Below are 246,841 nucleotides of genomic sequence, written 5' to 3'. Positions count from 1 at the left end.
CCGCCCCGCCGCCGTCTTTTAAAGCTCAGACTATGAACAGACCAGTTTCTGCTCCGCCATGTTGACCGGTATAAACCTTTCGCTGTTCTTACACCTTCCGATTGGGAATGTAATCGGATTCAGGCGGTTACACGGCTATTATTCTTCTTTTTAACGGGTTATTTAGAGGTTTACCCACCTCAATCGGATTAGTGTATTCTGATTGATGCGTTTACATGGACCTATTCTATTCCGATTGAGCTATTAGTCGGATTATTAACGGATTATCAGGCTGCATGTAAACGTGGCTGATGTTGGGTTAATTTCACCGTGGTGTTGAGGCCAGGCTTAAAGAAGAGTGTCTGCATTATCCCATGCGGAGTAAAAGTCAGCATGTGGCCAACTTCACACTGACTGCACAAACATAGCCTAAAACGTGTGCCGTAGGTAGAAACTGACTCAAATATTCTATATCTATTAGTATGGATATATAGTATAGTAGGCCGTCACTATTATAAAATGCATAGCATTTCTTAGGGCTGTATTGGTTGAAATATTTGGCATACAGAATAAATGAATAGAAATTGTTAGTTCAGAGATTTAGTACAGAAATAAACAATAGTTCTTAGTTATATAAAATATTCTGTGATAAATAATAAAATAAAGTAAGGCTGCAAGCAGATGAACAACGAAGACAATAAGTATGTGGTGGCCTCTGGTTGTGGTAGGCAGCAGATGGTTGAATTTTGGTTGAAGAAAGACTTCATTTTTCTCATGATTTAGATCACTGTATGATCTGTGTACTACAATCCATATAACTCCGTTTAACATCCATAACGGGGGACTCAAACCCATGACCTTGGAATTCAAAGGCAGACGTTCTCATGGAGAGCCCCAAGACACCTGTGGCACAGCTGCAGCTTTTGAAACAATTTATTGGAAGGAAGCAACAAGGAACCGTGCACCACTTTAGGACAATGTAGCAGCATAAACAAATTACAAGTCTCTGGTCATGGAAAGCAAATCGTTGGATTTTCAAGAAAAACCCTTTAAGATGAGTAAGCACGTGTCAGTTATGTATAGTATGTACGTGCACAAGAACCTCCTACATCTATGATGGGTAATCTATGATAGGTAATCAAACCCATGATCTGTACATACAAAGGCAAATGTTTTCATGGTGAGCTACAAGAGCCCCACGGTAGAGCTGTTTTAGTTATTGGTACAGAGCAATAGGGAATCAAATACCCTTGTAGGAGCTTGCCACCTTGCAATAATTGTGACTAATTAGTTCTATAATTGAAAATTACATCATAATACACCCTCAATTTGTCATTTTGTATATTTCTGTCAAATTTGGTTATAATCTTTCAACATTGACATTTGCAGTTACTAATTTGGCTCCATCTGGTGGCCGGAGAAAAATACAACCCCTCTTGCTCTGAACAAAACGTGCTGGAATGAAATTACAGGATCTCCTGTACAATTAACCTACACATATTTGCAAAGTGATAATTCTCTTTAAGATTCATAATTTGAATCAATTGTCATGTCTTCTTAGACAGGATTAATTACATTTTAGATTTTTAGCAGTACATTGAGCATTATGACCACCAACTTCAGGCAGATTCATTAATGTCTCATGGGCATTCTTTGCAACAAAGTCAAGATTTTAAAAATAATTATTTACCTACAGACTATACAAAGTGTTGTAAGACCAACATTGAAACAATTTGCTTAATATCCACAAAATGCTCATTTTTCAAACATGGACGGCTGGATGACTTACAATGTCTATTCCACAATCAGTTTTAGGGAAGATAAATAATAATAATAAGAAGAAGAAAAAATCTTAGCAAAAGCAATAAATGCCTAAATCTAAACCATGTGCCTAAAGGTACTTGGACTCCTCATAATAATGGAATTCATGTGATAAGCCAACAGGAAAATCATTTCAGCATCAAAGATCAGCATGAAGTATTTTTGTAAATATTAAATTAGCCTCACTGATATATCCAGAAAGGAACTTACTCTCCATCTTATTCTAATGGCAAATTATTTATGATATCCAAATCTCATGCAATAATTATAATAATAACAATTTATTTCTTCTTGATCAAACATTGTCATATCAATAATCTATTCTGTTTTTACTGGAATTTTCAATAATTAAATTAATAATAGCTTCTGTCATGACAATCAAGGAAAATGTCTTAAGCAGTCCGTTGAAAGCAAAGTTCATTAAGTTTTTCTGTGAGTCATGTATGAACAGTTCTTGTCTAAAGCCTGTTAGATGGTTGTGCATATCCATATCTAGAAAGCAGATGGGCTAAATTATATGTAAGAGGTCAGAGGTTTAGTATATAAATGCATTACTTAAAAATGTTGACTTCTGTAAAAGGTTAAACATATTGTTGAATATTTGTGAGCAAACTGAAGACATTGCATTTATTAAAATCACCCAACAAAAAGAGCGGCTGTCCAGGAGACCCACACTTAGCAATGGTCTCTGCATCTGACAGTGCTTTACTTCCAGATTGAGATGTGGGAAATCTTTTGGCCATGGAAACACCTTGACGTCTTCATCATGCTCCTCAAACTGTTCCCAAACAACATGAGCATCACACTTCCTCCATCATCTTCTCCACATGGTGCATCCCAGCGCCATTAGCTCACCAGACAGATAGGCTACACACACCTACCTGGCTGTCCACTTGATGTAAAAGAAAATGTAAAATACTCATCAGAGGGGGTGACCTCTTTCATTACCCCAAGGTCCAGTTCTGATGCTCACATGTCCATAGTAGGAGCTTTCAGCAGTGGACAGGGGTCAGCAGGGGCACTGTGACTGGTCTACAGCTATGCAGCATCATACTCAGCAGGGAGAGATGCAGTCAGTTTGGGCCAAAAGGGACAGACTTTGATACCATTCAGCATCGATGAGCCTTGGGCTTACAACACACAATCGCCAGGTTGTGGTTTGTTCCTCCTCAGGCGAATGTCAATAGCAGCACACAGGCTTTGCCATTTCGGAGATGCTCAGACCCAGCCATTTGGCCATAACAATTTGGCCTTTGTCAAAGTCACTTGAGTCTGCTGTCTGTCGATTTCTCACACATCCAACATCATGACTATGAGAACTGACTGTTCAATTACCTACTAATATATATCAGACATTGACATGCATCATTGTTATGAGATAATCAACACTTTTCGCTTGATTTGTCAATGATCATAATGTTGAATAGTTTAATACATTCATAAATTAAATGTCACATATATAATAACTACAAAAAACATTGTGCTGTTTTATGTTAATGTTTTTCTTATTGGCATAATCATATTTTTTTCTCATATTTCATTATTTATCATTTATTATCACTGTTTTATATTCTAAATCTCTGAATTAAGGATTTATATTGATCTATATTTTGTGTATGTCATTTCAGTACAGCCCTATAGTATTTTTATGGGTCAGTGCAGGTTGGCTCTGAGAAGGAAGTAAGGGCTGTTAATGTGTGAAGATGAAATATATAATCCAAAAATGTTAAATATAAATTTATGATCAGAAAACAAGACCTAGTACAAAATAATACAATTTTTTTGGTGTCTGGCATACATTTTCCCCCATTACCAATGTAGCACTTTTTAGACATGAATCATGTGAAGAGAACAGAGGCAAGAAAACTCAATATGGCAGCAAGAACACAAGAATGAAAAAGCTATAAAGGAGGAGGGCATGTCTGAGCAGGTGGGCAGTGAGAAATACTAAAGTTAACTTACTTAACCTACATTAATTCATAGCATATTGACTGTCATGATTGTCACATTTAAAATAAAACTTTTGACAGTTTTCATTCTGCCGCTAGCCACTTCGGTTCTCTCAGAGTAGCATAAAAAGGATAAATAAGAGAAAAATACAAAAAACAAAACAAAAAAAAAATTTTAGAAAAAGTTATTTTGGATGAAGGCAATGCTGTTTATGTGCTTTTGTGTGTGAGTAGCAGCAGAAATACAGTTAAAGTTTAGGGGTGAGGTGATTTGCATCATGTAACTCTGATTTGAAAAGAAGTACCAATCTGGCCCTGTTGAGATACTTAAATGAATACAAAGTTGCGATCAAAATTATTCAACCTCTATTGCAAATTGTGTTTATCAGGAAAATGTACCAACTTTCAGCTGTTTGCAATAAACCAATCTAAAAGAACAATTTAAATAGGTCAAACAACTAATATTATAAGAGGTTTCTCCAAATTCATCACTTTTAATGACTACTGCAGTCTCAGCATTATTCAACCCCAGAATAGAATCTCACATAAGAGCACACATTTGCAAATCAGGTGTTGTCTCAAGCACATTTAATTCAGCTAATCAAGGGCTTCATTAGTTGCCTCAGGTGTGCTTGAGATAAAACACGTCAACTACATAGACAGGCTAGGGGTTTGTTGACTGTGAAATTTGATTGCATGTTAGAAATATGGCTAAGTCAAGAAAGTTGTCCATCAAGTTAAGAGAAGAGATCATTGCCTTGCACAAACAAGGATACAAAAAGATAGCAAAGGCCCTGAATGTTCCAAGATGCAGCTGGAAGCATAGTTCACACATTTTTAAGTTAAAGGAACACTGGCTACATTACCTGGACTGTGGCAGAAACAGGAAGCTATCACCAACAGCCACCAGATTCCTGAGGAGACAGGTGCTCAGAAACCCTTGAGAAAAGACCTGCAGCAAGATTAGGTGACAGCAGGCAAACTCCTAGACGTACACCTTTACTGATCCAAAAGCACAAGAAAAGTCAGCTCCAATAACCTGAAGACCATATAAAAAAGTCATAGATGTTTGGGATTCTTTTCTGTGAAGTGATGAAATAAAACTTTTGGGTCTGTGGTTTATCAGTATATCTGGAGGAGGAAGAATGAAGCATACGCTGAAAAAAACACCCTGCAATGAAGCATAGTGGTGACTCATAGTGGTGACTGCAGTGAAGCATAATGGTGACTCAGCGATGCTCTGGGGCTGCAATGCTTCCTTTGGCACTGGAAATGTGTAGCGTATGGAGGGCAAGATGGATTCAATAAAATCCTAGGAGAAAACGTCATGCCTTCTGTGAGGAAGCTGAAGCCTGGTCTTTACTGGATCTTCCAACAGCAAATTCTCAGAGATACAGTCATGGCTTCTGTGAGGAAGCTGAAGCTTGGATATCATTGGATCTTCCAACAGGACAATGATCCAAAGCATACCTCAAAGCCCACCAAAGTTTTGGTTTCAGAAGAACTCAGAAGATTCTGGAATGGCCATCACAGTCACATGACTTATGTGCATGTATGTATATATATATATATACAATCCCAATTCCAATGAAGTTGGGACATTGTGTAAAACATAAATAGAAACAGAATACTATGATTTGCAAATCCTTTTCAACCTAAATTCAATTGAATACACTATAAAGACAAGATATTTAAGGTTCAAACGTTTAATTTTATTGTTTTTTGCAAATATTCACTAATTTTGAATTTGATGCCTGTAACATCTTCCAAAGAAGTTGGGACAGGGGCAACAAAAGACTGGGAACGTTGAGGAATGCTCAAAAAACACCTGTTTGGAACATTCCACAGGTGAACAGGTTAATTGGAAACAGCTGAGTGTCATGATTGGGTATAAAGGGAGCATCCCTGAAAGGCTCAGTCATTCACAAGCAAGCATGGGGTGAGGTTCACCACTTTGTGAACAACTGCGAGAGCAAATAGTCCAACAGTTTAAGAACAACGTTTCTCAACGTGCAATTGCAAGGAATTTAGGGATTTCATCATCTACAGTCCATAACATCATCAAAAAATTCAGAGAGTCTGGAGAAATCTCTGCAAGTAAGCGGCAAGGCAGAAAACCAACATTTAATGCCCGTGACCTTCGATCCCTCAGGCGGCACTTCATTAAAATCCGACATCATTCTGTAACGGATATTACCACATGGGCTCAGGAACACTTTTCAGGAACATGTTTCACACAACATCCCAACTTCATTGTAATTGGGGTTGTAAATAAAAGTGCAAAAAGTAAAAAATATTTTAATCTTGGAAATGGAAATTGAGTAAACCTGTCAATATTCAGTTTCAATACTGGAGCGAAATGCAGATCTTCTGAAACAAAAATTAAGGATACAAGGATACATGAAAGGATACATGAAAGACCATCCTTCATTTATTTAATTTTAAGTTATTTGAAAGAAAATAACTAAATATAATCTCAATAACACTGCACAAAAAAAGTTCAGTTCTTACAAACCAAGCAATCCCAAATACCTTCAATGATGCTGAGGCCTGGAGTCTGGAATGGTCAGTTCATGAGGAGACCAGCAGGTTTATTGATTGATTATTTGTTATTTTCTGTATATTTATTTTATGTCCAATCTGTCTGGAAAAATGAATCACCTGTACATAGGGCCATTTTGAAGTGAAATAATGAAGGATACTCTGATTTTTAAACAATTACTTTAGTTTTCACCTTGTCCAAAATGTATGTAAGCTAGCAGTGATTATTTTCTTTTTCAAAAATATTTTACAGTTTAGTTGATGATGTAATTAAAACCTAAATATTCTATTATTTTGCATTACTGTACTTTTAATCTACCATATTGTGTCAGTAAAGCTTTTATGTTATTTATTAATTACAGTCCTGTACATTGACCAACATTCTGTTATTTACAAACCTCAAATTTAATCAAGCCTTTAGGAATACCTGAATGAGTGAACAAGATGGATGTGATTAAGACTGCAATAGAAGTCTGCAGGAGAATTACCATGAGCAAAACTAAGAACTATTGCTATTGCTCAACCCCTTTAGCCTAATATTAATAACTCCATTATCACCTGAAAGAATAATAATAATGTGTTCTAAATAAATAGCTTTAATAAACAAGAAAGAAAATAATAATATAAGTTCAACTTTATTATGTAAGTTAGCATTGCATTCAAACCTGTGCCTGTAGTATACTCTATTCTTCATTAAAAAAAGAAGTGGTATTGGTTGGTATTTGCATGATAACATTTCCAGGTGAACCAAACAGTGAGTTTGGGGGAACAAATATCTACAGCTTAAAAGAGAGAGCCATGACCCAGACGAAGTGAACCATGTCCACTCACACAGTCTTTCGGAGCAGGGTTTTGCATTCTGTTTTTGCAATTCTGAATAGTAATGCACACCATTAATATTAAGTTGATGGTACCCATTAGAAGACTTCGAAACAGAAAAAGGGTGGACATACCCTTATCATGTACAGTCCTTATTTCTGTGACATTCAAGTGTGTAGGCTAATGTCAACAGTATTGACAAGCAACTGTGCCAACTCCAGTTCAATACCCGTTCAGCATGTCACAAATCAATGCCTGTCAGACTAGATCACAGCATTTGGAAACTGTGTTCATGCTGCTTATTTGCCTCCTGGGTGTTCAATAACTCCCTGATGTAAAAACATTCTTTATTGGATTATATTGCAAAATTATGCAACAGGAAAGTGTTTGTCAATTATTAAAAACATCAATCTGCAGATGTATGGCCATAGAGCTTGTTTCAGACAATTATAATCTTTGTATCAGTGCAAAGAAAGGCAAATACACACACACACACCAACTTGAGGACATAATAGACCTGTTTGATAACATCATGGGCTCTATTTTCATGGTCATTGCACAAGCAAACGTATATGTGTGAATGTATGTGTCTGTCTGCCTTGCGATGGACTGGCAACCTATCCAGGGTGTATCCTGCCTTCTGCTCAGTGACAGCTGGGCTGGGTTCTAGCTCCCCCAACAATCCAGAAGGATTAGCGGCTTAGACTGGGCAAGGGCAGAATTAGAGTGAGTACATTATCAAATGGCTAGTTAGAAGTGATGTAGCACTGATGTGTACTGGCACTGCAGCACAGTGATATTTTCCTAATGACTAAAGATCATTGCCCTCCTGCAAATACAACAATGCCATAATTATATTTCATGGGTAGAGAAAAAATCTGAAATTTCAGCAGAGTCATTTAAGTAGGCTATAATTATCAAGAAATTTATCAAGAAAGTGATGTTTCCAAATATTCAGTGAACAGCCCTGCAAGTTTCCATATCAGCTTTAATACAAGCAGCAAAAAAGAATCATAATCTTTACCTTGAGTTGATGCCATGGCTTGTACAGATTAACGATTAACAGAGAGGATTCACTGCATGTTTGGTATGTTAGATGCTGGGTATGTCGTGAATAAATAAGTTCACAGACAGGTTACCTAATACTCTCCTGAATGTGTGACTGAAAAAAAGGCACAGCAAAGACCCTATCAGGACAGATCTACAGTAGATCTCCTGCTCATATGTCCCTTATTATTTCCTGCAGTGTGGATGAACAGAAAGAAAAAAGCCAGTATTTTACAAGGGCTTCAAACTTGGCTTAGCCAATCAGGTTTTGACATGTCATTGATACTATGACTTATGTAATGTTTGGTGTGTAATGACACTTTTTGTAATGACACACAACTGTCTGATTCACATTAGTTTTTCCTCATTTGTTACGAAAAACTAACAAAATCAGTTGTATTTAGTTAGTAATAGGGAGTGATGTAAATAGTATTTCTCCAAAAAATCATGCTGTTGAGTCACTGGACACTTCTCTATGCATGTGCTTAAAGTGGCAATAATACCAGGTTTTACACTTGCATTTGCTATAAGACTAAGTCTGTGGATATAACACCACAAGCACATTTTTGAACCAAAATGGGCTACGAAATACAGTCGCACTGCTAGATTTTGAATATCACACATCTGTTGTGCCACTTCACCCATCTCATCACAGTCATTCTGAATTCTGACTGCCAAAACTGCAAATCAGCATGAATGGGCTTGCATCCATCCAAAATTGTAATATGCCAGCGTGATATTGTTAGATTAGCACTTGCATGGCACAAAAGCCCTATGTGTTAATGAGGGGAACAGAGACATAGCTAGGGGGTGACCAGAGAGCTAAAGCATGGAAAGCACTTTATTGTAAAAATCTGCCACTGGAGTAGCTACCAATCAGTTATAAGAGCGTGATTTGTTCAGCAAACAGGCGAATAATTGTGCAAGGGTCCCTTCAACAGTATTGCTCTGTGAGCTATATCACGAAGTAGGCTATGTGGTGGTAAGATGAGTTAACAATAAATATCAAATATTAGTCAGCTGTACTGCTTATCATGCTAACTGATTACTTTTTATAGTTAAATACATGCATTTGTTGTAGATTAGCTTATACAATAGTCTGTCTAGCTTTCTAATCATTACAGTCATGTATAAGCTGTAGTGAGAGCAGCCTAAACTGATTTTCTCTTGAATTAAATATATAATTTTCTCATGGCTGAATATCATACAACTACATCAACAAAAATGTATATTTTAGTTCAGTTTTTGGCAATAACTTTTTATTCATATGGAAATAATACAAAATAAAAATGTACAAAATAAAAACAACGCATCGTAATTTTAATATAGTAATGCTACTTTATTTCATTTTTTTCCCTAACAGTGTGTCATCCCCCAAAAAATCTCGGTGTCTTACCTGGCCACCCCACTCTGAAAGCTCTGGCTATGCCGCATTATAAAAGATGCCATGTGAGTTGAAACATGATACTGTTGGTTAATACTTTTTCCCCCTCCGATGCATAATGATATATCCAGAAAAAGTAGCGCACTACCTTTTAGCTACTTTCAAAGTGCGATTGTCAGAATGTTTGTGAATCTCCAACTGACACACCAAACAAGCCCAACTGTGAACAAGACACTGCATTTAATGATGTGCCAGAAAGAAACACACAATTGAAAAGCTGCAAATATACAAAAAGATCACCAAAAAGTAAGTTGAAGTGTAACCAACAATCAAACTTACAAAACCAAAGGTGTGATATCCAGCAAAAATGTAGATTAAGTAATGGCAAAAGTCAGAATTTGATTTTTAGGTAAAATAACATAATAAACTTAACAAAGAAAATAAAGCTCTGCTGATCATTCCAACACAGTTATAACAATAAATGGTCTTAAATGCAGGAGTTAACATATAACTGCTAACAGGGCTGTAACTAGGATCAGAATTTTTGTGAGGTCCATTTTGCAGAAATGTTATTTACATCTGATTAAAATAACTACCAAATATGAGAATTACAGCAACAAGTTTCTCCTTTTGTTTTTTGTATTCAATCACTGCTCCTTTTTTTTACCTTATCTATAACTTTCTTTCATTTGTTCCTTCTTCATCCCTCTGTTCTTCCATAAACTGCTAGTAAATTTTTTGCCATTAACTGCTATTAACGTATTTGACCTCAATTGCCCTGTTTACGTTTAATCATTTAACTATTTATTTATATGTTTATTTTCAGCTAAAAAATACATTAATCTTACATTCAATCAGGCGATAGTTTAAAATTGATTTTGTTTCATTCATTTGTTTCATTCATCTTTGCTTGTCTCATTTGCATCTCTGTACTCACTGATTATTAAAAATACACTATATTGCCAAAAGTATTTGCTCGTCTGCCTTCACACGCATATGAAATTGAGTGACATCCCATTCTTAATCCATAGGGTTTAATATGATGTCGGTCCACCCTTTGCAGCTATAACAGTTTCAACTTATGGTAAGGCTTGGATGCAGCTGCTTGGCATTGAATACCCATTCTATGAAGCTCTCTGCGCTGTTTTTGAGCTGATCTGATGGCCACATGAAGTTTGGAGGTCTGTAGCGATTGACTCTGCAGAAGTTTGGTGACCTCTGCGCACTATGCGCCTCAGCATCCGCTGACTCTGCTCTGTCATTTTATGTGGCCTATCACTTCGCAGCTGAGATGCTGTCATTCCCAATCGCTTCCACTTTGTTATAATACCACTGACAGTTGACTGTGGAATATTTAGTATCCAGGAAATTTCACGATTGCCCAGGTGGCGTCTGATCATGGTACCACGCTGAAATTCACTGAGCTCCTCAGAGTGACCCATTCTTTCACTAATGTCTGTAGAAGCAGTCTGCAGGCCTAGGTGATTGGTTTTATACACCTGTGGCACTGGAAGTGACTGGCACACCTGAATTCAATGATTTGGATGGGTGAGTGAACACTCTTGGCAATATAGTGTATGCTGTAAAACAGCTGTCTGTACCAAAGCACCTACTCATATAGTTGAGATAAAATATAGTCTAATGTACCTGCTGATTTCTTAATGTTTGTTACAGGATTCTATACCCTCAATATACTGGTTAACAGTGAACTTTCTCGTGTTGATTGCAGGTAACACAATATAACTTTAATTTCACATGTACTCTTTAATATAGCCCATTATGGAGCCTGTAGCCTAAACTGAGCATCTGCTGGAGCTAGAATAAAGCATGCTGATTTGCCTAGCCACATTATGAGCAGTTCAAGCAAAAGATGAAATATAGGGTTTTCATTTTACAATCTTAATATGTTAATTGTGCTCATAAACTCTTATCTACATGTGTTAGCTTGTAGCATGTGTGCTGAACATCTCAAGAAGTCAAAGTTACTCTGGTTCTCTGGGCTGTAGCGGCTTGTACAGAAGTAAACAGAGCAGTTCAGTCTATAGCTGTACTGAGGTCAGCTGAGAACCTCTTACTGCTCGCTGTGACGTTTCATTGCAATGAGATACTTCTGAGGAGCTCGGAATCCTAACACTAGTTACGACCATCGCAGGCACTGATTACTGAAGTAATTGCGGACAGCAACCATTAATAAGCAGCAATTGAAGGGTTGAGAAAATAAGGCGGAGCTTGGCAGATTTTGATTGGCCATAATTCAGTGACAGCACTCACAGATGACAAATCAAATTTCATATAAAAAATGAGGCAGATTTAAAACAAACATCAATTATTTGGAGACAAATGGACTTATTCGCATTTATAATCACTCCAGCTGGTTTCGGGATACGTTTCATCTGCAATGAGAAACTGTCAAACACTAAGTTGTGAAGTCAGCTTCTCATTTTCTTGAATTCTCCCGTTCCACCTTAAATGGTGGAGCAGTAAAGTACATTCTGGCACCTCATACACCATTTATTAGAACAAGAACCTGGTAAAGGAGAATCTGACTTGCCTCGGAAAAAGTCGAACGTTCAGAGACATTTAACATTTTAAAGTTTCCTGACTGAGGAGCAAGAGAAGCAGCTCAGCAAAGTAAGTGCGGTTTCGTTTATGTTTTTTAACATAAAAAAAAATATAAAAAAAGGGCTAGCCTCTGTACATCATTTATGTAATTGTTTCAACTATTGAGTCCATCTGAAATATCACTTTATTTGGGCATATTTTACATTACAAATTATGATTTTCTCTAAAAAGTATTATTTGTAGAGTATTATTTTTATTTTCTCTAAAAAAAAGTCATTTTTTCTTCGGCCATTTCAGACAGCAAGAAAGACAAAAGAGAGGTCCTCTCTACAGTTGGTGAGCACAGTGGGTCTCTTCAGAGTGTACAGCTTTCAGCTTTCACTGCTCATTTTCATTTAGACTGTTCTGATCATAGACCTTGATAATCTTGAACGCTAAATGTATGAAGTTTGGAGCATTTAATCACATATTAATCAAAAGTAACATAAATGAGCATCAAGAAATGCCTGTGCAAATCAGGCAGCATGCCTCAGTTCCCTAGCAACAGGCAAACGACAGTGCGAGCCTGCATGTGTAACAAAACCCTGGCCAAGGCTGACCCTTTCCCACTGCAACAATATGCCACATTGTAGAAGCATACAATTGATTCAGGGGTGAAAATGTAGCAGATCTGTAGAAACATTTAACTATATCTGTGGCTATGTAGTATTATACAGCACATTAAATATGGCTATATGCATTACTGCAATATAAACAATGGCAACACAGCTTGCTCTCCTTGTATACCAAGCATACAAGCATATTAAGACAACAAATCTGAAAATAAATGGCTTTCTAGGATTGGGCGATACTAATGACTACAGCTTGTTTTGGAAGCTTGTGTGACACTCTGTAATTGAAATATCCTACAAACAGAATATTTGCATAATTAGCCCTATCTATTAGGATAAACACTGTGAATCATCATCTAATGTGAATCAGACTAAATTCCACTGAAACTGGAATACATTTTTTTTTTTGCATTATAATGCATTTTTATTTTGTTTTTAAGAATGTTTTGTTTTGCCTTTCCTGACAGCATACAAGTAGTTCATTCTGAGAGTTTTCTTGGTCTTGGTCCGGATGTTGCCTTGACTTCCACATGTTCTGCTTAACTGTCATTTTCATAACATTTTGGACACTGCAATCTTTTTACTGCATTCACATGATTTGTTGACATAAGCTTCATTTTAAATTGTCAGTCAGATGCTTAGAGGACACCATAGTCGTTCAGTGTTAGCATAAGGTTTGAAGAGTCAGACAGTTTGTTATGCTCTGGAATTTGCTGATGACAAGTCCTAACGAATCAATAAGGTCCAAACAAGTTAATTAGGTTCTGAGACTTTACAACTGGAAAGACGTACAAACTTTCACACATGCCATATATAGGATTGAAACTGTCATCAGATTTTATTTAAAACAGCCATGATGCACTAGCCAGAGTGTACAATGGCCTTTTAGTAGATGCAAAAGAAGCCCCATGGAATTCCCTTAGGAAGTGGAGATCCTGCATAAATTAGAGATAATCTCAGTTAAATTATGTAAATGTATTCAAAGGGATAACATGGAGCAACATGTTTGCGTGCACTGAGGCACTTTCAGTCTAAATTGTTAACTTTTCCATGTTGTCAAGTCGCACAATTCAGTAAAAAGATCAAAATGAAAAAACAGACTGGCATTAAGGGAAAGTTAGAAGGCATTAATATAAAACATAAAATATAGCATACAGTCATGTGCAAGTTTCAGAAAATAAAACATTAAAATGTACCATAATCTTTGTACATGCTGCATCACATGTATTAGCTGGTATTAGATGTTAATATCAGTGCATTTTAAGGAGATTGAGTATGAGTAAATAAACATGGTGTTGGGCCAATACCCAATACCAGTATCTGTATCGATGCATTCCCAGTTCATGGTGTTGCCCTGGCCTCCAGATTGCCCAAATCTTGATCAGATCCAGTCCACAGTGGCTCTACAATGTACAGAATCTGCCTCTAACACAGGGATGCACACCTCCAGTCCTGGAAGGCCGGAGTCCGGCACAATTTGGCGATTCAACTCATCTGTTAAATGCTAGATTTAATGGGTGTGTTTGAGTAGAGAAACTACCAAACTGTACTGGACCCTCCAGGACAGGAGTTGTGCACCCCTCCTCTAACGTACTGGTGCCAGGTAGGGCAGCTTCAGAGGTTTTGTAGAGCCTAGGCAGGTGAGAGCTGTTTTGCTGGCATGCGGAGGACCAACTGCATATTAGGCATCAGTGCATATTTCTTACTCCTTTTGGTGACAGCTTCCTTCACTGTTTTTCTCTTGCTCATATCTCTTGATTTCAAGCTTTAGCATTTTATTTTAGACCAAAAGAACCCCAAAACAGAACACATGAAGGCTGCAGAATGTCAGTGTTTTCCAGCCCTGGTCCTGGAGTTCACCTCGTCTGCACACTTTTAGTCTTGTCCCTGCTACAAGTCACCTGATTGAACTAATCGGCTCATTAACAAGCCCTGGCTATTTCCAAAGCCCCATACTGTGTACTGTATTATAAATAATACTAATGTTAAAGGTTTGCTGTTTTTGATGCTACTCGTTTACTTCGCTAAAGTAAAGAGACGTCACTCAGTTTAGGATTCCTCTAAGTGGCCTACAGCCCTAATGCAAATCTACTGATACTAGCCAATACCAGCGTGAGAGGCGCGATGCTACTAGCCAGTCGCAACATGGTAGGCGGGGTCCTGTCGGAATACGGGTGGAGAAAAGCCCTCTGGCTCTGAACCGTGATCGCCGAGAGCCGTGGAAAATTGAGAGATACAGCATGAACAGAGTGTAGCATCCTTATATGCAAAACGGCGTTTTTGCGTTAGGAGTTTCTGCCTCACATTTTACTCAAAGATGTCTATGATCACCAGCCTGTTTGGTGTTTTTATCGCTCCTCTGTGGATCATCAGCTGTCCACTAGGTAAGAAGCTGTGTATTGATTTAGAAGACAGGAGAGTGTTCGATACCTTTGCTTTCTGCATGCACATCTACGGAGCTTCTAGGAGAGCTTGTTCTTGCAGCATTCAAGACTACACGCTTCAGCACTTGGTAGTGTTAATTGCAGATGTGTGACGTTTTATTGCAACAGTAGGGCTGCATGTTTTCTCATTAAGCACTTGGAGTACAGTGTAGTGTAACTGGGTAATTTAGCATTTTTTGTTTCACTCTAGAACTGCACGTTGGATTTGGATTTGACTCTGGAGATTAAAGTGCAGCATTTCAGCTTTATTTTGATGGAATTTATCTTTACTTTTGGGTGTACAATGTAGCATTCACATCCTTTTTAGATATAGCAACCATTCCAGAGGACCATTAATATTGGGATTGATTATTATCCTTTGAAGTCAATGACCGCATGAATTCAGTAACCCCCCATCCCTGGTGATGCTCCACCAGCTCTGCAATGTAGTAATTCATAGTTTCTCCTTCTTTCGAGGGCTTTTGTCTTGAGTGTTCAGGTCGAGACAGTTCCTTTTCGGGTTGGAGAATGTTTTGGATTGCTGTTCTGCTACAAGGTTTTGGTCTGCTGAATCGTGGGGAGGAACCACTGAGTGAATTTGCCAGCTGGTACACTCACCATGCTTGTCCAGGTTTTAAGGAGAATTCCACCGACTTTTCAGAGGGGTTTGATGTATTACAGTTCATTGTAAAGAAACTTACTGACTCAGATTTCTCTACAGTGGTGGTGATGGGAACCAGAGGTTGTGAGGTCTACAACACAAATATAGCCATTTTATTTTCCATCTAGAACAGCCACTGAAGCTACACTTGTCCTCTGAATTTTATATGTTAATGCTAATATTGGTAAAATGGTTAAAAAATCTTTTCTTCAGGTACTCTTTTGCATTACAGCATTCTGCATGTACCTTTTCTGCTATGAATACCTTTTGAAAATTGGTTTTATACCAAGGATTATCTCAAAACTCTTACAAAACAATGCCTCATACCAACACATGCATAACCACTTAATATTAATCATTTCTGTGAAGCAGCTTTTAGAGGCATTATACTCTTTGAACAACTAGTTCCTATCACCACCACTGTAAACAATTCTGACTCAGTAGGTTTCTCTAAAATGGAGTATCTCACATTAAACTGTCTGAATGACTTTATTTACATCTTATTGGGTAAGATATGCAGGAATTCTGAAAAATTGGTGGAATTGACCAAAAAAGGGTTGTTAATGTGGCAGCTATAGTATGTTATTATGTAGAAGAAGGACATGGACTTAATATCTTTTAGAAATAAGTAAAACATTACACCCCATCCCTTCATTTGATGGACAACTCTCAGTCTCAAACATAGATATAATAAGATACTTTGTTTTGAAAGCCATGGCTCTCTATAGGGACAGCTGTGCTGTCAGTTTATTTTTGAGAGTTGGCACATGTTACTTTGTCTAACCTACTGTGTATGGCTGTGAATGTTCCTCAGTCAGCCAGCCATAGACTAATGGCTACACGCTACCCGAATGTAGACCTCTGGGGAGCCGCAGCTCCATTCATTACCTCCTGGCTTGACCATTTTACATGAGAAGGACCCTGTCATGTGTCCAGACAAGCTCCTCATATAACACTGGTATCATGGGAAACATGATTTATGGTAGTTTCCCTTTATCACATGCCTGGTATGTGAAAATTGATTTCCCATGATAATCCTGCAAAGGCATGTCCTCTCAATCAATATGAACATTCATTCACAACAAACATGTAACACCATCCATGGGTATGACCTTAAACTCAGTGTCTAACATTGGGAAGATCATTTGTGTCTATCTCTTTAATATGGTAAAAAAAAATCTGTTAAACTTTATTTAAGCATTATAGCATCACTTCCAAAGTTCTAGTTTGATGAATCATCACCATTAATATTAAGATTGTTTCGTTTAAGATTGCGGATAAGACTACGCATTGAATGCATTGTATAATACATTGTATTCAGGGTGCAGAGAAGACACATTAAAATAGAGATATTAGACTCTCCTTGCTACTGGGCTGGTCTTCATTTTCACAAATAAAGGTTCCTAAATGGTTCTTGGCTTGGCCATATGGTTTTAGGAAAAAACAACTTTATAGACCACTTTTGTACAGACCACAGGACATACTTCTGTAGTGAAATTCATTCAGAAAATACTGCAAAAATGTCTGTCGGTCTTTATCATGCACTGCAGATAAAGAAGGTTTCACTAAGACTGCTCCGAACAGTGCCATCACTGGGTTGGTTTTAATTATTCTATTACATATATAGAAAAAAAGTTGTCACAAATATTCAACACTGAACAAGTTCCGGATATGTCCAGAACATGTGACTCAAGGTTGCAAGAGCTTGATGGTATCTAATATCTAATAACCTGTTTAGACCAATTTAGCTAGAATGCTGATTCTAAGGAATCTGAAACCAGCTCTCCTAATAAAGACCATCACTGCTTAGGCCAAATGCTAAAAGGCTGAAGCATCAAATTTTATTATTCCAACATCTTACAGCAAGGCATATAAATATACGTTGTAATGATGTTTTGGTGGGAATCTGAAATGGATCTCCATGAGTGAGTATGAAAGGAAAGAAAGGTGGAGCATCTTATTAGAGATTAATTCATCTGATTTGTAATTTGTGGCATGTCAACAGGCCTATGTCAGCGGGTAATGAAAGATCTGCTAAAAAATAGAAAGCTATTAGGAGCTATGGTTAATTTATAGATCATTAGGCACACTCTGGAGGTATATGATGCAGTAACATATGGTGATCACTAAAAATTCAAGCCATGAATGGGCACTAAAAATGTGTAATCCTGCGAGGTTAGCTGAAAGAATTTCATACACATGGAATCAGATGTTATCATGGTATGCTACCTTCAAATCATCATTGCACTGAAAAAAACGATTACTCAAATGACAGAAATTACTCAGCAGATGAGGAAGACCACAAGGTAGCTTGTACAAGGTAACCTAGATCTGGATACCTTAGTTTATCTTTAGTTTGAAGACCGAGATAATTGCACTTAATTGTATTTATTAGCCTGTAGATCAGCGGCTTCGATAGCAGTCAAGATTGCTTGACATCACAGGGATTTCCAATGGTTATATTTGTGTAATGCATGCTGGGTATAGTAGTGAGATAATACTGATGAATGAAAAAGTGAAAACAACATAAAATTGTGAATTCTGTCAAACAGATGAGGATGAAGGATATAGTGCTGCACTTTGAATGCTAAATAACATAAATTCTAGTTTTAGGCCAGAATGCCCTCTTAATTATATGGATACAATTATTTTCTTTTGTATTTTTCTTATCACAGATTAACTGTTATGACGTGTTTCTAGATCACAGCAGCAATGCATATCTGTTTTCACCGCAGTGTGTTTTAACAATGTTTTAATGGTCTCTAGGTTTACAGCCACAGAACATGATACATATACAATGAGTTTGCAGGGTTTACTGATGTAATTCACAGTGAGTGGTTGTGCTGTCACCGACTTCAAAATCAATGATGGAGACAGAAATTGTACATAATGCAGTGTGTCTGTTGCCATGGTAGTGCCAATAAACCAGTGCTATAAAATGTACCCATGCATTTTGGATCAAACCATAGTCCACATTGTGCAGCGTCTATGTATACAAATGCAAATTTAGGATTATCTCATCTTTCCTTAAATTAAGGATCAAGATAACAATGATCCTGGATCTGAACTTCTGGGAAGACTCATGCACATTACCTCAGGTTGCTGATTTAGAGACCAGAGGGTTCCCCTGAGATGTGGCCTTTTCTGTCTGGGAAATACAATCTGCTCTAAAGAGGAGCCCTCAAACAGAACAAATCTGGTGAAGCTTGTGGTTCCATTTCTGTTGCCTTTCCCCCAAACCATTTCAACACTGCTGTTCAAGCGGGAGTTTAGAATAAAGCTAAATTATACTACTGTGTATAAAAGATATACTTAAGCCTTTCCAAGCTTTTCCTGAAGGTCTAAAGGTTATTATTGTTTTCTGTTGCCATTAAGATTATTAGAAGGTTTGTCCCAGATAAATACTTATCAGGGATTTAACAAATTGACCAAAAATTTGTGAGTTAACATAATTAAGTTGGCTTGACATTGTGCAATGGCCTAGTGACACCTTCATAACCACCTGGGATTTTCCTAGAAGTGGCCTAGCAACATATTAGCAGCTTCCTGGGATAACATAGCAATGGTCTAGTGACATTGTAGCAACCACTTGGGATTTCTTTAGCAATGGATTCATCAAGCCAACTTAAAGTTTGTTCATAAACTTTCCAACTCTAGTTACTTTTTAATGTTATTATTATTAATAAATAACCTGGAAACAGTGCCCATGTTCATGAAGCTTCTAGGTGTATGAGTGCCTAACGCAGATCTGTTCCTGGCAATAAATGTCAAATAAGAGAATAATCTGCACTAAAGTAAGCAGCACTCCTATTGCTGAGCAGCTGAGTAGCTTCATAAGTACAGGTCTGGTCTACCTCAATGAAAAAAAAAATCTGGGCCCTGACTTCAGTAAACTCAAATCCACCATTCTGACCTTTGCGCTCTATTAAATTTGGCCTTGCAGCACACTTGCCATTTTCTTGTATTATCTTCAGCCACAATGTAAATGTTTAAAAGGAAGAAGGAGACAGGGAAGCAAGAGAAAGAGAGAGGCAGGGGCATGAAGGGAAAAACGTTTTTCTCCTTCTTGACTACAGGAAGTTGCTGCGTAGTTATGTGTTATTGCAGGCAGGCTTGTCCTTGAGTCACAAAAGGCAGTGTTGTAATGCTGGCTTAGGACGGAAAACCTGGCAGATGTAAAGTTAGGAAGGATCTAGGCTTGGACAAGTAGGTTCTTCCTCTAGAATCTAAGTCTGAGTACTGGAATCCCCTCAAAAGGGACATTACAAAGAGGGTCGAATTGGTATCCATAGCGACGGATGAGGCACTGGAGGAGGTTATAGTGGCCAGACGCCTTTGAAGGCTCTATGCGTTGTCTAGGAGTTTCTTTTGGCACATCCTGCATGCTGAATCGAACCCTTGTAGGATATGCCGCGAGCAGCAAAGATAAAAAGTGCTGTGCGGCACATAAGTGCTGTTTCTACATAATGTTTCTTTTTTAGCTGTATCCATTCAAGCATCTATGTTCTCCCTGCCTTACTGTTTCTTAAGGGGATGCCCTCTTTCCCTTGGCCTGACTCATTTGTAAACTATGTACATGTTGTCTGTTTTTAGTTATCGAAGCTGCAAAACTGGGTTTATTATTTTAGGATCTCTCAGCAGGAAAATCCCTCAAGGCTGGCAAAGCTGAAACATGGCACGTTCGCCAGTTGTTTACAGACATGCCTTCAAGGATAAAGAGTAAGATGAGTAAAGACGTTTCCAATTCCAGTCCTGGGAAACTGTAGCACTATGTACTTTTGAGTTCCTAACACTTCTCATTCAAAACAGGTTTAGGCAATAGAGTGGGTACAAGTAGCAATGCTATTTATTTAATTTTTTCAGAAACGTGATGGTAGCATCACCATTTTCCAAATCCAGTAACTTTTCCGTAGTGCTGCTATTTTCTCAATCAAATATTAGGGTAATGCTGGAGTGCTGAGTATTTTTTTCTAGACTAAATATGCAGCGACCCCTCAAATGCATTTTGAATAAAAATCTGCTGAAGTCTCCAAAGAATTGCTCAAATGATAATCTGAAATGCACCAACAGCCTTTTGAAAGAGTGTTTTACAAAAAGTACTTCCATCAAGCTATCAATGTCCCTACCATACACTGCTGCTTTGTAATTTTAATGATATTTTTCCACATCACAGAGGTGCCAGTTACTTTTCTTCCACTTTATATCAATCCAAGCAAAGAATCGCACTAACGGGAGAGATCATAGCCAGTGAAGAGGGGTTCATTCTTAAGCTTCATGGTCTGAGTGAATGTCATGGTGTGGGTGCAGTGGTTGCAGGGTGTTATGTGTGAACTGGGCTGAAGAAAGCATAAACTTCACAGCTGTTCCCTGGCATTACCGCACACAGCAATACTCACAGCATTCTAACGCTTAACGCATGTCACTTGTCTTTTGACCCCTACCTAACAGCTGGGATTTAACACATATATAAAGTGCCTTGGAAAAGTTTTCATTTCCATTGAAAGTCATTAACATTTTCTGGATTGCAAATGTCACTTACACATATTTTTTCAATCAGTATTTTATTTGTAAGTCATATGCTCTAACAAGGCATTTTTAAATTAGGTGCAGTTTTTTTTTTTTTTGCTGGGAAAATTTTTAAATTTATCACTTGTTATACCATTATCAACATTACATATAAAAACTCAGAAGACATATGTAAATGTAAAGAAATCTGAGTTGGTAGGTTTCTCTACAATTAACCATTTCAGACCACTCTTAATGACTTTGTTTACAGCCATTGCATTAAGCAAATATTTTGAAAAAAAGTCTTTTGACTATAAGTCAGCTTTGTGGACTTTTCATAATTGCATTCTGGAACTGAATCACACACTATTCGAGATTCAAGAGTTTTACTGTCATATGCACAGCAGAACAGGCAGTTACACTGTACAATGAAATTCTTACTTTGCTCTTCCTCCAATCACCAAATATAATCTTAAGAGAATAAAAAAAGGAAATATAAGAATAACTCTAAAAGCAATAGTAAAAAGTAAAAGTAAAAATCTACAGTATGTGCAAAGTTGAAATAAAATTAAAGTTACACATGCATATGTGCAAATATGTAGAGCAGCTGTTCATAAAGTGCATCAAGTAACAGATGTAAACAGTAAACAGTAAACAATAGTGTTCTGTGCAGGTAATATATGTACACAGTATTGTTCTAACAGCAGCAGTACAGTGTAGGTAAGGTGCAGTTGTTGAGTGCAAGGTTAAACCAGTTCAGAGTGGGAGGGAGGAAGAGGTAGTGAGTGAGGTGTTCGCCAGCCTGATTGCCTGTGAATAGAAACTGTTGGTCAGTCTTGTAGTCCTGGACTTGACACTCCTGTAGTGTCTGCCTGAAGGTAGGAGTGTGAAGAGTCTGTCCTGGGTGTGTGTACTGTCCCTGATGATGTTGTGGGCCCTCCTGATGACCCTGGTGTGATAAATGTCCTAGCTAACCCTCTTTAATTACACTCTCCAATACACACACATGCTGTCTTAGAACAATATATTTGGTTCCAGTGAAGTAAAGTCTGATACTTGTCTCCAGTCCTTAATTATCTAACAGCTGTCTGCAAGTGTGGCTGTTAGGTCCTCCAACTGGCTATGCCCAACAGGTGCTCCCCATGATGAAGTTACAAAGACAGACCATCTCCAAAATGACAGCTTTACAGGAGAGGGCAAAACATAACTTAAAAATGACTTATAATGAAATGATGTAAAAGCTTAATGAAAAAAAATAAATAAATAAAAACATTTTATCCCAAGTGATTTGGCAGCATTTCTATTGGTCCATTCATTGTAAAATTTCACACAAAATAATTCTTGGCTGCTGTGTTTAGATGTAGAAAAATTTAAATTGAAAATGAATGAAGATACAAGTTTTTCCCTCTATTATCACTTACTTATTTGTGAAGTTGATGTCTATGTATGTATTTATTTCCAAAATTATTTAAAATTTTAATTCATAATGCAGCTTTTTAAGTGTCCCCAACAATAGTTTTCAGCAGCCAAATAGATCGCAGCATTTTGTAAGCTTCTTCAAGTCTCTTTGAAGCTGCTTGAAAGTATGCTGAGTGTACAAAACTACACCCAGCTTCTTTGAGGAATCTAATGTAAAAAAATCGCAAAGGTTTTGATCACTGCATAATTCCATATGTGTTTGAGAGATGGGGCTCTTTCCTAGATTAAGTTGCATTTTGGTCTCAAAAACTTCATATTGCATTGTTTTTAAGGAGGCTCTGGTCTCTTTCAGCTCTCCCTGGCTTCCCCATTTGAACACTATGTAGCAGGTTTTAGTAGAACTTTTAGGACATCATAATTTTTTTATGATATTATTAGGATTTCATCTGGATTACCCCAATAAATTCAGAGTGGTTTGATGTAAAATGTAAAATGGTGATATGAAATGTTTCACTGTAGAAAGCTTTTTTTGTACAGTGGTGGTGACAGGAGCCAGTTTTTGTCTACAATGAGAATATAGCATTTTTTTACAATCCAAAACAATTAGTGAAGCAATATGTGTTGGAGGTTTTTTATGTAATGTTGATGAAGATAAAGTTGTAAATAAAAAAGCCTACCATGTGCTATATTTGTTTCTTTTTGGTTTAGCACAACCGGTGCTTCACTGTTTCATTAGTTTTTCAGGTAGATGTTTGGTCTGATGTGTTGGTGTCCGATCTCTTGCTGTCTACTCTATGGGTATAAGTTGTCTTTTGAACTCTTTTCTATAACAGATCTTCCTTTTCTCTCTGTTTATGTGGCTTTTCACCAAACATCTCAGTAAAGTGTCCTTTCTCTGTATCATTGAGGGAGAAATTGACATGTATCATGGAGTCCCGGAGAACTTAATTGATAATCACTGATCCCATTCTCCTTATGTGCCTAAGAGCATTATTTACACAACAAACTGAAGTGACGGAACCATGAAGGCCCTGTGATGAACACGCCTGCTTAAGTGTGAGACAATGATTGTGCTGTGTTCCCTAATGAAGGCTGCTCCTATTATATGCTGTAATAGAAATGCCTTTCACTGATTTCCTTCCTTCCTGAGTTAATATATTTAGGTTTTTTATCTAATGGAAATATTGTTGCTGATCTTTTTTCTTGTGACTTGCTTCACAATTCTAACCAGATCTCTCTGTCTCTCTCTCTCTCTCTCTCTCTCTCTCTATCTCTCTCAGTAAACCTAAGCAGTGCATACCTGAGGGACCAGCGCAGACTTACAGAGGATATGGACTGGTCTTACACAGGTGGGTGCTCTGAGAACAAACCCTGCAATTGTCTGTGTACTTTCTTTTCTGCCTCTCAAGTGTGGTGTGCCCACTGACCAGAACCCGACATTTAAAACCCTCACTCCCTTCCAACTCTTGGAATTGGAGATGGTTGGGGGACATGGTGGTCTGAAATCTGAACGGATAAAGGAGGATCAGTGTTATGACATGGCCTCTTTTTACCAACTCAGTACTGCTGAGCTCTGTGAATAAGTACAATCACCATGAGCCTTGTTCGGTTTAAAGCAATAGTTTAAAGAAGAATGGTATGGGTATAGGTACTAACAAAATATATGCTTTTAGATGGTTTACTAGTATTTTAGCAATGGAATGGTCTTTACTTTATTATACTATACTTTAAAGGGTTTTTTTTTTATTTGTCACCCATCCACTTATTCTCACTCATGGTATAAGGAACATTTCCTCCCAAACAGCTTTTTGAATGAAGGCAGCTGTTCAGAACAGAGCTGATTTACAAATATCAGTCTTAAACACACTGTAACAAAATGATCAGTAAAAAGACAAAGAGAGGTTGTAAAAAAGCCATGTAAACATGAATTATAACTGTTTTTCGTATATAAACCCATACAAAGGATATAAGTGGCCCTCTCTTTAAAACTCTTTAAAACTTTAGGCTCTTTAAAACATTATTTATTCCATAGGTCAGTTAAAAAAAAAACACACACAAAGCCCAACCACAGTCCTTTTTCATTTCTTAGATAAATAAAATGACACACAGTGTCAGAAACAGTCCAACAATCATGCAGCCTAAAGGTTCTAAGCAGAAATAGGTGGGAGGTGGATATTTCAGAGTCCAGACTCCAATTTTATGGGGTTTACTTTACTTGTTTGTTAAAATCTAGTAACACAGGCTATTTTGTGTCTAATCCTTGGTAACTGAGGTAAACCTAGTTAAGATCAGTTCATTTGGAAAAGTCCAACAGAAACTTTCCAGCATTCTTAGCAGTTTTTATGTTTGCTTAACTCTTATTTATCTAGTTTACAAATATAATTCTAAAGCAAAATAACCTGGATGCCTTTTACATGTTACATTTTGTATATTCTTACAATGATTGTTTCATGTTCAGGTTTATCAGGTTATAGCCATGCATACTAATAGAATGGCAAATATGCTTCAAGCTAGTGTAGTCCTCAAAAATGGGTGATACTCTAAGTCAGTTTTTTCATGTGTACAAAACAGTCCATTTGATAATGCTGTCATTTTGATTGTTGTTTTCATTTAATTAATACATTACACAAGGGAGTATATTTGATTCTAGTTAACCTAAATAAGCAGAACTTGTAAAAGTAGAGCACTGGTGGCTCAATGGACACCATATAAAACAACTGGGCTATTTGAGTTCACAGAAGTGGAGCACTGAAAATTAGAAAGTATCTATACTCATACATAAAGTTATCTGAGCTCAAATCTTTTAAGCAAATAAATTTTTTTGAGGCAATAAGCTGGCATGTTTTTTTGGGGGGGGGTTGGGGAATCATAAGAAAATGATAACAGGTTGCATGGTTATTTTTTTCTAGTTGACTAATCATTAAAAAAAGTAGTCGACTAGTCAATATTATCACGCTAGAAAATCATGAGTGTATTTTGCTAGTAGTTTGCTTTGGGGCAGTCATGGGCTGGACGTTAGGGAACTGGCCCTGTGACCAGAAGGTTGCTGGTTCGATCCCCAGCACCGACAGTCCATGACTGAGGTGTCCTTGAGCAAGACACCTAACCCCCAATTGTTCCTCATTCTGGGCAAGTGTGCTCACTGCCCCCTAGTGTGTGTATTCACTAGTGTGTATGTTGTGTTTCACTTCATGGATGGGTTAAATGCAGAGGTGGAAATTCCCTGGTTGTGGGATTAGTATCACTTAACTTAACAGAAGTGAGGTCTGATGTGAGAGATTTGACTGTCCTTTGTACTCCGGCACATCATATGAACAGCTGTTCCCAAATCCTAGATCTCTGAATCAAGCCAATGTCTTTAATAGCACAAAGACACTCTGCACAAAGAAAGTGTGCAACTATGTCATGTGGAGGAAATTTGCTTTCCTCAGTGCTCTAGAAAGGAGCAGGGATGGCAGTTTGTGAGTGCACTGAGCTGGGAGTAAATTCATTAGCATGTGAAAAAGCAGTCCCAGCACAAGCTTAGTTCAAGGCAAGGACAGTGATATGTGTTCTTCCATTGCACAGAAAACGCCCATCTTGCTACAAGCAAAGAATTCTCAAGCTTGAATGCTAAATCACTTTTGGCTGGTGGTGGCATGATGCCAAACATCTTTCAGAAAACACTGTTGATGCATGTTGCAAAGTAAAACTTTGCTACAATTATTCAGTTTAATTCAGTATTTCAGTGTTTGGTATTCATAAGTATGATTCTGGATATCCCAGTGTGAGAACCAACTCATTTACATATATCTACCTATTCAGTCTTCATCATTTTAGATCCGCCCATTTACTTAAAACAAGTTACAGGGTAGCCAATCAGAACAGTGGTCATTTACATACATAATTCTTAAAGACACTGTAACAGAAACAGTCTGTTTAATTCTAAAGGATGAAGAGAGGTTAGACAATGGCCATGTAAAATTGAATGATTGGTTTTGGCACATCAAAACAAACATTTTAAGTGGACCTCAGGGGAAAGAATTCAGTGAACGAAAAATCCAGGACATAGTCACTTTAAAACATGTGCCAGAACAACATATGCAATGCACAGTTAGGTCCACAAATATTTGGACAGTGACACAATTTTTTTTAAACTGAAAGTCTACATTTCAGTCACACATGCTTTATTTCAAATAATAACATTTGTGGTGGTGAAGAGAGACAATATTACAAAAATTGTGTCACTGTCCAAAAACTCATGGACCTGACTGTACATTGTGTATTTGGTAGTCTCAGACATTCTACCCACTTTTAAAGGAAGGTCTGATTTCTACTGCACACATAGCTGGCCACAGCTATCAGGATTTTGTCAGTTGCCTCCTGTTCAAGTATCCGGGTGTCCGTGTGTAAAGTGATAAGAAAACATTTATAAGCAGTTACCTGCTCTGCATTCTATGATGAGTAATTCACTGCAATGTATAAAAAAGTTTGTGAATTTCATGGCATTACATGCTTAAAAGTTCTGTGAGAACTTTCTTTGAAGAACTTATAGGCTAGTACCAGAAAAAGCTTCACATGCATTCCAACATACATCACTTTGTTCCCCATGTATATCACCTGCCCTTATTTGTCACATGTAACCAGTGGCTTGTGGATGGTTATTTTTCATGTCAGTCAAATGGCACTTTCCTGTCAAAGTGGTTCTTGGGCATGTTAAGTGATATAAAAGCACCAGACCAGAAGTCTTGCCTGTGAGGCTAGTGTTTGGTAATTTAATAGTTTGTGAAAAGAAGTATTAAAATGTGCATTTGTTTTCCATAGGGGACATATTAGCTTATTTTAATTTAGAAAATCTACAAAATAAGTCATTTTACCTGAGGCACAAATCTTTTTATAGTTCTGTATGTTACTGTGCTGGTCCTTGTGACATCACAACAACACTGAATTCGAAACATGTCGTTTACTTTTCAAATGGTATGTCCTATTCCATCCCTTCCCTGATATCCTGTAATGGCCCTGTAATCATGTGAAGGTGCTTCTACAGTCCTCCCCAGTTGACCTGGGTTTGCCAGACCTCCGGGGTGTGCTGTAATCCTTGCCTCTGGCATGAGTTCTCTTCGCCTCCATCTGCTGCTGTGGGGGTAGGGGACAAAGTTTGTGTGTAATCTCCTTGCTCTGATTACCCCATGCTTGGGCCCAGCCAAATTGAACACTTCTACCATTTCTACATTCTCTGCTGCTCATTCAGTAACCAAGGCCCTTAAAAACTTGCACTCCACTATGACTACTCACAGTCTTACACCTTTGTGCCTCAGCTAGTAGAAACTGCATATTGTTAGCTACATATTATTGGTTCTAGCAGTCTGTACTGTTTACCATATTGTTTATTGTACCCAAGCTAAATACCATCCTCTTCGTCGTTTTTATTGGAAATAAAACTTACAGTCACATCCCTGGAAATACTGGAACTAAGCAGAAACAGATCTTGTGGATAGTGATTCAGTGAGTGATAAGTCAAAGTACCACTCTGCAGGTGTATCTAATAAAGTGAACAGTGAATGTAACAAGTGTTGAAAAAGCTTTATGCTTTTAGTTGTGTGATTGTTATTTCTGCTTGGCTTTTGGTGTGTCTCCTTTGCAGAGTACATTTAAAGACATCTGGTTTATTTCAATTTAAAGTAATATTTGAACCCTAGACACCTCATATTTGTATGTTTAAGTAATTCAATTTCTTTTTTATTTTTTCTATCAATCACTTTTATTTTGTAATTTGTATTCTGTCAGTATATTTTGTGCTATTTTTTTTATTGTTTTCTGTCTCAGGTACTTTGAGGTGTTTAGGAACTGTGGTTTTGTGGTTTAATAAGATGTAGAGGCAGGCCCAAAACAAGGATTTAAATAAGCAAAAGGTGTACTAATCTCTGCAGGAACCCTAAACCAACCGCTCTGGGTTAGGAAGTACCCAACCTGCAGTGGTGCTAAGCAGTCGCCCATCAACATTGACGAGGACTTCACCCAGGTGCAAGTGCAGTACCAGAATCTGCAACTAGAGAACTGGAACCAAACCATGTACGACTCTACCATAACAAACAATGGAAAAACAGGTTGGCTTACTCTTCCCTTGCTTAGACACACTGGAGCCCACAGTATTAAAGTAGAAGTTTGCTAGGTGTATTTCTTTTTACTTAAATATCAACATAACAATCGTCTATTATTTACTGAAGATTATACAATATTGAACTCAATTTAACTAGTATATTGTTGTGGTCCAGAGAAAAACAAGTATCTCCAAAATAGTAGCTTAGTTGGAGAGGGCAAAAACTTTCTTTCCTTTCTGTATAAGTTAATGTAAAGATATTTTATTCCAATTAAATTTTGCAGACTTTCTATTTCCATTCATAATAACATTTTCACACAATGTAAAGGACAGCTGCAGAACTCAAATTATGGATATTTTTGGACAGCTACAATATAGAGTCTTTCCAAAACCTTAAAAATATCTGCTGATTATTCATTTGTGTGCATGTAAATAGAAGCAGCATGTATTCTCCTGCAGATCTGTGTAAGTACAGTATGAGTAAATGTATATATATATATATATATATATATATATATATATATATATATATAGAGAGAGAGAGAGAGAGAGAGAGAGAGAGAGAGAGAGAAAGGGACTAAATGGACCTTTTTCACATTGTGCTTTCAGCATTAATAACCCTGGTTGTTTCCCATGACTGCAGTTAATGGTTGTCGGAGGCGAGGGGAGACGAAAGCTATGTAGAGCTAAGGCAGGATTATTAGTGGTATTACAGGTTGCTGTGTGTGTGCGTTTGTGTGAATAGAGGTTTAAATGTGTGTGTGTTTCTGCTATTACATTTCTTAGTGGTTGTCAGTGTGAATGGCAAATACTACATCAGTGGAGGAGGGCTTAGGGCCCGGTTCAGAGTAGCCAGGATCACTTTTCACTGGGGCCGCTGCAATGCCACATCCGACGGATCAGAGCACAGCCTCGGTGGCAGAAAATTCCCTCTTGAGGTAGAGCCACCCCAACACACCTCACTCACACTTGCACTCTGCAGTATGGCGCAATACTCCAGGACTGGTGCACAATATCTTTATAGCAATTTTAGGACTGTCAGCGCAGATGCTTGTTTGTGTGTGAGCTCTTGGTGCTATATTGGTTAATTCTTCATCTCCATAATGGTAATAAATTTGGTGATTTATTTCAAAGCAATAATCCGTTATAATGTTTTTTATAACAACTATAAGGATTAACAACAGCGCCACCACCAACAACAACAATATTATTATTATTATTATTATTATTATATAGCGACTGGAAACAAAAAAATGATGAAAAAAATAGCTATACTTTGGCATTACATTATTAGACTGCACTTGTACCTGCAAAAGTAGGGCCCTATGAGTTTAGTTCAGGAGAATACATTTTGTGTTGTACACAGAAAAAAAAAGTGATACGATTCATTTATTTGATTCAAACGTATACATAATTTCAATATGAATTAAACAGATCAACACAAATTTATCTTTCCATTTACTTACTTTTGACAATAGTTGTGTTGCTCTAATATATTTTATTCAAAGTAAGTAAAAATCACAAGCAAATTGAGTGCATCTCTGTTAAATTTAAGGTGTTGTTTTGACAAATGTATTTAAAAGTTTGCGAAAGTTTACATTATTTTATGTTATTAAGCAATAGGAACCTGCTGCTAAAAGCTGAAAATTCAAATAACTTGGGGTAAAGAAAAGCAATCTCTTCTCATCAATAATGCAAAATGCTTGTGAGTGTTTTTATTACCTTTGTAAGAGGAGACTCAAACATATGCTTTCATACACAGATGCAGATCTTCTGTTATGAAGACAAAGAGTTTAAGTCTATAGATGATGCCCTGAAGGGTGATGGAAGAATCACTGCATTAGCTGTGCTATTTGAGGTGAGTGAATCAAGCCCAGCAGCAGAACCAATTTATAAGTAGGGCATCCACAAACCATGGATTGTGATGAGCAGGGAGGCACAACTTATCCCCTCAGCCCCAAACCCCCATCCCCACCCCGAAAAAAAGAATGGCTAAAAAAAAAAAACACAGGATGATAAATGTACAGTACATTGCTATAAAGGTGTGGTCAAAAAGAACTACACATTCAGGAGGGAATCGCTCAATGTAGTCTTTTATACCAGGCATGTATGGCTAGCAACAGCACACATTAAGTTTATTTTACTTTGTTTTTTTGTTGCCTGCCACTATAAAAGCATGTATGATTAGTGGCGCATGAAAATTGGTTAGTGGAGCATTGCTCCACTAAATGACCGCCTGATGCCAAGTTTGGAGTGAATGCTCTTCCACAGCCCAATGGTACCTTTTCCCTTTCTCTTTACACTATTTTTTTTACAGGCCAGCTTTGAAGACAATGAGAACTATGCTACAATAATTGAGGGAGTCAGTTCCGTCAGTCGATTTGGTATGTCATTGTTTATTTAGCGTTTATTTCAATTAATTGTTTAACTAAAAGTGAAAATAAGTTAATCCACTACAGAGAATAAATTTTTTCTGCACATTTCACTGCATCATTTTTATTTATTTGCTTTTGTATTAGAAAAATATAAAACATTCATATATTATATTATATTATTTTTTTTCAATATGGTACAACCCCAATTCCAATGAAGTTGGGACATTGTGTAAAACATAAATAAAAACAGAATACAATGATTTGCAAATCCTTTTCAACCCATATTCAATTGAATACACTACAAATACAATATATTTAATGTTCAAACAGATAAACTTTATAGTTTTTTGCAAATATTCACTCATTTTGAATTTGATGCCTGCAACATGTTCCAAAGAAGTTGGGACAGGGGCAACAAAAGACTGGGAAAGTTGAGGAATGCTCAAAAAACACCTGTTTGGAACATTCCACAGGTGAACAGGTTAATTGGAAACAGGTGTCATGATTGGGTATAAAGGGAGCATCCCTGAAAGGCTCAGTCATTCACAAGCAAAGATGGGGCGAGGTTCACCACTTTGTGAACAACTTCGTGAGCAAATAGTCCAACAGTTTAACAACAACGTTTCTCATCATGCAATTGCAAGGAATTTAGGGATTTCATCATCTACAGTCCATAATATCATCAAAAAATTCAGAGAATCTGGAGAAATCTCCGCAAGTAAGCGGCAAGGCAGAAAACCCTCATTGAATGCCCGTGACCTTCGATCCCTCAGGCGGCACTTTATTAAAAACTAACATCATTCTGTAACTGATATTACCACATGGGCTCAGGAACACTTCAGGGAATCATTGTCAGTGAACACAGTTCGTCGCTCCATCTACAAGTGCAAGTTAAAACTCTGCCATGCAAAGCGAAAGCCATATATCATCAACACCCAGAAATGCCGTGAGCTTCTCTGGGCCCGAGCTCATCTGAGATGGACTGACGCAAAGTGAAAAAGTGTCCTGTGGTCTGACAAGTCCACATTTCAAATTGTTTTTGGAAATCATGGACGTCGTGTCCTCCGAGGAAAAGGACTGTCCAGATTGTTTTCAGCACAAAGTTCAAAAGCCAGCATCTCTGATGGTGTGGGGGTGTGTCACTGCCCATGGCATGGGTAACTTGCACATCTGTGAAGGCACCATTAATGCTGAAAGGTACATACAGGTTTTGGAGCAACATATGCTGCCATCCAAGCAACGTCTTTTTCAGGGATGTCCTGCTTATTTCAGCAAGACGATGCCAAGCCACATTTTGCACGTGTTACAACAGCGTGGCTTCATAGTAAAAGAGTGCGGGTACTAGACTGGCCTGCCTGCAGTCCAGACCTGTCTCCCATTGAAAATGTGTGGTGCATTATGAAGCACAAAATACGACAACAGAGACTGTTGAGCAACTGAAGTTGTACATCAAGCAAGAATGGGAAAGAATTCCACCTACAAAGCTTCAACAATTAGTGTCCTCAGTTCTCAAATGCTTATTGAGTGTTGTTAAAAGGAACGGTGATGTAACACAGTGGTAAACATGCCCCTGTCCCAACTTCTTTGGAACGTGTTGCAGGCATCAAATTCAAAATGAGTGAATAAATGTAAAAAAGAATAAAGTATATCCATCCATCCATTTTCTAAGCCGCTTCTCCGTCAGGGTCGCGGGGGTGTGCTGGAGCCTATCCCAGCAGCCTTCGGGCGGAAGGCAGGATACACCCTGGACAGGTCACCAGTCCATCGAAGGGCAGACAGACAGACACAGACAGTCACTCACACACTCACACCTAGGGGCAATTTAGCATGAAGTTTATCCATTTGACCATTAAATATCTTGTCTTTGTAGTGTATTCAATTGAATATAGGTTGAAAAGGATTTGCAAATCATTGTATTCTGTTTTGATTTATGTTTTACACAACATCCCAACTTCATTGGAATTGGGGTTGTAAATTTGGAAAGTAAACAGTAATATTAAAGTAGGAACTGTACAGAAGTGTGTTCTCTGTAAAGTAGGATTGTCCAGTGTTATTAGCACAGGTCCTATGCAGCTGCATGTTATCATTTCAAACAGTCTTCAAACAGTTGATCAGATGTGCTTCTATTTGTTGGAATGGAAACCTGCAGCTACACCAGCCCTGATGAGATAGCACACCCCTGCTATAGAGAATATGTAAAACTTAAAGTTAAACTTTAAAATAAAGTAAAATCATTTTCACTGCATATTTTTTCTTTAACAAACATTTTATTTATACAGCTATTAATACTGTTGTATTCACTGTGTTGTAGCTATAATGTATGTCACAGTCTATGATGAACATTATTTTTCCCTTCTATATGATATGAAGGTAAAAGTAGCACAATAGAGGCTTTCTCCCTGCTTGGTCTGCTACCAGAGTCTACAGCAAAATATTTCATCTACAATGGTTCTCTCACCACTCCCCCCTGCACAGAGACAGTGGAGTGGATTGTGTTCAAAAGTACAGTGCCCATCTCTGAAACACAGGTCAGAGCAACCCTCCTGTTTTATTACATTTCTACATGCATGCACACCCCCACTCCTTTATTACTATTTTTATGGTGTGTTTTTTCCTCATCATATTTTCTTACAAAATAGTATTTTCAAATAAATGGACCCAGTACGATACAGGATGCAAAAATATTTATGCCTGTATATTAGTTAATAATAATTTATTTAATTTACATCATCTTATACACTCACCAGCCACTTTATTAGGTGCTAGAAAAAGTTGGACCCCCTTTTGCCTTCAGAACTGCCTTAATTCTTCGTGTCATACTTTCAACAAGGTGTTGGAAACATTCCTCAGAGATTTTGGTGGTTATTTGAGTTCCTGTTGCCTTTCTATCATCTCGAACCAGTCTGCCCATTCTCCTCTGACCTCTCACATCAACAAGGCATTTTCGTCCACACAACTGCTGCTCGCTGGATATTTTCTCTCTTTTTTTAAATCCCCTTTCTTCCCCAGTCTGATGCTCGGTCTGCACTTCAGCAAGTTGTCTTGACCACCTCTACATGCCTAAATGCATTGAGCTGCGGCCATGTGATTGGCTGATTAGCTATTTGTGTTAAAAGCAACTGAACAGTTTACATTTGTAAAAGATACGCAGTGACGGCACCTCTCCAGCTGCTTTCGCGAACCCAGAAAAATCAATATTATGATGTCTAATGGGAAAATGAAGAAATCAGTCCTGTCTCCTTAAAAATATGCTCTGAAATCACTCCAATTATATCAAATGAAAATGGAATTTCTAATTTAAATCTGTAATAAAAATTTAAATAAAAGTTTTGCCTGCCGTAGATAACTAACATCATTCTTTTATGATGTCATAGTATGCTGTATGCTTAAATGCCATTATATATTACTTTGGCTGATTTTAAACTGTTCCCCACAACCCCTGTAGTTTATGTAACCACACATACAGATCCAGCAACAGTGAATGACAGAAGCCTGAAGCCTGTCAGATATATGTGGCCTTGAATGTCCATAAATAAGGACATACTAAATTCTGAGAGATATAAGTGACTGTTGCAGAGAATTAAATCATTTTGGCCATAACAAAGACCCTCCTAAGGCCTCTGTGCAAACGTGTGTGTGCATGGTGGAAAATGAAGTATTGAGAGTTCACATTATAATATTACAGATGCAGGCAGCCCTCATGAAACTGCACCTTTTCTCTCTCTCCCAAACCCACTTTAAAGCTTAGCTTCAAGATGTCAGAAGGATTGCTCTATGTGGCATAGTTCTTTCTTTGACTCACTCTCAATTCTTTTTGTCACCCTAATTCACTTTTAAGCACTGCATGTTTTCAGAACATGGAAATTTGACAGAGAGGAATCAAGTCTGGAGAGGCAAAGCTGATGAAACTTTAAACCAGATTTGATGCTGCCTTCATTTAAGCATAAAAGTTGTGATGCGTGGTAGCATATACAGCAACACACTTCTAGTGCATTTAAGGGGCTAAATTTGACCAGCATTCTGATTATATCTCAATAACTTCCTGCATTACCAGCATGGACAAAGACATTTCATAACGTTACCCAGTTTTCAAAATAACATACATATAATGGGTCATATTATTACTTATGAGTACTTCAGTGTGATTTACGCTACCAGTTAGGGAATGTGTATATGGCTTATATCTCTTACTGTCTGCATTTTGTAGCTGGAAATATTCTGTGAGGTGATGACCACGCAGCAGGCTGCCTTTGTGATGGTGACAGACTACCTGCAGAACAACTACAGAGACCAACAGCAGCAGTTCATAGGCCCAGTTTTCTCTTCTTACACGGGCACAGAGGAAGTCCTTGCTCCTAGTGCGTATACCACCTATACACACTTCCACAGATAACTAGCCTCAGCTCAACACATACCCTTAAAATTAGTAGGCAATGCAGTCTCCTGAGTGGAGCAACCATCTAAGTGTTGACCCTATCTTCAGGAAATTGTGAGTTCAATCCCTGGTGGTGCTATAGCCATCTGTAGCCAGGAGTTGAAGAGAGCAAAGTTGGGCTCGCTCTCTCTGGATGGGTAGGATGGTCCCCTGTCTCCCCCGCAGTGCTCCCTCCCAGTGCTGGTAGTATTGTATGACTGGGGGAGTCCTAGCTAATGATGAAAATTGGATACATCTAAATTGAGGAGAAAATTAGGGGAAAAAACTACAAAGTAACCCAAATCAAAATATTTTGCCCAAAATGGCTAATTTTATTCATTTTTAAGGCACACACTATACCATACTATGCCCTAAACCCAGAGGTGTAAAATTCAGGTCCAGAGAGTAACAGCCTGGCTTCTCTAGTTAGATCAAACCAGGAGTGGAGCTGTCCAGGTGGTTGGAACAAAATCCTGGGAAGGATTTTTACTCTCTTTACCTGAATTTTACACCTCTGCCTAAACCACATCAGTGATTTGGCGTGATCTTAGACCTGGATTTGGTTTGAGCAGGTTGAGAAAAGTTTTGGGCATGCATTTAAAGAAAAAGGTTTGGGTAACTATGAGCTTCTACTGTTTGTTAGCTTCAGTGTTAACCTAAATAAACAATATCTGGACACCAATCATTTTGGCTGATCAACTACATCTTGGGTAACATTTAATAAGGTTGTTGGCCAAACCATTCTTTTAACTCAAAACAACCATGTGGCTAAATTTCCTTACAATTTTAAGTTTATTTTTTACAGTGTAGAGACATCATCATAGTCTGCTTCAAACCTCCTTGCTAAACTGCTCTTTCTCTGTTGTTTATCTGTTTTTACTTTTTTGCCATGAGCTCTCATACCTTTCTCTTTTTAAAAACTCAGCAGTGAGTGCATGTTGCTAGGCAACTTTACTTTGGAGCTTTCCCTCTCATTGTGACCATTTCTTTTGTCCTTTTTCTCCAAAGGACTCTCTCTTTCCCATCTCTCTTTCTGCCTCTCTTAAAAATATTCTGCAACCTTAAAGTTTTCTGTTCTAAAAAGTTGCCTTGGGTGGAGAGGAGGAAATGACCATACTTGTGTTCAGTGTGTAGCTCAGAGCCAGAGAATGTCCAGGCGGATCCCCAGAACTACACCAGCATAATGGTGACGTGGGAACGGCCACGTGCTGTCCATGAAACTAGCATTGAGAGATACCTGGTCACCTACCAGAGACTACAGGGCCAAGATCCGCCTAAACAACAATTCTTGACAGACGGCGACCAAGATGTGGTAAACTGTTTTTCTGATTACTGAAAGTAAATCCTTGGCTCTCAGTACTTCTCATCCAATGTACTTTGTTGGTTTGATTTTGAGATTTCTGTGACAGGGGGCCATCATCCACAACTTACTGGCCAACAGCAGCTATGTTGTCCAGGTGATGGCACTGTGCACCAATGACCTGACTGGTCGAATGAGCGATCAGGTCATAGTAGACATGCCTCTGGAAGATCCAGGTACAAGATTCTGCTCACAAGTTCACACGACACTCCAATTACACAGTAAACCGATATTTATTTTCAAAGATAATTTTTTATGATACAATGTGAATTTGATTTATTAGAACAGGAATAAGAATCTTTTAACAGTTTGTTCTTTTATTTTACAGAAACAGATTTGGATCCTTCCTCTGAATCAGAAGAATATTTTGAGGTAACACTGCCAAACAAACAGTTTTATTTTAAGTGATTAAAAATTACATCAAGTGCATAAACTGTTTGTGACATATGAGACAGAAGAGGTATGTTTGTTACAGGAGGACTCCCAGCCCACTTTACTTAAGAGCAAGACAACAAAAAAGCCCCGAGTTTTGCCTGGACGCACCTTCATCCGTGACTCCTCTTCCTCTAAAAGCTCTACATATGTCACCACTGCAACTGATCAGCCAGGTTTCCTCTTTCCAGCTGTAAGGATGACCACATCTGCAGTGCGACAGAGGATCACGGAGGAGTCTTCCTTGTCCTGGTCTCCTGATCAGAACGAAGCAGGAAGCCACACCATGCGTCCACTCAGCTACCTTGTGCCAGAGGAAGCCGACATCCCTCCACCAGACAGCATGCTGGTGACTGATGTGTACTATGAGGACTTCCACAATCTGAGTGCTGGGGCAACAACACCCCACCCAGATAAAAAATTTCTTAGGTTCTCCACATTCATAAGTGCTCAGGACCAGGACAAGAGTACAACCACAGGGACAGACCACAGGGTTAAAACCATTCAGCCTGAAACTTCAGTCTCTTTGACTTCCAGCCCGTCTGGGACCATGCATCGTACCTCTGTTTGGAAGACAATATCTACTACGAAATCACCTGCTTCTACTGCCACCTCTAGTACTCCATACATCCACAGAACCTCAACTCTGACCACTTTGTCTGCCTCAGTGAAGAAGGTCATTCACCAAACCACTCAGCCACTGTTTATTGGTAAGTCTGTGACTCTCTCTCTCTCCAATCTTGACCAACCCCAACATACTCCATCAAACAGGAACACAATGGCAGCAGAACTTCTGGTTCTGAAATGGTAGAAGAAAAAAAAGAATGATCCACCCAAACAAAACAGAACAGTCTAAGTTCACTATAAGTTCATGACATTTGTTGAAGAATGTTGGGTCACTTTGGGCTATACACATTGTCTGCTTTCTTTGCTGGCTGCCAAATGGTGGTGGTGCTCTTGGTCTTCAGCTGAGAAGATGTCTGATTTGTTAGATTTGAATTTGTTGTCAGAATTAATAAAAGAAAGTGCACAAAACTGAAGGCAATCGCCTGCTTCTGCCTAGCTCCTGAGGCTTTGATAGACAGGTCTGGCCCACAATATTAATTCTGCTGTGCGACTGTGGATCCTACAGGATCTTTCCTTGAGGCTATATAATTGACTGACTCTTCCACTTTTCAAAACAATGGAAAATGCAGTTCCTCCTCTCTCTCTCTAACTTCCTGCTGCTCCTAAGTACTCATCAAATTCTCTCCACTAACCATGGGTGATGGGGCCCCCTGTGGGCTGTTTTATTTAAAACAACCTTTCATTCTGCTTCTAAGAAATGGTAGATTCACTACCTGCTTTGCTATCAGTGCTGCCCTTCTCCAGTCTGTACTGTGCTGGGGAGACATCTAACCCTGCAGGAGTATCTGTTTCAGCCACATCAGCCACCACTCAAAGGGCATCTGAAGCCCACTTTTCTACAGTGCCTCCGGATTCCTTCACCCTTCACAGAGTAGTCTTCACAGAAGAAGCTTCCACTGCTCTGCTCTTTGCAGATGGTCAGGAAGAGTTCAGTGGTTCAGGATCTTCTTCTTCTTCTATCTTTATGGAGCAGTTAGACTGGAAATATGACATCAAAGGAACATCAGATCTTGTTGACAGGCCCAGAGTCCAGTTCATAGAGACAAGCACCAGCGAAAGACCTGAGAACAATGGCAGCGGGGACAGTGAAGGTGTTCCATCTGGCTTTTACTCTGAGAGTGAGGAGAAGGCTCAGGGGAGCCCCACCAAGGCACTGAGCACGGAGTTTGTAGTGTGGCAGAGAGGGGAACCTGTGATTGGCAGTGGTTTTGGTGAACAAAGCTCAGAAATTCCTCATAACTTTGACAAAACCACACAAACTGATTCCTCAAACAGAGAGGCTGTGGAAGAGCTGAATACAGGTAAAATCTTCTCAGATTTCCAAAGGTAGCTGCACTGGCTGACCATCTCTGAGGTCAGATGAATGCGACATGTTTTTACTGATGACGAAAGAGATTGGATGCAGTCATGCAAAAGCAGTCAATAGAAACTTTTACTGAATAAATATGCAAAGAGTAAAATAATGCAAGTCATTCCTAGTCATAAAAACATTATTGACCCACTAAGGAATATTCCAAGGGCAATGCATTTCAGAGAATGGATCCAGTCAGCAGGCATGACTAAAAGTATGGCCAAATACATGCCTAAGGGCTTGAATATATAAGTATAAGTCAATCAAATAAACAGTGAATGTGTCCCTTTGTAACATCTCTGTTTCTATGGACAGAGGTGAGCAACAGCAGTCCTCAGTCGCGCGTAGGAATGGTGGGAGGGGTTGAGAGAGAAAGGAGAACGGTGGTGCCACTGGCGGTGGTGTCAACCCTTACTGTACTCTGTCTTCTGGTGCTAGTGGCTATTCTCATCTACTGGAGGTAGTATCAAATGCATGCCCACACACACATGTGCATATGTAAACAGTTTAGCGTGAAAGTGATGTTATATGACACTCACTATGAAACTGTGATTGAAACATGAGGCACTTTTCTGTGCTTGCAGGAAATGCTTTCATGCAGCACATTTGTATGTAGAGGATAATGCATCCCCCAGAATCATAACAGCTCCATCAACACCGCTGCTTCTTGCTTCAGGTAACCATGCCTAAACACACATAAATGTACAGATACACAAATCAGCCATAACATTAAAACCACCTCCTTTTTTCTACTCTCATTGTCAGTTTTATCTGCTCTCATTTTACAGCTTACAGACCGTAGTCCATCCATTGTTCTGCATACTTTATTAGCCCCATTTTAACTTGTTCTTCAATCATCACGACCCCCACAAGACCACAACAGAGCAGGCGTTATTTGGGTGGTGAATCATTGTCATCACTGCAGTGACATGCGTTAGTGTGTGTTGCACTGGTACGAGTGGATCAAATGCAGTGCTGCTGGAGTTTTCAGTAGTCCAATAACCAAACATATCCAGCCATCCTTTGACCACTGATAAAGTACTAGAGGATGACTAACACAAACTGTGCAGCAACAGATGAGCTGCTTTCTTTTTTCTTTACATCTACAAGGTTGACCAACAATGTAGGTGTGTCAAGTGAGTGGACACACTGTTTAAAAACTCCAGCAGCACTGCCGTGTCTGATCCACTCGTACCAGCACAACACACCCTAAGATGCTACCACCCCATCAGTGTCACTGCAGTGCTGAGAACAATCTACCATCCAAGTAATACCTGCTCTGTGCTGGTCCTGTGGGGATCTTGATGAACAGGGTAACATGGGGCTAACAAAGTATGTAGAGCAACAGATGGAGTACAGTCTGTAATTGTAGAACTACAAAGTGTTTGAAAGACAATGAGCGTAGAAACAAGGTTAATGTTATGGCTGATCAGTGTACACACGATACGTGGGCATCTGAGAAAAAGCAACATTAAGCTGTTTATTTGGGCAGTGCATGTGTATTTGTTTGAAAATGCACAAACATGATAATAAATACAAATAAACAAATAACCAGCATATTGTGATTTTATGTGTGTATGTTAGCATAACTATTTCCAAAGCTCTCCTTGAGGAAGGCCAGTATTTACAGTACCTGCTTCAGCTTATCAGTCCCTCATTAAATTAAATCACTTGGGCTGCTAATGGAATTTGAATGCATACATGCAGTGGCCGGAGTACATTGATACGGCAGGAACCAAACCTATTTTCTACTAACTGTGTTCCTCTAGCCAAGATATTAATAACGTTGTTAATAACGTTGGTGCTTTAGACTTTTGCACAGTACTGTACACACAAACAAACAGACTAGAAAGTCTGTTTCAGTGCGACAGATATTCGATTTGACCCAAATGCTACTATATGCCATTCATATACAGCCATAAATAATTGGTGAGCACCTATAAGTGAAATTAACATGGCTCAAATATATGCTAATTATGCAAATTAGAGGACAATGTAATTGTTGATGGAAAGAACTTCTACAGAACATGCATGCAGAACAAAACGCTAAGTTAATGGTAGAAATGTGTGAACAGTACCTTTAGTAATCTAACAGTCAGGTCTACCACAGGCATGTGACCTGTGGTTAATGCCAGCTATTTACTAACTTGCTAATGCTACATTGGAAAAGTGCAGTTGTACAGAATCAGCAATCAGTCAGTAAATACAAGTTGATAGCTAAATAAAATTACTCCTCTTTGATCTGAGGTCAGTCTATATGTTTTAAACATATAGGGATGTATTTACCTAATTTTGCCTTCTGACATCTTGTTACAGTTTAGTACTAAAGGAAATAGCCTAGGGGAGGGGAAAGGATGGGGTTGGGATGGCAGAAAGACGGTCTATTCATAGTTTTCATAACCATGCTTATTACTTGACCTTCACAATCTTGGAAGGTTCTTTGGCATTAAAATCATTTATGATTCAACAGAGACTATTTTTGTTTTAAATTGCACCACTTGGGGTGTTTTAATGGTGACCTTTGGGTTTTCAGAGAATCATGCAGCCCTTCCTGTGAAAGAGTTTGTGAAGCATGTAGCAGATCTTCACTCCAACAACACTTTCTCAAAGGAGTTTGAGGTAATTCTGATATAACTGTGTTTTTGTGTAATCTTTCATTTACTCGCTTTATTGTAATCAATGAGCCTTACATGCACTAGAAGGATTTGTCAAAAGTAACATAAACAATTTCACTGTTGTTTTTGTGGAAACCTGGCACGACACCTGAGCATGCCGTTTTCTGTTTTTTTTATATATATATATATATATATATATAGCACTGATTTTGGCAGTGCTGTCTACATGATTATTCATATAAAGCAGTCAAAAGCAGCACATTACCAAGCTGTCACATTCTTGCACACTCAGTATTAGCACTGACTGTTCACTGTTTGTCCTGTATGTTCATTGTGGTGTTTTTTCTGCATTTTCACCCCCTCCCCTTCATTAGATCTTGAAAGAGTCTTATGAGGTAAGACAAGCTTGTCTATGTTACTATTACTAGCTATAGTTATCTCATTTCTTGTCTTGCACAGGTGATACACAGCTACTGACAGTACTACTGAACGCTTTTTGCATGAATAGTATTTGTGATGTTATGTGGCAGCTGCACTGGTTGTTGGGATGAAGGAAACTTTTCTGGATTTAAGTGACAGGAATTGATGCTCTTTTACAGGAGATTCAGTCCTGCACTGTGGACATGGGCATTACAACAGACAGTTCAAACCACCCAGACAACAAAAGCAAGAACAGATACATCAACATCCTGGCTTGTAAAAAAAAAAAACTATTCCCTCTCTCCTACATGCATGTACGGTGCAGCTGATAAGTAACTGGACAGTGACACAATTAATGCCCATTCAGTGTGATAATGACTATTTATCAACTCTCATTATTTATCTAACACTATTTATCAATTTGTAAACAAATTGGCTAGCTAGCCTATTCCTAGCCTACCAAGCAGTGTATTTGGACACACCTGTCTAATGTAATTATTTCATATATATTGTCATAAACAATGTTGGTTAGATGTTTTCTGCATAATCTTTTACTGCATTGGCACACTGTTGATCAGTTAAGAACTTTTATGATGGGAGAACAATGCAGGAAAGGATTTCAACAATATGGGTTTTTATACCCTCAAAATAAAGCTGCACCTCATAGTTGTTTTATTTCAAATCAAATGTGCTAGAGTATAAAAAAGTCCAAATACATCTAATACTTACAGACACACAAAAACTACAGCTTTTTTTCCCCCCAGATGATCACAGCCGAGTCAAGCTGTCCCATAATGTAGAGAAAGATGGAAAGACTGGAGACTACATAAATGCCAATTATGTGGATGTAAGTCTTTCAAGTAAACACATACAAAGTATTTGACATATTCCATTTGTATCACTAGTTAGATTTAACACAAAAGCTAAGAGCATTGTGTCACCCAGACCTGGTACAGTGGTTCTGCCTTGAATTATACCATTTATATATGTTTTATTCTGTCATCATTTGTTAGACATATGATTTACACTGTGCACTGGTTGTTTTGAATCATAACAATAATGATGGATTGCGCTAGGGCTACAAACACCCTAAAGCCTACATAGCAGCCCAGGGCCCTCTGAAGGCCAGTCTGGAAGACTTCTGGAGGATGGTGTGGGAGCAGAATGTTGGAGTCATTGTCATGATCACCAACCTAGTGGAAAAAGGCCGGGTGAGGGGAAGTGGACATATTTGAATTTTAGGATTCTTGTCCAACATCACAGAACTGTATTTATTCATATTTAGAATGTATGGTACATTAAAAAAAGCTCAGTAAATATAATAAGATTACTGTATTTCCAACAGAGGAAATGTGATCAGTATTGGCCTATGGAAAACCAGGAAGAGTATGGGAGTTTCCTTGTCACATTGAAGAGCACTAAAAACCTGGCCTACTACACTAAGAGGACCTTTACCTTGAGAAACATCCATGAGAAAAAGGTATATTATTTTCATTTCTATAAGGGCTAATTCTTGCTATGAATGGTACAAGTTATTGGGGTGCTTCATGAGTGTGTAGTGTTTACTATCTAGTACATTCTAAATGTACTATCCTGTAAATAGGATGCTGAGTAGGGCCCCCACCTGTTCAGAAATGGCTCCGATAGCCATATACCACCTATAAGACCTATATACACAACATAAAACTGTCTGAACTCTGGGACTGGTAGCTTCAAAATAAGCACTCCTTATGAAGCGTCTTAGTTCATGTTTCTATGTCCAGGGCTCTCAGAAGACTCACAGTCAGGAGAGGACAGTTGTTCAGTACCATTACACTCAATGGCCAGACATGGGCGTCCCTGAGTACACACTACCAGTACTCTCCTTCATACAGAAATCATCTCAGACCCAGACAGCAGACTCGGGCCCTGTGCTGGTGCACTGCAGGTAAACGGTTAGAAGGAGATCAAACTGATGTGGTTCTGGTTTTTACCAAAATAGTACTTGATAATGATGAAACCAGTTAACTTCTTGTGTGTTTTTGTGTGTGTGTGTGTGTGTGTAGTGCTGGGGTGGGAAGAACAGGAACGTATATAGTCATTGACAGTATGCTGAAGCAGATAAAGGCTGAGGGTACAGTGAACATCATTGGCTTCCTCAAGCACATCCGGACACAGAGGAACTACCTAGTGCAGACAGAGGTACCAGCAATGCAACATGCACATTTCCCCACAGGCCACACCTTTCAAAACTCACAATACTATCCCATTACCAACAGAACACAAAACAACCAAGGATAGATTACTCTAAAAGGAAAATATGCTGTGCACAGGGGTGTAAAGAGTACTGAAAATCCCTACTAAAGTACAAGTACTATTACTGTAGTCATAATTTACTCAAGTACAAGTAAAAGTCTTAGTAAATAAGTAAGAGTGAATGAGTAATTTGTTAAAAAACTACTACTACAGTACTAAAGTACTGAGTTAAGCACAGCCGAGAGAGAGAGAGCGAGAGAGAGAGAACAGAGAGAGAGAGAGAGAACGAACAGAGAGAGAGAGAGAGAACAGAGAGATAGAGAGGGAAAGAGAGAGAACAGAGAGCGTGAGAGAGAACAGAGAGACTACACAGAGAGAGAGAGAGAGAGAGAGAGAGAGAGAGAGAGTCAGGTCAGTCGACATCGCTAAACTAGGCTGTATAAACAGGGTAAACTGTAGTTGACACCTGTTAACTTAATTAAGCAGCTGACAGATATTTGTAATAAAATATACGCAGCAGATTTTAAGTTTAATAAACAGTATCATCAAGAAAGAACAAAACTATAAACACATTAGCTGTTTAGCTCGGTTCAGCTAACTCGGCTAACGGCCTCAGGCTGGAGTCGAGTTGTGACCGCGGACCTCAGCAGGTTTTGAGTTTGGTCGCTGATGATGAACACAGATGACCGCTTGGATGGGGTCTGTTCCTCGTGTGTGCTGGTCAAGTTCTCCTCTCTCCTTCTCCACTGAACTGAATTGGTGAATGTTTAAAGTTAACAGCGCGTCGTTCACATTGGTTTCTGAGCTGATACGCTCATAATTCATTATTATAACGTTATTAAAAGTCAAAGTGTCGAAGTAAAAGTTTCATTAAAACGTAACGTTACAAAAATGTACTTCCTTACTTACACCTCTGACTGTGCATTAAAATATCTGGACAGTGGCACAAGGTTTGTTTTAGTAAACAGCTAAAAGTGCCAAACATACTTAACTGCTCAACATAAGGAAGAGTTTGTAGTCTGTAACAACCAAACACTGTTTTCCTTGATTAAATAGTACTATACACTGTATTGCCAAAAGTATTTGCTCGTCTGACTTCACATGCATATGAACTTGAGAGGACACCCCATTCTTAATCCATAGGGTTTAATATGATGTCGCCCCACCCTTTGCAGATATAACAGCTTCAACTCTTCTGGGAAGGCTTTCCACAAGGGTTAGTAGTGTGTTTATGGGAATTTTTGACCGCTCTTCTAGAAGCGCATTTGTGAGGTCAGACCCTGATGTTGGATGAGAAGACCTGGCTTACAGTCTCTGCTTTAATTCATCCCAAAGGTGTTCAGTTGGGTAGAGGTCAGAACTCTGTGAAGGCCAGGGAAGTTCTTCCACACCAAACTCGCTCATCCATGTCTTTATGGACCTGCTTTGTGCACTGGTGCACAGCCATGTTGGAACAGGAAGGGGCCGTCCCCAAACTGTTCCCACAAACTTGGGATGAAATTGTCCAAACTCTCTTGGTGCTTGAAGCATTAAGAGTTCCTTTCACTGGAACTAAGAGGCTGAGCCCAACACCTGAAAAACAACCCCACACCATAATCCCCCCTCCACCAAAGTGGCGGCGCTTTACACCACTGCATTAAATGCTTTGCATTGCACTTGGTGATTTCAGGCTTGGATGCAGCTGCTTGGCCATGGAAACCCATTCCATGAAGCTTTCCATGCTGTTCTTGAGCTGATCTGAAGGCCACATGTAGTTTGGAGGTCTATAGCGATTGACTCTGCGGAAAGTTGGCGACCTCTGCGCACTATGTGCCTCAGCATCCAGTGTAGTGGACTGCATAGCCAAAATAACAACAATGACAAACAATGAATTCCCCTCTTTTGTGTGCAGGAACAGTATGTTTTCATCCATGACGTCTTAGTAGAAGCCATTAAATGTAAAGAGACACAGGTATCACCCAGCCACATTCACACCTATGTCTCTGATCTTCTTACTCCTGGACCATCTGGAAAGACTTGCCTGGAGAAACAGTTCAAGGTATATCGTTATTGCTTGAATGCTTGTGTTTTATGATCCCAGTGAAAAAGGTAATGATGTCAATCCTTTGGCTTTTTTTTTATATTTTTGAAGTTGGTCAGCCAAAACAGTGCAAAGCAGTATGACTACTTGACAGCACTGAAAGAGTTCAACATGCCAAAAAATAGGACATCTGTCCTTATCCCTGGTGAGTAGCTTTGAGTAAAGTCATAGCCAGTTCAGATTATGAGTGATATCAAACTTAACTGATATGCATCTTAAAGAATCATTGTTCTCTACCACATGTAGCCATTGCAGTGATTTTACTGTTTGGCAAGTATTTGGAAGGCGTTCCAAAGCAGGCGTGCCCATTTAAAATCTGATCTTGACTTTGTGCAGTACACATTATAGAAGAGTCAATTCTTCATATGTAATGCTAACTTACAGTACTTTTACAGTTTTACAGTGTTAATAATACAGGCCTAAAATAGTGAACCTTTCTAGATCTTGTTATGTTAGCATGGCATTATGGTAGTCCAACCTTGAGTAAATAAAGGCATAAACTGGCATTTCATAACTTTGCAACATTTCAAAATTAAAAATACAGAGAATGGCTATTCTGATATTCTAATCTAATATTATCTGTGTGCATGCAAAGACAGATCAGCATTGCCCAGGGTTTTCACATGGCAATTGATGCAACTAAAAAGTGGTATAGCATAAAAAATAAATGTTCTAGGATAGAATCTTGTTGATCAGCACAAAACATCAAGATTTGTACATACGGATGCCTCAACCTCAAACAGGAGGTGGCCTTTCCTATAAAACCTACAAACATTTTTAGTCTATCTCTTGGGATTGCGTAGTTTATGGTCCAGCACTAAAATCAAGCAAAACAAGCAAACATACATAGCCCTGTTCAGAGAATAACAGATCATTTATTTTCACCTGTGCTGGCTCTGTTCTATGATGAGGCCTAAATCCTCACTTCAATTTTTCATCTACCTGATGAGCTGTAGTACCATAGCTTTCTCCAAAATCTTGGACATATAGGGAAGATTTGAGATGGGCCTGTAATTTGTTAGCTCATAGTGACTGAGATTAGTTTTTTTGATGAGAGGTTTGATTATTGCCAATTTCTTGCTTTTAGTAATAGCCAATGCTGAGGGAAAACTTAATTATTGTTAAGAGAGGCTCATGGGCATTGGACTGATCATACAAGTAGAAGCTTTGTAAGGAGGAAATTGGCATAATTTGTTTTTGGTGAAGTGGGGAAAAGGATTCCATCCTCTGTGCTGTGGCTGTGCTGTGCTGAATACTTACATTTGGTAGGTAAATAGGCCGATTTGTTGAGGCTCTAATGCTGATAACCTTATATCTGCTTCCAGTGGACAGGTCTAGAGTAAGCTTGTCCACAACAGTAGGAGATTCTTCAGACTACATCAATGCCTCCTACGTCATGGTGAGAACCTTATGAGATGGAAATTATTGTATGATCTAGAGCTTTAGCACTGAGTTATAATGATGGTGCATGCTCTTTTTGCAGGGCTACCATCAACCCCATGAATTCATCATCACTCAGAGCCCTTTGCCCAACACAATGCTGGACTTCTGGAGAATGATTTGGGACCATAATGCTCAGATTATCATCTCTCTACCAGACACAGAAGAGCAGGTCAGTGACTGTGTGGCACACACACATGCATGCACAACTACATTGTTTTAAAGCCTTGACATAAAGAGAACTGGCTTGTCTACTTACAGAACAAGGGAAAGGACTGTGTGCACTGGCCCAGTAAAGAGCAGCCAATCAGTTGTGAAACATTTATGGTCACATTCACAGGGGACGACAAAGTGTGTCTGTCATATGAAGAATCACTGGTGATACATGACTTCATTTTGGAGGCCGTAAAAGTGAGAAAAGCACAATATCTTTTTCTCGTACATTAGTATACTAACAACACATTATAAGTAATTCAATCAGCAGTATTCAAAGTTGAAAATAATGCATTTATTGCACGGTCTCTACCATAAATAAATGAACCTGAAAAAAGCTTTTATATGCTTTACAATGAATTTTATTCATGCTTAATGTCACATGTTGTCTCTGTATACTACTGGGTGACAGGATGACTATGTCTTGGAAGTGCGCTGGTACCAAGCTCCCCACTGGCCCAACCCAGATGGCCCCATTAGCAATGCTTTTGAGCTCGTCAACATCATCAGAGAAGAGAGCATCCATCGAGAGGGGGCCATTGTGGTCTATGATGGGTATGGTCTTCTTTTATGATTTATTTTAATTTCTGTCTCTTCATGAACATAACTTATAAGGCTAACTTACTTCAAAATTTAAACTACACCTCCAGAAACATGGATTTCACATAGAAATGTTTAGATCACTACAGGTGTGATGATATGAACATTTCACAATACAATGCAGATTCCCATTTTTGCATCATGAAACAATACATTTTTTATACAGAATTAGGAAAGAAATCAAAACAGAAGTTGTTGTTTTTTATATGTATATACATGTATTTTCTCAGTTTTTAAACAAACTGTGCTTTATAAGTTTTTATCAGATCTGGATCTCTGTGGGAGAGGATTTTCTAATGTTGCTCTATCACAAACTGTGGAACTGAAAATTAGAATAAGAAGCTTTCGAATAAGAAACTAACTTTAGCTTCATCCAAAGTATTTTTTTTTTATATTTATGGTTAATTTAAGGAACATCATCAATTGTGCTAAATAGAACTGTTGAAACCATTCCAGGTATCACACATTTTATAGTAAAAAATTTACACCAATCGGGCATTACATTAAGTATCTTGTTTCTATGCTTTTATCAGCGCCACTTACAATATAGCTGCACTTTGTAGTTCTACAGTTACAGACTGTAGTCCATCTGTTTCTCTGCAGACTTTATTAGCCTCCTTTTACCCTGTTATTCAGTGGTCAGGACCCCCATGGACCCTCACAGAGCATGAACTATTTGGGTAGTGGATCATTCTCAGAACTGCAGTAACACTGAAGTGATGGAGGTGTGTTAGTGTGTATTGTGCTGGTGAGAGTGCATCAGACGTGGAAGTGCTGTTGGAGTTTTTAAACACTGTCCACTCACTGTCCACTCTATTAGACACTCCTACCTTGTCAGTCTACCTTGTCATCCTCTAGTCCAGGGGTCTTTAATTAAAATTCAGTAAGGTCCAGTGAGAGAAAATTTCCTCAGGTAAAGGTCTGGAATATCACTTGATTAGGATTTAGTGCCATATACAGTTTACTGAAGTAGCCTAGTAGGAATATCAGCATCTTATACAGTCAACAACTGAATATCAAATCAAGTACAGTTCAGTACGGAGCCCCACTGGTGACATCCTGTATAAATAAAAAAATAATATGTGTGACCATGCCTTATTAATGCGTGGGAACGAGATTGCGGCTTACTAAGTCGTGGCCACAACTTAATCATCTTGTCCCCATGCCTTACTAAGTCGTGGCCACTCATTATTTTTATTTATACAGGATCTCACCACTTTCTTCTCCGCCTCGTCCCTCCCCTGTGTGGGCGCCACTCACTCGAGTGCTCATTGTGATGCACTGATCTGATTGGCTGAGTAGCGTCACGTGTAATATTTACTACAAGTGTGATTGTTCTGTATTTATGGTAGCTGCTAAAGCTACCATAAAGGCTAGAAAAGCTATGCCGATTAAAACAGGACCACTGCATCGAAATTAAATAATTCTCCATAGTTTATGGAGATATAATGGAGAAATAATTCTCCATAGTTTCCATAGGACAGCCTCTGGTTCCTGATTCACACTTGTAGCGACCTCTCCTCTAGACCATCATCAGTGGTCACAGGACGCTGGATATTTTGGGGTGGTGAACTCTCAGTCCAGCAGTGACACTGAGGTGTTTAAAACTTTGTGTCTGATCCACTCAGACCAGCGCAATCCACACTAACACACCACCACGTCAGTGTCACTGCAGTGCCGAGAATGATCCACCACCCAAATAGTACCTGCTCTGTGAGGGTCCATGGGTGTCTTGAGCACTGAAGAACAGGGTGAAAGGGGGTAACAAAGTATCAGAGAAACAGATGGACTACAGTCTGTAAATGTAGAACTGCAGTGCAACCTATACAGTAAGTGGAGCTGATAAAATGGACATTGAGTGTAGAAACAAGGAGGTGGTCATAATGTTATGCAGGTCAATTTTTCTTAGCCTGTTTGAATGTCTGCCTGCTTGGCTTTGATTGTGCCATATGGGCCAACACTATAAAAACCTGTTATATTTACATTCACAGCTGCAGCAAAACCAAATGTGTAACTTTCCATTATGAGCTAAACATGTCCTCTCTTGTTTGCTTGCTTGTAATTAATGCATTCCTTTGGAGGTATTTGAAAGATTTTTATTTTATTGTGTGGTTGTGTAGGTATGGAGGGCCCAGCGCTGGGATTTTGTGTTCCCTGATCACCCTGGTTAACCAATTAGAGGAAGAGAATAGTGTGGATGTCTATCAAACAGCAAGGATGACCAACCTCATGAGACCAGGAGTCTTCAGTGATGTTGTAAGAGCCCTGTCACGTTAGTGTCCATGTAACAGCACATTAAGATTATCATGTATCCAAAGCAGCTTGTAAGCAAGGGGAGCTTAAGGGGCTTAAACATCTCTGGCGTCGAAAAAAAACCTTGTATCTCCATTTTTCAGTTTTTGACATAGTTTGAAAATGCCTGTTTCCCTTTACATTGTGTGTAAATTTCATGATTGATGGACCAAAAGAAACAGCACTGTGGAATGCCGTGGAAAAAATTCTGGTTTCATTAACTTACATCAAAAGTAAAGTAGGTTTTTTCCTTTTCCGTTAAAGATATCCTGATAGAGATACATGGTTTTCCGCCAACAACCGCAATATACTTACTGTAACATATTAACAGTGAACTGCCACTAAACTATGCAAACTGGATTTGGATCAGATCAGAAAAGGATGGCAGCAAAAATGGAGAACAGTTTAAATAATTCTGTCCATCCTGTTGACAGCATGACATCCAAATTATTCCACAGAGAGTACAATAGTTGTTAAACCCCTCTCAGTGACCCCATCCAAAAGTTTGGCGAAAAAGACACTGAATACCTGGTACAGGTGTGTTGAGAGATAGATGATGCAGCAAAAACATGGACTGTCTGGTTTCAAGATTTTTTGGATGTCTTCACAGTGTGTCTGTGTTTATTTAACAAGGCCAGTATACACTAATCAACTTACCAGATGGACCAAAGATCCATCTATCCATCCATCCCTCCATCTATCATGTTCAGGGTGCAGTGGTAATTCCAAGTAAAAAAAGCCATCATTAGCAGCAAAGCTCCAGCTTCAAAATCATACTGTTACCACAGACCATTTGTTAGACTGAAATGTTAATTTCCGTTTTCTTCTAGGAACAGTATCAGTTCCTATACAAAGCTTTACTGAGCTTAGTGAGCACCAAGGAGGACGAGAAGACTCTTCTATCCACAGAGAACAACGGCAACATCCCGCTTGGCTCAGCCAAGATCACAGAAAGCCTGGAGTCTCTCATGTAAAATCATGTCTTTGGAGGTGAACCCTTGTGATGATGTAAATTGCCGTTGTTTATATCGGAGAATGAGGCCTTTTGGCTTGACACCTACCCAAAGTCTCTGTGTGGCCATTTGGGTGTTGGATGTTATTTCGTCTTTTATTGTGCCTTTTTTGTAAAATTTGTACTTTAAAATAATTTGATATAATTTTATTATTGTAACTAATGCCAAATTTCTACTCTTTTTCAAAGTGCTGTATTGCTCTTGAGGTTTTCTTTTTAGTTGAGCTGGGTATAATATTTATATGTAACTGCTAAAGTGTTGAAGAACTCTGTCTATTTTTTGAAAAAAGTTGTAGATTTGAGGAACATCCTCTTCATATGTAGCTGAAGCAGACATTGTCACACAAAGAAATAAGTTTCTTGTATGTGACTAACTATTGACCAACAGACCAAACCCCCTTTATATGAATAAATGTTATATTTTACTACTTTTGTTTTACAGTTCATAAGAGCTTAACAGCCTTTTACAATTTAGTTGATACATGTATAAAATAATAGCTCTTAGTGATGTTTCTTGTCTGTCTTAATGTGTTTGTTTGGTGCAAGAATTCATTTACTTTCTGTAGATATAAAGCAACATAGAGTCTCTGTATAAAATGCCTGTAAGTCCATGATTGTGTAACTATTGATTGTGTCTATACCTTGTGTTTCAGACATTTTATTTTAGTCAAAGAATCAGTACATAACACTATAATCCTTACTCTTTCTATTCTTACAAGAGGAATAAGCATTACCATATCAATGTATTTGTGATGTCTTGACATACACACAGAAATGTAGCCCCTCCACTGATCAGTTCAGCAGAATTCAGAATAGTGTCAAAATTGAAAATCGCATGGTTCTAATTCAAAAATGAAGCATCACTGAATATAAAACACCAAGAATGGCAGAGAAGAGGTACAGTCTTTTATTAAAGACGAAGGCCTCACAAATGGAAGTGTTAACCTGAGTTGCCCTGGGCTGTAACTGAGCAACCCACAAAATCCTTTATACTCCAACCCAAAACCCAAAAAATTCTTTATACTCCTCTCTGGGTAAGGATGGGTCATCATCTGGCATCTCATTGCCTTTCCCAAATATCTCAAACGTTTTGATTTATACACCATTATCTCCAAATATCATACTTACCTTTAACGCCCTTATTTCCAAACCTTGGATCGCTTCTCTAAATAGCTTTCACATCATTATTTCCGTCGTCATTTTTGTTATCAAAAAATAATTTTTAAATTGTTGAATATAATTACATGCCAAGGCCACATTCAGACCTAGGCCTTTAAGCCTTATTTACTTAATCTTCTATTTGAAATTTTTGTGGTTTTGGTTAAGTCTCTGTTACATATGTGCCTCTCCTTTTCAAAGACATTTTTAATACTTTTATGGTACAAACATTTGGTACTGCTTTGAAATGAAGAGATTGCCTGATACTGTGTGTTTACTGCTGGCAATGACATCATGACAATGTGGTAACTGACTATACTGTAACTGACTGTGATCACTTAGTTTTATGCTTAAATGACGTAAAAGCTTGCATTTATCAGTCCACATTTAAACCCCTGCAATGATGCACATAAAAAATTTGAGTACTAATAGCTTCTTCTCTTCAGTGCAGTACATGTATTTATGTGTCTGTGAGAGTGAATGAGGCACCTTTCATCTAGAAACAAAAACAGCCTTGCATCACCAATGTGTGTAAAATACTGTTTTTATCCCCAAATAATGGAACTGCTTGCCCCCATGCTTTTACTGGGATAACTCACTAAAGTCAAACTTTAATAACATCAGGAGATGTTAGAAGAACAGTTCTGTCATGGACGCTTGCTGTAGCTTTAAGGCAGGATGACATGGCACAACAAAAACTACACCTGATGTATCCTAATAGAGTGACACAGTTCACAGTTTTAATGGAAAAATCATTTGAATGAAACACTCGACCTGTATCATTCAATAGTTTTAAGGGTCACAAGCCTCTAGGTTGGCAAAATCAAATTATTTTCTGAACGTTGAACTATTTAGGGTTAAGGTCAGGGCTCTTTGCAGGCCACTGGAGACCATGAGCTCTCTTCCAATAAACTTTCTGTTCGCATTATCGAAATCTGCAAGATAGCATTTTCTTGGCATTTGCCAAATCAAGATTTATCCATCTGACTGTCAGATTGTGAAGAGGATTCTTCGCTCCAGAGAACACTTTTCCACTTTTCCAGCTGCTTGGCTTTTAAAACCCAATTCATGAAGCACCTGAGGCGCAGTTCTTGTGCTGATGTTATTTCCATAAGCAGTTTGGAAGTCAGTTTGTGATGCAACAAAAGATTAGAAGTTTTTATGTGCTACAGAACTTTGTGGCCCTACTCTGTGAGTTTGCATGGTCCAACGTTGTGTCTAGAAGACACTTCCATGGAACAACAGCTTCCATTTCACAATGATAACGCTTACAGCCGACTGGGGTAGATCTAGCAGGGCAGAAATTTCACAAACTGACTTAAGGTGGCATCTTATGACCATGCCACATTAAAAGTCAGTGAGCTCCTCAGAACATCTCATTCTACTGCCAATGTTTGTCTGTGTGATGGCTATGTGCTTGATATGTGTATGCTAACAATAGGTGTGGCTAAAACACCTTAAGTCAATAAGTAGGAAGGGTGTCCACAAACTTTTGTCATACTGTGTAGTTTCAAAGCATCTTCTCATAGGCAAGTTTGCATTCAAAGTAGAGGTTAACAATGAATCGGGGATTTTACAACAGGGTCGTATCACTCTCACATTCAGGGACATTTGACACTGTGACAATGATAAAAATGATTGTGACAATAAAATACAGAAATAAAGCTTTTAGGTGTGCCTCCCAAGTGGGGAAGTTTGTCGTGGATGATGTCACTATTGCATATTCCACAAAGCAGCTCCAACACCAAGCCATGAGATTTTATAGTTCAACTGTTTTTTAATTTCCACAACTACACAGATCAGAAAAATATTTTGCTGTTATAGTGTATTCGTAGCTAGAAAGGTGGCAAGTGAAGTGACAACTGGAAGCAGTTTTACTGATTGTCTGTGGAGACTACATGGCTGTATGCTTGATTATAAAGCAACTGTTGATGTAGTGGATGTGGCTAAGCTGTCCAAGTACTTTTGGCAAGAACCTAATAGCATGTTTTCAGCATACAAAATTAGAATGTTGATCTTTTGTAGCTAATCACAAAATTCCAGAGATCCTGTCCGTAAATAAAATCACTTTGACACCTAGACTTGTCTTCATTTGTGTTTGCTGTAGTTTAATGACAATAGGAGAATAATCTGCATCCAACATACAAGGAGAACACGCATGAACTTTGCATTATCATAAGCAAGTAACATGGATCGATGATTCAGTTTCTGATCAACAGTTTATTTATTTTTAACAAAGTTTACTTCTGGAAACTGTGAATTATCAAATGTAGTAATAAAAGCCTAGTTTACAACTGGTGACATGATTTTATTAATTATTTGAAGAAAAAAAAACCCTCAAAACAGTCTAAATACAAAAACAAAACACTGATTTTGCATTAAAAAAAACAGAATGGAAAAATCAATAAAAAGACAAGCGTGCATATACAAACGGAGAGTAAAACAGAGTACAAAAAGATGAAGGGGGAAAAAAACAGCTTAACAAATAAATTAAGTGGTTCAACAGAAATGCATATTGGCAAAGTTGCTTGTATGAGTAATTACACCTGTCCAGCGCAACAGCCCAACACCCATGCCCAAGTCAACTGCACATAAGAAACAATAGTGAGGGATTTTCAGATTTACAATATATTAATACTTTAAGTTCACAACACCTTCCAACAATTGCAAAAATAAGTTTAGCACTTTGAAAACAACTGCTCTGCTTCCGTGCCACTGTGAATTAATCACATTCATTTATATATGTATGTGTGTGTATATATTGTATATATATATATATATATATATATATATATATATATATATATATATATATATATATACACACACACACACACACACACACACACACACACACACACACACGCACGCACGCACGCACACACACACCGGCCACTTTATTAGGTGCCTGTTCAGTTGCTCGTTAACACAAATAGGTAATTAGCCAATCACATCACAGCTCAATGCATTTACGCATGTAGAGGTGGTCAAGACAACGTGCTGAAGTGCAGACCGAGCATCAGAACGGGGGAAGAAAGGGGATTTAAGTGGCTTTGAATGTGGTGTGGTTGTCGGTGCCAGACGGGCTGGTCTGAGTATTTCAGAAACTACTGATCTACTGGGATTTTCACACACGACCATCTCCAGGGTTTACAGAGAACGGTCCGAAAAAGAGGAAATATCCAGTGAGCTGCAGTTGTGTGGACGAAAATGCCTTGTTGATGTGAGAGGTCAGAGGAGAATGGGCAGACTGGTTCCAGATGATAGAAAGGCAACAGGAACTCAAATAACCACCAAAATCTCTGAGGAACGTTTCCAACACCTTGTTGAAATTATGACACGAAGAATTAAGGCAGTTCTGAAGGCAAAAGGGGGTCCAAGCTTTTACTAGCAGTGGCCGGTGAGTGTATGTGTATACATACACACACACACACACACAAAGGGTTGGCATTATTTACACAAAGGTCACTGTACAGTTCTTTTTTTATTTTTTATTTTAGCCTCTCACTCTGTCCACGCTGAATTGACAGGTCATGACTGTCAAGTCATGTTAGTCACTGTCAGTCTCATCTTGGTACTTGGAAGTGGTTTTAATAGCACGGCCATTTTGAAGAGGCATCACTTCATAGTCGCTCCTTTGTTTAAAAAAAAAAATCAGACATATTAAATCAAATTAAAATACAACTAAAATATTCTTTAATGGCAATAAAGTTTAATCATTGGAATGAAAAATCCTTTAAACATTTACATGAACTCAAACTTTTTGTAAATAAAACAAAATTTACCCATAAATCACTTCATCGTCCGAGTCGTTCAACATTGAGAAAGCAGGATTATCTTTCATCTGGGAATCTAGGTAAAAGATACATACAATAATGCAGTAATGCAGTACTAAAAACAACACAGTAATAACTAAAGCTATAATGTTAATTTCATATTATTTTTATTTTTTTAATTCTTGAAAATAGGAATGGGCAGCCCGGCAGCCCAGTGTGTAGCTCTGTTGCGTCACAGGAAGAAGGGCCTGGGTTTAATTGCCCAGCTGTGGCCAGGGTCCTTTCTGTGTGGGGTTTGCATGTTCTCCCCGTGGGTTTCCTCCCACAGTCCAAAAACATGCAGTCAGGCCAAATGGACATGCTACATGCCCTAGATATGAATGTATGCATCTGTTTGCCCTGTGATGGTCTGGCGACCTGTCCAGGGTACATCCTGCCTTGCACTCAATGACTGTTAGGATGGGGTCCTGCACTTGCATGCAACCCAGAAGGATAAGCGGTTTACAAAATATGTATGTGTGTGTGTGTATGTGAGAAAAGAGGAATGAAAGGCTGATGCGTAGCATGTGCCATGCCATCTCATCATATAACTATGAAATGACTCACAAGGGTTTTACAAAAACAAAATCGCCTCAGAACGGCTAATTCAGTAAAAGCTTGTGCAAGTTAAAATTAATTGTAAAATGAAATTGTCTGGTGTCACCCATGCAGCAGGTGACTGGTTAGTACTGGTTGCTCTAAAGTATGTGTTTGTTTATTTAAATTGTTTATTTAAAAGTGTTAAGTTGAATAAACAATTTATAGAATATTTATTAATAATTTTATATATACGCATACATACACACATCTATAAAATGTGTGTGTGTGTGTGTGTATATATATACACACACACACACACACACACACACACACACACACACACACACACACACACACATATATATATATATATATATATATATATATATATATATATGCACACACACACACACACACACACACACACACACACACACACACACAGTATTACAGTACTATATGTGGTTAAAAAGCAACACCTGGTTTGACCAATCAGTGCTTTATTAAACTGTGCTCATGATGTAATTGATGTTATTAACAAGTCTCTGTGGCGACTGACCGAGAAATCTGTTACTTTTTATTGTTTTTATGTTTATTTGAATTATGAATGACTTTATTCTAATGTATATTGTGATAAACTCACTGCTGAGGTAAATTGTTTAAACATTTGCTTAGATGCCTTAAACTTTTGCACAGTAATTATATACACATACATACATACACACACACACACACACACTCTACACATTCCATTGTCAATGCACTGATCAAAATAATTACACTATAAACTGATGGTTAAGCTATGCTAAGCACCAGTTCACAAGACTAAAAGACTTGCTAGAATGCTGCTTGATATATGTTCATTGTGTTTTGTTTTCAACAACTAAACCATAATCTTGCTCAAATAATAATAAAAAAAAAAACATTGAATGTTTTTGATAAATGAACAAGTATATTTGAATTTGTTTGAATCTGTTTTTTTTTTAACAAATGAGCAGCATTCCCACTTACAAACTGTCATCTACATCTTTCTATATCATCTTACAACTATCATGTCTGCTAACAATGAAATTTACACAGGGTAAACGCGACTCTTTTCACATTTTGGTAATGTTTAGCTCTGATTGGCCCCTAAAAATGATATACTACCTGTGGTTTGAAAGAGAAATGACTGAACTGTTGGTACTCTTTTCAAAATCTCTGACTCTCCTCTTCCCATGTTATTAATTTGTAACTAGATATGCAATCATGCTATTTAATAAAAAGGAATCAAAAAAAAAAAAGTCTATCAGACAACATTTTTAGTGATGTTATATGATATTCCTTATTATGCATGTTGACGACCCTTCTATTTATTTCTCTTATGAAACTAAGGAGTTACATTTATTTTCGTGTTAGTGCACCTACTTACCATACAAAGTATTTCTGGAGGGTGAGTAGATGAATGCTAATGTGTAGAGGTAAAAATTGAGAAGGCCATAGAAGGATAAAAATTCAGCTGGTGAAGGCATTAGTTAAGGAAGCTGAGCATCGCCAGAGATGGTGGGAATTTTATCGATCAGGAATACATATATAAAGTAGTTGCATTACTGTTGTTACAGACTTTTAAATTTACTCTAACAATTTTGTCAACAACATCTTTGACATTGGCAGTTACACAGTCCCTTTTAAACAGTCATTCAAAATAATTAGCAGCTCAGTTGCTTCTTACCAACTGTATGGTATTGTGTCAGTAGCTCATGCAGAGATTAAATATTTTATTAACACTGAAGGGTCGAAACCCCTTCCAGTAAAGCCACTGCAACAGCAGAGCACTTGGGCATAATATCACTTGATCTAAAAAAAAAGAATCAGAAGATTTTTAGAAGAAACAAAACAGATTTTAGCTTGGGGATATCAAAAACAACAAAAAGTGAGCAGGATGCATCATATAAGGTCTTCACACAAGACTGATCTCAATAACCAGTAACTTGATTACATCATTTCCACACACAAATCAAGTCAGCCAGTGGTGTTGATTAGGGTAACTTTGTGAAATTAATCTGTTCCCCCTGAAGCATCACTTTAAAACTAATAATGTCCACTCTTCACATAATTACTTCCCTCTGCAATGATCCACACACCCTGAGCATCCAAGTATTTTTTGCCACTGAGCCTCTTGTTACATTTCCTAACTGTTCACCTAATATATACATTTGCACAGGCAGGCAAAAAGAAGCACATGTAATATGCAACGGTTTGGGCACATGGATAAACTAAAGAAATGGTTAAATGTAACCGATAAATAATTTTTTTGATTTCTTAGTGAAAACAAGTTACCACTTCCTGTACAGTAAACACACGTTTACATATTGTAATACACTATTACAATTTATCTGCTTAACTCAAAGTGAAATGAAAAAACAATTATAATAAAACATTTGATTATAAAACAAATAAATAGAAACTGTGTTAATATTGTTTCCACATGTAAGCTTGTTCCCTGTAGGTGTTTGATAGCTTATTTTTTCATGTAGAATAGCAAAACATAATCTGGCAAGGTGTGTGCAAACTTTTGCATACAACTGTGTTTAACAATACTTAGAAATAAACAAATATAAAAAGACAATTTCTCAAACGTCACAACAACAAAAAAAAAAAAACACAGTAGGGAATCTTTCAGTTAAAGGATATAATTCTGATAGTGGGTAGACAATTCTGCAACAAAGTTGTCTTTTAGAGCCTTTGATCCAAATCGCAGGTAAAGGATGACCGTACTGAGAGAGAAAGAGAAAGAGAAAGAGAAAGAGAAAGAGAGAGAGAGAGAGAGAGAGAGAGAGAGAGAGAGAGAGAGAGAGAGAGAGAGAGAGAGAGAATTGTAACTTTGAACTCTTCAACAGCATGTTCTGACTTTTTTAATTGCAAATGTGTACTGATCTGTCTTCTTTCACCCTCCTAGTGGTGGAATTGTGTGACTGAGGGAGTCCTAACTAGTGGGTGGAATTGGATACAACTAAACTGGGGGAAAAACGAAGAAAGAAAAAAAAAACATTAAACTAACTGGATGAAAATTTTAGTTATTTTATAGTTTTAAAAATATAGTTATTTTTAAGTTGTCAATAATGGTATTTTTATAAAAACAGCTGCACACAGTGTGGAAAAACAAAAAGTAATGAGGTCTCAGCATCATGATATGGAGCAGCTTCCCTGCAAATGGTACTAGGGCATTACAGGTCAATTGAAACATGAATATAGCGACATACCGGGAGATTTTTAAATCTCATTGGGAGAAGATGGCCATTTTAACAAGACAATGATTCCAAAGAAACACACAGAATCTAATAATAATAATAATAATAATATTAATAAAAATAATAATTAATTAATTAATATAAATAATAATAAAAAAACATGGTTGTGCTTTTGCAATACAGCACTCTTAAGAACTTGAATATTTTCACATGGCAACCTAACCACCTTTCAGCACTTTTAGTCTTAGAGGATTGATTTGGAAAAGTTCACATTACCTAATTATCAATACCAGAAATGTCAAAGATGTCAGAAACTTCAGCCGCAAATCTGGAAGAAAAAAAAAAAAAAGACTGTTACTCCTATGATTAACTATTCAAATAAGACTGCACATTAGGAATTAATAGCTATGCCTGATATCCTTTGTAATTTTTATTTTTTTGGCTGTTAAACTGAAGATCCAAAACATCTTGATCAGTGTGCAAAAGGTAAACACTGGAAGAAGGCAACTAGAAACTGCCAAACGATTCTGAACCTGAGACATTTATAACATTCATGATTTTGATGACAATTGACATACTAACCTGTGGCAATTTAATGTAATGTAACTTAAATGTAAAATATGCATATACCCAATCAATTTAGAAGCACAAAATCTAGGCCCTTAGAATTTACAAGGAGATTTATAACTCCAGGACAATATACCCTTTATTATGCTATAAGTAATAATAAGTACACATTACAATTTGTTTTTTCCCCCTCAATAATTTTAATCAACAAGACAAAAAAAGATGGCATATCACAATGCAGTCATATCCATTTTCTTTTGCTTTCCCTTCTCCTCATCATTTCCCCACACAGCAGTGCCTCCCAACCCACTGTCATTGAAGTATTATCTGGCAGTATACCAAATATGGTTATTTCCGCACTAGCTTGTCCATCTGACTCAAAAGCCTTATTCAGGATTTTTAATATGGATGATCAAAAGTCCCTCAATCTATTACAGGACCAGAACATGTGGGTCAAATCTGCTTTAGCAACATGACGTCAGTCACATATCATCTAGGTTAAAGTTCATCCTGGATCATTTTGCTTTACTGTAATAAGTTAGATGAAGAACTTTAAACTGTATGAGACTAAGATAAGAACATGAAGTTCCATTCACTCTATTCTGAGCACTTCATCAGATATTTCTATGCCTAGTTCTTCTGCCCAGTCTGCTCTAATCTTATCTAATGACATTTTTTAAGAGAAAAAATTGTGTTTAGTATACTTGAAATCTGGCCTTTAAGATGGGGGTTTTCATGATATTATCTAAAGCTGAAGCTGGTGGTAAGCAGGGGAAAGTTGAACTTTGATTCTGACTAAAGTGACAAATCTAGAAATAAAATAAGCTAAGCATCATGGTAACAAAACACTTTCATTGAGAGCACTGAAACTGGTAAAAGTACCATCAATGTAAATGTCACTACACAGAGCAATATCCAATCTCTGCCACTGTGTGAAAGTATGAGCCAGTTTAGCTGCTGGAAAAGGGTGGTTATCACATATGGGAGCCAAAACTGAAAAAATCTGTAAAATTAAAATGTCTGAATTGTGACCATATTCAAAGCGTGGAGCACACATATTGTGACGGGGAGAAAGGCATTTTTTTTTTTTTCAATTGGGTAGCCATGGTCCAGGGGTTTTGCTATTTTGCATTGCTCCTATGACGTCTAATATTTCCTGCAATTGTAAAGGTTGTTCCATTCTTTTTTTTTTCTATCTGAATTTATAACAGATTATAGATCTAATTCTTCCAAGAATCCAAGTATCAAGAAATTTTATTCTCAAAGTACAACAAATCCAGAATGATTTAAAAATGTGTTTACCTGAGTAGTTTAAAACTGCATTACCTGAGTAGGGCATGTTCTTCAGCTCCGACCATGCTCTCACAAGCAGAAATACCAGATACAGAACATACAGGACCACCACCAAAAGGAAGAATATTTTCATGCCCTGTAAGTAAAAATTATTTAATGAGTTCCAAAAGTACTGGACAAAGACACTTGTCATTCCGGCTCAGTGACCTCAGGAGTTATATAAATTTCATCATCTTAGATGTTGCAGGAAATTATAGCATTTTGCAAATGCATAATGTGATGCATTCTGTGAGACGGTCGGATAAAACACTCATTCAGAGCAATATAATAACAGGGCGCGATTTTATTTACACTGCAGCCTTTGATTATTTTACAAGGTTTAATTGAGCTTTAATGTAACTGCAGTCTGTTGGTCCAGTCAATGTGTATTATATACCAAGTATGCTCTAATTTGTACTTATAGAATATACTTGACAGTTTGCATTTTTTATCCTTTTTTTAATTATTGAGAAGATGATGTTCTGTTTGATACAGTGTTCTTACCTGAAAGTGCTTCATGTCCATGTTATATTGATATGTGGGATCCTGCAGTTCGTTTGCCCTATAAAATGAATAATTTAATGATTAAATAATACTACTAATAATTCTCTCAGAATAAAAGGTACTAAGCTCTCACTGGGGTGTTCCCTTGAGGGCACATCTTCAGTACCTTTAGTTAGGGAACATAATTGTACCAAATTCTCTTGCAGTAATATTGTTGTATAAAGTATATTGTTGTATAAAGTTGTACTGATTCCACACACCAGGGTTTTTATTTTATTGTTGTTTTAAAAGTAAAAAAAAATAAACAGTCAAGAGAGAATGAATTAATTTACAATGAAGGTCATATATAGTCTTAATTTTTCTGCAACAAGCTTTCTCCACAGCACAATTTCTCTATTGATCTTAGATCCTTTAATGGGATGGGGTGTTGGGGTCGGTGCTGGAGCCTCTCTCTACAAAATTGGATGTCGCTTGTGGCAGTTTTTCCATACATAACATACTTTTTGCAAGTTCTAAGAGTTATGTTTAGGTATAAACCAAAAAAATTAAGGTGCATATTTATATACTGTATTTATCTTACAGTTGCCATATGCCCAGGGTAACAGCAGAGATCCACAGCAGCCCCACAATCACCAACTTGGGCAAGTAGAATGTCAAAAACCTTCTTTCCCCCTGAGGGATAAACAAAAAGCACAAGCCACTTACCTAAACAGTCTTTTTCTATTCAGCATAACACAAAGACAAAAATAAAATATGTACAGATTTTGTACAAACACTGCATATTTTAACAAGAGGATTTTTAAAAAACAAAATTGTCTAGCTTTTTGGTTTACATCAAATTCACAAAACATTTTTAATGAGATAAACAATTTCCAAATGTAGCTAGTTGCACTCTATAATATTTTAACTGCTTAGAACTGTGGCAGTAATAAAATGATCACACTATTTAATAAAGAAAATTAAAAAGGAATTTCGGAAAACATAAAATGGAATCCTTAGGGCCATGCTATTTGTTGCACTATACACCGGTGACCCAAAAAGTTATGGTGAATTGTGAAGAACATAAATTACTTGTAATAGCATGTTAAGGTCTGAGATATTGGATGGTTAGCGAACAGTTGGTTCTCATAGCCAATGTGTTTAATGGGGGAAAAATGGGCTGGCATGAAGACCTGGACAAGGGCCAAACTGTTATGGTCAGACGAATGGATTGAATCTTTTCCGACACATCAAGGCTTGTAGGGTGCTCCCAGCCATCATTGGTGAGCGCTTAACGACAGTGCTCAGAGGGGGACAAACCACAAAATGGCAGCAGGACATTGAGTGCTCAAGGTTTATCAATGCGCAAAGGCAACAGAGCCCATCCCATTTGGTCAGGACCAAAAGAAGGGCTACAGTGGTCTGACAAGTCCCATGCAAGAAACTGGGTTGGCACTCACTTGTAGCTATATTATAAAATCAAGCAAAACTGACAGACTAGACTACATTGATTATTGTATTATACTTGTTCACACTTTCAATGTTCTCTTTGGTGAAATCTTGTGGGTTGCAGAAGATTTTGTGGTCTGAACGGTAAGAAATGCTTTTATGCTTTGCTCCTGTCATCGTAATCTCTGTTCTCCTGAGGCCCCTAGTATATTTCTACAAATGTTAGGCCACCAGAGCAAAGTGCTGTTTGCTGGTTTCACAAACACTACAGGCCCCTGCATATATGCAAAACTTGAAATAATTGTAAATGTTAAAATAATAAAATGTAAAAAAAAAATAAAAATAAAAAAAATTTAAAAAATTAAATAAATTTGTATTAATGGATTATAAAATGTTAACCTAATAATATAGATAATTAGGCTAACACAAGCTTGTTTTATACCCAAAGTGACACAGCAGCATTGCTGTATATACTTTCAAAAACAAAACAAAAAAAAAAGTTTTGAAAATGCCAACCATGCATTCCATTTGTCAACATTCATGCGATGAGAACATTACTAAAACCATTAAAAGCACGTAAAAGCAAGTTCATCATATATTCATTCACACTACCTGCAGTATTGCAGGCCTAACTCCATTACAAAAGAAAACAGATGTTATACACACCTGTACTCTGATGCCATGGTATACACAGAGCCAGAACAGCAGAAGGGCACACAAGAAAAGAGCTTGGAAAAAAGTGTCCAGTGTTCCAGGAAACCAGCTATTTGTCAGGAATGACAATGGGAAGAATGGATCTAAAGCAGGGTAAAAAAAAAATTATATGTATACACACACATATAACTACTTAGGAAGGTAATGAGGTTCTACAAGAAACTGCTGCATTCAGTATTCTTTATTTTACGATTCTTGGGTTACTTCAGAATGTGTACAACCAGCAAGTCTGCTCTATTACATACACCCTCAGTGTAAGTGTAAATAACTTATGAGCCAAAAACCACTGGATCCTAACATACACCCAAAACACAGAATCTAATAGTGTGATTCAGTAGTAAGACTAACATTCAAGTACTGATTTCAGTGTTAACAAACTAATAACACACAAAGTTCTCAATGTCTGGTCATTTACAGCGTAAGCGTAAAGCACAAGTTGTTTACTCACAACAAACATGGGATGCTCACCATTATACAGCAAAAGCAAAGGCAAAAGAATAGACATCCACTTCTGCTCTATTCCCCAATCCCTCATTGAGAATTTCCTCAGGGAATGCGCAAACATACACTGCAAAAGAAAGCATTATATATACACACCTCATGACTTATCACATTCCATGACATACCACATAAAAAAATAATTTACACACGTACTGCAGATGTCAACAAAAAATTTAAACAGATGTTTTATTGAACTAGTTAAAATGACTTGATGAATTGAAGTAATCTGACTATATTAAAATCTTACCGTTACTACGAAGGTTAAAACAACAAATACAAATCGGAACCAGATCTCCACCTGGGAGAATTTGGGGTTGTAAGTCTTGATCTGTTAAAAAGGTGCATACAAGATTCAGGGAACCACATAGGAAAACAGCCAGCAAAGTTGAACAACTGATCTGAAAACGTAAAGCAATATGATCTCACCACAAATGTAACATTTTGGATGTTTTGTGACTTTCCCTCCAGGCCTTTCAGACTGACGTTGATTTGATATTGTGTGTAGTTCAAGTAGCCCAGGTGCACAACGATGAACTCGTCACACAGCTGGTGGGGCTATGTGGAAGAAAAAAACGTTTCAGTTTTGAAACCGAAATGACTGATTTCTGTATTCTTCCATGGTATCCACATTCTTTGTGTCTATTTTAGTCAATTTTTAATGTTTGTCCTGATGCATTTTAACATGTCTCTTTACTTCTTACCAGTAAACAAGCTGTTTTTGTCATTGTGCCTTTAAGACTGATGTATATACATTACCTCTGTTCTGACTCACTGCCCTGTAATGCATCTGTAATGTCTCTGTAAGGTAGTCTGAACTAAAACTACTGAAAAATTCAACATAAATGGGCAGCAGGCTGAATAGACAGATCTAAATATGTTGGTTTTTCTGACATCACAAACACAGTGCATGTACATCAAATACAGCTTGATAATTATATATGAATTAACCAGACTGGGAAGCGAATGGCATGTTTTGAAACTTTAGTACTGTTTCCATGCTACATCAAACTCTTACTTAAGTATCACTTTTTTGACATAAGTCAGTAGGAAAAAAATATTTCTAGGAACAGTTATGGAAAGCACTTAAAACAGAACACTGAATCGGAACATCTGGTTAAATGACCTCAGTACTGACTGATTTATGAAAAAGTTTAAGGTTGTTGGAAGAGATTTATGAAGTGACTGAAAAACACTCACCTGCGCACAATGCAGAAAACGTGATTTCCGATGCACGTTATCACTGATGCGCATAATGCTGGCGTCCTGCATCACGCCTTTCAATTCTACATTCATCTGAAAATTCTTTATGAAGTCTTCTTCTAAGGGATGTAATCATCACACAATTATGACAATTGTTTTCCCAGTATTAGTGTGCATAGATGGTGACTGTTCTAACCATAACATTTTGAAATGGAAGATCTAATGATGACAATACAAATATATTACTACTAAAATTAGTAACCATTCAAAGTAAAGTGGAAAAATTCCTTAAGAGTCTTCATAAAACTAATTTTGATTAATGGGTTACACTGGCATATCAGCTTAACTGATGCTAGAAAAGCATCTATATAATGCCAATGTTTCTGGTTATTTTTAATGCAGAAAAAGGTCATGTTACTTAAAGGAAAGTTCCAGAATAAGTTTTAAAACATATATACAGGTTACCAAATTTCAGGCTATGTTAGTGACAGCTGTTGCAAAACTATACAACTAGACTGGCCTACAAAAACATAGTTTTCACACCTAAATCACTCAGCTCTACTAGCACTGCCTTTGAACACACATCTGGTATGTCTTCATACCATCAACATGTCAAAAAATATTACTGCAGAGGAGAAGGTAGATCCACCAGAAAATGTCTATGTAATGTGAAACCAGTGTTTTGTTTGGTAACAGCTAGGACTTTGCGAATTTGAGTTTGGACGTCTTATTTTTTTTTTTCCTGTTCATTTTTTGTGTCATTAAAAAAATAATATAATTAAAAAACATACATATACATGTACTATGCATTTCCTGCAGATGCTTTTACTCCATTAAGTGAAAAAAATAGGATGAAGACATCAAAAACAGCTGCTAATCATCAGTGCAACTGAACACTTTATTACATATTAATATATATTTTAATGAATAGAGAGAAATAGAGAGAATACTATTATTATTATTAGATTAGATACTGTGTGCGCCTTGAGTGTATAGAGTCTGCTTATCTCACCATCAGTGAGCATATAATATAAATTTGACTAGTAGTGTCTGTAGATGTAGGACCTGTTTGTCAATAAAACTACCAGGCTATGAGAATCAGTGGTTGCAAGCAGAGGTACAACTGTGTCTCACCGTTGTTTTGTGTCATCTGTATAACACACAGAAGCCATAACTGCTGGTTATAATTGGACAGAGGTGGAGATTTTATGTGAAAGGGTCCCGTCTTAAAATGCAGGGGGAAAAAAAAAACACAAATACAATACATATTACAAAAGTCTTTCTTGACAGCTCAGTTACTCAAACAATATACTAGTTGAACAAATTGCATTGTGATGCATTTACAATAAAAAATAATAAAATAAATACAGTTGCAAGCAGCAAACTGCAAGGTCTAAGCACCACAAAGTCAATGAAGCCTTGTGTGTTAGCCTCTGGTCATAGAAGACACAGCAGATCGTTGGATTTTTCAGAAAGACACCCAATTTTTATGATTAAGATAATCTAAGCGATATGCCGGCTACAGTTTATACAGATCCATCCATTATGCCTGATGGGGAGACAACCCCAGGACCTTAGTCATCAAAGGCAGATGCTTTCATGGTGAGCCAAAGGAGCCCACTGCAGCACAGTATTTTTTGAGACAATATGTTGGCAGTGAGAAATAAGGAACCAGGCATCCTTTTAGGAATTAGTTCTATTATTATTATTATTATATTATTATCTATCTATTATATAGTTCTAATTATTGTGATTGAGAAATTTAATTGAAAATTAATTTAGAACACACCCGCATTTTGTCATTCTGTACATGTTTCAAATTCAGCCATGTTTGTAACCATTTAAGTTAATAAATAAAAAAACAAGGTCACACTAATTTGTTTACATCTTGCTGCCACGGTGTGTTTAGAAGTCATGATGTTTTCAATAATTATTTATCTTCAGAGTCTACAGATTATTTTAGACCAATTTTGAGGTGGTAAGAAAATACTCGTTTTCCAACTGTTATCAACTGCAGAACAATTCTAACCTCTTCTGAAAGAATTGAAGCTCTCTACGCTGTTTTTGAGCTGATCTGAAGGCCACATGAAGTTTGGAGGTCTGTAGCGATTGACTCTGCAGAAAGTTGGTGACCTCTGTGCCCTATGTGCCTCAGCATCCGCTGACCCTGCTCTGTCACTTTATGTAGCATACTGCTTTGTGGCTGAGATGCTGTCGTTCCCAATTGCTTCCACTTTGTTATAATGCCACTGACAGTTGACTGTGGAATATTTAGTAGTGAGGAAATTTCATGACTGGACTTGTTGCACAGGTGGCGTCTGATCACGATACCACGCTGGAATCCACTGAGCTCCTGAGAGCGACCCATTCTTTCACTAATGTCTGTAGAAGCAGTCTGCAGGCCTAGAGGCTTGGTTTGAGCTAAATAGACCCCAGCGCTGCTTTTATGTGGAATACACCACGGATTACATAGAACCAAGAACTTTTTGACTGACGTTGCTCTAAAATTATTTGGTAGTTACTTTTTATATGTATATTTTTTTCATTAGACTACAGCTGTGATTGACATATTTTGTTACAATGTTACTGACTCCCTTAAGCTTTGCTACTTTTTATGGAAGGATAAAATGCCCTGAAATACAAAGAAATTATTGATAAAATTCTTATATTTTAATTTTACATGCTGTATCTGCATATGTAGCATTCATACTTGCAAATGTTATGCATGTTCTAGCAGATCAGTGTTATACTCACCTTAGATTCATTGCCAGTACTTAAGACGTTGTAAGAATTTTCTGTGATGACTTTTGGTCCTATTAAAAACAAATAAGCAGAAAAGTTGAGACATTTTGTAAAATAAAAACAAATATCTGATTTGTTAATTCACCTGAACCTTTATTCAACTGACAAATATAAAAAGAAATGACTGATATTTTGACTAATTAATTTGACTTTCTTATTGAATATTCAACTTACACAGTTTTTAAACATTCCACAATAAGCAGGCGAACTGGTAACAGGTGAGGATATCATGACTAGGTATGAAAGAAGCATCCTCAGTTTTTGCAAGCAAAGATGGGTTATGGCACACCACCGACTGTGCCAACAGTTCAAGAAGAAATATTGCTATTTACCGTACTTAATATTGTGAAAAGATTCAGGGAATCCAGAGAAATCTCAGTCTGTGCAAGGCAGAAAGGTCAGAAAGCATTGTTGAATATGCGAGACCTTCAAACCCTCAGATGGCATGGCATGAGAAACCGTCAAGCTACTGTGTTAAATATAGCTACATGGGCTTAAGAATACTTTGGAAAACCCCCATCTCTTGACACAGTTCACTGCTGCATCAAGAAAAACACAGAGACATTCTTTCACTGTAAAAACATGTCTGATGGTATGGGGTACAATGGAAGAAAAACTTGCATATAAGAATCCATGGATGAGAATGAGAAATACGCCAGCTTAAGAGAAATTGTCATAAAACAGAGCGCTTTTGGAGGAAAACTAAACTGCAAATATATTGTAATTTTCATGAACTTCATTCCTTAAGATGGTTTTTGAATGTATTCACAATTATGTTTTAACTTTTCTAAATTGTTCTCAACAGGTGGTCTCTTGATCAACAGGTGTTTTTCCAGATGCTTTTAAATCTGCCTTGGTGAAGCCTCTGCTAAAAAAAAGTCTAAAAATAATTTTAGACCAAATTCAAACCTACCTTTTTTAAGTATAGTCTTAGAAAAAGTTGTTGTCAAACAATTAAATGCATATCAAGTATTAAACAAGTTATATGAGAAGCTTCAGTCAGGTTTTTGTTCTAACCATAGTACAGAGACAGTGCTGATTCGTGTTATGAATGACCTCAGCTTAAGTGCTGACGCACAAAAACCTTCTGGATTTATTAAATCTTTGTGCAGCTTTTGACACCATTGACAAAAAAAATATTTTAATTCAGTATTTTTAGAATGGTTTAAATCATATTTAGGTAACAGACAATTTATGGTTTCACTTGGAAATCATTCATCAAATAGATTTGGCATTTCTTGTGGAATCCCTCAAGATTCCCTTTTAGGGCCTTTGCATTTCTCTTTGTAAATGCTACCTCTAGGTGACGTCATTAGGAAGCATAACTTTCACAGCTGTACTGATGACACCGAGTTATACATTTCTATTCCTTCTGATGATCAAGACGCTGTAGACAGGCTAACCAGCTGTCTCTACGATATATCTCAGTGGATGTTGCAAAATTTTCCGCAATTAAATCACCAAAAAATTTAATTGGTACAGAAACTCAGAGAAAATGCTTTATGAGAAATGTGGTCCTTTAGCTTTATATACTAAATGAATGAATATACTAAATGAATATGAAATCTGGATGTAATCTTAGACTTCGAGCTCTGCATCTTGCTTGTAAAAAGTCACTAAAGTAGCTTTCTATCATCTGACAAACTTTGCTAAAGTTTGGCCTTTTCTATCGCAGACTGATGCAGAGAAACTTGTATTTGTTACAAGCAGACTTGATGACTGTAATGCTTTTCTTTTTAGGACTTCCTAAGAAAACAAATACATTCCTTATTATAAATTAATACTTATTCCTTCTTGTATAAGTGTTTTTATCACCTGTCTGTAAAGCACTTTGAGCTGCAACCAGCAAGTACTATATAAATAAGATTATTATTATAATAATTATTACTACATATTACTATTACTACTATAATAATTATTATTATTATATTACTACATCGGATCAATGCCCACGGTATGGGTGACTTCCATATTATGAAATTACCCAGATTTGACTTTTGAATTTGTCTCATATGAGGAGGTGAGGAGAGAAGCAGAGGCTCACTTATCAATACTACAAGGCTTTATTACTTCTGTTATCAGAATAAAATCCTCACAACAGAAATACAACGCAGCCCATCGGCGGTAGTGGTATTAACACTCACCAATTACATTAGTCTTAATGACATTTTTGTGTGGTTTATTGGCATTGCATTCTGTGTGTAATCGACTTTAGATAGAATTTATTGTCAGTACACTTTAAACAAAAATTATGTTTCGAGGTAAAACATCTTTTTGGCAAAACAACTGGTGGTTTGAATTAGTGCTTTGTGCGCTGCTTGCTGAAAGTACAAATGACTGCCTGATTTGTTCTGAGACCTATGCCTGACTCCGACTCCATTGCAGGACGGAGTGGAGTTGGAAGGATGTGTTGCTGTGTGATGTCAACCAGAGAAGGATGGGTTTGCGTTTTGAATCTTGGTTCCTCTGAAGATTTCTTCCTCCTGCTCTTAGGGAGTTCTCCCTGCCACCTGTCACCTTTGGCTTGCTCATGGCGCATGGGCCTAGATTTTTTGTAAACGTGCTTTGTGACAACGCCTGGTATAAAAAGCTCTATATTAATAAACTCTGGCTTCTATATTCTCTGTATTCTTCTACATAAAAATGCTGAAACATTTAGAAAGTATTATTTGACTCAAATGCTCCATATTTCTCCTCTCTACAAATTCTCTGGCCTAGATCCGTGGATTTCAATATGGCAGTGTGGTACATGGAGGAGCCAGCGTTCAAAATGGTCATTTCAAAATTAGGTTTCCTGAGATTATAGGCCAATTCTCTAACCATCCTCTGAAAACAGACCAAACAAACGTAGGTGCTGGCGGACGTGACCTCTACCTTACTTTGCTGTGTCACACCTTACACTCCATAGCCAACATTTGTTCCGCTGTACGTTATGAATAAATGCGCTGTAAAGCGGCGATGACGGGGCTACTGGGACGGCGATGACGGGGCTACTGGGACGGCGATGACGGGGCTACTGGGACGGCGATGACGGGGCTACTGGGACGGCGATGACGGGGCTACTGGGACGGCGATGACGGGGCTACTGGGACGCCTCACGTCCTATTGAAACTGAATTCACGTCGAATCCCACGAAATAATCATTACATTACTGTCACCAAATCTCTGCAACAACATTGTTTAGGAGGACAAATTGCATCACTTACCTGTTACGCCGATGAGGACTGTGAGCACAAAGCACATCAAGAAAATCGCAAACACCAGAGCAAAGTGCCTTCTGGTGAGGGTGTAGAGACGCATAGGGGCCAACCTACAACACAGACACACAGGGACGCTCACAACGAGCAACTGCACAGTTCACAACGAAGAGGCATTAAACCCGTTACTTACGCAGCACTATAACATTCACACATTTAAGCACGGAACATTACTGTTAGTCTGCCTCTCGTTAAACACCAATGGTCCAGCCGGGGACAGGGGCTCGGTCACCGACTCAACGCGCGCAGCAGACTCTACCCGCACGAACACTCATCTAACTCAGCTAAGCTAGCTTCCGCAGCTATAGCGCGCGGAAGTGAACATCAAAGCTCTTAAATTAATATATGACGGCGCAAAAACACCCAAAATAAAACTCGACACACTTACATGTCCATTACGTTTACTTTACTCACTCAGCAAACCGAACACAGAAACGTTTTCCGCGATATAGGTTAGCATATCCGCACACATCAGCTCCTACATGGTCAGGAGAGCTCTGCGACTCGCGCGACACTCGCCCACTGTACTGACTCAAGCTCTGTCAAAATAAAAGTCTTCCAAAGACCCTATAGATGGTCAATTCTGATTAACAAACCTGACGAACTAGAAAATTCGCCAAAGGGTTTGTCATTTTGGCCACAGAAAAGTTTGCGTTGCTTAGAAACACCCTCACAAACATCTACTGCCTCCGCCGGTCACCAACAAAACTGTGACTGTTGTAGCATCTGATTGCACTCTTACAAGAGCCGCCACTTCCGTCCGTCAGCCCGCACGCAAATATTCCGCGGCTGCGTCAGATTTAACATGCGTTAGCGACACCCACGGTGCGGTGCTGCTGCTCCTAATCTGCCGTTCGTCTAGTCCGCAAAAACTGACACACCCCCCCCTTAACTCACGGCCACATATTTGCCTTAAACCACGCCGAGTCACACGGTCTCAAACGGACCCGTTCGCGCGGTTTTCTGACACTGTGTGGTATATTGCCAGCTATACAAACAGACAGAGGTACGCACCGTGTATTTTTGCGGGTAACAGTATGTCCACGCGGTGTTAGAAACGACGAGCAGGCCCATTTCAGAGTACCTAACATGCGCCTGGAGGTAAGCGCGTGTAGTTGGCACGATTCTGATTGGAGGGTGCCCGTGATCTACCGGTGACCTGCTCAGGGTGTTTCCTGCCTTCTGCCCAGTGACCGCTGGGATAGGCTCCAGCGCCCTGCGCCACCCATAACTAATAAGTTCCCTCTTATTAGTTACTACTAATAAATATGGTTAGTTAATTACTGTCAGATCACAACTTTAGGCCATAATCTAGTTATCCACATCTGTCAAATTTAGCTAATAAAATAAAAACAATTACAGTACTAAATAAACACTACAGTGGATTTAACTGACCCAAATATTTACAGTTACATGGTTTTCTAAGTGAAAATAAGTTTGCACATCCTCTACGTTGAACACACTTCTACACTTCTATTTAAATACATAACTGGTTATTTTCTGAAGTTAACATATTGGGGAGAAAAACAAATAACTATGGCTGTTGTAAAAGTTGTACTGTAGAGAGTAAATGTTAACTTATTTTTTTATTTAGAAAATCAACAAAACAAACAAAAAGTGTTTTTAAACTGTATTCAAATAATTTTAGCAGCAAGAAACTAGCTAGTCAAGTGTATGGAATGCATGTATGGTGAATTCCAAGTCTACACAATTTGTATTGGATGACCATGGCTAACGGTGCACATGCTACTCTGTATAATGTTTGTTTGAAACTATTAACAAAAAAAAAAATACACTCACAAAACTGACACCCATCTCCATGGATCACCACCTTATCGTGGTGGAGGGGTTTGCATGCTTGAATGATCCTAGGAGCTATGTTGTCTGGAGCAAAAGCTCCTGGTAGGGTCTCCCATGGCAAACTGGTCCTCGGTGACATTTCAGACAAAGTGTGATCCATAATAACCCCTTTGAAAAGACAAAAACAGGACTTGTGTACCCTGCCCGGAACAGGGTTACAGGGGCCCCACCCTGGAACCAGGCCTGGGGGAGGGGCTCGCCAGCGAGCATCTGGTGGCCGGGCATTTACTCATGGTGCCCGGCCGGGCCCAGCCCGAAGGAGTTACATGAGTCCCCCCTCCCATCGACCCACCACCAATGGGTGGGGCAGTAGTAGGGGTTCGGTGCTTTGTGGATCGGGCAGTGTCCGAAGGCGTGGGCCTTGGCGTTCTGATCCTCGGTTGCTGAAACTGGCTTTTGGAACTTGGAACGTTACCTCACTGGCAGGGAAGGAGCCTGAGTTGATGCGCAACATTGAGAGATACTGGCTAGATATAGTCGGGCTCACCTCAACACACAGCTTGGGCTCTGGGTCCAATCTCCTTGAGAGGAGCTGGACTTTATTTTTTTCTGGGGTTGCCCATGGTGAGAGGCGGCGGGCAGGTGTGGGCTTTCTCATAGCCCCTCGACTGGGTGCCTGTATGTTGGGGTTTTCTCCGGTGGACGAGAGGGTAGCTTCTCTACGCCTTCGGGTTGGGGAACGGGTCCTGACTGTTGTCTGTGCTTATGCACTGAACAGCAGTTCAGAGTACCCAGCCTTCTTAGAGTCCTTGGGAAGGGTGCTTGAAAGTACTCCTCCTGGAGACTCTATTGTCCTTCTGGGGGACTTCAACGCTCACGTGGGCAATGACAGTGAGACCTGGAGGGGTGTGATTGGGAGGAATGGCCTCTCTGATCTGAACCCGAGTGGTGTTCAGTTTTTGGACTTCTGTGCAAACCAGTTTGTCCATCACGCACACCATGTTTGAACACAAGGATGTCCATAAGTGCACATGGCACCAGGACACCCTAGGCCGCAGTTCAATGATTGACTTTGTAGTCATGTCATCGGACTTGCGGCCATGTGTTTTGGACACTAAGGTAAAGAGAGGAGCTGAGCTGTCAACTGATCACCACCTGGTGGTGAGTTGGATCAAGTAGTGGGGAAGATGCCGGTCAGACCAGGCAAGCCCAAACATATCGTGAGGGTTTGCTGGGAACGTCTGGCAGAAGAACCTGTCAGATTGATCTTCAACTCTCACCTCCATCAGAACTTTGACCAGATATCGGGGGAGGTGGGGGGCATTGACTCAAAATGGGCCATGTTCCGTTCCTCCATTGTTGAAGTGGCTGAGTGTAGCTGTGGCCGTAAGGTAGTTGGTGCCTGTCGGGGCGGTAATCCTCGAACCTGGTGGTGGACACCCCAGGTGAGAGATGCCGTCAAGCTGAAGAAGGAGTCCTACCTGGCATGGTTGGCCTGTGGGACACCAGAGACAGCTGGCAGGTATCGACAGGCCAAGCAATCGGCTTCAGTCATCGTCAAGGCAAAAACCTGCATGTGGGAGGAGTTTGGTGAGGCCTTGGAAAGTGACTTTCAAAAGTCGACTCCGAAAAGATTCGGGCAAACCGTCAGGTGACTCAGAAGGGGAAAGCAGTGTGCCACTAGCACTGTATATAGTGGAGATGGTGTGCTGCTGACTTCGACTGAAGATGTCACTGGGCGGTGGAAGGAATACTTTGAGGACCTTCTTAATCCCACTGACACGTTCTCCAGTGAGGAGGCAGAGTCTGGAAACATGGGAACAGGCTTGTCCATTACTGAGGCCGAAGTCGCTAAGGTAGTTAAGAAGCTCCTTGGTGGCAAGGCTCCAGGGGTGGATGAGATCCGCCCTGAGTTCCTCAAGGCTCTGGATGTTGTGGGGCTGTCTTGGCTGACACGCCTTTTCAACATTGCATGGACATCAGGGGCGGTGCCACTGGATTGGCAGACTGGGGTGGTGGTGCCTCTTTTTAAAAAAGGGGACCGGAGGGTGTGTTCCAACTACAGGGGAATCACACTCCTCAGCCTCCCTGGTAACGTCTATTCAGGGGTACTGGAGAAGAGAATCCAGCTTATAGTCGAACCTCAGATCTAGGAGGAGCAGTGCGGGTTCCGTCCTGGTCGTGGAACACTGGACCAACTCTTCACCCTCTCCAAACAAAGCTGGAGTTTGGTTCGAATAGCCGGCAGTAAGTCAGACTCGTTCCCAGTGAGAGTTGGACTCTGTCAGGGCTGCCATTGTCAAAAATTCTATTCATAATTTTTATGGATAGAATTTCTAGGCGCAGTCAGGGGATGGAGGGTGTCCGGTTTGGGTCACATCGCTGCTGTTTGCAGATGATGTGGTCCTATTGGGGACATCAGGCCACGAACTTCAGCTTTCGCTGGATCGGTTTGCAGCCGAGTGTGAAGCGGCCGGGATGAGAATCAGTACCTCTAAATCCGAGACCATGGTTCTCAGGCGGGATAGGCTCTTGCCTCAAGTGGAGGAGTTCAAGTATCTCGGGGTCTTGTTCAGGAGTGATGGTACAAGGGAGCGGGAGATTGACAGGCGGATTGGTGCTGGGTCAGCAGTGATGCGGGCTCTTTACCGGTCTGTTGTGGTATAGAAAGAGCTGAGCCATAAGGCAAGGCTCTCGATTTACCGGTCGATCTACGTTCCCACCCTCACCTATGGTCATGAGCTTTGGGTAATGACCGAAAGAATAAGGTCGCGAGTACAAGCGGCTGAAATGAGTTTCCTCCGCAGGGTGGCTGGACTCTCCCTTAGAGATAGGGTGAGAAGTTCAGTCATCCGGGAGGGACTCTGAGTAGAGCCGCTACTTCTTCACGTCGAGAGGAGCCAGCTGAGGTGGTTCGGGCATCGGTTAAGGATGCCTCCTGGACACCTCCCTCGGGAGGTGTCACAGGTAAGTCCACCTGGGAGGAGACCCCGGGGAAGACCCAGGACACGCTGAAGTGACTATATCGCCCAGCTGGCCTGGGAGCGCCTCGGAATCCCCCTTGGAGAGCTAGTGGAAGTGGCTGGGGAAAGGGAGGTCTGGGCCTCATTGCTTAGGATGCTGCCCCCGCGACCCGAACCCCGGAGAAGCGGAAGATGATGGATGGATGGATGGATGGAAAACTGACACCAAAAAGAGCAATGACACAAATATGCATTGTATTCTAAATTAAAAAAAAAGTTTTTGGAGCGCAATCTTACTTGTTCGAAAAAAGACTTTTTTTCCCTTGTGTTTGTTTTTATCATCTCTGTTGAAACAGACAGGGGTTTCAGCACAGCCAGTACCTTCTTAAGGCAACGAAAGGGAATAAAAAAGCACCTCAAAACACAGTAAGGATTAAACATTACATATATCTAACCAACAGTGAAGCTATGGTTTGAAAAATTACCAATCACTAAACACAGAACACACATTTATTGGTCTTTTTTGCCCAAAAGGAAACTTGTTGGTTTATTAGTATAAATAAATGCATAAATAAAACAAAAAAACAAAAAAAAAAAAACAAAACAGTAGAATTTCAAATAATATACTGTTGGACATAAATTCTATCAAGAGACAATAATAATAATATTAATGATAATAATATCAAACTAGATGTCATTTTAAGAACCCTATACAAAATGTCTCATGACTTTTATGCTGGTCATTCAGTTATTGTTACTGCAATACATAACATCTTTTATGAAAAAGTGTTTGCAAAGATTTCAAGTGTTTTTACAGTAATTGATATCGGTGCCCAGTGGTATGTCTTCATATGCAAATCATAACACACACTTCCCAGACACATTGGGAAGTGCATTTTATTTTGATTGAAAATACAGACGACATATCACAGAAGAAACAGTCTGTAGTAAGGAAGACATCACTGTCAGCTGCCTGATAGAATTCAAGCTAGCCTCTGCAAGCTTTGTTCTTTATTCATGGTTCAGACCTCCAGATCAGCAGCTGATTTACATTGAAACCAGAGAACTCATAAGTGAAAGTGCAGTCATGCTCATCACTTGAGGCGTTGTGTGACGTTGGCCAGAGCTACAGCAAATGCTTGCACTGCTGAAAATGGGTGCTGAAAGTCCAGGATGTATGCATTCCCATCAGTTCTGCCAAACTGCATTACCTATGTTTTGAGAGACCAATATTGGTTAATATTACACACAAGTTTTACTTTAATAATTATTCACGCATCCAGTCAGTATTAAGCAGATGTCATTTTAAACCTGGTTTTAAGCTTGTCAAAAGAATACAAACTTAACAATACAACATATCAGTTAGTGAAATTAAAATTAACATGCATGTACTAATATTTTTATTGTTTTTATTATACAAACTTTAAAAAGTTGGAACAGTTGCATTTAAATGAAAACAATAAAAAATAGATATTGAAAAGTTTTAATTTACACACACACACACACACACACACACACACACACACACACACACACACACACACACACACACACAGGTCCCGGAAAGACCTAGTCTCTTATCAGCAAAGACTGTAACTCTCCACAAAAACAATTAATAATTTAAGAATTTAAGAACAATTTAAGAACAATTAGCAATTGCAAGGATTTGAGGTATTTCACCCTCTACAATGCATAATACTTTCAAAAGACTCCAGAAAAATCTCTGAGTAACAAGTAAGGCCATAAACCACAGCTGGATGCTTGTGACCTTCGACCCCTCAGAAAACCCTGAATAAAAACTGGCATATTTCTGTGATTTATATCACCACCTGGGCTTGGGAATACTTTGACAAACCATTATTAGTAAACAACATCGGTACATCCACAAATGCAAGGTCAGACTGTGTTATGCACAGCAGAAGCCATATATCAACAATGTACAGAAACGCCACTGACTTCGATAGGCTTGAGCTCGTCTGAAATGGACTGGTGCATATGGAAACATGTACTGTTCTCTGATGAGTCAACCTTTCACATGTTTATGGAAATAATGTATGTTGCGAAGAAAAGACTGTTACGCATAGTTCAAAATCCAGGGTCTGTCATAGTATATGGGTGTAATAGCGCCCATGTCATAGGTAACTTGTAAAGGCATCATTAATGCACTACACGGTGTGGAGCAACTATGATGTCTAGGCAAAATCTTTTTCAAGACCTTCCATGCTCAATGCAACAGGACAACACCAAGCCACATTCTGCATGTTACAAGACTATGGCTTCGTAATCAGAGAGTGTGGATGCTACACTGGCCTGCCTGCTGTGCCCTGTCTCCCACTGAAACAGTGTGGCTCATTATGGAGGGCAAAATACAAGAATGAAGGTCCCACATGGTTCTGTAGCCAAAGACTTGTATAACAGAAGAACAGCAAAACATTCCACTTTCAAAACTGGATGAACTGATCTTCTTCAGTCCCAAACGATTACTAAGTGAAGGTGATTTGAGAAACTGGTAAACATGCTCCAGTGCCAGCTTTCTGTGCTGGAAATCAAACTTGGAATGCCACAAGGTAAAATATCAAAACACATCAAATATCATGTTTTTGGCCTGTTTTTAATTCAATTGAGGCCTAACAGAATTTATTAATCTCAGCTTTCTGTTTTTTTATTAGCATTTCACATACTTTCTCAACTTCTCCGTGTTTGAGGTTTGTAGTTTAATGGTGATAAATTACTATATAACAATGACTGATATGCTGTGATGCTTTTTGAGAATAATGGAAGGGTAATGTAGGATACTCTCTTATTATGGAAAAGAGCAGGAATGGAAGAAGTAGCTTTGATTAATGGGGGAAAAAAAAATATATTGTTTTGCAACACAGTTTATTAAGTACACTTACACTGTGTGGCCAAAAGTATCTGGACACTCCTTTGTATCTGTCTCACCCATTGTTGAAAGATGCATGCAACCATTTTTTAGACAAACACTGCCAGTAGAAAAGGGTAAAACTGAATAACTCTGACTTCCAAAATGGCACTGTTAGCGCACAGGTAAACACTTTTCCACAACATTGGATTAATTTCTGCCCTGCCCCAGTCAACTGTAAGTAAAATGCTCTAGAAACAGTAGCCCCTACAAACTCACAGCATGGAACTGCCAAGTGGTGTAGCACATAATAATCATCTGTAATTTGTTGCAACACTCAGTGGGGAATTCCAAAGAACCATCAGAACAAGACTTGGTGAACAAGATCTTCATGGGTTGGGTTTCCATAGCCAAGGAGCTGCACCATGCTCAATGCCATGCAATGGCTTTGGTGGTGTAGAACTGCGTTCTCTGGCATGATAAAACATGCTTCACCATCTGATTCCCCTTAGCTACAATGGAGGGAGATCTGAAAGAAAACGCTCAGATTCTTTCAACTTAGAACTTCAAAAAAGTTTTTGGATTTGTAATTCCATTTACCATAAAATAGGAGGGCTGCGCAAGGGCTTGGAAATTAAATGCTGTAGTATGGTTGGAAAATATAACTGGAAAACCCTCATTTCACATATTTTGCGTGTTCACACATGCAGAGAGTGGCATAATAAATGGAAAAGGAAATTAACAAATGTCTGGATGTGCAATGCTATGAGCACAAGTTTTTATTTCAAGTATAGGCTTTAACTGTGAGGAGTTATAGGCTCAAGAACTAAAAGAGGGGGGACAATAATGCCCTCTCAATACTAGCACACAGAAGAGTCTGAAAACAGCTGCTCGAGTGAAACTGCATTTAGCAGTTGAAAAAGTTTTTTTAGCATGCAATAATGCCATGGAAACCATAAAAACTGCCATTTCCTGCATGTGGTTCACTCACTGGGTCAGGGATGGAAGAACTGTGGTTTTCCTGCCAAACTGAATCTTCAAAGTAAGTCGTCAGTGGAATTTAAAAGAGCTACTTTTTGGGCTACTTTCTAAATGCACCACAGCGACCAAAAATGTTTGATACTTTGATTGCAGACTAGTCTAAACTCGAAGGAGGGCATATTTGCACATAATATCACAAAAAGATCTCCAAGTTAAAACAGGCAACTATTGATTTTAAAACTGTTTTTACAAGGACAAGTAATACGACTTAATAGAAAAGTTTTAGATGTTTACATTTTGGTTTTAAGCTTCTAGTGGGTTTCAAGCACATTCTGGGCTGAGAGTATGGACATAACCTGTCATGCTGGTCTTCCACTGCAGGAAGAAACACAGATATGGCTGCCAGTTCAGCTGACTTAATTGAGTTTTTTTTTTTTTTTTTTTTTTAATTAAAATGCTTTCCCCATTTATCATTATGTGAACTGCTCATAATATTATGAAATGACAGTAGAGCAAAGCAATCACATTATCTAACTAATGAAAGTTGACTAGAACATACTTTGAATTGCTCCATTTGTCATATCTATCTACTCTTGTGACTGAACAGAAGCAAATCCCTGCGAGTTTTAAAAACTAGCAGAAACCTTTTAGAAGAGTGAACAGTGTTACAGGAGCAACAAGGTGGCAGGGGCAACTTCATATTAATAGCCATGGTTTTGAATGTTCAACAAGCACAAGTGGATGTCATGTCTGGGTATCACAATATTTTTGGCAATGCAGTGTGCTTTGTACCTATATTCCATGGCAACTTTATCAGGTTCACCTGTTATGTAAGTACAATTTGTAGATTAACAATTACTAACTGTGGCCCATATGTTGCTGCCCAATTTTTCAGCCATTCTCTACTCTGTCCATCAATGTAAAGAGACATTATCTTAATTGACTAATCCTAACTAATGACTCTGTTATTAGTTGCAAGATAATATTTAATCTTTGTTATGTCTTTAAAGCAATTCTATTCACCAACATAATAGCTTTAGCAGCTTGGTAAAATAGTTAAATAAATATAATATGTAAATCTAAAAATGTATTGTGCTCTTGCTTACCTGTTTTCCTTCAAGCTCAATCTGAAAGTTTTTTGCTGACTCCTGGGTGACCCTTCCGCCAAAATCCAGCTGATAGACTTGTGTGGCTTCGTTCCAAAGAGGCTGTTTGTTGGCCATGATATAAACAAAACCCTGGTTGCCCAGGCCACGATCCTCTTTCTCACAGACTTTACGAGATTTAATATCATCCAGTTCACAGCCACTTGAACGAAGGCTCCTTTTTGACTTCCAGCCTTTCTTGCTACTTTGGTTGTGGTTCATTAGCTCATCTCCACTGATGATGAGCTCAGGCTCAGTGTCAGAACTGTCCTGGAACTCACTAGTTGTGACCTTACTAATCTTTTTTGCTTTTTGTTGCTCCTTCTGTCCCTTGGTTTTCTTCTTATCTCGGCAACCCAGTCTTGGGCTGGAGATGAAAGAGTTGAAATCACCAAGTGCTCTGCCCTCTTTTCTGGATTTGTTGCAGCTTTCTGTGATCGCAAGGACATTGCCTTCATCTGTTCGACCACTGTCTAACCTCTTTTGGTTCTTCTTTCCAAACATATCTGTACATGGGGGAACTGGGCTCTTTCCAAGGGACAGCCCCATATGGAAGCCTTCTGCAGCCTCAGAAGTGCCCTTTTCTAAACCCTGCATATCTGTGGAGGGTAAGAGCAGAGGTGGTGTTTGAGAGGTAGGAGTGAGAAAAGGCTTTTCCAACCTATGGAACGCCTTTTCTGGAAGCACGGGAGCAGTGCCTGGGGGGGTAGGCACATGTGAGCAAGGGTTGTGTGAGCCCCATGAATACAACACAGGGTTCATAGGCAGACTAGAGCAAGAACTAACGCTTGGTGAGAGAGGACAGCAGGTAAGGCTAGTTAAATTAGGAAGATACTCAGGTGGTAAGACCAGGGTCTGATCATGCTGGGAAAAGGGTGGTGCACCCAGTTCCTTAGGTGAGGTATAACTTGGCTGAGGTTGGGAATCACCAGAATTTATACTTGGGGAAAAGCTAAGAGTCATCTGGTATGACCCTGTTCCATGGAAATTTGTGTCACTAGGGGGTGCTGGGGAGTTTGGTGATAGCGTAAAAGGAAGACAAGAAAAGCCTATATGCTGGGTTGGACTAAGAATGAGTGGGAGGGGGTTGAGAGACCCTGGATGAACAGTTGTGGTAATATTGTCTGTTTGGTCCTGAGGAACCCAGATTTCTTCAGTGGCTGAAGAATCCAACTGACATGGTGGTGGCTGTTTCATAGTTAGGTCATTCTCTTCTGTTGTAAGAGCTAGTTGCCCTAGAGAGTGATTTAAAAGCACATTTTTTGTAATAGTGGAGTTGACAATATCAGCTCTATCCCTGATCCCACTGCCACCTATCAAACTATCTTTACAATCTGAACTTATAAAATTTGAAGAGGACTGTAAAGGCATTAGCAAGGTGCCAGTAGAAGGCACCATCACTGTGCTGTGGAGTAAGCCACTTACAGCTAGTGGGAAATCCTGCCTAATGACTGTACCACCAGAAATACCATTATCAGCACTGCTCATAGCTCCAACACATGTTCCACTCCTACTACTACTGCACTCACTGCATGTATAAAATGCCATTGGTCCCCTCTGTTGGTAGGAGACAGACAGAGTGCTTGCTTTTGTCTTAGAAGGAAGTGTCTTCTGAAGCATGGTTTTGGCACATCTATTGTTATCAAATCTTTGTCTAGGGTTCTGTAGCGTACAGGTCCAACTGACTGCTTCTGGGTAAGGGGGAGGGTCCCCAGGGGGTATGGAGTATCTAGGAGAACTACAGTTTTTCAGTGTGGTGGAGGCATAGGGCAGCTGCCCCTTTTTCTCACCTGAGGTAGAAGCCCTGAGCGTAGCAGAACTTCCTGAGTAGTGGACTGTATAAAGGTTCTGATTACACAGAAGTCGTGTGCGAGGGCGGCAAACCTCTTCCACATTCCCACTGCTGTCAAATGTGGTGATACGTTCATAGCCGAGAGGGGTTGGGTGCAGTACTGTCTGTGTATCAGAGGGGTGTAAGTTATTATCACCTTTCTTGAGACAAGCATCTTCTGGGAGTGGTGTCGCACTAAAACTACCTGCTGTAGTTGCGGCTACTGCAGTAGCAACTATACCAGAATAGGGGGGAGTTGAAGTAATCTTGTTAATGTCCAGAGAGGCTCTGAAAACTACTGCATCTCCTTCTGCCATTTGAGGAGTAGGACAACTGGGTTTTTTCTTGAGCTCCCCATGATCAGCTCCACAGTCTCCAGTGTGCAAGTTACTTAGAGCAAGTTGAATGTCCGAACAAGGTGTAGGACCTGAAGGGACTGAAAGGACAGGGATCTGCATTTGATGTTGTTGGTGCTGGACTTGTGTTTGCACTTGTAGATGTTGCTGTTGTTTTTGATGAAGCTGTTGCATTTGCTGTTGCTGTGTCTGTTGGATTTGTGCTTGAACATGGTGTTGCTGTATTAGATGATGTTGCAGCATCTGATGCTGGATCTGTTGTTGCTCCTGTAGTTGAAGCTGATATTGTTGTTGAACATGATTAATCTGTTGAAAGTGCTGTTGCTGACATTGTTGAAAATGCTGGACTTGTGCTGATTGTTGATTGTGCTGCTTTTTTTGCTGCTGTTGATGTTCTGATTGTTCTGATGACAGATCCTGAGTGATCAAAACACATCCTGCTTCCGTTCCAAATAACACCTGATCAGAACTGGCTGGTACAGCATGCTGTGTTATCAGCAGAGTATTCCCGCCTTGGTCTGGCACATAATTAGGTGACATCATTGTAGGACTTGACAAAACTCCCAACTGGACATTCTGATTGGCAAGCAAGGACTGGACTAAACCAATGCTCTGGGTAGGAGACATGGCTTGGCCAGGGCTATGAATGGGTGCGATGGGTATGTTAACAGTGCATGGTGGGTTGGCATCAATAATGCCTGGAGTTCCAGTTCCAGTCAGGTCATCTTCATCCTCACTGAAGACATGGGAGCTAAACACAGGCAAGCTGATGCATTCTGTGGAAACCTTCCTTACCTCAGGCAAATAGATTGTCATCTGTCTAGGTTGTAGGTGCAGCAGACTGGTCTTATACGTCACTAGGGAGAAAGAGACCAAAACAAAATGCACTGAAATATCAGGAGATTAAACTATTTTCTTTTAATCACAGTTTTAACACACACTGACAAAGACATATTTAAAAATAGCATAAACTACTAAATCCTAGGCTTGAACAAAATCCTGAATGCAGCCTAAATGTTTTCTTAAAAAGCCTATTACTCTAAACAATGTTTTTTACTTGAAAAGATTATAGCACTTTCAACCTATTTACATCTATAATTTGTCCTTTGTTAATATTTTTCATTCATCAGCAGGGTTTGGATTTTTAAATGTGTTTGTCCAATGGTCATTACTTTAAAGCAGAAATGTTATTTATTTTTATCTTCTATTCAGCCTCTCTTTTAACATATTTTGGTGTTAACCTGAGAAACTCTGCAAATAATGGAATGAATGCTTTATAGTTACTAATAATTTTAAAAAAATGCTCTCCCAATGGAACAAATGCACATTTAAAAATGTGAATTTAGTCGTTTAACTGTAATTCTTTCAATCACAGTTAGGTGGTTGACAATCTATTTTACTATAAATTATTAAATTTAATACAATTTCCAGAGCCATAATTTTCTTCAGTGACTAATTTATGCAAAAATGTAACAAATATTCTGTACCCTAGTAGGTACACGAATTACCTCACCTTGGACAATTCCATATTTCTAAGTAAGGATTTGATAAAAATGAACTAGTAAATGTTTTTACCAGCACCAAGATTTGTTGGCAAGAAAGATGCAAGTCCCACTATTTTGAACTTTGTTCCCCATATGTTGGATGTAACTTGAGCAAGGTAATTGTGCTAGAAAATAAACAGAGAAGAACAAGGAATCAACTTTCTGTGACTCACATTTTGCAGTCCATCTGCCAACATCAATATGCATTGTAATAGTGACAGGCTAGGAGCCTCAAGCATTTCTGCTAATCAGAAATATGATTTAATTACAGCATCGTCATATGAAATATCAGTAACATTCTAATATCAAACTAACAAAGTGAATTTCAATAACTACCCACTATTCCAATTTGTAGCATTTAAATATTACATATTTATATTTTATCAGGTTAGTCCATCTTATAATACAGTACCTGTGCTGTGTCTTCCAAAGGAAACTCTTTGCGGGACAGACTTGGAGATCCAATGGAGGATTTCCGAATAGGTAACCGCGGTGATCTAGATATTTCTTGTGCAGCACGGGAGAGTTTAGGGGACTTACGGGTATCTATATTCACCCTGTGGGTAAAGGGACACACTAAGTCTCTACAGAGAAAGTAGCACATGAAGAAAAGAGTTCAATGTGAGTTTGTAAAAAAGCATGCACAAATAAAAAAAAGGTATAATTTACACAACAAACAAAATAACTTATGATTTACACAACTTACAAAGTTTTATTTATATTTTTAAAAATACTTTTACTGCTACATTTAGTACAATTAAGCTTCATATACACCTCTGTCATAACACCAATTGCTGTGCATCAACATTCATTTTCTTTCAGGAAGATGCATTTTAAACATTTCTGCTACACGTTAAATACTTCTAGAAACATGATGTACATTTTACCTTTGTATTGTCTTTCAGACAATATTGTTAGATAATATTGGTGTTATTAGTGATGAACAGGGCATTTACACAACATCAAGTCACATCTTTGATAGACTGCTTAAATGTTTGAGCCTGAATATACAAAATTCCACTGTAAAATGTATTGTTAGAATGCAAAAAGAAAACTATGCCATGACCAGATTATATCACGAAACACCTCTGCAGACCTCCATGTCTGTGTGTGAAGTTCAGAAAGTTTTTTGGAAGTATTTGAAAATGTATCATTTTTGACAAGGTTCCTTCTTTGTGAAATATCATAACATCAGGAAAACATTTACAATTCAAAGCCTGGATCTGTGTTTTGAAATGGGCTTTGCATACAATAAAACCATCAAACGAGTTCCGTATAACAGAGTGGGGGAAACCTTTCATAGTTTTTGCAAATGTGGGGGAATATATGTATAGCAGTGCAGATTTACTGTCCTCTGAAAAGAACTCCACACACAGCCATTCATGTCTAAACACTGGCAACACAAGTGAGGACACCTCACAGTGAACATGTACAAATTGTGCCCAATTGTGTCGTTGTCTCTCCCTGGTGTCATGTGACTCGTTAGAGTTACAAGGTTCCATGTGTAAATGGGGAGCAGGACTGTTAAATTTGGCGTTTTGGGTACAATTTGCTCATACTGGCCACTGGATATTCAACATGGCAAAGAACTCTCTGAGGATGTGAAAAATAGAATTGTTGCTCTGCATTCTTGCAGAGGTTGAAGAAGTGGGAGGTCAGCCTGTCAGTGCTCAGACCATATGCCGCACAATGCATCAACTCGGTCTGCATGGCCATCGTCCCAGAAGGAAGCCTCTTCTGAAGCTGACGCACAAGAAAGCCTGGAAACAGTTTGCTGAATACAAGCAGTCCAAGAATATGGATTACTGGAACCATGTCCTGTGGTTTGACAAGACCCAGATAAACTTGCTTGGCTCAGATGGTGTGCAGCATGTGTGGTAGCACCCTGTTGAGGAGTAACAAGACAACTGTCTCTTCCCTACAGTCAAGCATGGTGGTTGTAGCATCATGGTCTGGAGCTGCATGAGTGCTGCTGGCACTGGGGAGCTGCGGTTCATCGAGGGAAACATGAATTCCAACATGTACTCTCAAGCAAAGTATGATCCCCTCCCTTCGGAAACTGCGCCAAACAGCAGTTTTCCAACTCTGTAACGACCACAAACACACCTCCAAGATGACAACTGCCTTGCTGAAGGTAAAGGTGATGGACTTGCCAAGTATGTCTCCAGACCTAAACCCAATTGAGCACCTGTGGGGCATCCTCAAGCGGAAGGAGGAGCAGCACAAGGTGTCTCACATCTATCAATTCCATGATGTCATCATGGAGGAGTGGAAGAGAATTCCAGTAGCAACCTGTGCAGCTCTGGTGAATTCCATGCCCAAGAGGTTTCAGGCAGTGCTAGATAATAATGGTGGTCACACAAAATATTGACACTTTGAGCACAATTTGGATACATTCACTGTGAGGTGGACTCTGAGGTGTTGCTAGCTATTTAGACATTAATGGTTGTGTGTTGAGTTCTTTTCAGAGGACAGTAAATCTGCACTGCTATAGAAGCTGTACGTTGACTACTAAGTTATATCCAAGTTTCATTTCTATAGTCATCCCATGAACAGATATTTGCAGAAATGTGAGCTACTGTATGTGTATATACACACACACACTTTTTTTTTGTAATTTTATCACAAAATACAGTTCCAAAATAATTCCTTACTAAAGCTGACACCAATTACTGCCTAATTTATTTCAAAACTACATGCAGGTATGAAATAGGCAAAAGAACATGAAAAGACACCATATAAGACAAGGCATACAAAATATATTGAATGTTGAAATTCCAAGTAAATTTTTTTTTTCCAAATTCTCACAAAATGTTTTAAAAACTGTGTGACTACCTGGGAAGTCTGGGTGACTTGCTTCCTCTGGACATCTTTGGTGATCTCTTGCCCACCCAATCATCAACAAGTTCGATATCACTGGAGTCTGAGCAGTTACAGCTGTCAACCACAGTAGAGATGAGGGTGTTCCCATAGAGCTCATCTAGACACAGGAGTAGACAGATAAGTATATGTGAGAAAAGGAATTCACCAAAAACAGTGAAACAAATGTAACTACAGTGCAAAAATATCTTGGCAAGTAAAATCATGGCATAGTAATAACTATATGTGTTAAGACCATAATGCAATTACTGCACATTTCCAAAATGCACCAAAACGCCAGTCAAAAGATCAGACTGCACTTAGCTTTAGATGCTGTGCTGAAACAACATTTAGTACTTTGACATCTTGCAAAGTATTATATTTTCATGAGAATTCAGACACCCTAACCTTCAATTTCTTACCATCAACTCCTACTACCCTTGCACAATGCAACTGTAGTTCTATATAACTAAAAAATAAAGGTCAGGTGAGAAAGTATCACTGTTCTTGATGAGGCTAAAGCTGGATTCTTATTAGACAGCTACATTTCACATTCCACCTTAAATACTGCAGTAGTTACCGGCCCCTGTACAGGGACAGGGATGAAACTACCGCACCATTTAAGGTGGGATTGAAAATTCAAATAAGTAGCTGGTGAAAATCAACTTCAGCATTGTGGTGATACTGAACAGAGCCTTGCTAATGTGCTAATTTGTGGTTCATTGCCAAAAGCCACAGTTTTTACATTTGCATTATTAGGGAATTGGTGGTAATGTACCGCAGTATGTAAGATGCCACATAGCAAACATGTCTTGGCTGATCAACTGCAACTGGGATAAGTGATAAATCATATTAATTAGATTTTTTGCAAAACTATTTTACACATTCATTAATATGTAGCGACAGTCTTTGTGCATGCAAAAAAATAAGACATCTGTAATTTCACCATCACTGATAAAGTGATTTCCACATTTGGAACTTCTTAATTCATCAAAATGACAGTTTAAACTGGAAATTAAATAAATAAGGGGTGGTCTCTAAGTTTGGCATATTCTATTCTCCAACATCAACCAAATCTCACCTGCTTTCCCATCTGTTTTGGGGTCCATTATGACAAACTCAGGCCGAAGCTTGCTGATCCTGCGACCTTTTAGAATAGGCACAAGCCCACCCAAATACTCGAGGTACAAGGTATAACAGGGCCCGCCAACCTCCAGGTCATCCTCTGTACGCTTCATAGTGCAGTAAAGACGCTCATTCCCTGAAGTGGGGTAACTCACAAAGTCTCGCATGTTGCTTACATCAGGGACGGGGGGCTATAGAAGGAAGAAAAGTTTTTTTTGTTTTTTCTTTTGTCTTTTGTCCATTGTTCCCCCCCACCCCCCACCAATAACTGACAGTCATTCTGGTTAAAAAATATTTAACAATATCCAAGAAGATGGACAGTGATATAAGGTCCACACATGGCACTGGGATGGAGGATCCAGTCATGAGGAGTACTGTCATACTCCCTGTCTGAGCCTTTCTTCCTTCTCCTCCATCCTTTACCCAACCCTCCTTCCATGGTTACACTAGCGTGTTGCACAGCAGCACATAACACTTGTTTTCATTCATGTGTCTATTTCTGTTTTAAAGCTCAGTGATCATTGTCTGGCTGGCAGAGCCAGTTCAATGAAAACATTGCTATGTGCTTCATGTACATTAAAAGAAACCAATGCATAAATACATTAATTCTTAGTAGATCTCTACTAATTATAGTCTCTTTAGTGTTTGTCAATTAAAAAGAATCAGCCAGTAACCTTATCAGGATCTAACAAACACAATAAGAAGTGAAAAATGCATTACAAAAACATATTAAGATACTCACCACTATATTCACTAAAACCACACAGATGCTGCAGATAACCATGTTTAATTGTTTCACTATTGATTTGTTCTTGCTCAGACTGTTGGAACAGTTGCTGACCAGTGCAGAGTTTTTTAATGATCCTTTTCTAATTTAAATTCCTATTCAAAAGATCTGTTAAGTGCTGGATTTTGACACTTTGTTTAGACCTATTTAATGTTTTGTTTTTTCTGTACATACTTAGTAATTCTGCTCTTTGTAACAAAACATGCAGGTAGTCAGTCCTCTTTAAGTACTGACATGTACAGAAAAGCACATTGAGATATGTTCCGAAAAGCACATTACGATGTAATTTATCATGATAATGAAATACTTCATCAAACCGTCCGCCAAGTCAAAGATGTGGCTACCTGAAATAAATCCTAATATCTATAGATATGACAAAGCAGGTTTTATAAATACTAAATATAACTCACTAAAATTCTATAGAATTTCTTTGCAGTCAAATTTGAGAAATGTATTACTGTTATGAGCTGTGTTGTAAAGGCTTGTGGATCTTTTTTTATAACCAAAGTTAAAATGTTTTCTGACAAAACAAGGCAAGTAACTGCAGTATATTAATTTTCTTAAAGTAAAATTAATCAGTAATACAAACAGTAAAAAACTACCTTAATGGTGGGAGCAAAGGCAGATGACACATATGTGCTGAGGCAAGAGGGAATGGTGAGCTTGGCCACAACCTTCTCTTCACGCAATGCACTGGCGATGACCTGTTGGCATAACAACTGCAGACTGGCAACTCGATGGTCCACCCGGACCACATACAGTGCTGGCCCACAAGCCAGAAATAAACGAGAATCCTTATGACCCCAGCACAGTGTACTGATTGGCTTCTGGATGAGAAAGAACACACACACACACACACACACACACACACACACACAATAAATGAAATGAACTATGAGATTAAATGTGTGTGCATTTATGTATCTATAAAAGAGTGTCTGCATACCTGTGCAGGTGTTTCAAGTAGGAAAATGTGTTCTCCATGAAGGTTGTAAAACTTAACAACTGCTTTTTTGGTTGCTGGGGAAATTGTAGAATCATTGGTCACCGCTTGTCGCTCCAGTCCAGCAACTGCGAACAGATTCCCCTGAGAAGACCACTGCACCACAACATCTTAAACAAACACATGAAAAAGCTACTTTAAGGTGTACCCTTTGTGACATGTGTGTTCAATTGCACACACACAGCTTGTAAAATCTCTTACAAAACCACTGTCAATAGTATGGGATGATCTGGAGCAGCTGCACATGACCCTAAGGTTACCATTTCCAATGTTAAGCATCAGCCCTGGAGCAATGGACAGTGGAGCAGAGGAACTGTGTTTTGTGGTGTGATTTTTTGGGTCGAATGTAATCAAATCCTCACAAATGTTGCAACATCTAGTGTAAAGCCTTCACATATGAGGCTGCTACTGTACTCCCTGTTAATACCCTTGATTTCAAAAGGAACTCTGAATGAGCAGACATCTACAAAACTCTGGACACATAGTGTATTGCATTGGTCACAAACAGTAAATGTCCAACAGTTTGTCCATCAAATCCAAAACTTTGCTCCCTTTTTTCTGCACTCAGATAAACACCCACACACCTTTAAGCCCAGTGTTTATGCGAGTTGGAGTGAGGTCATCATAGTTGCTCATCAGACTGATGTCTCCTGAGGTGAAGGTCACAGTCAGCAGAGGCCTCAGACTACATCCTGCAGCTGAAGAGATAAGAGAACATAACACTCAAAACCCTTAAACAGAAAGATACATTGAGAAAAAACTAGGTATAAAAAAATGAAAAATCATCCTCACAGACATTTGTAATGGTGGCACTTGCCATACAGCAAATTTGTGGCTGAAAGTCTTTTGATGTTTCACAATGCATGACTGAATATGCCCTAAAAACAATACAGTCACGCAGTACTGTGCTGCTAAAATTACCATGTAAGGGGTGGTGAGGCTGCTTTTGATACTTTGGTGTTCACAGAAACATCTTCCATATTACAGGACATTTGGATTTTATGATTCTTTGCATTCTATTAACAAAGAGTACTAGTCAAATATTTGGACATGCCCATCTGAATGCACGTTTTCATGCACTGTATTAATAAACAATAATAAAATAATGATCAAAGATATATCTAAACATATTTTCTCTAAAATGTTAAAAAACAAAAGACAAACCAAAAAAAAAAGTAAACAAATAAATAAAATGTTAAAAATATCAGCCACTGCAGTCTAAGCATTTGTCAAGGTTCTTCAATTCTATTTGGAAAGCATTCCAGGTGGCTCCTAATGAAGTGCTTAAAAGAAAGCATACTTAATGGGTAAAGCGGGGAAGAAACTTAAATAAGAGATAAATTAAAATGAAATAAAACAACAGAAAAAAATATTATTATAGTAATAAAAATTGTTATGTTTTTGTCACTTTCATTGGTCCTACTTCCTCCTTAAACTTATAAATTAAAACGACGAGATTCAGCTCGTAAGTAAAAGGTTTTCATTTCTGTGTAAACAGGGAGTTTTGTCCCAAAACTTTAAAGTATTTATCCATATGAAAGAAAAACTCTTGGTTCCAATTAACCTGCTCACTTGTGGAATGTTCCAAACAGGTGTTTTTTGAGCATTCCTCGACTTTCCCAGTCTTTTGTTGCCCCTGTCCCAACTTCTTTGGAACATGTTGCAGGCATCAAATTCAAAATGAGTGAGTATTTGCAAAAAACAATAAAGTTTATCCATTTGAACATTAAATATCTTGTCTTTGTAGTGTATTCAATTGAATATAGGTTGAAAAGGATTTGAAAATCATCGTATTCTGTTTTTATTCATGTTTTACACAACGTCCCAACTTCATTGGAATTGGGTTGTATTTGCTGGAAGAAATTTACTCAGGCATAATTTACTCTAACACCTCTCAGCAGCTCTCAACCAGCAGGTTAAACAGGAAAAAAACTTTACTGTGCCACAGACACAGATGAACAGATGATCGGTTTCTTTCAATTTTACACTGTGATTTAAGGCTGCTTGTAGGTTACATTCACAGACCTCTGAAATGAAATGCTGACTGTAGACCATCACATCTGAATTTTTTCTTGTGGTGTATCTTGTGGATATTCCAGGTTTGAATTACCTTACATTAGTTTAGTTTATTAGATGATTTTTTTAACTTCATGAATAAAATATGAACTAACAGAGGGACAAAAGGTTACGCTGTATACCTTGGAAGGGTGCACAGTCATCTGAATCCGTGTCACTCTCACTACAGTCCTCCATTAGAAAGCTGGGGTAGCTCCAGGTCATGCTCATGATGCCCTCTGCCTCTTGCAGCACTAAATGTGCCATCATCCGCCCATGGCAGTCCATCACTATCACTTGTCCATCAGCTGTGCCAAATAACACCTGGAAACATGAAAAAACGGGGAAAGGTTGTCAGCCACTGTGTTTAACCATGTATTAGATAGATTGAGAGAACATCCTATACTGGTTAAAGTGATTTATTGTGCATTTAGTCAACTGTGATGTTAACATACAATAAATAACGGACACCATATTTTAGCATGTTTTTTCTCCTGACTTAGTAATGTGCCGTCTTTCATAATAACCAAAAAAACATAACTAAATAAGCTTTAAATTAGCAGGAGATGTGTACAAACAATTATGAGGAAAAATCCTTAATTACCTTAAATACCTAACTTACCCTTTAAGTTTACACTGATGAGGTTGCTACTAGTGGTGTAAATCCAAATTTGGGTAGAATGCAGGATTCTGATTGCTGTTAAATGTGGCAGAATTTTGTAAATTCTATGAAGAACTGGGTATGGCAAAATTTACTGCAATTATGATGTCTTCCTGTATGTCTCAAGTTCTCTCAGCTACTCTCTTAATAAAAGAGTAGTGGTTCGATTTATTTAACTCAATGTTTACATTTTCTTCCTTTTTTTTTTTAAAAACTGTTTCCCCAAGCCATGCACTCTACCTGCTGGTCATCAGGAGTCCATATCCCACAGGTTATTTGGCTTTCCAGATTTATCTCCGATGACCAGTGGCGCTGACCATTGACTGAGCCCACCAGCACAAACCCATCTCGGTAGGAGATTAGTGCCTGTGTGCCATCATGTGACCATGTGAAGTCACTCACCTGCACAAATAAGATGCAATTAGCAACTTTTGCAAAACTGTATACTAAACGCCTGCTTCTGGTGCAACCTTTTAATAAAAAAAAAATAATAATAAATCACAGATGTTTCTACATTCAAATATTTTTAACAAACCGATGAACGAATGAACCTAATATATTTCCTACATTAAAAATAGTACAGGAAAGTTCAGAGCTGAAAGCCTGACTTACCTTACAAGGGGATCTCTGACCTTTTTCTATCATGACGGCTACTGATACTGATTTTAGCAATGGAAGACTAGTCTTTTTGAGCTTGACATTATCTAATAACTACAATGTCTGGGGGCATCCATGAAAACTTTGCCAAATGCGGAGGGAACAAACATGAGCATGTGAATGTGAAAACCTAATCTACAGCCTAATGATGGCAGTGCTCAAAGTTGGGGGTGGTGGTGTCCTCATAAGTAGTGTTTGTTTGACAACAAGCCTGTTCTTAGTCAAAAGAAGTAAATTAGTCCCACTGAAAGTTCTCTCGAAAAAACCAAGCATGTAGATGTTTGTTGCTTGTGCACAGAACACAATTGATGCAGTAAAAATAAACATCAATCTTGCAAAGGAAGAACAGTTGCAATATTTAATGATAGTGTTTCACTTGCTATCTTGTTTTGCCTGAGGACAAATGCAACTACATGAATGAAATTTTAACATGAAGCAACTTAATTCTCAAAAGACATAATAATTACTTAATAGTTATATATAAGTATTGCATATCACTGTTATGTCACGATTGGCCCCTCCTGGTCCTGTCCATGTGTTCGTGTTTTGTTTTGGTCTAGTCCACGTGTTTTCTTTATTTTGGTTTCCTAGTCCGGCCCCTTGTTTTGTGACTCCACCCCTGATTGCCGCCAACTGTTTTCCACCTGTCCCTCATCATCCCTGTTGTATTTAAGCCCTGTGTTTGCCCCTTGTCTTGGCTGGTCTTTGTTGTTTGATCGTGCTTGATATTTGTTTGGTGTGAAGTATTTGAATTTCTGTGTTCTTTTGTCATGTCTGACCTCTATTCTCTCCGTGTTGGCTATTTGAACCTGGACCGTATTGACCACAACCCTGGATTTGCCCATAATAAAAGTCGCTTATCTCAGAACCTTGTATCTCCAAAATGCTAACATTACAGGAGAAGGAAAAAACCTACTTTACTTTTAATGTAAGTCTATGCAACCAGACTTTTTTCCAGGGTCAATTCTGTTGGTCCAAAATTTACACACATATAGGACCACAGGTACTAAATGACAAAAATGGAGACACGCGGTTTTGTTCTGACAGCAACAATGTACAAATGTAATTCGTACAACTGAAATGTTAATTATTAACCATTTACATTCTTACAAATGTTCTGTATACACTTCATACGAATGATCTATGTACGCTTCCTTGAAAGAACTACATTTTTACATGTAACTGTTCAATTTAAATTTTCATATGCTTCGTAGGCTCCTGGTGACATTTGAAGGGGAACTGTTCACTATCACTATGTATAGCTATTAGGTAGCACTTTTTATTGTTAATGTGCTTGGCACTGTTTATTGTGTGCAGCTGTGCATACACACATTTTCTAAACACACATTTTCTAGTGTCTACTGACGGCTGTTATGTACAGATTCAGAACATGTTGGTCACTCATAAAAAGGTCCTTAAAGGCTGAAATGACTTAGACAGTGGATAACACAGTGTCGTTTACATTTTCCATCATAATGTGTCATAGGCTACAGTATTAGAGTGGCAGCAAGAGAGTGGCTACTACGTCCCTAAAGGCAGGCCATATATATATATATATATATATATATATATATATATATATATATATATATATATATATATATATATATATATAAATAATAGCTCTGGGAATCTTAATATGAACAATTCATTTTACAGAAGAAAATCCTGTTTGTTAATGATAGTTTGATAAAGAAAGTATACATTTAAATTAGGTGTTAAAGTACAGATCATTAAATATGCACTCCACAATCAGTCTCTGAATTTGAGCATTCCAGTATTGCTAAAATTGTCTCTTTTCAGTCTTACCTGTGCTCCCCGGTCATTGACCAGCTCAACAGACCAGCGGCCTTCATATTGAATCCATACAAAAATACCCCCATCTGCGTCACAAGTGGCCAGCTTCTGAAAAGGCTCATTCCATCGCACCAGAACAACCTGCAATTAAAACAATGCCCTGTCAGTCCAATGTTTAGATGTGAAGCATCCCGTGGCCCAGGCTTACAACTCCCTCTATCAAATAATCAGTCACGTATTTGAACACCCCCTGGTCAAAGTTTTGTTTATTTTTAAGTGACAAAAAATGAATACATCCTCTACAAGTTGAAATAAACATTTTTTTTTGCAAACTATAGAGCACAACTTCATTTATTTGCTGAGTTTAACATATCAGGAATAAACAAAACAAAATTATACAAATGTGTGTGTCACGATTGGCCCCTCCCATACTGTCCATGTGTTCTGTTCTGTCTTTGTTTAGCACACTTGTTCTTTGACTTGGTGTTGTAGTCCTGCCCCCTTCTTTAGTGACTCCATCCCTGATTGTTCCCACCTGTGTTTACACCTGTGTCTTGTGATCCCTTGTTTTATTTAAGCCCTGTTTTATTTAAGTCCTGTGTTTGCCCTTTTGTCTTTGCTGGTCTTTGTTGTTTGTATGTTTTGAGTATGCTGATTGTTTGATGTGTATGCTTGTTTGGTTCAGTATTTTGGATTTCTGTGTTCTTTGTCATGTCTGTCCCTCCTGCTATCCACATTGGCAATTGGAACCTGGACTGGCTTGACCCTGACTTTGGATTTGCCCATAATAAACGTCGCTTATCTCCGCACATGCATCCACCTCGCCGCTCCCAACTGTTACAGTTTGCAGGGGTCAGATTTTATGTTTTACTTTTTTTCTACGATATATTAAACAAAACGTAAATCTGAATTAAAATGCAAAGAAGAGTTTTCTCTGAAAAGGAAAACTTTTCACAACAAAACATGTCACTAGCGGCAACCTAGTTGCATACAACTGAAGAAGCTGCATTCATGACAACTGGGAACTCTTAACTTTTCAAACACACATCATTAACACAACTTGAACTGTCTGAATTGGGGAAAAATGACACGGTAAGCTAAAATGTCTCTGCCTGTTGTTGGAGTATAACAAGCTCTAAAAAGCTTTTAAAACAGAGTTAACAAGTTGTTGGAGTGGATGTCAACTATGGCCACTCATGGTTAACATGATGCCGAAAACTAGATGACAGTACACTGTCTGATTACAAATCCTGCAAAACAAAAACAAAAAGGAAGCTTAAGTATTTCTCTGTATTCAGAAATATCACATACAAATAGCATCGGTCACAAAGATTAATTCAAAAGTCTGCCTTAAAGGCTGAAAACAACACTGATTTGTTTTATATGGGCTCTGCCATGTGGAAGTGATGTCACAGAACAACCACTGCGAGAAGCTGCAGCCGCCTTGTGGTGTGTGAAGCCTGCCAGTCAAGCTAGCACTAGCTCCCAGTGCTAACTAGGAAAGTAAAGTGAAGGTGGTTGTTGAGCAAGTGCTCAACTTAGCTAGTAAGCTAATAGCCTAGTGCACTACTATATAGGCTTCCAGGACAAGCCAACGGCATTTTTTTCATGTAATAACTACAAAACATGTTTGATTTTTTTTTTTTTTAAACTTTCGACCATGCTTGTTCTTTTTCTTTCACTGTCTGCCCACAAAGGTACAGCACTACAAGTAAATGGCTGTCCTCTTCAGGTTAAATTAACTCACTCAAAAATACAAACAAAAAAACTGCAATATTAGAATTAGAATATTAGAATTAGAATACTGAACCATGAAAGATTCGAGCTTATACTCATCTGTAATTTTTTTTTAAAGGAACAATGTGGAAAAATGGGAGATTTGCTCTGTGATAACACATTTGACTCAAATACCAATCTACACAATGTTAAACTATTAAACAAACCAAGAGAACATTTTTGCAGCTGGATATCTATTATACTTGATTTATGGTATGATAGCATTTCTAAGCATTACAGTGATAAAGTAGAAGCAAATACAGACAAGATACACACTCAGACTTCAGCTGAGCTACTGATACAGTACAGCAGTATGAAATAGCAGTACATTGCTTTAGGAGTTAGGACAATAAAGCCTTCTCGTGGTCATTGACTGTATGTTTATGTAACAACTTTTTTTTTTAAACGTTAATACATTAAGAATACTATGTTATTATAGCAATAAGCAAAGTTAAAGACATATGCCTGTTTAATAATTACTCACCTCACTGTTGTGTCCTCTGAGATTGAAGTTTATACGCTGTGGAGTGGTGTGGTCCCTCTTGCAGCGGCTAGACGTGAAGGTTACCCCCACCACTCCTCTGCCATTTCCAGTGGCCAGCCAGCCTTCTTCATAGCACCGTCTCCTACACACTGGTTTGGCTTGCTCTCTCCTGGGCACACGGCCCTTCCAAGACAAGCAGAGGATGTTGGAGTCACTACACAGAACCGGGCCATGCTCCAGCGCTGCATACATTCCTGCCTGCGTTTACGGTCGAAGTTTCTGGAATTTTAGTTTACAGACTCAGTCTATACAGTTCACTGTTCCTCAGAGTCGGAGTAAAAGCCTCACATTAAGGCCAGTTCTTGTGCTGGTTGTTCCCGTGGGCTGAGGGGGAAACCTGGAGGAGGGAGGGGAAATAAGCATGATGTTACTTTGACATATTTTTGTACAGTACCTACCATAGGAAATCATATTTGATTTTGCATGGTTTAATTCTCAGTACAAGATGGTGGCATATCGTGCTGGTACGAGTGGATCAGACACAGCAGTGCAGCTGGAGTTTTTAAACAGTGTGTCCACTCACTGTCCACCGCATTAGACACACCTACCTTGTTGGCCACATTGCAGATGTAAAGTCAAACATGACAGCTCATCTGTTGCTGCAGTTTGTGTTCATCCTCTAGTCCTTCATCAGTGGTCAAAGGATGCAGCCCACAGGATTGTGCTGGCTGGATATTTCTGGTTGGTAGACTATTCTCAGTCCAGCTGTGTCTGATCCACTCATACCAGCGCAACTATCATGCCCCACATCAGTGTTCACAGCAGTGCTGAGACTGATCCACCACCCAAATAACGCCTGCTCTGTGGCGTTGGTGGTGGTACTGTGGGGGTCCTGACCTTTGAAGAACAGGATAAAAAAGGGGGGGCTAACTGGCTAACAAAGTATCATAGAAACAGATGGACTACAGTCTGTAACTGTAGAACTACAGAGTGCACCTATAAACAGCTATATACAGTAAGTGGAGCTGATATAATGGACAATGAATGTATGTACAAGGACATAAGCGTGTATAGTGTCACTTTTCAGAGTCGGTCCCTCAGTACTGCTTCAAATAGGCTGTGGACTCGGTATCACGTGACAAACACATGACTCAAATTCACAGAACCAGCAGAAAATAGCTGAACTACAAAGTGCACAGCTGCCTTTAGTACAGCCAGGCACACGTTATTTCATGTTGCCCCTCGAGATCTGAGCGGCTCGGCTACCTCAGCCCACGATTAAATCCCAGCCAATGTTTGCTGTGACGTCAACATTTCACTGTGCACAGGGCAAACGGCACAGTCACATCAACCCAAGCTTTTGCAGCACAGCGTCTCACACTTTCGGATGTTCTGAGAAAAACAGCTTACCATGTCTTAGTGTTCTGCATGAACGTGCCCAGCACTACTTGCGGCTATCTTGGTCCATCCATAAAGTTTATTTCAGTTTCACAAACTTCCAAACGATGGCTGTGGGAATCAGACACCCAGCGCGGCATGCTTAAAACACAGCCTCTCGAATCAACGGAGCTCCACAGGCAGGCCTACGGGCTGCCAGTAATCCTAAATCTCCTGGGCCAAATCCCGCACAGCATCCGCAAAGTACGTGCGCACGGTCTTGTGCTGACGGCCGGCGAACGTGCTCGACTTTACGGTGTCAGACAAACCTTATTTATTACTGGCCCCTGGCGATCATATCAATATTTCAACAGCCTCTGTCTCAGCACGAAAGTAGAGATTGAAAAACAGTTTCGCGATTCAACTACACTAGCCCACAACAGCGAAGTGTCAAAATAAAAGTTCCTGCTTAAGATAAATAAATAACTGCCAAAGATTATCTTTTAGTAATTTTAACGTTTTATAATATCAGTTAGAATGATATTCGAAAAAGTAATCACCAGATACCAGTGTTATCCATATATAATCATTGTGTCTACGTATAATCTGAACACAAATGATTAATTCAAATAATATTATTAAAATTGTTTTTTTTTTTCTCACGAACATTTTTTTTCATATCTTTAGGCTATTATTTTTAAATGATTTGTATTTGTGATTATTGATGCTTGTAGGTTGGTTGGTGGTTTTTGATAATAAATGAAACGGTTATGTTAGTGACATACACAATGTGAACCCCGGTTCAAATCACCACTGTAAAGAAAATCGGTAAATAAGCATTTCATATCACACCATTCTGAATGACTTTGTTTACATCTTCATTATTGAATTACACATGACCTTTGAAAAAGCTGAGATATTCGCCTTTGTCCATGCATTCCTGGCAACAGGCCTATGCACACTAAGTGTAAAATCACACACATCTTCCAAGCCTCTTATCCTTCTGGGTTGCAGGGGGGAGCTGGAGCTTATCCCAGTAGTCATTGGGTGGAAGGCAAGATACACCCTAGACAGGTCACCAGTCCATCGCAGGGCAAACAGACATACATGTACATTCATACCCACAGTTAAGCGTGTCCATCTGGCCTGACTGCATGTCTTTGGACTGTGGGAGGAAACCCACGCAGATATGGGAAGAACATGCAAACTCCACACTGAGAGGACCCTGGTCACCCAGCCTGGTAATCGAACCCTTGCTATGAGGCGACCACCATGCAGATGAAAGAATACCCCACCCCGAAAGGGAGTATATGTGTATGAGGTATCTGCTGGCCTGTGTGTGTATGCTGCCACTATAAAGTTTGGTTGATTTCATGGTTTCAGAACCATATGTCCCCTGCATGATATTGAAACTTATTGGCCGAGGTTATATTATTTTTGTTGTTTACATTAAACTAGTGTTTTGTTTGTTGTTGTTGTTGTTGTGTTCTATGCATTTGGAGGGTCAACCAATGGGATCGACACACTCTGCTGCCCTGGTCAAATCATTGGATTATATCCCCGCTACTCAAAATGAAAATTATGCCTTTGTTTTGTTTTGAACAGCGCTACAGATTCACCATGAATGTTATGAATTATTTACCATGAACAGTTGTTTAAACACGAACAAACTGTTTATTTATAGCTGTGTGGAAATGGCCTCACATCTGCATGAAACAGCCACATCTGTGTAGGTCACTCATGCATGGATTTTCCAAATGGCAAAAGTAAGTCTTAATGACAATCTCAAAGACAGTCACCTTGGACAAGTAATTACTGTCCAAGCACAATGATGTGCGTGAATGGCAGAATTACCATATAAACATTGAAACAGTCATGGCCTGGAGGTTAGTGAACCAGCCAGTTTGATCCCAGTGCCAACAGTACATGATTGAGGTGTCCTTGAGCAAGACACCGAACCCCCAGCTACTCCCCGGACACTGCAGATAGGGCTGCCAATCTTTATCTCACCTTATGTCACAGCAAAGCCATGAATTATTGAAGACATGGTTAATCCACTTGGCCAACATGCAGACAAAAAGAACAAGAACAATCGTTTAATTACCACACAATGAATATAATGTATACAACTATTGTACAAATAATTTCACATTGTACAAAAATAAAGGTTTAGAAACATGGACCCATGGACTCAAACAGCATGTACAAAATACTGTTTATTTAACAAATACACAGTATGTTCTTCATTTTAAAGCTTTGAAACTTGTAATCTTACACAACAGCAGAATCACCTACAGAAAGAAAGAGAAAGAGACATATACTACAAAATATCTTAAACATAAACAGTTCAACATTTTTGAATATTAAATATATAATATATAAAAAATATTTATTAGACTTATAGAATAAAATAACATAACATAGATAATATAGCAGATTCTACAAGACTTAATACCTCATTTCTTTACATCTTATATCAGGGATGAACATTGGAATTAATAAGATGATGCTAATATCCACTGTTTTTCATGTGCATATCTGTCGACACGGATTGTGTGTTTTCTTTGGGTTTTGTGTTGTTTCTCTGCAGAAATTCTAGTAAAGCAAGTAAGGGCCAGAATGTCTTCCAAGTTCCTTACAGAAAGAAAAATTCTTAGAAAGTAGTGGGAAAAAAATGGTCAAATTTTGTTCCATTTACATGATGTCAAATGTGAGCTATCAATGGGATGTATAGACTATTTGTGTTTTTAAAAAATGACATTTTTTTGGGTGGTCAGTGGGTCAAAGATCCAACTAAATGGCCAAAGTTTTATAGCTGGACATTTTTGCATGCCATATGGAAATACCCACAGTCTATGAAAGAAAAACTCAAGGCATGCAAATCTCTTGACGCATACAACTTTGTGCACTGTGTTCACGTCCAAGACCTTGACTACTGAGACTTGTCAGATATTTTTTGTGTATTACAGACTGATGTACTGCCAGCCAGATAGAAGGATCTAAAACACAGCTATACAAAATGTGAGCCAAAATAAACAAGGCAAACTACTACTGGCGGCGAACTGCACCTGCATGGCTAGATTAGTATTAAGGCTTTTTCATTATTTGATGTTTGTTAGGTGTACGTACAAAAAAATGTTATGGCTAGTTATATGTCCATTAATTCATGCTGCAAGGCTAATGTAGAGCTAATACAGTTAGCTGTAGGGCTAATAGAATGCGCCCTCCATGAACTACACATATGAATACACGTTTAATTCAAATTCGTGCTATAATGTAGACTAAACAGATGACGGTTGCCCTGTGCTGCAGCCATACAGGCACAGCTTCGTAAGGTTGAGCTGGCAGGATGGGAAGGACATGGACAGCAAGCACATCAAAGGGCGTCTTAGAGAATGTCATTCTATAAAAATGAAGGTCTCGTTTCTTCATCCTTTTCTGGCATCAACAGCACAACAAGCAAACGTTTTTGTCGTTATTTTATGGACCTCGCCCGTTTCGCTCCACTTGGTTCTGCTGTTTTGCCTCCACCACGCACGCGCACGACAGTGACGTGTCCGTGACGTCGACACCAAATTGGTCAATGGGCTGCAAAAAAAAAAAAAGGGGGTTTATCAGAATATTACAAGAAAATGTCGTTGAGTGGATGTTAGCGGTGAATGAATGAATTAATAAATAAATAACTAAATAAAATAAAACACGTTCACATTCTCATTTAAATAAGCTTGTCATTTATAAGCACGGGTGATGTGTTTTTTCCGAGATAATGAGGTCTCTTGTTAGGTCGGAACTATCTGGTTGTCGGCCGAATATTACCGGGGAACGCTTTTATGATTGGACTATCGTGCGCGTGGGGTTGTTAGCATTATATGCTGCTCTCGTCGTCAACAGCGGCTGTGTAAGTTTGATTTCGCTGCCCTCACAGCGAGGGCATTAATATAAACCCCTGCAGACAGCGGCTCCGAGTGCAGCTTGTGAAGACGTAGCGTCTGTCGAATGACAGTGTCTAGGTTACCGCAGCTGACTGGCGGGAAAGTGTCTTACTGAGGCGAGTTCATGGCGTTAAACTCCAGCGAGGAGGCCGGTTAGCGTTAAACTCCAGCGAGGAGGCCGGTTAGCGTTAAACTCCAGCGAGGAGGCCGGTTAGCGTTAAACTCCAGCGAGGAGGCCGGTTAGCGTTAAACTCCAGCGAGGAGGCCGGTTAGCGTTAAACTCCAGCGAGGAGCCTCCTCCTCACCTGCGCTTCCAGTCCGAGTTACGCTTCTTTGTGACTTGCTCACCAGTTGAGAGTGTGTGTGATTCCCTGCAGCCAAAGCCTGTCTGATGGTTTAGTTCATAACCTTCAGTCGAGGTAACTTTAGCTCAGTGCCTCTCACAGCTGCTACATGTATCTATCAGGACCTTGTTTTATGTAGTTAGTAATGTCGGGCAAGCCTGGTGGCAGAAATCCGTCGAGATGGCTAACCAGTCGTTTCACGTTGTCGATCCACCAGGTCCAAACTGAAACCTGCCCGTGGAGGGCAAAGCGGTTGGAGTATCAGCAGGAAAGGTCTCACAAAAGCAGAGGTAATCCGCTTTTACTTTATTTATTTCGATTTGAAGAACTTGCAAACCATCACTTTCATTTTGACCAAAAGAACAGAGACACCCCAGATGTTCTTCTGAAGTACAGTGACTTGTATGTAGTAATATAAAAGTATAGTGTAGCCCACAAACACCGCTGCCTACTTATTCTACAGCATAGCAGTCTGCACTGACCTTGTAGGCAGAAAAACTTGTACGTTGCTATTTGTCAACAAAATATACACATGGATTTCACCGACTTATCGTGTCACGTTTCTCACCAGTCTGGATCAGGTTCTTTAGATTTTACACTCTAATGGTAGTGACACGTGTAAAAACTTTGTAGCAGAACACCAGCCAGAAAATGCTGGTTTTTGCTAAATTGGTGATGCATCCCTGAAAATATATTGTATAAAACACATGCTGGCCCTAAGTGTATATTACAAGCACATTTTAGTTCTGTTCATAAGAAAGGTTACAAGAGGAGGCTTTTCAAGTCCACCTGTCAGGAGAAGAGCCCTCTGTTAGTTCTGGCTGGGGGGTTGTTGCATCTATAATACTTGTATAGGTTTCACATGTTGGTCACAATTATGTTTTGTTATGATTAAAAACATATAGTTGTGTCAACAGAAAGAAAGCTATTGGGGGTGCCTTTTAAGGCAGTCCACCTACCACGAAATGCACCGTCTCTAAAATCTGGCTTCATTATTATTTACATTTATGGCATTTTGGCTGACGCTCTTATCCAGAGCGACTTACAATTTGATCATTTTACACAGGTAGGCCAAGGTGGTGTTAGGAGTCTTGCCCAAGGACTATTATTGGTATAGTGTAGGGTGTTTGCCCAGGTGGGGATTGAACCCCAGTCTACAGTGTAGAAGGCAGAGGTGTTAACCACTGCACTAACCAACCATTTATTATTATATCTGTAACTGGTCCAACATATGTGTGATTAAAAACATATCATGGGAACCTCCAAGGCCTTGGGCCTAAGACTTTTGTTGATAAGATTACACCATATCTTTGTTTACTGAATCTCACCAATGACTCTGTTCAGTGTTGTTTCTTAGTCTTAGTCTACATTATAATAGATTTCTTTTGTAATGATGGATCAGTAATTATGTGTAGATTCTCATTTGCATATAAAAAACCCTAACTGCCTTGATGAAGTGTTAGAAGGGGAAGACGCCTGCGAGGCTCTCACCCCACCACTTTCTGTCTCTGTCCAGCTGCCTTTCTCTCTCTCTCTCGAGCCTTTTAGCCTGGTGATTTTCTGTAAGTTTTTCCTTAGTTAAACCTTCGTGTGGTTAAGTGAACATAATGATTTGAGATTACAACTGTGATATGTTTTAATCGCGCATATTTTAGACCAATATGTGACACTGCTATAGATTTCATGGATGCAATAACCATGTAGCCAGATTTAAGAGGGGTGCATTTCCTGGCAGGTGGACTGCCTTAAAAGGCACCCCCAATAGCTTTTTTTCTGTTGACACAACTATTTGGGACCAGTATGTGAAACCTATACAAGTATCATAGATGCAGCAACCCCCCAGCCAGATCTAATGGAGGGTTGCATCTCCTAAGCGTTTTACATGTCACTACCTTTAGAGTGTAAAATCTGAAGAACCTGATCCAGACTGCTGAGAAACGTGACATAAGTCAGTGAAATCCATGTGTATATTTTGTGGACAAATGAAAACATACAAGTTGTGCTATTGTGTTGATCAAACTGAAAGGGATGTTTTGCAAGTTCTTCAAAATGATTGTATGTAAAGTAAAAGCGGATTACCTCTGCTTTTGTGAGGGGGTGCATCCCGGGGCAGAAGTGCCAAATTACTGGACAGCAGCCAGAGCGCTGGTACACACAGCAGAACAATGGCAATTATGGCCAATATTATTAGTTTTATATAAAAATGTTTTAATTTTTATAGCGTGTACACAGCATGTTTATCAATCTTCTATCATAACGACCTTTTAAAGAGACATGGACAGTGGACAGGCTTTGACAACTTGCCCTGTAGCTGACCTTCTGTGCTACATGTTCTTGGCCTATCACCTGTTTTACACACCTTTTTAGGTTAAGAAGGGAGATATTATTAGCTAACAGTATAGCTCAGGTGTGTAAGAGTAGTAAAAAACAAACTATGCAGAGCAGGAAGGGAAGCACAGGGGTATTTCACAAAGCACGATTTCTCAGTTTGGCCAGATTACTTGATCCAAAATTTAATCCTGTCCAACTGGAGAAGGGCAGAGGAACATTCCTACTGGACAGTCCTGAACTTTGAGCTTAAGTTATTTGGATAAATGAGAAGTCCCGTTTTGTTAAAAACCGCCATTCCAGTCTGGAAAAATATTTATTTCAGTAAGATATGGTGTAGTCTTTAAGAAGTTTGTTTTTTCTAATGTCCTGTATTTGTAAACTAAATACTAATTTTGCAATAATCAATATTCTGACCAACATTGTATAATTTAGCATCCACTCATAATTTATCTGATGAGCTCCATAAAGTAAAAATACCACAAAATGGATCTCAAATAAAAAAAACTTATTGTAGGATTTAACAGAAAATGCACTTTTCATGGTTACAGGAGCATGAAAGGAATTAACTTGCTTACGTTCATGGACATTTTAAGATTTTCAGGAAATTAGACTAAAGCCCATACAAATAAAAATGACAAGACTTGAACATTTTAAGACGCACAACCACACGTGCAAGTAAGCATTTGTTCAATGTTTTCTAGCAAGTGATCTTCAATATACTGCTAAAATCCCTGCATGTTGAGTTAACTCTTGACCATTTTTGTAAATCCTTTAATTTAAGAGTTGATAAGCAAGCACAAGTTTCACACAAAATAGGTTGAGTCCCTGGTTCACAGATGAATTATCAACATTGTTCAAAGCGAGGAATAAAGCTTGGGCTCTAGCCACACAGTCTGGTGATCCTGGTCACTGGCTCTCTTTTACACCACTTAGAAACAAATGGCCATCTGTGATAAGAAAAGCTAAATCTAATTTTATGTTTTTATTTCCAAAATCACATTCATATCCAACAAAATTCTGCAATGCAGTGAATTCTGTAAGTCTTCCTTCACTGTATGTAGCCCCTATATAAAGTGGGTGGAGCATCTGAACTCAGCAATTACCGTTCTATCTCCAAATTGTCATGCTTGGCCAGAATACTAGAATCTGTAGTAAATAATCAGCTTAAATCATTCTGCTGCATTAAAGTCCCCCTCAGAAGTTCCTTCGACTTTGAAGGTCGTGAGTACGACTTGAATATGTTCAAGTTGTACTTGATATGGGGCAGTTGTGGACTGGAGGCTAGGGAACTGGCCCTGTGACCGGAAGGTTGCTGGTTCGATCCCAGTGCCGACAGTCCATGACTGAGGTGTCCTTGAGCAAGACAGCGAACCCCCAGCTGTTCCCCTGCCCACCGCTCTGGGCAAGTGTGCTCACTGCCTCCTAGTGTGTGTGTGTGTGTGTGTGTGTGTTCACTAGTGTGTATGTGGTGTTTCACTTCACGGATGGGTTAAATGCGGAGGTGGAATTTCCCCGTTTGTGGGATTAAAGTGTCACTTAAAACTTAAGTAGTTTTTGTTGTAAATATTTGGAAATAGTGTTTTTGTTTTGCATTTATTTTTCTGTTATTAAAAAGATTTTGTATATTATTGCATCATTATGCATTTCCATGTGTGGATGGATGCTGTTCTGCTGTGTGTACTGGTTCCTGGTCTCCTGTCCTGCTTATTGTTACCAAAATAATAAGTAAAAGTGACTAGGTGAAAAATGTGACATTTAAAAAATGAATCAAGGTAATGAGTTACCTGAACGTTTTGCACTTTTAACCATGTAGTGCGATACTTGTCCAGTAGATGGTGCAAAACTCATACTAAACATTGAGTTACTGCAATTTCTTAATGTTTATAAAATTTCATGCAACATTTTATTTGTCCTTCATAACAAATAAATGACACTGTTGTCAAAGAATATTGCCTATTGTGTTATAATTCTTGTTTAGATTAAAAAGAGGAAACTGGGAATAACTAACTCCTTGGCCTTCTTGGACGTATAAGTCTCCGAGAGGAAAGGGATCACTGAGTTCAGGTGAGATTATGTGTAGATTTGTTTTTATAGTAGATGACCGATGGCACCACACAGAAAGCTATATGCATGTTTGGGTGATGTTTTTTGTTTGAGATTCTAGCTGTTTGTTGAACTAACCAGTGATATGTTGCTATTTTTAGTGTCTTGCATGTCTGTTAATTCTGTGATGTCTTGAACAAGACACTGTATGCCATTGGCTCTACTTTTTTGAATGTGATTCTTTTTTTTTTTCTAGATACAGTATTTGTAGGGTCAACCAAGGATATCATTCGCAAACAGAAAAATGCTTAGGAGTGTGTCATCACGGGTAGGTTTAAGACTTAAAATGACTTATTCTGTGTGTAGCTCCCTTTTTTTATTTCTGTGGTTCATTACGTGTATCATTCTGTGTGTTTAACAGTTATTCAGACAGGTTGTCAGACACAACTCCACAGACACCAGTCTTATCTTGGAGAGATGTGAGTACTGTTGCTATCATCTGTAAGTTATGGCTTGGCTAAAATGGAAATTTTTTCCATTGAAAGTAGACACAAACTGCTGCTGTGACAGACATGGAAATATATAAATCTTTGATTGTTGAAGGTGTACTTGGCAAATTTTGAACAATCCACAAGCCTTAAGAATCTGTTATGATAAAGCCATGGTGTTTGTGTTTTTTTTTTTTTTTAACTATTATGCATAAAAAAGCTAAACTAACCAACAGTAGCTAGTGGAAACGCAGTATATATCACAGTATTCTCGCTGTTTTACTTTTCTTCTGTGCTCTCTCTTGTTCTCTCTTAGCAATTAACAGAGTACAGCTGCTGGGTCGGGTGGGGCAGGACCCAGTTATGAGACAGGTAGAGGGTAGAAACCCAGTCACCATCTTTTCCGTGGCAACTAATGAGATGTGGCGCTCTGGAGAGGGAGAGTCTGTAAATACAGGTGACGTTTGCCACCACACTATTTATTTAACCCTAGAGTAACTTAATTACATTGTTTAGAGTAATCTATTAATATCTGTGTATTATAACTGTATTATGTCTGAATGTCTACGGCTTTTGCAGGAGATATCAGTCAGAAGACAACATGGCACAGAATCTCTGTGTTCAAGCCTGGTCTAAGAGATGTGGCCTATCAGTTTATAAAGAAAGGGTATGTGTCCTGTCCTGTTCACTTCTAGTTTTAACTGGTAAACATGGGGTCGACGCTGATTGTACTTTGCTCAACCATCAGAGAACCAGCTTGCATCATGTTTTTATTACATTACATTCATTTAAAATAATCAGGTCTCGGATTCTTGTGGAGGGGAAGCTGGACTATGGAGAGTATGTGGACAAAAACAACGTGAGACGGCAGGCCACCACCATTATTGCAGGTTAGATATGACCTCACATTGTACCTGTATCATCAGCTTGCATTCTTAAAGTGCCCCACAGCCAGAATGCTTAACTTTTTGGTAAATATGTGGAGTGAGTTTATTAAATATTGAAGGTGAATTCCAGACTGTCATGGCATTGTATAAAAATGCTTTCATACCAAATTTTGTAGATGAGAATTCATAACCAGCCAGTCGTGGTTTCCTAATACATATATTTATTCTGTTCGTAAGAAAAATTGAAATATAGGCTAGAAACTGTTTAGAGCTTTTGCAAGTAAAAACCAATAATGGATGATTCCTCTTTATGTACAAAAATGACAAGCCAACGTCACAGTGCAGCTCACAATGACGGGTGTTTGAGATTTTCATGGCTCCTGTACTGCTAGGCAGATGTTGAGGACCGGTTAATTTGAAGGTGTTTCTGGTTTGACTCTGCTTAAGTGATGTAACCTTTCTTCTCTTTCCACAGATAACATTGTCTTTTTAAGTGACAACATACGGGAGAGAGTCTGAGGTGTCTTTGGAGAAGATACCAAATGTCTTCCATCACGCTAGACTCGATACTTCGTTGCTCTTGCGCAACTTTGTGTCTGCCCTGCAGTTACACATCGGACAGAATGTGGAAGTAACAGTTTTCCAGAAGTAACAGATTTCCATATGTATCCCTTTGCACTCTAGTGTGCTTAGATACTGGTTTAAACCATACAAAGGGTTTTTTTCTCTCTCTTTGTCAAATAATGTTGTATTCATGGTATTTTACTGGCGCATACTGAAGTGTATTGTGATGCCAAAAGTAAAACTGACAGACTGATGTTTAAAGACTGCCCCGTGCTTGCTGTTCAGATGCCCGTAAAGATGACGAAGGTTTTCTTTCGAGTTTGGTGTAGAGATGTTTCTTTCTTTGCATTTAGTTCTTTCTTGCTCAGTTAGATGCGGCCATGTGTATCAGCACCTTTTGGTTTCAGTAACTGTTTGTTTTATTCTGGGATACTTCATAACCAGTAGTTTCAGTGCTGTCCGTGTACTCAACATTTAAATGGGTCTTTTTTTCCCCCCTCACACAGTTAAACAGTGTAGCTATCATGACGAAAGTCAAGCTTATTTGGGTAACATTCCCTCTCTGTCTCTGATATTCAGAAATAACTCCTTATCTACATTTGAGAAATTAACTAGTTATTTTATGACAGATTCGATGTTTTTAAGTGTAAATATGTGGAAGAATAACAACCAAACTGTTCGGTGTTTTGAAGGATGGCGTTTGCAGGCGGTTCTGTAGTTGTTAGGGATACTTGTCTTTATACGGTTCGTTGAGGATTTAAACCGCACAACCTGTGATTGGACTTCGGACACATCAATAAAGTGCCAGAGGCTCTCCTTAACGCTCACTGGTTTTAGGTCTTGTCTGTCTTCATCGCAGCGCCTCGTGTAATCGCGCTGTAAGTGGACTCGCTCGTCTGATTGGTGTAGAGAGAGTTGATGGGGCGGACCCGCAGGTCTCCAGTTGTGTGCGTTTTGGACGCAAAGAACAAATTTTGTGACGGCCTTAATAAACTGTGTTATAATATCAGCCTTTTTCAGAAGAGGAAAACAAATGCATTTGTTCCTGAGAGTCTGATTAAAACGACAACAAAGACCTGGAAAATAAGTTCGTTTCGTTCCTCCCGCTGTTTCCCCACCCCCCCAAATTCCTGATCGTCTGAGAGGAGGCGTCAGACCCGAGGAAGCGGAGAAAAGTCCATCTTGAGTTTTAGCCACATTTCCTGAGAAAGTAGCCAGCGGCCAGCTCATGACGAACGTGATTTGTCGACACCCAGAAACTGGGAAGTGGCCTCGCCGCCGGGAGCCTTGACTGGCTGCAGCGCAGTCCTCCGAGTTTATCGCATGAACTTTCAGCTGAGAGGAAAGGCTTTCGTCCTGCGCCTTACTGCAGCTCGCCTTTTGTGTCGTGGTTAATCGTCTCAGTCTGCGCTCAGAGGCAGCCCGAGGGATGGAGGTCCTGGACAGCGGTGAGCCGTTTATACAGTGGGACAGAAATCTCAGCGAGCTGTCGGAGCCCTACGACAACGAAAATGTGCTGTACAGCACGGTAAGTGTGCGCTTAGGGAGCTGCTTGTTGTCTGCGCCCTGTGCATGTTAACATTGTAGTCGCTGTTACGGCGTAAGGTAGCTGCTCTCGGAAGGTTCTGAGGCACGCAGGCCAAAACTCAGCTGGTATGCTGCCAGCTCCCTCAACAGGTTTAGCGACCTGGGTCGTTATGACACTGCCTGGTTACCGCGTTTTAAAAGGGTGCTGGGTGTTGTGAAAGACGTTTGAGTGCCGTTAGGGAAGCAGACCGGGCTGTGGGCTCCACTGGGTCCAGTGGAATAAAGTTCAAACGGTGCAGCGGATCCAGTGTGGGAGAGCTGGCAGTGTGGGAGAGGGGTGAACATGTGGAACATCACACAGAAAGGAGGACGGCGATCTCGGTTATCTTATTTTAAAAAGCCTCGTCTGTTCTTGTGGAGTCGAAACAGATGACCTATAAGGTTAGTACCTTTTTGAACTTGCTGTAGGGGGGTGAGGGGGAGGGCCTCAAGCAGTAATGGATGGGATCAGTGATGAGAAACGAAAGAGTGGTAATGAGCCTGGTGTCCATTCCAGATAGTTTTGAGCTAGTTTAGTTCGCCCTCGTGACGTTACAGCTTTATATCTAGTGAGAAACCAAACGAGACAAAAGGCTTCTTATGGTAACGGCATCCAGGAGAAATCAAACTTCAGCAAGCTCATTTTTTCAAGCACATATGCGAGCATGTGTAATTTTCAGTGCACGACTCTCTAAGTAACTCCTTTGGTGCCTCTCCACAGAGCCTTGCATGCCTCAGAGCCAACCAGTGGTTCATGTTGCGACATGAGAGCAGAACAGGCTCTTTGTTTCTGGTCGACGCTCTCCGTATACACGTTCCATGAGGAGCCTCCCTCCCATGCCTCCCTACGCACTCTCTCACTGTCCCTGGGGTTTGTTGACTCGGAATTCCTCACAACAATGCCAGCTGTTATCATCTGCAGCCTTGCCTGAGAGCTACGGCCTCAGTTATGCAGGGAACTAAGCTACTCCTGTCCTAAGGACTGGGGCTGTTGATAGGGCTGCTACACACATGTAGTTCCCAAATGAACTGTTAGAAATTCAAAAGTCAATTCAACAAACTTTTAGCAGCCTCACTGTCTCTATAGTAGTAGGTTTTGGTTTGGATCTACAGTCAAAACTAAATATTTCAGCCCAGTGTTGCACACCTTTCAGTTCAGCTAACCGCAAAGTGCATTCAACGTTAAGAGTGATGTACTTGATACATGCATTTATTTGCATAATATCAGTACTCTTGCATACTTGATATCATTTATCACTTTTCAGCATTGTGATCATTCAACACTGGATTTTGCTGTTCTTGACTGTTAAGCACTAGTACGCAGGCTCCTCTTGTACATTTATAATATATTACAGTATATTTTTACAATTTACCTGTATCACCAGACCTTTGCACAGAATGGTATATGGAAAAATAATATATCTGATGTCAGATTTCACAGGCTGAGGAGGAACTGCTCGTCTATGCATAGAAGAGTAAGCCTCAGGCATGTTTTCTCTTTAGGGGCAGGGTTTAGGGAGCTGCTGAGAGCAGTGCTTCAGCAGAGGCCTGTGCTTAGCATTTCTTACTGCTCATAGTAAATTTGGCGAAGTAATGCAACATTTAGCCTGGCAAAGCACATTAGCCTTCGTCACTATCTCTGCTCTGTTCAGTCCTGTTTTGGAGGCCAGATGTGCTATGCTGCCTTGGACGTCCATGACCACATACTGGAGTTATGGAGAGTGTTACAGTCTGCCAACTCCAGTGCCAGCAGGGAGAAGGATACAGTTTAAAAAGAGCTATCCAGCCTTACTCGTCCATTATAGTGTAGCAGTGATTTTGTTAGTCAAGATCACCTTCGTCAGAACCTTTAAATACAGTGTATCTAGAACTGTGGGATTTTTTTGTTATTATTATTTAATGCTTTTTAGTCGCAGTAAGGATTCTTAAGGTCATCACATTGAAAACGCTGCTGGGCCGGAAAAAAAAAACGCTGACACTCGAGGTCTTTTTTTTTCCGATTTGGAGTCGTGATCAAGTTAGAATTTCCACACTGTTGTTGGCTTGTAATGGAGATTGCCCTTGATAGCTCTGAAGATTCAACCTCCCAGAGGATTGTACCTGTCTCTGGAATTTGTGCACAGGTTATAAATGCAATAATAAAATCCACAAGCAAAATATTAAGTATCAAATTGTCCAAAATATGTTACAAATACAAATGAGTTAAATCAAACTTAACTTTTCAAGAAGATTATTATTCATTTTTTACTCATTCTGATATAAATGTCTTACTTATTTTGCCAGTTTTGCTTTAATTTGTTTCTACTTACTGGTTTGGCTGAGTGTAGTATTGCTGGAGAGGATTATGCTGATATGTCCAACTTTATGAGCAGTGTCCTGTGTCACCCTGTGTAACATTGAAGTACATTAGGTCAAATGTTTTCAGCTACTAGTGCTACCTTGCTTAGCAGTGTCCGCTAAAGAGCTGAACAAGGTGAGCTTTGCAGCTGTTTCAATCAGCCTTGATTCTGTAGACCTACAGCTTTGCACAGTTTCAGCTATTCCTTACATTGAGGGAAATAGTGCAGCACTGATATTGCCAGCTACAGCTTACTGCTGCCGTGAGATGGGCACAGCAATGTTTAATCACTGCAATAGGAATCAAGTCAACTTGTCATGGTTGGCCATACGTTATGAGGGTGATGTCAAGGCTGTTCTGTCAGTCTTTTGTTGTTTCTACCCACAGAATACCTGTGTTGGTCACTGAAACAGGCCTCCTATCTCAGCATGCTACTGCTCCAGATCTCTGTCCTCTCAGTAATACAGTAAACTAACTTCATATATTTCAGCAATTTTATCCCATTATCAGCATGACTAGCCTCGTTAGCTCTAGAGGACACTATTAGGCTAATTTGCACCAGCATCTGCGAACTCGAAAGATGTCATTCATTTATGACAAAGTTTGTTTCTCAATCCTCATATTAGTTGTACCATTTTACCCAGGTCGACACAGGACCCATAAACTTGTGTAACATTAATAATGTAAAGGAATATGATGAACATTGCTCATAATGTTAGATATGCCATTAAAACGCTGCGCACACAGCAGCACTCAGTACAGTGCATTCCACCATGCTGGGGGCGATTCATCCCGAGTGGGTATGTGGTCAGAAGACCTGAAGACCTGTCACTCCAAATCAGTTGACCAATAGAGTGTGAAGGTGAACTCCCTCTTCTAAGACCTGCCCCCTGTTAAAAAGTGTGTGTGTGTGTGTGTGTGTGTGTGTGTATATATATATATATATATATATATATATATATATATATATATATATATATATATATATATATATATATATAATCTCAGCAAAATCAGCAAGTAGAACCAAGTTACAGCAAAAACATTTATATAAGAAGTGTGAAGAAAATGAGTAATAATCTTTTTGAAAAAAGTCGGATTTTACTCTCGTTATTTGTATTTGCAACACATATTGATGCTCAATATTTTGCTTGTGAGTTTTATTATTTTGTTTGAAACTTTTGGCACAAAATTAATTCCAGACTGCAGTGCTCTGTGAGAAAAGCAACTAGCCCGGAGACTCTGATTTTACGGTGGATGAAACTATGGTTGTGGTTTCAACCAATGCAGGCATCAAAAGCAGATTTCTGAACAACTTTTTCACTAAAAGATTGATTGAGTGCTTTTTACCTGATGTTTTAAATTGATTTGTCAATTATTACAAAAGATTGTTAAAACTAAAATATCTTTACTTATGTTTTTAACACAGAATGGGAGTTACCTGCGGTGTCTGGACCAACAAAGTTTTTTTTTTTTTTTTTTTTTTTCTTCCCATTTTCATCTCCATGTTTAATTTTTAAAAGCCGAAGTTACATTTTGTCATTAAATTTAAGATTAAAGTTAGCCTTTCTCATTATTCTCATTACACAAAGATATATGCATACTACATCTGGATTTTATTATCAGGGATGCACTGATATGGAAACATGCTGATGTATACTGAACTCCTTATAGGAATGTCTGCTCATTCAGAAGCCATCTTTGCAATGCCACCGGGCAGTTATTTCCAGCCATGCAAGACCAGATTCCCAACTCTTTGAATGGGAGAGACCAAAATACTTGAAGCTGAGCGTCAAATAACCTTTTGATTTCAATTACCAGTAATATATTTTGAATCATTAATAATATCTGAGAAAAACTTCATAAATAGTTTGCAACATTTGACTCAATAACATACAAAAAAACCCCATTATTTTTCTGGCTGTTCTGGCTGCTGTGCTTTTGCAGATTTTCACAAAGAAGAGGAGCTTCCCCACTAGCAACATAATATTTTTGGCTCGCAGCAGAACCAGTGAGCTGATTGGCTCTTTTTTTGAAGGCTGGGACTTTCTCAGTGAAAAGACACCATGTTTAGCGGACGTTCTCCTTAATATAATTCACAGTCAAAGTGTCTGTTCCATACAGGTTGTTTATTTTTCAATGTCAGGAAAAAAACTGAAAACATATTTAACAGAAAATTACGCAGATGTCTCAACAAGTAATTATAATATCAATATTTTGGTATTTAATGAATTCACTTTTTGCCTTTATTACAGATTTCGTTCTATTCGGGAGACTTGTCTTTTTTTTTAAAAAGAAATATGAAAATATTTTTTGCATCTCTTAGAGGTTGAATCCCAAACACATTCAGTAATGAGTCAGCAGCTTCTTTGCTTGATCTGCAATTTTTTTTCTGTTTCACTTTCTCAGTAATATTGTTGACAGCTGTGCATCTTTTCAGACCCGTGGTGGTAAATTATCTTCTCACAATGAGGAATGAACAGAAACACCTGTGGTTATTTTTGAGCGGTAGAGCAAGAGTGGAGCTTCATTTTCTGCTGTCTCTCACAGATTAAAGCTATAAATACTGTTTATTTCATGGTAATAGATTTGGTGGTCCCATTAAAAGTCCCATTTTCTTAATATTATTGAATATTTTTTGATCAGTTGCTTATTTTCATTTGACTATTTGACTTGGGGCAGTCGTGGGCTGGAGGTTAGGGAACTGGCCCTGAGACCGGAAGGTTGCTGGTTTGATCCCCAGCACTGACAGTTCATGACTGAGGTGTCCTTGAGCAAGACACCTAACCCCCAACTACTCCCCAGGTGCCATGGATAGGGCTGCCCACCGCTCTGGGCAAGTGAGGGACCCACTGTCCCTGTGTGTGTGTGTTCACTAGTGTGTATGTGGTGTTTCACTTCACAGATGGGTTAAATGCGGAGGTGGCGTTTCCCTGTTTGTGGAATTAAAAAAGTACCACTTAACTTATTTCAAAAACTCCTCCGATTCTCCACAGAAGGATCTCCAGAAAAATGAAATGCTTATACTCAATGGCTGTTTTGACTGGAAATGAAATGAGTGCTCTAAGGGTGATCTCTAACTTGCTCAGTTCTATATTTCCTTTGGGTTTCCGTTGCAGTAAACTGAACAAAATGCAGATATTTTACTACTGTCGTCCCAATGTCTCCTAAACATGCTGCTCTTCCTGAGTACAATATATATCATGAGATATTGGTTTGAAGACGTGCGCTTTCTTATAAAACCAAATGTATGTACATTGTAACTAATAAAATATCGACGTTTAAACAAAATGAACTTTTCACTTCTAAAAGGTCATTACCATTAGTGAGTTTGGGCTTATGATTAGGCACTGGATGGCGCATGGACTACAGTAATAGATTGTTCAGTAGAAAACCTCCTGATCAAAATAATAATATGAGTGTGTGTATAAGTTGGGGTGAGAGGGGTATAAGGAATGCACTGCTGACAGCCTTATAGTCAAAGCCTTTCTCAGACTGCATGTTTGGTTAAGGCCAGGCCTCTCCTCACAGAGCTGTCTCTTTTCTCTTCTCACCTCTCCGTGGGCTGGGTGGACACAGCCTTGCCTGTTCTTGCTCTGCCTCAGGCTTCTGGGAGGCTTTGCAAATGGGCCTGTGTCCGTCTAAAACACGCACACTTTCTCCCTTGCTCCCCTGTGTACATGATTTTGGCGTTTGGCTCTGCTTGAGGTGTTTGGATGGTCTTTGTATGGTGTAACCTGAGCCTAGGCTTGGCCCTTCACTCTCACAGTCTCTCATTACCCTAACTCATTTTCCCCCTCCTGTCTCCTGTCCTAGTGTTCTCTTTCCCTGAAGCTGTCTGAGCTTTCAGTCTTTCTGTCTCAGTTGCCTCAGTTTAAAGGATGTAGTCTTATTTGGACTAGACCTTAAGTTTAGTCTTTTTGAGGGGTGAAGTGACATTTTTTTCTTCTCCTTTAGCGCTGACACTTCTTTATTAATGCACCACTTTTTTTGAAACTCACAACTTTTTACAGTGCTTGTTGGTTCAGTAGAAGAAAAATGCCCATTGCATCTAGGAATTCGGGAATATATCAGTCCAATGTGGTATAGTCTGATTAAAGTACACATCTCTGTCACACCGAAAGAATGGCTGAATGTTTTTAAGGATTGAATGAGAGACCTCATAGTCTGCAACGAGGCTAAAGATACCCTCCCTTGAGGCTGTGGTTGGTTTGCCATGCACATGTTGGTCTCCACACTGTAGGTTTTAGATGTAACCTCATAGGTCCCACAACAAACAAAGGGTACTATACTGTACTTTTATGGGTATAAATGCAGTCACTTAGTTAGTGCCCTCAAGTGTATGTAATAGTACCATATTCTGTTGCCATTTTTTGAAATGGTTTAAACATTTGTTGAGGTTGTTATGTTTTATAGTGAGACACAAATACGACTTACAGTTTGGCTTAAAAAATTAAAAAGGATTCCGCTGATTTTGAAAAAGCTTCTGCATAATTAAAAATGTATCTTGTAAAAGTATTGATTCTGGGTAATCTGGTAAATGTCATTATAGAGAAAGTTGTCACAGTGGTAGTGATAGGAACCAGGTGTGCAAAGAATTTAACACAAACTCACAAAGTTTACATGAAATGGTTACAAGCACACTATATGGCTAAATATATGAGCATACCCCTCCTAATTACTGAGTTCGGGTGTTTCAGCTACACCTACTGCTCACAGGTTTGAGTTCTGATAAATCGCCTATTCTCTGTTGCATTACTCACTACAGAGTCCCAAACTGCCTCTGGTAGGAACATTTAGCACAGCGTTATTCCCAGAAGGAGCTTCATGAAATGGGTGTCTGTGATTGAACAGCTGGATTAAAATGTTTTAAAAAGGTTTAAAGTCCATTCATGACAGAGAGGTCAGGCATTGTAAGGGAAAGGTATTCAAAGAGACCTTTTTTTTCAGTCAGTTCGTATAAAACTTCAGAAGACGAGAATCGTAAATAAAATGGTTGTATTTGCAATGTAGACTAAGCAACCCATGGTTCCTATCACCAATAAGGTAAAGAAATTCAAGCCTATAAGGTTTTGTATGATGTATCATTTCCCACCACACTACCCTGAATAATTATCTTACAGTCTATCAATCATATTAATCCGAAACTTTGAAAACTTCCCTTTAAGTAATGAAAAAATACAAATATGCTCCTTTCCCTTGGGAAGTTTAATGTATTGTTCCTTTAAAACTCATTTAAAGACCAACTTTCAAGGTACCTGAAGAACAAAAATGTACCAATGAGGTGCTCATTATTCTGACATTACAGAACTACTTTCTAACAGTTGACTAAATGTCAAATCTGGTTTCATTACATTTGGGTCCCTCTGAGAAGCATGTAGGGAGTGAGAGTGATTTTGTTTATTGAGACAGCCGTATCCTGGGCAGTCTAAAGTCATACAGCAACCTTCCCCACCCCAGTTACCCTATTTGCACTTTACACCACTGTTTGTATGTGTGTGTCTGGGGGGAAGGGAAGCAGAGAGGTTGCTTGGATCTGGGATGCACATGAGGACTTGTCACACAAAAAACAACTATGAGTTGGAGTTTTTTTTCTCTCATACACACACTTGTAAAATAAAGGTCACGATGACTCATATTTTAGGCCAGGCTCCTGGACAGAGCCAAATTAGCAGCACATCCTGACTGAGAGCACGGGTGGAGGCAGCTGATGGAACTAGAGCCGGTGTAGAATTGCTGCTGAGAGGGCAAGAAAATTGTATGAACAGCGACAAGGGCCTTGTTTGGCACACGTCATTTGTCTCACAGCGAAGTGTCCTCTGCCTTCTTGTCACGACATATCCTCTCAGATACTGATACACTCAGACAGTGCGCTCGCTCCTTGACTTCCACTCTGCAGATAAGCCTTTGCTGCACTTTGATTCCTGAGCCATTGAGCTTTAGAAAGATGATTCACCGTGCTGAACTTCAGAATCCCAATTCCACGGTATCACCCCATGGTGTTCTTACTGATAACAGAAAGCCCATCGTCTGCTATCTAGTGTCACCTTCCAGTACTGGGATCTCACTAGACTCCATGTAGGGATTTAACCATTTACCTCCAGTAAAATCATGGTGGCGTTGATTTCAATTGCTAGAGCAATCTAGTATGTAAATGCAACAAAATAAATAGTTTCTTCATGGACCCCTCCATCCAAAATCTATCCTGAAGGTCAGGGAGATCCTCAACCTCAGTCTTAGTAGTGGAACCAGGGGAATCTGGCTTGCAGATTCTTTTGTGCGCTCTACAGTCTCCTAAATGAGTATTACTCTCAACGAACTTTGGCTTTTGTATCACCACCCTTCATAGTTATCTACTCTGCTGGAGATGCCACAGAGTGAAGACAAATGCTGACACTGTATGAATATAGTGCCTGAGCGGTAATTCCATCCAACCAAAACAAGGTCTACCCAAAATGCCATTTTGAATGGTTTTATTTACGCCTGCCTAATGGGTTGGCAAACTCTCTAGCTGAGTTAGGAATGATGCAATTTCTTGTTGACCAACTGTTGTTGTCAGTGGTTGAATTCCAAATGGAATGGACATGTGATGGATATCAGTGTGACTGCTTAGAGGATGATTAAAGACCAAGGTACATCCACACATGCGATGTAAGACCTTTGCTCCATGAGTGTGCGAATGTGTGTTATTATGCACTCTTTGTGGCACAGTGTCTCTTGATTTTTCTTCTTGCCCTTACATTACTAGATGGATAACCTCTTTACCCCCCACTGTGCTTCCTCCTTAAGTGTGTATACACTCTCAGTTATATGTGGGTGGTTTCACCAGCTGCTGTCAGAATTTCATTAGACCAACACTGCATGACTACCAATAACAAAAGACTAGGGTTGGCCCAAGCAGCATGTTACAGGATTTGAATATGTGTTACTTGTTCTTGAAATCACCCCTAAAAAGAGTAATATTTCATAAGAAACAAATAATAATGATGAAGCAGATCCACCTCAGCTGCACTTGACACTGCCAAAACGAAAGACAATTTTTCTTCACTTGCACCAAATGACTACAGGATTCTCAGCATGAATTTATGGTGCATTAAAATATAGCTATAATAAAAAAAAAAAAACATTTACCTTGCACTAAATGTAACTGCCATTGCCAATAAGATTTTTTTAGCTTACAATTTTTTGTGACTTAAAAGATAAAGCTTGCGAATGCTGCATAGAGAAATGAACACAAACATAACCAAAAAAATACTTGACTGTTCATTTCGGTCCAACCCTACTAAAGACACATGTATACTTGAAGGCTTTGCCCTGCTCATGTAACAAATCTTCTTCTCCAGATGGGCAAGAAATCAGAGAGGGTTAAGTTTCAGGATCTTTTCCTTTAAAAACACACATTTCCTTGTGCATTCCCCGTCACTCAAACACGGCAAACAAAGAAGCCTTCTCTCCTCTATGCTGTCTATGTGTTGAACCAGCAGTTTTAAGAGCCCACCAGTCTGTAGCCCAGCAGCTTTCTTGAGACAAAGGTTGAAGAAGCATTTCAGTAGAACAACCCCTTTCAGTCTGCTATGAAGGGACCTGCACTTAGTGGTGCACATTTTATTCTTTCACCATTTCTGAACTTCCTCTTCTTTCATTTCTGCAAAGGGTTAGTGGCAGTTTAGGGTGTAATCATCATAATTATTTTGCGGCATGTCCATGAGCGTGGCACATAATGATAGATCTCATTCATGACCCATCCCAGGGCAGATTAATGAAAGAGTGCACAGTACAACTGTGTCAGCTGTGCTGTTGCTACGAAACATGAGCAGCCATTTTAACAATTATCACTTCATTAAGATCCAAAAATTATGGTGTTATGTCATATGACTACACATTTCCCATATTTGTCCATGTCCGTCCTCACATGAGCTCTAAAAATACTCAGTAGAGTATTTATGCAGTATGATGCTTCTAGTTATGATGTCTCTACTTAACATTTGGTAAACTCGGTTAGATGTTTCTAGAGAAGTTGGAAGATTGAAATGCTGTAGGCAGGGAGGCACGGAGCGTTTGCTTAATCTGTTCAAAAATCTGCTGTTTACATATGGTGCAGAGTTAAGCCGTGCGAGTGATGTTCAGGTGATCACCAGATGAGAACCATTTTGCTGTAAGGTAGGTGCCAAGCCTAAGAGAGTACATGACATGACATGCTTTTATAGCGTGGCCAGACGTTTTCCATAAGTTTACTGAAGACAGCATGTGCCTGAGCACACAGAACAGCTTTTGAGAGCAGTTGGTGCTGTGAGAAATGACAAAGCAGGAAAAAGTGGGACAAGAAAATATCTGACTTGATACTTGGGCTCAATCCCATTTCTTATTTTTACCCCTACAGCTTGTTTTCAAGTGTCACGTCGAGTGAGGAACAGCCCTCAAATAAAAAAAGGCAGTACTCTATAGGCAACCCTGCCAGTCTGCAGTCATGGTAGAGGAGTGGTTCAGCAACCTCACTACTGGTCTTTAGTGAAATTTAGGGCATCATGCCTTCGAAGAGTGATGGGGTGTGACAATTATTTATTTTCAAATGTGTGGGTTTCTGTGGTTGCCTGCACAGCCATCTTGCTGGTTTTCTTCTTTTGTTATTACACTGTTTGGAGTCTGAAAAAGCTTTGTTTGGAGGGCCTTGTAGCCTTAACACTTCACCCTGCCCATCAAAAATCACTTCTAAGTGTGAACATGCAAATCGCAGGGGTAAGGGCTAAGTGGTAGGGCCAAGGGGTAAAATGGGATTGGGCCTTAGTCTTGATGTACATGCGCAGAGTTTTCTTGCTTTTTTCTCTAACTGCCTGTCTGTCTGCTTACGTCGCTCTCCCTCACTCTCTCTCTCCCCCACAAAGTTCACTCAGCCTGTAATTAAACCCACATGTTTCAGTTCTTGCCATTTTTATGCATCACTCCAGTCACTTTCCACTGCTTCTTCAATCTTTCCATCAATTTCTATTCACCTTTGTTTTTTAACTGCATATTTTTTCATTGCTTAAGATTTTTCTGATCTAAAAAAATTAGGGCAAAGATTGTGGAGGATTAAAGGTTGTCTTGGTGGGTAGAGCGTTGTAGAAACAAATAATAGTAATCAAAGTGATCAATCAACAGTGAACAAATAATAGAACTTTATTACTTGAAGAAAATAATTATTGAAGTAGATGTGAAAGTTGCTACAAAACAACTAAAAAGTATCAGGTCAACAGCTTTTCTACAGAACTGCAGTGGGATTTCTTAGTACTTCCAGAATGTATCAGTATAGGAACTCAAGTTTGCTAGTTGGCATTCTTATATTTTTAGGTCCCTTTGGGTCTAAAATAAAATGCTAATGCTCAAGAATGAAGAGCATCAGAAACAACAAAGCAGTCCAGGTACTGAACTGAGAGAACAGAATGAAATGAACTAAAACCGAATTAAAATAAAAATTAACTGAGACAAAAAAATCATAACACTGCAAAAATTGTATCTTGGCAAGTGAAATTGTCTGAAACCTAGTTCATATATTTAGTGTTTTTGCATCTTGAGAATTATTGTTACCTTAATAAAAAATTACTTATTTCAAATCAGTTTTTACTTGTTTTAGGTGATGGGCAGATAATTTGCCTTGTTTCAAGGAATATTTCTTACAGTCATAAAAAACATGTTCTAATATAGTGAGATGATTTGACTCCCTAAAATCATCTAGATCATTTAATAAAAAGTCTGAAAGTAAGGAACATAATCTTATAATAAGGTCACAACAATCTTAAGATGAAAAATATTAGATTTATTGACTAGATGTGAGATTCGAGATCTCGCTTATAGAGTCAGGGGTGCCACTGACTAAAACTGACTTTCATGCTATGCTACTGAGGTCTTTATGACCGTACTTAGAGGTGGGTAGTAACTAGTTACACTTACTCATGTACATGTACTTCAGTAAAATATTGATGGATTTTTACTCTGCTGCGTATTTTCAGATTATATTACTTCTACTAAATTAGGTAAAGGAACCTTTTAACTCTGTTACATTTTAGTTATTTGTGTTTAGTTACTAATTCCATTTTTTGTGTTTAATTTCACTTTGTTTTGATGGTGGAAATATTTGTACTGCTTTGTAATTGGTTACATCTCTGACTTTGGAGTTTTGGATTTTACAATCCCAAAAAAGAGAAAAACAGACTTCAGTTCCTATGCTGGTAAATGCTGTATGTACTAAGAAGTTCCACTGCAGTACTGAGTACTTAAGTAGATTTTTAGTATTAGATTAGATTAGTATTTCTACTCAAGTTGTTTTGGGGAAGATGCACTGTATTGCCAAAAGTATTCATTCCCCCATCCAAATAATTGAACTCAGGTGTTCCATTCACTTCCATGGCCACAGATGTATAAAACCAAGCCCCTAGGCCTGCAGACTGCTTCTACAGACATTAGTGAAAGAATGGGTCGCTCTCAGGAGTTTAGTCAGTTCCACCATGGTACCATGATAGGACGCCACCTGTGCAACAAGTCCAGTCGTGAAATTTCCTCTCTACTAAATATTCCACAGTCAACTGTCTGTGGTATTATAACAAAGTGGAAGTGATTGGGAACGACAGCAACTCAGCCACAAAGTGGTCGGCCACGTAAAATGACAGAGCGGGGTCAGCAGATGCTGAGGCACATAGTGCGCAGAGGTCGTCAACTTTCTACAGAGTCAATTACTACCGACCTCCAAGCTTCATGTGGCCTTCAGATTAGCTCATGAACAGCGTAGAGAGCTTCATGGAATGGGTTTCCATGGCCAAGCAGCTGAATCCAAGCCTTACATCACTAAGCACAATGCAAAATGTCGAATGCAGTGGTGTAAAGTGCCACCACTGGACTCTAGAGCAGTGGAGACAGGTTCTCTGGAGTGATGAATCACACTTCTCCATCTGACAATCTGATGGACTAGCCTGGGTTTGGCGGTTGCCAGGTTGTACTGGCGCCTATCCCAGCGGTTATCGGGCAGAAGGCAGGGTACACCCTGGACAGGTCGCCAGTCCATCGCAGGGCAGACAGACAGACAAATGCAGTCTGTACTTTAACTTAATTATTTTATTTATGAATTAACACTTGATTAAGGTTACTGTACCCATACTTAATACCAATTTGAATTTAACTGATCAAGTCGCTGATGCCTGGCCAAAAATATGCTCCATGATCCATGTACCAAAATCTAATGCATAGCACTATTTTATTACTTGTCTCTTGTTAATTGCAGTAGCTCACAACAATGTGTGCTGGAAAAAGTGTTGAACTGCTGAACAATGTGCGCTGTTCAGGTTTGTTTGGTGCAGATTTTGAAAAGTGGTGTGTCAAATGCCCGTTTGCCACCATAGTAACTGCAGGTAAAGGAATTAAAAACAATCAAGTAAAAAGTGTTTTACTTCACAAAAATCCTACATTTACTTTTACAGGAATTAGCAATCATTTTTTTCTTGGCTAGTATAAATAGGCTAGAGTATAGAACTCCTGTTGATCTAAAATACTACCAGATACTGGAGGCAGTGCCGATACCTTGATACAAGGATACAGAAAAAAGACATTACAGATGGGCCATAAAAGATGTTTGTAGCTAGATTATGTTTGTTTTAAATGGTTATACTTAGGTATGAGTAAATGTATCATGAATATAGAATACTCAGAAAAGTACATATCCATAGAAATGCTATAATAATATAGTATTGACCAATTGAGACAATGGAACCCAGAACTCACTGTTTTCTCTTACACTGGATCAAATTCATCATCAGGTCCAGTTTTTTAGGTCCCACAAAGGCCTGTGCCTTTGAATGGAGCTTTGTTTGACCTGTGGCCTGAGCTGGACCAAACAGTCTGCCATTGTTTACTGTACATCAGCATTACACAGCAGTTAACTTCTGTGTCTTTGTACCTCTTTCACACCATCCACCCACAAGCTGCTATGTATTTGAATCTCTCAGACACTGTATATGACACACCGGCTCTTAATGATAGATCAGAAAGTGTCCTGCTATGTTTCTTAATCATTGCGGCCAAGACCAGTGATCATTCTTTATGAAAGCAGGGCCTGCTCTCAGTTCTGAGGCAGCTGCGAATGAATCCTGACCCATTTGTCCAGAATCTACAGATGTACTTCTGGCAGTTTAGGGCCATGTACACATACCTTGATTGTAATGAAATCAGTGAACCCTCTGTGTTCATCAGTTTAAGGTAAAAAGAGAATGCTTAAAAAATTGTTTGTGAATGACTAGATCTGTTATTCCAGGATCCTTAATAGTTTCCCCTGTAGTAAGTGCAGTAAACAGTTTAAAAATCGTCATGCTATTATCACCAAATCATTTTTGACGTTATCTTGGAACTACGTTGACCCATTTTTTGTCACCCAAAGCTAGTTGTCTTAAGATGAGTACAGCTGATTCTGATACTATCTTTGTGTTTCCATAGATAACACAGCCACACAATTGAAGTAATGCTTGACTGCCATTTAATAATGTTCCTATGTGTGAGCAGCATGCTGCTCACAGTACGTGTCAGAATAAAGACTCAATGCGTGACAGCCACTTGCTGACATTTCATGTGCCAATAAAACATAGTTAAAACACGGTCAATGATGCCGCAGATATTTTACATATTAGTTCATATTTTTCATGTTTCACTGTAAAATAGAAAAAAGAAAAAATACTGTAAAACATTGCAGACATTCAGATTTCTTCCTTCTGAAAAGCTGTCTCACTGCTGCAGGTTGTGAGTAATGTCTGTTTATGTCACTGTACAACAGTGAAGTTAGTAAAACAAGAAAGAGGATGGGAACTTGATTAGGTTTAATATAGCTGATACCCAGTCCATTAAATTTGGTCCTGATCCTGATCCATTGGATCCTTTGTTTCTCCTGGAAATAGTAGAAGTTGCATTTTCATCCTTTCATATGCCTAAATCAAATACTCAATGTCACAAGGCTTTACGTGAACAATTTATTTCAGGCTAAATTTAAGTATACTAAATATTGATCATAATTTCCCTGATATTTAGTCAATACATGGGATATGAAATGGTACATTCACAAAATATTTCAGCATGTCATGCAGAATCACTCACTAGCTCAAGTTTTGGTTTAGAACAGCATTCAGTAAGGTGCTGTCGTCTGTCAGGAAACCAGTTTATCCAAACTCAACCCCACTCAGGAATTTAGTCTTGTCCTTCCCTTCCCCTGTCTGTAACGGATTTGTGGATCATGTAGATCAGGTCTTACAATGGTATCAAAGAGCAGAGAAATGTATTGGGATTTTCATTTGTCACAGTGGAAGTTGATAGAAAATAATACTAGTGAAGGATGGTAAAGCTGGCAAAGGTGACGCACTAGGTAGTACTGAGGTTATTCTATGGCAGAAGTAGAGAAGAAATGTACAATGAACAGAAGCATTAGCTCAAGTAAAGTCAGACTGTAAAAACTCTGGGTTTTAATCAGCTTTGGTGGATGGAAGTGTCCCAGCTTGTCTTGACTCGATTCAAGGCAGCAGATGATTATGTATGTTGACGTAAGAGGCAAGAAAAAAGAGGAGGGGGGAGCATCTACCCTCCAGCCAGACAGCTTAGGAAGAAATTTCTGATTGGAAAGAGTGAGAGCAGATGGATTTTGAGTTTGTCTGGAAAGTTGGTCATTGCTTTGCTTAGACTGGGCCCTGCAGGTGATGGAATGGGAGAGCCAAGAGAATGTGCAAATTGTGATTGCACCAGTATGTAGGATGCAATTTAAACACTAATTAATAACTACAGGTTATTGTCTCTGCTGCTGCACCTAAGGCAGTTTACCTCATCTGTATTGTCCCAGCATGCGTATCTGAACACTGGTTGTTAACCTTCATCTTCCATCTTATCGTTGCAGCACTTCACTGAGCTCCTCGATGACCTGTCCCAGGAGGCGTTACTGGGCCAGCTGCTGAGTGACCCGTTCCTTTCAGGGAGGGGTGAAGCAATGGATACTGAGGAGGAGCTGATCCCCCCATCTCCAGTGCAGCCGCATATCCAGGCTGAACACAGCTACTCCCTGAGTGGTGACTCTCGCCCACAGTCTCCTATGTCACACCTGCCTGGAGATACAGGCAGTAAGTCTGGTGAGCTCAGGAAAAAAGCAGCTTTCTCTAACTAGGGGTTGGGCCATATGGTACTATGCTACTGTAATAGTTATGTTTGAAACTTCAATTCCAAAAAAGTTGAGACAGTATTTGAAATGCTAATTTAAAAAAACAAAGTAATGATTAGTAAATTCAATGTAACCAAATTAATCAAATTTCAGTTTAATAATTGAAATATATAATTATAATTGTACAAGCATATACACTGACATTTTTTGTAAATATTACATATAGTATGTTTACCATTGTGTTACATCTTTTCTTTTAACAGCACTTAATAGACCTTTGGGAACTGAAGACACCAGTTGATCCTGTTTGATTATCATATTTTGTGCTTTATCATTTGCTAAATGTTGTGATTTTATTTTGTTTTATCCATCCATCCATCCATATATCCATCCATCAATTTGTCTATAGCGGTGGGTAGCATTGTAGCTTCACAGCACAAAAGGCCTAGGTTCAGTTCCCTGGCCAAGTCACAAGGTGTCCTTTCTGTGTTAAGTTTACAGGTTCTCCCTGTGTCTGTGTGAATTTCCTCTGGGTGATTTTCGGATTTATTACTATTGTTAACGTTTGAATTCAGTGGTGGTGTAATACTGCGGAGACTAACACTTTGTCCATCTCTTCAGGAGACTCAGACGGTGAGGAGTGGCCAGCTGAGCAGGAAGAGAAGCGGCTAAAGATGGAGCCTCTGCTTTGCGAGTCTCCAAATCTACTGCCCACTCTGACCCTCAGTTTGTCCCCTGAGGACTCTTCCATCGAGCCAGAGACCATATCCACAGGACCGGCTTTAACACACACCCTCCCTCAGACCACACAGGCCAGTGTAGGCAAGGTAAAAAAAAAAGAAGCATTCTTTCACCTCAGAAACATCAGAACCATAGATAAGAAGTTGACATCTTGGTTTGTTTTTGTCTTTTCTTGCCTAGACTTGCCTAGACTGGTAGTAAATTGTAAGTAAGTAACTAAGTAAGTTTACTGTAAGTAAAATGCAGATGAAAACAAAAATTTCACAAATCTACTTTTACCTGTATTTGAAAAAAAAAAAACAGTACAGAAACAGGATATTTAATGTTTTGTATTATGAACTTAATAGTTTTTTTGGAAAGATTGTAAAGATAGGTGCATCCTTAAATTGATGCCTGCAACATTGTTGGAACAAGGGTAATTTAAGACCAGGAATGTTGTTAAATAGGTGATGCAATCAAGCTTGCATATAAAAGGAGCTCCCAGGAAAAGCCTAGTCCTTTATGAATGAGCATGTGCCAAGGCAGCCACTTTGACAAAATTCCACACTCAGGGATTGCAAAGATTTTAGGTATTTCACCTTAAACAGCGCTAAATATTTTAAAGTTTCAGGGATTCTGAAGAACTCTCTGTAAAGGAAAAGGTGATGGCTAGATAGATAAATAGATATCACTACAAGGGGTCAAGAATACTTTCACAAACAGTTGTTAATGAGCACTGCTTGTACAGTGCAGACATAAATTGTGGTCTGAAGAGTCCACTTTTCAGATTGTTTATGGAAACAAAGGACATTGTGTCCTCCAGCCCAAAGATGAGAAGGACCATCCAGATTGTTACCAGTGTAGTCAAAGTTCAAAATCCATTAGTATTATTGGGTACATCTGTGAAAGCACTGTTGACAACGAACACATTTTTGAGCACAATATGTCTTTTTCAGGGACGTCTGTTTATTTCAACATGACAACACCAAGCCAAATTTTGCATATTACAACAGCATGGCTGCACAGTCAGGCTGTGGGTGCTACTCTGACCTCCCATTGAAAAAGTGTGTCTTATTGAGCTCAGTATATGACAAAGGCCCCATATGTTTGCACAACTGAAAACCTTTGCTTTTAAAACTGGATCAGCTTGTATCTTCAGTGTCCTATTGTTTATCTAAGTGCTGTTGAAAGGAAAGTAGATGGAACACAGTGGTAAACATGTTCCTGTTCAGTCTTTTCTGGATCCTGTTGCATGCATTAAATTTGAAATGCACGGATATGTACAAAAAAGAAAGGGCATAACATTTTCAATTGAATACAGGTCAAACGGAGTTTACTAATAATGTGTGTATCTGTGTGTAGTATTTTACTAACTTGTAGTAAAAGGCAGAACATCTTTTATTGCTTTTTTGCACAGGTTGCCAGTTTCCTCTAAATTTTTAGTTATTTTATTTATTCTTAAAGCTATAAATTATTTGGCACCTAAATTACAGAGTGTCTCTCAGATTAGATCCCTTGCTGGATTTTAAGCTCATGAAATACTTGGTGGAAGTTCTGCTTGGTGGAAGTTCCTGAAATAAAACCTGACAAAAGTGACATAGTCTTTGCCTTTTTTGCCTTTTGTTTCCCTTTGTGAAGCACTTCAAAATGGATTGTATGTATGCCCACGCTTTAGCTCTTCAATCTGCTAATTACAAACCCTATGGTTGAATGGGTTAAGCTGCATTGTATGAAAAAAGCCGTACAACAACAATAATAATAATAATAATTATTAAAAGGCAAAAATTACACTAAGCTTTCTATGTGGACTCTTATAGATAAAGGAGGATGGTGAGGGCTTTAGCCCACAGATTAAGCTGGAGCCACATGAGGTGGATCAGTTCCTCAATCTCTCTCCTAAAGGTAAGGTTTGTGCAAAGCCTTGAACACTTCTTTTAAACCTAGGCAAACCATTTTTTTATATTAGGCTGGTAAAAAATTCCACAACAGGAATCTACTCTGATGCTCACTCAGCATAATCTAATGGACTGCTTTCATCCTAGTAATGTGTGTGGTCTGTGTGCAGAACTGGAAGCTCTCCAGATGCCCCCAACTCCCCCAAGTTCTCATGGCAGTGACACAGAAGGCAGTCAGAGCCCCGTACATCCCTGCCCCCCTGCCAGCCCCACACAGACCCCTGCAGTCCTTAAGGTCGCACCACGTGCCCCCAACTCGCTCTCAAACTCACCCCTGCTTACTGCTCCACATGTGAGTATCAGTATTTACTCACTCACACACACACTTGCGTGCTTGATGTGAACTTTTAATGATTTTTTTCTTGCTTCTGAATCCTCTCACCATCTTTACTCTCTCTCTTCTCTCTCTGTTTCCCTTATCTTTGTCATCTTTCTTCCTTTTTCTTTTTCTCTGTCCTATCACTTGCCCTGTCGTTCTTCCCCTGCCACATCTCTTTTATGTGGCTTCTTCTCTGCTGACAGAAACTGCAGGGCTCTGGGCCTCTCCTGCTGACAGAGGAAGAAAGACGAACTCTGATTGCAGAGGGATACCCTGTCCCCACTAAACTGCCTCTGTCCAAGTCTGAGGAGAAGGCCCTCAAAAAGATCCGCAGAAAGATCAAGAACAAAGTGAGTGTACAGATGTCTGCTAGTTTCTGAACAAAGCCACCTCTCTGTCTTTTGATCCTGACACGCTACATTTAGAGCATAGAGATTTGAATCAGTGTGATCATCAAAAATCATAACACATTTTCCGGTTTGCAGCATTTGGACCTCTGTTCAGTTGAGCTGCTGGAAATCATCATGACAATATGAGAAGCGATACTTTATTGTTAAAACTGTGTGTCTCTGTCTGGATATGCCACAAGTACAGATCTTTTTTTTTTACTTTTATTGATTGTATTTTTGTATGTTTTTTCTTTCCTGTGTAAACAGAAATCTGCTCATCTTCTCCCCAAAGCAGAAAGCTATAAAATACAAAATTACAAAAGCATTGTTCACTATTTAGCAAAATAAAAATGAAATACTAATAGCTCCCTATATCAGATTAACACGCATGTTTTTTGTGGACTATAAGGCTGAACAAAAAGTGTCATTGTTGTGAAGCACGAAGCATCGACAGCTGTTTGACTGCTAATGCCGCTACCTTCCTGAGAATCTGTAGCCTGTGAAACCCGAATGACAAAAATGTTTCGTTTCTAAAGTGCCTTTCTCAAGAGACAAAAGACATTGTATAGAATTAACAAAATACACAATAAACAAAACAACACACACACACCGTTCCACAGCTGCCAGGGGGGAAAACTCCCCAGACCATGTTACGGAGTCACTTAGCTGCTCTATCGTGGCACTTCACGGAACTCGCATAGGTGCTTCAGTCTAAGAACAGTCTGGAGTCCCTGAACAGCTTTTACTGTTCATGACATCAGTCAGGCTACAAAATAAATAAGTATATGTGTATATTTTAATTTTCAGTATAGGCCTACAAAATGAATACAATTTTTATGTTTCTTTTGTGATGTTTGGTTAAGGTATTTGCTGTGCGTGGAAGAGAGCAGGGTTTCAGTGCAGGAAGTCCTTTTTATAGGGCTTCTAATCGTACTAAACATCAGTATTATATTACTTTGGCACTACATTCTGTTATTGAAGCCCACAATGTGTTTAATACAGAAACTTTGAGCCTTGCTTAACCTTTCACTTGATGATATGTAGGGAAGATGAGAGAGGATGTTTTTTTCCCCCCCACACGCTGCCATTTGCTGACATATCCAAAAGTCATAAGATGTTTGATAGGAGAGAAAGGCATTGCATTTTTAATGTCTATGGAAAATAACATGATGACATCATGAATTGTGTTTAATATGTACATGTGTTAACAACATAAAAAAATCAATGTTTCAGGTTACTTTAATAATGAATGAATTATGTTTAATGTCAAATTTCTTCTTCTCAGATTTCTGCTCAGGAAAGCCGCAGAAAGAAGAAAGAGTATATGGATGCCCTTGAGAAAAAGTATGTCTACTATTCTGTGGAATGTTGTATGATCATTTTGTATGTATGATCACACAAGCCTGTAGAATTGTAGATAATCCCCTCTTTGGACTTCTTGCATTTCCAATTGCAACAGGATTCGCGTTTCTTTCATAGTCTGATAAGTGAAACTGTGTAGTAGTGTGTGGTATGACCAGTGCTCTTTCTGTCCACAGGGTGGAGACATGCTCTAATGAGAACAGCGAGTTGCGCAGGAAAGTTGAGACTCTAGAAAGTACCAACAAGTAAGACAACTACGCATCCTTCTTTTTTCATACTAAGCTCAACTTAAAAGAAAAAAGTTCACTTTTTAATCTGATATTTTGGGCAAATATTTGCACAGTTTTACTTCTACCTCGAAAGATATCCATCAAAACTTGTTTAGTGTAGCAGTGGATGGTTGTAATTGTACTTTCATATTGGTTTTCTGCTTTGGGCTCCAAAAACTGCTGAATGGACAATTCAGATAAGGAGATGTGATTTCTCTCACTCTTTTTGACTTTGGCTCAGGTCTCTGTTGCAGCAGCTGCACTCTCTTCAGGCTGTGGTTGCAGGAAAGGTCCCTCGTTCTTGCAGAATGGCCAGCACTCAGACCTCCACATGCCTCATGGTAAGAACACCTGCCTCTCTCACACAACTTAGTTATGTTTGTGTGAAAGAGTAATGAAACCAAGAATCCAACATCTAATTTTAGCAGGTGCAGTGTATGGATTGTAAGAACTTAAATTGAACTAATAAGTAAGTTTAGAATTGCTGATAGTAGTATTGGTTCTCTGACTGATAATAGCATTAAACTACTCAGAAATGGGGTATTGCTGTTATAGGTGAATATTAGCATTGACTATAGTTAACTTGGCTATTATAATTTTAGTTATACAAAGCATAACACATGCACATGAAGGACTTCAGTACAATCCATTAAACGAAAGTTTATTCAGGTGTCATAAACTGTTTATACTTTTATAAATACACACTTGAGGTTGGAGAAACAAAGCTAAGGTGCCTGTGAATGTGTCTAGTTCTGTTACGAATGCCTGTACTCTGTTCTGTAGGTTGTGGTGTTGTGTTTTGCTGTGTTCCTGGGCAGCTTTTACCAGGGCCTGAGTCCCTGTTCATCCATCACAAAAACTGACCTGTCCAGAGACCTCACGATACAAGAATCCTACACTACTACAGGTATCACATTTTAACACACAAGTGTAAGGATCTTACTAATTTACACAGACATATTATTGCATGTGGCCAAATTTAAGCAGATTAAGCCACAAAACTCCCCCCCTTTTTAACATGTGCAAAGTCATAAAATAGTTGACAAAGTTGTTTGCTAATGTATTCTAATGTGTTCATTTAACAGTGAAGTCCAGGACCTTGCTAGTGTATGAGGATCAAAGGGGGAGTGATGAGTTACATCCCTCCGGACTTGGTGGAGAGTATCCTGAATGGGACACTCAAGTAAATGTCATGGCAGCGTGGCGTCTGGACCAGCAGCACAGGCCCAAACAGGCCGAGTTGCAGGCGGCAGAACTCCACCCACCTTTTATTCAGAACAATGGAACAAACACACAAAAGCCCCTTCTCATAGACCTGCACGCACACAGGTAATGTTAAAGCATCTTGAACTCTTCTTGTCTTTGCTAATTAACACGTGTTCAAAGCAAAATTAAAATTACAGCATTAGTTGAAACTTAACATGACCAGGCAGCTCCCAAAAATCTGTTTTTAAATAGTCAAGTGATTAATATAACGGCAAATTGTTTTTATTATCTCAAACAGTCAAATAAATAAATCTAGGTATAAAAATCAGTTGTTATTCATCTTGTAATTCTTATCTAATGCAATGTCTAGCATGGCCATCTAACTCAGTTTTAATGTCTTCATGTCCTTACGCAGGTCAGTGGAGCAGCAGTCAAATGAGAGCCCAAAAGTCATTGAGCTGGAGAGGACAGTGAATGAACCATCATGAGGCTGGCTGGTCCTCCTCAAGCCCAGCTCCATTCAGACCCCAGCCTTTTCTGTATTTATAGACCTACTTTAAGTATTGTTCCAAATACATATTTTTCTTTCTTTTTTAGGAAAAAAAAAGCAAAAGAGACATTTGTATTCCTTCCTACCAATGGACATTGGAGTTTGATACTATATTTTATGCATATTCTTCTGTTTTAGTGTTTTTTCTCCTCTTTTATATACTGTACATAGCTATTAGTGTTTCCATTGTGTTTTTGGCTATTTTTCCCATGCTACTGAGAGAGGTGTTTCTTTAGACTGTATTAATGGCAGTATACCACAAAACAGGAGGGTCTGTATTCATATAGAAAATATCTTCTTTCACTTTCTCACACAGTCACTATATACTAAGAAACTGAAAGTCAAAGCATGAAATATTAATTTTTTACATTTGGAATAATACAGACTCTAAACAGCTTTTACTGTGTGCCACCTTTGAAGGTTGGATGATAGTATCTAAATACTATCCAAAACACAGAAGTTCTTTAACTTAACGATATTTTGCACTGAGACGGGTTGGGCTGCATGATCAATCGTATTTTATCATTATTGTGATATTATTTTCCACAATAAACATATTAAGAGCTCCATGTCTGAAAAGATCAAATTAGCTGATACACGCAGCACCAGAGAAGCGTCATTACATTGCTGGCGCAAACTGTTATAAGCCTAATGAGTGTTACCAGCGACGTTATGAATGAAGAGACCGGTCACTGGTTGAAAGATTAATGGGAAAGCTTGTAACGATCAACAATGGCGTCTATTTAAAGAGAAAGTCCCACCCTTCCAAAAACAAGCCAAACGGCTTTCTTGTTATGCCGCTAATGGAGAAGGATTGACAATATTGTAGCGGGAGCTAGGAAAAGCTCCCGCCTCTTTATGGAGATCTGCACTGGAACAACCAGAAAAGTCACATTATTTTTATGCTACAAATTGTTTTTGAGTTTTTTGTCAGGTCTCTTCCCTTTCAGATAGATAAGAGTCTGGTCTTTTATGGCTAAAAAACCCTGCTCAGCGATGTTGTAAAGATGGCTGCTGAGGGTACAGACTTTCCTATAATGACTTTGGTGTTGGTACGCTGGGACTGAACCCCAGGGAGGCAGGAAGGTTTTTTAAATTAGGGGTGCTAAAATTTTAATCAGTCAGTACATGAATGTTGATGTCATGTGAAATGATTACATAATAATAATCTTGTTTAATATGAACGGAAGACATAAGTTAGAGCCTGGAATAGCCTAATGATGGAAGACCCCTGGTTAGCACAACCTGCACTGATTTAAGCTGTTATGGGTTAAAGAGCATTCTGCAAAAGATGGTGGTAAAACAATATAAGGATCTAATCGACATCAAATGGATCCAGAAACACAGTAAACTCTCACTTACTTACAGTGCTTTCAGTGTTTTCCTAACATGGCAATGGGATCATTTTGGATTTCTGAATTGATGATTTCAATTAGGCAAAATGGATTTCATTCAGTTTGAAACTGCCTCTTCATTTCTATGCTATTCTCAGAACCCTGTCTTAGTTTTGGCCTGTACTTCCTTAAATTAAGTAAATATTTTTCTTAGTAAACATTATAATTGAGTGAATGATAATAATAATAATTATTATTATTATTAACATTATTATTATTATAAACCCTTTTTTTTCTTTTTTTTTTTACCTATTTTGTCTTGAGTTGTAAAGATGGGAAGGGGTTTACCACTCTATGGAAGGCTATATGGGCAAACACTGCAACAATTTAAGAATAATGTTTCTTATTGTAAATTAGCAAAGAACTTGGGTATTTCATAATCTACAGTAAATTATATCATTCAAAGATTCAGACAATCTGGAGAAATCTCTATGAAAAGGGCCAAGGCCAAAAAACAGTATTGGCCAGCCGTGATATTCGGGCCCTCAGGCAGCACTGCGTTAAAAACAGACATGATTGTAAATCACTGCGTTGTCTTAGGAACACTTCCAAAAACCACAATTTGTAAACATCCACATATACAACTGAAAACTTTGCAAAGAAGAAACCATATACAAACAGGATCTAGAAACACTGTTGCTTTCTTTGGGCCTGAGCTCTTTTAAGTTGGACTGAGGTGAAGTGTAAAAGTGTCCTGCGGTCTAATGTGTCAAAATGTGAAATTTATTTTGGAAACTATGGACGCCACATCCTCTGGGGTACAGAGGAGAGGGTCTATCTGGCATGTAATCAGCACAGAGTTAAAAAGCCAGCATCTGTGGTTGTAGGCAGGTGCATTAGTGCTGTTGAGCAGCTGAAATCCTATATAAAGCAAAAATGGGAAAACATTTCACTTTCAAAACTACTAGCACTCCAATATCAAGTATGCATAAAACAAGATTAAAAAGAAGTGTTTGACCCATTTAACATCTCCCTTACTGAAATGATAGCAGTCCTTGCTATGACTAGAAGTCTTCCCAATAATGTCTTGGTCTTTGGCCAAAATTAGCACACACAGAATGATGAACTATATTCTTATTCTCTCTTCAGGTTCTGTGGTAGAAGCCACACAAATATTATAAGGTAGGGGATCTTTTTCAGCCGCTGCCTGACTATTCACCTGATTTTCCTGTTGGGGCCAAATGGCCTAACTCATACATGGCTTCAGGAATTCTGTGCAATACTCTGTTAGTTCCACCATATTCTGGCCTTGCTTTATAAACTAATACAGTTTCCTTCAGTTAGCCTACTGTTACACAAGGGACAGGGCTCTGCCATCCACACAACTTTCCTCACCCTTGACAATTCCGATCTCCCCAAATGCTGTCTAGACAAGAAGACACACCCCTGGACTGGAACTCTCTCATCTCATCCTCCATTTGGGGCCAATAGAAGTGATCTCTCAGCCACAATCAGGGTCTTTAATAATCACTTTATATAATACACCCTATTTAATTTGTAGTTCGGGCATCTGAGGAAGACATCTTGTTCCTTTTAGCTGCCCTTGGAAACGTACAAGTCTCCACATACACTATATTGCCAAAAGTATCTGTTTGTCTGCTTTCACACGCATATGAACTTGAGGGACATCCTGTTCTTAATCCTTAGGGTGTAATATGATGTTGGCCCACCCTTTGCAGGTACCACGAGTGTGAAAGCACCACCAACATTCAAAAGTGACCAAAACATCAGCCAGAAAGCATCGGTACTGAGAAGTGGTCTGTGGTCCCACCTGCAGAATCACTACTTTATTGAGTGTGTCTCGCTAATTGCCAATAATTTCCACCTGTTGTCTGTTCCATTTGCACAACAGCAGTGAAATTGATTGTCAATCAGTGTTGCTTCCTAAGTGGACAGTTTGATTTCACAGAAGTTTGATTTACTTGGAGTTATATTGTGTTGTTTAAGTGTTCCCTTTATTTTTTTGAGCAGTGTATTCCTACCAGTCTGGCATTCAAAGGTCATGCTACTTCAGCTAAACCAGAAATCTATAATAGCCACCAAGGCCTAGGAAGGCTCTTACCTCTTTCACAGTGGCAGGGACAGGCCAATCTTGTACAAGCTGCAACCTGCTCTGGGTCTAGATGTACACCACACCCACGCTACCAAGCAGCTAGTCAGAAAGGCTCAACAGCGGCTGTACTTCCTGAGGAGGCTAAGGAGGTTTGGGATGTCTCCGGTGATCCTCAGCAACTTCTACAACTGCGTCATTGAGAGCCTCCTGACCAGCTGCATCACCGTGTGGTACGGCAGCTTGACCGTGATGGATCGTAAATGCCTACAGAGAGTGGTGAAGACTGCAGAGAAGATCACCAATTCTCCACTGCACTCTCTGCAGAACATTTACAACCACAGAGTCCAAAGGAAAGCTGCCTCCATCATCAAAGACCCCACCCACCCCCAGCACGGTCTGTTCAAACCTCTGCCCTCAGGACGGAGGTATAGGAGTATGATGTGCAAGACCTCCAGGCTAAAGAACTCCTTCTTCCCCACCGCAATCAGAGTTCTGAACCAGAAATAACTATTCACGCTTCGGTCTGCCAGACTTAGGTACAGACGTGTGATGTGTACCCCACTGGTAAAGAACTCTTTCCTCAGGAATAACCTGCATCTGCCAAATGTCCCAGGAATTTGACCTGTCCCAGGCTTATTGAGACACTCAAAGACTTGCTCTAGATGCTGTAGATGCATAGTAAAATCAGAATCAGCAGAATAGACAATAATGCCATCTAGAGTTATCAGCAAAAATTCAGTAACTTGGTCCCTCATGCAATGTTGCATTAAGCTCTGGAAGGTGATTGGAGTATTACAGAGACCAAAGGTTATCTGTTGGAATTTAAATAGCCCAAGGGACACAGCAGATGCAGTCTTTGGCCAATCTGCTGGATACACACCTTCCTGCCAGTAACCACTAGCCAGATATGGTATACTAAACCTTTCTCCCAGTGTTAATGTTGTCAGTGTCTCCTCAAGCCTAGGAAGGGGAAATGGATCCTTATGTGTCACAGAGTGTTTTGGTAGTCCACACAAAATGTCCAACTTCCGTCCTTTTTCTTAACTGTTAAAACTGCAGTGGCCCAAAGACTCCTACTCCTTCTAGCATACCTGCAAGCAGTGTTCTTAAGTTTTGGTACATCTTAGGAGGTAAGAGTTGATTTTTTTTCTTGAATGGGCAGCGCCTCACCCATATGTCTCCAATGTTGGGTCATATCTGTACAGCCAAAATCCCCTTTATTCTCAGCAAACATACTGGACCAGCTGGCCAAACGCAAGTACGCATAAGAAAAAAAGGAATAAAACAAACAAACCTATGTTTTGACCTATCATTGGCAGGCATGAAATTCAAAATGGGCATTTATTTTTCAATTAAAATTTCTCAGTTTCAGTATTTAATATGTTGTCTTTGTTATATTTTCAATTAAATGCAGGCTTTTAATTATTTGCACATAATCAAATTGGCTTGAAAATGGCAGCTTACTGTTTGTTATCTTATTATTTTTAAGTTGGCTTTAAACAACCTGTAACTAAAAAGGGAAAGTTTGGGAACTATAAGTTGGCTTGAAAAAGCCAGCTAATTAGGTTAAAATGCTAAAATCCATGGAGTTATTACAAATTATTAAAGTTATTTATGTTTTTTTACTACATTAAATGTATTGCCACCTTAGGTTTATTGATAAATTTAGTGCTACTTTGAGTTCAGTGCCACCCTAAATTTCCTCATACCTTTCTCCTTAAAATTAGTGCTACCTTAAATCCACTTCAACTTTTAATCTCCTGCTACGTTAAAACCAGTGCTCCTTTAAATCCAATGCCTTTTTGAATCCACTTGAACCTTAATTACACCACTACATTAAGTCTCCTGCGTCTTCAAGTCTGTTGCTATTTTAAAGCCATTTGTAACTTAAATCCCATGCTACCTTAAATCTAGTAATACTTTAAATCTATTGCTACCTTAAATCCAGGGCCACCCCACTGATACAACTGAATTTACGGTGGCACTGAATTTGAAGTGGAATTATATTTAATGTAGCACTGAAATTAAGTCTGCCACCTTAATTTTACTTCCACTTTCAGGGTTAACTTAATTTTGCCACCTTAATTTCAGTGCTACCTTAAATACAATTCCACCTTAAATTTCCTGACACCTTAAAGTAACTGCCACCTTAAATTCAGTGCTTTCTTAAATGCATTTCCACCTTAAGTTCACTGATACCTTAAAGTCATTGCCACCTTAAATTCACTGTTACATTAAATGCAATTCCATCTTAAATTCAGTGCCACCTTAAGGAAGCTGTAGCCTGTAGCCTCTCTGCAGTGCTACTTTAAATTTATTTAGAGTACTTTAGATTACTTTAGATTTAAGGCAGCAATGTAAATTGTTACTAGATTTAAGGTGGAATAGAATTTAAGTTACAAATGGCTTTGAAGTAGCAATAGACTTTAAGTTGCAGGAGATCTAATGTGATTAAGGTTCAAGTATATTTAAAGAGGCACTGGATTTAAAGGAGTACTATTTTTAAGGTAGCAGGAGATTTAAAGTGAAAGTGGATTTAAGGAAGCATTGGATTTAAGGAAGCACTGGATTTAAAGTAGCAATTAATGTAAAATAGCTAGAGATTTAAGGTGCCATTGGATTTCCGATAACAGTGGATTTCAAGAGGCAATGGATTTAGGGTAACAGTGGATTTGCAGTTTAAGCGAATTTAAAGAGGTAGTGAATTTAATACAACAACCTGGAATACCATAACAACTGCCTATCAACTTCAAGCCTTCCACCAGTTTTACATTTTAACATAATTAGCTGCCCCCCCCCCCCCCCAAGTCAACTTGTTTATTTCAAGCCAGTTCTGTTTTTATTGATGTATGTATTATTTCTATTAATTTTGGAATATTTAAAGGAGAATTCCATTGATTTTCAAAACCTTTCAAACAAACAAATTCACTCACTGAATGTAAAAAAAATGGCTATATTTGCATCACATCCCCTGGTTCCTGTCACCACCAATGTAAACAAATCTGAGTCTGTAATATTATAATTATTCAAATATATTATAATAATTAATTATTTCAGCACACCCTGGCCATTACCTGTTTCAGCACCTTCCCTCAGACTGGCGCTTCGGCCAAATGAAGATCAGGACATCCAGGATACAGAGAAGTTTCTTTCCATAAGCCATCACTCTCTTGAATATTTAAAATTTACACAAATATTCCAACTGCACATCTTAAGTATTCTGGTATATAGCATACATGATATATTGTAACACTCAGCATTCCATTCTCTGTGAAGAGTCTCGGACCAGAGTTTCTTCTTGCGCATCACTTACCTGCCTTATTACCCCACTTATCTGAATGTTACCTCACTTATTCTTTTTTCATCACTACACATCCTGTAACAGCTGCTGGACTCAGCACTTTAATACAATACTTGGCACACTCCAAGGTTTACAGGTGAGACTGTGTGTGTGTGTGTGATGATCCATGTGAATGAGTGGATGAATGCTATTAAAAATTAAAAAGGAAAAGTTATTAGGTGTATGAAAATCTGCAGTGCTTGTTCTTGCACACATATTCCAAATTTAAAGCAGTTAGTTCAAAGTAAATGTGGCTCCTTTTTGACATCTAGTGGTTGAAATATGTCATTACAGCCATTATCATTATTATTATCATTATTATTATCATCATTATCATTGTTATCTCTTCACAAACGTGGTATTTGCCACCTGAGAACAGTTTTCATTTTCTCTTATACTGAGTAAGATTAATGCTTGATCTTTTCGAGGTAGGTGTGCATGTTTTGGCCAGTGCACCTGGTCTACGTCATTTTTGTTAGGCAGGCTATATCTAAACAGATTCAGCTCGCATGCAGTAAATCAATGTGGCAATGTGGAGATATTCAATGAAAGCAAGCTCACCTACCTTCTCTCATTCTTTCTGAAGTATTTTTTTCTGGAAAATAATATAAACCCTGTCAGCACTGGGTATGGAGCCCTGCTGGTGACCTCCCTTCTTCATAAAAAACAATTCATGTCCACAACTCTAATAATACCAATATTATTTCTGTAGTCATAGCAATAGCTCCATCAACAATTTTATAAAAGGACTAGATTGTATACATCTGCTTTAGAGAACTTTAAATGCCCTGCACCATGTGTATTTCTGAAATTTTTTTTAATGTTTTAAAAAATAAGCAACCTGGAAACATAATGTCAAACACAGATTAGTGTTCGTGATTTAGTAGTGATTTAATCACCGTTTCTGAAGAAAAACTTTTCATCATAACAAATACATGGAGAGCCAAATACTGTATTCTTGGTAGAATGAGCATGATGGGAGTGTACTCTCACACAGCTGTTTTGATATTATAGACGTCCACACACTTAAACATAGTTAAGAGTGCATACCTCATTACTATTCATAAACAAATAACTTCTCCAAAACACACATGCGAACACTGCATACAGCAACACTCTCTCATTCAGCAATAAACGTTATAAACACTCTAAGCATTAACTATAACACTCACCATTTTAAACACTGCATTCTCTTATTTAAAGCTTAAAACACGACACACAGCTTATGGCCCCAGCTTTCCAAAAAAACTGGGAAGCAAAGTTCAAACTCACTTTGGTACAAATAAATCTTCGCTTGTTGCCAGTATCTCATTTCCCACATTTGAGATTTATAATGTTAAAGCCATCAAGAGGTAAAAAAAAAATGACTGATTTAAACTTATGCCAGCTCTTTTAAGTCAATAATAACTGTATACATTAAATAACATCATATATTGAAAAATACTTAGGATATGCAAGTATTGTTAAGCAAGTAAAAAAACAGTAGTTGCAGCATGTTAGTGATATAGGAAGAGAATCCTTTGGTACTATTTTAAATAATATTAATAATATTGTAAACACGTCCTGCTATTGTCCTAAATCCTCAGGCAGATTGTGATTTTCAGTTATCACAACACATAAATACACACACATTTCATTTAGAGCACACAACTTGCAAACTGTTCAAGAAATTGCCTTTCAAAATATCCAACCAATGCAAATCAATCCTGGACAAAATTACTACCAGTGTTTTAGTCACAGGACTGTTCACAAGGTTGAAACCAGGGATCATAATAATGGACCAGCTTTTCAGTTGAAACTCCCTAAAGGCAAATGGCCTAATACTTCCCAAACACACACCGATATTCTAATGAATGCAGCTGACTTTGTAGAGTTCAACAAGAATCTATAATCCAAATGAAACTGTGATCGAGGGGGCATATCCAATTATTGTGAATGGATGATGAATGTTCTCAGTCTGAATGGGGGGAGAACATTTTATGAGAGTGTGGAAGGAGGATAACATTCTAGAACAGCACAAATGGTAGAGAACATTTTAGAATAATGTGGATAAAGGAAAACATTCTAGAACAGCATGAATAGGGAAGAATATTCTATGAGAGTATGGATAGAACAGAGCTTCCTAGAAGGGAATATTGTAGAACTGTGTGAACGGAGGAAACATTCTATAAGAGTAGAAAAGGAGAACATTGTGGAACAGCATGAATGGGAGAGAACACAGAACTGTGTGAATGGGAGATTCACAGCAATCATGTTATGTACTTTACTGATCCTATGATGCTAGTAAAACACATCTTTAAAAGAAAACAGAAGAAGTGAGTGAAACTCGTCATTTTGCTGCCTAAATATACCCAGGCAATATACTACTCTGGGAGCAGTACACACCACCTGGGGCAATGGAGGGTTAAATGCTTTGCCCCTAGAGGGCGTCCAGTTATACCTTGGGATTTAAAGTGGAGACACTCTGGTTTTGAACTGTTTTCAGCTGTTTTTCTGTTCCTTCTCCTGGTTGCTTGCTTCTTCGGCGTCGGTGCTTTGTGGCATATCCGGCTGGGAGCTTCTGGCTGGCGACTGTGGGGCTGTGATTTGTGCTTTCCTTTTCAATAAAGTTTTGGGGCTGGGCAGGCTCCCCATGGAGCTCCTGGAGTTCTGTCTTGACAGATGAAATGACAGCTGCCTCTTTTTCATTTTTTCAGCTAGCGATCTGCTGCAAAACTTCTTGGGCTCTCTTTCTGCAGAGCTGTCTGCTCCGCTCTGCTCCTCACCACAAAGCTCCTCTAGATGAGCTTCAGTATTCGGGGTCTGATCCAGTTCTGATGAAGCATTCAGCACTGAAGATTCCTGAGCAACACTGTTGTCATGGTTACCAAGACTGGATTTACCTTCGTTAACCTCTACCGTAGGTGCACTTTTATGAGAAAGACTGCGTGCTCGGGTCTCAGGAGAAGAAGGGGTGCTGTTCACCTCCCTGAGGGTGCTGAGGGTGTCCGGCACATGTTGCTGATGAGGATGGAAATATGGCCTATGGTGGCCTGCCATGCTCTCCTCTGGTCCAGGGTGGACACGATGTTCAGTGGGAAAGGGGAAGAAGCTGGCAATATCACTGCTGTGGCGCTTGAAAGATGGGCGGATACGTAAATTAGGTGGCTCCTGGACACTCAGCAAGCGACGCATACGGCCCAGAACTGACCCCCGCCGCCAGGGATCCTGAATATCAATTTCCTCATCCTGCAGCATTTCAGAGAGCCTAGAAGAAACCATTAGGAATTAAGTTACAAGGTAGGCAAGCTATATACTATATGTGTATTAGTTATCTGCTTTGCTCAGTATGTGAAGGAATGCTTCTGTAAACACTCCCCTTTTCTACTCTGTAAAATACACAAACAAAAAATAAACCACACACAAACACAAGAACAGCCTTTTCAGAAATATTTTGAAAATGCTCATGTTTGTAAAATTTAATGTCAAATGAATGAAGGAATATGCATATTAATTAAAATATCGAGCGTCAATACAAGTGACAGTGTGTTGCAAATGCAACAAACATAATGGTGGTGTTTAAAAGTATTAAGATAACAATTGATGACAAACCTAAGAGGGATTAATATGGGTGGACTTCAAGTTGTGTGCCAAGTAAATTGTGTAAGTAAATACATCCTCTGCAGTAAATAACGTTTTTGTGCAGATGTTAATGTGTACTTACTTTATATTTGATTAACTTAAACAAAACAAATCAAATAGTAATTGTGGCATGCGCCAAAGTTTGGACACCCTCCCAGTTGTAAAGTCTCAGAACTTGTTAGGTCTTAATTGATGCTTTAGCACTGGTTGGGCAAGTCAAATATCATCTTTAGGTACTGCCAGCAATTCTAAAGTGTAACAAGTACTAAACCTTGTGCTAATACTCAACAGAGGATCTGAAAAAGGAAGTTAACTGATACCTACAAAGCAGGGGAAGGCTATACAAAGATATCAAAGTGCTTCTAGCTCACACTTTCAAAATAGCATTAAGAAATTACACTTAAGAAATTACACTTCAAAGGAACTATAGAAGCCAAGGCAAGATGTGGAAAACCGTCAGCTAGAACTGATAATATGCTGGCCAGAAAGGCAAACCCAGATGAAAATTTTATTGCTCAAATGACACTGAAACGGCTCAGAAGACTTACAGGTGATTCTCCTAAAACTCCCCCACTAAAACTTGCGAGGAGACACTTGAGATTACTGACGTATTTTACTCAGGAGAAACATCCAAGAATATCTTATTGACATTAGATGGACAGACCAAGCTTCAGAAATATGAAGAAGACTTCTTTTTAGTTTTTTTTTTCTCCCAATGAACTGTTTCACCAAAACACCCATATGACCAAAAAGATCCTACAATTAGATTTATCTGACATAGGAATGATTGTGCACCATTCTACTCTGCAGCATTACTTGCACAAACATGATTTTCATGGAAGAGTCATCAGAAGGAAACTTTGTGACCTCATCACAAAAGTCAACATCTGGAGTATGCAAAACAACATCTATTTCAGACAGCAGAAAGTGTGAGCTGGTACTAAAATTAGAACTCTCTGGCCACAATCATTAAAGGCATGTTTGCAGAGAAAATGATTGTTTGATTAAAAGAACACCTTGCTATCTCTTAAGCACAGGGATGGATCTACAATGCTTTGAGAAGGTCTGGCAGCCAGGGGCACAGGAAACACTGCACATTCACACAGTCAGTCAGGTACTTCAAAAATCATCAACTACTTGATTAAACATAATCTAAAGTATTTGGCCCTTCCCACACAGTCTCCTGATTTGAATGTTATTGGAAATATATATTGAACATGCTAAAGACTTTTGTGACTCTAGTGACTTAGCATCTATCCATACTTTTGCACATGCCACCATTCAATTTTCTTCCCTATTCTTTAAGTTAATCAAATTTAGAATTTGATGCAGAGGTTGTGTTTACTTCTTTTCACATAAAGGTAAGTGTAGTATTCACAAAAATAAACAAAATATGTAATTTGGCCATGGATACCTCACTGTTTGCATATACAAATAAAGTGTAGTAATAAAATAAAGCTAAATTAAGTAAACATGTAATTGACACAGATATAACCGAACTAAACAACTGAGTGAATAGCCTTGTCCTAATGTATGTCCAATACAGTAAAATGAGCTTTTAAAAAAATACCCAAAAGCTCACTTTTAAGTGACCTAAAATTCCATTTTTGTGGAACCACCCCATACATGTGGACTCAGCCTTAATGTGTTCAGCAATGACAATGCCTACCATACGTTCCAGATTTTTACTCTATCCAAACTCCACACCACGTTTGAACCAATTGACTGAGAACACTGGATACTTGGTACAGGTGTACTTAGATGCAAGTTCCAATAGAAACCAGGGGCCTCCAGTGAGGTCTGGTGTGAGAAGCACTGGTTTGGTTTTCCATGAGACTCCTGCTCACCCCATGTCAGTAGTAGAGCCCAGGAAGGATGGGATGCAGTAATCAGCAGAAGCGCGTGTGTATGGTGGCCGCACATCAGGGTCGTTCCAATAGATGTCTTTAGTCATGTGAGGAATATTCATATGCATCTCATCCACTGCCATCAGAGACACCTGCAGTAATGCAGCCACACTTAGTCATCCTTTTCTAAATAAGATCAGATATAAATGATTACACCAAAAACCCTAGGTGACTCAAGACTCTAGATATATGATATATTTTGCGGTCAACCAACCCTGCCGCTGGTGATCTACCTTCCTAAAAGATTTAGCTCCAACCCTAATTGACCTCACAAGATCCATCCAAATATTGTCTTTAATAGTCCTTGTTTAGCTGAATGAGGTTTGTTAAATTAGAGCTGGGGATGAAACCTACAGGGAGATTTTGCTTGAGACTCTACAACAGATTTGAGGTAACATAAAAACAAATTTGATAAACTCTGTTAATGGCGGAGAGGTACATGGATGGCGTTCTAAGGCAAAATAGTCCCTTTTTTTGTTTAACATTTTTTTTGTTTTACCTTTACCAGCATTGCATATAAAATCTCAGAATCCAATCTCACTGGTCACTTCAGATAGCAAATAAAATTACTATATTTGTGCTGATATTACAACCCCTGGTTTCCATCACCATGGTAAAGAGCCAATAATTTTTCTACAATGCTCCATTTCAGGTCAAACTACTCTGAATAATTCTATGTACATCAAAAAAATGTATCACATACATACAGTGCTGTGAAAAAGTATTTGGGGACAGTCGTGGGCTGGAGGTTAGGGAGCTGGCCCTGTGACTGGAAGGTCGCCGGTTCGATCCCCAGGGCTGACAGTTCATGACTGAGGTGTCCTTGAGCAAGACACCTAACCCCCAACTGCTCCCCGGGCGCTGTGGATAGGGCTGCCCACCGCTCCGGGCAAGTGTGCTCACTGCCCCCTAGTGTGTGTGTGTTCACTAGTGTGTATGTGGTGTTTCACTTCACAGATGGGTTAAATGCGGAGAGGGAATTTCCCTGGTTGTGGGATCAAAAAATTATCAATCAATTAATTTATTAATTAATTATTTGTCCTCTACCCAATTTCTTCTCTTTTTCTTTATTTGTCACACTTGAATGTTTCAGATCACCTCACTAATTAATGTTACGCAAAGTTCACTCAAGTAAACATAAAATGCTAAATGCTATCTTTATTGAAGGAAAAATGCTGTTCAGCCCTACATGGCCCAGTATGAAAAAGTAATCACCCCATAGCTAAGAAATCAACCACATTCAGTTGACTATTGGCTTCGATTTCACTAACCACAACTAGGCATGATTACTGCCAGACCTATTAATAATACATCACTTGTATAGAACCTGTCTGGTAATGTGAAAAGCAGCACATGTTGGCACATTCTAAAGAGATTCAAATACAGACGTCATTAAAACCTACTAGTTTGAAAAAGGTTACAAAGCCATTGCTAAGGCTCTGGGAATCCAGAGAACCACAGTGAGAGTCATTATCCACAAATGAAGAAAAACTGGAACAGTGATAAACCTTCCTAGGTGTACCCAACCCATGAAAATTTTACCAAGAGCACATTGACGACTCATTCGTGAGGTCACAAAAGAAATCTAATAAATCTAATAAACAGCAGGCTTCACTCGGCAAAAATGGCATCCATAGGAGAGTTGCTGGCCAAAGAACATCTAGATTGACCCCCAAGGGATAATATTCTGTGGATTGATGAGTCATAACTGATGGAACCATGAATTCTGATGTCTCCCAAATACTGGGAGAATGTCAGTTTCTGACCTAAAGCTCAAGTGCAGTTGGAGTACCCAGCAGGGCAATGATCTGAAGCATGCAAGCAAGTCCATCTTTCAATGGATTAAAAGAAACCAAATGATTAAAGGTTTTGGACTGGCTGAGTCAAAGTCTTGACTGGAATCCCATTGAGATGATGTGGCACGACCTTAAACAAACAGTTCATACTCAAAAACCCTCCAACGCAGCCGAAGTAAAACTATCCTGAAAAGATACGTGTGTTGACATTCCTCCACAGTGATATACAAGACCTATCACAAGTTACTGTAAACATTTGATTGCACTTGTTACTACCAAGGGTGGCACAACCAGTAGATAGGTTTAAGGGGCAACTGCTTTATCTGCTATATATATCTGCACATGGGCGATATAGGTTTTCTGTTTATAACACGTAAACATTAGGTGTTTTAGTGCATTGCTATCCATCCATGTGCTCAACAAGACTTACCTGCAAGTTTCTATCAATGCACCAATTGGGCTCAAAGTCATCATCATCTTCTCCAAATGGGTTTATGAGCTGCTCAGCCACCTGAAGGAACAGACATTTAATTGAACCGAAGATATGTGAATGACAAAGAAGAAAAAGGCACATGTATGGTAATTTTAGAAGTGTGTGGCCCTTATGATGATGCCTGGTTGTTAACACCTCATTTGTAGTAGTAATTTCACTGGGGCTTGCCAGGATGTGGAGGAAATGTGTGATCTAATTTGGTTTGCAGACATGTTTTATGAGTATTATGCCCCTTCATGGCAAACAAAATCCAACTTTAATTAGTTTGTTTTGAGTAACATACTAAGTCAGCAGTACAGGTATTTTTCTTACTTCTCCTCATTTCTATTTAAATATCAAATGCCATACACAAAGTGAGTCAGAACAGCTAAGACAAAATGAGCAAGGAAAATGTGAGTGTGATGTTTTTGTCTGACCTTCAGCCACCCGGAATAGAAGAAGAACTGGAGCAGAGTGAAGACTGGCACATAGAGGTCAAGGTCATGACCCTGATAGCCTTGTGCAGGGTCAAGAAATTGTCGACCTATGATACAGGCTGAGAAGAACGTGTACACCGCCAAGGTTACAACCTGTTGGTGGGAGAGAGAGTTTCTCATTACACAATTAAACCAACTATTTCTCATGATTATTAGGGCTGTCAAATGAGAAACAATGAATTGCAATTAATCACATTATTTTAATTAATTAATACATATTATTGTAATAGCTTACTATGCCATTAACACAACATGTTACAATGTGTATAGGACTCCTTGATGAAAGAGATAATATGGTATAATTTCCTCAGGAAAAGACAATGCCTCATGTGGCCACTAAGCTAAACAATGATGTTGATATGCCTTCATCTGGTGGGGGTTCCCATCGTTGAAAGCTCATTTCTGTGCAGAACAACTCTGGGACCGGAGATAATTGGTTTTGCACTGTATGTAGAAGTGTAACCTCACCTGTGTGTAGACCAGAGGAATCCCAACCCAATCGTAACCAAACAAAGTAGAACACCAGGACCTGAATCTGTTCATCTCCTGGACACATAAACACAATCAAGTGCTTGCAGCTATTCTTCATCTATCTTAAAACACTGACAAGTCTGATGAATTTCCCCCTGGAGGCATTTTATTAGTCATCTTCTGACTTTAGCTCCTTGTCAAAGGTCAACAAAGTCTCAAACCACCCAACACTCTATATCTCAGTAACCTGATTATATCTTGTATTTATTCTCTGGATTGACTCACTAAGACATTCCTAACGTTGTCTCGGCAGACAGACTACTGAAGTTCTTCCATAGATACATGAGCCAGCATTTTAACCTTGCACAAGGTTATGGCCTGAATGTGACTCTACTGGCTGGCCACATTCTGGGAAGGTGTCCAATATTTTAGCAGCACAAGCTGTTATGGTGCAGGAGAAAGCTAAACTATAGTTTGATCCGATTCATATATCATATATATAGTTGTTGATTACTGATGCTTACGTACAGTTTTATGAATGACCTGAGAGACTTTAGAAAAAGACAGGACAAGTCTTACATTGAGGATGGTCTGAAGATCCACACTGTCTTTGATCCGGCCTTCTTTCCTAGCTTTGGAGGCCAGATTAGTGAACCACACAACTGGGACCCAATATTTGAGATGTGGTGACTTGAGGTTCTCAAAGATCTTCCTCTCCTCTTGTGTCATGAAGCCTGACAAATGTTTAAAATAGTGATTTGACAAAAATCTGCATGCTCTCTGATACCAATCAATCAGTGGCAACAGCAAAAGGTGGGCAGAAACATGTAGTTTTATTTTTTGCTCCAAAGCGGTCATCTTTGCTGAACTAGGCAACAAACTGTCCAAACAGATTATGCTTTCATTTCTCTGTCTTATTATTATTTTCTTGTTTATATACTTTTTTGTATAGTTTTAAAGCTACAGTTACCAAACATTCATAATAGACTCACTCATATTGCTTGTGCTTAGAAAGATAACTCACTCACATCCCTCTTTTTCATCCAGCTATCTTTCTGTTTCTCCCCACTAGCATTTTTTTCAAGCTATTTCTATTTTCCTATCAAGCTGTCTTTCAAGCTAAATCCATAAAACTTGCTTTGGAGGTTTGGTTCTGAGCACTGCTGCAAGGTATTTACACCCTGCTTTATAAATTCATTTTTTAGTTCCTTCCTGCTGCTGAACTAACAAATTAGGCATACCTTTATATGATTCACCAACAGAGATACAGATTAGACAATGCAGAACCACCAGTCAATCTTTAGGGTGCTGTCCAGTGGATGGCCAAAGTGTTATCACAACTAATCATAACAAATGTAAACTTTTGGAGCTTGAGGAACTGCAATGTTCAAGCAATTTTCTCTCAACACCCATCACTGAGGTCAACAGAGCATCTACTGCAGCATCATGGAGAGCAGTGCTCACCAAAGGACATCAATCAGGCCTGCTACCTTAGACACATCACAAATTGACACAGCACAACACAACAGACACAACAGCCCCCTCTTAGCCCCTTCTAGATCTATGGAGGACAGCATGCAAACTCACTCCTGATGATGCCAGATAAGCATATCTCTACATGTTGAAGCTCTTACAGGGATACAGGGAAATGTGGGATATAGCAAAATGGTTCCATATATTGACCATGTATAACAGGAGAGGCTCAACTAACTTACTTTTCTCTGTCTTCACAGGTGGCCCTCGACTCTGACTACAAAAAAAACGACCTGAAAAGAATGCTATAGGCTGTAATATCAGATTGGGATGAGCAAGACTGGAATATCTTTCTGTTTTATGTTCTCCAGGACAGGCTTTGACCAGCTTCTCCCCTTCTAAACTGCTCAAGGGTTGTGAGGCTTCAAGGACTTCATGGAACTAAACCATGTAAGAGGTGAGGCCATTAAATTGTCACCTGGAACAAGTTATACTTACTGAAAAATGGATAGAACCACAGCTCTTGCCTTCAGTTCTTTCAGATGTGAGAGAAGCACCTGCCAGGACCCTGATCCAATGAGGCAGAAGAACTCAGGGTGAAGAACTTGTTGAACTCATGGACCACTTCCCTGTCATCGTCTGTGCAGCCCCCAGCCACCCATGCCATTCAACATCAAATAAATACACAATAAGGAGTCATTGCAAAGCAGCAGCCAATGAAAGTCTGTGGGAGCACTTACCACTAACTTTGACTGCGTATCCACTGTGAGGTCGGGTAAAGGGACATTTCAACACTATTCCAACACAAAGACAGCGCTCACAAAAGAGCCTATCCTCAGGAACCCTGATTTTTACTAGCCCTTTGTCATCCAGATAGTTACCTCAGACACTGCTCCAAGACTTCCAGGTGTGACAATGGTTCAGCGCTTAACCGAACATAGATTCCCAAGGCACTTTCCAGGGTGCTAAAGCCTCCCTTTCAAAAGAACCACATGGCTCATTAATCCATAACAGATGTTCTCCACTGATGATGAGCAGGTTCTGCCATACCCTACCAGGTATAAAAACTGCAAGCTAGAGAAGGAAGGTCAGTCATAACTTATTACACTGTAGTTAACCATATGGAGACTTATGGAGACACTGCCTGCCACCAGATAGCCAGAGGAAGCACTGAGTCCAACTGCTCTTATATCTAACCATCATAATTCACAAAATGCTTTGGAAAATGATCTAATAAATGATCCACACCACTTTGGTGTTAAGTTCTGTGTTCATGAAGAAAGTACCTCATACATTTATTTGTTAAGTTCCTCCATCAACAAGTAACAACCTACTGATCAATTTTCAAGCCTAGTAGAAAGATTCAACTTCTGCCTTGAGACTGCATTTCATAATAGTATCACTAATTCATCTGATATTGTAATCTTCTTCTACAGACACATCTTCTAATTCACTTCTGCCTTCTGGGTTGCAGGGGGTGCTGGAGCCTATCCCAGCTGTCACTGGGCAGAGGGCAGGATACACCCTGGACAGGTCTCCAGTCCATCGCAGGGCAAACAGACAGACAACCATACACAGTCACTCACACATTCACACCTAGGGGCAATTCAGCATGTCCAATTGGCCTGACTGCATGTCTTTGGGCTGTGGGAGGAAACCGGAGTACCCAGAGGAAACCCGCGCCGACATGGGGAGAACATGCAAACTCCCTGATACTGTAATACTTTTTTAATTCTTTATCCTCCTGTAAAAATGCTTCCATACTCCCTTTCAACCTGAAGCCATCACATTTGGCATTTAACTGGTGACACAAAGCATGCAATGCTTTTTTTCAGCCCTCTCATCATCTCACAGAATTCCACTGATTTCACTAGTTCCAACAAACTTGGTAAAACAAAAGAGCAGATGATTGCATTTCACATGGTTTTCACACAAACTAACCACTGCTACCTGGTCTTTCCTCCCTCCTCTGTTGCAAACCTACATATTTTCAAACACATTCTATTTCCAAGCTCGGACACTCCAACTCAAAATTTGCTCACAAATGTCCACCAGTCCATCACAGTCACACACACATTCACACCAACAATGACCTCCTAATACGGATGTGGAGCGCATGGAGTGGAGTGCTGAATGTGTTCAACACATCACCGTTTACATTTAAAGAAATGTCTTTCTACGTTTTGTTGGGGCTGATACAATCCTGACACAGAACACATGTTGACGCAAGGTGTAAGCAGGCCATAACGGTCTGGGGGGAGTGGGGGGGGGGGGGGGGGTGTTTCTACTGCTTGTGTTTCTTGATATATGTCTTCCTTAAAATGCTCTTCTATAATGTCAGCAAACGCTAATTATTTTGTTTTCTCCTCCACTTACACGCCGTGTTTACAGAATTATTTCTGAGAATTGCTAAACTGTTTATGAATGGCAACCTTATACACACAAGCTTCAATTTCCAGGGAACATGGGCTTTGAGCCACTGCAGTGGAATCAACCTATCTAACAAAGATTTTAAATACAAACCACCCACTTTCTTTTAGTGGTTTGTTATGTAACTTTTGCCTCTGCTCTAGAGCTTTTAGCCCATGCTGGTTGGGTTTTTACTGCAGATGAACTGTGGACTATTTGATATTATTTCAGCTAATTGGTGCACTTGTTGCGTCACGGAATTAGCTTTCAGTACACTTCAGAGGAACGGAGGTTAGACAGAGGACTTGTGTTTAGCTGTAATGAACAAACTGAGAATAAAATCAAGAGTAAGCTGCACAGTCATTTAATCAAGAAAATGTACCAGTGGCTAGATGTCCATCCAAATTAGTTAATTTAATTAAATTATGTTTTATATGTTTTTGGAAAGTGCTCAAACAGCACTTTATGTAACATTTATGTAGGTGAAATGTGATCTCCATATAAGAAATAAGTAATAAAACAAACTAAATGTCTTTGTACCATTTACACTATAAAATATGCCACTGCTAACTGTGTTTCCAATAGTAGCAGTTTTAATATCACTATTATTGTGACCACTATATCACTGCTAATCACCTTTTCAGAACAACTCTTGGATTGATTTCATGCTGCTAGAAAAATAAGCATACAGCATCATTGCTGGTCACCAGCTGTTTTTTTCAGCAAGTTTATGCCTCTGTATGATAAAGCACCAACAAACAAGGGATTCCCAATCCTGGAGAGAAACGAAAAATACCAACAGGTGTGTTTTATGTTTACCTGCTTCCACCACATGGTCAATGGTAGGAAAACGCTTGCAGACAGCCGTGCTAACTGAGCGGAAGATAAGTAGTGAGGTGAGGTTGACGTAGCGCATTAGTGTGCGACGCAGCAGCCGCCCCTGTTCGTCCCGGCCCTGAACACAGCTGGAGATGAGAAACATGAGTCGGTCTGGCCATGGCAGGTTCTGGAACTGGTTCCACCAGCGGTTCACCACCAGTGTGACATAGAACCCTGTAGTGGCAAAGTTTAGGTAACTGATGTTGTAGGTATACAATGTCAGTGGGTCAGGGGGGGTTTTCCAGCCATTACAGAACCTACAGTGTCCTACATATACGTTGTGCCTAAATTCAGGGGTCATTTTATCAAGTACTTCTACCATAAAAGTCCAATTTATAGGTTAAAAAAAGCAGTGCACATAATGTTACTACTACTGACTTTAGCCTATCCATTGATGCACACTGTGTCAGCCCTCTCTTTTCTCTTCATCAGCAGAAAATGGACCACCATAGATTGAGAGATCTCAATCTCAAAACATCCAGTGGTCCTCTGGATCGAAACTGCGCAGTGATGAAGGAATAGAGAATGAATGACACAAATTGAGCAAGAAAAATATATTTTCTCTAGAAGTTGGAGCAACCAGATAGTCTAATAAATTGGCCAGTAAGTGTACACAGTGTTTAAAAACTCCAGCATCACTGCTGTACCACACTTCCAGCCAAGTCAGGGTCACTGCTGCACCAAGAATGGTCCACCATCCACAAAACGCCCGGTCATTGGTGTTTCTATAGTGGGTATTTTCCATTAATACAGAAACACGAGCTACAGTCAATAACTATAAACTACAACATTCACCTATACAGTGTTCCCAATAAAATAGCCAATGTGTACATACAATAAAAACATATATAGTGTGTGTGTATATGTATACACAAAAAAAATATGCAACTTTTTCCCTCACCCAAAATGCAATCAATCTGCTAAGACATGTTTGGTCTGTTGTATGCTTCCTTATTTTTGTACTGGAGCTATGAGGCTAATGTAAGTAGCAAGTAATGGTAGAAATAGATGTACCACAAATATTAATCTAAACTAAAGAAGCAAACATCAAACATGTCTTGGTTGATTGATTCTATTTAGTGTAGGTAAAACTGAATTTTATTTTTTGGTGAACCTAAAGCTTTGAAGTTTTTCCAATAAGATGAATGTAGTTCCACATAACAGTATGTGTATGTTGGTTGTGCAGAACTATTGCAGGGTATAGTAAAAATGTACTTTACTTATTTAAGCATAACGGACATGCAAAAATGGACAGGCTATACTCTGTGCATGCCATGTCTGTTGGATAAATTAGTCTGCTCATTATTTCACAGACACACACAGTCTCCTTTGTTTGCTTAACAGCTGACAATGAATTTCTGATGACTGGCATCATTCAAGGATTACAGTTATCAATATTCTGTCACAATCAGCATGCTGCCATCTTTCTTACACAAAGGAGACAGTTACAAGTCCAACCGTATTGGCATTTTTGGTGTCTGTCAGTAATGCCATGAGTGGACTAGCCTGGCACGTCCACTCAAATTACTTTAACGTAAGAATCTAACATCACACATAAAGAAACGTGAGATTTGTGAATCAAATTGGATCAAGTTTTTTTTAATTCAACATTTCCATAAATGAGCTATTTAAGAAGGAGAAATGCATCTGATTAAAAGAATGAAATAAAGTAAAATACAGGCGTAATGAGCAGCTACTTGTTTCTTATGCAGTTTCAGCAGTGACTATACACTGGATGTTGTTGTTTACAAGTCCTCTATAATTAGCCTAAATCTGATACCTGCAAATGTTCAGTAGTTTAGAATGACTAACAATAACCAGGATGCACTCAGAAAAGTGGAGTACGATCAAATCTATTACAACAACAACACCTTGCCATATTGCCCACTTCTACATAAAGGTAATGTAATCTGATTCCTTTGTCTAAGTGATTATAGAAAACCACACAAATTCACGGATGACCTATGTCCCATCTGACCTCCTACAACTCCGTAGAAAGCAGAGATCAGAGATGTCAGGAGAGGTTGGCCAGTAGCCACTTACCAAGTACAAAAGTTACGGGGATCTGTTCTGCGTATCGGTCACAATAAATGGACAGTTTTTCAAAGAGACGCTTCTGAGGATCCGTTAGCACCCACCTGAAGACACCAGATAAATATCATGCGTTACATCCAGAGGACTTCAGTGTTCATTCCAGGACTACACTTAATTTCAGTTGAATTATTTTTATTAATTTACATTTTAAATGACATGACTAGGGATGCAAGGATATGGGAAATTCATGTGCATATCCATCATTACAGAAATATTTATAATATGATGTCACTTTTTACAACGTCATTGAGTTGAACTACTTTCTAGGAAAAAATGAAATGTTAGGCTAGATTGGTCCAGAATGATAAACAGAGGTGTAATGATTCTAAAATGACTGAGAAAGCTGTGAAACAGTGAGACAGAAGTTATACTAAGATATGTAAAAAGTCTAATGTATAGAAAAAGTTGTGATCAAATCTCGAGAGTGATGACGTCAAGAAATAGCTGTTAATAGATAATTACATCATCATTTGATACCATTTAACTTCACAGTGCTCTGGAAAACAAACATGAAAAGTTATTAATATTAATAAATAATCCAGCAGCGATTCAAATAAAAGGCCATTCCAAACGTTTGAACGTGAGTGTAGGTGAAATGCAGTCTACCTCAGCTCATGAAACGAACTGCACGTTATAAACGGTTAATATGAAATGCAAAGAGTTTATAAACGTTTTGTAGGGTTTACGAACCCTGAAATCAGTTAAGTGTAATGCTAATAAATTAATCTCGGAAATAAACTATTTCAGCGAATAAATAATGAAAACCATGAGATCCAGGGAAGCTGTGCGTTTGACGCTGAGCTATTCATACGTCTTCATAGACGGTGGTTTAGAAAGAGTCTTGATTACCTGTACACGACACTGAGGATGGAATACAGAAGCGCAAAGACCAGAAACTCGCGGTACAGCAGCTTGTAAATGCTCCCCCTCCAGCGCACTAGCAGCCTGTGGAAACCGAAGAACGTGGCGTTGGCCACTTTACTGGAGTACGTGACGGTCATCTTTCCCCTCGGTGGCACCGGGGAGTGAGTAGACTTGGCTGCGGGACTCTTCTGCCTGTCCGCCGCTCAGCGTGTGTCTAAGCGAGCCTGCATGTTCTTCAGCTCGGGTTTTACTCAGGACCGAACGCAGCAGCTCCTGCCACGCCGTGCTGCCATATCCCGTCGTAAGCGGACTGGAGACCGCGACTAAATTTATCTCCGTGCTCCCTCACAGTCACAGGCCAAGTGCATAGCGCACGCTGCTCGCTGCCAGATACATTTCCAACAGCTTATTGGCTTGCAGCTTCAGAAACGGCTGACCTGTCTGTTCATATCGTCAGTCTCTTAATTTGATTCAGCTTCATTTAATTTCTGTGAGAGCAGTGAGAACACACCAGCGGGCCCTGCTTCAGACACAGAAATGCTGTGCAATGGAAAGTTTTGTCTACACTCACCGGCCACTTTATTAGGTACACCTTGCTAGTAGAAGGTTGGACCCTTAATTCTTCGTGTCATACTTTCAACAAGGTGTTGGAAACATTCCTTTTTGGTGGTTATTTGAGTTCCTGCTGCCTTTCTATCATCTGGAACCAGTCTGCCCATTCTCCTCTGACCTCTCACATCAACAAGGCATTTTCGTCCACACAACTGACCGCTCACTGGATATTTCCTCTTTTTCGGACAGTTCTCTGTAAACCTTACAGATGGTTGAGCGTGAAAATCCCATCAGATCAGCAGTTTCTGAAATACTCAGACCAGCCAGTCTGGCACCAACAACCACGCCACGTTCAAAGTCACTTAAATCCCCTTTCTTCCCCCATTCTGATGCTCGGTCTGCACTTCAGCAAGTTGTCTTGACCACCTCTACATGCGTAAATGCACTGAGTTGCGGCCATGTGATTGGCTGATCAGCTATTTGTGTTAACGAGCAACTGAACAGGTGTACCTAATAAAGTGACCGGTGTGTGTGTGCGTGTGTGTGTGTATGCAGCGTGATGGTGCAGTCTACTTAACGCTTTCCACTGTTTTAGCCTCACGCTGCCGTAATAATAGGGTCCACGAGAGTGCGCTGCTGTTCAAATAATCCCCATGCGCCTGTTTTGAAAAATCCATTCATCCCTTTTCTTTTACTTTTCATTTATTTACTCTTTGACTTTATTTATTATTTTCTATTGTATTTTATTAATTTATTTATTTTTGTTTATTGTATATTATTTGTATTTATTGTAGGCCTAATACCATTTTAATTGATTGTGCTGTTTTATTTCTGTATTTGAATTTTTTTGTTTATATTTTAATTTACTTTACTTTTATTTTTTTGTTTTGTTTATTCATATTTTCTTATTTTTTAAGTAAAAAATCTTTTTTTATTTAATTTTCATTGTGTGTTGCTGTGCTGTGTGTAGGCGTGAGAGCGCCCTTACACGCAGCGGTGGCTCTCGTCTCTCTGTCTCTGCGCGCCCCCGAGAGCAGGGGCAGGTGCGCGTGACGCAGACGGCCGGTTGGAGGCTCGGTCGTGGACGCGCCGCGCGCCGTCTCCAGGCACGGGATACGCCGAGAAGGACGCGACGGAGAGGGATGACGGAAATGTTTTCATCACTCGGGTTTTGGGATGTGTTTTTTAGATGTTGGGTTGATCAAGGAGCAGCGTCACTGGCCACTGAACGTCTGCGACATCCTGGCTTCTTGTAGGTGCGTCGATACATAAACAGCGGCTCGCGGTTCACCCAGCCGGCCAGCCGCGCTGTGTTAGCAGCCAGCTAGCTAACCCATTAACAGGATTCAGGGACCACGCTTGTATAACAACTCCTTAATTTTCACCACTGTCTTTAACCGAGGTGAATATAGTTAGTGTGTGATTTACAACAGCTAGCTAGCTTAGCTGCGGGTGTTGTTAAGTCTGTAAGCGTTTCAGAAGCTTTAGCTGTGTTTTTATTCACTGGTGAACTGTTTAAATGTCTTAATGGTTTAGACGTTTTAAGCTGTTTTACAGCTGATGGTTTTTAGTTAGTGGGCTACGTGACGACTTGGTACAGATAACGTTACAGTTCATTTGAACGAACATCAGCCTCAGCGGTTTGGTTACTTCGGTGCCAGCGGGCTGTTATCATAGCAAGTGGACTGATAGCTTAGCGCCTGTTTCTGCTTTGAAAGCGTCGCTCAGTGCTAGCACAGCACAGCGCTGTGTATCGGCAGCTCCGGGATGTCGTGTGGACGATGAGTACAAAGTGGACCTGCCAGAGTAAGCCTGGTGTAGCACGCAGCATGTTTGTACCTTTTCTCATGAGTATTGGGATTATTGGTGTTCCTGCTATGTCATGTGTTTTATACCCCCTAATGCCCTGACAAACAACTGAGCTGCAGAAATCTAATCCTAGATAAGTACTCCTCAGCTGAGAGTGTTGATAGGCCCCCTTTTTGGCCTTGCGCTACATGTATGCCTGCTGAATTCTTTTCCAGTTCTCCGTTTTTAAGATGTACCAATTGCATTGATTGGGAACCACCCTAAACATGTGATGAACATTGCCTGGTGTTTCCCATCCCCCATCTTCCAGAAGATGCAGGCTTGGTGACTGGTTTCTGCGGTCAGATGTTTAGGCTTTTTTCTAAAACTTCCCTTGAAGACTTGGTGATGCTCCATGTTGAGGTTGCAGATATGTAGTTAATATGCTTTAATAGCTAAAGTTTTGATGGAGCAGTCTTGAAAACACATGTTTTAACAGGATAATTTCACAGAGTCACATAAAACAGACAAATTAGATAGCAAACGTGAAAAAAACATGTAAACACAAATGAACAAAATAGTCCCCTTACTACTTCCTTTGGTAGCTTCCACTGAATGCATAAAATCTGTAGGTGTGATCAGTTGAAATTGTGTAATATTTATGTAAGTAAATGAATAAATCAATAGGTAAGACATGAAGTCATTACAAACTCATTACAGGGTTCAAATGGTGATTCCATGTTGTTCATAGGCCCTTCATTCATTAATTGAGTGTCTAAAATTAGATTAAATTAATTGGGATGTATGTGCCATTTGTTTACGATTTGGGGGAGCTTCAGTTTTATTGTTTTAAATGAATAAATAAAGATAGACCAGATAGCTCATAATACTGTGGTAATACCAGTATGCCCCCTTTTGTCTAATAGTATTCACATTTAAGTAGCAGTTATTTATTAGGTCCTTAATTCCCCCAGGGAATTCTGTCTTTTCTTTTTGAATTTTCCGAGTGAGTATATAGCCAGGTGTGAATAAACTGGACGTAAGGTAGGAAGTGTTCACTACAACAGCTTATTATGATGTCCAAAATAGCCTTTTTGTAGCTTGATCAAAGGCTGTTCCGCAGTCTGTGGCGACAGCAGGGCTGTAGGGCAGGCAGACACCTGATCTGCAAAAGTGCTGCATTCTTGAAACGTTCTTTCTAATGTTACTGTTCATGTGCAGAGGGGGACACTTCTGTTGCATCACCACACATGCTGTTTCGGTACAGCTTCCGCGGCACATTTGTAAGCAAATATGAGCTCAACTGCAGCTTTAGTTAGTTTGTACTCACAAACTATTTTGATTTATTTGTTTATGGAGAAGTGCTTCCTAAAACTAGATGATATATGTGGTGCTGGTATCACGGAACAATAATGTGTAGTTGTCTAATTTTGTTTCATAAAGTTGTGGTGTTGCCACGCTGGTTTAAGTACACAATACAGTTTTCCCTTCAGTGTGAAGTAAGGCGAAGAAAACAGAAGAGTCCAGTCAAAACAAGCTATGTCAGTTTTTAGCTTAGAGTGCTAGCACTCAGTAAAGCTTTTCTGAACTTTATTAAGGCAAAGATAAATGTCTTCTCACACCCTAATAATGGGATATATATTTGGAAAAATATCATGATATTGATTTTTATCAATACCACTAGCAGTAGAGAATGCATAGCTTAAGGTTCATGTGTGTGTTTGGAAGCAATAAGGAGTTGGTTTTATAACACACAGGAATAGACTTCAACCAGATCCAGATGATATCTATGCTAACATGGGTAGGGTGGTGAGATAAAAAAAATAGTATGCAACTTCAGATAATAGATGAACAGTCTTTGCTCTGTTTGCAGTTTATTCCATAATGTTTAGGCACCAAAGTGAGTAGATAGCTGTATGCTGCATAGCAGAATGGATGGGGATGTTGAGGGGTTAATGTTACTGCTGCTTGCGAGTGGTGCTGATAAGCAAATTATTCATTGTCAGAAGGAAAGGATTTTCTTTTTGGAAGGCACAAACCTTCCTTTGTCTGTACTTCAGTCAATATAAAGCTGCACTTTGGATCATTGTGGTCAAAGCCTTGGAATAGTCCACTCAACACAACTAGACTTGATATGACACTACTTTAACTTCTGAGGAGTAATAAAATGCTTATGTGGCCTGAGATGAGGACTTTGTTTTTTTTTTAGCTCAGGATGTATCTTTTTTTTATCATTTTAAGAGGCTCATTCAAACAGATTCTTTTTAGACTGTGGCTGCACGGTGACTTCTGAATCCTATTGGTATCTGGAAATACTTTGAAGTATTGGAAGTTGAAGAGAAGTATTGATGTTTAGATTTGACCTGTATTTGATGGCTTATTTGTTGTGCTCGAGAAGAGTGTTTGTGCTACTGTGCTAAAATGTCCACATTTTATTTAGCTGTATTTTAACCCTACAGAAATAAAAGCTACACTTGTGTGTCTAACTGAAGGCATTTAGACTGGTCACGGTTTCTCCCCTGCTTTGTGTGCACATCAGGGCTGTAACCAACAACTAATTTTATAGTTGAATAATCTATTGATTTATGAAACGAATAATTGATTATTCAGATTATGAATCATTCACTTACTAAATAACTCTTTATGTAGCTATCAGCTTTTAAATTTAGTTTGAGGTCGTTTTTGTGCATTTGCTAACTAACAATGAAGAAAATTAAGATGAATAATTTAGTAAAAAAATCACTGTTTTGATTACCTTTCCTGCTATTACAAAAGATAAAAAATAAAACTCCAATATCTTTTTTCTGTCAAAATCTAAAACCAATGATATGCAAAGTATCAGCAATAAACTAACAAAACTAAACCAGTTTTCAGTTAATCAAGTAAATGAAAACAATTTAAATTTTAAATTTAAACAGTGCATTCTGTAGACAGACCGGATCTAATCTAATATTTTATACTACGGTTAATGCCTTGTTCTCTGTATATGCTGCTTTGTCAGAGCAGAGCGTCAGGCACCACTGCTAAGCTGTTTTATATTTTAGCCTTTTTTAGCCCAACTGGGCAACCCAGCTTTTGTTTTTTACCTTTTTAAGCTTTTTTTTAACTGCCAAATTATTATCCATCTGAGCTCCTGCACTGACTACCCTAAACTATGGACTGCTTATTTTATTTTAGTTTAATCTACGAGTAGTTTTTTGGGCCATGCCTCCCCTCAGCTCTCAAGCTGGATGTGATGGCTGTATGCAGCTGAGCCAGAAGATTTGTGAAGGAAGGAAGAATCTCTGTGCTCTACCAGATCAAAGACAACGAGGAACTCCTCGACTCCTTGCTGGCTACAATGCTAGACGGCAGTGTTCCTTGGGTGGCTGCTACAGCTATCCAGGAAGAAGATCACTGGCCTCGGGTAGGAGTTAAACCCAAGGCCACGAAAGTGTACTGCTCCACGCCACGCCATACTGACAAAAGATTCACCTGAGCAACAAATTCTCTGTGTTGGAAGAGCTGGAAGACGCCACTTTTGCTGACAAGCAGTGGTCATTACAGAACATCCAAGTGAGCTCTCCAGCCATAAACTTCATCCCAGCTCCCAGCTGAGAGGTAGTAGGTGACCCAATCATCAGAAACGTTAAACACCACAAAGCCGTAGTTCACTCTATCTCTGGTGCAAAAGTCTCTGACATTACGCAGCAGCTCCGCAGTCTTCGAGAGAAATACGACTCAGTGAAGAAGATACACGTGGGATGTAATGATATCAGAAATTAGAACACAGAACCTCTGAAAAAGGACTTCACAAGCCTGCTGACTTCTGTACAGGACTGTGGTAAAGCTGATTTTGCATCTCTGGACCAAATTCATCACTGGGTAGAGATTCGGGACATTTTAGCTGCATTTTTTAAACCTTCACACCTGGCTCCAAAAAAACCTACCTCTGCAGAGACTTGATGTTTATTGACAATTTTAACCTTTTCTGGAACTTTTCTGGAATATATATATATATATATATATGAACTTGCTGCCTCTGCCTCAGACTGCAAATTACATCTGTATGCAGCTGACGTAGTTTTTTTCTGTTCAGCTGACTGTTTATGCTGCAGTAAGAAAATTACTACAGTGCTCATTTAATGCTCAACAGGTTGCTTTGTATAACCACAAACTGGTTTGAAATGCTAAGAAAACTCCACTAAAGGTTTCTTCCTCTTGCTTTTAGGGAGCTTTTCCTGCCACTGTCGCCACTGGCAATGCTCATGGGGGCTCACACCCGGATTTTTTCTGTAAAGCTGCTTTGCCACAACGCCTGCTGTAAAAATTGCTAACTTCTGTAGATAAACTTTGATATGACTTGTTTCAACTAAATACTACAAGTCATCATCTCTGCATGCTCTTGTGAGAGTCTCTCCTTTGAGACCGGATACTCCCCGCTGCAGTGAAGGTGAGCTGTAATGGGAAAGTAACGAAAGTTTGTGGCAAATTTCTTGATGAACAGTTAAATTTGAACAAATTTGTGTAAACATTTTATTTCAATTATAACCCTTTGTCCTGTTGCTCATGCTCTGCCTCCTGAAACTGCAAGTGTTCGCAAACATTGGTGGAGAGCAAAAACTGTTTGCAGTCGCTCTCCTGTTCAAATTCTGTTCTCAGAATTTGAATGCACCGGTGGCCTCGCCGTTAAGACGATGGTGCAGTGTCTAAAATGCAGTGTTATTTGGAATGTAAACAGGGTTGCTGTGAATAATACTGCACTAATAATTCAAGAGAACACCATCCATCCATCATCGTTGACCACTTGTCCAGACAGGTAGCAGTTGAGAGAGCAGAGAATCCCAGTTGACCCTGTCCCCCACAACTTCCTCCAGCTCATTCCCGGGGACCCCAAGCCGCTCCCAGGCCAACTTGGAGACATAATCCCTCCAGCGGGTCCAAGGACGACCCCGGGGTCGGGAGGCGTCCAGGGGGCATCTGGATCAGATGCCCAAACCACCTCAGCTGGCTCCTATCAATGCGGAGGAGTAGCGGCTCTACTCTGAGCTCCTTCTGGATGATTGAGCTCCTCACTCTAAGTTCTTCAAGAGAACACGTATTTCGAAATAGATGTTACAACTTATAACATGAAGTAGGGCCACTCTGAACATTAATATTGATGATGAGATGACTCTTCTTCATCCAGTGAGCTGACATGATTCCTCTTCAGATACTCCATCACAGAAGATGTGCTCCTGTACCGGCTTTACAAATAGTACAAGTGACAGTCTGTTTTCTGCATTTAGCGTGAAATGCTCCCCACACCTCTGAGAATTTTGTTCTTGAGGCTGCCAACAAGTCTTTCTTAAGTCTCCAGTATGCGGTTATGTCAACATTCCTAGTCAGCGTGAGAAACATGCGTGCATGATGTCACCAACTAATCGACTATTAAATAAAGTTTCCGGTCATCGATTTTAGTCGACCAAGTCGTATAATCGTTGCACCCCTAGTGCACATGCGCAGACACACACTGGACTGTCGTCACCTGCCTGCATCCGAGACAAGAGGCAAGACATCATTTTCTTTGAGGTCAATAACGTTAACTTGACAGTAGATGCTGCAGTTATCCACTTGTCCAAACACAATCGTAACATTATCAGTGCAAGACAGCAAACAGATAATGTCAATGCAGATATGGTTATTAGCTTTAACCCAACTTATCCTACTTAGGGAACATAAATGTCAATGCAAGTCGGACATACTTTCTTGCTTTAAAACAAGATAATCGCTTTAAAACAGTGCACTGTTAGCTGTAGCTTGTTTCTGAGCTGGAAAAGTTGACATCAATGCTGCTAACACATTGGGTAGCATGTTTTCGTCTTTCAGAATATGACTGTGTTCTCTATCCAGAGTTACTGTGACATTTCAGCAAGTTCTGAAATTAAATTCTTTGCTGTGGCCGGTGCTGCGGCAAACGTACAAGATCACGTCACGCTCATGCTCTGACAACATAACTATTTTAGGAGCAAGTTCATGTAATGGTAGGCTAGTTGTAATGTTAAATAATCAAGTTGAAGTAAGTACTACTGTTTTATGCTTTGTGTTTGTGCTGTACACGCTATGTATCTTCTAGTCATTTTTTGTTTTGACCATTGGTGAGCTGTTAAACTCCTTTATCATACTTTGTGATGTCATCACAATTCATACCCATACAATCAGAGTGTGTTTGATTTAAATTACTAAAGCACAAATTTGTTTAGAGCAGCAAAGGGTTCTTCATAGATCTAACCTCTTATTTTTTTCAAAGGGCAAGAGATTGATGCATTTACCTTAAAAATGTACACAATTTTCTTCCCAGGAGAGCTTACCAAACGCTTCACCAAATAAAGGTTCTTTTGTAATGCTTCAAGGACATACCTTAAACAAACCTTCCCAGACAGCAATGAAACACTTCGAGAGTGCTTATTTTATGTGTTTTGCCTTCAACGTTGGCTGGTACCCTCACATTGGACAGTTAAGTTAGCTCTGCTGTGCCTCAGGTGGGATATGAATGCAGCTATTGTGTTATTAAGCTAATCCACCTGTTATTAAAACATTGCACTCTGCACTTCGGTGTTTGCTGGTAACCTAGGTTATATTTATTTCAGACTATGAATGCACTGGATATTACATTTGCTCATAGATGCCAATCTTATGCTTTACAGCCTTATTCTTTTGGAGCAATATTCAGCATTCAGTTTTTATTGTTTAAGAAGTACTATAGCCTATGTGTGTTTTAGGCTGTTCTCATACACCAGCTGTTTAGAGAGAGCTAAAGACACATGAAGTGTAAGCAGCTGTTAATTCATTTACCTTTGTTAGTTATTTATTTAATAACTGTGATCTTAAGATTACAGTATGAGAACACTGTGGAATGTGGATGACTACATTTGTCCTTGATTATTGTGTCTGGAGGGTTCTTTATAAGAGGTCTGCTAAGTGTGACAGAAAAGAAGATTGAATGCACAAAATGCAATTCTGCTGTAAGATCACTTAAGGATGCTTTTAGCCAGTCTTTGGCAGTGGTTTGCTGCAGCTGAATAATAGGTCAGAGTAATGTGTTTATATATAAAAAAAAGTTGAAAATTTTCAAAGATTAATTTTCCAAGACTCTGCAAATTATCCTGTGATGTTTAGCACATGGCCTGTTCTGATTCAATCTCTGTGCTGTTAGTAATCTGATACAACCTATTCTGTATTAATACTGTTAAAATGGTGTGTGCTGTTAGTGATTTAGTATTCCACAGGCTGCCTCCTTTTTCATCATGCTCTGCTTTTTCTGGCACAGTTCTGACATTTTCACATGACAGGTGGCTACGGTTTCCCTTGCCATTCTGAGCAGAATTCCAACTTACTCTGACAGCGTTCTCTTACCCTTATCTGCTTGCTAGTTTTCTTTCTTTCTCTTTGTGCACCCATGTCTCTGCTGCTTTTGCTTATACTTTTATCTTTGTTTTATCTTTGTTTGGTTATCTTTGTTATCTCTTCTATTTAGTAGACCTATGCAGTTGACGCATCTCCAACCTAGCCAGTAAATCAGGTCTTATGCATGGTCTTCAGTTCATTGTCATAGGTTCAGTACACTTTTCCCTGATTTTTAGAAATGTAGAACTTGTTTTGCACTGAATTGTTATAGTTTGTCTGTTTTCTTTTTGTGCTTTCATCACCCTGTAAATTACAGAGATGGCATATTAAGTCAGAAAAATTGTTTTCCAGACACTATAGGAACAGTTTTGGAACGGATAGACTCCCAATATTCTTGCATGTCATGTAAAACGCAAAACTCTTCAGAGTTGGAATTGTAAGACGTCTTGTTTGTTGACAGCTATAGTTGTCAGAGTGGTACTGGCGCCTATCCAATGCCCAGCCTGTTACCATAGCAGCCAATTTGACAGGCAGGGAGTTGGCCCTTTAATCTGTTTACAAAAGCAGGCTTACCAGCTGGAATTTTGTTTCTGCAACAATAAAGTCTCTTGGCTGGTGTCATTGACCATTGTATGGTTTCACCTTTGGAATGAGAGTTTGGGTGTGACTCGGAATATGTGTCTGTGGAGTTTTTCTGCCTCATTCCTCCATGTCACAAGCAGAATGTTGATAAGAGTCTGGGAAGCTTCTGTCACGGCTTTTCAGTTGTCCATGAATCAGTGGCATGGTGTCATTTACTGTTAAAGTGATAGATGTGGATGTCATGTTCTGTCTTACGTCGTGCCTCCTTTTTAAGATCATGAATTAAGAAGAAAAATGTTAAATGTTATGTTGCTTTCAAATTTCTGTTTGCTTTATTGTGTTAGGGTGGAACAAATCCAGGAGCACTGAGGCATTTCCACAGTTCCAGTTCTTTCTCTTACACTTCTAACCATGTCTTCTAGATTACACACACATTCATCATAATGGTAAGCAGACCAGACTGTTTCTTGCTTTTCTAACAGCTCCTGACTTTGCATGGGACTACAGGCAAATTGTAGTGTGTTCTTGTTTAATCAAGTGTACAGTGTCATAGATTGTCTTCATAGCCTTGGTGTTGACCTACTTTAGCATACTTCACAACAGCGATGTGCTGATAAAAGGTAGCGTGTCAGTCACTTCTAACAGTTCTTTAAAATAACCTTCCTAATGAGAACGGTTTCTTGTATTTGTTCAGATCAGCGTATTATGACTCTGAGGCTATGGCCAACGAACCCCTCGAAGGTTTCCATGAGGTGAACCTGGCATCGCCCACCACCCCGGACCTGCATGGCATAGCTGACCCCCGTCCTCCAAAACCCAGCGTGCCGCCAAGCACCTTGTACCGTACCCATTCCCTGACCTCTGCCCCCGGCCCTCCCAACACCCTCTATGCCGACCAGTTGCCTACCCAGCCAGTTTACCCGGCCCCCCGACACCTAGGCAATGATGAGCCTCAAAATGGCAGGTAAAAACAGAGAGCTTGGAATAGCGCTTAGGCCTATAGGAAAACTGCTCTGACACACTTCTTTCAACTCAGGAATGGTTCATTAATTATCTGAACATGGATCAGATGTGTTAAGACCAAACACCAGAATTTATGTGTCAGGGTGCTCCAGGGTGCTTTACACAGCACATTCAGATTCATTATCTTAGGAATGGCTTCACAAAACCTGATAAATGCAATTACAGTTCACTAATTACACAACGGCGGTTAACATTCTCTGTTAACCGATATTTAGTTACGCTAACTGTGATTAATCCTCGTGTGTGAATATGAGGTGTGATGTTTATGATGAATAGCCAGTTACATGAAACTTGCGGAGTCATCAAACGGCTTAGTTTTATTTAAAGAAGGAAGAAATAATGCTACATAAAAATGTAAATATTAAAGCATTTATAATAGTAAACTTTTAGTAGTATGTTTTTGCCTATTTGAGTCATCATTGATATTTATGTTTCCTCTTCTAAAAAGCAATATTGTTCACATGATTAATGCCACTGACAAAAAAGAAAACATTCAGCCAGAAGGACCAGAGTCCTTATATTATATTATATAGTCCACACTTATATTAGAAGGCCTACTCTGATTGAGATATTTGCTCTAATTTCTCAAAGAAATCAGATCTTAAATTCCAAACTTATCCTGTCACAGAGCAAAAGTGCACAACACAAGCTGCTGTGGTGATGTAGCCTAATAAATTGATCCACCGTTGTGAGACAAAAAATATCAATTTAGATATATTGAAATAAGCCTGTAGTTAGCTGGCTAAGCCATATATCCTGCTTTGTGACCCTAAGGACTAGTATTGGAAACCAGCGATTAAGGGCATATTTTTTTGGCACTGATGATAATTATTGATTTGTGTGAACTTTTTTGTGTTTATTTTTACAGTGTGCCTGGACTGGAGCCTGCAGCCCCAGGCTCCGCCTCCCAAGAAGTGGGGTCGGTTGTTGGGGTGGTGTTGGGTGATGAAGGAGAAGATCCATTGGGCCTGAGCACAGACAGCCTATCACGGCTCAGAAGCCCTTCTGTAATGGAAGTAAGAGAAAAAGGTTATGAGAGGCTGAAGGAGGAGCTTGCCAAAGCACAGCGGGTATGAGCTTAGGAGATCCTTTTCTATTATCCATAGTGCCCATAATCTTTAGATTTTATGTTTAGTCTCACATTTCATTCCCTATACATGAAGGCAGTTGGTGCAGTGCGACCACTGTTTTTAAATGTTATACAGCTTTTATCAATTTTGATGAGCCAGTAAAACATTTGGCATGCATTTTCTCTGCATTCCTTTATCAAAAAAAACAAAAAACCAAATAAGAGTTAATTGTTGCCCATCATTTGTCTTATTTAATAAATTCTTATATTAGCTCTTAGTGCTCGGACTCTGATTACTACTACTTGTAGTTAAATTTATTTTTACCTTTTTCAAGTTGCCTGCATCAAACAATTATTATTATTATTATTATTATTATTATTTTTTTTACACTTTCCCGGTGTCTTGATTGGTCTGATGGCACAGAAGAGACCCAAAGTGTGGCATGGTCCTTGAGGTGAAATAGCAGTACACTGTTTTGAAACCACAGATTTTCAATTTTTGATGTGGCAACCATGCTACTCTTTTGGATGGTTTCATCATTGCACAAAACCCAACCCTTTTGTCAAAAAAGCCCCTCACTGCTCTTCTTTGTTGTAGTACCTGTGGTTGATGTAGTGCATTGAGTTTTCTGCTCTATTCCACACCTAATTCTGAACTTAATTCTGCTGTGCTCCACTCAGCAGACTGGGGTTTTGTTTACACCTGGGCAATCACATGAAGAAAAGAGACATATGAGTCCTTATTGAGTCCCCTCTGCATAAGAGCGCCTGCCAGAATATCATAAATGTAACAGAATGTGAAAAATCTATCTATTGTGGTTCACTGTGAACAACATTTAAACATAAGATTTGCTCATAAAATAAGCACCTGGTGAAATTGATGTAAATTTGGAGTGACCCACCTGTACAAAAAGTATAAAATAGTTACATTATATTAAAGTTAAATCTATTGTATCTTGCTTATATTTGGCAAAAAAGGTGTTATGCTGAGGGTATAAAATGACAGTTTAATAACCAATTGTTTTTGTTCAAATATTATATGATTCAAGAAACCTTATGTTTGTCTGTGCTTGTTATCTTCAACATACACTTCTGCTAAGTCAGTGCCTGAAGAGAAAAACAGCTTCTCCCAGTTGGCCATATAAGCACTAGTGTCCAGTTTCAAGTGTCCATTACAGTAATGAGCAGATGGGAGCTGCGCATGATAAAGACTCAGGCTGTTGTCCCTGACCAGCAGAGAAAGATCTATTCAGTAAAGACAGAAAGCTGGCCTTTATCTGCTGTATCTTCCAACCCCCATCCCCCCACCCCCTGCTAATTTAAACTAACAGCCAAGCTATGGCAGCTACTTGCATAGACATATTTGTGTGTTGTCACTTGCTCGAATGTTGGCATTATGCATGTAATCTAAATGTGATTATAATCTAATAAGTAATTTGATTATAAAAATTGCCTGTAGAAATAAACTCAAATTAAAGAAGGGATTGAGAGTGGTGGAGACAGACAAATAGAGATAGGATGGGTGCAGCAAAAAGAGAGGAGGAAGGTGAGGATATGGAGGCGAACTTGATAAATCTTCTTAAAGCAGCTCAGACAAGACAGGGTTTTTTCCAGTTGGAGTGCATATAAATTTAGACATGGCTAGTGCTGAAATCAGATATACACCAGGGGTGCAACGATTATTCGACTAAGTCGACTAAAATCAATAGCAAATTAGTTGGAAGCTAATTTACTAGTTGATTAGTTGGTGACCTCACCACATGCACACGTGTTTCTAGTGCTGACTAGCAATGTTTTGACATAACTCCATACTGGAGACTTAACAAAAACATGTTGGCAGCCTCAAGAACAAAATTCTCAGAGGTGTTGGGAGCATTTCACACTAAACGCAGAAAAAAGGTTGTCAATTGTACTATTTGTAAAGCCAGTGTGGCAGCACGTCTTCCACGTCGGCTCACTGGATGAAGATTCATCTTGTCATCAATATTAATGTTCAGAGCGGCTACTTCATGTTATAAGTTGTAACATGTATTTCGAAATAAGTGTTCCCTTGAATTAATGGAGTTGGAACAGGGAAGCAAGTAACTGTTATTCACAACTATTATTCCCTGTTTACATTCCAAATAACGTTTACAATTTTAGACACTGCATTGTTGTCTTAACGCCGAGGCTGTTCTCCGCGAATGTTTGTGAACACTTGCAGTTTCAGGAGAACATACTGAGCAACTGGAGGAAGTGAAAATGAAATGAAATGTTTGCTCAAAGTCGTTCAAATGTAACTGTTCATAGTAAAGTTTGCCACAAACTTTTGCCACGTTCCCATGCGCTCCATTATAGCTCACCTTCTCTGCAGCGGGGAGTATCCGGTCTCAGAGGAGAGCGGGACTCTCACAAGAGCATGCAGAGATGATGGCTTGTAGCATTTAGCTGTAACAAGTCATGTCAAAGTTTATCTACAGAAGTTAGAGATTTTTACAGCCGGCATTGGCAAAGCAGCTTTACTGAAAAAATCCATGTGCGAGCATTGCTAGTGGCGACAGTGGCAGGAAAAGCTCCCTAAAAGCAAGAGGAAGAAACCTTTAGAGGAGCCCATCCTCCACCTTATGGCAAACAATAACAAAAAAAAATTGGAATTTCATTTTTTTAAAATATTTTGTGCTAGGAAAGTTAATCAAAACAATGAAGTTATCATCTTAATTTTCTTCATTATTAGTTGCATTAGTTTTATGCATTCAAGCCAATGCATAAAAACAACCTCAAACTAAATTTAAAAGCTCATAATTACATAAGTTATTTGGTGATTGAACGATTCATAATCGGAATAATCGATTATTCATTTAATTTGTTCCTGCTTGCAGCTTTACCAACAAAGCCGATTGGTGCTTTTTATTGAAGGACAGGGTTTTCCCTGTAAACAGATATCAATGTTACAAGTATTATAAGTTGAGCGTTACAAGCTTACCCATTCATTTTACATCTAGTGAGGCTTCTCCTTTATAATGTCTCTGGACACATTTGATAATAGTATATTGTGTTTTTTGCGTGTCATTGTTTTCAAGCGTTTACTCTTTAAGCTCAAGACTAGCTGTGTAGTCATTGTTTTCCAGACTGACGTGACATCAGCCTGTGGACAAGCACAGAATTAATGTCCATTGATGTGTAGGCTTAGTAGTAACTCACAACAATTGATTAGTAATATGTTGTGAATATTCACGTCACTAACCAGGGGCCTATCTCATGAACCAGGGTTAGGGTTCATTAAGGTTCAGCTTCACAAAACAAGTGCAGCTGCGGTTAACTTGTGTTTAGTTTTCATTGGAGTAATGAAATATATTTCATTTTTAGTAAAATAGGATGTACATGTTTGGGGGCTTGTTCAGTCTTACAGTCACCATTTTAGTGGTCACAAGAAACAACTTTTTAGCTGCAGAGAAACAGCTTTGGTTAAGTGTAAAATCTTTCCATCATTCAGTAACAAAAGTGCAGGGTTTGGAATATCAGGTAATTTTAACACTTTGGTTAGAGTAGTATTAATGAATTTCCAATCGTCCGTAATAGTTTGTAATAGGCTCACATTCCCAGAGCATGTGTAAAAATGTGCCCACAACAAAACTGAGAGTCATAATTGGGAATTGCTTAATGTTTTCTATATCTATGTAGTATGATTTGTTGCCTTACTTAGCAAGTGACATTTTTCACCTGATTATTGCCACAAATGTTATGAAAGGTGGGGTGTGATTTGGATGACCTGAAAAAGACGTATCAGGATGTATCACTTCTATCAGAAAGCTGTTCTTGATGGTCAGAAGCTTAGCCCTGGTTAGCCCTGGTTCAACTTATCCATTCCATGACTCGAAGTTGCCATTCATGTCATGCAGTTTGTATATGTTAGTTGTATGTTAGTCAATGCTTTCTTAAGATAGTAAACCACACTGTGGCCTCGCTGGTTGAATAATGTCTATTTGCAGCTTTAGAGTCCCACACTCATTAGCATGTTTAACCTTTAGCATGTTTACACAGAGTTCCTGCATTCATTATCCTCAAAAAGCTTGATCATATGATCCAACCTTTTGTTTTTTTTTCTTTTCTGAGCCACTGAAAAGGGAAAAAAACGCTTTCCTGCCTCCTTTCTGTTCGTTCATTCATTCATCTTTTCCCATTTTCTTTTTGTTCATTTCATGGTATGTTGCCTGAAGGAACTTAAATTAAAAGACGAGGAGTGTGAGAGGCTTTCTAAAGTCAGGGACCAGCTGGGGCAGGAGCTGGAGGAACTCACTGCTAGCCTGTTTGAGGTTTGTTTTTGTTTGTTTGGTTTCTTTTCCTGCCTCTTTCCAACCTACCCTCAAAACATATTCAAACCACTGATGTGCGTTTTTAGTGTTTTAGTGGACATTTGAGCATCTTGATTAGGTAACACTAGATATAGAGCTTCTCATCAGCTGCACTGGCACATCTACAGTTTATCCCATACTTTGTAGAAAAAATGAACTTTTATTGGTGCAGTAATTTTACCATTAAACAAATATTGTTAACAAATAAGTTGATACTTCTTTTCCTCTCCACATACAATTTTAAAGGATTTAAATGGCAAAAGAACAAATGCTGCTTTGAGACTGCATGCACTCTTCAAAGAACTGATTAGTTCTAAGTGGTGTGTTCCTGTTTAGTTGGAATGAATACCTACAGACACACCGGCCTTTTGTGGGTAAAATCTGTGGCCCCTGTGCAAACACAATGTAGGCAGTTAAGTCAGTGGTCCTGGTCATTTTTTTTTCCCTCACATTACTGTACTGCATTGGTACCTAGTTTACTATAAAATAACATTACAATAGCTGAGAATGTAGATGTGCTGAACAGCTACTTAAGTAGCTCTCTGTTTTCTTTAGTGTTCTTTTCTCATGGTGTTTGGCTTTGGTTTGTACTTTTCTTGTAAACATAATTCTCTCACTCTCAACCTCCTACTCCCTGTTTTTCCTGCGTCTGTGCTCTGTTCATAAAGACTTCAACAAAAATACTTCTCTTGCAGTGTGCTATGAGGCAGACTCTGCTTGCTTTTGGGTGTCTCTTGGTGTGGGGAATTGTAGGAAGCGATGAGAGCGTGCAGAAAATCTCTAGTTTGTTCTAAGCCTAATGTGAGTGTTATCCTGACAGGAAGCTCATAAAATGGTGCGAGAGGCAAATGTGAAGCAGGCCACAGCAGAGAAGCAACTAAAGGAAGCCCTTGGAAAGGTAAGACCAAATGGGGGCGAACTGTTCAATCCATTATTGTTCACCCCACCACTCAGCACACACAGCATCATTCAGTTCCTTTATCCAAAATAAAATGTTTTGGCACCAGTGGTAGAATACATCTTGGCTTCTTTTGTGGTTTTGAGCCTTGATACAACAGTAGTGAACTACATGTATACACTTTGCTCCTGTGATTGATTAATAGCTAAAGATATTAAGCATTTCTGCTCAGATGTAGCTGTCTCCAAACACACGGACTGTCCAAAAGTTTGTAGACCCTTGCTCATCTAGTGCTTCTTCTGAAATAAAGGATATTAATGGGTAGTAGTAGAAGGTATACCAGTTTATCCAGTATACTGTTTGACCTTCTTTCTCAGAAATGAGTTTTCAAGATTCAAGAGTTTTATTGTCATGTGCACAGCAGAACAGGCAGTTGCACTGTACAATGAAATTCTTACTTTGCTGTTCCTCCATTCACCATATATACTCTTAAGAGAATAAGAAAAAAGAAAATATAAGAATAACTCTAAAAAACAGTAGTAAAAGGTAAAAGCAAAAAAGTGTACAGTATGTGCAAAGTTGAAATAAAATTAAAGTTACAGTGCATATGTGCAAATATGTGGAGCAGCTGTTCATAAAGTGCATCAAGTGACAGATGTAAACAGTAAACAATATCACTCTGTGCAAGTAATAGATGTAAACAGTATTGTTCTAACAGCAGCAGTACAGTGTAGGTAAGGTGCAGTTGTTGAGTGCAAGGTTAAACCAGTTCAGATTGGGAGGGGAAGAGGTAGTTAGTGACCAGCCTGATGACCTGTGAATCGAAACTGTTGGTCAATCTAGGTGTCCTGGACTTCACACTCCTGTAACGTCTGCCTGAAGGTAGGAGTGTGAAAAGTCTGTGCTGGGGGTGTGTACTGTCCCTGATGATGTTTTGTGCCCTTCTGATGACCCTGATGTGATAAATGTCCTGTAGTGAGGGGAAGGCTGCTCCTGAGATGGACTGGGCAGTTTTGATCACACGCTGGAGAGCCTTCCTGTCCTGAGCAGTGCAGTTTCCATACCAGACCGTGATGGAGCTGGTAAGAACACTCTCAACCGCACTCCTGTAGAAGGTGCTGAGAATTTTGGCTGGCATGCCAAATTTCCTCAGCCTTCTCAGAAAGTACAGTTGCTGCTGGGACTTCCTGATGATGAGGTGTGTATTGTGAGACCAGGTGAGATCCTCACTGATGTGGATGCCGAGGAATTTGAAGGTTTTCACCCTCTCCACCTCTGTCTCACCAACATACAGGGGTGTGTGCAGCTCCCGCTTCCTCCTTGGATCAACAATCATTTCCTTGGTCTTGTCTGCATTAAAGGAGAGATTGTTGTTACGACACAAGGCCACCAGCTCAGCCACCTCCTTCCTGTATGCTGTCTCGTCCCCACCAGTGATCAGTCCAACGACTGTAGTATCATCAGCGAACTTGATGATGCTGGTGTTGTTCTGGGAGGACACACAGTCATACGTGAAAAGTGTGTACAGAAGGGGGCTCAGCACACAGCCCTGGGGGACCCCTGTGCTCACTGTTCTTGTGCTGGATGTGCGGCTGCCGACTCTGACTGGGGTCTATCTGATAGAAAGCTCAGCACCCAGTTGCAGAGGGCAGGTGTCAGTCTGAGGGTGACCATTATACAGCTTTGCCACAAATAAGCTTAGATGACATGATGCATAAACTGTACAAACTAAACTGCCCTATAGTGGGGTGGCTCAAGTCTTGGATGTTTGACACATTTCAAATGAAAATGCAGCAGTTCTTTGAACACCTCTGCTGTCTAATCTGTTGCACGTTTTTATATATATATATATATATATATATATATATATATATATATATATATATATATATAAAAACGTGCAACAGATTAGACAGCAGAGGTGTTCAAAGAACTGCTGCATTTTCATTAGATATCATTAGATATTTTCACAGATATATATATATATATATATATATATATATATATATATATATATATATATATATATATATATATATATATATATATATATATATTTGTTTTAATATCAGAACTTTAAGTTACACCATGATATAGATTTTTGTCTATCTTGGGCTTCATAGCAGCCTCTATTCTTCTGGGAAGAATTTACAGTCGATGTTGGAATATTGCTGTGAGGATTCTTCTGCATTTAGCCACGGGGGCATTAATGAGGTCAGGTACTGGTGACTGGTGATGAGTTCTGAATCAAAAATGCCACTGCAACTCATCACAAAAGTATTGGATGGCACTCCATCTCTCTAGAAAACGTAATGGGTGCAGTTTAAAGTACCTGAAATCACTAATTAAAAGGGCTAGATGCTTTTGGACATACTGTCTGTGTGTGTGTGTGTGTGTGTGTGTGTGTGTGTCTTTAACAATAAAGATTTATTTAACAGGTACAAGTCGCTCCACCTCTAGGATGGTTGCTTCTTTTGTACCAGAAATAGCAGCATTCATTACTTTCAGAGCTAAACAGCAGCAGCATAGATTACCATCAACAAATGCTCGTCAAATAGATTGTCTTACTAATTTGTATACAAACTCTCAACACAATAATAAACCATCCATTTCCATCTCTTTTCCCTTTGTTCCCCACCCCGCAGATTGATGTTCTTCAGGCAGAAGTGGCTGCTCTGAAAACCCTAGTTCTGTCCACTTCTCCCACCTCACCGTGCAAGGAGCTGCCATCAGGCTCCAGGGCCCCATTCAAGAAAGGCCATGCCCGTAACAAAAGCACCAGTAGCGCCATGCTGGGTAGCCAGCAGGAGCTAAGCTTACCCCAGCCCCTAATACGTGACTGCAAAGAGGCAAGGAATCTGCTCTTTTTCTATGCCCTTTCTAGACAAGACAGAAAAATAAGTCACGCATGCAGTGCCATCCATAAGTAATTGAGCAGGAACAATTTTTTTAATTAACTGTGTACTTTAGAACTTTGGATTTCAAAAGAAACAGTATATATGAAGTTTAAGTGCAGAACAACAAAGAACAGTCAAAGTCAGTAAAGCAGGCTACAGTGAGCCTGACAAATCTAAAAAAATTATCCAGACATAGGTAAAAGACGTTTGATACACTGCTGATCAGATGGCTTTCAGTATTTAAGAAAAAACTGCATGTAAACAGATCTGTGAAATACGACCATGAAGACCTCAGAGCGTTCACCACAAGATGCATACTACACGTAAACTTCAAGAACAGAACAGCCAGTCATGCAGGAATACAGTTTTCACAGTCTTGAGTTCTTAGGTTAAATTTTATAGTCAGATGAGATGACGAATAATCGTATCAGAATTATGAAATGAGGAAATCTTTAAATAAATTGATTGTGCTAGAGTACAAAATAATAAAATTGTCGCTGTGTACTTATGAACTGCACTGCATTGTAAACATTAGTTGCATATAGTCAGATCTACTAAAAAATTTGCATTTTTCAGTGACAATTTTGTTAATCAGTTTAATCATTGGACATATCTATTCCCATCTGGTAGGAGTGCGTATAAATTTGAGCATAACAGTTAAATAGTCTGCAAATGACTTGATTTTGCAGTTAAATTTTCAAAACCATTATCATCAATAATAAAAAAAAAAATACTGCTGAATGTAATTATTGTTTTGAATTTTTCTATTTTTTTTTCAACAGCATAGGTGGTAAATGTAAACAGTGTATGGTATATCCAGTATTGTTGTAAAAGGCCAGCTTAAATTTAGCATAAATGATCTTTGATTTCACAGGCCACAGATTTTTGATGATGTGATTGTATACATTACATGCTTTATTATTGGTGTTCATGAACTCTTCATGAATAAAGAAAGGTGTTATACACTCTGCACAGCAGGATTGCTTATTACTTATATAGAACAGAGGTGAATTCCTGCATTTCTTTTGAAAAATCAGGTGTCCTTTTTAAAAATTTGTTTACTTCGCTTTCTTTGCTCACATCTGTACAAAGAAAGTGCCTGTAGCTGACATTTTTGTTTCTAATTAATATTGTGGACACTCGCATACATCAGATGTGCAGCCATTGCTGTACCACTTCAATTTGTGTGTGTGTGTGTGTGTGTGTGTGTGTGTGTAGTCCCTGAGATTCTCATATCTGTGTTTAGCACTACCGCTGAAGTAACTGTGTGTGTGTGTGTGTGTGTGTGTGTGTGTAGTCCCTGAGATTCTCATATCTGTGTTTAGCACTACCGCTGAAGTAACTGTGTGTGTGTGTGTGTGTGTGTGTGTGTGTGTGTGTGTGTGTGTGTGTAGTCCCTGAGATTCTCATATCTGTGTTTAGCACTACCGCTGAAGTAACTGTGTGTGTGTGTGTGTGTGTGTGTGAGAGAGAGAGAGAGTTTGTACTAAGGACTCGCCTTTTACGTATCGGTTCCACTGCTCTTCCTTGTCAGGGTTGTGCTTATTAAGCCTGCCAACAGTGTGTGTCAGAAAAGGCCTTGTTAAGAGGGCACCAGCATTGCTGTCTGTTTGAATAACCGTGCAGAGGAATCTAGTTTAGGACACCAGACCTGTTTAACAGGCTCATCATTTTGCCCTCTACTTTGTGCTGTTCATCTCACTCGAATTGTGTTGCATTTGTTTTAAACAATTCTCATAACGTCATTCATCAAGGTCTTGAATGGAACTGTGTTTGAAATCTATTTGAAGGCTTTGTGTCTGTGTGTGTAGGTGGACTCTCTTCTGTTTAATGAGTTTAAAGCATGGAAGGAGGAGCCCACTCTGGAAAGGACCTGCTCTTTCCTGGACCGAATTTACAGAGAAGACATTTATCCCTGCCTCACTTTCAGTAAGAGTGAGGTACGCTAGCAAAATGCCCCCCACAGCATAGCAGAGACTCTAGACTGCCCTGTTATAGGGGATCAAGTGTTCAGGCCCATAACTTTTTTTTGTGGTATATGCCACACATGCTCTTGCCCACTTGTGGGAGAGTATTGTGAAGGGGGTGACTCATCTGATTGTTTCACTTTTTCCAAAAATCTGTGTCTATGGATTATGCCTGTTTAGTAATAAAATATTGTCTTATATATTATTATTGCACTTATTTTTGTGATCATTTGTGTATAACTATAGGCCTAAAAAGCCAAGCAGTTGTAAAGCTTTCAGTTCATCTCTCACATGCTGAAAACTGCAGGGATTTTTTTACTGATCCAACCTGTTGTTTTTACTGTCCATAGTTGGGGTCAGCGATCCTGGAGGCAGTGGAGCGGAACACATTGAGTGTGGAGCCGGTGGGATTCCAGCCGCTACCTGTAGTTAAAGCCTCAGCCGTGGAGTGTGGGGGGCCCAAGTGAGTACTGACGATCACCCATAAAGTAAGAAATAAATATTGAAATAAAAATTGTGAATGGTCAGTAGGAAGGACATTTCCCCTTGAGCTGTAAGGGTGTTTCTGGTTAATATCCACAAAAGACTTTAGAAGAATACAAAAGTTTGTTATTTATTTTATTTTTAATTAAGCAGCGTTATTTTCAGCAAATTACAATATGAAGAAAGAAAAATCTTGTCACCCACAGTAAAGTGGACAGTTCAATTGGAAGCAGCACAAGGCTTAGGCTCTGTGCCATTGCTGCCATTGTTTTTAAATTTTTCATTGTATTGCATAGACATTGCATCTGTGCCTACAGTAGGGCTTGAAAAAAATAAAATAAAAATGTAGTTATTTACCAGACACCAGCAAAAATGACTGTTTACCATGCTTCTGAGTAACTTCTGAGCCTTTTGTTGAATTGTGATGCAGCAATTGTGTTTATTTGGACTCAACAGAGACATTTTTACTGGTTTAAAATACTGCACTGATGTCTGATGTTAAATCCTCACTGCAACATCTAAAATCAACAACCTTCTAAAGCTGCAAGACTCTCTAAATCACACTCATTAAATGAGGGAAAAGTTAGAATGATCAGCACTAAAAGGTAGTGTGATTACCACCCATGAACCATTCTAAGTAATGAAACAGACTGATTTAAATAAAATTGAAGGCACAAATGCAGAGGATCTGTGCATACGCTGCTGACGTAAGATCACGAGACTGTGAACTTGTCTGATAATGGAATTATATAGTAGGGCTGCCAACTCTCATGAATTGGAGACATAAGCATTTAGGTGTAATCTCACGGTCTCACGTCACATTGGACATTTCTCACATTTTTTCCATCTCTCCTCAAAACAACCTACTAATGAACCCGAATGCTCATAACATTTCCGACTTCTGTTGGTCCACGCATGCTTTAGACCAGTGAGGGCAGAACTGGTATCCATAGCTACAGAAAACTAGGTTCAGCCATGTAACTACGCCTCACTACTGCGGTGCGTGAACTGAATGCAGCGCAATTGACTGTCGAAGAGCAGAGATAACCTCCACTAACTACACAGCAAACAAATGAAAACTCAAGGAAAATTAACAGGTAAATAAGTCTTGCTCAGGAAACTAAACATGATCAATAAACAGGTCTTACATAAAATGTCAAGAGCCGTGTTCATGACTACTCACAGCAGCACAGTTTATGCTGCTGAACAAATGCGCTTCACAAGCTGAACAGTTTTGGCTAAACAGCTAGGTCTGCTAAAAGCTGGCTAATTTTTACTCATCTTCACTGTGTAGCTGTTAGCTTTGAAATATATATCTGTAAAATGCAACCATGAAAGGAATTATACAGCTGGTTACCAATAACAGACCATTTTTAACTGGTCTGTTTTCTATATTCTCTGCCTCGACTGCATTCTGTCCTCATTATAGCAGGCTGACCAGGAGAGGTGATAAAATATCAATGCTGAACAAAAGCAGAACTTTTAGTCTGTGCTCAAGTCACTTAATATGACAGAACATAATTTTTTGAGTAAGTTAAGTAAAAAATGGTATATATTTGATTTATGGTTTAATTTTCAAAGGATATATAGTGTTGATGTGGGAACAGGTCACATTGGAGCATGGGGAAGATCTGATTCTGATACAACATTTTACTAATAATGCCTAAAGTCCTAAGAAAATCAAATATTGTGAACCCCATGGAATGATGCAAAAAGTCAGTTTAGTAGCCCTAATAATAGTATTTGTGTAATATTGTTTTCTTGATAGCAGCCACAATATACTAGCTATAAATCATGCAGATGGATGGCCTATTCTTAAATTATTGCATTTGCCTTCAGAACACAAGGGCAAAACCACTGTGGAACTTCACTCTCACGCTCTTCACCCGCTCTCTCACACTTTCGCAGCTTGTCTTCCCATAAGCTTCTCTTTGAACTGTCTGCTTGGTTGCCTGTGACAGCATTTTTCCCATCTCTTCTGTTTTCTTTCTTCGTTTCTTTCTTTCTATTATGTTCTTCATATTCAAATGGGCACCCCCTAGTGGCAGGAGGTCTGAAATAGTCACGTAAGTGGTCAGTGTTGTCTGTTGTCTCTCTGTCTCTGTCTCTTTCTATTTTGCTTGCTGTCTCCTACTCTCCTTTCATCATTCCCCATGCAGTTCTTTCTCTGTTAGCTCCCCTTCTACCTCTTGAGCTTTTTCCTCAATTTTTGGAGGATATGTTTAAGCAGCAGTTCTGCTTAACTGGTTGGTGCGTGCTTAGTAGTATGTAGATACCATGTAGGATAAGGTCAAGATTGTACCCATGAACTTGTTTGATTTTCACCTTGTCAGTTACTCCTGATTCTGAGATGTACAGATGTGTATTTGAAGAAATTGAACCTTGCTACCTTTTTTCTCATCTGCAGAAAATGCGCCCTCAGTGGCCAGACCAAAACCTGCAAGCACAGAATCAAGTTTGGGGACTCTAGCAACTACTACTATGTATCCCCATTCTGTAGGTATCGGGTGAGTACGTCCATCACATTTACATTTCTATTAAGCTGCTGTTCAAACTGAGATGTTTGGTGCTCTGGTTGCAAACAGCCACTATTAAGTACTTTTTATGTGGAGCGTCATGTAGTTTTTCACATATTTCTGAGTTTGTATCTATAGCATATGTCTTAACCTTATAAATATATCTCACAATTCTGTGACTGACGTCAAATGTTTTAATGAAATGTTCTGATTTTATGCAGATTATCTTAGTTAAATGCTTACTCAAATGTTTTAACAAAAAAAAAAAAAAAAAAAAATGCTGATGTTGGAATTTGTGTTTTTGTTTTTCTGAGCAGCAAGGCTTCTTGCTAAAACTACAGCCCAGTGCTTGTTTACATCATTACATCAACATACTCAACCAAAAAGATAAATGATGCTTTAAAGTACCCACATCCTACATTTTCCACTTATGATGTTTGTGTGGTTTTATATACACAAAACTGTTGTCCATTTTTACCTGTACACTTTCCAACTTCTGTTTATCACTTAGAATCAAATTTTTTTCTCTCTAATCTTTTGGTAACTGGCATAGATACTTTTTCTAGATAGACAAAGCACTTCTTGTAAGTTGCTCTGGATAAGAGCATCTGCTAAATGCTGTAAATGTTTTTTGTTTATTAAAAAGGCACGATCCCATAATGAAAACTCACTTTGAGATAAAATTTTGATGTAGTGTATAAATATTGTTAAATGCCATTCACATCCTAGATCATACAGTCCATAGATGGAAACAAATCTACAAAAACAAATTGTGAATAAATTTTATGTTATGTCTCGTATAACCATCTCTCTGCCTAAAGCAAGTTTAACCCTGCCCATTCACACTGAAGCTGTAAGGAGTGTTTTAGCAAGGATTGCTGTTTGAATGAGGGCAGCCAGTCAGAACAGAGCTAATTTACATATATCAGTCCTAAATGCACAATAACAAAAAAGTCATGTACTGGTTTTATATCATAATTGGATCTCAGGATACTGAAAGGAAAAAACAGACAGGAAAAGAGGTTATGAGCCCTTTAAGTATCTTTGTCTGAAAAGTAAGAAATTATGTAATGGATGATCTGTGATCTTTGTTTCATTTCATTTGGTAAGTTCTTCAAAATGTTTTGAACAGGGAATATGCAGACAGATCAGTAAAAGATGTCCTCAGGTCCAAGAGTTTAACAGTGTAAACTGTGTGTAGACCTTAGTTTCTCATTTTATCCCTGCAGTTGTGGTTTGTTCTTAACACTTGAACTTTCCTTGTCCTTTTCCTAGATAACTTCTGTCTGCAACTTCTTCACTTATATTCGTTATATCCACCAAGGACTGGTGAAACAGCAGGATGGTGAGCTACTTTTAAAGGGTCACACACACACACACACACACACACACACACACACACACACACACACACACACACACACACACACACAGAGTCACACACTGGATTTCATTCCTAAACCTGCAGTTGCCTCACTAGTCTGGCTGGCAAACAAATGTACTCTGCTGATAAGTGAAAAGTCAGCATATTTAAACCAAGAACATAGAATGAAGCACTGCTGCAGGGTTTCCTAGTCTGCTAGAGGATTAGTGATTGACATTCTCAAATGGATGTATGGAGTATTATAATGAACTAAAGCCATGCTTCTTGAAAATAAAATGTAGAGCGCTTACACAGGAAACCTGTTCTTGACGTATTTCCAGTGTTCTATAGAATACATACATTTATTAAGACAGCCTTTGCAGAATTACATAATGGTAATGTTGTTTCAGCACTACTGCTAATAGAGTAAGTAATTTGAAATATTGACTAGTGTTCAACTTAAACGCAGTGACTTAATTAGCTGCTCTCATTGCTAATGTTAGCTAAAATTATTATGCCTGGTCACCAGCTAGCTTAATTATCTCTGCTAAATAGAACTATCTGAAAGCTGAGTTGGCACTTTTAGAAAAGGGTTTTACGGTTCAGCTGATAAGGTCATCTTTAGAGGTTTGCAACAAGTGGAATACAGAAGTTACTGGCCTTTCTCATCTAATCTTATAATTAGCTAAGACCAGTCTAGCAAAGCAAACACTTTTGACTTTGTTGACAACAAAAAGGCAATTGCTGCAAGAACAGTCGTTGTGAGCTCACTAAAGAAAGTAAAGTAGAATGTGTCTGACAGCAGTGTTTTTATAAGCCACTGTTCACTTCGATCATTGAGTCAGGCTAAACAATGAGATCCACTGACATCCCAGGATCTCCACATGAGAGACGGGGAGAGAGAGAGAGTTGTAACTTTGAACTCTTTATATTAGCGCAATGATGCCAGTAGAGGGCAGCACCAGACCATGAATGCAGCCATACAATACAGCTTTAAAAATTACTTAAAAGACACTCATCATGGTCTCACTCCCATCAGTTAATCTTTGTGACCATGGCATTGATAGCTTTAATAACTCATCAGTCATTGGTCCGATCATCTCAAAATTATAAACATTTATGCAAGTCAATACTGTGATGAGGTCTGCAAAAAATTGTTCCAGTTCTAGGGGGTACACTCCATCATTAAAAATGTTTTTGGATAGGAATTAATAGGTAATAGGAAGTCTACAGGTAAGCTATTGGTTCCATGTGATTCAGTTCACTGATCTGAATAACTTGGTAATTACATGTTATGTCATAAATTGGACTCCTTGTCTGCTGTTCAAAGACTACAGCTTTATTATTCAAAGATTAAAAGTTCAATCTGAACAAACCCCCCCCGGCGACCCTGACGGAGAAGCGGCTTAGAAATAGAAAATGGGTGGATGGATGAACTAAAATTTAATTCCCTTTCTTTCACTCAAAGTTTTTTTTTTTATTAAATTAAACCACTTAAATTTTTTTTCTCATTTTTTACATTGGAAAAACATTTAAAAACAGAACAGTATATCTGTTTTATAGGAGCAAATAAAGTAATCGAAACTAAAAATTCTAATACTCTATTGCCTAGCAAAGAAAAAAAGTCATGCCTTGCTCAAACACGTTCAGATACGCTTCTGCTCACGTTATGAGCCCATAAAGGACCATGCATAGAGATGGAGCGCATTGTCATCGGAGGGCAGAGCACACCCCTTATGGTTGGAAAATGTTATGTGAAATTTAAAAGGGAGTAAAAAACAGCTTTAACTTCCAAATTTTAATTTCCAAAGAAGTTGGGATGCTGTGCAAAATGTACATAAAAACAAAATTCAATCATGTGAAATTCATTTAAACCCTATATTTTATTGCAAATAGTATAAAGACAACGAATCAAATGAAACTGAGAAATTTTATTGTTTTTTTGGGGAAAAAAATGCCCATTTGGAATTGGATGGCAACAGCATGTTCCACTGCTGTGCTGCATCACCTCTTCTTTTAACACTCTGCAAGTGTTTGGGAACAAAAGAGACCAACTGCTGTAGTTTGGAAAGTGAAAGGTTTCTCACTGTAACCTAATACAGTTTTTGTGCTGGTATGAACCTGAATCTCACACTCGCTTCTCAGTTATGCTGCCTATAAAAGGAAAGTTTTAAACTGGACTATAGTTGTTGAGTTAAGATTCTCTTTTCAGAAGAGGGCTGCTATTAACTGTTCTGAGGATAAATTCCTTGTTGCAGCAGCTGATTAACAGTTGCGTGAAGGCCTAATATTCTTCTGAAAACTTTAGTTGGTAAATGGTCAAGATTCCAGTTGAGAAATTTCCTTAAACTTTTTCTTGATTAATTGTTGAGAAATGTCATTCTCCAAGGGCAATAATTAATCTTCCAAATTGCTGGGTAATTCAACCGTCAAACATTGTACTATGAAATTGAGCTCTGATTTTAGGTATTATGTATGTAGTGCCAGTCATAAATTCTAGCTTACTTGTACAAAGATACACTACTGTTTAAGTTTGGAATCACTGTTTTTGATCAAATAAATAATGAATAACAATGTTTATAATGTATAACATGTTTTTAATGTGCTAGAACTGTTAAGCTTTACAGCTTTCAAATAATTAATTGAAAACCTATTTAAAAAAAAGAAAGAAAAGACTTTTTAGATGTATCCAGAATGATGAACAGGCTTGGATAATTCTGAAATAATGGAGAAAGCTGTAGCATGTCAATGAAGAGCTAATGTTCAGATTGCCTTGTGCTGATAAATCATGAGGCAGATAACCTAACAAAAATCACTGTTAACAGAGAATCACATATATAAGTTCTCATTTTTGTCGATACCAGAATACTTTAAACAAAACATCTAATAACTTTTGATATCTAGTTTATAATAATCAGGAGCCAGATGTATTTGAAAGCAGTGCCTTTTAAGATATTAAAGATTTATTATTGTTATTTTGAAAATGTCTTATGGGTCTTTGCTTTTTTTTAGCTGAACAAATGTTCTGGGAGGTCATGCAACTACGGAAGGAGATGTCTTACGCCAAGCTTGGCTACTACAGAGATGAACTGTGACCAGTCAGCAATGAGGACAGGAATGTCCTTGTATGTAATTGGAAAAGAAAAGAGAAACAAGAATTCTCCCGTCAACTCAAAAGAAGCTTCACAGGGACCACCTCTTTTGTCGCCCATCTCCAACACTCCAGCATTGCATCTCTTTCCAGTGGACATGCCCGGTGTGTATGTCCTGTATTTGGTATGTGTGATCAGCCTACGGTATATTGTGTCCTCTTGCTATTTAAAGTACAACACACGCTGCTGAGGTTGATCTGAATATCTGTGTCAGTTGACTGAAGAAAGTGAAATCTATGTTGGTTTTGGATTTACATTCAAGAGGACGTCTTGTGAAATCTGTACATTTTACAAAGAAATGTTTTGGTCCACACCAGTAAATTTCTCTTGAGCTCTCTCAGTTCATTCTAAATTTAGCTAGCAGTGTGTTGCTGTGATGTTATGTGTGTTTGTGTGGAATGTGCCGTACATATGTTTTCTTGATCTGTCTCATCGGTTGTTTGTGTGCTTTCTCCCAAATTCCATCAAGCTTCCCCCATTTTGATTTGAGTGCCTTTCTGGAACACTGAATAAAATTGTATACCTCCTGACTATTTTTTTTTCTGGTCTTTGTTCAGTTGTGAAAGCTCAGTGTCTTGCTCAGTCTTCATTACACATAGTATAAAACATTGTTAGTTGAGATACATGGTGTTACATACTGGCCCTGTGTAGAAGTGTAACTTCCCTCTAAGTTTACTCAGTTAACAAAATGTAGGTGATAATTCTAGTCAATTAAATTAGACCTGCCCACATTTGACACTTGGGATGTCTGGCCATCAGTTCATGATCTGAAGCTCACGCGTCACTGGGGTATGCAGCATGACCACAATCCAAATAATAAAGATGAAGTCAACTTTTCAATGCATCCAACATTAGTTGTAGGAAACTTTTTTTTGGCAGTTGTTGCTGCTAAGGGTGGTACAAATGATTAAGTTTAGGGGTAATTACTTTTTCTTGTGGGTTATAAAGGTCAGTAGTCTCTAAACGGTCTACCTTAAGAGCTTAGTTCCAACCCACTTTGCAACACATTTGCTTCAGCAAATTAACCTCTTCCCAAAACCCTGATTGGCTAGATCCGATGTATTAGTTATGTAAGGGGTAGGTTAGCTTACAAGAAACGGGTTGGAACTGAATTCTGCAAGAAAATAGCTCTCTAGTACCAAGGATGGAGACCATTGGTATAGGTGTTGCAAAACCTTTTTACAGTCACCAAAAACTCGTGTTCTTACTGATTTGCATTACATTTTGTATAACAGTCTGAAACAATTTAGTGAAACAGATATGTTAAAATAGTCACGTATTCCTGCTGTGTCAGAAAGCCTCATCTGCATGCCCCAACCACCACCCTGATGAAATTGGTGCATGCTCAGACTATATAAAGAACTCTTAAATCTTACACATTGTTCCCTTGCCTCACACCATTCTGAGTTCTCTACAGTTTTGTACTACCATGACATCATGACTTTTTTATTGGTTAATCTAATGAAAGGGTCAGTTCTATTGTGTATCCATTATCAATTCTACACTCTTTATTTAGATGCTCTTCTTCTATTATTGTTTTGTTATTCCCTGTTGACCAGAGGGTTTACCTTTTGAGTCTTGGTTCCTCTTGAGATATCCTCCTCTTGCACTTAGGAAGTATTTTACTTGCTACTGACCCATATTTCTGTAAAGGTGCTTTGTGACAGTGCCCCTTGTAAAAAGCATTGTACAAATTAAACCTCTCCAGAAATACTGCCATGTCTGATGCACTAGCACCACACCCACTCATTACCAAGTCAGTGTCACTCTTGTTCTGAGAATGGTCCTTCACAAAGATAATACCTGGGCAGTGGTGGTTCTATGGTGGTCCACTTCTATTGATGCACTGGGTGGAGTGGATAGAGTTAATAAACTGTGCAGCAACAGACTGACTATAGTCAGTAACTGTAAATTTACTAAGTGCACCTATATGGTAGGTATTCCTGATAAAACAGCCAATGAGTATTTTTTGTGGTGTTTACATTTTTTGTACACTCCCTTGTGCTTCAGGCTAGAGGAGCCCTGCCGCATCGTTGGAAGTTTGAGATGGAAAGTATATCATTGGCATGTCATTGCTCTGTTTGCTATTAATGACCAGGCTTAGATAAGGAAGCGAGGCTTTCCTCTGTGTTTCTTTCAGAATAGCTGTCTCTCTAGGTCTGCCAGGCCATAAAGAATGCTTCGTTTATGGCCTGGAGCAAGGCCATCAGCCCCTCCTCTACATGCAAACAGGTACAATCTGCGCAGGCCAAGTTGGATGGATTTTGCCTCTGAGATCAGTGAACAAAGTACATGTTAGATTCAGGAGGCATGACGGTCGCCATTTGCATTAAATAAGGAACTACACACATTTATTGGAAATTTTCAGGAGTTTTAAAAACTTCGTGGAATGCCTGTGGTATTCCACCACCTGTGGAATTACATGGAATACCAGCAAATGGATTGCACTTGAATAAGTTGTTGTTTTTTGGCAAATTGAGACTTCAACAGAACCTGGCAACATCTTAAGGAAAAGGTAATATCTGTCGTTGATGTTATCTGATAAGATACTCACCCAACCATTTTGTCCATATAGCTGATTAACCTGACTCTTCACTTACAGATTGCAAGTTTTAGTTTGTCTTGTTCTGATCTTCACATGGCACTGCTGTCCTACTGAAAACAGCCAGCATTGTTATTGATTTATTTTTAAATAAATGATTGATTTATTTAAGTAGATTATTTCAGATTTTTCCTTTTCCAGTTCCACTAATGAAATGTCCAACAAGGGAATGTTTTGCATTTATTTTCACTTTTCAGGATTTTGTAAGCCTCCTGAAACGAGCTTCTAAATACACGCCTTTTACTCTTAGATTTGAACCCCAGGCCACCTGGATCAGTATCTGAGGTAGGAGTAAACCTGGCAGGACTGGTGACTAGAAAACGCAAACGGTGAGAGAGACGAGAGCTCTGGCTGAGCTCTTTCTGCGTGCCTTTTACAATGCCGTGAACATTTTAAATCGCAGTTCCTGATTTATGGCGTAATAGTGGAAGCATGGTCCTCAGATATCCTTCCTATGGCCCACGAAGTACTACGATGGTCTGGCAGTTAACATATCAACTCATTTAAACCCTTTACATGTGAGCCAGCTGGAGTCTTTCAACACCATCGACCACAGGCCTTCCACTCGATTCGTCTCCACATGATCGACGTTCTTCTCGAAGCTTCTCTTCGCCTTGTCGTTAGCTACTAGCTAGGTGAGCTAGCGGCTATAGGCTACATACGTTCCAGATCATTTAAGATCGGTTTTTTTTTGTTAAAACTGTGTTTGAACGATCAGCAGAGCTTTATTTTACTGCAAAGGGGATCATTTTATTTTTATCTACGAATCTAATTCTGCTGTGGAGCCGCAACCGGTCAGTAAAAGACCCCTGAGCTGGCGTGTGGAAGATTCTTTGGAGCGGAAGGGAAAACCATACTACATGTACCCACCCGTTTTCCGTCCAGCTGTTCTTGCTGCCAACCGAGCAGGCGATGTCAGAGCTTCCACCCAAGTCGGAAAGAACGAAGCGAATTACAAACTCTCTCACAACTTTTACTGCCAAGGCTTTGTGTCCGTGCTCGTCGTTGAGCACCAGGGCTTTTGCGCTGTGTTACACTCTTTGGAGCCGAGATACAGCGCCCCAAAGATACACCACCAAGACCTAACATACGAAATCACATTTTATGGCATATGAGTGACAACCTGCGTTTTATGTGCTCCGAACAGGCGCAGTGAACGAGAGCCTCGCAGTTGACCGTTTGGTTTATTGTAAATTCATTATGGACTCTTAGAAACATCAACTGGAATCCTGAGGTGCCTGGAGACCCCCGCCCCCCCAGTCACAATACAGAGCAGTGAAAGTGGTCGACTAAAACAAAGCTGGGGAAAAATAAAGTGAACTGTAAACTACAGAAGCACAGGTCACTAACAATTGTCTGCCAAAACAGGTGGAGCACGGTGGAGCCCAGAAGCTTTGGAGAAGGTCCAATGGATGTGCTTGGTGAAAATGAGGCCCTCCAGCAGTTTTTTGATGGTAAGGTGGCCTCCAATAGTGTGCTTTTTTTTTTGGTCTGAAATTTTAATAACGTTCCCCAAAATAGAAGTGTGACCAATGATCTCTATTTTTCTCAGTAACGGCAGTCTCTGCCTTTACTGAGGAACCCAAGTATGTTGATTTTCTGTCTTCTTCACACAAAAAAAGGACTCTGACATGTCAGCCAGTTTGATTTGCCTTTTCAAGCACATTCGATGATCATAAACAGATTACAAAACACACTGAAGTGAAAAATGACTGCACTGGGCTGAAGATCAGAGATGGCCATGGTCAATCTTGGTATGTTACGTTGATACACAGGTTAGCTTTTGTCTTACTATAACATACCTGATAGAAGGGTATCTATCTTGGATGGCGTCGCCCACTGTCTCTTATGTTGCACAGGTTATTCTTTTCATGGTAAATAGATAGAGATCAGATCTCTTGTGTTATTACTTGTGAATAAAGCCACTAGCCAGATGTTCTGTTAATTGGTGCAAGTATCTGTTTGCTCAGCTATTACCTCTGCCAACACACCAGGTAGTCAAATTATTGCACCTATTTGCGATTCTGACTTTCCACATCTTTGTACATATTGTTCCATTAGACAGCGATCCTGACTCTAAAATGCAAGTGTGACCTGGTGGCTATTAACTTTACAAGCTCACTCACAGTTTAAGCTTGGCAATAAACCTCCCACAGTCACATGAACAGTAAGTTTTCCACATCCAGTGGCGTTTTGAGAGAATGAGGACTGTTATTGTCGAACTTGGCTTGAGTGTTTATGGTAGGAAGGATACCCAATGTTCCCCTGTCCATCATAAGTAAAGCAATTCAACTCATACCAGAGCATTAAGGATTGAAGGACAGTTCAAGTCTCATAAGTCAGACTTCTGTCTGTTGTCAGCATGGAAAAAAGTACCTAATGACAGGAAAGAGCCATTATAAGAGCCTCTGCCATCATTTATTTTTCTCAAAATTCCATTTTCTTACAATTTTTTTCTAATTGTTTAATCCTGATGTGAGGATTTCTACTCATTTTTATTCCAAGGGTTTGTGTGGTGGGGGGGGGGCGGGGCTACTTTATTTTTATTAAACAATAATAGAAAACATAATAAAAACATAGAAATGGCACTCTTCGTTATTTATTAAACTGCAAAAGTGTAATAAAAGCAAGAAAAGTTGAAGTTGATAAATGTGTAGGGCTGGGGATGCTTACTGATTTTATGTTTTATTATGAATAATTATTGATAAATTGTTAAGTAGAACTTATGTTTTATTTCTTTCCATTTTGAATGCATGCCCATTTTGCCACGATCTGAAACTTTACTTCACAGATTCACAAAATAGGTTTGCACAGCTGACTAGGTCATGGTTACCAGATAATACTTATACTTATTGTGGAGTAAAACCTTTACCACAATTTAGTGGGTTTATCATATTTGGGATCAGCTACCTAACTCTTCATAAACTGTGTTTTCCAGCTAAAAGGTATGAGGTGAAGTAGGTCGTGTTGTTAGCTTTTGTCTGAATTTTTATTTTGGGCTGACTGACTGCAAAGCCACATTTACTTCAAGCCACATTAGATCTAATATGGATTTTTATGGGTTTATAGTCCCATAACATTGTCATTAGTTTGCTTATTAGCCAGGCAAGTAGTGTTTGCTAAAAGACTGCCTACAGTGGCATTTTCCAGTGGAGTGACATATGCCAGTGCCTGACTGAAAAGTGCCAGTAACTGAGTTATATTAATGAATCATCTCTGATGAAATATGCCAGTAGGTTAACTGAATTAAATCTGCTAGTAGCTGAGTACAATAACATTTGTAAACTGTACATGTGCTTAGAGTGACATGAAAAATCTGAATAATTTATCTAGGAAAAAGTTTTTTGAATTTTGTGAAAGTTTGTGAATTTGTATGGTTACATGCTGTCAGTAAGTCTAATAATCAAGAGTCTTGTTAACCATACATGGAGGGATTTTATCTTTAATTTGCTTTAAGGAAAGTAGCTTTGACTTTACATAGACTTCTGAAGCTGGCGTAATTGGCATCATGGCCATATTAGAAACTTCAGGTCTGAGCTGGATTTCTCGTTGAGAAAAAGTAAATGCTGTTAATGAAAATCCCCATTGTCATGTTCTGTGGTAAACCAAAATATTCCCTAGACTGGCTGTTCCTTCCATAAGTCCCTGTCAGCGCTTCACAAAGTACACAAATCATGTACTTCAGTTAAAGTAGAGATACCCAAGATAAAATATTACTCCAGTAAAAGTGGAAGTTCTTCCCTTTAGACCTCCACTTGAGTAAAAGTACAAAAGTATTTGCCTTCAAATGTATTCAAGTATCAAAAGTAAAAGTACTAAAAGATTAATTATGGCTCTATACCGTTTTTGTAACAAGACTTTATTAACTAATTTTAGGTGAAAATACTCCAGTGTCACTCTTGGTAAACCAGTCTTTTAATAGAATGTCTTTAATTAGTCTATTAAAACTATTACTTAAAAGCACAAAAAACTGAAGGCAAACAATTTCCATTAGGTAGAACTGAGTGGCTCTGAAATAACTTTTTGCAAATAAGCAAAGTTTTGGTTTAAGATTTATTTGCAACTTAGTTAGAAGTTTAAGTTTAATAAAAGCTTCCTTTAAACTCAGGATCACTCATTGATGACCACACATCAGTCAACTGCATATGTGTGCAAATTCTATATTGTGCTCTATTTACACAAAGTTAGGTTAGTTCATCATTTATGTTGAACAGACTCTCCCAGAATTTCACGCTGCTGCACTGATGTTGAACCGTGTGCTGCACTGGGTCAGTATGACCAACAGGTCAAAACAAGCTCAAAACAAAGTGCGCGCTGTGCCGCGATTGGTGTTCTTGCTTTGCGCTTGTACGCATGAACCAAAAGGAATGACCGATTTTGCAAAATGTAGTGGAGTAAAAAGTAACATACTTTTGATTTTGAGATGTAGTGGAGTGAAAGTAAAAAGTCACCCAAAATGGAAATACTTCAGTAAAGTACAGATAAACGAAAAAACTACTTAAGTACTTAATTTACTTAGTTACTGTCCACCACTGATCCCTGTAATGTTCACTCTGTAAGAAACAACCTGTACTAACATTAACTCAGACTGTAACTGTTTACACAGCAGGAGATGGGGGATTACTGAAAGAAGCCTGTCTCAGCCATTCAGCTAAAAGAGTAACATTTGTGAGATTTGCACTTTGTATGTTGTGTTATACACTACACTATCTATATATACTATATCACTATCTATAGCTACTACCTTAGGAAGATTTTCAACTGGTATAGCACCACTACTAGTAGTCATGCACATGTCTCTCAGTAGCACTTGTGAGTCAGTAGTTGTTTTGTGGTATAGGTATTCTCTGCTGCTGATACTGATACTATATTGGTGCCATATTCTGCATGTGTTATAACAGCGTGGCTTTGTAGTAAGACATGCATGTGCTAGACTGGCATTGACTGCTGTCTAGACCTGTCTCCCATTGAAAGTGTGTGGTGCATTATGAAGCACTATATATGACATTACAGACCTCTGACTGTTGAGCAGCTGAAGTGTCATATCAAGAATGAATGGCAAAAAATTCCACTTTCTACAGGACTTTAAAATGTGACTGTGGGCATTTTACCCATTCACCCAGAGGAGCATTTGTGAGGTCAGACAGTGATGTTGGATGAGAGGACCAACATCAGTTCTCCATTCTAGTTTGCCATATGCCATAGATGTTTAATAGGGTTGAAGTCAGTGCTCTGTAGGGGGCAGTCTATCTATCTATCTATCTATCTATCTATCTATCTATCTATCTATCTATCTATCTATCTACTTCATGTATCATTTTTGATTAAGCTGTCTAATGATCAGTTGGGGGCGGCACGGTGGCGTGGTGGGTAGCGCTGTCGCCTCACAGCGAGGAGGGCCTGGGTTCGATTCCCCGGCCGGGCGGCCAGGGTCCTCTCTGTGTGGAGTTTGCATGTTCTCCCCGTGTCTGCGTGGGTTTCCTCCGGGTTCTCCGGTTTCCTCCCACAGTCCAAAGACATGCAGTCAGGCCAATTGGACATGCTAAATTGCCCCTAGGTGTGAGTGACTGTCTGTGTCTGTCTGTCTGCCCTGCGATGGACTGGCGACCTGTCCAGGGTGTATCCTGCCTTTCGCCTGAAGACTGCTGGGATAGGCTCCAGCTTCCCCCCGCGACCCTGACGGAGAAGCGGCTTAGAAAATGGATGGATGGATGGATGATCAGTTGGCTTTAGGCTGTTTTTATTCTTTTGGCTCTTTTAGGCAGCCAAGACATCATAAAACTTTCAATGCACACTGAAGATTTTTAACAACTTTTTCTGAAATTTTGGATGGATTAGTTCAAATGTTACTAGGAATTTCACATGTTAATGTATCTACCCCCAAAGTTCACATAAAGTAGCTCATGAGACATAGCAACAGTAAACAAGGGGTCAGCTTAGTGAAGGTTCACTTGGCTGATTTGTTTGACCTGTTGCATCTATACAGCGACTAGAAAGGTAGTTGTAGCCACAGAGGCATGTCAAAAAAACAGAGGGCATAATATTGTGTTACCTGTTTTTCAGCTAAATTTAATACTCATAACTAAAACAGAAAACACAATTGTTGACCTTTCCACTGCAAAAAAAACTTTTTAAAAGTTGGTTGTGGGTGCAGTGACTTTTTCAAGATGAGAATTTGTAAATATTACACTTACAGGTTTTTATTACCCTACTTTGATAAGTATACATAAGGTTTTGTTTATAGAAAGAGGTTCTGAAGAAGTCTCAAATCTTGACCTGACATTACCTAATTTCTAAATATGTTGACATGCAGGCTTATGATTAAGCTGTTATGAGAGTGAGAAGTAAGGGCCCATATATGACACTTATAGTTTAGATAAAATGTGTTGGTGAGATACCAGAGACATTTGCACTCAAGCAAAAAATCAAAAGGCTTTCCAATATAGAAAGGACTGTACATTTGTGCAGTTTTATTTACAGATCAAGTTTAAGTCTTCTGTCAACACTTCTAATGTGGAGCACCATACCCCAGGCCCTACAGTTATAAACCTGAATGCACTTTGCCCTGTTGTCATGTTAACAAACTAAATTACATAATCTGCTTTCTCTAGTGTTTTTTAGAACGTTACTGTTTTCCAGACAGTTATTGGAATTTTTCCACTAAACAGGCTATTGCAGCATTATATAGTGAGTTCCTAACAGGGGTGATGGCAGAAAAGCTTCCTGAGAAAGGTCTCATAGAAAGAATGTTTTACATTAGGGTTAGCTACCTCTACCTCTACCTGGTCAATCACCCTACACTATACCAATAAGAGTCCTTGGGCAAGACTCCCAACACCGCCTTGGCCTACCTGTGTAAAAAAAAAAAAAAAACAATCAAATTATAAGTCGCTAAGTGGATAAGAGCGTCTGCCAAATGCCGTAAATGTAAATGTAATTGACTGAACAAAGTTCAGTAGGTTCTGTAAATCACAAAAGGGACTGTTTGGGTTACACTTGTGGTACATCAAAATAATGCTTTGATCCTGTTTTCAGTGACTACAGAACCTCTGCAGCATCTACAAATATGTTTTCCAAAGTTTAAGAAAAAAAATAAGTGCAAAATCCAATAATCATCTTATTCACATTCTTTGTAGTAAAAAAAAGCTTTATATATGTGGCCTTGATTCCGCAAAAAGAGACACTGTGCAAAATATAAATATAAACAGAATGCAATGATGTACAAATAATATAAACCCTATATTAAATTGAAAACAGACAATTAAACAACATATCTAATGTCAAAACTGAGAAATGTTATTGTTTTTTGAAAAGAATTTTGGTATCAACATTGGCCTGTCAGGTAAACATTTTGAACATATGTGAAATACTGTAAAGTTTAGGAGTATCTGAATCATTCATGATGCTGAAAGAGTGTACATGTCTTTTATTACCCAGGTAGGATTATTACAATGCACTACTGGTTGGAGGTCCTGAGTAAGTGCTAACTTGTGCAAAACATAGAAGCACAAGCTCTTACTATCCTACTGAGTAATATAGTCAGTCTTGTTAGACTTTTTTAAATGTGTTTGAGTTACTCTGCACTGACTGCTGCTTAAATGTCATACTAATAATAAAAAATCTGTTTCTGATATCTAAATGAATACATGATTAGCCCTGTAGTTATGATTTTAACTGAACTAATGACCTTTTATAATCAAATGATAATTTGTTTGTTAATGATAGTTTGTTAATGATACAAAAGTTATATATCTACAGCAGTAGATGCCTTTGAGTTCAGAGCCGTGAAACCGAGTAACAGTCAATTAATTCCTGTTCTAAATTCAGATACTGTGACATGTTTTTAGTTATGTGATCCTTTCCTCCTCAGAAGGCTTTCTGCTGGTCATTGCCCACCATTTCTCTTTCTGATGACTAAATCAAGTAGATAGCAGCTGATGCTGTAATCATGGTGTAGGTGTAGCATGTCACCATGAGGTCAAGGTTAGGCTCGAGGGTGTTGGTCCAGAAGTTGCAGAGTAATGAGATCAAGGTCATAGTGCTATTCCATGGCAGTCATATAGTTCCACTAAAGTGCTTTTGTCCTATGAATTAGGGAGTTACTTTGTAAGCGATATCTTGGCAAGTGAAATCATCTTAAATCTAGCCCATAGACATTGCGGTCCAAAAGTCAGAGATTTGTGAAAATCTAGGATTTTTTTTTAAACCTGGAAGGAGTTAGCCCTGTGACGGAAGGTCCCCGGTTTGATCCCCTGAGCCGATAGTACATGATTGAAGTGCCCTTGAGCAAGGCACCTAACCCCCAACTGCTCCCCTGGTGCTGCGGGTAGGGCTACCCACCGCTCTGGGCAAGTGTGCTTACTGCCCCTAGTGTGTGTAAATTCATTAGTGTGTATGTGTTTTCACTGCACAGATGCGTTAAATGCGGAGGTGAAATTTCCCCGTTGTGGGATTAATAAGTGTCACTTAATCTTAATTTCAAAAGGTATTCCAAACAGTAAAGCACATTGCTCAAGTATTTTGGCTATTTTCATACATTTTCAAATGTATTTTTAAATATTTACATACATCTATTTTTTTTCTATGTCTGATATTTTTCCCATACATTTTAAAATAAATTCAGTATAAAATTTGGTTAATATGGATATATATTTTGAAATATATTTTAGTGTTTGGAATGTATTTTGGCATGGATTGTAATGCATTTGAAATGTCCATCATTTTTTTTTTCCATATGGGGCTTCAGCAGCAGGCAATAACAGGCAGTCTTTGGAGTCTGGCCACTTCCCGGTGCCCCTGAGTGAGTCCTAAAAGTACAAAAAACAAAAAGTTGAAATAGTTCCTTATCACTTGCCTAGGACTTTCCTTTAATTCTGAAAAGCAGAAGGATGATCACTGAAATATCGAAGTAAGTTTACCTGTATGTTTCCTTCTTTCTACAGCAAACAGGTTTTGGACAGTAGGGCGCTAACATTACGGCTTCTGAGTGCTGATTGATTAATGTTACTGCTACTGACTGCTGATCGATTGGCGAGCAGAACAGATCATTGGTTCTTTGTGCTCACTGACATCATGAATGTACATGAGGTGCCATTTCAAACTCCTATAACAAGTTCAAAAGGTCTTAAAAATATAAAGGTGCTGTTAAAATGTTTTATGGTGTTTCTAATATGCTTATATATGCTCAGAGCATTACTTTCATTTTGGACTCAAACCCAGGAGCACTCTCTAGCGTCTGACAAACCGAGAACCCATAACATTCACCTTTTTACACGTTTTCTGGCAGTAATACTCTTTTTATGACACAAGTGGCATGGAAGTGGCCATGTGATGTTTTTTTTTTTTTCACCAAATGTGAGTGTAAAACATAGCATGGATATATTTTGCACATGCTTCTTTGTCACCTCCAGCAGCCTCGGCAAATAATATCTGGTTAGTGTTGGTCTTGTGGTGGTCCCCTTTTACTGGTGGATAGGATGCCCTGTTAAAAAGGTTAACAACAGTTGAGTTACAGTCAATATAAAGGCAAATGTACCTTTTATAGTACGTTTCTAATAAAAAGGCCATTGAGTAGGGTAGGAGGGATTGGGGAAGAGATTTGATATTCAACTGCTTTTGCCTGCAAGTCACCTGAATGCTATTTTGAAAGTGAATCTGAAGATGTGAGTTAATAGAAGGGTTTTCCTGTTCAAACTTTATTGGGTGTGCATGCAACCAGGGTCCAAACCACTTTTATATTAATATATAATAATAATTTGTAAGTCAGCTGGTCACAAGGTTTTAATGTTATTCAGCAGTTGTGATCAACGTCAATTTTACATTGTTTTCTAAATTCTTGTTGACGCAATAATGAAATGCCATTTCAGAATTTAATCTGTCTTTCATTTGCATATTAATATAACTTCATGTAAAACACTAATAATAGCTGACTATCAGTATCGGCTAGTCATCTAGTCTCTGTGAATGCCCCACTAAGTTTGCTATTCCCTAAATGTTTAGCTTAACGAAACATCATAGCTCGCTAACTTGTCCTATGAATTTCACCCAATTTACCTAAATCTCTGTGTCAGAAAATGATAATGGTATTAAAACCACAGTTCAAGTGTCTTGATGAAAAACACTACATTCAGATATGAAGGGGGCGCTGCACAGACTTTTGCTACATTTGGGAATGTACATTCGGGTGGTCAGTCTGCTCTTTGATGGCCTTGATCCATCATCTTCTTTGGTTTTTGGCAAAGAGATGTAATCCCTTCAAGATATCCTCCATCTATCTTCGCTGATGTTGGTGCAGTTTGCTGCACAAAATTTCCTTGCCATTGTTGCTTTATGCTGTTTAGAGAGCAGCTTTCTGTCTTCTAGTTGCTCATGTTTGTGATTATGTTGCACAGAAGCCGTCTATAGAAAACCTAAATGCATTTTCTAAATTGAATTTCAAACAGTCATATTAGACAACAGGCATCATCAACCATAAAATTCAATTTGAGATTTTACATTACTCTCTTACAACCCTTAACAATCAATTTCCATTCAAGATTCAATATTAGATGGTATGATACTCAAAATAGCATTCAAATTGAATTTTTGCATTTCAATTCTAATTTCTAATGGCATGTGTTGCTGATGACGGTCTTTGTTCCAGGCTGCTTGTTTTCCTCTCTTTGCTGTTTGTTTTCTGGAGCGCAGTCATCTTCCTAATTCCCCTCTGTCCAGCTGTCCATCAAGCAAGCTGTTTTCTTCATCTCCATACTCATGCTTTGCTCAGTTTCATTGAGCATTTCTTGCTGACTCTCCCCTTTTACTGTTTTCAGTTCAGCTGAAATCCTTTCCATCTCTTTGGTGCACTGTTTCAGCTTCCTCTAGGCAGTCTCTCTTTGCTTCTGCTGTTGCCTACGTTTCAATGTTAATGTATTCTATGCCGTCTCTACTTGAACTTTGACACCGTTTAGATGAGAGATACACTCAAAGGTCGCTCTGCTAGGTACACCTACCTTGTATCTACACTCATTGAAAATTTTAATCAGTTTCACTTACCAAACAGATGCACTTGGTAGTTTTACAATCACAGATTGTTTTCCACCTATTTCTCTGTATAATTTGTTATCCCACATTTACCCCATTCATCAGCCCTCAAGATCTCCCCAGGACCACTAATGAGCAGGTATTATTTGGGTTGTGGATCATTTTCAGCAAGGTAGTGACACTGATGGTGGTGGTGTTAGTGTGTGTTGCACTGGTATGAGTGGATCAGACACAGCAGGGTCAGTAGAGCTGATGAAATGAGCAATAAATGTAGATACAAGGTAGGTATAGCTATTAAAGTGAGCTATTTAGTGAGTGTATTTAGCTCCAAGTTATCTATAACTGCTCTATAGCTGTACATTGTTGTATTGTGTCCTTCAAAATTGCTATTTTACAGACATATTTGACATTGAAGCAATAAATGTAAATGTAAAGAAATGTGAAATGATGGCAAACTATCAAAGCCCATTCTCGACACTTAAAGAAATCCACTTCCTCATTATTATTATTTTCATTATTAAATGAATTGCTATGCCATTAGTATTATTTTGTTATACCAAGTCATTATTTTGAGATGCTAAGTCATTATTTTTAGATACTATGTCATTATTTTGAGATGCTCAATTTTTTTGAGAAACTATTATTTTTAGAATTGTTTCTTGCTATTTTGAGAAACATTCTAGCCTTTTGAGAATAAAAAATGTGCTTCTCAAAATAACGAGAATGTTTATTGAAATAATGGGAAAGCATCTCATAAGAAATAATAAGTGTCTCAAAAGAATGACTTAGTATTACAAAATAATGGTATAGCAATTCGCTTAATAATGAAAAATTTTAATGGGGTGCTGGATTTTTTTCATTTAAGTGGGGGAACGTACTTCCATAGCTAACTGTCTAACAATTAACTTTCAGCGTTACATGTAATCAGTGTCCTATACAAAGTTATATGAATAGTACCAGTGTTGATTGTTTTGACCTTGCAAGATTAACTGGGGTGCAGTTAACCAACTCTTTCAGCTCATATCTCTAAAGTTTACCTTACTGTGGCAGTGCGAAACATCAATAAAATAACATTTTAAAACTTAGTAACGTGAATCGAATAAATGAGCTTTTTAACTCGCTCACTCAAGTCTAGTAGACCTTACTTAAGTATTATTGAAATTATACTTTGTTACCCTTTCTTCAAAATACTTGCCAGTCATTCATAAAATGAAAAATAAAATGAAATTATGTACATCGATGATGTCATGTTAGTAAAAAATGTGATTTTCTCTGTACTTTTTCTTCCCTGTTTGAATATTTCAATTTTTTAAAGAACAATAAGAAGTTATTAAATGATAAGTAGTGCTGTACTTGATTTAATTATTTATCTGAATCTAACCTTTGTATTTAATTATTAATATACATATTTTATATTTCACATTAATATTTAATTAATGTTGAACAATTATATTATTTATCATATTTAATTATTCTAATATAGATTATCTATCTATCTATCTATCTATCTATCTATCTATCTATCTATATTTATTTATTTATTAATTATCTGCCAGAGATCTGATTACCACTTTTCAAATATGAGGCATTCTGGTTATTAATTTGATTATAATATAAGTATCAAGGCTGTACAGCTTTCTTGGTCATTGTATAATCTTTTATAACTCTGTTTATTCTTGACACAGCCAACATTTTTTTTTTCCTAACAAACTATTTAAAACCTGTTCAGCTGCCTCACCAAATCATCAAATTCATTCCAAACATTTCAACACTAGTATACATGTATTTTTTCCCCTGTTTTGCAGGGCAAGATGTTAGTGGCGTATTGGAGAGTGCAGCAGTGGACACCAGCATTCTTGAGCAATATCTGAGCAATGATGTTGACCCCACTTTGTGAGTTCTATCTACTGTTTCTTCCTACTGTTTCCATCAACACTTGCATGCAATCAGATTTCTGCAGTTATCTGATTATTCAAATGGTCATGTAAGCAACATTCTCTGATGTTTTAGACTAGGTCACACTGACTGTGTTTACATGCAAAGATTTTTTCAAATTTAATTGAATACATTACAATTATAGAGGTGTTTGTATGTTCACTCTACTCAACAACCTGCTGAAAAATTTCTGTTTGCATGCATGCTACAAGTAACCTGATTCAAAAGTATGCTCATACATAGAGCACGTAGAGGGTACACTGACAAGGAGCATCACATGAGTCATTGTGAGACAAGCAGCAGTGAATTACCTGAGTTTTAGCTGGTGTTCTTGTGTTTTTACTTACTTTAAAATGATGGCAGACTCATGAAAATGTAAAATACTTGAAAACATACTTCATGTTCTTCATACTTCATAATTGTGTGTGCAATTGTGTGTGCAATAATGCAGAGGGACACTAACTTAATTTAAATAATTTAAATAATTGTAACTGCTTTATACCTGATGTTTCATATTACTATCACAATCACCGCCACCATACTATATTCTTAAGTTAAATCTGGTGTACATACTGTAAATTCTCTATATTTTCTTAAATTATAAAAAGTGTTTATTTTTACATAAATGGCTGCAACTGTAACAACTGCAATTTCCCCCTGGGATCAATAAAGGAATCTGAATCTGAATCTGAATGTATACAGACACTATATTGCCAAAAAGTAATCATTGAACAGGTGTTTCAATCACTTCCATGGCCACAGGTATATAAAACCAAGCACCTAGGCCTGCAGACTGCTTCTACAAACATTAGTGAAAGAATGGGTCTCTCTCAGGAGCTCAGTGAATTCCAGCGTGGTACCGTGATCGGACGCCACCTGTGTAACAAGTCCAGTCGTGAAATTTCTACTAAATATTCCACAGTCAACTATCAGTGATATTATAACAAAATGGAAGTGATTGGGAACGACAGCAACTCAGCCACGAAATGGTAGGCCACATAAAATGACAGAGTGTCATGACTGCATTGTTCCAAGTGTAAAGTTTGGTGGAGGGGGGATTATGGTGTGGAGTTGTTTATACAAGTTGGACTCAGCACCGTAGTTCCAGTGAAAGGAACTCTTAATGCTTCAGCAGACCAAGAGATTCTGGACAATTTCATGCTCCCAACTTCATGGGAACAGTTTGCAACAGTTTGCTCAACCAAATAGAACACCTTTAGGATGAATTAGAGCAGAGACTGTGAGCCAGGCCTTCTCATCCAATATCAGTGTCTGACCTCACAAATGTGCTTCTGGAACAATGGTCACTAAAAAATTCCTGTAAACACACTCCAAAACCTTGTGGAAAGCCTCCCCAAGAAGAGCTGAAGCTGTTATAGCTGCAAACAGTGGGCCGACATCATATTAAATTCTACGGATTAAGAATGGGATCTCACTCAAGTTCATGTGTGTGTGAAGGCAGATGAGTGAATACTTTTGGAAACATAGTGTATTAAAGAAGGGGCAAGAAGAAGATGTCATGTTCTGAAACACAGAAGCTGGACACCAGTCCCACCCTTGTCTTTTGAAGTTCAAAGCATTAACTTTGTCTCCCCTGCATACCAGTTTCTGGCTGCTGCCATGTTGAAAGTTACAAACTTGCACGCTTGCGCAGAACGTACTTAAACTTTCCGATTGGGAATGTCATCTGATACAAGCATCTACATGGCTACTATTCTTCTGGTTATGGGATTATTTACAGGATTACCCAGCCCAGGCAGAATTTGTTTTCCAACTAGACTAGTTTGACTGAGGCCAGTATACTACTACTATTGCATATAATATGCATGATCAAACTTGGGTGAAATGTGGTAGCCTTAGAATAATTTAGTAATTAGTAATTAAATGGAGTCATGGATTACAAACTGGATCAAATGCCAAGGTCATTCATTCTGGTTAAGCAAGCCATCTTCTACATACATTTCTTTATTTCTTGACGCACCAGAGTAAAGTCTGTAGAGTTCATTGTGGAAGTTTATAGTATGAGTTAGAAAGGCTTGATGAAGTGATTACTCAGGAGCCACAAACAAGAAACCCAAATTAAATGAGAAACACTCATCATGGTTGGCAAGTTTTTTTTTTTTTGCTATTATATTGTACCATTTTTTTGTTCTGTTATTTATGTATTGTGTGTTTGGTTCTTTAGTTTAAGCATTTTCTTTATTTCTTTAGCATGTTACCTGAATCACCTCCAGACTCAGGCTCTGAACCTTGTTCTCCTCCACAAATACCAGGTAATGTGCAAAGCATAAACTTTGGTTTTGAATTCAACTTTAGTTTTTCTAACAGGCTAAATGATACACAATACAGTACATATAGTAGTTTCATGCTTTAAGATTTTTCATTCAAACTGTCCATATCCTACATCCTTTTTAAACAATGTTTACATACTACATCAGACTCTTCAATTATTACGTGAGAATTTCAATGATATTTGCTGATTTGTCATCTCTACGATGACAATAAAATTGTCAAGTCTTGAAGCAATGATCCACTTGAGGCAGTGTGGACCATCATTGTCCCATGTCTAAGGTGTGTTTTTTTTTTTATTATTCTTTATATTAAGCACGGTGAACAATAAACAGCATAGTAATTATACCTATTTATAATGCACTTCACCACTGGAACAGCTCGAAGTGGTTTGCAGATTTTTAAATATACCATGTAATAACAGTAACTTACTGTTAAGACTAGCTTAATTTGTTACATACAGTTTGTAACACTTAGGTGTTACTTGTTCATAAAAAGCACTCAAAGTACAACAGTATTACTTAAGGATTGATTTAACCGTAGCTTTATAATGAATTTTTAAAAGGTGTTAACTGTAAATGTACATCATTTATAGTTACACAGTTGTGAAACACATTTTAAAATTATGCTACACTTAAACACATTTCTCGTGTACAAGGGAATTCTTGAAAATGGAAATATATTACAGTAAATTAAACAATCAGACAGAAAACAGAAAGAGAATACAAATAATATTCAAAAAAAATTTTCACACAGTTTCTCACACTAGAGGTAGAGTTGTAGAGTACTAGTTGGCTGCTTTGAATTTTATCTCTGTAGCATTTTTTTTTACCAAAAAAGCTTTAAAAAAAAAAAGTAAATTGGAGACAAGAGATTCACTAATAACCAAAAGCATGAGGAAGAAACACAGAGAGGCTATACCATTCATGTTCTGTACTTTTTTGTCCCAGGCAAGGCTGATTCTCAGCAGTGGAATCTTGGTAGTGATTGTTCCAGCTCTATGCAGGGTCCTCTGATCAATTGATCTTGAAGCATTTTTACTTCTAGAAGGATTAAGCTATACTTTTATTTCAAAGGCAGTCAAGCACCATGTTCAATCCCAAACACATGAAGTGATGTTGAGGTCTGGGCTCTGGGGTGTCTAGCCCACTGCTCTGAGAATGCTAGCAGCTTCTTTATGCAACTGAATTGTCTTATAGCCAAACTCCTCAGAAATATTTCCTGAGAAATTAATAACTTTTACTTAAAAACTATTGTATCTGGAAATTAGATTAAGAGTGCTCTCTGACTTTTGCACAGGGCTTTATTTTTGCATGAGAAAGGACTCTTAAGAATACATGGTGATAAACTCAATTTGAAAATATACAATATGCCCTGTGCTCACCATTGAGACTGAATAAGTTTCTGGCTCCACCTGAAGCTTTGTTTGTCATAGTATCTCATAATTAGTTGACAGTATTTATCATTTTGCCATTACCTTCCTTCTCCAGATGTACATTTGGGTTCTGAACCGGGATGGTCTGTTGCTGCTTCTTGTCGCCTCAAAGGAGGGCTGCAGGAGCACTGTGGAGCTCCAGCACTTCCTCACAACTGTCATGGTAGTGCAATGAACCATTTAAAGTCCAGCATTCCTGCATTAGCTCAAGTTGTATGTGACTCTCACATACAATTCATGAGCCTAGTTGAGGGCTATGCTTACGCCAGCAATCCACCTACAGCACCAGTGCACAAGGCTGCCCAGGACAGCCAACATCCTCCCATACATGCTGTAGGGGGCAACACAGAAGCCAGCACCTCTGCTGCATCTCCATGCCTCTTGCCTCATACCACATGCGTGGACCCCAAACCTGCCCTCAACACAGGGTGAGAAACGTTTCTATGCAGATTGTCATTATGGTTGTAATTATGTTGTCTTCTTGCTCACCCTCTAATGTCCTCATTGTATTATTTGCTTTCAAAGGAAAATCGCACACGAAAGGAAGAGAAAGCACTCAGACTCTCTTGAAGGGAACGTAGGCCCACGCCAGTGGGTTGACTCAGTTTGGACCAAACCTTCATTTTGTGAGTGTTAAATAAGCAGTTTCAATGACTGCTGTTCACTGTCAGTTCATCAGTTAATATGTAGGATAATTTGAGGGAAGAAGCCTGTTAGACTAATATGTTCCCCCACTTTTTTCTGTCCTAATGAAATTAAGGGGTCCAAATCTAATCTCTCATTTACTGAATGGCTTCGGTTTAACTAACTGTAAAATTTTATTTCAGTGACAACATTCCTGGGATTTACTGCCTGAGATTTATCTCTTTATTTCAATGTAAAAAAACGACATTGGAAAACCGTGATCTATGTGTTTATATTACGTTATAAGAAAAAAAAATGTTATATTGAGTAAGCATTCAAGGTTTTGCTCAACCAAATAGAACACCTTTAGAAAAGTATAAACACAAGTCAAAATGTCCCTTTAGCATGTTGCTATATATATAATAAGAATATAATCAGTTTATATAACATGAATATATAATGATTGTGTTACTAATAATGAGAATAATAATTTGCTTACATAACATTAATATATAATTAGCATAATCACAACTATTTCATTTGTGGACAGAACAGATGTCATAGCTTATTAATGAATTTTTAAAATACAAAAATGTGGCATGCGCCTGCACCCGAGACCCGACGATGACGGCCACGAGAGCCAGAAGAAAGACGGCAGGGAGTGACTTGGGGTTTGGGTTGGGGGTTGGGGGGGGGGGGGGTGTGCGCAAAGCCCAGGCTTCGCAGAGGGACGCGAGTGACGGCGGGAGCAGGAGGACTATGGTATGAGGCCATGAGGAGCACCAGGGCATCGAGTCCTGAGCTCCGCTGGGCGTTGAGCTGGGGGGCGGTGACGAGGAGGCGGAACATCGAGCTCTCGTTCCCTCTCGGCTCTCGATCTGGCGAGGAGGGTCAAATTGCAGCACCATATGAGTGCGTTTCTGTGATGCAGACATGTCCGCAGAATTGCACCTCGTGTTATGTCAGGGGCAGGTGGACTTTGGAGTAAAAGCCACAGTAACATTGCTAAATAAACAGAACTTGTAGCACACGCCATGCTACAATAATACTTTAGTCTTATTCTTTCAGTAGCATGATTTATGAAAAACACAAAGGCTAGAAAAGGTTTGACGGAAAATTACACATTCTATAATACTTACTGTTCTAAAATACTTAGATGATTTATTGATTCAACAGACGCCGCTTCTTTTGCAGGTACAGATATGATTTAACGATTCTTGGGAGAGCATTTTGTCCAGTTTTCCGCTACTAGAAAAAAAGGATAAGTCTAATTATTCTGAAGTTCTTCCTTGTGTCTTTCTCTACTTATAGTAAGCCTTGAGGATGGAACATGTGAGATGCCAAGTTATGATAGTGATGCCCATGCAGCGAGTCCAGTGATGGGGGCATTCCAGCTACTGACATGGGATCAGTACCAGCCCAGCCAGTGGAGCACCCTCTACAACAGCAGTTATCAATCACTGTAAGTTTTTACAGATATAGCCACAAAAAACATTTTTTGAGGAGTCCCTCAAGGTTCATTCTTAGAGCCTCTGTTTTCTTTTTGTGTATACTACCTCAGGTAATATGACGAAATATGATGTCGCTTTTCATAGCTATGCTGATGACATACATTTGCATTTCTTCATACATTTGCATTTCTTTATACATTTGCATTTTCTAAACCACTTTATTTATAAAACACTTATAGTTCTGTCTACGACACTGGGCTAGAACATAATGTATGTAGCAAGTGTAACAAATGATTTAATACTTTAAGAGCCATTCATGCAGAAGTCCACATAGTTACAGTTTTCTAGTAAACAAAAAATAATTTGTGTATTATGAAATATGCAGCAGAGAATATTTCACATCAAAACATTGTTAGTTTTTTTCAAAGTATGACAATAAAATCAAACTTAACCCTAATTTCTTCTAATAGTGTTAATCTTTATCACCTGTCTGTAAAGCACTTTGTGCTGCTACCTGTATTATTATCATTATTATTAGAAGTAATAGTAGTAGTATTACATGTCACTTCAGATGTGAGCCTTCTTAACTCCCACACAGTAAGTCTGTTCCAATTGCACTTGTAATCCCCTTCAAAGTGCACTGCACAGGGCATTCATACATATTAAGGGTGATTTCTTCTTCTTCTTCTTTCGGCTGCTCCCTTTAGGGGTCGCCACAGCGGATCATCTGCCTCCATCTTGCCCTATCCATTGCCTCCTCTACTTTCACACCAAATTAAGGGTGATTTTAAAGGAGTGAAAAAGTTCAGTTGATTATGAAACTTTGGGATATACATGACACTACAGCATGTTTTGAATGCTGGCATTTATCAACTGCAGTTCCCTTAACTGACCTCCAGTGCTCAAGTGTGTAGGAAATATAACAATATGGCTTTAGGGACCCTGTGGAATGGAATTAAATAAGTGTTTTTTATGGTTTATCCTTACATATAGTTTAAATAGAATATTTCTGTAATTTCACTGTATCACTGTATATTTATATCACTGTAATTTAGTTATACTTCCAAGCATGTTTGGTATTTTATATCTATTGCTGCCCAGTTTGCTGCTGCATCAAAGACTCTACTGATCAACATGATGTGCCAGGGTACTCAGATCCTTTTACAGCTGTGATTTTTTTTTTTGTGCCAAATGGAATTCTATTATTTGCGAAGAAGCAAGTACTATAATAGTCAACACTACTAAAATGACTCATTTTAAGTTTATATTTTATATATATAAAATGTATAAAATATATATAAAATATTGTCAATATATTGTTTTTTGTGAAGGATAGGGTTTATATTTTATCTTATTTTTTACTTTTAGTATTTACTTTTAGTATATCTATATTGTAGCAAGTAACAAACTGTAAAAACCTTGTTAAAGTTAATTACTCGGTTGGTAATTTCTCTTCTACTTTTTCTTGCCTTGCTATCCATTTGTTGCTGTAACACTGAGAATTTCCTCATTGTGGGACTAATACAGGATAGTCTTAACTAATTGGACAGTAAAACTGGCTCCTCAAATGTTAAAAATGGTTCCTCAATTGCTCTTAATGTTTTCTTCCACTGTGGTCATGCAATTTGCAGTCCACCCCCAGGTTATCATGTGGACACCGATAAAGGTTTCATCTACTCAACAGTTGATGAAGCCTTTGTGTGCCAGAAAAAGAACCACTTTCAGGTCACAGTCCACATTGGGATGGATGGAGACCCTGAATATGTCGAAACCCCTGTAGGTCCTATGCCTGTAGAAGGCTTCCAAGTGAATGTCTTTGGAGTGAAGGTTAGTGGATTCTGCATAAAATTGCTAATAATTCCAGTGTCTGCACATGTTCTATGACTGACATTTTGGCTTTTCCTTCAGCTCGAAGCCCAGAACCACCAAATTACCATAGAGCAGTCACAGTCTGACCGCAGCAAAAAACCTTTCATGCCAGTTCAGTGAGTCTTCTAACTATAAGTCTTTAACACCATGAATCAAGAACACTTATGAAGTATGTTTTAAGTGCCTGTATTTACTCTGATATCTTTTTTAGAGTAAATTTGCCAGGAAACAAAATTACCAAGATTACACTTGGTCGATTACACTTCAGTGAGACCACTGCCAATAACATGAGGAAGAAAGGCAAGCCTAATCCTGACCAGAGGTGAGCTTCCATTAACAGTCAGATATAAACTTACTCACATTTATTTCATTGTATGCCGGTGTTGTAATAGATATGGAATATAAACTGATAGGGATTGTGAATATATAAATTTGTATTCTTATAAATATTTGAACACTGATAAAGTTATACTATTATAAATTTTAGCCATATAACATGAACAGAATACATCTAGGGGCAGATTTGCCAACATTTTGCACTGACATGAGCCCTATTTTCACATTAAAGTCATTTCATTAAATAGATGTAACCACACATGATGAGATCAAATAGGTGTCTCTGTCTCTGCACATTTGCACTTTTGCCTCATTGCATATGCATTTATAGGAGTTTCCCTCTCAGCAAAATGCTGGCAGTATATTAAAATGAAGCACTTACTCTGATTTGTCAACACATCACACTAAAAAACTAAAATCAATCACAAAAACAGAAATGTAATGTAATTCAGGCATATTGAGGCAGAACTGTCTATCATCCTCTACACATAGTTAAGAGGTTAGGCCCAAAATCATACAGATTCCAAGATGTGCTCAGTGAAATTAAACAGGGATTTTACAACATCACACAGTTTCCAAATGCACTTAGCACAGGACTTTGAAGCTTAGCTCATGTGTTTCAAACAGAAAGTAAAAAATATTTATTGTTTAGAATATCTAACATATTGTGTCAGAATAATGTCTTATTTTCTCAAAACTATTAATTATGATCTTGAAATAATCATGTACTTCCTTGACTAGCAATAACTCAAGGTTGAAAAACTTTTTTTCCTCTTACCCAGGTAAAACAAGCATTAAAATGCATTAAAAACACTTGTGTGTTATATTATGCTGATCATATGTTAGTGTCGGCAGACTGTCAGTAATTAGCTTACATCCAGTGCTGACTGAACACAACTGATCCAGATCATCAGATCAATTAATTAGCTGGACCAGGGTGTTAGATTTGGGCTGGAGATTTTCAGAAGTAGGCACTTGTCTAAACACTGCAGGTGAAAGATTAAAGCTTGTGGTGACTCTGAAGACTCTAATGCTCCCTGTTTGTCAGGTACTTTCTAATGGTTGTGGGGCTTTACGCGACTGTCAAAGGAAAGAGTTACCTGCTGGTTGCAAACATATCTGAGAGAATCATTGTCAGGGTAAGTCTCGACTCGTCATACAGATGAATTGTCATATAGTTGAATTCAAAAACTAAGTCTCAAGACAGAATCACAGAGAGAGCACACATGTAACACGTGCCACTATGTTCTTCAAGCGAACAAACTACAATTGTAGGCTACTTAAGTCCTTGGTGAAGTCTTAATCTGTCTTAATCTGTTTTAATCAATCATCTCCACTCATTGTGCTGTATTTTATAGAGGAAATATCATTAATTGAGTTCATTGAATATGAATGAATCAGTGATCACACCCTCTGTTTTTATAAGGCCTCCAATCCAGGGCAGTTTGAGAATGACAGTGAGGTGCTCTGGCAGAAAGGACAGACAGCAGACTCGGTGGTGTGTCAAGGAAGGGTTGGGATCAACACAGACACCCCAGATGAGGCACTTGTGGTATGCGGGAATGCCAAAATAATGGGCACAGTTATGCACCCTTCAGACAAGAGAGCCAAAGAGAATATTCAAGAGGTGAGAGTCTCAGATTCCTCACGGTATGGTTTTACACTTAGTAATAGATTTAACAAGGTGGGCATTGAGTGGGCCATGATGACTCCTGGTGTGGATATAAAAATAATTTGTAGACACCAGTGAATGTGGTGGTATTTGTCAGTGGCATCTGCAAGAAAAGGCTCACAAGGTTAATCATTGTACCACTTTGTAGTGAGCAGAAAGAATTTTGATACATCAATATTATTTAGGGTTCTGATGCTTTCCCAGGTGGACCCAACAGAACAGCTGAAAAGAATAGCTCAGATGAGGATCGTGGAGTATGACTACAAACCAGAGTTTGCATCAAAAATGGGAATTGACCAGGTGCACGAAACAGGTGTGTAATGAACAAATGCTTTCTTTGGACTTAATTGGATGTTTAGGGCTATGATTGAATCCACAGCCACATTTCAGTCTGATTGTGACTGTGACACATCATATTACTTCTCAAGGGAGTCACAGTTGCCTAGAGGTCATGTTTAATGCAAATTCTAAAGTAAAATGCAAATGCATATGAACTAGAGGATTGGCTAATCATGGCTGATCACACATGGCTGATCACACATGAATATTTGTTCATTACCAGTCCCTCAATGAGAACAGTAGTATCTATCTTAGCAGTGTGGGTGTTTTTACCAGTTAAACTACTAGGAGCTTGTTTCCTAGACAAGGAATAAGCCTAGTCCAATATTTTCCTTTCAGTGGAAACTTTCTACAGTGCTTCATCCCTGCCCAGGAAACCAGTCCAACATTAAAATAAATGCAAATAAATTGTTAATATATTGGTTAGAAGAATGCAGATTTGGTTCCTGAGTACTCTCTGTTCTCTGATCATTGTATAGATTTGTTAAATTCATCAGCAACCCACTTGATTTAATTAATAAAGGAGTGATCAGCTGAGCTGGGTATTGGATGATAATTATAAATACTGGGCTTTCTCAAGGACAAGTTGGAAAATGGTTAAGAAAGATACATGCCTAAAATCTGAATATATTTTTATCAGATTATATTTGTTTCTACAGTAGTCTCAATCCTGAACACTACAATTGATCTTGGATGATAAACTTAATTGCCAGTATATTAGTTCTTTAGGTACATCCCCAACATTTACACAAATACTACATTCAAATGAGATAATATGTCACTTAACAAATCAGGTGGCAGAATCATTTCACAAGACATGTATTGTCACTTGATTCCACGGCCAAGCAACCTTTTTATTGATTGAGCATCTCTGGGAAAAGGTGTAGGGAGCGGTCTAATTTGCAACAATTGTGCAACACAGTAATTTCCACATTGTACAAGATTTCACAAAACGTCCAGTAGAGTCCCTGTCTAAATGAATCTTGTTGGCCAAAAGATCCACAACATACAGCTAAATGCCAATATGCCTAATAAACTGGCATCTCAGTGTATTATTAGATATGACTGTAATAAAAGCTTTCTCTATCTGGGGTCAGGCATCATTGCCCAGGAGGTGAGGGAGCTGCTTCCCACAGCAGTGACAGAGGTAGGGGATATCACCTGCTCAGACGGACAGAAAATCCATAACTTCCTTATGGTAGATAAAGTAAGTAGCAGACACACAGAAGCAGCTCTTGTTTCTTTCATTAAATGGAACCAACTGTATCTGATCAGCATTAAGCTCCCATTTATTCTTCCAACAGGAGCAGATCTTTATGGAGAATGTGGGGGCTGTGAAGCAGCTGTGCAAACTCACAGACAACCTGGAAACACGTATTCAGGAGCTGGAGGTGTGGAACACTCGTCTGGCCACGCTGAAGAACCTAGGGAGCATGCGTGCCAAAAGTGCGAAAAGGGCCAGTGCTGATAAAGGGTGAGTGTATGACAAACAGATCCAGCATTAGGCCAGATAGCTCTGGAGTTAGGAAACACTTTTCTAATCAATGACCCAATGACATTTTTTGCTATATTTCACCAAGACTTTATGTGATCAGTACATTTGCCGTGACAGAGGTACAGTGAGAGGAAACAAGTATTCAGACGCTTATTGTTATTTAATTATTTAAGACCTCCAGTACATAGATTACACTTGATACACTTTAAATTTACATCATGTCATTTGACTTAAATAAATAAATAAACAAATGTTTGTTTAAAAAAAAAATTCTATGGAAAAAGTATTTAGACACTACAGATAATAATATTAGTGCAGGGCTATTGTCATTTACAGCTTCACAATGTTTACAGTAAGAAGTAAATTAGGTGTTTGCAGTATTCAGCCTCCTTTACTGTCAACATTATTTTCACAGTAGGTGTAATTTGCATTAATAGCTTAAGTGATTTGTTTTTATGTGTCTTTTATGTAGCTTGTATTGTTTCACATTCACATACACACCTTCCAAAGATGTATTGTCTGTGTTTACATCTGTGTTACAGGAAAAGCACAAAAAGCAACAAAACTCAAACATCAGTGCCCCCCAAAAAGCCATCTCTGCTAAAGGTAGGCAAAGTATGTAAAGAAAAAAACTTCTACTGTTCTAGATCTTTACATGAGAGCATGCCCTTGTTGAAAGCCAAAAGCCAACTCTGAAAACATTATGTTTCTGTATCAGGAGTATGTATGCGAGAAATATCAGTACTGCCTTCAGCACAGAATATTCCAAGCTAGTATCATTCTGCTTGTGACAACTATGGCTTTTTGGTGAGTCTTTTCTTTGTCTTTAGAATTTCTGAACTCATTCACATAATGCATTGACCGGACTAAGCATTCCAGTAGGAAATGTCTTACAGATTTTTAACTGATCAATAAAAGTGTCCCTTTTATTTCACATTTCGACTGATAGTGCATATTAAATTGGTTTTATCAGATTGGGATGTTCGTTGTGCATTGACATTTGTGCTGGATTTTTTTAAGTTTTGAAAAATGTATGGTTTTGTTTCAGTGCCATCTGCATCACGGCCCTCTACATGCTTACATTAAGTGAAGAAAATTATGTCCCCAGGTATACCAGCACTGCTATTTCCGTATAAATTATGCATAGTCTTTAGCCACTTTGGTTCAGTTTGCATTAAGGCTTATAGCATATAGTACATGCCACACTTCATACTTTGAAGGATATGAATAATCATCTGTATGACTTTCTCTCTGGGCATTTCCAATAGCACAAGTAACTCCAGTGTGTTTCCTGTCCACACTACCACAGAAACATTGACTACAGGTATGCAAATGCTGTTCCAGTGTCTCATATTCGGCGCCAGTTGCTTAAAAACAGCAAATGAATAAATTGATTTGTATTCAAAATTCCAAAATACTGTACCTTCTCAAAATGATGATGATTAATCATCACAGTGGCACTGTGCATCCAAGATATGATACAGCAACCAAGATATTAAATGAAGGTATATTTATCTGTTTCTCACATGCCAATGACAGCAAAACCCATAAAACAGTCAGATTAAAATGATATCTTTGCAAAAAGTCTCGTTCAAATTTTAGCCCAAATGTACCTGGTACCTACAAGCTTTCATTGCTTGGCAGATACGATAGTCTTGAGGTTTAAAACTACTGTTAAACTAAAGAAGCAATAGTTCGATTCTGAGTAGGTTTTGGCAAATCCACTACATTTGCGCATTGATGTACGTCCTATTGACATATAGACCTGAAATATTATCATACTGTGTTTTCCACAGCCACAGCTGGCCCTTGGCCTCCAGATGTGGATTTCTCCAGTGTGTTCTACTCTGAGGACATTTACTGCTGTCACTTTGCAACTGCCAGCTACCATGTTTCAGTGAGGACGAGCCCAACTGTTGATACAGGCTCTCTAAATCCACCTTCAGATGCCAGACACAAAAAACAAAAAGGTCTGGGCAAACAGCATCACAGCTTTTTTATTAAAAATAGTGACATTCTTTTTACTTTTTGTAATGTTGACTAACTCTGTGTGTTTTATTAGATAACACATGGGAAAAACTGCTCCGATATTTCAGTGATTGTAAGTTGAACAAGTCACGTGAAAAACGTGACGCAATAGGTTTCACTGTTTAACTGCAGATGCTAGTGTATGTAATTCATTGCAGGGTAACTTGCATTTGACAAGGTTTCTTTCATACCAAGGCTTATGTTTGTGCTTCTCCTCCTACAGGGACAAACACAACAATTCAGTCATTCCTTATCACACAAAATCAGCAGGTTATAGACAAGTATTACATAGACCATGATAACTCAAGGTATGTGCAGCATGGTTTATCATCTTTAGTGCTTTTTCCCTCATGTAGTAGATGGCCTGTAGTGATACATCCTACCCAGTATTTCCTCTGTTTTGCAGGAAAGGGAACTTTAGCTATCTGGTCCCCATGAGTAAACATATTCCCGTCAACATGCCAGTCACCTTGCAGATGAAGTAAGTAAACTTGTACTAAAAATCATGAATACATGCATTATGTTTTCTGCAATATGGCAGTGTAAACAGAGTAAAGGGTGTCCACAGCCTGTCACAAGTTCAAGGACAAATTCTTTCAAAACTTGTTTAATAAATGACCATGTTTTTTTCATAAAAGGTACTTTTGAAATGCTGCAACATCAAATATCTAATAAAATCAAAATATTAGTAAATAGCTATTTTATGTTAAGTTTTTTTTCTTACTTAATTAAAGAGAGAATATTTCAGAAGAGTGAAGATTACTCTGAAAATTTCAAAAGATGATGTTCCTAAAGTGCTCCCAGATATCTAACAGCCATTATAGCTGAACAAGGCTGTTCAACCATAACCAGCAGAACTTTTCTACAGCTATATGCCACACACAGTATCATGCAATTGATTACTATTGATTTGCACCATTTACAAATAGACATGTATATAGTTACATTTTGTGATCACTGGGTGTCTCTTTGAGCAGCACTAACGAGCTGTTGGTGGTCCACTTGTGTGGGTACGACCTGAGGGAGGAGTGTGCCAAATTACTCGACTACAGCTACTCTGAATTCACTGTTCCCAACACACAGGTGACACTTTCTTAAAATCAACATATATGATGCAATTAATGAGCTGATATATAAGCAATCGCTGAGTTGAAGTGACGGTATTAGAGTAGGGAAACACAGTAGGGGCACAGATCCTAGGCCACTTTCAGATTTTATATATATATATATATATATATCTCTCACATGTACATTCAGACACCGCTTCTGATGAATGAATTCAGCTACTTTAAGTTGTACCCATTGCTGACACAAGTAATGGAGGGTTATAAAACTTAACAGCATTGGGGAACTGTTGTCTGGAGTGGTGGAGCACCATCCAATATCTTTGGGATGAGTTAGAGTGATCCAGAACTAATCATCAGACATCAGTATCTGGCCTCACTAATGCTCTAACATATCTAGTGTAAAGCCTTCCCAGAATAGTAGAGGCTGTTACTCCAGGGGCAAAGGAGGAGAAAACTCTCTATTGGTGTCTTTTTAATTTTGGAAAAAATGTTAGATGAACACATGTCTACACTCTTTGTGATGTATAGTGTACTATAATGCTTAAAATACATTCAATGAATATATTGCAGAACACAGTAGTGCACATCTAGGCATTGCTAGTAATTTGGTCTGTTTTACAGGGATATGTACACAAGTGGCCGCTGCCAGTTTCTCGACATTACCGATCATCTTACCACTTCCGTGCCTCAGTAGCAGTAAGGGCTTCTTTTTACTTGTTTCTTTTCATTCAGGTCTAACTCCAATAATCTTAACTCTTTACACTCTACAGATGATGTGGGTCATGCCTCAGTTTCTTCCTCTAATACTAAGTAGCTTACATTTTCATTTGATTTTAGGTACTAGGGGTGAACAATACATTGCCTACTGAAATACCATTTGCCGATAAATGGTTACAGTTGATAACTGCAACCAATAATTTAGTGGCTAATATTTATTCATGCACACACCAGTGCTGGCCAGGACTCTTAATGTTACCTTCACCATCTGTTAAATACTGCTGAATGTTTACATGACAGAATGTAGATGTTATAGGAAGTACATGAAATTGTGTGATTGTATTATGGCTGTAAGTTTTAAAGAGGAATTCCACCAGTGTTTCAAAACTTCTATAGAATTAATTGGGTGAGATATGAACAAAGTAACTTAAAATGGTTTAATGTCAAATGTATAGCCATTTTATTTCTGATTCAAAACAACCAGTGAACCTAAATGTCTTCTGAGTTTTTATATGAAATGTTAATATGGTAAATCTGAAAAAACGTTTTATTTTCTTATATTCCTAGCATGTACTGAATAATTCATAGTAGTTACTGAGCAGTCTTAAGATTGATTAAGTAATTATGGTCTGGAATGTAGATTATGCTGAAGACATTTTTTCTGCATTTCAGGGTCAGGCTGACTGTAATACAGACCCTAACTATGTGGAAATACTGTTTACAGACTACCACTTTCATTTCTACCGCCGCTGCCAGTAATGTGGAAGGATCTCTTGGTATCTCTTATCTTGAGAAAAGCAGAATGAACTGATATCAACTACTAAGGCAGTAAATAACAGCTTCTGAAATTAACTATGTTGTACAATGGTGGGTGTGTGTGTGTGGCTTACTGTGGCTTAAAAGACCTTGTTTTCTTCCTAATCTGAAAAAGTATTGTATAGAAGTAATCATTTACATTAAAATAAAAAGTCAATATTTCTTAGTCATACCAAATATATTGGTGTGGTTTTGATACCACCGTTTGTTGTGTTGCATATGTGTTGTTGGGTATGTTCAAATTAATTACTTTTTTGTCAGAATTATTTTTTGAGATCAGAGAAAAGACAGTGATTTTAGTTCATTTTTCCACAAACCTTTGTATTTTTCATAAATACTTGACTGCAAGAAAACATCATTTGAATCTACACCTTTTTGATATTTTTCTGTTTTAAATTGCATACATTTCATACTGTTAACACTGTATTAGCTCTTGTATGCCCAAAGTGATTTAATCAGTTATGTAAGCTGTTTCATTAATTAAAAAGAATAAAGATACACAATAATCTGTGTTCAAGAAAGGTCTCTGTTTTTAATAGTACTATTTATGAACACACAGGTTATAAACACACAAACTCAACAACTCCAAAATTAGATTTTAAACATATTGCTCTATGATAGTCCTGTGTTAAGATTTTAGCCTAAAATGCATTTTTTCAGTACACTAATGGTGGAGAGGTACATGCCGGATGTTTTATGTATAAAACTAAAGAGAGTCACTACAACTAAATAGAAAATTAAAATGCAATAGTAAACATTGTGCCCCCTGGTTTCTGTCACCACTTACACAAGGATGTCTCTTTCTTTTTTAGCACACCTAAGGTTTCAAAGATGCTGTCCAAAGCTCAGTTGAGAAGAGTGGACTATATCTAATTTATGTTGCTCTCTGCTTGTCTCACAAATCCTTCTTCCACATAATCTGAGAACTCTATTTAAAGGGGACTCCTACTGATGTTTCTACATTGCTGAATAATTAAATCATCACTGAGCATTTAGGCATGTAGACTGCTTCTACAAACATTTATGATAGAATGGGTCGCTCTCAGGAGTGAATACCAGCATGATAGGATGCCACCTGTGCAACAAGTCCATTCGTGAAATTTCCTCGCTACTAAATATTCCACAGTCAACTGTCTGTGATATTATTACAAAGTGGAAGCGATTGGGAGCGACAGCAACTCGGCCACAAAGTGGTCAGCCACGTAAAATGACAGAGCAGGGTCAGCAGATGCTGAGGGGCATAGTGCGCAGAGGTCGCCAACTTTCTGCAGAGTCAATCACTACAGACCTCTAAACTTTATGCGGCCTTCAGATCAGAGAACAAGAACTCAAGAACAGCATAGAGAGCTTCATGGAATGGGTTTCCATGGCCGGGCAGCTGCATCCAAGCCTTACATCACCAAGCACAAAGCAAAGTGTGGAATGCAGTGGTGTAAAGTGCCGCCCACTGGACTCTAGAGCAGTGGAGACGTGTTCTCTGGAGTGACCAATCACACTTTTCCGTCTGGGAATCTGATGGACGAGTCTGGGTTTTGTGGTTGCCAGAAGAACGGTACTTGTCTGACTGCATTGTGCCAAGTGTAAAGTTTGGTGAAGGGGGGATTATGGTGTGGGTTTTTTTTTCAGGTGTTGGGCTCGGCCCCTTAGTTCCAGTGAAAGGAATTCTTAATGCTTCAGCACCGAGAGATTTTGGACAATTTCATGCCCCCAACTTTGGGGGAACAGTTTGGGGACGGCCCCTTCCTGTTCCAACATGACTGCCAACCAGTGCACAAAGCAGGTCCATAAAGACATGGATGAGCGAGTTTGGTGTGGAAGAACCTGACTGGCCTGCACAGAGTCCTGACCTCAACCCGACAGAACACCTTTGGGATGAATTAGAGCCGAGACTGTAAGCCAGGCCTTCTCGTCCAACATCAGTGTCTGACCACACAAATGCGCTTCTGGAAGAGCGGTCAAAATTTCCCATAAACACACTCCTAAACCTTGAGGAAAGCCTTCCCAGAAGAGTTGAAGCTGTTATAGCTGCCAAAGGTGGACAACATTATATTAAACCCTATGGATTAAGAATGGGGTCTCACTCAATTTCCTATGTTTGTGAAGTCAGACGAGCAAATACTTTTGGCAATATAGGTTCACTGGTTGTGGATATAGACTGTATTTGTGTTGTAGACGTCATAAACCCATGGTTCCTATCAACACCATCGTAAAGGGATCAGTTAATTTGTGAAGAATCATAACATTTTTGTACCATTTCATATCAAACTGCTACTGATAGTTATAGTTAATTAACACATCTCCTACAGATAACAGACAAGGAATTTACTGATAATTCTAGTGCACAGTTTAGTTTGTTTGCTATGTTTAATATACTGGGAAAAAAAAAAAAAGCAAAATGTATCAACTTTTGCAAATGCAAAATACAAGAAAACAGTCATTGTGCATTAAAATGTGAAGTGTGTTTCCTATAAAGAATGTATTAATGTGTATTCACTTAGAAAATAAATAAAATAATTTGAGCAGGGCACCCAAACTTTTCCTATACACTTTGTATATCTATTGGCCGTCTTCTCAGGCACACCTACCACTTCGGTTTACTGTTAAATGCTGTATACACTTGTACCAGCATAACACATGCTAACATGCAAGTACCAGGTCAATGTAACTGCCGTCCACCACTGAAATAACATCTGATCCACAGTGGTTCTATGGTGCTCCTTTTCCTTTGAAGAACAGGACAGAGTGGGTTGCAGCAACAGATGAGCTATAATCCGTAATTTCACAGCTACACTCTTAGAAATAAAGGTTCTGTGTAGGTACATTTTTGTTCATCAAGGTACAAATAATGTAATTGTACTTTCAAAGGTACACCAGTGGTTTTAAGGTCCAACTACGAACATTAAATACGTTTTTCCCAGTGGAGAAAGTACATATTTGTACCTTTTCATAACCTAATGTTTTAAAACAGAACAATAAAATAAAAAGCCTGGAGACAAGACGAGGTGCGGGGAGTCAACCTAGAAAATATAATTCCAATGGATTATGGTACAATTATATTCCCTGGCTTTCATATACTGAGATTAATTTTCATTATTATTATGTACCTTTATTTTGGAGAGTGTACAAAGTGCACATATTTGGAAGGTCTTATAACAGGTGGCTTATAAAATAGCCAGTGAATCCAGGTACAAGGTAGGTCAATCTGACACCTAGCAAGACCTAGCTCCTGACAACCAAAACACGGAGGCACACGACACACTCATGAGCACACACTCTTATGACTTATTCAAGTGCAAAGACTGCATCGCTCACAGATACTAATTGCATGTGAGGACAGACAGCAGGAAACTTGAAGTCATGGAAGGAGGAGAAACCATAGAAGTGCTGCATTATTGAAGAACAACGGTGACTGAAAAAGAGTGGCTGCACTCCAGTGAGAAGGAGTGCTCCTGCCTGGGTGAGGCACCCCCTTCACAGACTACACTTCACACATCAGCAGGCCAAGAACAATGGACACACAGAATCAGGCAAGTACTTTTTCTGAGTTATCAGGTAGACTGAACAGGTATTTAACATGAATTGTTCAAAATTTCAGCGTAACAAAGTCATTCAGAGCGGTTTGATGTGAAATCCACCATTCCAGAAAAACTGTTCAAACTGAAATGCTCACAGTGATAGGAACCAGATGTCTAAAGAGTTTAATAGATAGATAGATAGATAGATAGATAGATAGATAGATAGATAGATAGATAGAGATTCATCACTATCATTTTCAACAATGCATGTATGTGTAAGTTTACTGGTGGTTTTGTATAGTAAATAAATTGACTACATTTGTGTTGTAAACCCCATGACCTCACCATAAGAACTTTCAATGTGAGGAGTAGGTAAGTTTCTCTACAATGAACCATTTCACATTGAAACACTCTGAATGGCTTTGCTGGCATCTCACCAACTTAATTACACAGACTTTTTGAGTAGTTTTAAGTGAAAAACAATGTCTGCATTTCTTTCATTTCATCTTTTAACTGAAGTTTAGTTGCTGTTAAAAGTAACAAGCAGCTTGAGCTGGAGCAACAGCTGCTAGAATCAGTTTGACTCCTCAATGCCAAATAGGCCAATTTCTTAATGTTTAATGAAGCCAGCAATGACCATATATTACAACAGAAAAGCAAAACAAAGCACAAAAGGCCATGGATGGCTTTCTCAGAGAGATTAAGAAGAGATACCACTCATCGTTAAACTTGCAGCCCCTTGAAAATGTCATTACTGTGAAACCAATATCGTTTTCTCTCCAGCAGATGAAGCTATTCATACTAGCCAGCAGGAGTCATTCAGCATTGCCAAGGCAGGTCACTCTAGATCCAACAGATACTCGGATGTATTAACCTTATGTTTCCCTAGCTGGACCAAGGATGTGACATGACAGCGTTTTGCTTCAAGTCATTATTTCATAAGACAGTAGAATGATCAAGCATTCAAATTCAGACTCATTGCACTTGGCAAAATGATGCCATTTTTGTGCTTTAGGACAGTGGTGCTGCTAAATGCTTCCAAAAGCGTGAAGCATCTATGAATCAAAGGCAACAAGAAGTATTCATGTGAAACTTTCTCGGAACATGAGTGTGACTGAGGGCTGTAACTGAGCCGGAGGCTGAGGTAAGTAAGCTGCACTCAGCTGCAGTGGAACTCGAGTCAGATTCCCTGGTGGCAGCGCTCGTCAGAGAGCCGGCTTGATTACAGCTGACGCCCAGGCCTCTGCAGTGAGAGTATTCTGGTGAATTGAGTCCTGCAAACAGCACCAGTGTGCTCGGCCTCTCGGCAGACGTTGCTGAAGTCTAGATTAACGAAAAATAAAAACCAAAACAAATAAAAAGGACAAGACGCTGTGAAACCTTGACGTCACTGCGTGCGCAGGGATTTTTACCACAGTTACAACGCAGCATTCCAGGAATCCGAGCCCAGATTTCAGGCCTGAATGGAAGTTCCTCTTAGGCCTTCAGAACACGTGGGAATCTCCGTGTTAACGCATAAAGCACAAGTTCGTTTTAACAAGTGAGTATTTAACACGTTAGAACACGTTAAGCGACAGTGATTTTGTTAGTGTTGGGAAACCTTTGTGAACTGTGGTGTTTTACCGCCACCTACTGGTGGGGCGTTATTGCTCAAACAACATACAGAACCACCAGTGATGGAAAATTCCCATTTTGAAATGATTTTAAAATACATTCTGAACAACAAGAATAAATAAGTTGTATTGTTGAACAGTTCCAAGCTTAATAATGATAAGTATACTACATTAGCAACATTAAAAGCAGCGTGGTTGTGAAATTAGTCAAAAATAATTCTTTAATTAAAATCCCTGCTGAAGAAAACTTTTTCCCATTGAGGTTTTGCTGGCTCCTGATAGTTTTATGTGTTTTGGCTTTACTTCATGGGTTAATATTACACTGTAAAGGATCCTAACTGTTTAACAGGTGAGCTGGGACTGATTCCAGATGTGTTATATGGTTTGCTAAAAGGATCTAAAGGTGTCCTGCTGGTCCTTTTTTCAACAGGGATCACATGACAGATTAGTTAAAGAAATATATAGCGCTTTCCATAAATATTGGTGCCCCTGGTTAACAAAAGCAAAACAGATTGTAAAAACATTCTTTATTGCTTATCCTTTTGATCTTGTATTCAAAATATTAACAAAAACTCTAAGTTTTATTTGAAGTACAACAATTGTAAAGAGAAAACAAAATCTCATGACAATCTCATTATATATATATGTATATATATATATATATATATATATATATATCATCGTTATCTTTAACCACTTGGGGGAGCGGAGAATCCCTTCAGCAGGTCCTAGGGCGACCCCAGGGTCTCGTCGTAGTAGGCCATGGCTGGGGGGCATCTGCCGGAGCGTCCTCAACTAGCTTCTCTCAATGTGGAGGAGTAGTGGCTCTACGCTGAGCTCCTACTGCATGACTGAGATCCTCACTCTATCAAGTGAGTAGCCTGCCACCCTGAGAGGAAAGCTCATTTCCACCACTACAGACAACACTGCTGCACTTTACAGGAGAGGACAGAGCAGACTCTACCTGCTCAGGAGACTGAGATCGTTTGGAGTGCATGGGCCACTCCTGAGGACCTTTTTTGACACAGTGGTAGCATCAGCCATCTTCTATGGAGTGGTCTGCTGGGGTGGCAGCATCTCCACTGCAGACAGGAAGAAACTGGACAAACTGATCAGGATGGCCGGCTCGGTCCTGGGAACTCCTCTAGACCCAGTGCAGGCAGTTGGAGAAAGGAGGATGCTAAACAAGCTAGCATACATGCTGGAGAACTGGGCAGTTCCTTCAGTGACCGGCTCCTTCACCCCAAGTGTGTGAAGGAGTGCTATTGCAGGTCCTTTCTTCCTGCTGCTGTGAGACTGTTCAACCAACACTGCTCCCAGTAGACCATACACACATACTGGTCCTTTCTAGAGATTTAACTTTAATTATTTATAATGTTTATACTGTTTCCCGTTTCTATTACTGAGTGCCTTACTTCTGTTACTCTGCTGCTGGAATACTGTGAATTTCCTCGCTGTGGGACTAATAAAGGATTATCTTATCTTATCTTAAAAAGACCCCGAGATACTTAAACTGTTCCACCTGGCACAGTTCCCTTCCCTTACCTGGAGTGCTATGCTTTTCCCAGCTAGGACCATGGACTCAGACTTGGAGACGCTGATCCGCATACCAACCACTTCACATTCAGCTGCAAACCACTTCAGTGAGTGTTGGAAGCATCCAGGTGATCCAAAAGGACATCATCTGCAAATAGCAGAAACACCACCCTCTGGCCTCTACATAATGCCCTCCTGACCTTGGCTATGCCTTGACATTGTACAACCTTGGCCAGCATTTACACTGAACAAGTTTGACTTAATAGTGTGTGAGTGGCTGTTTGTGTCTGTCTGTCTGCCCTGCAATGGACTGGCGACCTGTCCAGGGTGTATCCTGCCTTTCGCCCAAAGACTGCTGGGATGGGCTCCAGCACCCCCCCGCGACCCTGACGGAGAAGCGGCTTAGAAAATGGATGGATGGATGGATGGATGGAAGTTTGACTTAATGCGGAGTATACAGATACAACTCTCACTCCGGGAGTATAGAGATTGAACAGCCAGCAGTAGCAGCCCCAGCACCACAAGGGTACTGTTCCAGAACCCATGCAACATTGCAGAGGTGTGTCAGCCACGACAGCCCCACAACCTTCAGAGCCTTAAGTATTTCCATGCAAATCTCATCCTCCTCCAGTGCCTTGCCACTGAGGAGCTTGCTAAATCTCTGTGAACTGACCAGGGAAACTGCGTCTGATACACCAGAAGCCTCTGGCCCTGACACAGTTCTCGTAGGACGGAGTTCCTCAAAGTGCTCCCTGCACCGACTGACAATATCCTCATTTGAAGTCAGAGTTTCTCTACCACTGCCAAATACAGCGTGTGCAAAGCCACCCTGACTGCTCATAAGTCACCAGACAGTTGTTCATGACCTCCTTTAAGCCACTGGTACCTATCTGCTGAGTCTGGAGTCCTCTGGGCCATCCAGGCCTCTTTCTTCAGCTTGACAGCCTCCCTCACCAGGGGTGTCCACCAGGGGGTTCTTGAGTTACTGCCCTGACTGGGACCAATAAGCTTTTGGCCACAGCTACACCTGACAGCTTCAATGATGGAGGTTTTGAACAGGGTCCATTCAGACTCCATGTCTCCTAAATCCTCTGGAACATGAGAAAAGCTCTCCCAGAGGTGGGAGTTCAAATCATTCTGAACAGGAGCCTCTGCCAGTTGTTCCCAGCGCACTCTCACTATTCGCTTGAGCCTACTGGGTCTGACTATCAGTCTTCCCTGCAGTTTGATTTAATTTACCAGCAGATGGTGATCGGTTGACAGCTCAGCACCTCTCTTCATCCGAGTGTCCAGAAGATATGGGCCCAAGGCAGATGAAACTACAAAAAATTCAACCAACAATTCATTGACATTTGACCCAAGGAGCTCTGCTACCACGTACACTTATCATCATCCTTGTGTTCAAACTTGGTGTTCATTATGGGCAGTCCATGCCTGGCACAGACTCTGAACTGCTGTTTATTGAAATTATATTACATTATTAGAAAAATAAATAAAACATCAAATATAAAATTGTAACAATCAATAAAAAGTTAAAAAGTCCAGTCCACAGGAAAAAAAATAACAACAATGACAACATTGTACAGAGAGCAGTAGGAAAGCAGAGGACAATGACAGTCTTTTGGCTCTTTAAAGGTGTAAGGGGGAGCGAGGAGGCCGACGCATACGCTGAGATAAGCGAGATTTACTATGGGCAAATCCAGGGTCGTGGTCAAAACAGTCCAGGGTCAATGAGCCGACACGTACAGATTTAGGGTATGACATGACAAAGACCAGAATCAACACAAACAAAGACCAGGTACAAAGCTACAATGATACAAAGACTGGCAAACGCAAAGGGGCAAACACAGGGCTTAAATACACGTAACAATGAAGGACAGGTGAATACAATCAGGGGCGGATTTACACAACCAAAACACAAGCACATGGACAGGACTGGGAGGGGCCAACCGTGACAAAAGGATTGTGAAAAATTGTCTATTTTGTTAAAATTAATTTGTCTAAAAACCCATTGAAGTCAAACTGTAAACTAAAACAAATCCTAAAATACTCTTGCAGTGATAGCCTGTAAGTCAGCGAAGCATGCAGTGCTTTTTTTCTTAATTGTATTTTAAAATAAGTTTGACAGCTAGCTTAATAACTTGTATCAATTCCAAACAGGAAAGGAGCATGTCAGAAATACAGATTATAAAAAACAAAACATTTGACACATGACCTTTATGTTTAATGGTAGACCATTCATGGGTCTGCACATGTACCTCTCTGCTCCTACTGCAAATTTGCCATCATACATGGCCTTCACAAATGACCTTTTTTTCATTTAGTTTTTTATGCATTTATTTCTTTGTGCATTTTCAAAATCCACAAAAAACCCTGTAGTAGAAAAAATATTTTCATCTACACTTTATTCCAACCAACATTATGTAATAACATTATGTAATAATTTTCCTTAAAACAACAGCTTAAAATTTTTTTGATGGCACACTGACTTACAGTATAATAAAGAGAATGGCGTCTCTGTCATTGCCACTCCAGGCCAGAACGCCTATAGTTGCTATAGTGCTTTATTTTGCAAGAACTGCGTAATGCTTTACAGTACCTCATCACACACCAACAACTACAGCTTTATCATAGCAGAGGATGTGAGGAAGACAAAAAGATAGCAATTGGGTTGCCCTCAGACCCCATGGTGTAGCAATAACATTAAATAGACGGTAGACAGGAAAAGTGTGAATTTAAATAGACACTAAAAAACATTAACCAGTAAACACTAATAGTAAAAATAAACATTAATTGTAGAAAAATATAATAATAAAAATATAATATAAATATAAGAAGGCCCTGAAATTAACACTAAAGTGATATAAGGCACATACAGATTAAGGTCTGTGGGTATAAATAGTGCAAATATGAACACTAGTGCAATTAGAATGAGCTTATGGAGATGGAGTTAAAATGATGAGTGTGTAACAGAAAGTGATGGATAAGTCCCTGAGAATGTCAGCGTTCAGCGTTGGGGAGTGGGGGTCAGGAACATGTGCTTTGGTCCAAACTGTGTGTGTGTGGGTGCAAAAGGGGGCGGGGGGCAAAGTAGGGAGAGAGTTGAGCATCCTGACAGCCTGGTGGATGAAGCTGTCCCCCAATCTGCTGGTCCTGGCCCGGAGACTCCTCAGTCTCCTCCCTGATGGCAGCAGACGGAAGAAGCTATGTAGTGGGTGAGTGTGATCACCTGCCATGCGGGGGGCTTTCCGGTTGAGAGGGGAGCTGTATATCTCTTGGAAAGAGGGGAGGGAGATGTCAATGACCTTCTCAGCTGCTTTCACGATGCGCTGGAGTGTCTTGAGGCAGGACACAGTGCAGGCACCATACCACACAGTGATGCAGCTGGTCAGGATGCTCTCGATGTTACCTCTGTAGAAGGTGCACATGATGGGGGCTGGGGCTTCTCAGTTTGCGGAGGAAGTAGAGGCGCTGATGAGCCCTTCTGGCCAGTGCTGCTGTGTTGTTGCCCCAGAAGAGGTCCTCTGTGATGTGCATGCCCAGGAACTTGGTGCTGTTCACCCTCTCCACAGCAGCACCGTTTATGGTAACAGGAGCATGCTGGGTGCATGTTCTCCTGAAGTTCACAACGATCTCCTTCATCTTCTTAATGTTCAGATGAAGACTGTCTACAACACAAGGCCAGGCAGCTCACCTTGCTCCTGTAGTTTGTCTCATTGTTGTTGCTGAAGAGACCCACCACAGTCATGTTGTCCACGAACTTGATGAAGAGGTTGAAGCTGTGCGTCGGTGTGCAGTCGTGGGACATTAGAATGAATAGGAGGGGGTTCAGTACACATCCTTGGGGGCCCCCGTGTGATGGTGTGATGTGTTGTTGCTGGCCCTGTTCTGCCTGTGGTCTCTCAGTCAGGATGTCCAGAAGTCAGTTGCGCAGTGAAGTGTTCAGCCCCAGCCTGTCCCGTTTGAGAATGTGCTGCTGGGGGATGATAGTGTTAAATACGGAGCTGAAATCTATGAATAGCATTCTGACATAAGAGTCTTTTTGTCCAGATGTGTGAAGGCTGAGTGGAGGGCAGTGGAGATAACATTATCAACCGAGCGATTAGGCCGATATGCTAACTGGAAAGACAAACTGGACATGTTGCATGACCAGCCGTTCGAAGCACTTCATGAGGATGGGAGTAAGTGCAAATGGACGGTAGTCACTGAAACAGGAGGGTGATGCTTCCTTTGGGACAGGGATGATTGTGATGGCTTTCAGGCATGTGGGGACAACAGCCTGACTCAGCAAGATGTTAAAGATTCTTTGCCTTTCTGATGCCGTGGGACAGGTTGGTACTAGCTGCCCTGAAGCCCACCTCGTCTCCTGCTGAGAAGGCAGCATTCCTAGCCTTCAGTAGCCTGTAGACCTCCCCTGTCAGCCATGGCTTGGCCTGATTGGCCTGAACTGTGTTGGTCTTGAGAACAGTTACATCCTCAATGCATTTGGAGATGTAGCCAGAGACTGTGTCAGCATACTCCTGGAGATCTGTGGTGTTGTTGTAGGTCGCCGCTTGTTTAAACACATTCCAGTCAGTGGTGTTAAAACAATCTTGAAGTGTCTCTGAAGACCCTTCCAACCACACTCGTACCTGCTTCTGAACTGGTTTGGTGACTTTAACCAGTGATTGGTAGGCTGACATTAGCATAACAATGATGAGTCAATCCAAGGTGGGGGAGGGGAATGACCTTGTAAGCTTCTTTCTTGGTGGTGTAAACATAGTCCAGTATGTTTTTTTTTCCCCGTGTTGGAAAGTGTATGTGTTGATTTTTGGAAACACACTCTTTGGGTCTGCATGATTGAAATAAAAGCATGTCAGAAGTGAGATTTGAATCCATGCCTCCAGGGGAGACTGCTGTTTGTCTTTAAACATATAAATCATTTTGCTTTAACTTGTTTCTATTTGCTGATTTTGCTGATATATTATCTGCTTCTGGAATAACTCTTTTTCTTTTGAGATTGGTCTTTCTGTTGGTCAACTGACTTGGAGTCACAGGTCTTTTGAACATGTAAACACTCAGAATGTATTGCCCCCAGCATGGTGGAATACGTTGTATTGAGTAGTGCTAAGAGTGCTGCTATGAGTACAATATTTTACAGGCATGTCCTGCATTATGAGCAATGTTTATCATATTCCTTTTAAATTATTAGTACTACACAAGTTTGAAAAAACTTTTTGGGTAAAACAGTATAACTTAATATGCAGGTTGAAAACCAAACTTAATTGTTTATGAATGAACAAAGCTGTTCACAGCTACTTGCGCTAACTAGCTTAGCAGTGTCATCAAGGGCTTACTAAGCTAGTCATGCTGATAATGGGACAAAATTGCATAAGTATCTAAAGTTAGTTCACTGTATTAAGGTGAAAACAGTAATTTGGAGCAGCAGCATTCTGTAGACTAGTGTGCTGAGATAGGAAGCCTGTTTCAGTGACCAAGACAGGCATTCTGTGGGTAGAAACAACAAAAGACTGACCGAACAGCCTTCATAACCCCCAGAATTTACAGCCAAATATGGCAAGTTAACTTGATTCCTTTTGCATTGTTTTCTTTACACTATGGCCGCTTTTCCACTATCAAGCCAAATAGTTTTCTGGGCCGTACTGGGCTGTTCTGCGCTGGTCCAGACTCGTGAGACTCAGTTTCTCTTTCCATCTGTTGTACTGCTAAATCAGAACCAGGAAATACCCAAGAAAACTACACAAAAAATGGCTAACTGCTAACAGGCTAATAGCCACATGCCACCCACCCCAAAACACGTTTGATTCTGTCTGTCACTCTGGCTCCAGTCTGTCAGCGTTATTTGTCTCTCAGTGTTATTGGTTTATCCTCTAAACAGGTGGTATTTGAGCATTTGTGACTGAAACAGACTGTGCTTTGATGAGAATGAACCCGTACTGTGGTGATGGAATCTCCTTAGCCAAACTAAGTTAACTAGGATCAGAATGAACCCGTACTGTGGTGATGGAATCTCCTTAGCCAAACTAAATTAACTAGGATCAGAATGAACCCGTACTGTGGTGATGGAATCTCTTTCGCCAAACTAAGTTAACTAGGATCAGAATGAACCCGTACTGTGGTGATGGAATCTCCTTAGCCAAACTAAATTAACTAGGATCAGAATGAACCCGTACTGTGGTGATGGAATCTCCTTAGCCAAACTAAGTTAACTAGGATCAGAATGAACCCATACTGTAGTGATGGAATCTCCTTAGCCAAACTAAATTAACTAGGATCAGAATGAACCCATACTGTAGTGATGGAATCTCCTTAGCCAAACTAAATTAACTAGGATCAGAATGAACCCGTACTGTGGTGATGGAATCTCCTTAGCCAAACTAAGTTAACTAGGATCAGAATGAACCCGTACTGTGGTGATGGAATCTCCTTAGCCAAACTAAATTAACTAGGATCAGAATGAACCCGTACTGTGGTGATGGAATCTCCTTAGCCAAACTAAATTAACTAGGATCAGAATGAACCCGTACTGTGGTGATGGAATCTCTTTTGCCAAACTAAGTTAACTAGGATCAGAATGAACCCGTACTGTGGTGATGGAATCTCCTTAGCCAAACTAAATTAACTAGGATCAGAATGAACCCGTACTGTGGTGATGGAATCTCCTTAGCCAAACTAAGTTAACTAGGATCAGAATGAACCCGTACTGTGGTGATGGAATCTCCTTAGCCAAACTAAGTTAACTAGGATCAGAATGAACCCGTACTGTGGTGATGGAATCTCCTTAGCCAAACTAAATTAACTAGGATCAGAATGAACCCGTACTGTGGTGATGGAATCTCCTTAGCCAAACTAAGTTAACTAGGATCAGAATGAACCTGTACTGTGGTGATGGAATCTCCTTAGCCAAACTAAATTAACTAGGATCAGAATGAACCCGTACTGTGGTGATGGAATCTCCTTAGCCAAACTAAGTTAACTAGGATCAGAATGAACCCGTACTGTGGTGATGGAATCTCCTTAGCCAAACTAAATTAACTAGGATCAGAATGAACCCGTACTGTGGTGATGGAATCTCCTTAGCCAAACTAAATTAACTAGGATCAGAATGAACCCGTACTGTGGTGATGGAATCTCCTTAGCCAAACTAAGTTAACTAGGATCAGAATGAACCCGTACTGTGGTGATGGAATCTCCTTAGCCAAACTAAGTTAACTAGGATCAGAATGAACCCGTACTGTGGTGATGGAATCTCCTTAGCCAAACTAAATTAACTAGGATCAGAATGAACCCGTACTGTGGTGATGGAATCTCCTTAGCCAAACTAAATTAACTAGGATCAGAATGAACCCGTACTGTGGTGATGGAATCTCCTTAGCCAAACTAAGTTGACTAGGATCAGAATGAACCCGTACTGTGGTGATGGAATCTCCTTAACTAAACTAAGTTGACTAGGATCAGAATGAACCCGTACTGTGGTGATGGAATCTCCTTAACTAAACTAAGTTGACTAGGATCAGAATGAACCCGTACTGTGGTGATGGAATCTCCTTAACTAAACTAAGTTGACTAGGATCAGAATGAACCCGTACTGTGGTGATGGAATCTCCTTAGCCAAACTAAGTTAACTAGGATCAGAATGAACCCGTACTGTGGTGATGGAATCTCCTTAGCCAAACTAAGTTAACTAGGATCAGAATGAACCCGTACTGTGGTGATGGAATCTCCTTAGCCAAACTAAATTAACTAGGATCAGAATGAACCCGTACTGTGGTGATGGAATCTCCTTAACTAAACTAAATTAACTAGGATCAGAATGAACCCGTACTGTGGTGATGGAATCTCCTTAGCCAAACTAAGTTAACTAGGATCAGAATGAACCCGTACTGTGGTGATGGAATCTCCTTAGCCAAACTAAGTTAACTAGGATCAGAATGAACCCGTACTGTGGTGATGGAATCTCCTTAGCCAAACTAAATTAACTAGGATCAGAATGAACCCGTACTGTGGTGATGGAATCTCCTTAACTAAACTAAGTTGACTAGGATCAGAATGAACCCGTACTGTGGTGATGGAATCTCCTTAGCCAAACTAAGTTAACTAGGATCAGAATGAACCCGTACTGTGGTGATGGAATCTCCTTAGCCAAACTAAGTTAACTAGGATCAGAATGAACCCGTACTGTGGTGATGGAATCTCCTTAGCCAAACTAAATTAACTAGGATCAGAATGAACCCGTACTGTGGTGATGGAATCTCCTTAGCCAAACTAAATTAACTAGGATCAGAATGAACCCGTACTGTGGTGATGGAATCTCCTTAGCCAAACTAAATTAACTAGGATCAGAATGAACCCGTACTGTGGTGATGGAATCTCCTTAGCCAAACTAAATTAACTAGGATCAGAATGAACCCGTACTGTGGTGATGGAATCTCCTTAGCCAAACTAAGTTAACTAGGATCAGAATGAACCCGTACTGTGGTGATGGAATCTCCTTAGCCAAACTAAGTTAACTAGGATCAGAATGAACCCGTACTGTGGTGATGGAATCTCCTTAGCCAAACTAAATTAACTAGGATCAGAATGAACCCGTACTGTGGTGATGGAATCTCCTTAGCCAAACTAAGTTAACTAGGATCAGAATGAACCCGTACTGTGGTGATGGAATCTCCTTAGCCAAACTAAATTAACTAGGATCAGAATGAACCCGTACTGTGGTGATGGAATCTCCTTAGCCAAACTAAGTTAACTAGGATCAGAATGAACCCGTACTGTGGTGATGGAATCTCCTTAGCCAAACTAAATTAACTAGGATCAGAATGAACCCGTACTGTGGTGATGGAATCTCCTTAGCCAAACTAAGTTAACTAGGCTCAGAATGAACCCGTACTGTGGTGATGGAATCTCCTTAGCCAAACTAAGTTAACTAGGCTCAGAATGAACCTGTATTGTGGTGAGCAGCGTGGGCAGCATGCTAAGCTAATGCTAACAAGCTACTCTCTTCTGGTTAGCAGCGCTATTTAATATTTAGGGATTGGTCTTAGATTGAAGCTTTGATCTTTATTGAATGATGGATTTAAAATTGTGCTCTGCTTTAATTTATTTGAGCAAACTGAACTCATCTGATTGCTTTTGGGTTTGAAATAGCACAGCAGGAGGCTGTGTCACAATGCATATATCTAGCGGCTGCAAACAGCTAAGTTTACATAGTATAATTCAAATCCTGAGCCTGTGTTACATTAACAAATATGGCAAACACTGCACATAAGGTCGCTTCCTGGCAATAAAACGCTGAGTACAAAGTGCTCCGCCATGTTTGAGGCATATGACAGCTCACTGAGTGGCCGTGGCTATGTGTTCAGAAGACCTGTCACTCCAAATTAGTTGATCAATAGAGAGTGTGGGTGAACTTCCTATTCTAAGACCCACCCCCTGTTGAAAAAGTGCCAAAAAGTTAGAAGCAAAAGAAATATTTCAGATGCAAAAGAGCAATTCCAGAAGCAACACGTATATCAGCAAAATCAGCAAATAGAAACAAATTAAAGCAAAAACTAGTAATACATTTATATCAGAATGAGTGAAAATTAGTTTTAATCTTCTTGAAAAGTTTGATTTAACTCTCAGTAATTTCATTTGCAACATATTTTGGACATTTTTAAACTTAATATTTTGGTTGTAAATTTTATTATTTTATTTGAAACTTTGGGTGCAAAATTAACTCCATACTATACAGTTTGCAAGTTTGAAGTTTCTCTATGAATTGCAAGTTTCTTTCCTAGAACCAAACATGTGCACAGGAGGCTTGAGGCCCTTCCTTTTTGCCTTCAGACTGTACAAGTCTGTTATTTATTTATTTATTTATTTATTTAATTCTTATTTATCAAGGTGTAAGAACATAAACTGTGTTACTAGACTTTATTTTAATATCACCAGATTTTTCGTTCAAATGTGACTCTGATCTGATGTCTTCAGAGCTGTGTGTACAGCCTTGTTCTGCTCATTAGTTTGTTCGCTGTTCATGACACACGCGATTCATTCAAATGACCTTACTGATTAGGATGTGCGCTGGCAGGTCATCGCAGGATGGCCGGTTCATTCACATTAATTGAGTCGCTTACCTAACCGAGTGTGAATCATCATGTTAGAGAGATCAAAAAAATTGGTTTTGAGCTATGAGGCTTGTAATGTGAACAGACAAAATGATTTTCTCACTTTGATTTTATCTAACAGTTACCTCCGATGGAATCTTTGGAACCGAGTCACTCTCAAACAGTAGAAAGGAACGAGGCAGAAAAGACGGATGCAAGGTTAGCAGATTTGAGTGTTCCTCTTTTTCTATCATTTGCACTCACAGTTTTGTGCATGAACTTGGGATTTCGCTGTTTTGCATTGTCGATTGAGCTACCTTTTCAATTTAGCCTTCTTTGAATGAATGCATGAAAATCCAGTAAAAAACACAGCAATACTCAGAAAAGTCTTCCTAATAAAGCAGGTAGGCTAAAACGTGTGCATTAGGCATGTTGAAAAATATGCAATTGCTATCCATTTTATTAGAAACATCTACTTTGCCACTCACTGACTAGAGTCATATGCAAAAGTGGGTGGGTACCCCTGGTCCAAGTACTTTTCATTGAATTTCTAAGTAAAAACAAGTACACATCCTCTACAAAGAACACATCTTTGCACATTTTAATGCAAAATTACTTTTTTATTTATATATTGGGGAAAAATGAAAAATATTAAATGTGGCCTGTGCAAACGTTATAGCATGTTTTATATTTATTATTTTATTTGTTTTTAATATGTTAAAGTCGGTAAATAAATAGAAATTGTACAGTAATATTTGCCAGAAATGACATATTTGAGTTGCAAAGAATGTATTTTCACTTAGAAAATAAAAACGGGGGCTGTATGTAATCAGTGAGTGCTAGTACAAGGGAGGAGTTCACTGTAAAAGTGTAGCCCACCTGTTGCTGCACAAATGTGACAGCTATTTGTCATTTGTCAGTTTCTGACCACAAGACTGCTGACCAGATATTATTTAGATGGTTGACCATTCTCACCATGACAGTGACATTTACAATGTAGTAGTCATAGCAGTGTGCATGGCACAGGTAGGATTGTATAATACACTACAGTGTTTCTGGGGTTTTGGCACACATCAGTGTTGCAGCTAGGCTGAGAGTGGTCCAACACTCTCCAGTGGTGGTCCAGTGGTCAAAAAACACATTGGGTTTGTCTACTAATGTCATAATTAATTTTCACATGACCAACCTCTCTTTATCCCTAAGCTGTTTTTTGTTACTGTGCCTTTAAGGCTGACATATATAAATAACTTCTGATTAAGCATTATTATTTCTCTCAGCTCAGGTTTGTTACCACCAATTAGCTGTGCTGCTGACCAGAAGCCAGACAGAGAAGATCCACTCAGGGATACGTTACACGAACAGCACGGGACACTAGAAGACAATACATATTTACTGGTAGAGGTAATGCAAAAAAAAAAAAAGCTCCCAGTTCAGTCAGCCACAAAGTACATGCTTGGAAAGAGGATCCAACAGAACATCATACGTTTGACTGGGAGTGTTATTACACACACAGACCTTTCCCCTGTGGTCAGAAAGCTGTAGAGCTCCCATTTCATTGGTATATGGATCAGAGAATAATAAGAGAGATAAAGAAAGAAATATTTAGACACAAAGAATGAGTAAATTGTTAAATTCAGCACTCATCTTTTAAGAATCACAAATTCATACAGGGAGTATGACTGTGAGAAATAGATACAGCAGGTTTTTAATTTGTTATTTAGAGGAGGACGAGCAGTAAAAACTAGAAAGGGAAAGTATGTGAATGAACTTTAGATTGGCTTGAAAAGTTAAAAATTTTGGAAGACTTGATGGCTGCTAAAGCACTGGTTAGATGTTTGTGAGGCAGTTGCTATGGTATCTAGGTGTGTTGGTGTCTAGGTGTGTTGTACTGAGTGTGTTGTGTGCATGTATGTAGTGATTGTGTGTACGTGTGGTTGTGGTGTGTGTGGTGTATGTGTGGAGAGCGTGTGTGTTCTTTGTGGTCTGTTGAGTGTGTGTGGTGTGCCACCTTAAATTCACTGAAACCTTACATTTATTTATACCTTAAATTCACTGGTACTTAAATTCCACTGCTACGCTAAATCCATTGCCATTTGAAATTTTAGCATCGCATCTTAGCTACCTTAGCTTAATTACTACCTTAAATCCACTGATATCTTAAATTCAATGCCTCTTTAATTCCACTGCTATCTTAAATTAACTGCCACCTTAAATTTACCGATACCTTAAAACCACTTGTACCTTAAATACACTGCTATCTTATGGGGTGTGTGGTGTGTAAAGTGGGTGTGATGTGGAGTCTTTGTTGTGTTGAGTCTGTGTGGTGTGTGGAGTGGTTGTTGTGTTCAGTGTGTGTAGAGTGTGTATCTGTGTTGTGTGTAGCATGTGTGGTGTGTTTGTGGTGAGTGTATAATGTGTGGTGTGTTTGTGGTGTGTAAATGGTACATGGTGTGATATGTTTGTGATTAGTGTGTGGTGTGTTGTGTGTGATGTTTGTGTTGGGTGTTTGTGGTGTATATGCTTGTGGCGTGTGGTGCGTTGAGTTTGTGGTTAGTGTGCATATGTTGAGTATGTGGTGAGTATGTATTGTTTCTGTTGTTACTGTTTTATTTCTGCTATAACTATTTTATTGCTGATTTATTTCTGTTTTTACCATTACTGTTATTATTATTATTATTATTATTATTATTATATGTAAGAGATATGCATTGTGATATCACTTGTGACAGTTAATTTGAATGTTTTGAACATTCCGCCATTCATTTTCAAAAGGAACAATTTTACACAATTCCTATTAATTAATCTCTATTTTCAATACACTGCTACCAATGCTCCCTTAATTCCCATGCCTCCTCAATTCCACTGCCAATTCACTGCCACCTTAAATTGACTGATAACTTAAATCCACTCCCACTTTAAATCCACTCCCACCTTAAATTCACTACCTCCTTCAATTGACTGTTACTTTAAAGCTGCTGCGACCTTAAATTTACTGCCACATTAAATTCGCTGCCTTCATAAATACTAATACCTTAAATACACTGCCAACTCAAATTTACTGATTCCTATAATCTACTGCCACCTTATATCCACTGCCACCTTAAATTCACTGATACCTTAAATGTACTACAGACTTAATCTCCTGCTACCTTAAATTCTTTGAAAACTTAGATACTCCTACCTTAAAACCACTGCTCCCTCAATTCCCCTGCCACCTTAAATTCACTAGTTCGGCAGTTCTCTAGGCAGTCGCTATAGCATGAGAAGTGTGAATTGAGTGGTTATTAGAGGGTTGCCACGTGGTTGCTAGTTGTTGTAAACAACATGCAGTATGGTGACTGTTGGGCAAAAAAATTGTTAGGCTTGTGTGGGGGCAAAAAAGAATGGCAGTCTAGGTGAGAAACGAGGGATGAGAAAAAAAGACAAACAGATAACACAGAACAACATTTGAATTAATGCCCAAGGGCCTGTGCTGAGATAGTATATGAGAAATGGAGTATATTGGTTTAGCAGAAGTACAATAGATTGACACAAAATTTGTACCCCATTCATTTTTTACCCATTTCTTTGTGGAAAAAAAAATTGTAGCATCACTTGCACTTTGGACTACTTCCCCTGAATGAATCTGAAGATTGAAAGAGTATTTAACAAGAACTCAGACTTGAATACGAACTCAAAACCTGGAGAACGTTGTGTGTTTTAAGGACTATGTGAATTATTTATTTATTATTTACTGTTGTCAATACATCTTCATCAGTATAATGTTGATTTTGTATTTTGCAGCTCTCGGAACAAAACATAATATGAAAATGTCTGTTGTCCTTTACATTGTATGTAAATTTCATGAAGCATGAAACAAAAATTGCCCCCAAATTTCTGTGGAAAACAGTCTGGTTCCACTGACTTACATTAAAAGTACTGTATCTTTTTTCCTTTTCCTGTAAAATTACCATTTTGGAAATATGAGGATTTTTTCCGACATCAGCAATCTGAAACTTAAACATTATGAGGCAGTCTAAAAAGTCCAACCCAACGCCAGTGACTTTTAAATGACTTCTTTAGGTTTCACAGGGTGACTTGCAACAGTACAAAGATTTTTGTTTGTTTATCCCTGATTCAGTAATGCTACTTTAATTGCAACAAAAAAGTCTTACACATGTGGGCCCACCACCCAGAAGGTCCAGCATGGGGGAGCGGTGCAGTGCCATATAGGCAGTGGGAGAAGGCAGGAAGGCCCTTGGCAGCCTAGGCCCCTGTGACAGAAACTGGCTCTTGGTATGTGGAATCTCACTGGGGTGGTTCTGGAAAGGGCCATATTCTTACTGGGAGACTTCAATGCTCATGTTGGCAATGACTGAGACCTGGAGAGGTGTAATTAGCAACAACAGCCCGTCCGATCTAAACTTGAATGGTGAATTGTTATTGGACTTCTGTGCCAGGCATGGATTGTCCATAACGAACACCAAGTTCAAAAACAAGGATGCTCATAAGTGTACATGGTACCAGAGATCCTTGGGTCAAAGGTAAATGATCGACTTTGTTGTCGTTTCATGTGACTTCGGACCATAAGTTCTGAATACTCAGGTGAAGAGAGGTGCTGAGCTTTCAACTGATCACCATCTGGTTTTGAGTTGAATCAGATGGCAGGGAAGACTGATGGTTAGAGTCAGTAGGCCCAAGCAAATAGTGAGGGTGTGCTGGGAATGACTGTCAGAGGCCCCTGTTCAGAATGATTTTAACTGCCATCTCCGGGACAGCTTCTTTCATGTCCCGGAGGAGGTAGGGGACATGGAGTCTGAATGGACCCTGTTCAAAACCTCCATTGTGGAAGCTGCCAGGCTTAGCTGTGGCCAAAAGCTTGTGGGTGCCTGCCAGGGTGGTAACCCAAGAACCCTCTGGTGGACACCGGTGATGAGAGAGGCCGTCAAGCAGAAGAAAGAGGCCTTTAGGGACTGGATGGCCCAAAGGACTCCCAACTCAGCAGATAGGCACTGACAGGCAAAAAAATGTGGCAGTGGTAACGGTGGTGGAAGCAAAAGCTAGGGCATGGGAGGAATTTGGTGAAGTCATGGGAAAAGACTTTCGGTCGGCCTCGAGGAGGTTCTGGACAACTGTCCGGCAACTCAGGAGCAGTCAGGGTGGCTTCACCCAATCTGTATTTAGCAGGGGTGGAGAAACTCTGACTTCAAATGAGAATATTGTTGGTCAGTGGAAGGAGCACTTTGAAGAACTCCTTAATCTGGGAGACATGTCTCCCCCACGGGAGTCAGGGCCAGAGGCTTCTGGTATGTGAAGCTCCATTTCCCTGCTGGAGGTCACTGAGGTAGTTGGCAAGCTCTTCAGTAGCAAGGCACCAGGGGTGGATGAAATTTGTCCAGAGATGCTTAAGGCTCTAGACATTGTGGGGCTGTCGTGGCTGACATGCCTCTATAATATTGCATGGACCTCGGGAACAGTACCCTTGCACTGGCAGACCCTCGTCCCTATTTTTAAGAAAGGGGACTAGAAGGCGGGTGCCAATGACATTGCTCAGCCTCCCTGGGAAAGTCTATGCCAAGGTGCTGGAAAGAAGACTTCGACCAATAGTTGGACCTCAGATTGAGGAGGAACAATGTGGAAATCCATCCGAGCCATGGAACAATGGACCAGCTTTTCACCATCTCACAGATTGTTGAGGGGGCATGGGAGTTTGCCAGCCAAGTCTACATGTGTTTTGTGGACGTAATAAGGCTTACGACCATGTTCCCCGAGATATCTTGTGGGAGGTCCTCCGGGAGTATGGGGTGCTGGGGTTACTACTCTGGGCCATTCAATCTCTATGCTCCCAGAGTGAGAGCTGTGTTTCTATACTTGGCATTAAGTCAGACTCTTTCAGTGTTAGTGTTGGACTCTGCCAGGGTTGTGTCTTGTCTCCACTGTTTGTGATATTCATGCACAGGGTGTCAAGGTGTAGTCGAGGTCAGGAGGGCATTATGTATGGAGGCCAGAGGGTGGCATCTCTGCTATTTGCAGATGATGTTGTTCTTTTTGGCTGGATCACATGGATGCCACCAGCCCTCACTGGAGCGGTTTGCAGCTGAGTGTGAAGTCTGAGTCCATGGTCCTAGCCCAAAAAAGGATGGCATGCCCACTCCAGGTAAGGGGATAGGACTTGCCCCAGGTGGAGAAGTTTAGGTATCTTGGGGTCTTGTTCACGAGTGATGGGAAGAGGAATCATGAGTTCGGCTGCAGGCTGGGACAAGCAGCAGCAGTAATGCGGTCAATGTACTGGACTGCAGTGCTGAAGAGGAAGCTGAGCCATAAATGCCACTACTTTTCCCATGATAAGCTAACTTAGGCTATCAAGATATCCTAACTATTCTTTTAAGGCTGGAAGTATTTTCTGATAAGGATGTTTAGACTATCCTACAAAATCCTTTAAACTATCCTACCTGTAGTTTTAACACATGGCTTAAGTTGGCTTCCAATTTACCAGCTTTGTGTTCCAGTTTTCCAGTTCCACCTTAAATGGTACAGGAGGTAGTGGTATAAGGCCTGAGGGTGCAGTAGTGTATTTCAGTTAGGACATGAAACAGCTCTGTTGGACTAAAAATCTGCCTGTATGCAATGAAAAGTGTTGAAATAGTTCAAATCATTTCAACTTTTGCTTCAACGTTGAGGCATGTCAACCAATAGAAACGTGCAGGCAGAAAATAGATGAAAATCCGAAATGGATGTCAGTGGCAACACTGTGTAATTTTTACCTGTGCTATATGTCTTATTTGCCTTTGTGACTATTCTCAGCTCTGTAAATGGCCATTGCCAAAATTGTCTTTCGCTGGCCCATATTTCTTTGTTTCTCGTCCAATGCTTTGTTTCCTGCTGTGTTTCAAACTGTACAAACTCCGCTCTGCTCCGACCGTGTACACAAGATCTGCATGCATATGTGTCTACCGCTCCATTCTTCCGTTGTCTAGTATGTCGGCACACTGAGGCAGCAGCTATTAACTGCACCATTTAAGATGTAATGGGGATATACAAATAATGAGCTGATATAATAGGAAGTCAACTAATTTTAATGCTGGTAGCATTTTTTGATAAGGTGAGTTAAGCTATCAAAATATCCTACCTAAAATTTTATAATTTATAATAAACTATAAATATGCACTATGGCAGGACATTTTGACAACGTAGCACAATTTGTTACAACACTGGAAGCTTTACTGCAGACATAGGTGCAGAAGCTGCCTTGCTAAAGCAAATATGCTGCACAAATAAGCTGCTGTAAGTATTTCATAAGGTCACCGGTGTTTCCCCTTTACACAAATCTACCGCTTTGCATATTGTGGCATAGCCATGCCATTGTATAAGTAGTTCAGTTGTAAATGAAAAGACATTTTGGACACCTTAGTTTTACCTTCACTGGGACTTTTAGGTTGAAGAGCCTGAATACGAGTTGGGTGGTGGAGTCACAATTAGCAGAGTGCTGATTCATTCAGCACCATCCATATAAAAATGCAGGCTATGTAGAATGAATTAGCATTACATATATACCGATAGCAGCACTGTGTAGATTATTAATATTTTGGTACTGACCTGTCAGGAAGCAGTACCAATTTAGTATCTGTTCTTGATACACATCCCTATTAGCTTTAGATATAATATTTTTGGAGTGGGTATCTGTGTGATGTAATTTGGGACTACATAAACTCTCAAATATGTGAATGTGTTATGAGAGCTTTGCATGCATGTGTGTGTGTGTTGATGATGAGTAGTTGGCACGTATTGAGCAGGAGCTGAGAGAGAGTCTGCGCAGAGAGGAAGAGAGACAGCAGGAGTTGGAGAGAATACGGCAGGAAGAGAACCGTCAGCGCTGGAGAAGCCTGTGCTTCCTCAGCCTCAACCAGCGCACTGCTAAGTATGATCCAGAATAGTTCTCTCTGACTTTGGCCATGTATTACAGAGAGCAGAGAGCCTGTTTGCATGTTTGCAGCAAGTTGAAAAACCTAATAGTCCTACGATGTGACAGAGCATAATGGTCAGGAGCTGGAAGGTTGCTGGGATCAAAACCTATTTTAGTGCTAGAAGGAGGCAGCAATTCTGTGTCACACACTGAACACAAAGTTGCTTAAGGATAAATTTAATATGTTTCCACTCTATTAGAAGCATCCACCTTGTATTTCTCTATAAGTACACCTTATTCAACTCATCAGCTAATTAGCAAGACTTTTCTCACTTTTCTTTTCATAGCTGAATGATGTTTTCAGAGGAATGCTGGTCATAGTTGTAATTGCTTGGCTATGAAGGGGCAATTGGGTGAACCAGTTTGCTACAGCACCACCCTGAAGCAGATCACTGCTACAGCTC

At 39.1% G+C, this 246,841-nt stretch overlaps 8 protein-coding genes across 30 annotated transcripts; 5 read left to right on the top strand and 3 right to left on the bottom strand.

Moving 5' to 3' along the window:
- Positions 1–14,890: 14,890 nt before the first annotated feature.
- On the top strand, positions 14,891–55,505 carry ptprz1b (protein tyrosine phosphatase receptor type Z1b). 3 transcript variants are annotated; one of them, XM_017710678.2, is made up of 30 exons: positions 14,891–15,097; positions 24,002–24,070; positions 28,631–28,807; positions 29,587–29,738; positions 30,563–30,658; positions 31,118–31,184; positions 33,546–33,703; positions 35,383–35,533; positions 36,717–36,901; positions 36,999–37,170; positions 37,278–37,321; positions 37,425–38,091; positions 39,675–39,819; positions 39,944–40,035; positions 41,893–41,978; positions 42,349–42,369; positions 42,574–42,670; positions 43,159–43,241; positions 43,471–43,605; positions 43,740–43,874; positions 44,158–44,321; positions 44,440–44,575; positions 46,521–46,667; positions 46,761–46,854; positions 48,035–48,108; positions 48,193–48,321; positions 48,411–48,560; positions 48,775–48,917; positions 51,083–51,218; positions 52,085–55,505. In XM_017710678.2, the coding sequence occupies exons 1-30, from the start codon at positions 15,031–15,033 to the stop codon at positions 52,226–52,228; spliced, it is 4,116 nt and encodes a 1,371-aa protein (XP_017566167.1). In that variant the 5' UTR covers positions 14,891–15,030; the 3' UTR covers positions 52,229–55,505. The 3 variants fall into 3 exon arrangements, with proteins under 3 accessions (XP_017566167.1, XP_037395214.1, XP_037395209.1); XM_037539312.1 differs by having other exon boundaries at positions 14,892–15,097; positions 36,999–37,125; XM_037539317.1 differs by lacking the exons at positions 51,083–51,218; positions 52,085–55,505 and having other exon boundaries at positions 48,490–48,560.
- Positions 55,506–56,743: 1,238 nt separating this feature from the next.
- Positions 56,744–74,475, bottom strand: tmem181 (transmembrane protein 181). Of its 3 annotated transcripts, none has more exons than XM_017710675.2 (17): positions 74,329–74,475; positions 73,264–73,367; positions 70,010–70,068; positions 68,390–68,480; positions 67,253–67,374; positions 66,482–66,610; positions 66,303–66,383; positions 66,023–66,122; positions 65,507–65,637; positions 63,993–64,084; positions 63,413–63,470; positions 62,903–63,005; positions 61,286–61,337; positions 60,453–60,535; positions 59,191–59,280; positions 57,210–57,276; positions 56,744–57,059 (listed from the first exon to the last, which is right to left on the bottom strand). In XM_017710675.2, the coding sequence occupies exons 1-17, from the start codon at positions 74,403–74,405 to the stop codon at positions 56,975–56,977; spliced, it is 1,524 nt and encodes a 507-aa protein (XP_017566164.1). In that variant the 5' UTR covers positions 74,406–74,475; the 3' UTR covers positions 56,744–56,974. The 3 variants fall into 3 exon arrangements, with proteins under 3 accessions (XP_017566164.1, XP_037394383.1, XP_017566165.1); XM_037538486.1 differs by lacking the exon at positions 74,329–74,475 and adding an exon at positions 73,729–73,992; XM_017710676.2 differs by lacking the exon at positions 74,329–74,475 and adding an exon at positions 73,703–73,991.
- Positions 74,476–78,958: 4,483 nt separating this feature from the next.
- Positions 78,959–101,807, bottom strand: LOC108435097 (tubby-related protein 4-like). Of its 5 annotated transcripts, XM_017710674.2 has the most exons (15): positions 101,412–101,807; positions 100,002–100,398; positions 97,754–97,882; positions 95,528–95,689; positions 94,770–94,950; positions 93,156–93,269; positions 92,515–92,681; positions 92,171–92,395; positions 90,738–90,972; positions 89,633–89,777; positions 87,210–87,381; positions 86,829–86,922; positions 84,857–86,110; positions 83,028–83,665; positions 78,959–79,288 (listed from the first exon to the last, which is right to left on the bottom strand). In XM_017710674.2, exons 2-15 carry the CDS (start codon positions 100,251–100,253, stop codon positions 79,172–79,174), a joined length of 3,885 nt encoding a protein of 1,294 aa, XP_017566163.1. In that variant the 5' UTR covers positions 100,254–100,398; positions 101,412–101,807; the 3' UTR covers positions 78,959–79,171. The 5 variants fall into 5 exon arrangements, with proteins under 5 accessions (XP_017566163.1, XP_017566158.1, XP_017566162.1 ...); XM_017710669.2 differs by having other exon boundaries at positions 83,028–86,110; XM_017710673.2 differs by having other exon boundaries at positions 83,028–86,110; positions 87,210–87,354.
- Positions 101,808–105,150: 3,343 nt separating this feature from the next.
- ssbp1 (single-stranded DNA binding protein 1) lies at positions 105,151–112,228 on the top strand. 4 transcript variants are annotated; one of them, XM_017710668.2, is made up of 9 exons: positions 105,185–105,276; positions 105,872–105,944; positions 109,964–110,049; positions 110,285–110,356; positions 110,450–110,507; positions 110,833–110,973; positions 111,096–111,183; positions 111,318–111,406; positions 111,879–112,228. In XM_017710668.2, the coding sequence occupies exons 4-9, from the start codon at positions 110,333–110,335 to the stop codon at positions 111,920–111,922; spliced, it is 444 nt and encodes a 147-aa protein (XP_017566157.1). In that variant the 5' UTR covers positions 105,185–105,276; positions 105,872–105,944; positions 109,964–110,049; positions 110,285–110,332; the 3' UTR covers positions 111,923–112,228. The 4 variants fall into 4 exon arrangements, with proteins under 4 accessions (XP_017566156.1, XP_017566157.1, XP_017566154.1 ...); XM_017710665.2 differs by having other exon boundaries at positions 105,202–105,729; XM_017710667.2 differs by lacking the exon at positions 105,872–105,944 and having other exon boundaries at positions 105,151–105,276.
- A 716-nt stretch (positions 112,229–112,944) lies between these two features.
- Positions 112,945–137,362, top strand: creb3l2 (cAMP responsive element binding protein 3-like 2). Of its 2 annotated transcripts, none has more exons than XM_017710664.2 (12): positions 112,945–113,495; positions 129,766–129,985; positions 130,645–130,850; positions 132,561–132,645; positions 132,809–132,990; positions 133,221–133,367; positions 134,692–134,750; positions 134,945–135,013; positions 135,279–135,378; positions 135,821–135,944; positions 136,123–136,366; positions 136,659–137,362. In XM_017710664.2, exons 1-12 carry the CDS (start codon positions 113,397–113,399, stop codon positions 136,729–136,731), a joined length of 1,608 nt encoding a protein of 535 aa, XP_017566153.1. In that variant the 5' UTR covers positions 112,945–113,396; the 3' UTR covers positions 136,732–137,362. The 2 variants fall into 2 exon arrangements, with proteins under 2 accessions (XP_017566153.1, XP_017566152.1); XM_017710663.2 differs by having other exon boundaries at positions 129,766–129,994.
- A 7,018-nt stretch (positions 137,363–144,380) lies between these two features.
- Positions 144,381–160,490, bottom strand: LOC108435093 (bestrophin-3). The gene is made up of 9 exons (XM_017710662.2): positions 160,049–160,490; positions 159,149–159,243; positions 157,046–157,279; positions 152,924–153,078; positions 152,342–152,419; positions 151,814–151,966; positions 151,335–151,415; positions 149,049–149,200; positions 144,381–146,827 (listed from the first exon to the last, which is right to left on the bottom strand). The coding sequence occupies exons 1-9, from the start codon at positions 160,198–160,200 to the stop codon at positions 146,062–146,064; spliced, it is 1,866 nt and encodes a 621-aa protein (XP_017566151.2). The 5' UTR covers positions 160,201–160,490; the 3' UTR covers positions 144,381–146,061.
- Positions 160,491–161,629: 1,139 nt separating this feature from the next.
- Positions 161,630–190,579, top strand: LOC108435092 (RAB3A interacting protein (rabin3)). 8 transcript variants are annotated; one of them, XM_017710661.2, is made up of 13 exons: positions 161,637–161,871; positions 170,695–170,796; positions 171,045–171,314; positions 172,242–172,443; positions 176,639–176,734; positions 177,594–177,671; positions 180,317–180,520; positions 182,380–182,508; positions 182,886–182,998; positions 185,061–185,084; positions 185,426–185,525; positions 186,810–186,879; positions 189,910–190,579. In XM_017710661.2, exons 3-13 carry the CDS (start codon positions 171,070–171,072, stop codon positions 189,990–189,992), a joined length of 1,344 nt encoding a protein of 447 aa, XP_017566150.1. In that variant the 5' UTR covers positions 161,637–161,871; positions 170,695–170,796; positions 171,045–171,069; the 3' UTR covers positions 189,993–190,579. The 8 variants fall into 8 exon arrangements, with proteins under 8 accessions (XP_037394263.1, XP_037394268.1, XP_017566147.1 ...); XM_017710658.2 differs by lacking the exon at positions 170,695–170,796 and having other exon boundaries at positions 161,631–161,871; XM_037538366.1 differs by lacking the exons at positions 170,695–170,796; positions 180,317–180,520 and having other exon boundaries at positions 161,630–161,871.
- Positions 190,580–192,333: 1,754 nt separating this feature from the next.
- Positions 192,334–222,262, top strand: LOC108435075 (myelin regulatory factor like). 4 transcript variants are annotated; one of them, XM_017710632.2, is made up of 27 exons: positions 192,334–192,564; positions 194,020–194,105; positions 205,479–205,566; positions 207,820–207,881; positions 209,388–209,495; positions 209,616–209,760; positions 209,858–209,958; positions 211,268–211,418; positions 213,039–213,234; positions 213,316–213,392; positions 213,488–213,598; positions 214,661–214,751; positions 215,039–215,239; positions 215,489–215,597; positions 216,721–216,830; positions 216,928–217,097; positions 217,661–217,733; positions 217,837–217,925; positions 218,167–218,226; positions 218,387–218,442; positions 218,915–219,088; positions 219,181–219,219; positions 219,370–219,454; positions 219,553–219,627; positions 220,124–220,229; positions 220,835–220,909; positions 221,603–222,262. In XM_017710632.2, exons 2-27 carry the CDS (start codon positions 194,060–194,062, stop codon positions 221,687–221,689), a joined length of 2,685 nt encoding a protein of 894 aa, XP_017566121.1. In that variant the 5' UTR covers positions 192,334–192,564; positions 194,020–194,059; the 3' UTR covers positions 221,690–222,262. The 4 variants fall into 4 exon arrangements, with proteins under 4 accessions (XP_017566121.1, XP_017566119.1, XP_017566120.1 ...); XM_017710630.2 differs by adding an exon at positions 192,902–192,980 and having other exon boundaries at positions 209,388–209,760; XM_017710631.2 differs by having other exon boundaries at positions 209,388–209,760; positions 217,661–217,724.
- The last annotated feature ends 24,579 nt before the right edge of the window (positions 222,263–246,841 follow it).

Source organism: Pygocentrus nattereri, chromosome 1, assembly GCF_015220715.1.
Source record: "Pygocentrus nattereri isolate fPygNat1 chromosome 1, fPygNat1.pri, whole genome shotgun sequence".
Lineage (NCBI taxonomy): Eukaryota > Metazoa > Chordata > Actinopteri > Characiformes > Serrasalmidae > Pygocentrus > Pygocentrus nattereri.
This window is presented reverse-complemented; position numbering and strand designations above follow the sequence as displayed.

What these genes read in the sequence shown, in the direction of transcription:
- ptprz1b (XM_017710678.2), top strand. Translation starts at nt 15,031, where the DNA reads ATGTCTATGATCACCAGCCTGTTTGGTGTTTTTATCGCTCCTCTGTGG. An exon ending in AGAGGAAGTCCTTGCTCCTA is followed by an intron (nt 35,534 to 36,716) that starts GTGCGTATACCA and finishes ACTTGTGTTCAG; the next exon opens with TGTGTAGCTCAGAGCCAGAG. An exon ending in CACTCAGCCACTGTTTATTG is followed by an intron (nt 38,092 to 39,674) that starts GTAAGTCTGTGA and finishes TTCTATGGACAG; the next exon opens with AGGTGAGCAACAGCAGTCCT.
- tmem181 (XM_017710675.2), bottom strand. Translation starts at nt 74,405, where the DNA reads ATGTTAGGTACTCTGAAATGGGCCTGCTCGTCGTTTCTAACACCGCGT. An exon ending in ACCCTGGGCATATGGCAACT is followed by an intron (nt 63,471 to 63,992) that starts GTAAGATAAATA and finishes TTCATTTTATAG; the next exon opens with GGCAAACGAACTGCAGGATC. An exon ending in CTCCAGAAATACTTTGTATG is followed by an intron (nt 57,277 to 59,190) that starts GTAAGTAGGTGC and finishes TCTTTTACCTAG; the next exon opens with ATTCCCAGATGAAAGATAAT.
- LOC108435097 (XM_017710669.2), bottom strand. Translation starts at nt 100,253, where the DNA reads ATGTATGCAGCGCTGGAGCATGGCCCGGTTCTGTGTAGTGACTCCAAC. An exon ending in TACTTGAAACACCTGCACAG is followed by an intron (nt 92,396 to 92,514) that starts GTATGCAGACAC and finishes TTTCTCATCCAG; the next exon opens with AAGCCAATCAGTACACTGTG. An exon ending in CAAAACAGATGGGAAAGCAG is followed by an intron (nt 89,778 to 90,737) that starts GTGAGATTTGGT and finishes TCCTGTGTCTAG; the next exon opens with ATGAGCTCTATGGGAACACC.
- ssbp1 (XM_017710667.2), top strand. Translation starts at nt 110,333, where the DNA reads ATGCTTAGGAGTGTGTCATCACGG. An exon ending in TTAGGAGTGTGTCATCACGG is followed by an intron (nt 110,357 to 110,449) that starts GTAGGTTTAAGA and finishes TGTGTTTAACAG; the next exon opens with TTATTCAGACAGGTTGTCAG. An exon ending in CAGTCTTATCTTGGAGAGAT is followed by an intron (nt 110,508 to 110,832) that starts GTGAGTACTGTT and finishes GTTCTCTCTTAG; the next exon opens with CAATTAACAGAGTACAGCTG.
- creb3l2 (XM_017710663.2), top strand. Translation starts at nt 113,397, where the DNA reads ATGGAGGTCCTGGACAGCGGTGAGCCGTTTATACAGTGGGACAGAAAT. An exon ending in AAAATGTGCTGTACAGCACG is followed by an intron (nt 113,496 to 129,765) that starts GTAAGTGTGCGC and finishes TTATCGTTGCAG; the next exon opens with CACTTCACTGAGCTCCTCGA. An exon ending in ATAGACCTGCACGCACACAG is followed by an intron (nt 136,367 to 136,658) that starts GTAATGTTAAAG and finishes GTCCTTACGCAG; the next exon opens with GTCAGTGGAGCAGCAGTCAA.
- LOC108435093 (XM_017710662.2), bottom strand. Translation starts at nt 160,200, where the DNA reads ATGACCGTCACGTACTCCAGTAAAGTGGCCAACGCCACGTTCTTCGGT. An exon ending in ATCCTCAGTGTCGTGTACAG is followed by an intron (nt 159,244 to 160,048) that starts GTAATCAAGACT and finishes TGGTGTCTTCAG; the next exon opens with GTGGGTGCTAACGGATCCTC. An exon ending in CCCCGTAACTTTTGTACTTG is followed by an intron (nt 157,280 to 159,148) that starts GTAAGTGGCTAC and finishes TTGCCACTACAG; the next exon opens with GGTTCTATGTCACACTGGTG.
- LOC108435092 (XM_017710658.2), top strand. Translation starts at nt 161,792, where the DNA reads ATGTGTTTTTTAGATGTTGGGTTGATCAAGGAGCAGCGTCACTGGCCA. An exon ending in TAATACGTGACTGCAAAGAG is followed by an intron (nt 180,521 to 182,379) that starts GCAAGGAATCTG and finishes CTGTGTGTGTAG; the next exon opens with GTGGACTCTCTTCTGTTTAA. An exon ending in ACTGGTGAAACAGCAGGATG is followed by an intron (nt 186,880 to 189,909) that starts GTGAGCTACTTT and finishes GCTTTTTTTTAG; the next exon opens with CTGAACAAATGTTCTGGGAG.
- LOC108435075 (XM_017710629.2), top strand. Translation starts at nt 194,060, where the DNA reads ATGGATGTGCTTGGTGAAAATGAGGCCCTCCAGCAGTTTTTTGATG. An exon ending in AACAGCAGTTATCAATCACT is followed by an intron (nt 211,419 to 213,038) that starts GTAAGTTTTTAC and finishes TGCAATTTGCAG; the next exon opens with TCCACCCCCAGGTTATCATG. An exon ending in AAACCTTTCATGCCAGTTCA is followed by an intron (nt 213,393 to 213,487) that starts GTGAGTCTTCTA and finishes TATCTTTTTTAG; the next exon opens with AGTAAATTTGCCAGGAAACA.